The sequence below is a fragment of the Mauremys mutica genome, chromosome 4, assembly GCF_020497125.1.
Source record: "Mauremys mutica isolate MM-2020 ecotype Southern chromosome 4, ASM2049712v1, whole genome shotgun sequence".
Classification (NCBI taxonomy): Eukaryota; Metazoa; Chordata; order Testudines; family Geoemydidae; genus Mauremys; species Mauremys mutica.
This window is the reverse complement of record NC_059075.1, coordinates 1,133,965-1,422,322: the sequence shown is the minus strand read 5'-3', so window position 1 is coordinate 1,422,322 and position 288,358 is coordinate 1,133,965. Positions and strand designations below refer to the sequence as shown.

The following is a 288,358-nucleotide window of genomic DNA, read 5'->3' as shown; positions in this document are numbered from 1 at the left end:
ATTGAACTTCAACCAATGAGCTGGAGTGGGATGAGAATCATCCTTCTTCCCCACCCCCCTCGTTCCCCGGTGGAGTCTCTGTCACACTATCAGGCGGTTTGTGTGCTCCGGATTCCTGAGCTGCTTGGCAACATGCAAATGAAATTCCCCTCCAATTGAGTTTTTGCACAGAATGCACGGAAAGTGACAACCCAGATTTAATGTAAAACCTTGTCAATGAAATGTCAGGGAATTTCATAGTTTTTCAAACTTCCAGATGTGCCTGGAAACTGAAATAGATTTTACTCAGTTAATAGATCACAAAGAACGGGGTTGTATATTTCTATTTCACTAGTCAGAAAGGACAGGAAGCCATTAGAAAGAAACACTCCCCCTCAAAAAAAAAAGTTGAGCTTGTTAATTCCTTCAAAGAGGTCTGAGCATTTTCTGTTCATCCATTTTAAAGGAATCACTGCTGAGCTGGGTTGGGATTTAAGGCATGAACCATAAAACGGATTCCCATGAACGTGATGCCTGGTTTCTGATTTTGTGAATCTTGCACATCATAGAAGCTAAGGTGAGAGTCAAATGGAAAAATGCTGGAGGTGGAAGAGCTGTGGGCAGTTTCAAAGCAGGGCTCAGGAAGGTGTGCACTGTAGGCACTGTATGTTATGGCTGGCTTGGTCAAAGGCACCAGAATTCCAGTGGAATCTGGACACCAGTTTGAATGTGTCATTTCTATGAACAAGGCAACGTGTGAAATTTCTGAACTGGATCAACACTGATAAAGGCAGAAGCTTTGCTAAGAGCAGACAGTCAGAGGGGAGAATTTTCCACATGCTTAGTCTTAGTGCGCCCCTTAAATGGAGTAAATGGGTCTAGTTAGGCCCGAGGAAATACTGGCATGTGAGAATAAAAGGGGAGATGTGCGAGTGTTGAGCAAAGGTCCAGGGATCCCTTGTTTTGGCTTGAATGTCTCTGTTGTTATGAGATAGCAAGTTGATGTCATCTGCGAAGTCAAAGTCCCCTAACTTCTGTGTGAAAGTCCATTGTATGTCCTGGTCTTTCTGATTACCCAATCTATTTCCAGTAAAAAGGTCATGGGTGACATAGACATCCTTGTTTGATGGCCACAGTAACCTGAAATGGCTAAGGCACTTCACTGTTCTGTGTTTCTTAGCACCTTATATTTTCATAGATGCTCTAAATTATGTTCACAAATTTCAGAGGGATTCCGTTGTGGCATAGCAATTTCCATAAAACTGTTCTTTCCACTGTCTCAAAGCCATTCTGGAAGCCTGTAAAATGCATGCAAAATGGTAACTGCCATTTGATCAATTAGTAGGGTTGAAAATCAGCAGCAAGAAAACTAAAACCATGAGAATCAACACACAACAAGAAACATCACTAATGCTTTCTGGGACTGACTTAGAAGAAGTACAATATTTTACATATCTTGGCAGCGTTGTAAGTACAACAGATGGAACAGCTGAAGACAATAAAGCCAGAATAGTGAAAGCCAGACGTGCCTTTGTAACTCTAAAAATGACCTGGAGAAACAGAAATCTTGCCCTCCAAACTAAACTTCAAATATTTAACACTATTGAAAAGTCAGGCTTACTATATGGAGCTTAACACTTATTATGACCTTAATAGCTAAGGTTTCATAAACAGCTGCCTGAGACAAATCCTCAATATCAGATGGCCAGAAAAAAAAATCACAAATGAAGAACTCTGGAGAAGGACAAAACAAAACCTGATAGGACAGGAAATTATGGAACAAAAATGGGCATGGTTAGGACATACAAGGAGGAAAGGTCTGAATAACATAACAAGACAGATATTGGACTGGGACCTGCAGGGCAAGAGGTGATGAGATAGAGCAAAGGTAACATGGAAAGTCACAATAGAAGCAGAATTGAATGTTATCATCCTGACACGGGAAGAAGCTCAGACTGCAGCAGGAGACTGGCAAAGATGGAAAGCAGCAGTGAAGGCCCTATGTTCTGCCTGGGACAGGGAGGCGTGAGAGAGAGAGAGAGCACACTGATGTTCTATGATCAAGACAGAGATAAAGCCAAGTCCGAAAAACTTTACAACTGAGAGAGCTGTCTGCAACGATTGTTAATGCCAGTAACTCGCCTTATACGTCACAAAACGGAGTCTATGCAGTCTCTTATCAGCCGGGCCAAAAACCAACACTGTGTGAGCTGTTGTGATAACCGGGCCTCCACATTTACCCTAAAAGTGAGTGAAAGTTCATAAGACATCACAATAACCTCTAACAAGACAGGTATAAAAGAGAGGCCACTCTGAGGACAAGGCTATGTGGGCTGAATGAGGGGTTCCTGGTGGAGGGGAGATGCCATCAGGTCTCTGCTGCACTGCAGGAACTTAATCTTTTGCCCCAGGATCCTGAAAGTCATCACATCACTGTGAAGCCCAGACCTCAGCGAGATATCTGACCATTATCACCTCACCAACGGAGACTCCAGAAAGAGACATGGGAGATCCTGCTCTGTTTCCCCTTCCCTTGTCTGTTCCTTTCTGCCCCACTAATTTCTCCTGTCCCATTTTTCTCTTTCTCTCTTGGCTTTTCATCTGATCATGAGGTCAACTGTGCCAGATGGCACAATAAGAGGAGACGGCCCATCCCGCTCTATCCAGTGCTGCCCATCCTGAACGAGACCGGTTACAGAAGAGGGACCATGCCAGCTAGATGACATCCCAGATTGTGAAGTGCTCAACCTGACACACAGAGCACCTGTCTGAGACAGACCTACTGCGCAGAATCCTGAGAACATCAACAAATGCCACATTTCCCTCCCTTTTGTTGTCCTTTCCCTTCTCCCTTCCATGTCTGTCTGTTTGTCAAAGGCAAGAAAAGTGACCATCCTTCCCGTCTCAGAGCTGAGCAACAAAACTAACCGAGACGGGTTGTTTAGCGAAATAAAGACTCACCGATATCCTCTCATCTCTTCTCTTTTAAGAGGGACATGGATAGGTTTGGGTTAAGTTTGTTTTTAAATAATCATTCACTTTCAGTTTTAAAGTGCTCTCTGATTTGTTTTAGCTCCTTTTCTCTTGTCAATTGTCTTGGGGTAAGAACACCCCATCACCCTGGGGATGGAGTAAGAGTGTGGTAGCCCCGTGGTTAAGTCTATATGGCTGCCCTCAGCCTCAGTACCGCATGGTCCAATGGTCGGTGCCAATGGGACTTCCCTTGTCTGTAGGGAAGTGCAGCCCAATGGCCAGAGTCACCGGGGGGGGAGGGGCGTTCACCCCCCGAAGGGGGACCGGCCTGGAAGGGGAACCCGGGCCCTCCCTGTTCCACTGGGTCCCAGCCCAGGGGCCTGGTAGTGGAGAATGGGTTCACCACTAAGTCGTCGCTGGGGAATCTGCCCACAATATACTGATTGCTGCAGGGACACTGTCTAGTCCCTCCCTGGGCTAATTCTTACCATAAGAGGGGGAGGGATAGCTCAGTGGTTTGAGCATTAGCCTGCTAAACCCAGGATTGTGAGCTCTATCCCTGAGAGGGCCAAATAGGGATCTGGGGCAAAAATCAGTACTTGGTTCTGCTAGTGAAGGCACTGGGCTGCTGGACTCAATGACCTTTTAAGGTCCCTTCCAGTTCAGGGCAATAGGTATATCTCCTATTATTTAAAAAAAAAAGACTCCTGCAGTGGAAGTTGGGGTGTCTTCATAGTCTCTGGGCTCTTCAAGAGATGACTGCAATCTCCCTGGGGCATTCACAGGTATCTGGGTGCTTGGCTGGGCCTCAATATCTCCTGCTTCTGTGGTCTGAGATCTCAACTGCTCCTCAGCTTGAGCTGGCAACGTGTATCCTTCCTCATTAGCAGTCAGCCCAGACTGAACTAGGTCTCCCACAGTATTCTGGCCACCAAGTTCAAGAAGTCTGAATTGACTATAAGATAGATAGAAAGCTGGTTGGATCATCAGGCTCAACAGGTAATGATCAACATCTCAATGTCTGGTTGGCAGCCAGTACCAAGCAGCATACCCCAGGAGTTGGTCCTGGGGCTGGTTTTTTTCAATATCTTTATTTTAATTATCTGGATGATGGGATGGATTGCGCTCTCAGCAAGTTTGCGGATGACACTAAGCTGGGGGGAGAGGTAGATACGCTGGAGGGTAGGGATAGGGTCCAGAGTGACCTACACAAATTGGAGGTTGGGCCAAAAGAAATCCAATGAGGTTCAACAAGGACAAGTGCACAGTCCTGCACTTAAGATAGAAGAATCCCATGCACTCCTACAGACTAGGGACTGAATGGCTAGGCAGCAGTTCTGCAGAAAAGGACCTAGGGGTTACAGTGGATGAGAAGTTGGATATGAGTCAGCAGTGTGCCCTCGTTGCCAAGAAGGCCAACAGTATATTGGGCTGTATTAGTAGGAGCATTGCCAGCAGATGGAGGGACGTGATCATTCCCCTCTATTTGGCACTGATGAGGCCACACCTGGAGTATTGCATCCAGTTTTGGTCCCCCCACTACAGAAGGGATGTGGACAAATTGGAAAGAGTCCAGCGGAGGGCAACAAAAATGATTGGGGGGCTGGAGCACATGACTTACGAGGAGAGGCTGAGGGAACTGGGATTGTTTAGTCTGCAGAAGAGAAGAGGGAGGGGGGATTTGATAGCTGCTTTCAACTACCTGAAAGGGGGTTCCAAAGAGGATGGAGCTTGGCAGTTCTCTGTGGTGGCAGATAACAGAACAAGGAGCAATGGTCTCAGGTTGCAGTGATATCACCAATAGTCATATATACATTTGGCAGCAGTCAATGGGAGTGTCACACAGGAAGCTGGTTATAGGGCAGGGACTTGGACTGAGGTCGGCCACGTTCCAGGCCAGCTCCCTGGCAGTGGGCCACCCTTCCTCTCACCTCTTACAAAATGTGGGCGCATGAGCTGAAAATGGACCTTAGAATAGATCTTTCCTTACTATCATCTCTCCATAACACAATGTTCACGTGGAGATGGCTCTGTTGTCTGAATTCACAGCTGCTGGTGCACCTCCCTAGACTCCTCCAGTGACAACGTAAGGATGCAGTAGCCTGAATGCTCCTGGATTCACGAGGGCTGTGAGGATCTCTTGCCAATAATTATTGCCCTAACTCCTACTGCTGTCACCCATATTTTTCAGGTGAGCAATTGGAAGCTGCAATTTTGTGGCCCATTAGACTATCAAATAAAACTTGTATTTTCACCCAACAAAGGGATCTAAAGCAGGGTTTCTCAAACAGGGGTTGCCGCTTGTGTAGCATATCATGGGCCCTAACTTGGGAAGTGTCACATTACAGTGTATGGAAATTGTTTTAATCATTTCTGCATAACCGCTGAAATTGAGAACAATGGATCTCTGACAGACTTGAGATCCCCAGATGCTACTATAATGCAAACAAGCATTATGCATTTTAGAAATGAAAGATAAATAAGAACTGTGCTCGATAAAAAACAAAACCACAACCTGCTCTTATATTTTTGCACAATTGCTCCTTACAGTATATGTCCTACTACTCTGGATTCATTTGCACTATCTTCTAAGTACAAAGTGACAGAAATAGGGCTGGTATTCTGTAATATAACAAAAATGAAGAAATTTTAACCAAAGCTATGCTGTACTGTGTAAAGAGCTAATAAACAGGATACTTTTAAAGTACTTATGGTTGTTTTCTGTCTTGTTGTGTTACTTTTGTATTCATTGTGTATACATTTGCTTTCCATACAACGAACTGCATATTCTATCAGAGGTAGAGATGATTTCCATGCAATACCTCAAAAGGTATTTCTGGTATGATTTAACAGACCTTTCTCCAAACTCAGCAACACAGAAACTGTGTAGGTGCAATGAGAGTAGAGACTTTATTTCCCTGGACTAGCTTATATTTTACATGCTGCACAAAAACAGTTCCCTGTCTTAAGTGCCGCAGAAACAGCTAGAATGTACTCATTAAAAAAAATAAATGAAAAGACCCTTCAGTGCTTTTACCACCCACTGCAAACAGAGCCAGACTTTGGAAGCGTTCCATTTTCAGGCAAGTATTTTTTTTTTAACTTGAGTTTTTTTTCCTTTGCTGCGGCGCATATAAGGCTTTACATATTTTACCTGGCCACTGTTCCAATTATTGCTGTTCCAGAAATGTTATCAGCAAGAATACCATTCAAAGCACATTTTTCTCCATGATAAAAAAAACATGCCCTGGGTTACCTCTGCATATTTATGTGACTTGATCATAAAAAGTCCATACTTATGTGTGTGTGTATGTGTGTGTGTGTATATATAGTCAGAAAGAAGATTGCTTTCTGGCCTCCATGTCATATGCCTCCTGGCAAGAATGTTCATAAGTATTAGCACTTCCAGGACAGCAACTCTTCTTTTCCACTAGTTCCAGCTGAATTGTGGGAACAGTACTGCAAGGGGAAATACTCCAGACTCGAATTTAAAAGTGTAAAAAGGAATGCAAGGAACATCCGGAACATCTTTGTGAAAATGCACATATGTGGAAGCAGCTCAAAGAACCAAGCAGGCCTGTGAAAGAGACAATTAACCCTCCCCTGGCTACTCCCCAAATTAAAAAAAACAAACAATGGCCTCCAATTTCACCATCTCATGAATCTAAGTATGGGACATTGTGTTCAGGGAAGGGCCCATAGGACATGGACAGCAGAGCCAAGGAGCTCCACGAGGTTCATTGCATGGGATTTCCTGCACAGTCTTCTTTCCAGCTTGAGGGACATGACTCATCACTCACATGGAGAGAACTTTGGAGAACTCTGCAGCCTTCCTTGTGGACCTGAGCACCTTTCCGAACCTGCTCTGCTCCTCCCTCTACCCCCGGTTTCCTGCTCATCTTAGGGTACGTCTACACTACGGGATTATTCCGATTTTACAGAAACCGTTTTTTTAAAACAGATTGTATAAAGTCGAGTGCACGCGGCCACACTAAGCACAATAATTCGGTGGTGTGCGTCCATGGTCCGAGGCTAGTGTCGATTTCCGGAGCGTTACAGTGGGGGTAGCTAGCCCATAGTTCCCGCAGTCTCTCCCGCCCCTTGGAATTCTGGGTTGAGATCCCAGTGCCTGATGGGGCAAAAAACATTGTCGCGGGTGGTTCTGGGTACAGCCTCACCCCTCCCTCCATGAAAGCAGCAGACAACCGTTTCGCGCCTTTTCTCCTGGGTGAACTGTGCAAGCGCCATAGCACAGCAAGCATGGACCCTGCTCAGCTCAAGACAGCAATCATGGACGTTGTAAACACCTCGCGCATTATCGTGCAGTCTATGCTGAACGAGGACCCGCAAAGCCAGGCGAGGAGGAGGTGGCTACGGCAGCGCGGCGACGAGAGTGATGAGGACATGGACACAAAATTCTCTCAAACCGCGGGCCCCTGCACTTTGGAGATCATGCTGGTAATGGGGCAGGTTCTAGCCATTGAACGCCAATTTTGGGCCCGGGAAACAAGCACAGACTGGTGGGACCGCATAGTTTTGCAGGTGCGGGACGATTCCCAGTGGCTGCGAAACTTTCACATGCGTAAAGGCACTTTCATGGAACTTTGTAACTTGCTTTCCCCTGCCCTGAAATGCCAGAATACCAAGATGAGAGCAGCCCTCACAGTTGAGAAGTGAGTGGCAATAGCCCTCTGGAAGCTTGCAACGCCAGACAGCTACCGGTCAGTCAGGAATCAATTTGGAGTGGGCAAATCTACTGTGGGGGCTGCTGTGATGCAAGTAGCCAAAGCAATCACTGAGCTGCTGCTACGAAAGGTAGTGACTCTGGGAAATGTGCAGGTCATAGTGGATGGCTTTGCTGCAATGGGATTCCCTAACTGTGGGGGGGCGACAGATGGAACCCATATCCCTATCTTGGCACCGGAGCACCAGGGCACCCAGTACATAAACCGCAAGGGGTACTTTTCAATGGTGCTGCAAGCACTGGTGGATCACAAGGGACGTTTCACCAACATCCACGTGGGATGGCCGGGAAGGATTCATGACGCTTGCGTCTTCAGGAACACTATTCTGTTTAAACGGCTGCAGCAAGGGAATTACTTCCCAGACCAGAAAATAACAGTTGGGGATGTTGAAATGCCTATAGTTATCCTGGGGGACCCAGCCTACCCCTTGATGCCATGGCTCATGAAGCCATACACAGGCAGCCTGGACAGTAGTCAGGAGTTGTTCAACTACAGGCTGAGCAAGTGCAGAATGGTGGTAGAATGTGCATTTGGCCGTTTAAAGGCGCGCTGGCGCACATTACTGACTCGCTCAGACCTCAGCCAAACCAATGTCCCCTTTGTTATTGCTGCTTGCTGTGTGCTCCACAATCTCTGTGAGAGTAAGGGGGAGACCTTTATGGCAGGGTGGGAGGCTGAGGCAAATCACCTGGCTGCTGATTATGTGCAGCCAGACACCAGGACGATTAGAAGAGCACACCAGGAAGTGGTGCGCATCAGAGAAGCTTTGAAAACGAGTTTCATCACGGACCAGGGTACGGTGTGACTGCTGTGTTTGTTTCCCCTTGATGAACCTGCTCCCCCTCCTTGATAGACTCATTCCCTGCAAGCAACCCACCCTCCCCCTTCGATTACAGCTTGCTTAAGGAAATAAAGTCACTATCATTTAAAAATCATGTATTCTTTATTGATTCATTATAAAAAGAGGGAGAGAACTGACAAGGTAAGCTTGGGTGGGGTTTGGGAGAAGGATAGGAGGGAAGGAAAAGGCCACTAAAAAATGTCAAAATAATGACAGCCTTTTGGTTGGGCTGTCCACGGGGGTGGAGTGGGCGGGTGCACGGAGCCTCCCTCCACGCGTTCTTACACGTCTGGGTGAGGAGGATATGGAACATGGTGAGGGGTGAGAGTGATTACACAGGGGCTGCAGCGGCACTCTGTGATCCTGCTGCCGTTCCTGAAGCTCCACCAGACGCTGGAGCATGTCAGTTTGATCATGCAGCAGCCCCAGCATTGCATCCCGCCACCGCTGATCTTCCTGCCGCCACCTCTGATCTTCCTGCTGCCACCTCTCATCTCAAGCGTCCCTCCTCTCCTCACGTTCACTGGCATCTTTCCTGTAATTTGATACCACGTCCTTCCACTCATTCAGATGAGCTCTTTCCTTGCGGGTCACTTCCATGATTTCCGAGAACATTTCGTCTCGCGTCTTTTTTTTCTGCCGCCTTATCTGAGCTAGCCTTCGGGATGGAGTAGGGAGGCTTGAAAAATTTGCAGCTGTGTGAGGGAGGGAAAAAAGGGAGAGAAGTATTTAAAAAGATACATTTTACAGAACAATGGTTATACTCTTTCACGGTGAACAGCACTATTCACCTTACATAGCACATGTGATTTCACTACAAGGTCGCATTTTGCATCTTAATATTGAGTGCCTGCGGCTCTGGTGTTACAGATCTCACAGACGCAGGTCCGGGCAGCAGAATTCGGCTTGCATACGGCCATGGTAAGCCATTGTCTTTCAGCTTCTGCAGCCTTCATATACACAGTGCCCTCCTTTCCCAATTACCAAGCAAAGCCCGTTCAGTTAACTTTCCTGTTAACATGCAGCAGCAGAAACCACACCCCCCATCCAATTCTCTGGGATGATCGCTTTACCCCTCCCCCCACCGCGTGGCTGGTATCATGGAAGATCACTGCTAAACACCCCCCTTCCTCCCCCCCTACCGTGTGGCTGGTAGCAGGGAAGATCCCTGCTAGCCAAACGCGAAAAAGCTCAGCGCCAATCACACCCACCCCTTCCCCCTGCTTGGCTACCTGCAAGGAAGGATTTCTTTTAAGCAACAGACAAACAGCCCAGTAGGAATGGCCATCTCTGTCCCCTTAACTAAATTAAATTCCTGAATTTCAACCAGGTTACCATGTGTTATCCTCACTCTCCTGAGGATAACACAGCGAGATAAAGAACGGATGTTGCTTGTGTAACCCTTCTGCCCCTCTAATGTAGGTTGAGTCATTTCTGTCATAAAGCAGTCTCATAGTTCCTCATTCACATAATTAAGGTAACAGCCCCTTTTTTTCCTTCCTGCCCCAATAACAAAGAAATTGGGGATTCCACAGTGTGAAAATAACCATCCCATGCGGCTGTGTGTTATGCTAAGTGGAGTGGGTTTACCAATGCAAATGCACATTCCTAAAATTCCTTTGCCCACTCCTCATAATGTACCACCAGATGTCAGGGTAGATCTCATCCTGACTCTGCTTACACTTGAATGCCAGCAAACATCGGGACTATACGCGGCTAGGCTTTTTGTCATGCAATGATACCAGATTACTTGCTACATGCATGGCGTGGTCAAGTGTGCTAACATGGAGGACAGAATAAGGCTGCCCTGCCCAGAAACCTTCTGCAAAGGCTTTTGGAATACCTCCAGGAGAGCTTCATGGAGATGTCCCTGGAGGATTTCCGTTCCATCCCCAGACATGTTAACAGACTTTTCCAATAATTGTACTGGCCGCGAATGCATCCCAAGTCCTCAAGGCAAATTAATCATTAAAAAACGCTTGCTTTTAAACCATGTTTTATATTTACAAAGGTACACTCACCAGAGGTCCCTTCCATGGCTTCATTGTCTGGGATAGTGGCTTGGGAGGGCTGGGAGGGTAATTCCGTCAGGGTGAGAAAAAGCTCCTGGCTGTTGGGGAGAACGGAGTCCTGTGTGCTCTCTACAAGCTCGTCCTCCTCTTCCTCCTCCTCATCTTCCCCTTCCGCAGAATCCTCAGCCATGGCTGCGATTACCACCCCCACCTCGGAATCCACGGACAGGGGTGGGGTACCGGTGGCGGACCCCCCCAAGAATTGCATGCAGCTCAGCGTAGAAGCGGCATGTTTTCGGCCCTGCCTCGAACCTTCCGTTTGCTTCTTTGGTTTTCTGGTAGACTTGTCTGAGCTCCTTAACTTTCACACGGCACTGTACTGAGTCCCTGGTGTGGCCTCTCTGCATCATGGCCTTGGAAATTTTTTCAAATGTTTTTTCATTTTGTCTTTTGGAACGGAGTTCTGTTAGCACGGAATCCTCTCCTCATACAGTGATCAGATCCAGTACCTCCCGTGCGGTCCATGCTGGAGCTCTTTTTCGATTCTCAGGAGACTGTATTGTCACCTGTGCTGATGAGCTCTCCACGCTGGCCAAACAGGAAATGAAATTCAAAAGTTCGTGGGGCTTTTCCTGTCTACCTGGCCAGTGCATCCGAGTTCAGATGGCTTTCCAGAGCAGTCACAATGGTGCACTGTGGGATACCGCCCGGAGGCCAATACCATCGATTTGCAGCCACACTAATCCTAATCCGACATGGCAATACCGATTTCAGCGCTACTCCTCTCGTTGGGGAGGAGTACAGAAACCGGTTTAAAGAGCCCTTTATATCGAAATAAAGGGCCTCATGTGGACAGGTGCAGGGTTAAATCAGTTTAACGCTGCTAAATTCGGTTTAAACACGTAGTGTAGACCAGGCCTTAGAGAAGGAGCCCTGCAGGGGTAATGCTGCTTAGCAGGTGTAAGCCAAGTTTGAGTGAGTTCTCCCCAACAGCTAGTGATGAGCTGGTGATGGGAAAAATCTTCAGGACCAGACTGTATTTACATGAACTCACCCACTCAGCCTAGGTACAAGCAGACACAGCTGTGTTGGCAAAGTGTCCACTTTAGGCTGGTGTTGGGTTGCAAATCACTTTAGAACGTCTATTTAGAACTGTAGCAGGGTGGATCCCTGCTCCGGGTTTTTAAGGGGTTTAAAAGCGGCTTGGCAGGGCTTGAGAGCGGCTGCTCTCAAAGCTGGGCTGATTGGGGAAGTAGCTGCAGCTGGGCCACACCCCAATCAGGCCACAGCTGGCCCCTATAAAAGGCTGTGAGCCAGGAACCCACTTAGTCTCTCTCTGGCTATAGAGAGAGATGGGCCTGGCCGCTTAGGAGCTGAGACAAGGTACCTAGGGTGAAGCAGGGCTGGGGACAGGCTGAGGAGCTGGGGAAGCTCCAGCCTAGAAAGCCCCAGGCTGCGGCCTAGCATAGGGCAAAAGGTACTGGGGGTTGCAGGGGGCAGCCTAGGGGTAGGCCAAGGCAGCAGGTCCAAACCCCCTTTGCCGATGATGAGTACTGGATATTGCAGTCTGCCCCAGTGAACGGGGGCTAGATAGAGACTGGGCAGTAGCCACTACTGAGGCGAAGTGGGGATAGTAGGGTGAGGGTTCCCTGAGGAGGGGAGACCCAGAGAGAAAGGGGTTACTGCCAAGGGGCAGCACCCCATGTAAAAGGGCACCGGGGTAGTGGGAGGGACACGGGGGCCAGTACTAAACAGGTGGGTCACCGGCCTGCAGAGGGCGCTCCAGGGCTGGAAAGAGCTAATTCCCCAGAGTCACCAGCAGGAGGCGCCGCAGGGGTGAGTCCGACCCCTCTACAAGAATACATCGCCAGAGGTCAACAATACCAAGAGAGATATCTGGAGTGCCATTGAGAAACAAAGCCAGGAAAGTAACTGAAATACTTCTCTGGTGGATTGTATTTACTGAGGGACAACCTAACCTAAATTCTGAATTACTGAGGGACAATCTATACTCATTGCTGTATTTGCTTTCCACAAGATACTCTTAGTATAACTTTTTATGAGTGATGTACCAGGATATATGGAAGCTAATATTTTAACTTTATTGTTAAATTTATTAACCTTAATTTGGAATAATAATAATGGGGGATTTCAACTATCCCCATACTGACCGGGTACAACTATCCCCATATCGACTGGGTACATGTCACCTCAGGATGGGATGCAGAGATAAAGTTTCTTGACACCGTAAATGACTGCTTCTTGGAGCAGCTAGTTCTGGAAACCATTAGGGGAGAGGCAATTGTTAATTTAGTCCGAAGTGGAGCACAGGCTCAGGTCCAAGAGGTGAATAGAGCTGGACTGCTTGGTAATACTGACCATAATATAATTAAATTGATCATCCCTGTGGCGGGGAAAACACCACAGCATCCCAACACTGTAGCATTTAATTTCAGAAAGGGGAACTACACAAAAATGAGGAGGTTAGTAAAACAGAAATTAAAAGGTACAGCACCAAAAGTGAAATCGCTGCAAGCTGCACGGAAACATTTAGAGATGCCATAATAGAGGATCAACTTAAATGTATACCCCAAATTAAAAAAAACCACAGTAAGACAACCAAAAAAGTGCCACTGTGGCTAAACAAGAAAGTAAAAGAAGCAGTGAGAGGCAAAAAGTGGAAGTTAAATCCCAGTGAGGAAAATAGAAGGGAGCATAAACTCTGACAAGTGAAGGCCAAAAAAATAATTTGAAGAACAGCTAGCAAAGACTCAAAAAGTATTAGCAACATTTTTGTTTTTTTTAAGTACATCAGAAGCAGGAAGCCTGCTAAACAACCAGTGGGGCTCAGTGGTTTGAGCATTGACTTGCTAAACCCAGGATTGGAAGTTCAATCCTTGAGGGGGCCATTTAGGGATCTGGGTCAAAATCAGTACTTGGTCCTGCTAGTGAAGGCAGGGGGCTGGACGTGATGACCTTTCAGGGTCCCTTCCAGTTCTAGGAGATAGTTATAGCTCCATATAATAAAAAAAAGGATGATAAGGTCATTGCAGAGAAACTAAATAAGTTCATAGAATCATAGAAGATTGGGGATGGAAGGGACCTCAGGAGGTATCTAATCCAACCCCCTGCTCAAAGCAGGACCAATCCCAACTAAATCATCCCAGCCAGGGCTTTGTCAAGCCTGACCTTAAAAACCTCTAAGGAAGGAGATTCCACCACCTCCCCGGGCAACCCATTCCAGTGCTTCACCACCCTACTAGTGAAATAGTGTTTTCTAATATCCAACCTAAACCTCCCCCACTGAATAATTTGCTTCGGTCTTTGTGGCTGACCATGTGAGGGAGATTCCCAAACCTGAGCTATTCTTTTTAGGTGGAAAATCTGAGGAACTGACCCAGTTTGAGGTGTCATTAGAGGAGGTTTTGGAACAAATTGATAAACTAAACAGCAATAAGTCACCAGGACCAGATGGTATCACCCATGAGTTCTGAAGGAACTCAAATGTGAAATTGCAGAACTACTCACTGTGCTTTGTAACCTATCATTGAAATCAGCTTCTGTACCAAATGACTGAAGGATAGCTAATGTGATGCCAATTTTCAAAAAGGTCTCCAGAGATAATCTCGGCAATTACAGGCTGGTAAACATTACTTCAGTACTGGGCAAACTAATTGAAATGCTAGTAAAGAACAGAATTGCCAGACACACAAATGAACATAATTTGTTGGGGAAGAGTCAACATGAAGTTACTAGAAGTTACTAGATCGCAGGCCCTGGTTCTCATGGGGGACTTCAGTCACCCCAATATCTGCTGAGAGAGCAATACAGCAGTGCACAGACAATCCAGGAAGTTTCTGGAAAGTGTAGGGGACAATTTCCTGGTGCAAGTTCTGGAGGAACCAACTACGGGCAGAGCTCTTCTTGACCCGCTGTTCACAGACAGGGAAGAATTAGTAGGGGAAGCAAAAGTGGATGGGAACCTGGGAGGCAGTGACCATGAGATGGTCAAGTTCAGGATCCTGACACAAGGAAGAAAAGAGAGCAGCAGAATACAGAACATGGACTTCAGAAAAGCAGACTTTGATTCCCTCAGGGAACTGATGGGCAGGATCCCCTGGGAGAATAACATGAGGGAGAAAGTAGTCCAGGACAGCTGGCTATATTTTAAAGAATCCTTATTGAGGTTTCAGGAAAAAAACATCCCCATGTGTAGAAAGAATAGTAAATATGGCAGGCGACCAGCTTGGCTTAACAGTGAAATCCTTGCTGATCTTAAACGCAAAAAAGAAGCTTACAAGAAGTGGAAGCTTGGACAAATGACCAGGGAAGAGTATAAAAATATTACTCAGGCATGCAGGAGTGGTATGTTAGCAACAAGAAGAAAGTCAAGGAAAGTGAGGGCCCCTTACTGAATGAGGGAGGCAACCTAGTGACAGAGGATGTGGAAAAAGCTAATGGACTCAATGCTTTTTTTGCCTCCGTTTTCACAAACAAGGTCAGCTCCCAGACTGTTTCTCTGGGCAGCACAGTATGGGGAGGAGGTGACCAGCCCACTGTGGAGAAAGAAGTGGTTCAGGACTATTTAGAAAAGCTGGCCGTGCACAAGTCCATGGTGCCGGATGCACTGCATCCGAGGGTGCTAAAGGAGTTGGCAGATGTGATTGCAGAGCCATTGGCCATTATCTTTGAAAACTCATGGCGAACGGGGGAGGTCCTGGATGACTGGAAAAAGGCTACTGTAGTGCCCATCTTTAAAAAAGGGAAGGAGGAGGATCCGGGGAACTATAAGCCAGTCAGCCTCACTTCAGTCCCTGGCAAAATCAAGGAGCAGGTCCTCAAGGAATCAGTTCTAAAGCACTTTGAGGAGAGGAAAGTGATCAGGAACAGTCAGCATGGATTCACCAAGGGCAAGTGCCTGACTAACCTAATTGCCTTCTATGAGGAGATAACCGGGTCTGTGGATGAGGGAAAAGCAGTGGACGTCCTATTCCTTGACTTTAGCAAAGCTTTTGATACGGTCTCCCACAGTATTCTTGCCAGCAAGTTAAAGAAGTATGGGCTGGATGAATAAACTATAAGGTGGATAGAAAGCTGGTTAGATCGTCAGGCTTAACGGGTAGTGATCAACAGCTCCATGTCTAGTTGGCAGCCGGTTTCAAGCAGAGTGACCAAGGGTCAATCCTGGTGGCGGTTTTGTTCAATATCTTCATTAATGATCTGGAGGATGGTGTGGACTGCACCCTCAGCAAGTTTGCAGATGACAGTAAACTGGGAGGAGTGGTAGATACGCTGGAGGGTAGGGATAGGATACAGAGGGACCTAGACAAATTAGAGGATTGGGCCAAAAGAAATCTGATGAGGTTCAACAAGGACAAGTGCAGAGTCCTGCACTTAGGATGGAAGAATCCCTGGCACCGCTACAGGCTGGGGACTGAGTGGCTAGGCAGCAGTTCTGCAGGAAAGGACCTAGGGGTTACAGTGAACGAGAAGCTGGATATGAGTCAACAGTGTGCCCTTGTTGCCAAGAAGGCTAACTGCATTTTGGGGCATTGCCAGCAGATCGAGGGATGTGATCATTCCCCTCTATTCGACATTGGTGAGGCCTCATCTGGAGTCCTGTGTCCAGTTTTGGGCCCCACACTACAAGAAGGATGTGGAAACATTGGAAAGAGTCCAGTGGAGGGCAACAAAAATGATTTGGGGCTGGAGCACATGACTTATGAGGAGAGGCTGAGGGAACTGGCCTTGTTTAGTCTGCAGAAGAGAAGAATGACGAGAAATTTGAGAGCTGCTTTCAACTACCTGAAAGGGGGTTCCAAGGAGGATAGAGCTCGGCTGTTCTCAGTGGTAACAGGTGACAAAACAAGGAGCAATGGTCTCAAGTTGCAGTGGGGGAGGTCTAGGTTGGATATTAGGAAAAACTATTTCACTAGTAGGGTGGTGAAGAACTGGAATGGGTTACCTAGGGAGGTGGTGGAATCTCCATCCTTAGAGGTTTTTAAGGTCAGGCTTGACAAAGCCCTGGCTGGGATGATTTATTTGGGATTGGTCCTGCTTTGAGCAGGGGGTTGGACTAGATACCTCCTGAGGTCTCTTCCAACACTGATATTCTATGATGGTATGATGAGGGGGGTCATTCTCTACTGAACTGAACTTGCTAAGCAGGGGGCTCGGATGCCAAACCGCTGAGAAGGGGGCGAGGGGGTGGGCACATGTGTCCCTGAGGGGATGTGTGGACTCTGCCGAAGAGTCTTAGGCATGGTTTATCCTGCCCATCCCCACTGTTCAAAGACAGAGCTAATTAAGGCTCCAGTTGGAGTCTTTTTGTTTTAAGTGATCACTAGAGCTGAAAGAATTGGCTATGGGACCGCGTTTCTGCCCAGCCACATCAGCAGTGAGGTTCCCCACTAAGAGCTGACAGCTGGTGGAACCTCAAGAGACCGACTTGCAGAAGTCCCAGTAGAGCGGCAGGCGGCAGCAGCAGGTGACAGTGCATCATTGCGGTGGAGTGAACAGTGACACGACAAACAACAGCAGTGGAGTGAACGACGACACAGCAGCGGCAGCGAGTGAGTGGCGGCAACTGTGAGTTAATTATGGCGGCGGCAGCAGCGAAGGCATCGCTTGAGGTTTCTTGCCCATGCCCCCAAGAGAGGTGAACTCACGTGAACGTACCTCTAGACTTTGAGTCTCTGCCAACCCAGGACAGCAGCTGTGAGTGGGGTTCGGTGGAGGGAGAGGGAAGTAGCGTGTTAAAGGGACATTTGTCAGACTTTCACACTGCAAGGTGAGAACAGAGGCAAAGGAAATGGCACAATGGACTCTGGGGCAAAAGTTTTGTTCATGGTTATGGTGTTGATACCATCTGCAGAGCCGTGCATTCATCTCCAGAATGCCTGTGTCCATGCGTGGGCCTTCACCCTTAACTGGGAGGATGGATGGGAAGAGCACCTGCACCAGCTGAATGCAAATATCAGTAGAAAATATCAAATAAGATGTCCCTATAAAAAGTTACATTCCACAAAGAAGCAGCAGCAGCCACCAAACACTGGAAATCCTCAAATGGAACCACTCGGATGTGATTATAGTCATAGTAGCAGTGCTGTTGTGGAGCTGATGCATAGTTAAATGTGGACAAATAGCTTTGCTGAAATGGAGGAATTCTGCTAACCTCATGTCAAAGGTCTCATTTCTACCAACACCACCTGCATCAGCAGCCTTCAGTCTTAGGAACAGGAGAGCACGGAGAAGGGCGCAGTCTATAGCTGTGCCAGAGGCCAACATCAGACTGCACAGTCTGTGACATAGGGATGAATTGTTAGGGTTCACTTGAATTCTGCCCGTAGCTCAGGCACTGCTGTTAACCAGAAAAGCCTCCAAAGGTTTGGGAGGGTGAGTGTCTGTGCAGGTCCGGCCCAGCAGTGATGTGCGCGGTACAACCATGCCAGGGGAGATGGACTCTGTCAGGTGCATGGGACTATTCCCAAAGAGAGGCGCTGATAGAGCTGCAGATGTAAATGCTAATAAATGGAGACACATTTCCTTCCGGACGTTATTGTTTTGGAAGTCCACTGGTGTGGCAGAATATGTTGCACATAAAACTATGAACTCTCGTTGTCAAGTTTTAATACCAGGAAAGAAAATGTTCTCACCCCGACCAGGGTAAATACCAGGCACAATTCAGGGCTCGATCTTATATAAACTCCACCTCCAAGGGCACTTCCCCCCTCGCCCGATCCAAAGCTGCAGGTCTCCTCCGCATGCTACAGAACACACACTCCAGAGGAGGCATAAAGAAATAATCCAGCAAAGCAGCAGCTCTACTTCCTCCGCCCCCAGCACACACTTGTCCGGTGACCAGTCCACTTGAGTTGGCTCCTCTCCAGCACTGGTTCCGCTCAGCCCAGCCCCCTGTGCTGCCAGTTCTGCGTTGTACACACACAGGGCGCCGGTATCCTGGTGAAAGACTGAACTCGAAGAGTAGTTATCAATGGTTCACTGTCAAACACAGAGGACATGTTTAGTGGAGTGCCTCAGGGTCAGTCCTGGGTCTAGTACTAGTCAATATTTTCATTAATGACTTGGATAATTGTGTGGTCAGTATGCTGCAGCAAGGGAGATTTAGGTTAGATATTAGGAAACACTGTCCAACTCTCAGGGGAGTTAAGCTCTGGAACAGGCTTCCAAGGGAAGTTGTGGAATCCTCATCTCAGGAGATTTTAAAGAACAGGCTGGACAAACACCTGACAGGGATGATCTAGGTTCACTTGGTCCAGCCACAGTGCGGGGGTTGGACTTGATGCCTTCTCAGGGTCCTTTCCGGCCCTACAATATGCTCTGCCACTGGGACTCTTTTCAGAGCTGTGATGAGTTCCCTTGCCCTGCTTTCCCGAAGAACCCCAGCCGCACGGAGCGCCTCGTCATTGGCCCACATGGGTCTGGGCAGTGAAGCATTTCTAAAGCCCCAGTAGTTCTGGGGCCTTGGCAGTCCTAGGGCATCCCCCACCCCAACACACACAAAGGGACCTTCCCCAGCTCCTAGGAGATGCTGCTGCTGTTATCCATGGAAGGACACCTGCATGGTTCAGGCTCAGATGGGTTTAACTGGTGAGACTGGGAAGTGGTGACAATGGGAAGATGTGAGGGATGGAGTGAAATCCAGTAGGAGGAGGAGGAGGGAGTCAGTGTGTGAAGATGGAGATGTGAGATAGGGATATTCTCCTTGTGGTCACATATAAATATTGGCCTTCAAGACTCTGAGTGACCTGATGGGGAGCCCATACGCTGAATCTGTGTTGGGTGGTTTGGGAGGAAGAGGACTGTGCCAGAGGAAGTCCAAAACTTTGGAAAACTTTCGTGGATATAGGCCCAGATTAGCCTTAATTACACGTGCATGGTAGGAGGGAGTTTTCCGGCATTGGGTCTCATTCTGTCTGTGTCTGCTGCACTAACGGGACATCTCCTGTCAGAAATCTCCTCCTCGTGTAGGTGCTCGTACACTGTTATCAAGTTATCTCTCAGGCTTCTCTTTGTCAAGCTAACTATATTGAGTCTCTTTAATCTCTCCCAGTGAGCCAGGGTGTCCAGATTTCAGATCATTCTTGTGTCTCTTTTCTGAACTCTTTCCAATTTGTTTGAAGGGTGGACACACAGTATTCCAGGAATGGTCTCACTAGTGGCACACAAAGAGGAAATGCCACCTTCCTCCTCCTATTATTCCTCTGTTTATACATCCACCCATTCCAGTAGCCCCTGGGCCATAGCATCACATAGCATCACAGCTCAGTGGAGACAAAGGCATGATACGATACAAGGGCTGGAAAGTGAAGACAGCAAAATGTTTAATATTTAATAAAATAAAGCCAGCAAATTGGAAATCAGACAGACATCTTTAATAGTGACAGTAATTAGCCAGTGCAACCGCTTCCCAAGGGATGTAGAAAACTGTCCGCTCCTTGGAGGTTTTAAGTTGAAATTGGACACAATTCTAGAAGGATTGCTCCAAAAGCAACCATACGTTACATGGGTCAGTGCAGGCACAGCCAGGCAGGTTCTCTGGCCTGATAGTGGAAGGGGAGGTCAGACTAGATTACCACAAAATTCCCTTCAGACCTTAGAGCTGTGAGTATGGGAGAGGATGTGACCGGAGTGCCAAAGCTCACCTTGACGGCTATAGAGTGGAGTGGAGGAGCCTTGATTGCTCGGTGTGTTAGTGCCCAAGGAGATTATTTCTGGATGCATCAAGTTTATCGCACTCCCCTAGCAAAGGGTCATAAATGCAGAGTATTTCCTTGTATTGCTTAATTCTCTGACATGGTCTGGGACACCATTTGGAAGGCATCCCACACAATAAAGTTGTACTCTAAATGACGTGTGATTGCTTTGGGATAAGCTGACTTCCCCTCCGCTACAAACACTGAGTTTCATCCCTGAGCAGATTCCACAGCTGCCTTTCAAACCCCTCAACAATGAAGTTGATAATGGAAATGCCGCCTGGTCCTTAACTACAATGGCACGTCTTGTGCCACTGTAATAATCATCATCAACTGGCAGGTCTCATCCGAGTCACAGACTGAAGCAGGATGGCAAGACGAGCTATTTGTAGTGCTCAAGCTAAACATTACCCTGGGGTTAGCATGGAGGAAATTGGTACTGAATTACCAGTCCAGGTAAGGCAGGAAATATCCTCTGCTGAGTCTCAGTGTAATAACCTGCTGACACACTGAACACACTGGAGAATTCTGACATTCTGTGCTGCACGGGCTGGACAAAAGAGGAGCAGGTCACCCCACGAGGCTCCTTTCTGATGCCACTTCACTGCCTCATAAACCGGCCCTTCTAAATCAGTGTTTTTATCAAGTGCCATCACACTTAAATAGTAGTGTCATGTACTGCAGGTTCATGCGCATCGGATGCATTTAGGCAATGTATTGCAACAAGTAACTTTTCAGGTTGCTGCACTTAAAAGTGGTTTACAAATTAAAAATGACATGTCCCCCGTCTGAAGTTCTCAGTGCCTGCTTTTGTTGTTGTTAGAATGTTTTTGAGGCAGAAATTCTGCTGAGAGTAAAGTTGACCTATGGCAAGATGTTTGATGCATTAAAGTTCAGACCAAATGAGGAGTTGGGCCAACACATGTTTTCTAAAATGTGATCCCTGAAAAAAATTCCATCTAACTGGACAGCTGGACAATCACAGCTCTCCCTTCCCAGAGGCTGCTCTCAGTCCCACCTGTGCAACCCACTGCCTGCTGTACATGTGGGAAAGGTCATCCAGTCCCTTCCCTCCGACGGTTCCACACCGCAGTTCATCACATCTCTTCTAGCAATAGCTTCATATCACCACAAATCTGGTCAGAGACTCAGACACATTCTGCTCTCTTCCTCTTGTGTCTGCATCCTCACTGATGTCCTAGGATTGCAGGGATGTAAGTGGGGACTGAATTTGGCCCATCTTGCGGATTTCAAACATTCTGCTCTCACTAAAATGCAGTGTATGTAAATATTTGGGACAGAGAATCTAGTCTAGAGACTGTAGTGATTGTGCAGCTCAATCTCTTTCCACAGGTCACAAGGTATTTTACAACAATCCTGTAAAAATACTACGTGGTCATGTAATTAAAGGATGCATCATAATCCGTGGCTCAAAGGGGCAGAAAGAAGGTTGCATGAGCAATCTTACATCTGGCATTTCCTCACTTTTACTTTAGCTTTGCAACCTTACAAATGTTCTTTTGATGTAGTTTTATTTGTGTGCAATTTCCTCCACTTTTTAAAAAGCAAGCAGCAGAAGACAGAAACCCCACCCGGTGGCACCATACTGACACTCACGGGTTCACCAGCAGGCTTGGAATCTCTGAATCCTCCACGTAGACCTGTGCAGCGTGAGCTTGTGGTTGCCATCCTCTGTGTGGACCAGCCCCAGGGGGGGATAGGACACTTTGCCAAGGGATCTCTCTGGCATTTCCTGGCAACAAAGGAATGGTGACACCCAGGCGTCTTGGCTGCCTGCCAGGCTCTGGAGGGGAGAGCGCTGGTGGGCAGACTCCTCTATCCATTCTTCCCAAACATGTCCCCTTCTGCCTTGTTCCGCCCAACTGTGCTTGTCCCAGTCCTGTCTCTTCTCACCCATCCTGGTCCCATTCTCCTCACCAAGCCAGTGCCAGGCTCCACGGCAGGCTTCTCATCCCAGTCCTAGGCTCCTTGCCCAGTGAGTCCTGGTTTCACCCTGGACTCCACATCTCAGTCTCCCTCCTGCTCCCAGTCCCCTTATCCACTCATTCCCAGTTCCCCGGAGTTCCTCACCAGATCTGTCTCCCTTCCCGCACACCCACCTCCTTCCCCGGTTATCAGTCCCAGTCTCCTCACCCAGCCAGTCCCCATCTCCCATACAGCGTCTCATCCGATCTCAGGCTCTCTCCCCACCCCAGTGCCCTGCCCCATTTCCTACCCCAGGTCCCATCTCCTCCACCTCAACTTCCCGTGCCTGTTTCCACCCTGCTACCCTCCAGTCTGTCTTGGATGGTTTAGACACAACAAATCCTGCATCATGGCAAGGGGCACGACTAGATGACCCTGGCGATCCCTTCTAACTCCATAGTTCTATGTTCTATGGTTCTAGGATCAGTCAAATGTAAATAACCGGAGGAAATCAAAAGAGTCAGTGGAATGGCCCAAAACTTAGTATTAAAGCTCTGTGAAATATCTGCTGTCTCTCTGACACCCCATGATATTTTCTTGGCCTTGGGCTCCCACTTCCTTACAAACTGAATATGCTTTCTAGCTACATTGTAACCATCTCTAGGATTTGCAAACCTTGCCAGTGAACCTGAGCTAAGTTATGCTGCAGGGTGAGACCAGGTGAAAGTCGTTATTCCAACATCTTTCTTAGTGGTATTGGGTGTGTATCACTCTTGTGAATGATGCCTTGTGCAATGTTGTTTTACTTTAAACAGGAAAGAAGATGCTAGGCCGAGTTCTGCCCCTGGTTATTCGTGTAAGTTTGGAGTAACTTGCTAAATCAATGGACTTACTCCAGATTTACACTGGTGTAACAGAGTAGAATTTGCGTCGTGAGTATTGTTGTATCAGTGTCAGTTCTTATGCAGAGGTAAGACTGGAAACCACTGGCAAATTCACAGCATGCAGCTCTAGTATCTATCTATGTAGTAAACTATTTGCCTGGGCAACAGTTCTGGGAGGCAACCAGCCGTTCCCTTGAGCCCAAAGAGCTGTTCTTTGCAGCAAGATGGGGAAAGTGTGAGGGAATCTGGGGGTAGCATGAATGATGCTTAACAAAAGAGATGATCTTACCACTATCTCTTGTGTCTGGACAGAACGGTTTTCAGTGCTTACTGGAGCCAGAAGGGAAGAGTTAAAGAAGGAGCCTAGCACAAAAAAGAATATATATATATATGTATAAAAGAGTTGGAGAACAAGACTTCTTCTCCCAAACGTTCACAACAAAGCCTCAGACTGGGTTCATTCTGGAGAAGGTTAAGCTCAGAAGGTTAACTGGCTGGGACCAGAAGCTAGACAAATTCTGAGTAGAAATAACGTGAGGGTAATTAAACATTGTAAGAATGTGCCTAAGGACATAATGAAAAGTATTTAAATCAAGTCTGGGTGTCTTTCTGAAAGATCTGCCCTGGTCAGCCAGTAGGGATGGGCTTGATGTAGGAATCCCTGGTTGAGGGTCTGTGGCTCAGACCAGATGACCACTATGGCCCCTTCTGGCCCTAAAATCTATGCATGTGAGAAGAGAGAAATCAATAAAGTTGCCCTCCTTGCCCACCAAGTATCTTCTCTCTGCGTAACTTTAAAACAACCCTCCCTTCCGCCCATTTTGACACAGGCCCCTAATCAATTGTTTTACTTTTTTCAACCTACCCTCTGTGACCTCAGGAATTTGGGTACTTCTTTAATTTGCATTTAGCATCTTCTGCAAAGGCTATATCCTCTCCTCATTCCAATCCCTTCTCAAGACTCTCTGTGTCCATGAAACCTACAGGAAACAGCTCAGCAAATACTGGCTAGGTTGGGGAAACTGGATATAGGAACTGTGTCTGGGAAGTGCAGATATTGATGTAGATATTTTCAGATTAAGGCTATCAGTAGTCAAGTGCTTTGTCATTGCTCAAGAATCAGCCAATACCGACAGCACAGGAAGGCAGTGTGGGGTAATCAATGGGCCCTTTTCTGGGAGTCAGGGCATCTGGGTTCTATTCCTGGCTCTGCAACTGATGGATTGTGTGGCCCTGGTCATGTCCTTTCCCCTCCAGTCTGTTTCGATTCTGAGCTCTTGGGAGCAGAGACTTTAACTCTGTGTCTGTGCAGTGCCTAGCACAATAAGGACCCACAGTGCTATTATAATAATGAACAATAATCATGCTAGATGAGGATAAATGCTGTAGTGGCACTAGAGTGCTGCCCATCTAGCAGAATGGCAGCTGTAGCTGCTTACAGGCTGTGGGGGTGGCTCTTTCAGAAGTTACTCTCTCATCCTGCAGTGGGGAGGAGTACTTTTTCCTACAATGGATTTTAAAAATATCCAAAATTCTGCTTGGCTTTCCCAGTCACATCACCATACAGTGGAATCTCACTCCTTTAGGTTCAAACCTTCTTTTACTTGGAGACAACACAGCCAAACTAAAACAGCAGAGCTGGTTGGATATTGGGCAAAAAATCTGTTATCTGGTAAATGTTGCCTGAGTTCATTATGGGTGAAATCTGTCCTTGCACAGAGAGCCAGCACAAAGCCCAGGCTCCACAAAAGTCCTCAAAATAGGGCTTCACGGGGACTTAAATTGTGCCTAGGTCTTGTGTTAGTCCCTCTGCACAGGAGTTAATTTCACCCCAAGTAGTCAATAGCACTCCAGGAATACTGACCAGTCTGTGTAAGATATGGAGCAGTTCAACAAGAGCTCTTCTGCAAAGCTAGATGGATTTGGAGTCCAGCGTATAGTTCACCCCCCGCCATCTCTGTTCCTTCCCTGTGCCCTCCCCTCCCCTTTCACACTCTGCTCAGCATTTCCCTCTGCATTAGGACCTGTAGCAACGTTCAGGAAGCCAGCTACTTCAGCCTCTTTGGGGGCCTCAGCTAGCACTATTGTCTCATTACTGGAGCGTCCTTCATAAACCTGGGACGCTCAGCTGAACGATTATGCGATGGTGTTTATCACATAATAAGAGCTTTTCTGCATAGTTCAGCTGATCCCCCAAACATCGCATCTCAGGGGGTGCAGCCATCTGGCCAACATGCCTTGAAGTGAACTGACTGGTTATCCAGAAGTGGCCCACAAGCTTTGTAGTCCACCAAGAGCTGACGGCCCACAGTGGGTTTATATTTTTAAAACAAACTAAGGCTGCCCAGACCAGAGCAGCAGGGAATGCGGCAGAGACTGGCCTGATTTTTCCATACACAAACACACATCGCCAAGCCTTATTTTCTATCTAACTTTCATTTAAGATTAAGGGAAACAGAAAAAACAAGGGCAAGAGAAAACACAGGCACCAAGCACATGACGTGCCTTAACGCTAGAACGCGCGTCCCACTCTGACTCCAAAGAGGGCACTGCCCCTGCTTGTGGGAGTAGGAAGGGGCACTACAGAGAGAAAAACAAGCCAAGAATGAGCTAGTTACATACAGCCCCGGGCAGAGCATTCAAATCCAAAGGAAGGAAAGGACACCATGTGTACTTCAAAAGCATCTCCACCACACAGAGTCCTGGAGTGCAGCCTGTGTGATGAATTGGTGTGTTGATTAATTGACTAATTGGTGTATTGATTAATCTCTTAGACCACAGGAGTCAATAAGGGTTTGGTCTCCTGAGTGGCTATAGCATTAGGGAGATTACTACAAGTCTCATTAGAGTGAGAGACCGGAGGAGCGCAGCAGAAACAGTTGCAATTTATCTCAAGTTCCTTTATTAACAAATCCACTGAGCAGCTAAACAATCACCCAAACACTGAAATATCACCGCAGACAGAGAAAGAGAGTACAAAGCATTTAGTCCTATGACTGGCATCACTCACATCTCCTGGTGGAAGTGTGAGTCATTATCTTCCCTTTCATCACCACCATCCCCAGCAGTGACTGTCATCCTGGTGTCTCCGCAGGCACACAGACTGGAGTTCGGCTTTTATAATGTCTTACTGTGACGGGGTGGACTAGGCCCAGAGGGCCCCTTCTGGAAGCCTCAAGGTCCTGCCACACCCATCCCAGGAAAGAAGTAGTGGCACTAAGTCCTCCAAGCAGCTTACAGAGACTGTGCAGGAAAGCAGCCAATCAGGGGGAGGCTGCAAGGGGCTAGCCAATCAGAGGGTTTCAGGCTAGTATAAAAGGAGCTGTGGTGCAGAGCAGAGTCAGTTCCTTGCTAGAGCAGTGCACATGGTGCTCCTAGCTGGCTAAAGGGAACTGTTGCACCAAGACATCTCAGCGTGGTTAAGGGGTGGGGGCAGTGAAGAAGAGCTCTTGGCTGGGTATGAACATAGATGAGCCCTGTGGTAAAGGTAAAGCTTTGGAGAAGGCTTGGGCTGGGGCTGTGGGGAAGTGGCCTAGGGAGCTGAAGGCAGGTTAGTTAAAGGGATTTGGCACTTCATGGCTGCTATTCTTAGAGTCCCTGGGCTGAGACCCAGAGTAGTGAGCAGGTCCATGTCTTCCCATAAGTTACTGGGGAAGTGGCCTACAACTGGACAACAATAGACCCCCAAAAGGGAATCTGGACTTTTAAGAGGCCCAGCTGGAAAGCTGGGGCCAGAACAGACCAGAGTGGGCGTAGAGTCTCCAAGGAGGAAGCCCTGGGTGTATGACCCCTGACCAGAGCCAGGAGTGCTTAAAGACTTTGTTGGACTAATACCCTGGAAAGGATCTGTTTGAGTTGTGTCCATACAGGCAGGGCGTGACTCAGCCAGAGGGCTGAGTCGCTGAAACCACCAGAAGGGGTCACCATACATGGAGAGAAGTGCAGATGCATTTCACCAGGAGGGAGTGCTCCTCAGAGGTGGGTGCCATGATATTACAGTTACACTGCCCACTGGGGTTTATAAATAGCTATCAAGGTTTCAAAACCTTTTCCTTATTTGAATTTCTACAGCCCACTATTTTTGGGGGTGCCCTGTTTTGTTTTCATAGGCTAACTTGTTAGTTCCCCTTATACTCATTAACATTTATGTAACTCAGTCACAATAAGAACCTGTGGTTACCACATTACTGATATCCTATGTCGCGGTGCCTCCGTGAGTCACAACTGAGACTATCAAACTGCTGAGAAATAGGGCAGACATGCCCCAAAACTAGTGGTTATTCTCCCATAGGATATACCAAACCAGCAACAAAAGGGAACTTCTGTTTCACCACGTTGGCTAACAAGAAATCAGAAAAGCAGGCTCCTTAGGAATTTCAGTCCTTGTATCACTACCAAAAACAAAACAAAAAAAGGCTCTGGTTGCTTCCAAATCATTGGACAGTCCTCAGTCCCTTGGTTAGATGTTCCCATTAGTATAAGTTCATACTCCAGAGGTTTGAGCAGAAAAGAGGCAAAGTGGAGGTGTTTCCAGGGCCTTTTATAGCTTCTGCCAAGTGAAGGGAAACCCATTGTTCTCACTGTGGAAAATTACAGGGAACAAGATGGTGTTTGGAATCACATGGGCAAGTCACATGTTCATGCATGATTTCACTTAGTCACAGCAGAAGCCATTACCTGTACTCCAGATGGAACATTCATAAGAAAGTCCATTAAGTGTAGAGAGGTGTCTCCCATGGTCCATTGTGAGTTAAGTGTTCCTTGATGGGCCATTCAACTTAAATAGTTCCTTCACAATGTGCTGGCTAAACACCTTGTTGGTGTTTCCACATGAGCAAACCTTTGAAATACAGGTACAGAGTTAAACCTCATAACTTCAGATACAAAAATGATACATGCATACAAATAGCATAATCGTATTCAGCAAATTGTAACTTTTCTACTGACACCTTACTTGACACACTTTGTATAAGATTTGTTGTAACAGTGGTAGCAACGATGATTTACATGGTCATATTTTAATCAGATAACATCACACCCTATGTCTGCAAAAATTCCCAGAATACTCTAACCAGCTGTAACTGGTACTTTGCAGTATGTATTTCCTAAACATCATCAGCTAGTACATCTCTCTTGTGCCTGCTTCATCTTGTGTTATAGGGTAACTCAAAAGGCTGACGTGAGTAGTTAACCAATCTTTAGCCACACAAGGCCTCAGGCCTAAGCTAAATATCTTATAGGGCTGTGGGTCCTGTGTTGCAACATTACATTAATACTTATTTTTCACCTCTATGTCCTAAACATACCTGATATATTTTATCCTTGGCTACACAGATGGGCTAAAACAATGGTGATAACAGGAACAGTATGATGTTGCCAGAGCTGTGCTGAATGGATAGCAGGAGGGAAGTCTCACAGTTTTTGGTGGTGGGGAGTTTGGCGAAGGAGGTTCTGGAATGTCAATATCCCCACGGAGCAGAGTTAAGGTTATGGTGTGTTGTTCGCAATGTATGGCGGCTACTCTAATGATGAGTGTGTCTCTGGGTGGAGAAGTAAACGGCATGTCAGATTGGATGCCTTCACTTCTCATTTCCATAGGTTTTGTGTTAGGAATGTTGTGTATCAAAAAATCTTAACTTGCACAATTTAGTGCTTCTGGGTACAAATTAAATAGACATTATATCTGAGTCAATGCATCCTTACGGTTTAAGGCCACCCTGAGAGTTTAAGGCCCTCACACTGCATAATTCTAGTTAGACCCCTCCTCCTATTCACTGTGAGATTAGGGCCTAATGGACAAGGTAGTCAAGGCCAGAGATATTAAGTGACTTGCCTAAGGTCACAAACAGACCTGTGACAGAGTTTACAGAGTTCTCTAGAATCGCAGTCTATTGCCTTAACCCCAAAACCAATCTGCCGGTGTGCTACCTGCAGGATTTCATGAGGTATGGGTGGAACCACCCCAGACTAAGAAAGAACTGCACTGAGAACCATTGAGGAAAAGCAACTGATGAGGGAAACTGTTTTAAAGTTTGGGCACTATGATATATATATTAACCTTTTCGTAAAAACATTATCGTTGTAGGAGGAACCACTGGGAAAACAAAACAAAACTTTTATTTTAGACGCACAAACCAGTATCCATAGTGCAGTGAAACACTTACAGCATGATTTGCATATTGCTATAGTCACATCACTTACATAACGGAGGAGAATTAGCCACACCCCCAGATGAAGTTGTCAGAATAATCAGTCTGCTGAAATGCCACCTGCTCTTTGGTTGTGTGTGTGACAGATTGGGCAACGCTAATTACTGAAGGAAAAACCTGGCTAAAGGGCTGGCTGCTCTCAGGTAACGCATGCTGTGACCAGGGCAGGTTTTTAAATGATGCTCTCACTTAATCTGTATATAACCAAAGCGCTGACAGCAGTTCAGCAGCCTGAGCTCATTCTGAGTGTGCTGCAAGCCCTCAGGGGTGGGACTGATGACACTTTGCAGCCTGCAGTGTGTGTCTTTTATGTGCTGTGTGTAGCATGGGTTAGTGCAAGAGGTTTAATCACATCTCCGAATAGCCACAAAGACCTGGAACAAGGTAGCACCTTCCTTATAGTCCAGTGGCATGCACCCCAAAGCCCACCAGCCCGTTCAGCTCAGGTTATCCTGGAGTAGGCTGAAAGCAGCTGTGAGTCTAGTATTCCTCTATCACAGCAAACATTGCTGCCCCAGACGCCCACCCAGTCTGATGGAGAGAGACACCCTCACGCTCAACGGGTATGTCTACATGGTGAGGCTAAGAGCCTGAGGCTACAGACTTGGGCTTCTGGGGCTCACACTACGGCACAAGAAACAGCTGGGTCGAGGCTCAGGCTCAGGCTCTGAAGCCCAGGGAGGCAGGCGGGCTTCAGAGAACAATCTCCTGCCCAAGCTGCAATGTTTAAACAGCTGTCACTGTGTTTAGCACTGTAGCACAGGCCTCAGTCTGTAGACATGAGCTCTGAGATTCACTGCCACGTACTGTGTAGACACACCCAATAAAACTGTCTGAGTCCTTTAAACTAGTGTCACCTGGACTCGCTGCTAAAATCCCCTGGTTTGAAACCAACACGAAATGGCCATTGTGTGTTAGACCAGAGGTCCATCCAGCTCAGTCTCCTGTCTGCTGACAGTGGCCAATGCCAGGTGCCCCAGAGGGAAAGAACAGAGCAATTATCAAGCAATCCATCCCCACTCCCAGCTTCAGGTAGTGAGATCCCGGCTGTGACTTCCCAGGTCTTGAACCCAGGCCGGAGAGTCCCCAAACAGTTGCTGCATAGGCGCCAAGTTTCTATCTGCCCATGCCCTGCCCCCACTCCACCCTTCCCCCAAGGCCCCACCCCCACCTTGTTTCTTCCCACCTCTGCCCCACCTCTTCCCGATCCCGCCCCACTGCTTCCCGTTCATTTCCACCCCCGCCCCCAGAGCACTGCACCCTCGCTCCTCCCACCTCCCCCCACCAGTGCCTCCTGACACCGGGAAACAGCTGATCCACCGCAGGCGGTAGGTGCTGGGAGGGAGGGGAGGCGCTGATCATCAGGTCGTGGGGGGGAGGGAGAGCGTTGATATGGGGGCTGCCAGTACGTGCTCAGCACCCACCATTTTTTCTCTACTGTGAACACTGACCATTTATTCCTGCTGTTGGTTTCCTGTCTGTTAGCCAGTTACTGATCCATGAGAGGACCTTCCGTCCCATCCTATGCCTGCTTACTTGGCTTTAAGAACTTTTGGTGAGGGACCTTGTCAAAGGCTTTCAGATAGGTTCAGTTACCCTTTATCCACTGGATTACCCTTGTCCACATGCTTATTGACACCCTCAAAGGAGTCTAGTGGTTGGGGAGGCAGGATTTCCCTTTACAAAAGCCATCTTGACTCTTCTCTAATATATCGTGTTCATCTATGTCTGATAATACTGTTCTTTAGAATCACAGAATATCAGGGTTAGAAGAGACCTCAGGAGGTCATCTAGTCCAATCCCTGCTCAAAGCAGGACCAATTCTCAACTAAATCATCCCAGCCAGGGCTTTGTCAAGCCGGGCCTTAAAAACCTCTAAGGAAGGAGATTCCACCACCTCCCTAGGGAACCCATTCCAGTGCTTCACCACCCTCCTAGTGAAAAAGTTTTTCCTAATATCCAACCTAAACCTCCCCCACTGCAAGTTGAGACCATTGCTCCTTGTTTACTATTATTTGAACCAATTTGCCTGGTGCTGAAGTTAGGCTTAATGGCCTGTAATAGCCAGAATGGCCTGTGAGCTTTTTTTAACAATGGCTGTTACATTAGCTATCCTCCAGCAATATGGCACAGAGTCTGATTCAAGGAGTAGGATACCTACCACCGTTAGTAATTCTGCAATTTCATATTTGAGTTCCTTTAGAACTCTTGGGTGATACCATCTGCTCCTGGTGACTTATTGCTGCTGTTTTATCAGTTTATTCCAAAAGCTTTAATGACACCACAATCTGGGACAGTTCCTCAGATTTCAAGTATCAGAGGGGTAGCCGAAGAACCTGGAGAAGAACCTGAAAGTCTGGCCCCTAAAGACTCAAACAAGAAGGGAAGGAAAAAGCCCCAAAGTTTTGACACCCTCATCTATTTTTAACCCAAGTTTCATGTACTTGGGGTTTCAGGGTGTCTGTGGCCGAGGTTCCCCAAAGTATGTAGGCACTGAGACCCCTACTTAGGCTCCGCTGCGATTTACAAAACCTGCTGGGCCCTCTGGGTGCCTCAACTCCCTCGGCACCTGTGTTTTTTGCAGTGAACGTTCATGTCAGCGCCTGCGTTTCTGCCTCTCCACGTGTATCTCTGTCTCCCTCTGGGTGCCTAGCTGCCTAAACCCCAGAGCAGTTCAGTGGTTTGAGCATTGGCCTGCTAAACCCAGGGTTGTGAGTTCAATCCTTGAGGGGGCCACTTAGGGATCTGGGGCAAAAAATTGGTCCTGTAAGTGAAGGCAGAGGGCTGGACTCGATGACCTTCCAGGGTCCCTTCTAGCTCTATGAGATAGGTATGGCTCCATCTTAAAAATATTTCACAAACCGATGGATGTTGGTCCACATAAGTTGCCTATGGACCCCAATCCAATAGGGGCCTGTGAGCATGCCTGCTGGGTCAGGCCCCTCCCATGGTTCACACAACGGCCTGGGGGGGATGCTCCCTCCTAACTTTGATCCCAGTGGCTCGGGAACTCACCTGGGACGATGGGAGACCCACAGTTCTATTCATCCATCCCCCCCACCCGTGATGAGGAACTGGGAAAACTCTCTAACCATTGAGCTATGGGATTTTCTAGCGTGTGGCTCCCTCTCCTGTTGAAGCTGTTCCACTCTGGATAAATAAAGAGCGAGTGATTGGAGCAGGGAGCCTGGGGTCACCCACAGCCTGGGCAAATGCTCTAACCACTAGGCCAGGGGGGGTCACTCATGCATCTGTGTGCTCGCGCTGTCCCTGCCCCACAATGATGCTTTCCTCCTCCCTCGCCCCCCAGCTTCTTGCAAAACAGTAGAGGCTCCTGACCTCAGAGAGGGTTCCCGCAGCCTGGACTGAGGCCCATATCTCTGAGTTGGGTGGGGCTTAGCATTTGGTCAGCATCTCCCATTGGCGGCTTGGGCAGCTCCCCACTTCCCACGCTGGGTTCTGTCTCTCCCCAATCATTATACTGAGAGCCTGGGCACCTAACCCAGGCTTTGAGGGCCTCAGTGTGTTCCTGTGGTTTTCTGGGCCTCTAAACATTAGGTGCTTTGGGACTAAGCATCACAACTCCTAACTCCTCCTGCGTGTCCACACTGACATGTCTTTTTCCCATGCTCCTGGCCATTTTAGAGTCTAATCAGATCTTACCGTTGGATCAGGACCCTGGCTGGTCTTGCCTTGATATTTTTCTACTTCTCTAGCACTTACAGAATAACTGTCACCAGGGTAGAAGATGGATGTCACTAGTCAGAACCGGGGCCAGGGTAGAAGATGGATGTCACTAGTCAGAACCGGGGCCAGGGAAGGTTAGGGAGGTACTATAATAATGCCTGGCGTTTCTGTTTTGATAAAGTCAAAGGAAAAGCCTCTGACTGCCAGATGTTTGGACTGCAAGACAGAAGATGGCTCATTCAATAATTGCCTTTTCTGTTCATTCCCTTGAACCATCTGGCACTGGCCACTGGCAGAAGGCAGGATACTAGGATAAATGGCCATTGATCTGACCCAGTATGGCCAGTCTTCTGTTCTTAAAGTCTCTACAATACCAATTATAAAGGAAACACAGTTTAGCTTGAGTTACCAAAGAGTCATACTTTGCTGCTCCCTGTCACAGTTCTTGTAATAGTGTTGAAACTGCTTGGAAAGTAAGGGGAAAAAATCTCCATTGAAGCAGCACAGTGGGAAATAAGCAATCAAAGGAGAAGGCTGTTACACACTCACATGTGTGACAAAAGGGGCTCTGCTCATGCAAAGTGATCCATGGTCTTGCTGAGCAATGTAAGCTGCAGAAGATTGATGAATGCTCCACACCCACCTAGGCATCTGAAATATGACTAGGTTATTGAAACATTTGTGTGTGTGGAGCCAAGCAGGGAGGGTTGGAAAGAAGGTTTCACATAAAATTCCCTACCTAAAGTAAAAGGATCTGAGTGTCTGCCTTTGCTTACAGAAAGTGGTTATTTTACATAACATGGAGAATTTCCTGAGCTACAGTAGTAAATCACAAGTTTCTGGAAAATAACACAATTTTCTAACACAAATTGTACTGCACACAACATGAGGTAACTATTAGGGAAGTCATAATACAGAGATGAATAAATCACTAGTCTGCAAGCTGATGGTTGCATAGGAAGCAGCGATCATGACCTGATTACATTCAATATAGGCAAGGAGAGGACAGTCCCAACTAGTAAAATATAATATTTGGGGCTTCGAAAGGGTTAGTGCCCCAAAGCTTAGAAGAATAATGAGCAAAGCTTCCTGGGAGGAAAAAGTTAGACAAATATAAATGAAAATGGGGAGTTCTTAGAGAAGAGTTTATTAAATAGTCAAAACCCCATGGTTCTCCAATCAAGAAAAAGGATAACTTTAGCTAAAAGCCCATTCTGGAGCTGTGATTAAGTGAAGAAATCAACTAGAAATAACCATAAAAAGCAACATATAACACATGGGGGGGTATAGGTGGCAGTCAATATACATTAAATGTTATGAAGTGTAGAAAATAAGGGAAACTAAAAATCATCTCTTGATTCTTTCAGATCAAGGCTGTTTGCCTTTTCTGAAGATATGATTTAGTCAAACCAGTTATTGGACTCAAATGGAGGCAAGTGGGTTTCTTTGACCTGGTTGAACGGAGGTCAGACTAGGTGATCTGATGGTCCCTTCTTGACTTAAGAGACACAGTGTAAACTTGAAGGTCTCTAACGTGTGTCTGTGTTAGTGTGACCAATTTGGGATGCAGTCTTCCACCATTGACGTCCATAGGAATTCTGCTGTTGACTTCAGTGGGAGCAATGTCTGGTGCTTGGAATGGTTTTCAGATGATAGAGCAAAGCCAAACAATGACTCTGCCAATCTACCTAGTGCTTAAAAGATGTTTAAGGGCTTCTCCTTGCACCTTCACTAGCAGTTACTGGTGTCAGCGCTCTGGGGGAATTATAGAACTTTAAAGATGCCGTGTGACTTCTGCTGTCTCTAATGTGTTTGATAATCTGCAAGAAGCATTTTCTAGCACCTAGAAGAAGTGGGAATCTGCTCTATCGATCCAGGGGCTGGTGGAGGGTTACTGATTTGAATAATTTGCATGTTAGACATGTTGCTGTTCTTGCAACTCTGGTGCTAAATTCAGAGAGTGCTTGAGGGGAGCTAGGATGACATGGAAAATAAGTTGTTTTTTTTTAAATATCTGTGGTTCATATTTCATAGAGCTTGAGTCTGACAATGCTTCAGTTTTTAGTGTTGCTTCCCCACATCCCCACTCCTGCAATGAATTCTGAGTTACAGATGGTAGCAGTCTGAAGCTGCATTGGGTTCTCAGATAAAAGGCCTCGCTAAAGACAGGTGGACTTTGAGGCTGGCATATAAAAACCATGTGTATGTGCATCTGCTTTTCGATCAACAGTTAGTGTATTTTCATGGATGATCCAAAGGTGTCTACTTTGGGCACTTTAATTTCTCTAGTGAAAGTGCTTCTAGGACAGTCATCATTGTACAGTAAAAGCTCAGTTATGAACACATCAGGAATGGAGGTTGTTTGTAACTCTGAAATGGTCACAACTTTGAACAAAATGGTTGGTTGGTTGGTTTGTTTTTAAAGTTTACAACTGACCATTGACTCAATACAGCTTTGAAACTTTACTATGCAGAAGAAAAATGCTGCTTTTCCATTGGGTTTTTTTTAAGTAGTTTACTTTTAACATAGCACTGTACAGGGGTGCTGGAACAATTTTTATACTGGGGGAGCTGAAACCCATTGAACCAAACTGTAAACCGTGGAGATAATGGAAACCACCTCAAGTCAGAACCCCTAGTTCCAGCACCTATGATACTGTACTAGATTTGTTTTTTTTTGGTCTCTGCTGCTACCTGATTGCACACTTCCAAATGGGGTGTGTGGTTGACTGGTCAGTTTGCATCTCTGGTGTTCAGAAGTCTAAGGTTCTGCTGTCCTTTCTAAGCACCAACACAGTAATTCTAGATGTCAAAACCAGGCCTCACTCAGAGCCAGTGCCATTGGGAGAGTTTAGTAACTTTTGTCTCTGATAGTTTTACAATTTTATTCAGTGAATAGTCATTGAGCCACAGGAAGCAAGTGCTCCCCCATAAATGTAGGAGTCTGAAATTCAAGTATCTGCTCCAACAATTATTTATTTATACAAAGTGGACCAACCTCAACAGGAGAAATTGAGAGCCACGTCCCACGGCCCTATGGCTGGGGAACAAAGGTCACGTTCAAATCCCTTCTCCACATCAGGCTGAGAGGGGACTGGGACCGGTCAGTCTCCCACTTGTCAGGTGAGCACTGTAACTTCTGGGTGAGAGCCGATAAGGGGAGGTGGGGGCAGCAGTGGCACTTCCTCTTCAGTGACTCTAGACTTCTTGTCCTTTGCTTCTGCCCCAAAGGCCTGAAATGGACATCGGGTTTCAAGTGTCAAAATGAAATGTTTCATTGGGACCCAACTCAATTTTTTATCAACTTCTCAATCCACCAAAAATTTACAAGATTTCATTTCCGGTTTGACCCAGAACGATTTTTTGCTATTGTTTCAGAATTCCCAGCAAACCAAAAACATCCATTATTCACCTCTCTCTAGCAGGACACTTGGGGGCTTGGCTTCTTCTATGGCTTCTCCCCGTGGAAACTCATAATTTACTCCCTCGCTTTGTGTTTTACTGTGTGAGATTTTTGTCTGTCTGATCGTTGATGTTATGAAACTATTCGTCATGGAGAAGTATGAGAGTAAATTGGCACATGGTTTGTTCTAGCTTTTATCTAATGCAGAGCTAATTTCATATCATTGAATAATGAATGGCCTCAGACCAGGGAGGGGGAAGGATTGGAGCAAAGGTGCTGCCCATTTAATGCTTCTGGGCAGAGAGCTCTGTCACTCCAGCCTGATACTGACCCACCTGTAGAGCTTGTTTAGAAAGCAGGAGTGATGACTGGCCGTGTGTGAAAGTGTCCTTGCACTGAACTGTTTGAATGCGGAAAGGGCTTAATTCTTCTGCAATGTCTGCAGACAGAAACAAAGGATTTACATGTCAAAACTAAAGAGGTCCCAGGCTGCAGAGCAATCAGCATTCTGAATTTGCTACACAAGCAGCCAAGATTTAATGGGCCAGATGCACTAGTGGCTTTGTTTTCCGCTACCTCGGAAATACCTCAGAATAACTCACCCCTGGCCGCCTGAGGGATACGGTGTGCAGGCCTGGCAGTGGTCACCCCAGCTGAAAGGGAAAATGCAGAACCCAGAAGGGTTCAGAGAGCAGCAATGAGCCTAATCAAGAACCTAGAAAAACTCTCTTTGGGGGTGAGATTGAATAGAGTGGGATTATTTCATGTAGAAAGGAGATTAATAGAAAAGGACATGATAAAAGTAGATGGAATAATGAATGATAAAGAGGGTAGATCAGGGAGTCTGTTCTTCCTGTCTCATAACTGGAGCTAGAACAGATTCTCCATCAGAAAATGCCATTTTGACAAAACAAACCGTTTTATTTCACTGATAAAACCTTGCAAAAAAATTGAAAGAGAAATTGGAATAAAACATTTCAAAAAATGCCAAAGTATCCAGTTTCACTATTTTCCAACCCCTGAAGTGAGGCAAATAGAACAAGCCCAGACTCCCTGCACGTTATCTGGGTGCTGACAGAAGTTACTGATGCACCGTGGTGTGACATAGCCTGCGCGGCCTGCATTTTATCGGCCCTGCTGCTATTCTAGGAGCGCTTTGGTCACTGCGGTGATGAGCTTGGAGCTTGGTCTATTTCAAATTTGATGACAATATATATCTCCAGATCAGTGGCACCGCTATGGGCACCCGCATGGCCCCACAATATGCCAACATTTTTATGGTTGACCTGGAACAACGCTTCCTCAGCTCTCGTCCACTCACGCCCCTTCTCTACCTACGCTACATTGATGACATTTTCATCATCTGGACCCATGGGAAGGAGACTCTAGAAAAATTCCACCACGATTTCAACAGCTTCCACCCCACCATCAACCTCAGCCTGGACCAATCTACACAGGAGGTCCATTTCCTAGACACCACGGTGCAAATAAGTGATGGTAACATCAACACCACCCTATACCGAAAACCTAAGGACCGCTATGCCTACCTTCATTCCTCCAGCTTCCATCCCGGGCACACCACATGATCCATTGTCTACAGCCAAGCACTCAGGTACAACCATATCTGCTCTAACCCCTCAGAGACCAACACCTACAAAATCTCCATCAAGCATTCTCAAAACTACAATACCCGCATGAGGAAATAAGGAAACAGATCAACAGAGCCAGACGTATACCCAGAAGCCTCCTACTGCAAGACAAACCCAAGAAAGAAACCAAGAGTACTCCACTGGCCATCACATACAGTCTCCAGCTAAAACCCCTCCAACGCATCATCAGGGATCTACAACCCATCCTGGACAATGATCCCACACTTTCACAGGCCTTGGATGGCAGGCCAGTCCTTGCCCACAGACAACCTGCCAACCTGAAGCATATTCTCACCAGTAACTGCACACCGCACCATAGTAATTCTAACTCAGGAACCAATCCATGCAACAAACCTCGATGCCAACAATGCCCACATATCTACACCAGCAACACCATCACAGGACCTAACCAGATCAGCCACACCATCACCGGTTCATTCACCTGCATGTCCACCAATGTAATATATGCCATCATATGCCAGCAATGCCCCTCTGCTATGTACATCGGCCAAACTGGACAGTATCTACGGAAAAGGATAAATGGACACAAATCAGATATCAGGAATGGCAATATACAAAAACCTGTAGGAGAACACTTCAACCTCCCTGGCCACACCATAGCAGATCTTAAGGTGGCCATCCTGCAGCAAAAAAACTTCAGGACCAGACTTCAAAGAGAAACTGCTGAGCTTCAGTTCATCTGCAAATTTGATACCATCAGCTCAGGATTAAACAAAGACTGTGAATGGCTTGCCAACTACAGAACCAGTTTCTTCTCCATTGATTTTCACACCTCAGCTGCTAGAAGAGGGCCTCATCCTCCCTGATTGAACTAACCTCGTTATCTCTAGCCTGCTTCTTGCTTGCTTATATATACCTGCCCCTGGAGATTTCCACTACATGCATCCGACGAAGTGGGTATTCACCCACGAAAGCTCATGCTCCAAAACGTCTGTTAGTCTATAAGATGCCACAAGACTCTTTGCTGCTTTTACAGATCCAGACTAACATGGCTACCCCTCTGATACTTGGAGATGGTTGTTTCTCAGCTTTCCTTTGTGCTTGAGGCAACACGCTGTGCGGGGCCATTGCCACTCATTCCCTGTGTGCTTGGTCAGGCCACAAACTGGCAATGGGCTCTGCGAGCACAAATCCTCACTCTCAGCTCAGGTCACCTTTGCTCCCAATCACATGAGCCTCCATCTTCCCCTGCAGAAAACTGCTCCTGGGACTCCCCTGCTCTCCACACATGCATCCCAGGTCTCCCTCAGCCCCAAATCCACAGTGGGCCACTCCCAAGTTACCCACAGGTTTCTTTCCAAGCCAGGTCTGGCTTCTGACCCTTCTCTCCTTGGCTGCTAGGGACTGCCTGGTGTGGGACTTCATTGTCCCTGGGGCACATTCTGGGTAGGAACAAAGGTACACAACACACAGAGCAGTTGTGCACACGTTGTTGGAGCAGTTGTGTTAGGCACACTGAAGTCCAGCACAATGCAGCCAGTCTCCAGGAGTGTTTGCTGGTGTATCCAAGACCCGCTGTGGGGGGGCTTTGGTCTCGCTGGAGAGGGAGCTGGTGACTTAGTGCCAATGTAGCATTGTTACCTGCGCTCCTTGGGGAGTGTCATAGGTTGCACCCCTGGGGCACCCCTGGGGCGTGAGTAACTCTCTCCGCCCAGACATCTCCCTCTGGCTGTCGGAATTGCTGTAGCGCCTGTCTGGAGCACAGGCTGGTCTCCCAGCTGTAGGTTTTAGGGAGGCAGCTCCCTCTTCTGGACATGACCCCAGTCCAACACAACAGAAAAGACACACAAAATAATCCTGCAGCCCAGCAAGCCGCCCAGGCTCACGCCAGTTCCCTGCAAGGCAGCAGGTAAATAGCCTCTGTGAGAGGGGCTGGGTTCCGAACCCCAAGTGCCCTGGACTCTCACAAAAACCAGCATGAGGGTGGTTCCTGTCCCTCTCCCGAGGGGCAAGCAGCAGAGACTCTTCAGCAGCTTTGTGGATAAGCAGCCCCTGCTCTGGGCAACCAGGGAGCTCGGTGTGCTAATCTGCTTCTCTGCGTCCTGCCCAGCGACCTGCCGGGTTCACCAGGCCTCACAGGTGCACCGGGGGCGGGGAGGCTGATTGTGCCAGGGGAGCTCTTGAACTCCTTCCTGAGCAGGGTAGGAACCTGTCTCTCCACAGAGGAGGAGAGACCCTAGGAACTCCTCAGGGCCAACTGGCAACGGGTTCCTGTTCTAGGGGCAGCAGCTCCTGACAGACTCACTACCCAGCTCATCTCTGTTGTGCGTTTATCCTTAAAGAATGTCAGGTGAGATCCTGGCTGAAGGCCAGGATGACACCGGTTATAGTAGAAAGCCGTGTGAGATGTACACACGCACCCCATGGCTGAAGTTACACATACATATACTAGAAAATACGTGTTCAAGTCCAAATCGAGTAGGGTTAACAAATGGTTTTGCCAGACAAAGGGATATGTCTTCCCCTGTCTGCCACGTAACTTGAGCATGGTAACCCAATGCAATGGAAGTCCCATTTGCATCTGAAATCAACGTGCTGCTGTTATGTCAACATGAAGTCAGCACGCCAAAGAAGAGGGCTACCCTGAGACTGGGGCTATCCTGAGACTGGGATCCAGCAGTGAATGGGGGCAATGGTGGTTATAAGGAGGTGGCGAAAGGACACTTTTTCATCCCTCCCTGAAGAAGTGACAAGGACAGCGGTTTCTGCATTCATGAAAGGGATTTCCCAGCCAGGTTGCTTGGAGACACTGGGAGATTGCTGTAGGTGGGATAAATACTTTAGACTAGGGTTTGGCCTGCTACAGTTATGTTTAGACTCTGACAGACCGTTTGTTGTATATGTAACCATTTCTGTGTCTGTTGTTTACTCGCACGATCTCTCAGGTCTCAGCCGTTAACAATAAATGGATGATTGTTTTCACTCTCAATCTATCTCAGTGCTGTGATGGTATTGAGGGGCTGAGCCTCAGCTGGCTCAAACGAGCTAGTGTGGACACTGACCCTGTGGTACAGAGACCTGGTGGTTTCTGCGAGTGCCCAGTGGTGAGGGGCTGGACACTGCAGGGAGCGTGCCAAGGTGGACATGGGTCTATACCAAGCGTGTACAGACAAAACGAGGCCTGAGGAGGCCTAGCAGGCAGGGCTTGTGTTGCCAGAGGCTGTGGGTTTCAGGGAGCTGAGATACATCAGGCACTCACAAGGCTGCTTCATGCTCAAGACCCTTGGCAGAGAAGTTCCTCTTGACCCGGGGGAGCCCTGGGAAGGGCCCCAGTGGGATTTCACACAGGCCTCCCTATGTCCATATTTGCAGGCTCAGGATTCATGGTGAAAGGATGTACCTAGCAGGTGCTGCGCTTTCAGACACTAAGAGCTGGGCCAGGGCTCCCACAGCTGAAAGCCGGTGTCTCTGCCTTTGAGCAAGTAGCCAGGTGCCGTAGCCGGGGCTGTAACAGGCTCCATACGCAGACCAGCGAGCTACATCAGCACTGACCAGCGTCTCACAGAGCCGAGGGGGAGGCTGTCTGGGTTCTCCCTGTGTCCGTGAGGATGACATGATCCTTGAAGTTTTAAGAGTGCCGCCGGCAGTGTGGGAATATCCTCACAGCACCACATGTGGGGCTGAGGTCTAGCTCTGGATGGGCACATTATCCTTCATTTCTTCCATTTTCTGATGCTGTCCAGCTTCCTCATGTCGGTGCTGCCGGCTGAGTGAGGACTGCCAGGCTCTTGCAGACTGCATTAACCGAGCTGATGCACTGGGTCCCTGGGGGTAGATAATAACCATCCTGGTGACAAGTGCCCTTCAAGAAGCATTAATGTGAGCTTCAAAGCAACCTGCGGCCTCTCTCCCTGAGCAGAGAGAAGTGTGAGACAAGCAGCAGGCACAAGACGAATGCCAGGGGAAGAGGAATTAGAGGAAGAATCTTTCCAGGACAAAGCCCCTCGAGTTCTGCCTTCATTTCCCGTTTCAAACCCTGCCAAATGGCACCATAGGCCCACCTGGATAAGGTGAGGGGTGACATGCCCAGGTTAATCAGGAGAATGATGAAAAATCTGTGGCAGTGCCCAGCCAGGACCGTATCCAGTGAGGTCCAGCCTGGTAGTGACCTTTGACCCCGCTGCTGTGCAGAGAAGACACGGCTTTTCATTCTGGTTCTGGTTCTGCCACTGCTGAATGAGCTTCTCCTGTCCCCTCTGCAGCCTTGGCCTGAGACTATCTCAGCTCTGCTTTCCCTGGCAAAAAGAAATGCTGATGTCACCGAAGATCACAGGCACTTTCATTTATCCCTCTTTGCAGGGCCAGGTCTTGAACTGCAGTTGCAGCATGTGTATTCATCATCATCAGAGAGCAGAGCAGTGGAGTAACCAGAAACAATTAGACGTTGATTTGAGAGACCTGGCTGCAGCATATTTGCCCATTAAATAGAACTGTGTACAGGAGTGAGGCTTTTAGGCTCCTGGCCAGTGGAAAGCAAGTGTATTGTAGAGGTGATGCACTTAGTCTGCGGTGAGGAGGAAGCGGTCAAACCGCACATGTTCTGTGCTGTGCTCAGCAAATGGTAAGTGTGTCAGGCACTTTCCCGGGGAAAAGTGCTGCTACTGCAGCTGCCAAAGAGACGCAGAGAGAGCCAGAGAGCTGGGTCTGTGGAAAGAGCAAACGAACGGACTGAACAGTGGAGGCCGAAGCGAGCCTGGGAGAAGGAATGCCTAGAGCTGCTCAGAACGCTGACAATTGTAACATTTAGCAATTAAAATACAGGACACACTTTTTGCAAAAAAATTTGCAACAACTGTCATGTGCAAGGTGATGCAATATTGATCTTCACAGCAATGTGACAGCTCGTGCATCTCTGCTCTCTTTATGGCTGACAGCGAGGTGCGCTGTCTGCTGTTGGTCTGGAGTTATCCCTCAGAGAAAAACTTTAATGCACAGATATCCCAGGTAAAATCTGTCTCTGTTCTAGTAAAAGCAGCGTGTGAAAGCTTTCCTTCCCTCTCAGTGAGGTGATGGAGAAGGAACGAAGGGTATGCTTAGATCCGCCATCCCGCATTGCAGATAACACAAGCCAGCAGCTTTCCTAGCAGCCTTTTGGGAAGGACCTGGCCTACCACAGGCACTCCTGTAACTCTTGCATTGCTCGATTTGTACATGCAGTGGCTTCCCTGCTGTTTACATGCCCGGAGGAGAGCAGCACCCAGTGGGTCCCAGCGGGGAGCGAGGGGGGTGGAAGGGGAGACCTGGCTATCTGGCACTGTTCTCCTTCCCCACCCCTGCCTAACACCAAGTTGTTCTGCCCTGCTCCCTGAACCTGTCCCTGTGATTCCAGTTCTCCAGTCACCTCCCCTCTCCCTCCTCCCTTCCCTGCCTTCATCTTCACCCCTCTCTGTGTCGCCTCCTTTCCCACGCCGGCTGTGTCTCCCCCTCCTGACTCACCCTTGACTGCCCCCACTCCAGCAGCAAGGGCCTCGGACGTGCCGTCTGCTCCGGGCCCTTCGACTCACTTTCCTGTCGCTCCTCCGTGCTGGCTTCTGCCTTCTCCAGTCCACAGCAACTGCCCTCACTACAGTTACTGCTCGTCTTTCCCGCGCTCATTCCCCGTGGTGTCTCTGCCCCCTGGGGCCTTGGGCACCATCCTCGGCTCCCTGAGCCCACATTCCTCTGGCTCTTTCATGTTGCTGCCTCTGCTTCAGCCATTCCTCCACTTCTCCCTTGTGTAGACGCTTGCCTATGCTCTGTCCCGGTCTCCTCCCTTCCCATGCCAGTCGCCCAGGACGTTCATTACCATCAGCATGCTAAGGGCTTCCAGCCCCGGTCGCCCGCCCCTGGTAGCATCAGTTCTCTCTGCCGTGCTCAGCACCGCTACTGTGCAGTCCCTTGCTCACACTCCTAGGAGTCACTTCCTTCCCAGCAAACCAGCTTTGCTCACGAGGAAGCCACCCTGGCCTCCCAAACCCCCCAGCCCACCAGCGTGAGCCAAAAACCTGGGAGGAGCCCCCTCTCCCCTTCTCAGAACCAGTTCCTGTTCCCCTTCTCAGAACCGGGGCTCGGTTCCCATTGCCACACAAGGCTTGAAGTACCAGAGCAGCCCTCCCCCGCCACACACCCTTAGAACGAGGTCAACCCATGGGGGAGCCTTACCCTGGCATGGCTGCTGCTGGAAATAGAACTAGTCTTGTTTAATCAAATTAATTACAAATGAACAAAACCATTGTCGCTGTTACCTTAGGTCAGGATCATCCCTTACCACCCCGGGCCAGCCATAAGCTGCATTCCTAGCAATGCCGCCTGGAGTTATGTTAATCCTGCCTCTGGCTTGGCTTGCACAAGGAGAGGCCCGGAGACCATGCTCCAATGGCCACCACCAGCTCTCAGTCCTGGCACCCTGGTGGGGGGGACGGGGCCCCTAGGCTGGGTGCTACAGCCTAATACTAATTAAAGTATCAAAGCGTTAATGCCCAACAATGGTTTCAGCCGCTAACCTTTGGGAGAGATACAGTTCCAGGCAATATCCATTTTGATCAGATTTGTCCTTCCAGGCTGTGACAGGGCGAGATCAGTCCAGAGGCCCAGATTAGACTCCATTTATTTGAAAATTCAATTGGGTTTTATGGCTCTAAAGGTCAGACCATTTTTTAGGGATGAGCACTCCTAAATAATGAAGACAAATATTAGACCACTTCACGGGGAGCAAGCATGTAAGAGCTGTATAATTACTGTCATCTCGAGGCATTATCAAAGATGTAGCCCTGGATATCTTGTAACCTAAAATAGCTCCAGAAGACGACATCATTTCTCAGACAATTGGTAAAGAGGCTGCGGGGTCATTAATGTACAATAAAATGTCTGCATTAGGGAGGTGGAATGAACATGTTGATTCCTCCTTATGATATAATTCTTGAACTCTCTTACCTACAGACACCAGCACCTGCATAGTTAATTAGGTTGTATCTACAGTAGCTTCCTTCTTTGAGCCTGATTTTAACATGTGTCACCCATTTGTCTGGGTCAAAACAGAGCTGACCCACCTGAAATTTCAGATATATGAGTTAAACTTATGGAAGAAATTTTCTGGCTAGTGTAGGGCAAATCAGATGAGGTGTTTGAAGAATATGGAGGTTCAAAAATGGAGGTAAAGAGCACTCAGGGTTGTTTTCTTTTTTCCCCCTTCACACCTAGAAATTCTACATGTCTGTTCTTGGTCAGGCTGGTAACTATGGGGGCACCCACACGTCAGCACCTGTTTGCTTTATAGAGTTCAGGCAGCTGTGAGACATGCCATACAGTACAGACCCCTAGTCATGGCCCCACATCCTGCAGAAAACACGCCTGGGTAATACAGAATGTGGTAAAGCTGTAGCAGCACCAGGCTTAAATGATTAAAGGTCTCGAAAACGTGACCTACAAGGGAAGATGGTAAAAACTGGGTTTGTTTAATCTGGAGAAGAGGAGCCTGAGGGGGAAGATGATCACAGTCTCTAAGTATGTAAAAGGCTGTTATGAAGAGGAAGGGGATAAATTGTTCTCCTTAGCCACTAAGGACAGGACAGGGAGCAATGGGCTTAAATTGCAGCAAGGGAGATGTAGGTTCAACATCAGGAAAAACATGTGAACTGTCAGGGTGGTTAAGCACCGAAACAAATTACCCACACAGAGGTTGTGGAAGCTCCATCACTGGAAGTTTTTAAGAGCTGATTAGACAAACACCTGTCAGGGATGATCTAGATAATCTTTAGTCCTGCCTCGGGGAAGGAGACTATGCTAGATGGCCTCTCAAGGTCCCTTCCAATTCTCTATTTCTATGATTCTCTGGGTTATGTCCCAAGGGGTGTGAGCTCCTGAGGTTCAGCTTGGGAAGGTGACACCCACCTCCTCAAAATCGGCTGCCCAGCACCTAGAGAAACTAGCACAACTGGGAGCCAGTAGGTCCCGTGAAGTCTGTTCCCATCTCTTCTTCTGAGAGGGGTTCGCCCTTTGCAGGCATTACGTAATCAGGCCTCCCTGTGTGTTCAACATTCATCATCAGCCCCAGCCTGCAGCTAGTGCCAACGCTACGTGGAGCAGAGTCTCTGGCTCTCTCCTCTCCAGCAGAGCAAATGTGAGTGAGACCTTCCACAAGTCCCTGCTAGGAACTGCCAGGTGTGGGGGAGTCTCTAGCCAGTGGAGCCAGCTCCTAGGCTACCTGCCCTGCACCACCCCAGAGTATTAGGAGCCAGGAGGGGCCTGGTCCAGTGGAGAGGAGCAGGGAGGGGCCAATGCTGTGGCTAATGCCAGCATTGCCCTTCAGTGCAATATGCAAAGGGCCTGCATTTGCTGGGACCTTTTCCTCCTTTGAAATGAACGCGAGCTTCCTGCTTACTGCCGGGGCACTACTGTTCATACCTGCCTCTAGCGCTGCTGGAAATTGGCCAGAACGTCAGGGGGCTCCAGCCCACGGGCCATACGAACCACAACAATTGCCTTGGTATATTCTGCAGCCGAATACTGTGCGCCGGTGCGGTCTCACAGCCGTCACACTAAACTCCTTGATACTCAACTCAATAATGCCAGGGATGCTCCAATCGACTCCAGTTCACTGGCTCCTGGTCCTATCACACATCCAGCCTCCACAGATGAGAAGAGCTGCCCAGACATCTCACTTTCGCAACCACATCAACAGAAACAACAAGGATCCCACTGCACAATGACCTGCAGAACCCATCAAAGTCCAGATTAAAATCCCGCAACCCTCTATGGAACCACATCAAGACCCTTACACTCAACTGTGACACTGCAGCTCAATGGAGAGTTATATGGAGCACTTCAACCACGCAAAACAAACAGCTCCTCACTGACCCTGCCGAGGAACCCCTGGGTTATGATTTATGTCAGAGAGACTGGTGCCAATTGAATCGCATCAGGACAGTTCATGGGAGAAGTGGACACACCCTATTTAAATGGAAAATGAGGCAAACACCTGTAGGCGACTCTGGTCACCAGGCACAAACGATGGAGCACGTCACAGCCGAGTGTCCCCTTCGTTCCTTCGCTGGGGCCCTGAAGGACATTCACCAGCTCGCTGCTGTGGCAATGTGCTGGCTAGATATGACCATGTAGCTGTTGCTACCTACCTAAGCCATGTGCAAGAAGAAGTGCTGCCCCAGGGCATGGGGCAGGCATCCTGGGCAGTGGCTGCAATTACACTGTTGTCCTTTGTCATTTGAAAGCCAATATTACAGGGAGTCCCTACTGTGACGGAGCGATTCTGGCGGGACCCAACTGAGAGTGCCAAATCAGGACCAATTGCTCAAATAGGGCAGTCACAGCCCTAGGCTGGGGTTTTTCCACCTCTAAGGCCAACCAAACCAGCCAGACAAAAAGGACTTTGGTCTCACCCCACTGGCTAACCACAAGTCACACAAGCAATTTCCTTAGACACTCCAGTCTCCCAGCATCACCACCAGTGCACTCGTCCTGGGGATGAATGGTTATGAAAACCAACACCCCAATAAAAGAAAAAGGTTCCCTCGATCCCAAAGGACCAAGCCCCAGACCCAGGTCAATATACACATCAGATCTTACCCACAAATCACGCTGTTGCCAATCCTTTAGAATCTAAAATCTAAAGGTTTATTTACAAAGGGAAAAAGGTAGAGATGAGAGGTAGAATTGGTTAAATGGAATCAATTACATACAGTAATGGCAAAGTTCTTAGTTCAGGCTTGCAGCAGTGCTGGAGTAAACTGCAGGTTCAGATTAAGTCTCTGGAACATCCCCCGCTGGGATGGGTCAACAGTCCTTCGTGCAGAGCTTCAGTTTGTAGCAAAGTCCTTCCAGAGGTCAGAAGCAGGATTGAAGACAAGATGGAGATGAGGCATTAGCCTTATATAGACTTTTCCAGGTGTAAGAATCCCTTTGTCTTCACTGTGGAAATTTACAGCAAAATGGAGCCTGGAGTCACATGGGCCAGTCCCTGCATACTTTGCTGAGTCACAAGGCGTGTCTGCCTTCTCTCCATGGGTCAATTGTGTAGCCGATGGCCCTTTAATGGGCCATCAAGCCAGCTATGCCGGGCTAACATCAGCTTTGTCTGGGACACTTCCCAGAGGCAGAGCATAATACAGAATACAGACATTACAGAGCCAATACTTATAACTTCAACTACAAAATGATACGCAGACATACAGACAGCATAATCATAACCAGCAACCCAGAACCTGGTCTTAGACACCTTAGATGACCCCCTTTACCCAAGTTTGGTGCCACTATAGGACCTTGGTTGCAACCCATGTTCTATATGGTCCCCATTTATATCAATAACGTCACACCTACCTGAGACAGTCAGTGGCCATAGCTGGTGCATTTCAGAGCAGCACCAGAAGGATGGTAATCTGAGCTCCCCGTCCCTTCCTGATAAGGAGAGATCCTCTGGAGAGCGTGAAGGTAAATGTAAACTGCATAATAATGTGTCTCTCTGCTGGGGGATGATCCATTCTCTGCATAAGGTGGCTTTAAAAAGAAAGCCAAGAGCACTGTGCTGGTTGCAGATGGATTTCTGCTAACTTGACCATTGGAATGGTTTCAGGTGTATATTGCTCTGGCCACAGCTTCCTCACAGACTGTCATACCACCAGTTTATATTTCTCGGTCTTCCTATATACTTGGGTTTACGTATTGTGATAGACCCAGGCCAGTTGGGTACAGCAGAATAGCAGAAGGCAGATATACTGGCCACTGGATTAACAGTTTTCTGTTCCCTGACTGACCAGAGCAGGGGTTGCTCCAGACTAATGAGAACACCTGACTCCAATTAACCTGCAAAGAGTCAGGTGAGGCCATTCAGCTAATGTGACCACCTGACTCTAATTAAGGCTCTGCTGATACTATAAAAAGGCCTCACTCCAGTCAGGCAGGGGAGAGCCAGGGAGCCAGAGGAGAGGAAGCGCGGCTGAAGGGCTGGTTACTGAAGACACCCTCAAACCATCGGTAAGGGAGCCCTAAGGTAAGGGTGAAGAAGGGAGAAGCAGGAGAGCTGTGGGGAAGTGGCCCAGGGAAATGTAGCAACTCTGGCAGTGAAAGGTTGGCTGCCAACAGCTGCTACCATTAGGGTCCCTGGGCTGGAACCCGGAGTAGAGGGCGGGCCCAGGTTCTCCCCAACCCACCGCTACAGGAACATCTCCTGGGAGGGGAAGTCAGGTCCCTGTCAGGACAGGAGGCTGAACAGAGACTGTGGGAGTTCTCTCACCAACCTCCTTGCAGCCTATGATGAAAAGGGCTCAGTAGACTGTATCCCTGGCCCTAGAGAGAGAAGGGCTACGTGGAGGGTCGCAGTGAGCCACTGAGGCTGGCATAAACCGCCTAGAAGTGCAGGACCCACAGGAGCAAGGTCAGAGCTCTGCCACAGTGGGAAAACTTAAATTCAGCCACTGTCCTGTCCAAAGTATTAAGCCTGAATTTTGTATTCAGCAGTAATTTTGTGTGTGTCAGCATTGGTCATTTCTTTATGATGATTCCATTTATCAGAGGGGTGGCCGTGTTAGTCTGGATCTGTAAAAGCAGCAAAGAATCCTGTGGCATCTTATAGACTAACAGACGTGTTTGAGCATGAGCTTTCGTGGGTCCTACCAACAGAAAGTTAGTCCAATAAAAGCTATTAGCTCACTCACTTTGTCTCTCTGATATTCTGGGACCAACATAGCTGCAACACTGCAAATGTTTGGAGTGTACTTCAGTGAAAAGAAATGTGAAACTATTAATTGTGTGTGAACTGACTTGTGGTAAAGACTGGTACTGGATTTCTTAGAAGAAAAAGAAATAAAATAAATCCTATTACAATTTCCACTTTTAGCATTTAGAGAGTTCCTATAGCAAATCCAGCTGTGGTTTCTTCCAACGGTATGAATTCATGGTCTGTGGAAATCCCCTGAGTCAGGTAAAGAAGTTCTGTAATACAGAATTGGTAAGTAAATCAGCTGAGCTCCCCTCCATGTAGGTTACGTGACCGGCAACACCACTCCCTCCTGAGGTCAGTTTATTAATGTAAAAGACACTCAAAATTCCATCTCTTCCTGCCCAGTCCCGAGCTGGGCACGGCTCTGTCTGGGTTCACACTCCCGAGCTGGGCGCGGCTCTGTCTGGGTTCACACTCCCGAGGTGGGCACGGCTCCGTCTGGGTTCACACTCCCAAGCTGGGCGCGGCTCTGTCTGGGTTCACACTCCCGAGGTGGGCACGGCTCTCTCTGGGTTCACACTCCCGAGCTGGGCGCGGCTCTGTCTGGGTTCACACTCCCGAGGTGGGCGCGGCTCTGTCTGGGTTCACACTCCCGAGCTGGGCGCGGCTCTGTCTGGGTTCACATTCCCGAGGTGGGCACGGCTCTGTCTGGGTTCACACTCCGGAGCTGGGCGCAGCTCTGTCTGGGTTCACACTCCCGACCGAGGCACAGATCTGTCTGGGTTCACACTCCGGAGCTGGGCACAGCTCTGTCTAGATTCACACTCCTGAGGTGGGCACAGCTCTGTCTGGGTTCACACTCCCGACCGAGGCACAGCTCTGTCTGGGTTCACACTCCGGAGCTGGGCACAGCTCTGTCTAGATTCACACTCCCGAGCTAGGCATGGCTGTGTCTGGGTTCACACTCCCGAGCTGGGCACAGCTCTGTCTGGGTTCACACTCCCGACCGGGGCACAGATAAGACGGTTACTCACCTGTAGTAACTGGTGTTCTTCGAGATGTGTTGCTCCTATCCATTCCATGTAGGTGTGCGCGCCGCGCGTGCACGGCTCTCCGGAACATTTTTACCCTAGCAACTCCGGCGGGCCGGCTGGCGCCCCCTGGAGTGGCGCCGTCATGGCGCCCCTTATACACCTCAGCCGGCCCGTCCGCTCCTCAGTTCCTTCTTGCCGGCTATTCCGACAGTGGGGAAGGAGGGCGGGTCTGGAATGGATAGGAGCAACACATCTCGAAGAACACCAGTTACTACAGGTGAGTAACCGTCTTTTCTTCTTCGAGTGATTGCTCCTATGCATTCCATGTAGGTGATTCCCAAGCCTTACCTAGGCGGTGGGGTCGGAATGAGACGTGGCGGAGTGTAGCACCGCAGAGCCGAAGGCTGCGTCGTCTCGGGACTGCTGCACCAACGCATAATGGGAAGCGAAGGTGTGGACGGAAGACCAGGTGGCCGCTCGACAGATGTCCTGGATGGGAACGTGGGCCAGGAAGGCGGCTGATGAGGCGTGCGCCCTTGTCGAGTGTGCGGTGAGCCGGCACGGGGGGACGCGAGCAAGTTCGTAGCACGCCCGTATGCAGGATGTCACCCAGGAAGAAATCCGTTGAGATGAAACAGGCTCGCCTTTCATGCGCTCCGCAATTGCGACAAAGAGCTGGGAGGAACGCCGGAAGGACTTAGTTCGGTCAATGTAAAAGGCGAGGGCCCTACGGACGTCGAGGGTGTGGAGCTGCTGCTCACGAGGTGAGGCGTGCGGCTTTGGAAAGAAGACCGGGAGGAAGATCTCCTGATTAAGATGAAAGGCCGACACCACCTTCGGGAGGAAGGCCGGATGTGGCCGAAGCTGCACTTTGTCCGCGTGGAAGACGGTATAGGGGGACCCGCCGTCAGGGCGCGGAGTTCGGATACTCGTCTGGCGGATGTGATTGCCACGAGGAAGGCCGTCTTCCAGGTGAGATGGAGGAGGGAGCAGGAGGCCATGGGCTCGAAGGGCGGGCGCATCAGCTGGGTGAGAGACAGGTTCAGATCCCACGTAGGAGCCGGCGGCCGCACTTGCGGGTAGAGGCGGTCCAACCCCTTGAGGAAGCGGGCAACCATGGGGTTGGAAAACACGGAGCGACCATCTACAGCAGGCCGGAAGGCCGAAAGCGCCGCCAGGTGTACCCTCAGGGACGAGATCGCGAGACCTTGGCCTTTCAGGTACCAGAGGTAGTCAAGGACCGTCTGGAGAGGGGTCGAGAAGGGGTTAAGACCTTGCTGATCGCACCAAAGGGCAAAGCGTTTCCACTTTGCCAGGTAGGTCGAGCGTGTGGACGGTTTTCTGCTTTCAAGGAGAACTTGCTGCACCGCCGCAGAACAGGTCCTCTCCGCGTCGGTCAACCACTCAGGAACCAGGCTGTAAGATGCAGCGACTGCAGGTTCGGGTGACAAAGCCTGCCGAGGTCCTGAGAGATGAGATCCGGCCATAACGGTAGGGGAATGGGATCCCGGATCGATAGCTCGAGGAGCAGGGTATACCAGTGCTGCCTCGGCCAGGCCGGAGCGACGAGTATGACGCGGGCCTTGTCCCTCCGTAGCTTGAGCAGTACTCGGTGGACTAGCGGGAACGGCGGGAAGGCGTATAGAAGGGGACCCGTCCAGGACATGAGGAACGCATCGGAGATGGAGTCCGGAGCCCGACCCTGGTACGAACAGAACCTGTGGCACTTCCTGTTGGTCCTGGAGGCAAACAGGTCTATTTGGGGAAATCCCCACCTTTGGAAGATGGAGTGGGCCACGTCGGGGCGAAGGGACCACTCGTGGGCAGCGAAAGACCGGCTCAGACGGTCGGCCAGCGTGTTCTGCACCCCTGGTAGAAAGAACGCTTCGAGGCGAATCGAGTGGGTTACACACAGGTCCCATAGGAGCATCGCCTCCTTGCACAGCGGGGAGGATCGGGCCCCGCCCTGTTTGTTCAGATAGAACATGGCTGCCGTGTTGTCCGTGTATACCGCGACGCAGCGGTCCCGGAGGTGTGCAAGAAAGGCGAGACAAGCCAAGCGGATCGCTCTCAATTCCCTGACGTTGATGTGCAGGGAGAGCTCCTGGGCCGACCAGAGGCCCTGAGTGTGCAGGTCTCCCATGTGAGCCCCCCATCCAAGCGCCGAGGCGTCTGTGGTCAGGGTGACCGACGGGCGAGGGGGGCGAAACGGAACCCCGGCGCAGACCACCTCCTGATGCAGCCACCAGGTGAGCGTCTGGAGAGTGGGGTCCGAGACCGTGACCACCAGATCTAGAGGGTCGCGGTGGGGCCGGTACACCGAAGTCAGCCACATCTGGAACGGACGGAGCCTCAGCCTCGCGTTCGCGGTCACAAAGGTGCACGCAGCCATGTGGCCCAGCAGGCGAAGGCAGGACCGGGCCGTCGTGGAAGGGAAGGCTTGTAAGCTGCGAATGAGCGAGACCATTGTCTCGTGTCGAGAACGAGGGAGGCAGGCCCTGGCGAGGGTGGAGTCGAGGACTGCTCCTATGAACTCCAATCGCTGTGTCGGCAGTAATTGGGACTTCTCGGCATTGACGAGGAGGCCGAGAGACCGGAACAGGTGCAGTATCTCTGACACCTGGGCTGTCACCAGTTCTTGAGATCGCCCACGGATCAGCCAGTCGTCGAGATAGGGGTATACGTGGATTCTGCGACGACGGAGAGTTGCGGCCACGACCGCCATGCACTTGGTGAACACCCTCGGGGCAGTGGAGAGGCCAAAGGGTAACACCGCAAACTGGTAGTGGGTCGCGTTGACCATGAAGCGCAGGAAGCGTCTGTGGGGGGGTAAATCGCCACATGAAAGTAAGCGTCTTTCATGTCGAGGGCGGCAAACCAGTCTCCCGGATCCAAGGAAGGGATAATGGACCCCAAGGTTACCATCCGAAACTTGAGCTTGCAGAGGTATCTGTTCAGCTCCCGGAGGTCCAAGATGGGACGAAGACCTCCTTTCGCCTTGGGGATGAGGAAATATCTGGAGTAGAATCCCCTGCCCCGCCTGCAGGGAGGCACCTCCTCGATAGCACCCACGCTCAACAGAGCCTGTACCTCCTGTAAGAGGACTTGCTCGTGAGAGGGGTCCCTGAAGAGGGACGGGGAAGGTGGGTGGGAGGGGGGGGGCGAAAGAAACTGTAGGCGGTAGCCGTGCTGGATGGTGCTGAGGACCCAGCTGTCCGATGTTATAGCAGACCACGCCGGAAGGAAGCGGGCAAGGCGATTGGAAAACAAAAGGGGTGGATCCTGGGGGGAGAGTGATGGGCCGTCCTCGGGTGTCCCGTCAAAAGGCCGGCTTTTGGCCCTGCGGAGCCTTGGACGAGTTCTGCGCCTGGTTGCGCCGCCCCCCTGACGGTCTACGGCGGAAGGGGGCCGTTCGGCGGTTGTTAAACGGCCGAGACCTGGCCTGGTTGAAGGGACGGTAGGGCTGTTGGCGGAACGAACGCCTCTGCGTGGCCGGCGTGTGCATACCCAGAGTTCGTATCGCAACCCTCCCATCCTTTAGGGACTGGATTCTGGCATCCGTTTTCTCAGAAAACAGCCCCTTCGTGTCAAACGGGAGGTCCTGGAGGGTGTACTGGACCTCAGGTGGGAGGGTGGAAGATTGTAGCCACGCAATGCGGCGCATCGTCACCCCGGATGCTACCGTTCGAGCCCCTGAGTCTGCTGCGTCTACGGCCGCTTTGATCAGTGTTCTGGAGGCTAACTTGCCCTCCTCCAGCAGCGCTGAGAATTCAGGGCGGGATTCCGGAGGGGTTAGCTCCGTGAACTTCGCAAGGCACCCCAAGATATTAAAAGTGTATCTGGATAAGAGGGCCATCTGGTTGGCGACACGGAGTTGGAGGCCTCCCGCCGAATAGATTTTACGCCCTAATAAGTCCATGCGCCGGGCGTCCTTCGCCTTCGGCGCAGCGGCAGGTTGACCGTGTCGTTCGCGGTCATTGACCGATTGGACCACCAGCGAGTCCGGGGTGGGGTGGACGTACAAGTATTCGTAGCCCTGGGGCGGGACGGAATACTTCCTTTCGACGCCTCGCGCCGTGGGGGCAACGGAGGAGGGCGACTGCCAGATAGTGGCACTGTTCTTCTGAATGGTGCGAATGAACGGGAGCGCCACTCTGACAGGGGCGTCATCTCCCACAACGTCCGTAATCGGGTCCTCGACTTCTTGCACCTCCTCTATGGGCAAGTTAATGGCCTTCGCCACCCTTCGGAGAAGGTCCTGGTGTGCCCTGAGGTCAATGGGCGGGGGTCCCGATGGCGAGGCCCCCGCTACCGCCTCATCTGGAGAGGACGACGAGGAGTGGCCCGGGAGCACCTCCTCCTGTTGGTGCTCGCCCACCTGGTGATCTGGCCGCCGCGAGTCCTGGCCCAAAGAAGGGTCGTGGGCGGCGGCTTGCGTCGGTGGGGACGGGGGGGCTCGACTAACGGTGGCCACCGGTACCGATGGTGCCGAGCCCGGCTGCCTGGGTGGCAGGGAAGGCCCCTGTTCATATTGCGCCCAGGGCACCCAATGTCCCCAATACTGGGGTCCATGATCCGGGGGAACGGAACCGGCTCTGAAATCCACCGCACTGCCTTGGGGTGAGGCTACAGAGGGTTCCCTGGAGGGCCAGGGTGGAGCCGTGGCGATGCCTGGGCGGGCGTCCAGCGCCGGCGTGAGACGATCCTCCGGTGCCGAGGGTCGGTGCCGGGCGTCTCGGGGGTCCAGTGGCGAGCGGGACCTGTGCTGCGCACGGTGCCGGGAGCCGGATCTCCGGTGCCGGGAGCCAGATCTACGGCGTCGGGAGCTGGATCTCCGGTGCCAAGAAGGGGAGCGGCGGCGGCGGGAGCTCGACCGGCGACGTCGGGAGCTCGACCGGCGGTGCCGGGAACCGGACCTCGAGCGGGATCTGCGGCGCCTCGAACGGCTGCGCGAGTCCCGATGTCCGCGGTGCCTGGACGCGGACCTGCTGCGGTGCCGGTGACTTCGTGACCGGGACCTGGAGCGCCGCCGGGAGTACGACCGGCCCCGCGATGGAGAGCGGTGCCGGGACTGCGACCGGTGCCGGGACGCTGAGCGGCGTCGCGATGGCGATTTACGGCGGGATGGGGAGCGGTGCCTCGGTGACCTTCGCCGGGAGATAGACCGGGATCGAGACCGGATTCTGGAGCCACGGTCGCCACGGTCGCCCGGAGATGAGGGGCGCACCATCGCTGGCTTGCCGAGGGACTTGAATGTCCGCACCAGTGGTGCCGGCGGCTGATATGACGGGGCCGTCGCCTCGATCAGCTCTCTTGCCGTCGCGAACGCCTCCGGCGTCGACGGGATCCTCAGCTCCTCCTCGGTGGGCACCGGGGAGCTGGGCGGAACCGGACTCGACGGGCCAGGCGGCGCCGGAGTCAACGGTGCGGTGCACTTAGCGTGCACTGCCTCAGCCTGCACCGTTTTCGTCGGAGGCGGCTGGGCTGACGGCTTTCGCTGCTGTTTTGCGGCAGCCGTCTTCGGCGCCTTGTGCTTCCTCCCCGGGGAGAGGGAGCGGTGCCGGGTCTTTGGTGCCGGCTCGGTGCCGGAGCGGCTCGGTGCAGTCGGAGCGCTGCTTGTCGAGGCGGTTTTCGGTGCCGCTGGAGCTGGCGCCGGAGGTTGGAGCGCAGACTCCATCAGTAAGTGCTTCAGCCTAGAGTCTCTCTCTTTCCTCGTACGAGGCTTAAAGGCTATGCAGATAGAGCACTTATCTGGCCGATGCGACTCTCCGAGGCAGCGGAGGCAAGAGTCGTGCGGGTCGCTAACCGGCATCGGCCGCTGGCAAGCCGCACAGGGCTTGAAACCCGGTGCTCCGGGCATAAGCCCGCACCGGGGCGGAAGAAGAGGGGCAAACCCTCTAATTCCGTAACTATTGACACTATTAACACTAAATATATATATAACTACAACAAGAACTGAACTAACTACTAAAACTATCTACACTAGAACTATGGAGAAACACTAGGGTTGTGGAGGTAAGGGAGCACTCCACTGTTCCAACTGGCCGTCACGGGCGGGAAGAAGGAACTGAGGAGCGGACGGGCCGGCTGAGGTGTATAAGGGGCGCCATGACGGCGCCACTCCAGGGGGCGCCAGCCGGCCCGCCGGAGTTGCTAGGGTAAAAATGTTCCGGAGAGCCGTGCACGCGCGGCGCGCACACCTACATGGAATGCATAGGAGCAATCACTCGAAGAAGAACTGTCTGGGTTCACACTCCGGAGGTGGGCACAGCTCTGTCTAGATTCACACTCCCGAGCTAGGCATGGCTGTGTCTGGGTTCACACTCCCAAGCTGGGCACAGCTCTGTCTGGGTTCACACTCCTGACCGGGGCACAGATCTGTCTGGGTTCACACTCCGGAGCTGGGCACAGCTCTGTCTGGGTTCACACTCCGGAGCTGGGCACAGCTCTGTCTGGGTTCACACTCCCGAGGTGGGCACGGCTCTGTCTGGGTTCACACTCCCGAGGTGGGCACGGCTCTGTCTGGGTTCACACTCCTGAGCTGGGCACAGTTCTGTCTGGGTTTACACTCTGGAGCTGGGTGCGGCTCTGTCTGGGTTCACACTCCAGAGCTGGGCATGGCTCTGTCTGGGTTCACACTCCCGAGCTAGGCATGGCTGTGTCTGGGTTCACACTCCCGAGCTGGGCACAGCTCTGTCTGGGTTCACACTCCCGACCGGGGCACAGATCTGTCTGGGTTCACACTCCGGAGCTGGGCGCGGCTCTGTCTGGGTTCACACTCCGGAGCTGGGCGCGGCTCTGTCTGGGTTCACACTCCGGAGCTGGGCGCGGCTCTGTCTGGGTTCACACTCCGGAGCTGGGCGCGGCTCTGTCTGGGTTCACACTCCCGAGGTGGGCACAGCTCTGTCTGGGTTCACACTCCGGAGCTGGGCACAGCTCTGTCTAGATTCACACTCCCGAGCTAGGCATGGCTGTGTCTGGGTTCACACTCCCAAGCTGGGCACAGCTCTGTCTGGGTTCACACTCCTGACCGGGGCACAGATCTGTCTGGGTTCACACTCCGGAGCTGGGCACAGCTCTGTCTGGGTTCACACTCCGGAGCTGGGCACAGCTCTGTCTGGGTTCACACTCCCGAGGTGGGCACGGCTCTGTCTGGGTTCACACTCCCGAGGTGGGCACGGCTCTGTCTGGGTTCACACTCCTGAGCTGGGCACAGCTCTGTCTGGGTTCACACTCCGGAGCTGGGTGCGGCTCTGTCTGGGTTCACACTCCAGAGCTGGGCATGGCTCTGTCTGGGTTCACACTCCCGAGCTAGGCATGGCTGTGTCTGGGTTCACACTCCCGAGCTGGGCACAGCTCTGTCTGGGTTCACACTCCCGACCGAGGCACAGATCTGTCTGGGTTCACACTCCGGAGCTGGGCACGGCTCTGTCTGGGTTCACACTCCCGAGGTGGGCACAGCTCTGTCTGGGTTCACACTCCCGAGGTGGGCACGGCTCTGTCTGGGTTCACACTCCGGAGCTGGGCATGGCTCTGTCTGGGTTCACACTCCCGACCGGGGCACAGATCTGTCTGGGTTCACACTCCGGAGCTGGGTGCAGCTCTGTCTGGGTTCACACTCCGGAGCTGGGTGCAGCTCTGTCTGGGTTCACACTCCCGACTGGGGCACAGATCTGTCTGGGTTCACACTCCGGAGCTGGGCGCGGCTCTGTCTCGGTTCACACCCCCGAGCTGGGCACAGCGTTTCAGCCCTTCCCAGGCTCTCCTCAGTCTCCTCACAGGGCACCCTGGGCTCCTTTGGGTCACTCCCCATGCTCTCTGAACAGCCATTCCCAGGCCTTGCTCCCAGGCTCACATTGCCAAGGTGCCTCTGCTGGCCCGACCCTTCCCCCGGGCAAGAGTTTCCTGCAGGGGCCTCCTGTTCTCTGCAGCCTTTGCTGTGAAGTCTTCATTCACGCTCAGGGCCTCCCTTCCATCCCTAGGCCTGGCCCCGCTGAGTCCCAGTCTGCCTGTGACTTGGCGCGTGTGCTCCAGCTGGGGAGGTGAGAGAGTCTGGCACAGGTGAGGCAGAAACCAGATACCCAGCTGCCTAGAAGACTGAATTCCAGGGGAGGGAGTTTGTCCCAGTGCTTAGAGTAGGGACTTGGGAAAAAGCTTCCTGGATTCCCTTCCTGACCCAGCTGCTGACATGCTTTGCATCCTTGAGAAGACCCCTTCACTCGGCTGTGCCTCGGTTTGCCCATTAAATAGGTCTAGTGATTCCCCTCCATCCCTACCTCACAGGGTTAGTGTGGGGCTAAAAAGTCACCTAAAGTCCCATCCTTGGTTATGAGGTGCCAGTAAAATGCAAGAGTGATTAATTAGTATTATTATTATTGAAACAAAACCTGGCAACTGAATTTTCATTTCGTGGAAAATTCTGAAACTTTGGCTTTTCGTTCGGATTCAGAAGAACAGCAGCAGCAAACCTGAAATGTCAGAATGTCTGGCCGATAGAAATTTCAGTTTCTGGCCTGCGCTAGTTGTTACCATTAGATCTCTGGGTCACAGGTGAAAGCTGCCCAAGATGGCCTTGTGGGGACGGTACTGCACTAGGCCTCACGAGCGCTGGGCTCAATTCCTGGCTCTGACCCAAGCCCCCTAGGGCTTGCAGGGCGAGTCACTTAATGTTAGTTCTCATCAGTGCAATGGGGAAAACACTGCCCTGCTTCACCCTGGTGTGTATTGACACTGTCTCTGACTATGTCTATGTACAGCTCCCAGCACACTAGTGCCCTGGTATCGACTAAGAATCCTGTGGCACCTTATAGACTAACAGACGTTATGCAGCATGAGCTATCGTGGGTGAATACCCACTTCTTCGGATGCAAGTGGTGGAAATTTCCTGGGGCAGGTATATATAAGCAAGCAAGAAGCAAGCTAGAGATAACGAGGTTAGATCAATCAGGGTGGATGAGGCCCTGTTCTAGCAGTTGAGGTGTGAAAACCAAGGGAGGAGAAACTGGTTCTGTAATTGGCAAGCCATTCACAGTCTTTGTTTAGTCCTGAGCTGATGGTGTCAAATTTGCAGATGAACTGGATCGACTGCGATTGCTAGGGGTATAGGTAACAAGCAGCTCTCACTGACTTTGGGTAGACACATGCTTCTGCTGTTCTCTGGCTTCAAGGTCTCCTGATCAATAACCTGTTGTGGCATCTTTGCTGACACCATTGGGAGGACACATTTCTGCCAGCAAGGAGGACTGGACTTGCTGTGCATTAGAGGAGAACTATTACTATAAAACCCGCCCCACCCAAACACCATTCCTTCAGAGTGCCTGGGACCACTGCCCTAGATCCCTGGGGGGAGCGCTGAGCACTTTTCCATAGATTCTTAGGCCATAAGGGACCACTGTGATCATCTGGCAGGACCTCCTGTATTGCACTTCTCTGAATTAATTCCTTCTGAACGAGAACAGGTCTGTTAGACAAACATCCAGTCTTGACTTAAAAATGGCCAGTGAGGGAGAATCCACCACAACCCCTGGTAAGTTGTTTCAGTGATTAATTACCCTGATTGTTAACAAACTTACACCGTATTGCCAGTCTGAATCTGTCCAGCTTCAACTTCCAGCTATTGGATCATGCTATACTTTTGTCTGCTATACTGAAGAGCCCATTATCCATTTCTCTCCCATGTACTCAAAGATTGTGATCATGTCACCCCTTAACCTTCTCTTTGTTAAGCTAAATAGACTGAGCTCCTTGAGCCTGTCACTATAAGGCAGGTTATCTAATCCTTTCATCATTCTCCTGGCTTGGCTCTGACCCCTCTCCAACTGATCAGCACGGCACAGTATGCCAGCAGCAGTCACACCAGTGCCAAATACAGAGGTGACATTCTCTCTCTCCTCCTACTCAAGATTCTCCTGTCGTGTTTGCTTTCCGTAGGGTGACGGTGCTCTTTGACATTCAGGGACTGAGGACTTGCTGAGCCATATCGATTAATGCTAGTACGTAGGTTATGAAGAAGAAAAAAGTCAGATGCCCCTAGGTGATAGACAAGCCCATGACAAGTCAAATGTAAGCCCCAGAGCCTGTCAGCCCCCCTCCCAGCATAGCGTAAGACCTGCCTTCCATGTGTGTCTGTCTGTAGGGAAAGCAGCCTGCTCTGATGCCATCCTCAGAGAGGATACCAGTGTCGGCACTCACAGGAGCACCCTCAGAATCTGATACTCAGCTACTCCCCCAAGCCCCAGCCGATCGCTCTTAAAGGACAACACATGTCATCCTGGCTGAAATCGGCTGTGCTCGGCTAGCCGGCTAGGCTTTCGCCTCAGCGCTGCAGGACATGGTCAGGCATTCGGCAGCCATAAAAACAGCAGGTCCCCACGCTCTAGAGGAGTCCACACACGAGACAAGGATTCACACAGGCTGTTGATGACCAGCTGTAACTAAAGCTCTTCACGTGCTGCCTTGTGTGGTGAGCAGCAGCTTGGGCTGGCGTTGCTCCAATATGAGAATTTCCTCCATTAACGGACTGAATGCAAGTGGCAGATACCTCTTGAGACTGGATCTGCTAGGTCTGCTCTCTTCTCAGCCCCCTGCCCCCACTCTGCATAGGCACAAGAGCTGAAAGACAGGGCCAGTGGTTGGCACTGTCACCTCCTGGCACTTACAGACAGACAGCTTGGCCATCCACTCTCACAGCTGAGCACCAGCCCCCAAGAAATGTCCTGGGCCTCTGGAGCCCTGGGGTCATCAAACACCGAATGAAAAGTAGCTCCCGTTTGCACTGAAGATGTGACGGGCAGTTCACCTCTGTCTCTTCAGAGATGACGTCCGGTACCATTAGTGACTTTGCAGACTCAGCCAGGGTTGGGTTTTTTAAGGGTGGCAGCAGCACATGGCTGAAAACAGCAACGTTGCTAAGACCAAGCATGCCAGTGCTAGGCAACCAGCCAGGGGAAAGATTGCTGAACCATGGGCCTTATCATGCAAATGCCATCAGATGCTGCACGGTCGTGATGGGACCACATGGCACTGAAATGACAACAGAGCCCACTTCCATTTGTGCTGCCATGAGCTGCAACCCCCGCTGTGCAATGAGCAGCCTGTGGCAAGCGAGGCAGCCCACCTGAGTCTCACAACAAGATGGCAATGCAGCTGTCGGCACCGGGGCCAGAGCCACGGCCGTATTTACATGCCTAGCAGTCCTGAATGGCAGTGGAATTTAGCGACCTAAATACCTTTTTTGGCCTGGGCCCTGGGCCCTAGATCTCAGGGCCATGGGTGCACCATAGAGACAGACTGATAGACAGACTGACAGACTGACGGTCTGACAGACAGACTGAGAGAGACTGACAGACAGACTGACAGACTGATGGACAGACAGACAGCCGGACAGACAGACTGATGGACTGACAGACAGACTGAGAGAGACTGACAGACGGACAGACAGACAGACGTCTTTGTTGCTGCCAACTCTGCTGTAGATCTGCTGGTGTCAGAGGGGGCTGCATGCTGATGATAGGGGAAGAGGTCCCTTGCATACAGGGGGCCATATGCAGCCATGGCGGTGCAGGGATGTGCAAACGACACCCTCTGGCATCATTCTGGCCCCTTGTGGCCCAGAGCTTTGCCCTCAGGGTAGGGCAGATGGTGGATTCCCTTGGGGGTACCTACAGAGCCCACAGCTTTAGTACGTAGGAGCGCCAGATGCAGAGGATGATACTTCCCCCAGGCACACTAGCCACGACCCCTCCCAGCCAGCTTCACTGATTCTGGGCACTGCTTTGGCCAGCTGTGGCCCCAGCCCTACCTGGCCAGTGGGATGTTGTGCGGCTTTGCACTGCTGCCTCCCTCTGACGGACTCTCCTTCCTGGGGGCTGGGAACTACGCTCGCCTCTGGCTGCTGGCAGACACAGCTCTGGGGAGCCTCTTGTGCAGACAGTGATATGCTGACAATGGTCAACAAGACCGCAAAGTCTCCTTAGTCTGCAGTGTACCCTGGGCCAGGAGGAGGCCAGGTGCTGTCAGAGGGGAGCCAGGGCACCTGGTCATTGGTTTCCATCTGAGCCAAGAGCAGGGGGTTGGCCCCCACCTGCAGAACCAGCACTGCCCTCACCTGGGCACGTAGAGTGCAGCGACAGGAGATGCTCAGGGAGCCAGCGAGGGGCACTGGGGCTCTCCTCCCCCTCAGAGCTGTGTGCGCCTGGTCACTTTACAGCCCTGCAGCTGGCTGAGATCTGGCCCATTCCCGGGCAACCGAATGTTCTTCTGACTCACGTGGGAATCAGGGAGCTGCAGCAGTAGCTCCTGCCCAGGCACAGAAAGGATGTGGAAAAATTGGAGAGAGTCCAGCGGAGGGCAATGTAAATGATTAGGGGGCTGGGGCACATGACTTATGAGGAGAGGCTGAGGGAACTGGGATTGTTTAGTCTGCAGAAGAGAAGAGTGAGGGGGAATTTGATAGCTGCTTTCAACTACCTGAAGGAGGGTTCCAAAGAGGATGGATCTAGACTGTTCTCAGTGGTACCAGATGACAGAACAAGGAGTAATGGTCTCAAGTTGCAGTGGGGGAGGTTTAGGTTGGATATTAGGAAAAACATTTTCACTAGGAGGGTGGTGAAGCACTGGAATGGGTTACCTAGGGAGGTGGTGGAATCTCCTTCCGTAGAGGTTTTTAAGGCCAGGCTTGACAAAGCCCTGGCTGGGATGATTTAGTTGGGGATTGGTCCTGCTTTGAGCAGGGGGTTGGACTAGATACCTCCTGAGGTCCCTTCCAACCCTGATATTCTATGATTCTATAATTCCCTGCAGTCTGGTGGCAGAATTGTGAGCAGAGGCCCTAGGAGCCTGCTTCAGCCCATGGCTGTCTGCGGGGCTGTGAGACATGTAGGAGGACACGATCAGAGCAGGTAGAGCAAGGCAGGAGAAGAGCTTGTTGGCTGGAAGCGGTGGAAAGGGAAATCACAAAGACGGCTGCTTGGAAAGAGATTTTAAAATTGAAATAAAGTCCCACCAAACTGCCAGCAAAGCCAGTGGCGGTGTGACGGTGACACAAACCGACCTGTAGAACAGGCTGCTGCCCGGTGAGATGCTCTGTCCTGCGCATTCTCAATGAGGCACTTGCAGGCTGCCTCACCTGTAGGGTGACCAGATGTCCCGATTTTATAGGAGCGGTCCCAATATTTGGGGCTTTGTGTTCTATAGGCACCTATTACCCCCCACCTTCCTCACCATTTTTCACACTTGCTGTCTGGTCACCCTGCTGACCCGCACATCTCCTGCCTGGCCGCAGAGCAGAAATCCTTGTGCAGTGTGACATGCTTTGGCCGTGTCTGGGTAATAGTGGGTGGGTTTATACCTGTGAAGTAAAAGCTCCGTTTTGATTCATTAAGGAAGGAAAATATCCACCAGTGACCTTGTGACGAGTCCTCTGGCTGGGCCTTTGGCTTTTCCAATCAAACTGGCAATGTCGACGTGCGCTGGAGGAGAAAAGTGTGTGAACACGTTTTCAAATCTTCCTTCAAGTACAAGACCTGAATCTGAGGGTGCAAATCAGGTTGCTGAGTTAGCAGTTACCAGGTGCCAGGTTTTGCACACACATCTGACCCTATGGAAAAGTCCTGTAGCATTCGATAACATCGACAACCCCATTATGAAATCCTGGAGGATGGTTTAAAACCTATAGAAAGCATCTAATCTCCATTGCATCCTTTAGATTTTTAGAAACATGTATATGGAACCCTGTTACCTTTCTATCCACCACTATAGCTTTGTCATCCCTATTACAGTATATAGGACTTATCCATTAAGATGCATATGACAAACTTATAACTGTTTCCAAACGCAGCCATTTCCAGTGCTAATCTCAGGTAGTTGGCCATGCAAAGCTGTGACATTTGTATTTGGATAGTGAAGACACAAATGCATGTTTTGCGCACACAGAAAAATGAAGACTTGCTGAAAAATTGGCCTTTGGAGTTAAGGTCACTGTGTTCTGCTGGGAGAGTTGGAGATGTACTTCAAAGGGACCTGAGCATTAGTAAAATGTTTCTTTTTATTTTTTTTAAATAAGTTTAGTATAAAATGGTGGCAGGGCCTGAAGACTCCATTGCATTCAGCACTAGCTGCAATAGCAACACGTCCTCTCCCTTTCGGAAATGCTGCATGGAGGCCTCTAGCATTTGGACTCCTGGGATGTTAGGAAAGGGACTCCCAGCCTTAGCAGACAAAAGCCCAGCTCCTTTACTGTGCAAAAATATATTCATCAGCAACTCATGAATAATTCACAGCAATGGACTAAGACAAAAGTTATAAGTGAAATCAGTTTGGATCTGTCAGGTGAAGCAGCCAGCACTGCAGTTTTCTCCTGCCAGGATTCATCGGCATCTTCGTCTTTTCTTCTTTGTGGTGGCTCTGACTGGAGGTTGTTGATTGCCCCCTTCCACCTTTGCAGTCGGGACAGAGTTGTAAACATTCCCTCTCCCGGCAGGGCCGGCTCTGGCTTTTTTGCCACCCCAAGCAAAAAATAATAATTAAAAAAAAAATCAGGGCGGCCAGAACGGCAAAGCAAAAAAAAATTAAAAAATTAAAAATTAAATAAAAAAAAAACCCTGCGGAGCCAGGGTGCAAGGGGATTCCCTGCGCTGCAGACGTGCCCCGGCTAGCAGGGGGAGGGAGCAGGGGGAGAGAGAGAAGGGGGGCAGCCAGGGCTTCAGCGGGGCGCTCGCCACGCGCCCCTGACCGCCGCGCCGCCTGCCGGGAGGGCTCCGTGCTGCTCCGGTTGGCGGGGAGGGAAGGACGTGGGCTGCCCTGCCGGGCTGGCTGCAGACCTGGCACCGGCTGGGGCAGACGGAGCGCGCAGCCGGCTCCCAGCAGGGCACTCCCCTCCTCCGCGCCACCGCCCCCTACAGGGCGGCCAGAGCAGTGAACAAAACCAAAACCAAAACAACAACAACAAAAAGGGCGGCATGTGCCTGGCCTTCCAGAAGGGGCTCTGTAAAGGCGGGTGAACCGCGAGGGGTCCAGGGCCTCAGTGCACAGGAGAGAGCTAGTGACGCACCAGCTGCCAGGATTACGGAGCTGAACGGAGGCCCGGCCCGGCCGGCCCCACTGAAACCCTTTCCTGCAGCCCACGGCTCAGACTGCCCAGCCCGTTACTAATTACAGCTGTGCTAGCACTGAGCCTGCTGCCCGCCCCAAAGCTAAACCCCTCAGGGCCTGCTCCAGGGGCCGGGCCTCCCTTGGGAGCTTGGAGCTCAGAATCACTGGTGGGAAGTGGCCCTGGCTGGGGGCTGACAGAAGGTCTTAGCTCCAGCAGCCCAGGGCGTGGGGCACTCAATGATGAGACTCTGCCCACACATTCTTCGGAGAATTTTCACACCCTTTCCCTCAGACACACACAATCATCCCCCCTTCCCTCTCTCTCACACACCGCTGCCCCCAACTTGGGCACATGGACATGCATGCACTCCCCACACACACACATATGGACATGCATGTGCACAGACACACACATGGACCTACACACACACACACACGGTCACACACACGGATCTACACACACACACAGAGCCAAGCACAAACACATGGCCAAGCACATGTGTAGGCACGCACACACACACACACACACACACACACATATATTTCATTGCAAAGCAGAGGCCAAACAGCTGGCACTCAGGAAGCAGGATGGCAGAGCAGCCTTTGGCACCCGTGTTGCCAGTGTGATCCCTCCCCCTCCAGGGCATGAGCGTTGCCTCTCTCCTTCCCCAGACCCTGCTGCCTGGGAGTCTGGACAGCTGAGCTTCCCCCCACCCCTACCCCTACCCAAGCCTGCTTGTCCCACCGGTCTGCACTGGTTTAAATTAATCTCTTCTCCCTTTCCCTTCATCCCACTTCTGGTACCACCTTATCCAGTTCCCAGCACCCCCCTTGCACCCATTGCTCTGCTCCCCCACCTCACCACAACAGCAACGCCCTGTTTCACCACAACAGCAATGCCCTGTTACATGACAACAGCCACACTCTGTTACACAACAGCAGCAACACCCTGTTCCTTCACAGAGCAGACATTTGGAATGACGACTCATCGGGAGCACTCGTGTGCCATCCGTTCTGTCTGCTGACCCTAACTCCCCTGCTCGTCCCCTACCCGTCTTATCAATGATCTCGTTAGTTCTTCTGACTCCTCTCCCACTACTGACGAAAGTGCCCTCCGTTTCTTTGCTGGGGCAGCGTCCATTTATCTCTTACCTTGCTGAGTCTCGTTGGCTTGGCTGCACAATAACCACGCCCATACAATGGCACTGGTTTCACTCCCCCACTCATAAAGGAATCCAGCCTAGTGTGTCGATAGCTACAGACACAAATTGGAGCCCTCTCCTGCTCCTCAGTTACTCTGGGGCAAAGCTTCCAAGGGTGTGAGATCAGATGCTTCTGCTGAAAGCTGGCGAATGTTTGGGGATTGACTGACTGACCTGGGGCAGGTGGGGCGAATCCAGCACTGGTGGTTGACTCAGGCCCAGTGAAGGATTCCGCAGCGCCAGCTGAATCCAGGGATCTGGGATGATTCACACCGGCCTGGTTCTTTGTTCCTACCACGTGATGTAATTTGCAAGGTTTGCCACTCAATGTGCCACTAAATGAGTGCGTTCCACAATGGTGATGTTGTTCTTTGGTGATAAGAGGATGTAGCCCTAAATCTGAATCAAGTGCCCAGTGCGTAGACGTGCTTTGAGCCTGTACTAAATAGCAGCTGTCCAGGGTCACCAATACAGCAGCAGACTTGCTAATTATTATTTGCCATCGGAATGCAGTCCTCAAAAAAAGTGCTTCACGTTTCTCCTTGCAAATCCTGATTCATGATTCCAGCAAAGCCTGCTGCTACAGAAGGTGGCTTGCTAACTAATACCGAGCTGACGGGCGAGACGTACCTTGACAATTAATTAAACGGCTATAAAGAGGAATCAGCAAGTGAAAAGAAACGCTGCTATGTGCATGAAAGCTTGAAATTGAAGCTATGGAACAAGGGAGTAACATGATATTAATATGAAATGAAACCCTGAGAGCTGAGCTGGCCCGTGCCTGGAGGTCTGGGAGCTAGTGTTCTGGCTGAGTAGAACTTTCAGTAGCTGCATAAGCTTGGAGGTTGACAGAGAATTTGAAAAGGAGGCAATCCAGGTCTGGTCCTTTCTCTAGAAATTGTGGGGTTTGGATCATAGATCCACATCTGATTTAGTGATGCCTTTGTCTTGGAGGCTTGAATGACACTTGTCTCTTTGGGGAAAGGTCCTGTGCCCTCTGGCTCCTGCAGTGGGCTCCAGTATGAGATGTGGTGATGTATGGGCACCAGTTTCTATGTTATACAAACTAAATACGTTTCTTGGCAAAATTAATATAAGCCTTTTTTCAGACTGGAGACAAGCACACCCAGGCAGTACAGCGTCAAACCCATGGACGTGTTCTGGGTATTCCCAAGGAACAGGTAAATACCATTATTACAAGCTATGTAAAACACAGTGTGGGCCGTGACACTCATTGCAAGCGTGAGGGTGGTAGGTTCAGTTCCTGATCCACATTGTAATTACATTTTGCTTCTCTAAATTCCTCTTGAAATGTCAAGTGAATATGGAATTGTTCTGCTCCTCCCGTCCTAAAGGCCACCCCTTTACGCTGCTTGCTCTCTGGGGCAGGGACTGTATTTGTACAGCAGCAGCAAGCACAATGGGCCCTGCCCTAGGCACGGCCCTGAGGCATTAGTGCAACACAAACAGAAATAATACTAGTTACTCGGAGCTGTTACATAGATGCTCTCATGAGCTGTCTGCTTTCCTGTGGCTCGTGCAGACACTGTAATGGTGGCGTCTGTAAGGCTGTTTGAGATCCTTCAAGAGAAAGGCACGTGCATCCCCAAACCCTCTATTTGAAGAGTACGCTACACCTCGAACCGTTCAGTGTCTCAGGGCAGCGGCAGGCACGTGTGGAATGCAGGAGGCCCTGCACTCGGCCCTAGCTCCCTGCTGATGGGCTGTGTCTCCACGTGGGAGGCTTGTGAGCTGGCTGTATCATAGGGCTCATGAGACACCGGGGCATTGGGATGGGTTCTTAGTTAAGCATTTGTGTGAAACGTTCAGCAGGTCACGTGCCCAGTGTGAGATCCGGTCTCTGTTGTCAGAGGTGCCACCATTTGGCTGAGACATAACCCACGCCTGACCATGCCGAGAGCAGCGGTGTTAGGCCTGGTGCCCAGGCCTCATGGCAACTTTATTTCGTGCATGGTCAGTGACTACCTCACTACCTACATTTCCCCTGCAGTATTGATGGGATGCAGTGTTCTGAGCCATTTGCAAAGGGAAGGGAGGAAGACTCAGGGCACACCCTGTGCTGGGAAAACAGACGGAAAATACATGATCCCCCAGTGCCACCCAGAGCACCAAACAGCACAACAAACATGCTCTTCTGCAGGGTCCTCATGAGCCAAGGGGAAGAGTTGCTCTTGGCACAGATGGCTCAGTACCGCCCAGAGAGGGAGGAAGGGATCTGCTTGCTACTGAGCTATTCTACCGGAATGAGCACAGCATAAAGGGTGGACAGATGCTGTAGGGAGATAGGATGAATTCCAGGGGAGCCAGGTGAAATCCTTCTAGTGCCTCTTTAAATGCAAACACTGGATACTCTTCTTCTCTCTGCCTTAAACCAGGCTGTGTGTTGCACAAACAGCTGCCAAGTGCCAGCCCCAGAAGGGGAAGCATGTTATTAGGGGGAGGGGTGAATTGATTAGTGTTAAATCATAGAATCATAGACTTTAAGATCAGAAGGGACCATTATGATCGTCTAGTCTGCACAACACCTGCTGCACAACGCAGGCCACAGAATCTCACCCACCCACTCCTGTAACAAACCCCTAACCTATGTCTGAGCTATTGAAGTCCTCAAATTGTCATTTAAAGACTTCAAGGTGCAGAGAATCCTCCAGCAAGTGACCCGCGCCCCATGCTGCAGAGGAAGGTGAAAACCCTCTAGGGCCTCTGCCAATCTGCCCTAGGGGAAAATTCCTTCCTGACCCCAAATATGGCGATCAGCTAAACCCTGAGCATGTGGGCAAGACTCACCAGCCAGCATCCAGGAAAGAATTCTCTATAGTAACTCAGATCCCAACCCATCTAACATCCCATCACAGACCATTGGGCATATTTACCACTAATAGTCAAAGATCAATTCATTGCCAAAATTAGGCTATCCCATCATACCATCCCCTCCATAAACTTATCAAGCTTAGTCTTGAAGCCAGATATGTCTTTTGCCCCCAGTACTCCGCTTGGAAGGCTGTTCCAGAACTTCACTCCTCTCATGGTTAGAAACCTTCATCTAATTTCAAGTCTAAACTTCCTGATGGCCAGTTTACATCCATTTGTTCTTGTGTCCACGTTGGTACTGAGCTTAAATAATTCCTCTTCCTCCCTGGTATTTACTCCTCTGATATATTTATAGAGAACAATCATATCTCCCCTCCGCCTTCTTTTGGTTAGGCTGAACAAGCCAAGCTCTTTGAGTCTCCTTTCATAAGACAGGTTTTCCATTCCTCTGATCATCCTAGTAGCTCTTCTCTGTACCTGTTCCAGTTTGAATTCATCCTTCTTAAACATGGGAGACCAGAACTGCACACAGTATTCCAGATGAGGTCTCACCAGTGCCATGTATAATGGTACTAACACCTCCTTATCTCTACTGGAAATATCTCGCCTGATGCATCCCAAAACCGCATTAGCTTTTTTCATGGCGATATCACATTAGCGGCTCATAGTCATCCTGTGATCAACCAATACTCTGAGGTCCTTCTCCTCTGTTACTTCCAACTGATGCCTCCCCAGTTTATAACAATAGTTCTTGTTATTAATCCCTAAATGTATGACCTTGCACTATTCACTATTAAATTTCATCCAATTACTATTACTCCAGTTTACAAGGTCATCCAGAGCTTCCTGTAGGATATCCTGGTCCTTCTCTGTATTGGCAATACCTCTCAGCTTTGTGTCATCCACATACTTTATTAGCACATTCCCACTTTTTGTGCCAAGGTCAGTAATAAAAAGATTAAATAAGATTGGCCCCCAAACCGATCTCTGAGGAACTCCACTAGTAACCACCTTCCAGCCTGACAATTCACCTTTCAGTACGACCCATTGTAGTCTCCCCTTTAACCAGTTCCTTATCCATCTTTCAACTTTCATATTGATCCCCATCTTTTCCAATTTATCTAATAATTCCCCATGTGGAACCATATCAAATGTCTTACTGAAATCGAGGTAAATTAGATCCACTGCATTTCCTTTTTCTAAAAAGTCTGTTAGCTTCTCAAAGAAGGAGATCAGGTTGGTTTGGCATGATCTACCTTTTGTAAAACCATGTTGTATTTTGTCCCAATTACCATTGACCACAATGTCCTTAACTACTTCAAAAATTTTTCCAAGACCTTACATACTACAGATGTCAAAATAACAGGCCTGTAGTTACTTGGATCACATTTTTTAACTTTCTTAAAAATAGGAACTATGTTAGCAATTCTCCAGTCGTACGGTACAACCCTTGAGTTTACTGATTCATTAAAAATTCTTGCTAATGGGCTTGCAATTTCATGTGCCAATTCCTTTAATATTCTTGGATGAAGATTATCTGGGCCCCCCGATTTAGTCCCATTAAGATGTTCGAGTTTGGCTTCTACCTCGGCTGTGGTAATATCTACCTCCATATCCTCATTCCCATTTGTCATCCTACCCTGTGAGGTGTGTAGGGATGCTTTGGAAGAAATGGCATCATAGACCTGGTACAATCAGTTAGCATTTGCCAAGCCCTGCCTTTATAAATCAGTCAGCAGGCACACTCTGCCATAGTAAAATGTTTATTTGTTAAGGTGATATAAGTTACTGAGCGTTTTACAGTCTGTGAATTCACCACTGGCAACATTTAACACGAGGTCATATGGAAGCTGTTGCCACCATATTATTTATTTAAAAAAATCTTGAAGGCCAGAAAAGATATTTATAATGAATGTCGAAGTTGAGGGGTGGGGAATCCAGGAACTGGGAAAGCATGTTAATCCAAGGGAGCCCGTCTCCATGGCCTATTGGTGCAGGCTGTAGATGTCAAATGAGAGTTTCTGCTCGGGTGAGAATTGGTTCAACAGATTAATCTTCAGTGAGTTGGCTCATGTTGCTTTTTGCTGAGTGAAAACATCAATGGTAACACTTTCTGGGGGTGGCAGAGGGCAGGTGTTCTTCAGCTCAGTTCCCGGGTCTGTGAAAAGAACCAAAACAAAGACAATAAGGAAATAGGGGGTATGATTTAGCCAGGCAGTTAATCCCATGTCCTACAAATGCAGGGCAAATGAGAGGATGCAGAAAAGCTTTTCAGACAGGTATAGCCCAACTACCATAGCATAATGAGCCCCGCACACTCTGTGCCTGTGAACTGCAGCCAAAAGGGGAGACAGGGTTTGGCAGATCAGTTTTGAAAGGTCAAATAGAAATGAGACCGCTTGCCATTTAGCCACCCACAGCTGATCGGTGCTTTTCAGCACAAGGAGGGGTTGAAAAGAATCCCTCTTGCACTATTATAGGGTGGCTGTTTGCAAACACAAATGCCAACCCATGGCAAGCAGAGCCAGGTGAATAATGAAGAAAAAACAATGAATGGAATAAGTTATCCCCCCTCCCCCCCCCAAAAAAAATTGCAGTTAATTGAACACATTATTTAACGAACCCCTCGTATTCAACCAGCAGTAACTGAAAGGCAGAAGCCAGAGTGGTGGAGCCCACTGGAGTGCAAACAACTAGGACAATACACATGGCTCTGCAATCCATCTTTTGTCTGCAAATTCCAGGGCCGCTCCTTGTCTCATTCAAGCCAATGACAGAACAGTCACTTGGTTCTGTGGAGGGAATCTCACATTTTGTGTGCTTTGACGGATCTGTACCGAATCCCTCCCCCCCCCAACACACACACACTGTCCCAACAACAAAACTTCACCGGACCCCTTCCTAGCTCATCTAGCACCCCGTTGGGTGCGGAAGAGGAAGGACTTTTTTAGCCACCAGTCGAATAGCTGACATTTTAAAATGCCATGTTGTAGGTGTGGCAGTTTAATAGGACCTAGACTCTCTATTTCAAAACTGCTTCCCAGTTTGCTGAGGTTTTCAGAGGCTTTCAGCCTGCTCCCCAAGATCAGTTATTCCAGGCCCAGCGGTCCCATCCGGCGGGTCCCGTCTGCAGAAGGCTGAAGCTGGGCTGTGCTACCCGCTCCAGTGGGAATAGGATGGGAGACAGTGACAAAATGCCACCAGCTTTGTACCCACTGCTCCATCTTGGGGTGGGCTTTTCCCTTGCAGGGCAGGCAGAGAGGTCTGTATACCACCCCCCTGGCCCAGGATCCTGAGGGGTTGGGGGGATTCCAGAGGATTCCCATGGAGACCCCATGGCTCCACCCAAGTTCCAGCTCCCCATTGCCACACACACCCCCGTCCTGCCCCCACAGCACAGCGCCAATGGTGTGCAATGAGTGTGAATCCCAGGGCTTGTAGGTCTGAAGGGAAGTGTCATGAAGCTTGCTGGAAATGAGGGCTAGGAGCATGACTGGGCCAAAGGCTCCTTATGCAAACTGGGATGGGGTGAATTTTCCGATGCCCTCCTGTCTCTGACATGCAGCAGGTGACATTTCCATAGAGGGATCATTTGTCTTCTGTGGCACTCAGAAGCCCCAATGAAGGGCAGGGCCCCATTGGACCAGGCCCTAGATACGCACATGGAAGTGGAGATGGTCCTGCCCTAGGGTGACCAGACAGCCAGTGTGACAGATTGGGACAGGTGGGGGGTAATAGGCGGCTCTAGGAGACAAAGCCCCAAATATCAGGAGTGCCCCTATAAAATGGGGACGTCTGGTTGCCCTCTCCTGCTCCGAAGAGCTGAGTCTCAGGCAAGTGACAATGGCACACGGGATAAATGCACATTGCTGCAAAGGTGGAGCGAGAGTTCTACAGGCAGGGAAAACCATCTCCTGGTCTCAGCATAGTGGGGGACATGTGTCACCCTCAGCTTCCAAAACCTGCTGCTGCTCCAGTGCTGGCTGGGTGCTTGTGCGGGTGCAGTTTGAGTCAGCGTCCTTGCAGGCAGGCGAATGGAAACCCAGAAATGAAGTGGTATTTTCCCAAGAAGCTGGTTGTCTGAAAGCACATGAGTACACAGCCAGCTAGCTGTGTTGTCTTGGTCCTAAGTGCTGGCTTTATCAGGAAACAACCTGTCCCTACAGTGCAAAAGTGGGATACAGAGCTCTTAAAATCTCCTTATGCAATGTAGCTTGTCTCAGTGCAACACAGACAGCAGGTTTTTTCTTAAGCCCAAACAGACAGGCAATGCTTTTCATTGGATTCAGTGCTTGTACGATAGTGGATTCTCCAGGAACAGTCAGTTATCATCTCTGCAGATTAAGCTTTCTCCTTTCTTATGACATCATCCTGGACACCTGACTCTTGGGAGTTGGCCAGTTGCATCCAAAGCCTCCTGTGAGTAAGGTGAGCAGGATTCGGCAGGATTCGACTATCCACTCTGCCAGTGTCGCTCAGATGTATTTACGTAGGTAGGGTGACCAGATGTCCCGATTTTATAGCGACAGTCCTGATATTTGGGGATTTGTCTTATATAGGTGCCTATTACCCTCCCGCTCACACACACAGAAAATCCCATGTCCTAATTTTTTGCCCGTGCTATCTGGTCACCCTATATAGGTCCCTCTGTAACCAAAATGCCCTGCATGCCCCATTGCCCCCCTGCGAGCAATGGTGGATTTGGGTCTCTCAGGAAAGCAAGTCATACACACGTTGTACTGTCAAAGGGAGACCACGTAGCTGGTACAAATTGTTACTTACAGTGTTGATTTACTCTGACAGTCGAAATCTAATGGCTAATTTATCTTCCCACCCCTGTATAGAAAAAAGAAAGAATAACAGCATCACTCTTAGCTGGTGTCCCAGTTCGATAGGCTTCAGAAAACAAAGCGATGCTAGACTGCTGTGAGCGCTAGAAGTTGTAATTTGTTGCACCCACATGATCTGAAGTGGCACTTACATTGTGAAAGGCGAGAATAAGAGGGATAAGAGCTCTACAGGCAGGGCTATAGGCAGAATCAATATTTTGATACTTCAAAGTAGAGCAATGTCAGGAGACACCACTTACCCCAGCACTGGTCTGGAACTGCAAGCAAGCGCCATGATGCAGGAAGTGTGCGGAAGCAGAACCCAGACATTTGTAATGCAGGAAATGTAATGCAGTTTAGGTTTCTTACTTGAATGAACACTCCTGATAGAACAGAGTTAAGTTCTATCTGTCAGCACCTCTGGCACAAGGGGAGACAACTGTCCCTGGAGACAATTTCCTAAAATGTTTGATGATACACAGTAAAGCCCAACATAGCTAGGAAAAGACAATACAGCCATTTATTGACTACAGGAAAGTAGCCGATGACACAACCGGAAGCTAATAAGAGAGGTGGCACATGGGGCTGCCTCACTCATTGGTAGCTTCTATAGCAAACTCTTTAGTATAAATGATACTGCAGCTGTCACACCTAGTGGTATCCTAAAAGGCCTGTAGGCACCAGTTTGCAAATAACAAGCATTGGCTGGATGGTTGTAGTAAATAGGACACTGCCAACTGGTTGGTTTGTTTTTTAACCAAAAACCTGTGCCGCCTTAAATAATTAAATCTGTTTGCTGAATTGCCTGGGGCAAGTAATTTTTTTGTATAGAAGGGTTCAAATACTTTACACTCAGCAGGGTAACAGTGACGGGGAGACTTTGCGACTGAGCCAGTAAATGTTGATACAGATTTAGTGAGGCTGCAAACTAGTAATTCTGCTGAGCAGCAACTTCTAGAGTCGCCGTTTGCTTTTAATAAGTACGAGGCAATGGGAAATAATAGCAAGGACAACCCCTAATACTATATTACGAGACGGGCCTGCGTATAAACTCCCCTTCTGCTGCTTGTTGTATTAACTAATTAGAAAAAAAATGTTTCTCCCTCCTCTGCATGGTGCATGTTGCCGCTATTGTCGCCAGTGTTGCTGCTGGAGAAACAGACCGGGAATTCCACAGAAGGATTCACATTGGCTTTGCAATATCAGGAACATAGTAAAATGTAGCACAGTGTTTGCTACAGGCAAAAGCAAGCGTCAGAGCCTCAGCTTGTGTAAATGGGAGTAGCGCCATTGACACGCCGATTTACACCATTTGAGGATCTGATTTGTAACGTGGTTTTCAGCCTTATTGCCTAAATAATGGACAACAAGAGCATGAAAAACAGTTGCCAGTTCTTTTGAATGTTCCTTGGGAAATACGACCATGTTTTCCTTAGCAGCAAAGCCAAGCCGTCTTACAGCATTGCAAAGGCCTCGCTCTTCCCAGCTGGTCTAGCAGATTGTTACAGCTCTTCTGCTCTGGAACCACACATGATGCACCAATCAAAGACAAGCTCCGAATTTTGATTTCAAACCTGGCACACAAAAGCGTAATGCTGATTAGAGGAGTGCTCTGTGAATAGTGCAGCGGGGGCTCCAGTTTAGAGGGGCCCATGGCTCCTGCGGGCGCCGCAGTTTGCAGTGAGGTATAATACAGCAGCGCAAGGGCTGCTTTGAATTAACGCACTGGCAAAGCTTCTCTGATTTGACACCCTATATTTATAAGGTGCTCTTGGGTAATGGGTGGGCAATGTTCCGTTTACAGGGGGAAAGGGTTGATCTAGACTTGGCTGATGTTTACAAGGTTTGCAATAACACCAGTCAGCCACCAAGAGCCCGGTGTGAATGTTCGTCTGGTGCGCACACTGAGAAAGTGGAGTTCTACCTAAAGGTGTGTGACACTCATGATGCACCTGGCCACTGCAACAGAGGTGGGCCAAAGGGTTTCCAAACTGTAACAATGATCTCACCTGGGTATTGTGGACAGACTAGGCACCAAAACATCAGGGAGCAGAGTTTTCGATGGGACAGACAAGATTGGCTGATTTAGGAACAGCACTTAGTAATGGGATAACCATCCGCATCCTTGAGAGGCTGAATCTTCTCCAGTACCCTCGGATACTAACACACCCAGTAGCATCTACCCTCTGCTTTCCCAGCTGCACGGTTCTGCATGCAGACCATGCTTCACTGGCGGACCCTTGTCTCTACTTTCTGCATTCCCTGAGAGCCGAGGCAGAGAGCTAGAATTTGGGCTAAAGGACAACGTGGAGCTGAATGGAAGCTCGACAGGCTGACAGCTGGGACTCCATCTTTTCCTGGAGAGGGTGAGGCTGAGACATGTTGTTCTGGCTGATTGTTCTACTGTTGCTCTTTTGCATAGGAGCATGAGGAAAATGGATCATTTTCAAGTAAATAAAAGCAAAATGGACAAGTCAAACCACATCTGCACCTACAACTGAACTGTCCCATATTGAGCACAGAGCAAGGAACCCCCCAAAGCCCAACCAGAAAGGCAGCACAGGGAACAAGTAACACAGCAAACACACTCTGCACCCAGCTCTGTTCCTCCATCCAAACCCGAACAGCAAACCCAGGGCATTTTCTCTCAGTAGAACAGTTAATGTCATCAGAAGGGCTGGGAGAGGAGACACGTGCCAGCAAATTTTAGAACCAATGACACACTTGTGAATTTCCCCCGCTCTGGTGATTCTACGAGAAGACACCATTTCACTGCTGAGCTCTTAGCAGTGTAATCCGGGTCGCACTGCTCCTTTGGGTCTGTATTTTACAAGCCACAAGCACTGAGGTAATTCATTGCGGAAAGTCCTCTGCTGACTAAGGGCTAAACACAATCACTAGTTGGTGAAAGGCGCCCGTGCAGGGAGCCAGCACATGAGGTAGGTGCCACTATGTTCCACTTACTGCCCGAGGATTTAGTGGTACCTAGTTCTTATGTTGGCCTCCCTGCACAGGGGGTCGGTTTCACCGGGCCTTGCTAACCATCTCTCTTCTTTTCTGCAGGGTGTCCAGTAGTTCACACTGCGTATGTGTGGGTAAGTTTTGTTCTTCTGAATAATGAATGCCTTTGCCCCAGCACTCTGTCCAAGCAATTGGCACAGCTGGCTTTGCAGAATTGGAAGAATACAGATTCTCCTCCGTCCTAGGGCGTTCCACCCTTTGGAGGAGTCAAGCCCCTAGAAAACCCGAATAAAATGAAAGGTCCCGTTGTACATTTATTACAGTGGAATCGCAGACATTTTATGCCCAATGCATATACACTGCATATATTTCAGATGAAGAGAGAGAGAGCCATGTGAATAATCTTCTCTGATATCCAATCTAAGTAATCCTGTAATATTATCATAGAATTAAACCAAACGGTGCCAGCTGGTCCCCGTAAGCCTCTGATAGAGATGCATGGTGGATGGAGTTTTTAGCTTTAGTGTTTACAAAACTGACTCTTTCGTGTAAAGAAGAAAAACCCAAGAAGCTATTAATATTTTGGTACTTGCACAGCACATTAAACACACATTAGTTCCAATTCAGACAACAGATATAGCATTGTCGTTTGTAACTTTTAAACTGCACGTGATTGAAACAAACAGATCAGCAGAAAACCCTGTAAAGCTACCGTCTCACCTACACACAGGTTTAATACGCCGGCTCCATAGGTTTTTATTCCCTCCATACAGACCACACGGTATTTTCTCTTAACCATGTCTGACAAAACCTTCGCTTTAAGACTATGGGAATTAGAGTAACGAGGTGGGGATCCTTTGTGACATAGCGTTTTAGCAGCTAGCGGTGTGTGCCCCCGCCGAAAGGGACTGATAATGCATGGATGGCAGGGAAACCCTGAGGTTTTTAACTTGCTCATTGGGAATTGAATATCATCATTTTGGGCTTAGGTTTCCTTGTGGGTCTCTGCAGTTGCATGGGGAAAAGTGGGCTTTTTAAAAAAAAAGGTTTCTCTCCTTCCAGCACAGTGTGAAAACATGGTCTGTCTTTTAGTACAGGCTGATGGGGCCCTTTCTGAGCCCAATACTGCAATGCCTTTGCAGATGCAATCCAGTGATGGCAATAGGAACGCTGCAGGATTGGCCTGATGAGAGACTAAACTGATGCAGAACAGGGCTGTCCTGTAACAAATCATTGGGATTTATTTGATTTCAAGCACCAAATTACTGGATATAAAATAACATTTTGACCAGAGAGCAAAATCTCTCACTCGGTTACTGTAATCCATATAACACCAATACCGCTAAGGAAAAATGGCCTGCAAGCTTAACTTCTGTATAGGTCTGATCTGTTGCCAAAGTGAGGCTAAAACTATTGATTTGCATTCAGTAGCATATTACTATTGTCACGCCATTGAAATATCTCTGATGTAGACACGAAGACCAAATAAGCTGAGGTGAAGTGAAGAGTGGAATGGGGCGAGGGGTAATGGACACAATAGAGCAATAGAAACACTTGTTTTCCTTGTGAAAATGACTGTTCCAGTAGTTATGCATCTATTTCTGCACATTGATGTTTTATGCAACAGACTGGAGCGGCTCTGTCAGCAGCTCTATCCCACCCTCCTTCACGGCATTGCTCTTCTCTCTTTGTTTCCTACTGTATCATTGAAAAAGGGATTTAAATCCCAAGGCACAACAATCGCATAACAGGCGAGTTCCTGGCTGGGTCTGCCTTCCATGCCCCTTATTATACCCAGGCAGCGGAGCAATCGCCAGACATTCTGTGAACATGGGCTTTATAAAGCCGCACACAAGCGACCAGGGAGCTTTGCGACCAGGGGCTGCTAACAGGGAGTTTCGCAAGGGAGTTCTCCAGGTGAAGGAGGAGCAAATACAGCATCTGTGGGGTAAGTGACTGTGTGTTTGTTTGTGTTTGGGGGTTACTTGCTGTGTGCTGAGCTTGTGTTTGTCAGTCTGTTTGGTTGGTTGTTTGAAGGACCGTGTGCTCTGGCTGGCAGTTGGAGGTCGTGAGCTTCAAAGGAAGGTTTGAAAGTGCGAAGCCTCTGGTAATTGGCTGAGCCTTAATCAGTGGACGGGGCATTCACTCAGGCCAGGGCTTTATAAAGCCGTGCACAAGTGATCAGGGAGCTTTGCGAACAGGCAGTTTTGCAAGGGAGTTTGGGAAGGGAGCGGGAAGGGAGCAGGGGTCCCATGTTGGTCCTATCTGTTCCCCTGTAGTCCCTTTAAAACTTATAATCCAAACCACATTTCAAAACCTCTTTCTTTAAACCACCCTTCCACTAACTAGGAGACAATGCAGGCAGAAGCCCAGCAGCAGAGTGGGGGCTATCCAGTTTATTGCGCTGAGTGTTGCATGTATGATTACCTGCCCTGTGGGTGGGTGGCGTACGTGTGCAGTCGGTGCAAGGAGCTCCTGGTCCTCAGAGACCATGTACGGACTTTGGAGGCCAGGGTGGCAGAACTGGAGGAGCTAAGAGAGGCAGAGAGGTATGTCGATGAGGCTTTCCGGGACACTGTAGAATTGTCCCACCTCCGCTCAGACAGCTCCTGTGCTGTTGAGGAGGAAGAACGGCCCAGGGAAGCAGAGCAGTCAATGGGAGCAGAGGGAAACCTTCCCGTAGTTGGGACCCTCCTTCCAGATGGTGCTGGGGTTGCCTCTCGCACTGAGGTTACCTCTCCGGGGGAGGGAACCCCAGTTTCTAGGAAAAGGCAGGTGTTAGTAATGGGAGATTCGATTATTAGAAACGTAGATAGCTGGGTCTGTGATGACTGGGAGAACCGTATGGTGACTTGCCTGCCTGGTGCGAAGGTTGCGGATCTTTCGAGGCATCTAGACAAACTTATGTGTAGTGCTGGGGAGGAGCCGGTGGTCGTGGTACATGTAGGTACCAATGACATAGGGAAGGGTAGGAGAGATGTCCTGGAAGCCAAATTTAGGCTGCTAGGGAAGAGACTGAAATCCAGGACCTCTATGGTGGCATTCTCAGAAATGCTCCCAGTTCCACGCGCAGGGCCAGGTAGGCAGGCAGAGCTTCAGAGTCTCAATGCGTGGATGAGACGATGGTGTAGAGAGGAGGGGTTCACGTTCATTAGGAACTGGGAAAACTTCTGGGATGGGAGGAGCCTATACAGGAGAGATGGGCTCCACCTAAACCAAAGTGGAACCAGACTGCTGGCACAAACATTAAAAAGGTTGTAGAGCAGTTTTTAAACTAGGAGATGGGGGAAAGCCGACTGCTGCAGAGGAGCATGTGGATCGGACACAGACTTCTCTTAGGGGAGAGTCTGATGATAGAGAATCTCCAGGTTATAGTCAGGAGCAGAGCACGGAAGAGGATAACGTAAGGGCCGGATCAGATGATAAACAGTCACATAAAAAAGAATCTGGGCACATCAGAAAAGGGCAGACAAATAAACAGGGACAAGTTTTTAAAGTGCTTGTACACAAATGCTAGAAGTCTAAATAATAAGATGGGTGAACTAGAGTGCCTTGTGATAAAGGAGGATATTGATATAAAAGGCATCACAGAAACCTGGTGGACTGAGAGCAATCAATGGGACACAATCATTCCAAGGTACAAAATATATCGGAAGGACAGAACAGGTCGTGCAGGGGGAGGAGTGGCACTATATGTGAAAGAAAGTGTAGATTCAAATGAAGTAAAAAATCTTAAGCGAATCCACATGTTCCATAGAATCTCTATGGATAGAAATTTCATGCTCTAATAAAAATATAACATTAGGGATCTATCATCGACCACCTGACCAGGACAGTGATAGTGATGATGAAATGCTAAGGGAAATTAGAGAGGCTATCAAAATTAAGAACCCAATAATAGTGGGGGATTTCAATTATCCCCATATTGACTGGGAACATTTCACTTCAGGACGAAATGCAGAAATAAAATTTCTCGGTACTTTAAATGACTGCTTCATGGAGCAGCTGATACGGGAACCCACAAGGGGAGAGGCAACTCTAGATTTAATCCTGAGTGGAGCGCACGAGCTGGTCCAAGAGGTAACTATAGCAGGACCGCTTCGAAATAGTGACCATAATACAATAGCATTCAACATCCCTGTGGTGGGAAGAACACCTCAACAGCCCAACACTGTGGCATTTAATTTCAAAAGAGGGAACTATACAAAATGAGGGGGTTAGTTAAACAAAAGTTAAAAGGTACAGTGACTAAAGTGAAATCCCTGCAAGTTGCATGGGCCCTTTTTAAAGACACCATAATAGACGCCCAACTTCAATGTATACCCCAAATTAAGAAACACAGTAAAAGAACTAAAAAAGAGCCACCGTGGCTTAACAACCATATAAAAGAATCAGTGAGAGATAAAAAGACTTCCTTTAAAAAGTGGAAGTTAAATCCTAGTGAGGCAAATAGAAAGGAGCACAAACACTGCCAACTTAAGTGCAAGAGTGTAATAAAAAAAGCCAAAGAGGAGTTTGAAGAACGGCTAGCCAAAAACTCCAACGGTAATAACAAAATGTTTTTTAAGTACATCAGAAGCAGGAAGCCTGCTAAACAACCAGTGGGGCCCCTTGACGATCGAAATACAAAAGGAGCGCTTAAAGATGATAAAGTCATTACGGAGAAACTAAATGGATTCTTTGCTTCAGTCTTCATGGCTGAGGATGTTAGGGAGATTCCCAAACCTGAGCTGGCTTTTGTAGGTGACAAATCTGAGGATCTGTCACAGATTGAAGTGTCACTAGAGGAGGTTTTGAAATTAATTGATAAACTCAACATTAACAAGTCACCGGGACCAGATGGCATTCACCCAAGAGTTCTGAAAGAACTCAAATGTGAAGTTGCGGAACTATTAACTAACATTTGTAACCTGTCCTTTAAATTGGCTTCGGTACCCAATGACTGGAAGTTAGCTAATGTAACGCCAATATTTAAAAAGGGCTCTAGAGGTGATCCCGACAATTTAATGTCGGTACCGGGCAAATTAGTCGAAACAATAGTTAAAAATAAAATTGTCAGACACATAGAATAACATAAACTGTTGAGCAATAGTCAACATGGTTTCTGTAAAGGGAAATCGTGTCTTACTAATCTTACTAAAGGTAGATCGTGCCAAACCAACCTGATCTCCTCCTTTGAGAAAGTAACAGATTTTTTAGACAAGGGAAATGCAGTGGATCTAATATATCTTGATTTCAGTAAGGCGTTTGATACGGTACCGCATGAAGAATTACTGGTTAAATTGGAAAAGATGGGGATCGAAATGAAAATCCAGAGGTGGATAAGGAACTGGTTAAAGGGGAGACTGCAGCGGGTAGTATTGAAAGGTGATCTGTCGGGTTGGAGGGAGGTTACCAGTGGAGTTCCTCAAGGTTCGATTTTGGATCTGATCTTATTCAATCTATTTATCGCTGACCTTGGAACCAAAAGTAGGAGTGGGGTGATAAAGTTTGCGGATGACACGAAGTTGGGAGGTATTGCCAATTCAGAGAAGGATCGGGATATCCTCCAGGGAGATTTGGATGACCTTGTAAACTGGAGTATTAGTAATAAGATGAAATTCAATAGTGAGAAGTGTAAGGTTATGCATTTAGGGATGACTAACAGGAATTTTAGTTATAAGCTGGGGACGCACCAGTTGGAAGTAACGGAAGAGGAGAAGGACCTCGGAGTCCTGGTTGATCGCAGGATGACTATGAGTCGGCAATGTGATGTGGCCGTTAAAAAAGCTAATGTGGTCTTGGGATACATTAGGCGAGGTATTTCTAGTAGAGATAAGGAGGTGCTAGTTCCGTTATACAAGGCGTTGGTGAGACCTCATTTGGAGTACTGTGTGCAGTTTTGGTCTCCCATGTTTAAGAAGGATGAATTCAAGCTGGAACGGTTACAAAGAAGGGCCACTAGAATGATCTGAGGAATGGAAAGCCTGTCGTATGAAAGGAGACTTGAGGAGCTCGGTTTGTTTTCCTTAACCAAAAGAAGGTTGAGAGGAGATATGATTGCTCTCTTTAAATATATCAGAGGGATAAATACCAGGGAGGGAGAGGAATTATTTCAGCTCAGTACTAATGTGGACACGAGAACAAATGGATATAAATTGGCAGTCGGGAAGTTTAGGCTTGAAATTAGACAAAGGTTTCTAACCATCAGGGGAGTGAAATTCTGGAACAGCCTACCGAGGGAAACAGTGGGGGCGAAGGACCTCTCTGGCTTTAAGATTAAGCTTGATAATTTTATGGAGGGAATGGTTTGATAGGATAACGTGATTTAGTCAATAGGTCAATAACGTGCCACCACTGGTAATTAGTACCGAGGGTCAATGTTGGGATATTGAAAGTCTTTTTCCTGAGTGTCTGGCTGGAGAGTCTTGCCCGCATGCTCGGGGTTCAGCTGATCGCCATATTTGGGGTCGGGAAGGAATTTTCCTCCAGGGTAGATTGGCAGTGGCCCTGGAGGTTTATCGCCTTCCTCCGCAGCATGGGGCAGGGGTCGCTTGCTGAAGGATTATCTGCTACTTGAAGTCTTTAAATCAGGATTTGGGGACTTCAACAGCTGAGTCAAGGGAGAGAATTATTTCAGGAGTGGGTGGGTCAGCTTTTGTGGCCTGCATCTTGCGGGAGGTCAGACTAGATGATCATAATGGTCCCTTCTGATCTTAAGTTCTATGATTCTATGATTCTATAATCTATTAGAGTTCTTTGAAGGGGTCAACAAACATGTGGACAAGGGGGATCCAGTGTACATAGTGTACTTAGATTTCCAGAAAGCCTTTGACAAGGTCCCTCACCAAAGGCTCTTACGTAAATTAAGCTGTCATGGGATAAAAGGGAAGGTCCTTTCATGGATTGAGAACTGGTTAAAAGACAGGGAACAAAGGGTAGGAATAAATGGTAAATTCTCAGAATGGAGAGGGGTAACTAGTGGTGTTCTGCAAGGGTCAGTCCTAGGACCAATCCTATTCAATTTATTCATAAATGATCTGGAGAAAGGGGTAAACAGTGAGGTGGCAAAGTTTGCAGATGATACTAAACTACTCAAGATAGTTAAGACCAAAGCAGATTGTGAAGAACTTCAAAAAGATCTCACAAAACTAAGTGATTGGGCAACAAAATGGCAAATGAAATTTAATGTGGATAAATGTAAAGTAATGCACACTGGAAAAAATAACCCCAACTATACATACAATTTGATGGGGGCTAATTTAGCTACAACGAGTCAGGAAAAAGATGTTGGAGTCATCGTGGATAGTTCTCTGAAGATATCCATGCAATGTGCAGAGGCGGTCAAAAAAGCAAACAGGATGTTAGGAATCATTAAAAAGGGGATAGAGAATAAGACTGAGAATATATTATTGCCCTTATATAAATCCATGGTACGCCCACATCTCGAATACTGGGTTCAGAAAAGGGCAACTAAAATGATTAGGGGTTTAGAGAGGGTCCCATACGAGGATAGATTAAAGAGGCTAGGACTCTTCAGCTTGGAAAGGAGGAGACTAAGGGGGGATATGATAGAGGTATATAAAATCATAAGTGATGTTGAGAAAGTGGATAAGGAAAAGTTATTTACTTATTCCCATAATACAAGAACTAGGGGTCACCAAATGAAATCAATAGGCAGCAGGTTTAAAACAAATAAAAGGAAGTTCTTCTTCACACAGCGCACAGTCAACTTGTGGAACTCCTTACCTGAGGAGGTTGTGAAGGCTAGGACTATAACAATGTTTAAAAGGGGACTGGATAAATTCATGGTGGCTAAGTCCATAAATGGCTATTAGCCAGAATGGGTAAGAATGGTGTCCCTAGCCTCTGTTCGTCAGAGGATGGAGATGGATGGCAGGAGAGAGATCACTTGATCATTGCCTGTTAGGTTCACTCCCTCTGGGGGACCTGGCATTGGCCACTGTTGGTAGATCGATACTGGGCTAGATGGACCTTTGGTCTGACCCGGTACGGCCGTTCTTATGTTCTTATGTAACATACAGAAATGCCAATCAAAAGAAGCACCAGGGCTGGGAAAGGATTTCATTAATTATTAATTAATTATTAATTAATATTATTAATTTACCAGAAGATGATCCACCTGCCTAGTCCTGCTCTGCAGCCTCAGAGATTTATCTTAACATGAAACTGGAAGTGCCTTCCTTTTAGCCATCACTAATAGTCATGCTATGCCCTCACATCTCATCCAAGGCCGGTACCAGGCCTGTACTGGGGACTGTGTTGACAGATCTGCTATTTCCCATGTCTGAGAAGCAGTAGGGGTGTCACCGGGCAGGGTCATGGGAGGAGTCCAGCACCCGGGACCCAGGCCGCTCATCTCAGATGGCTAAGCTGAGCGCTGGTGTTGCAGGACTGCCGTGTACTGTGGCTGGGTTCAGTGTCAAGGCTGCCATCCTGCCAGGTCCTTGCTAAAGTGGGGATGAAGACTGGGCACGTTTCCTGCTAGTGAGGGTGGCTGCAAATTTCTGAGCCTGATACTCCTGCCCTTGTACCTGTAACCCCCCATTGCAATCACCAAGTGTCTTTACTGATTAGGGATGGCAGCTCTGGGCCCCGCATTATTGTTTTTCTCCATTTATTCTGAGCCTAACAAACCAGGCCTTCAACTCCCCCATTTCAGGAGACCCAACTGCACTCACAGGGAAAGACCTGTCATGCTCTGAGCCTTTGCTGCCCCCCACACAACACACATCGAAGCCCTGAACGCCGACACATCTGCAATTGTGATTCTGGCTCGGAGCCAGGTCCTCTGCTGGTGCACAGGCATTTTCACTGGCTAGGGAGGAGCAACACCCGTCTCCACCAGCTGAGGACCTGGCCCTGTGTCTTCATTCCCGCACACTAAACCAGAGCTTTTACTCACCCCAGAACGCTGAGGGCATCTCCTTTCCCCTCCCTTCCCTGCCCCAGCTGGGAAACCGGCTGGTAATGTCAATACCAGGGAACCCCCGAGGAACCTACACCAAGGAGGCTGCTTCCAAGGGGACTTCCTTTAACACTGGCTGGGTACACTTATTGAGTCTTTTATTTTACACAACATAACAACACAGAGTTGTTGTTTCTGTACAGCATTTGCCTAAAAACAAAGGCAACACCATTGTCACTGAAAAGAAACATACAGTCTGATCATTTAAAAAAATATCATTTTACTGATTGATCCATAAGTTGTCTTTTGTTAGCTTGGAGGAAAGAGCATTTCCTTTAGAAAAGGCTTTTTCTGTGAAACTCTCTTTTGTTTTCTGCTACTGCAGAACCAGGAAGCCAGTCCTAGAGTAGGGGAAGGCACTGGTGCTGTTTCATGCTTTTTTCCTTTAATCATTTTATCTTTGAATGTTGCCTTCGGTTGTTATATTAAATAAAATAAAATAAACAGAACAAAACCTGTGTGCCCCGGGCAGCTCACACACAACACTGCCTGGTCAAGCCAGAACTCAGCAAGCCAGGAGTGGATTCCAAAGCCCCATCTCCCAGAAGGGAGGTCTCAGACAATGTTTGCTGTTTTGTTTTTCATGACAATAAAATAAAATACACTTTAAAAAGCAGGTCACACAGTGCTTTCCAATATCCACTCAGAACTCGAGAAAGTTGCTTTTCCACTATCCACATCAGAATTGTCTGACTGAATTAGCATCCCATTCATAGACATGCTCCTTTTAGACCATAATCCACCTGTGTTGTGGGAGTTACCATACCAGTGGCATTCCATTAACTCTCCATTCAGGGAGTACCTGCGCTTTGCTCTGGATGTTTCAGCTGGCAAAGTGAGAAACTTACTTGGCTTTGATTGTGCTCTTTTGTAGGTGGGGGGCCCTTTGGCGGGGGCCGGGGGACGACTAGCTAGCTGCAGCGCAGTGGAGTTATTTCGGTTAGTGTTCTGGGACTCGGTATTTGTGAGAGCTTCGCTCGGTGGCTCATTGCTTGGCTTTGGCCCAGGCTTTCTCTTCTGCTTTTGGGAGGCAGAAGCGCTGGAAGTCCACGTGGGAGGCAGTGCAGAGGTAGTGGTAGTGGAGTCCTGGCTCGAGCAAGTGTCTGAGGACTGAGTCACACTGTCATTGGGGACTCTGGAGCACTGGACGCTCTCCTCATGCCCGACGGCCTGCTTGGACATCGACGGGGGCATCGCACCACTGCAGCCTTGTATCTGAGCGCCGTTGGTCTGAGAATAAACATTGCTGACCTTAGTCACCTTGTGCTGCCCGTTGTTGTTACACACCTTGTAGCGGATCATGAGGATGATGATGAACACGAGCACAGAGGCCACGATAATCCCACCAATGATGATAATCATGGTGCCGCCCAGGAACTGGGATTGCATGAAATGGCAACGGACATAATCCTGCTCGGTAGTGAACTGTATGCACCCAACGACCCTGGTGGCCGTGAGGGAGGTGATGCCGTCATCATAGATTGCCAAGACACACAGGTCGTAGACAGTCCCAGCGGCCAGGTTGTTGACCAGGAAAGTTTTGCTCGTGGGAGGTATCATTCTGAGGGACAAGGGAACTGATGTTATTAAACAAGGCACTCACCGTCATCTCCCATCCCCAACTCTCAAATCACCCGCGAAGGCGATCGCCCCCCAGGGACACTAACACGCTGCCCCCGTGGAGTTACTCAGGGCCGACTCCAATGGCTGCATTAGCAGCGCTGCATCTCCCATTGGCAAGCCCACTAATTGCCTTGCTCAGCAGCGCAGAGCTCCTGAGACGAGCCACTGCTAAATAAAAAAAAAATCATTTATGACAAATTGGTTTTGAAAGGTGTGACTGTTCCATTAGCTGACTTGAAAACAAATCCACTTAGCACATAAAACACCTCTGCGTGCACTGCACAGGCTGAGCGACAGAGAGACTGAGGACAGAATTAGAGGGCCTTAGTGGACATACATTTATGGACATCTTTCTCCCAGGCTTTCAAAAACTGAGGGTGTAAGATCCATTTAACTCATCTAATTTTACAATCCTTCTGCTAATCAGATTACTACAGGGGATAAAGGTCAGATTGGATTATCCAAAAATAACACTATTCAAAGTAATTTTCCTATTTGTTAGTTGAAAATTGCATTAGTTTTTCACAAGCCCTGCACCATATGCTTCTGAGGACGGTGTTCTGATCTGGCTAAGTGGTACAGTAACCACTCCTCAATAATGGACTGCAATGGAACAGCGCATTAATAAATCAATAGGAAACAAGAGCTAAGTGCAGATACAGATGTCATTGGATCTGTCTTACCTGTAAACAAGTGAGTCATCGTAAGTACCATTGTACTGGATTTGGAACATACGTATTCCAGGTATATTTCTTTGAAAATTAAATTTGAGTAGCGCAGTGGATGATGTTGCTTCTGCTACTACAACTTTCTTATCCTGGCTGACTTTAGTATCCCCATTATTACTACTCGCATTTGACCCTGACTTGGTGGATGTCGAGATGTCCGAGGAGCCAGGGTCAGGCTCGTGAATGTGGTTTGTACTGTTTAGCAAATGAGGAAGTTTGATTATGTGAAGATCCACCATTTGAGTGGCTTCTCCTGCAGGGTTCGATGCTATGCAGGTGAAGGAGCCTGTATCCTTCACAGTTGTTATAAGTATGTCTAGCGTTCCATTGTCGTACACCAGCGACCTTGTTGCATTTGAAATAAGTTTGCCTTCTGGTGAAATCCAATGAATGGCTGGCTCTGGATCGCCCCGGGCCTTACATCTCAGAGTTGCCCGTTGACCCTCCAGCACTCTGAGCTCATGGGTATGTCTAGTAATGAGAGGTGGTTCACACAGGAACTCTTCCTCTGGGATTGACCAAAAATACCGACCAGATAACAGTGGAGGAGAAGCGCAAGTCTCTAGGTCATCTTCTCTGGAAAGACGCCTCAGCCACAGGAGTTCACAGTTGCAATGCAAAGGGTTTCCACCAAAGCTTAATGCAAAAGTAGAGGGGCTGATGATTCCTGAGGTTGCTAATACCTGAGCTCGTTGAAAGAGAGGATCAGGTGGCAGCTTCTGCAATTTATTTGATGTGACATCTAACCTGGTCATCTTGTGGAGGTGGGAGAAAGTTCCCTTAGGAATGTGGTCAATCATATTGTGGTCTAAACTGAGTGTGTGCAAGCTAACCATCTTCTCCACGGCATCCCATGGGATAGTTTCTAGATTGTTATAGGACAAATCCAGTTCTTCAAGAGCTAAAACATCATCAAAGGCTGTGGAAGAAATTAAAGTCAGCTGATTGTTGTTAAGTATCAAATGGTGCAGGTTGGAAAGCCCACTGAACATGTCATTGGTGATCTTAGTCAACCTGTTGCTGTTCAAATGCAAAGCTCGCAAATTGCGCAAATCAGCAAATGCATGAGGTGTAATAAAACTTATTGTATTCCTGGATAGCGTCAGGTCCACGAGGCTGGTCATGTTGGCAAAATCTTTCCTTTTGATGTTTGTAACAAAATTGTCCGCCAGTCGCAGTTCCACAGTCCTTCTGTCAATGTTTGGGGGAACAAATAAAAGCCCTTTCTTGGCACAAAGGGTTGCAAGATTTGGAGACAAAATCTGACAGACACAGCGCTTGGGGCAGATCTGGGCTCTCACTGCTACGCCAATGAACAGCAGATACAAAAGCAGTTTTTCCATTGTAGATCAGGTTTCAGAGCCTGCAAGAGAGCGCAAAAAACATTGTTAATATCCCCCATGTGGAACACAACCCATGCAATAAGGAGGCAAAGAAAGGAAGGATGGGCTAGTGGATACAGCACTGGGCTGTGGCTCAAGGGATTGGGAAGCTGTCCGTGTCTATTTTGATTGTAAGCTCTTTAGGGGAGTGGCTGTCTCTCAATACATGTCTGTACACTGAGTAGCACAATGAGGCACCAGTCTTGGTGCTACCACAGTAAAAATGATGACACCAACAGGAGGTGGTCCCATTAGGCTGAGAAGAACCCCAATACAATGAATACGTGATAATAACGATGGGCATTCATAAGCTAGGGATTTACTTTTTAATGGTGACAGGTGTTATCCATTATCAAGCAGCAGACCTATACAGGGTTCTTCGGTGGTTTATATGTTATTTGTTTGGTCTTATGGAAATAGCAGTTGGATAACAGAGGCACAGAATTTTACATTCTATCAGCAGCACATTTTGAAGCCCCTGCCATCGCAACTCATTCTTGGACCTGAATCACCTGGTTATGCCACTCCTTGGCCTCTCCTGAGCAGACACTGTAAACGCCTTCATTTTTATGTGTTTTTGTGATACTGCTAAGTAGTCATCTGGAGTTTGTTGTCTACCATTCATAAATTGTTAACCATTTTGTTGGCGGAGGGCTAGATAAATAGGGAACCCAACCAAATTTTAGATGATTATCGCTTTCTCCAACTCCCTGGGTAGCAACACTGTATTCCCCCCGCCCCCAGAAAATTCTGCCAGTACAATTACAGCCTTAGTCTTAGAACTGGGTTCTAGCAGATCGGCATACACCAGAATTACACAACCACTTCACCAGCTCCATAAATATACTACCATAAAGACAGTACATTTGAAATGGCCACAAACACACAGAGACCAGTTGGGTGAGGTAACAGCTTTTATTGAACCAACTACTGCTGGTGAGATAGTCAGAAGTTGGTCCAGTAACAGACAGCACCTTGCCCACCTTGTTTCTCTAATATCCAGGGACTGACATGGCTCCCGCAGCCCTGCATATGCAAACATACAAGCTGTTTCACAGCTGTCCAGGGTTCAAAGCTTGTGAGAGTTGTTAGGCAAACCCTGGGAACTTTGAACGGGGAAGAAGTAATCCGGTCTGTCCATGAACTGGGAAATGAAATGGAATAAGAGTCTGTAAGATGCAAAGACAATCAGTGATGATATCAAGCCCCTAAGCACCGTTCCTCAGAAACGCTGAGCACCTAAAAGTCCTTCTGAAGCTAATGTAAGCAGTTCCAAACCTCGGACTCAGACCACTGAGTTCCTCAGGCAAGAGGGCTTCACCCAATGAATTATAGTTTAAAAAATTAACACGGCCTTGAGGATGAGGTTGATGATTCTTAGTGCTGATGACCATGTCCAACACATGATGAACTCCTGCAGAAGGTTTATTTCTAACAAAGTCTATATACTGAGCTATCTATTTATGATCTTGAATTAAAAAGTTCTTACTCAACATAAACTGTTGCTATATCATTCGTTAGCCAGACAGTATTTGCGCTTCTATGTAGGTGCTGAGGTTTTCCTCTCTAACAAATTCCTTTTAGGCAGGTTGTATTTTTAAACAGAGAAGAGCATATCACCTGGGGACTAGAAAATGGTCCTTCATCACTGAATCAATCTCTCAGCCAATGGCTCTCCCATAATACATGCTCTAGAGAATCAGCATTTATCTGACAACTGGAAAAGGATATAAAAACAAATTTATTTTTTACAGCCAGCTGAGAGTGTAATTCTTTCTCTATAGAATCCAATGTTACACCAATTTATACTGGACTCCTTCAGAGACAACTGGCCATTCTTGGACTATAAATGCACCAATTAAATTAGTTCCCTTTTCTGCTAGCCTTAAACTCATGGGAAGCAGACTGTTCCTGTCAGAAATAGTAAAATTTTAGGATAAAACCTTTTGTAGCTCCACGGAGCATCATTTTTTGCATTAATTTTGACAGCAAGCGAACTTCGAGGGTGATGTTTAAATACATTCTGAGGATTAAGTTTTAGGCCTTTTATGTAAGTAATATACCCGTATTTATCGGTGTATAACACGCACTTTTCCCCCCTGAAAATAGGGGGCAAATGATGTGTGCGTGTTATACGCCGATATAACCACCCCAGGCAGAAAAGAAAAGCGCCGCCCGCCCCCAGCGGCGCGGAGCGGCGCCCTAGCCCCTGCCCCACTCCCGAGCAGCGCGGCCCTAGCCCCCCCCGCAGCGGCCCGAGCCCCCGCCCTCTCCCCCCCCCCAGCGGCGGGGCCTGAGCCCCGAGCCCCGGCCTGCGCGAGCCCCCACCTCCCGAGCGGCGCGGCCCGGCCCTAGCCCCCTCCCGAGCGGCCCGGCCCGAGCTGCCTTAGCCCCCGCGCCCCTCCAGAGCGGCCCGAGACCCCGTCCTCCCTCCCTCCCCCGAGCGGCCCTGGCCCTAGCCCCCGCCCCCCTCCCGACCGGCCCGGCCAGAGCCGCCTTAGCCCCCGCCCCCCTCCCGAGCGGCCCGAGACCCCGTCCCCGTCCCCCCCCCCGAGCGGCCCTAACCCGCGGAGCACCGCCCTAGCCCCCGCCCCCCTCCCGAGCGGCGCGGCCCGGCCCGGCCCGAGCCCCCGAGCGGCCTTAGTCCCCGACCCCCTCCCGAGCGGCCCGAGATGCCGTCCCCCCTCGCCCCCGAGCGGCACTACCCCCTGCCCCCCTCCCGAGCGGCGTGGCCCGACCCGGCCCGAGCCCCCGCCCCCCTCCCGAGCGGCCCGGCCCGAGCCCCCCTCCCCGCGAACGGCGCGGCCCGCCCGCCGCCCCCTCCCAAGGCGCCGCACCCTGAAATTTTTCCTGAAATTTCCCCCTTAAAATGAAGGTGCGTGTTATACGCCTGTGCGTGTTATACGCCGATAAATACGGTATGTTGGAAAGATTGTACTCCTGTAAATGGAATCAACGCGGTGGGAATTCAGATGCTGAACAGGGACTAAATGAACACCACAAAAATAACCTTTCTAGACAACAACTAAGAAGCTTAATTCATGATGATGCTTGTTTGCACCTGTTTAGTACAGATTTAGTGTCCATAAATCTTGTTCAGTGTTTTCCTCTGATCTTGTTGTGTCAAGGCCAATAGATATTAGAGCATGTATGCATGTTCCCAACCAACGTGTATCCAGGCAGCTTTGTTTTCATCCTGTGTCCTAAATATTCTCACCGTTGCTCCTGTGTCTAAGCATGCTATTATTTATATAATACAGCAATGACAACAATGTGCTGGACATGCACAGATACCCAGCACAAACTGCACAGACACACCTGAGGCACACTGCACACACACCCAGAGCACACTGCACAGAGACACCCGGGGCACACTGCACAGAAACATGTGGGGCACACTGCACAGACACACCTGGCGCACACTGCACAGATAAATGCAGGGGCATGCTGCACAGGCACACCCAGGGCACACTGCACAGACACATCCAGGGCACACTGCACAGACACATCTGGTACACACTGCACAGAGACACCCAGGGACACACTACACAGACACGCCCGGGGGCACACTGCACAGAAACACCCAAGGCACACTGCACAGATAGGCACAGGGGCACACTGCACAGATACACCAGTACACACTGTGCAGACACACCCAGGGACACACTACACAGACACACCCGAGAGTGCACTGCACAGATACACCAGTGGCACACTGCACAGAAACACATGGGACACACTGCACAGACACACCCAGGGGTACATTGCACAGACACACCCAGGGGCACACTGCACATTATCCCTGCTCCAAATACCCAGCACTAGAGTAGCGCTCAAGAGGAGCGGGAATGCGCAGGTGCTGGTGGCTGCCATCCCCAGTCCCAGCATGACATGGTGAGGAAGCACGGCCTTGGCAGAATGCAGCACAGGGTGGGGAGCAGGGGAGAATTGCATCTGAACGGAGTTATGTCCCGATGCAAGGCTCGAAGCCTGTGTGTGAGCCGTATGCACAGCAGTGACCGCCCAATGGCTGCAGCTGCCACTCGCGCCATCCCAGCCACTCTGACCGGTTTCTGTGTGAATGTGCTGATTGGACAGAATTGAACTTTCCATCGGCACATGTCAAATCCATCAAAATGTTCAATGGAAAGCAGGCTGGGCTGTGGGCGGGTCAGGCACCCAAGGGCACACTGCCTGTCCGGTAGCCAGGCAGCTGGGTACTGAAACGGATGGTTCCATTGGGCAGAAAATCCCGCAGTGTCGACGCAGAACAAAGAAAGTGAAACAAACTGTCAACGTCCCAGAATTCCCATGAGCCAGAGCTTCCCTTTCCTGGCCAGCTCCCGCTGCCACCACACAGAGTATGTGATTCAGAGGCATTCCAGCACTAGATCTGATCTAATTAGCACACTCAAAACTGAGCCTTGCCACGGCTGCATATGGGGTTAGCTGCCCCCTGTACGTACCCAGCACCCAGATGGGATCGTTCTCGGGGTGGCTCTCCCCTCTCACTACTCCCACTGCTGTGTCTACACTCCTAGTTCTAATGCACTAGCTTGGTTAGAGAGAGTGCAGGCAAGCCTCCTCGAGCCGGAGTGCACACCGCCAGGGGGACGTGTAGACGCAATCTTGGACTGGACCGGAAGGAGCCTCTGTATTGGTATAAAAACCAAGGGATGGGGCTGCTGCTCCTTACCCAGAAAATGTGGATATTGCTGGGGCCAGTTTGCAAATCAGAGGGAAGATTCGGTGTTAAACCTCTCTCATATTTACGTGTAACGTTTCCCACTGGCAAGCTACGAAGCCAGGAGAACCTCTGACCCCAAACTCCCTCGGAACGTCCCCACTTGCCCTCGACCAGGGGCAGTGATGTGAACACAAAGCCAGCCAAGGGGGCAATAGCACTGCTGTCGGCACCCACAGGCTGGGGTCTGAGGCCTTCTCCCACACAGCTGCTGGCCAAAAGCAACCGTGACTGGCTAGTTCTCTGCAATGCTTTGCTACCAGACTGTTTAATAACAGTGTTTAAAAAAACCCAGTCTATTGAGTGTTCTGTTATTTCTCTCCCTTTCCTGGTCCTTTCCCTCCATCCGCCTCTCATTCAGTATTCCTAATAATGATCATTTCTTCCCCACCTCCATGTGCCCACCCTGCTCCCCATTGCCCCTGCTCCCAGCTCACCACAACTCCTGGCCCTCGGGAAAGCAGCAACCCTCTGCATTGGTAACGTGCCAGACCTTTTCTGAGCCCTGGGCAGAAATACAGGGCCTGGCCCAGGCCTCTAGGCATGCCAGTCACACAGATGCCAGTGACATCACTGCTGGGAGACCTGAGGCAGAGAGTCAAGTGACTTTCCCAAGGCCACATGGTGCCTCAGTGGCAGAGGCAGGGTTTGACCTCAGAAGCGCCTGACACACAGGCTCCCCAGAACACAGTGACTCTGTTGCTAGCTGGGGACTGGGGCATGGGAAGGGCCTGTCAGGAAAGACTGGCAGTCGTCCCCTTTGCCTCCTGCCTTTCTCCTTGCATGGTCCCTCCCCCGTGCCCATGACTCCCTCCCCCTTTCCTACTTCTGGCCCCTCTTTTCTACTCCCCTCCTCGTTCTCCTGCTCCAGGCGTTTTCCTCCTATCTACATTGCCATTCCCAGCTGGCCTGTCTCCCCCGCCCCCTCACTCTGGGAGGCTAAGTAGGAGAATATGGTTCCCATACTCCACATTAAACATCCAATCTTGAGTTAAAAATAGTCAGCGATGGAGAATCCACCAGGACCCCTGCTCGGTTGTTCCAATGGCTAATTCCTCTCACTGTTATACAATGTATGCTTTATGTACGGTCTGAATTTGTCTAGCGTTAGCGTCCAGCCATTGCACCGTATTACATCTTCCTCTGCTAGACTGAAGAGCCCACTGCTAAATACTTGTTCCCTATGCAGATACTTACAGAGTTTGATTGTCACCACTTAACCTTCTCTTTGTTAAGCTAAATTGATTGCACTCTTTGAATTTATCACTATAAAACAGATTTTCTAATCCTTTAATCATTCCCATAGCTCTTCTCAGAACCCTCTCCAATTTATCAACAGCCATCTTGAATTCAGCACACCAGGACACAGTTATTCCAGCAGTGACCTCACCCCCCCCAAATATCGAGGTAAAATAACCTCTCTACTCCTACTTGTGATTCCTCTGTTTATGCATCCCTGGATTGCATTAGCTCCTTTGGCCTCAGTATCGCACCGGGAGCTGATTATCCACCATGGCCCCAAAATCTATGTCAGAGTCACTGCTTCCCAGGACAGAGTCCCCAATCCTGTAGGAATGGCCCACATTCTATGTCCCTAGATGTGTACGTTTATATTTAGCAAAATTCAAACACATTTTGTTTGCTTGCGCCCAGTTTTCCAAGTGATCCAGAACACTCTGAATCAAGACCAGGAGTACCTGTGGCACCTTAGAGACTATCAAATTTATCTGAGCATAAGCTTAACACGGCTGCTACTCTGAACTCTGAATCAATGACATGTCATCTTCATTAGTTAGCACACCCCCAATTTGTGTGTTACCTGCAAACTTTATCAGTGAAGATTTCATGTTTTCTTCCAGGTTATTGATTAAGATGTTAAATGGCATAGGGCCAAGACCCAGTCCCTGGGGGACCTCATTTGAAAACACAGCCACTCAATGATCATTCCTCATTTACAATAACATATTGAAACCTATCCATTAGCCAGCCTTTAAGCCATTTAATGGGTGCCATGCTAAATGTATATAGTTCTAGCTTTTTAATCAAAATATCATGAGGTGCCAAGTTAAATATCTTAGAGCAATACTATTACCTTTACCTTTATCAACCAAATTTGTCATAAAAAAAATCAAGTTAGTTTAATAGGATCTATTTTCCATAACCCCTTTTGATTTGCGTTAATTACATTATTCTTCTTTAGTTCACTATTAATTGAGTCCTGTATCAGCCGCTCCCTTATTTTGCCCAGGATCAATGTCAGGCTGAACAGACCAATAATTACTCAAGTCATCCCATTTACCCTTTTTGAATATTGGCACAACATTAGCTTCCTTACAGTCTTCTGGAACTTCCCCAGTGCTCCAAGATATATTGAAAATCAACATTAACAGTCCAGCGAGCTCATCAGCCAGCTCTTTTAAAACTCTTGGATGCAAGGTATCAGGGCCTGATGATTTTAAAATGTCTAACTTTAGTTACTTCTGTTTACCATGCTTCCGAGATATTAGTGGAATGGAAAGTATGTTATTACCATGCCATGAGACTGCATCATCTCTTTTATCCCCAATTACAGAACAGAAATATGTATTGCACACATCTGCCTTTTCTGCATTATTATTGATCATTCTTCCATTTCCTTTCTGTAACAGTGCAGTACCAGTGTCAGGATTCCTTTTCCCCCCCCCTAATATATATATATATTTAAATTCCTTCTTATTGTCCTTAACTCAGATGACCATAGATTTCTCCTTGTGTCCATGTTTCTCTCATCAATTTTCTACATCTAACAACTTTTGATTTACATTCATTACCATCAACTTCCCCTTTCTGCCATTTGTTATATATTATGTTTATTCATTTATTTTTTACAGCTGCCTTCACTTCCCTTCTAAACCAGGTCTGTTTTTAGCCAGCACAGTCTCCTTCCTCAATTGGGGAACTGCGGCTTTGGGGCTATCTAATAGGGTGTTCTTAAATGATTCCTAATTATCATTCACGTTTTTCTGGTTAGATTCTTCCTCCCAGCTGATGTGGTTCATAATTGTTTTTAGTGTTGTGAAACTGGCTCTCTTAAAGCATCACATAGACATATCACTGGTCTGGACTATATTCTTTTTGCACATTAGAAATGTGACCAGGTCATGATCGTTTGTACCTAAGTTACCATTAATTTTCAGTGCTGTGATCAGTTCCCCTTTATCTGTCAAGACAAGATCTAATATAGAATTCCTTCATGTTGGATGCAAGATTTTTTGAGTTAGGAAATTGTCATCTTTCATGTTTAGAGATTCCAAGGATGTTTTAGTACTGGCAGCATGAGACCTCCGGTGTATGCCACTGAAACTGAAATCTCCCATGATCACACAGGTTGTTTCCCCCCTACACATTATAGATAGGTTCCCTAGAGTGATTTGGGGGTCTGTAGCAGACGCCAAGTAATTCACCATCTCTTATGCTTTATCCGTTAGGACATTGACCCAAAAGCATTCAAAATCATTTCCTTCTGACTTACCCGTGACCCAGGAGCTGGAACTGCCATCGTCCAGGTCTAGACTGGGTGCGCCGTGAGAGAGCGACTCCGCAGCCAGAAAAGGCAAAGGTCTCCTAGCTTAGTGTAAGAACTTGGCATGGGAACAGGAGTTATCGGAATGTATGGTGGTAGTTCAGCTTTGAGGTCCCACTGGCACACTCCATCCCTCCTGGCCCTGCGAGTCCAGCGGCGGGAAGATCCCTGACCTCAAGACCGGAGAGCGGAGAAGGGGAGGCCCCAGGGGAGGAGCTTGCTGAGGGAGCCCAGACCTCAGCCTGGAGTCTGGAGCTGCCTGCAAACTCAAGCTGATGCTTGTGCATGTCCAATCGGCAGCGCCCAGCCTGATCCGGGAAGGCGCTGGGACTCAGGGTGCCCGGTGTGCACACTCCTCACAGAGTCAGTCGCATGAACCTCCAGAGGGGGCGCAAGCTACATCCAGACACCAGAAAGCGGCCGTGCCAGCGGGGACGGGAAGGGATCTGGAAACAGGCGAGATGCAGCTAGCTCTGGGAACCAATGGGAGGCTCTGGTCCTCGGGCTCAGGAGCCAAGGCTTGGCAGGCAGTACCGCAGCTGCTCAGAGGAGGTGAGCGGGAGGAAAGGAAGAAGCTGGTGTTTCACAGATCTATAGAGTTTAAGGCCAGAAGGGGCCACTGGATCATCTCGTCTGATCTCCTGTAGAGCACAAGTTCTTACATCTCACCAGTTACCCCTGTACTGAGCCCCGTAACTTGTGTTTGGCTGAGGTATTTCTGAGGTTATAGAACTGGATCCCATGTGCAGCAGGGATGGAAAGTTCAGGGTCCCAGCCTCAGAACCTTTAAAGCACCCCTGGCACCCAGGACCATTTAAACAGAAATGGGGCGTTAAGCTCTCCTGCTCTGCTCAGCTCTGCCAGGCTGCTGCTGGCAGATGTCCTACATCTGTCTGTTTCCTTCCCTCTCTATCTTCTCTCTCCCTGTCCCTTTCTCCGTTGTCTCTTCTTTGCCTCCCTCTGCCCTTGCCGAGCGGCTCAGCCATTGCTCACAGAAGGAAATCCTGCCATCGTATCTAGCTCATGTTGATGCAGAAGCAGCTTACATGTTTCTCAAATTCCAGGGCACTACAACACTTGTATTAAAAGCCAAATTCCATCAGGAAATCCAGCATGGCCAAGGCTGCAGGGATGCTGAAGAGAGACCCTCCTCATTCCCCCAGGCTACAGCTGGCCAGGTGTGATGGGACTATTTCCTCTTTCACCTTTTCTGATCCTGAGAGCTACTTTGTGATTCTGAATTCACAGCCCAATCACTGGGGGAGCAGAGGAGGAGCACAGGGGCAGGACAGTGCTGGCTGCTGGACTCTGCCCTCTCCCGGGTATATGGGATCGTGCACCAGCATGGAGTCCATCACCCTTGTAGAGAGGAAGCACCTGCTGTTGTCCCCACTCGTCCTGCCTGGTCTGCTGTGGGGAGCCGCCTGCTGGCAGGGCTGCTGCCCTCCTTCAGTCTCTGGGGATACGCGGGCTCCTGAGCAGGATGGGGAGGCAGGAATCTCTCTGCAGCCTTTGTGCCTCACACGCAGGGTCCATCACACTCCCCGTCTGGCTGACACTCCTGAGAGGAACAGCTGAAAACCCTGATGCTAAAGGTAAGTAAGGAGGCTGAGACTTTCAAAAGTGCTCAGCACAGGCCTAACTCTGTTCCACTGAACCAATGGGCCTTTCACCACTGATTTGCATGGGAGCAGAGCTAACAGAGTCACAGCAGTTAAGGCCAGAAGGGAACATTGTGGTCATCTAGCCTCACTTACTGTGTAGCACAGGCCGGAGAATTTCACCTGGTGAATCCTGCATCAAGCCCAGAACTTCTAGTTGAGCTGCGGCATCTCTTCAAACAGACATCCAGTCTTGACTGCAAGGGATGGAAAATCCACCCCACCCCTTGGTAAGTTGTTCCAATGGTCAGTTGCCTTTACTGTTCATAGAATCATAGAATCTCAGGTTTGGAAGGGACCTCAGGAGGTATCTAGCCCAACCCCTTGCTCAAAGCAGGACCAAACCCAACTAAATCTAATGCATGTTGAATCTTGAAAATTCCTTATTTCTAGATGAGCTTGTCTCGCTTCAGCTTCCAGGCATGGGATCTTGTTATACCTTTGTCTGGTGGATTGAAGAACCCAGAGGCTACGTCTACACAGCAATTAGATAACCACAGCTGGCCTCGGGCTCACAGGGCTTGGGCTAAGGGGCTGTGTAACTGGTGTGTAGATATTCCAGCTTGGGAGGAGCCTCCCACTTCGCAGGGTAGGAGAGCCCGGGCTGCAGCCTGAACCCAACTGTCTACAACACAGTTAAACCGTCCCTTAACCGTCCCACACGCCTGAGTCAGCTGGCACAGGACACCACCACAGGTTTTCTTTTCAAGGGCTCCACTTTGAATAGTAACCTTCATGTTGGAAAGCAGCCTCCCCTGTGAGCTAGCAGAGCTTTGTACACTGTGTAGCAGGGGCTGGACACATAATGGAACAACTGTCTGAGAAGCTATCACAGATCAGCCAAGGGCCATCAGCTCTGATTGTCTCTCAGTGACCGATCCATCCACAAGAACGATGAGATTTCTATCCAGAAGCATGGCTGGGGGCAGCAGCCTGGATCCCTGGCCAAAGGGGTCAGAGCCGGTACTAAGGAGGAATGCTTTCTTGGAACGTCCCCCCACTCCCCGACCTCCATCTCCAGGAAAATCAGGCTAAGGAAAGAGAAGGCAGGAAGGGCTGGCTAGGATATGGATGCTGACCAGAGCCAGGGTTCACAGGAAGAGATTGTGTTCAGGACTGTTTGGTGTTAACATTTGTATCTCTCTAGTGATTTCAAGTGTAAAGTGCCTGTGGTTAAGAAATCCCTTTACTAAGCTTAGAATCATAGAATATCCGGGTTGGAAGGGACCTCAGGAGGTATCTAGTCTAACCCCCTGCTCAAAGCAGGACCAATCTCCAACTAAATCATCCCAGCCAGGGATTTGTCAAGCCTGACATAAAAAACCTCTAAGGATGGAGATTTCACCACCTCCCTAGGTAACCCATTCCAGTTCTTCACCACCCTCCTAGTGAAATAGTGTTTCCTAATTTCCAACCTAAACCTCCCCCACTGCAACTTGAGACCATTGCTCCTTGTTCTGTCATCTGCAACCACTGAGAACAGCCGAGCTCCATCCTCTTTGGAACCCCACTTCAGGTAGTTGAAGGCAGCTACCAAATCCCCCCTCACTCTTCTCTTCTGCAGACTAAACAATCCCAGTTCCCTCAGCCTCTCTTCATAAGTCGTGTGCTCCAGCTCCCTAATCATTTTTGTTGCCCTCCACTGGACTCCTTCCAATTTTCCCACATCCTTCTTGTAGTGGGGGGACCAAAACTGGACGCAGTACTCCAGTTGTGTCCTCGCCAGTGCCGAATAGAGGGGAATAATCACTTCCCTCAACCTGCTGGCAAAGCTCTTACTAGTACAACCCAATATGCCATTGGCCTTCTTATATTCCTTGTTTGCCTGTCACATTTCTTGAGAAACTCAGAGAACCCTCAGCCAGGTGTGGGAGTGTGTATACTCAGCTGGGGAATCAGGAGAGCTGTGGAACTGGTTTTGGGGTCTAGGCAGCCAAACTGTGGGTCCCACTTCCCAAGGGGATCAGAACCAGAGGGTGCGCCTGGAAGTGTGTCTGAGAAGCCCAGAGCTGGGAACAGTGACCAGTCACTAACCAGACCTAGGGGGCTTAGATGCACCAAGGTTGGGTCCACTCTTAACAGATTGGCATCTGTCCAGACAGGGAGTTGTGCCACCCTCATCTATCAGAAATCTCTTCCCTCTGTCGGAACTTACACCTTACTCACCCCAACCCTTCTTTTGGATAAATTAAATAATCTGAGCTTCCTTATTGTCTTTCTTTCTCTCTCTGTGTAAGGCAGGTTTCACAGCCTTCAAATCACTCTTGTAGCTCTTCTCTGAACCCTTCCCAATTTGGCAGCATCCTTTCTGACGGCTGAGCACCAGAGCTGGATGGAGTTAGCTACTGCTAAGCGTTTTTAAAGATCCCACCAAGTCTATCAGAGTGCAGAGCAAATCTTTCCCTGAAGAGCTCTGACACGGCTGAACAGCTGTGAAGTAGGAAGTGCTCTCAGCTGATCACATTTCTTTGGGGGAACTCCCGGCATGGCAGGAGGAGCACACTGCCCTCTCTCCTAAATGTCCTTCCACTGTTTGGTTTTACAACAGAGATGGGATGTCCCGAGCCGGTGACTGTGCAGAAGTAGCCGTGCTAGACTCAGGACATGGGCAGAGCTGGTTAGGCAGAGGGGGCGGCATGCTGGCCAGGTGTGCAGCACCAAAAGCAGTGTAGTAACTTACTCCCCTCCCTACCAAGAGGAATTGAGTCTCCGCTCTGCTCCTGGAATGGTCCAGCTAGGCACCGCCCCAGCCTCTGGGCACAGCATAGCAGGAGGATCTAGCCAAGAAGTGACTATTGGGAAACAACATGAAAGAAGCTTCAGCTGGCGACTCCAGCACAAGGACTATATGTATCCAGCACGTGCCTTTTGCTTTGCTATAACCCCCTCATGTCTAACACCTGAGACTGAGCCAGAGACCTCCAGCGCTGAAAGCAGGCGTCAGGCTCTGTAGCTGGGCTGTAACAGAATCACATCCTCTGAGAACTGGGCCCCGAGGGAGACGCAGAACATGCACTGACCCCTTGGCGACACCCTCACTTGTCTATCCAAGTAATAAAGAGTTGGAAGCCAGGATGTCGGGCTCTACCACTGGAGTCTCTTCAGACTAGGAAGGCTGCTGAAAAGCGGGTCCCTGTGGACTCCTCGTGGCTGTTCGTAGCTCACTGAGCTATTCCATTTGCAATATTGTTCTGGAGGATTCGCAATGATTGCTTTAAAAATACCCAACACTGTAATATAAATGTAAGCAAAGCTTGAAATGAAACTGAATAGTTACACAATTCCATGCCCATGTTTCACAATCTGTAGATCCTGCAAAGATTTGCTGGCATGTATAACAAGAGATCTTTGCTTTGTTCAGCTAAAACACGTATCTTTGCCAGGCAACCATCACAGTCAGGTCCCTGTGACTAGCTTGCTCTGCCCAGGGCATCGTTTCTTGGCTGTAGGAACGGAAGCACAAACCTTCAGCTTGCTGACAGAAAGCAGAGGATTTTCTAATAGGAATTTTCTAGCAATGATGAAGCAAGGGAGGCTTTCCAAATGGTGTCTGAAGTGACGGCTCAGATGAGCTATGGGGGAGTAAACGCACGATCCTGACTCAGAGCCGAACCTTCTGTACCAAATCCTGAACAGGCTTGGCCCAGGTTCCCAAGTGAGGCAGCTGTAAACTCTGACACACACTCTCCAGTTTGTTTCTCCCCTTTTCACTTCCGATCCTCCTCATGCCCCTGGTTGTCAGAGATAACTCACAGATGCCGCATCGCTGCAAAGCACAAGAACCATTTCAGAAACGAGCTCCTGGGTCATAGCAAATCACAGCTTTACTGCTGCTAGCCGCTTTGTAAACAATGCATTTAAAATAAAGCGTTCTCCTAAGGAAAGGAGACACACTGCTTTCATTTACACTCACACTGCCAGGCACACCAAAGGTTTGAGAATCTCAAATTCCTGAACTGAGGTTTGTAATTCCAATAAAGAGGCCATGCAAATGAAATGGATTTTTAAAAATCAGCTTCACTATGACATCTGATACTTTAAGGCATTCAATCTGTGTATTAAAAACTGAACTGTGGCCACATTTACACTGTCTTACAGAACAGCCCTCCTCAGAAGAAGCCCGATAAAATAAACCAACAGTCACTGGTTTGCCTTTTAATTAGCTGGATGTAAGAGTTCCAAATAGCCAATGTGCTGTCTTCTGCCAAGTTCACAGATTAAAAAAAATAGTTGTGATTAATTGCAGCTTTAATCATACTGTTAAACAATAATTGGTTACCAATTTAAATTCATTATAAATATTTTGCCTGTTTTTCTACATTTTAAAATATATTGATTTCAAATTTCAATTACAACACAGAATAGAAAGTGCACAGTGCTCACATTATATTATTATTTTTATTATAAATATTTGCACTGGAAAAAAGATTAGTTGAAGCAAGTCAAAGCATGAAGGCACATAAAAATGTTTAGCACATCTGGCACATAAATACCTTGCAACACCAGCTGCAACAAAGCCATGTGAATGCCTGCTCTCACTTTCAGGTGACATTGTAAATAAGAAGCAGGCACCATTATCTCCCGTACATGTAAATAAACGTGTTTATCTGAGCAACTGGCTGAACAAGTAGGACTGAGTGGACTTGTAGGTTCTAAAGTTTTGTTTGAGTGCAGTTATTTGGGGAAAAAATCTACATTTGTAAGTTGCACTTTCACGATAAAGAGATTGCACTACTGTACTTGTATGAGGCGAATGGAAAAATACTATTTCTTTTCATTATCTTTTTACAGTGCAAATATTTGTAACAAAAATAAGAATAGAAAGTGCGTACTGTACACTTCATATTAGGTGGGCAGAGGTGGGGCCTTGGGGAAGGGGGGGAGTGGGGGCGGGGCCTGGGCAGAGCCAGGCGGGAGACCCCCCCCCCAGGTTAGAAACTAGGCTCCTATGTCCTGGGCCCTGCATCCCCCTAGGGATGGCCCTGACTCCAGCTGAGGCCTCACCAAAGCGAAGTAGGGTGGGGCAGTTACCTGCCTTGTCTGGCATATGACAGGCCATATGGCCCAGAATGGTTTTTACAACTCCACCATGTTGATGCTCCATCTTCAATTTGTGAACCATTAAAACCTCAAGATCCTTTTCAGCTGTACTACCCACCTAGACAGTTATAACCCATTTTATAGTTGTGCATTTAATTGTTCCTTCCTAAGTGCAGTACTTTGGGCTTGTCTTTATTTAATTTCATCTTGGTTTCGACCAATTCTCTTTTTTTCAAGGCTGCTTTTAGTTCTAATCCTGTCCTCCAAATTGTTTGCAACCCCTCCCACTTTGGAGTCATCCACCAATTGTATAAGCGGCCTCTCCACTCCCTTATCCAGCCATTATTGAAAAATGAAGCCCATTACTAGGCTGCAGAGTGACCCTGTGGGGCCCCATGAGATAGGTCTGCCCAGTTTGACAGCAAACCACTGCTAACTACTCTTTGAGGATGGGCTTTCAACCAAGTGTACAGCCCTTTATAGAAATGTCATCTAGATCACATTTACCTAGCTTGCTCCTGAGAATGTCAGGTGGGATTGTGTCAAAAACCTAATTAAAATTAGGATATCTCCCATCTACTGCTTTGCTCCTATTCACTAGGTCAGTACCCTGTCAAAAAAGGAAATTAAGTTGGTTTGGCATAATTTGTTCTTGACAAATTCATGCTGGCTATTCCTTGCAATCCTCTTATCCTCTAGGAGCTTACAATTGATTGTTTAATCATTTATTCCATTATCTTTGCAGGAATGGAATTTAGATTGACTGGTCTTTAATCCCCCATGTTCGTCTTTGTTCCTTTTTTAAATATTTTGCCCTTCTCCAGTTCCAAAGGTCCATCTAGCCCAGTCTTCCAACAGTGGCCAATGCCAGGTGCCCCAGAGGGAATGAACAGACCAGGGAATCATCAAGTGATCCACCCCATTGCCCATTCCCAGCTTCTGGCAAACAGAGGCCAGGGACACCATCCCTGCCCAGCCTGGCTAATAGCCATCGATGGACCTATCCTCCATTAACTTATCTAGTTCTTTTTGGAACCCTGTTATAGTCTTGGCCTTCACAACATCCTCTGGCAAGGAGTTCCACAGGTTGACTGTGTGTTGTGTGAAAAAATACTTCCTTCTGTTTTAAATCTGCTGCCTATTCATTTCATTTGGTGGCCCCTAGTTCTTGAGTTATAAGAAGGAGTAAATAGCAGTTCTTTATTAACTTTCTCCAGAAAGTGCGTACTGTACACTTTATATTAGGTGGGCAGAGGTGGGGCCTTGGGGAAGGGGGGGAGTGGGGGCGGGGCCTGGGCAGAGCCAGGCGGGAGCACCCCCCAGCAGGTTAGAAACTAGGCTCCTATGTCCTGGGCCCTGCATCCCCCTAGGGATGGCCCTGACTCCAGCTGAGGCCTCACCAAAGCCAAGTAGGGTGGGGCAGTTACCTGCCTTGTCTGACATATGACATGCCATATAGCCCAGAATGATTTTTACAACTCCACCATGTTGTTGCTCCATCTTCAATTTGTGAACCATTAAAACCTCAAGATCCTTTTCAGCTGTACTACCCACCTAGACAGTTATAACCCATTTTATATAACCAGTCATGATTTTATAGACCTCTATCATATCCCCCCTTAGTTGTCTCTTTTCCAAGCTGAAAAGTCCCAGTCTTATTAATCTCTCCTCATACAGCAGTCGTTCCATACCCCTAATCATTTTTGCTGCCCTTTTCTGAACCTCTTCAAAATCCAAATTACTTTTTTTTAGATGGGGTGACCACATCTGCACTCAGTATTCAAGATGTGGGCGTACCAGGGATTTATACAGAGGCAATATGATATTTTCTTCTTCTTATCTATTCCTTTCTTAATGATTCCTAACATTGCTCACTTTTTTGACTGCCGCTGCACATTGAGTGGATGTTTTCGGAGAATTATCCACAATGACTCCAGGATCTCTTTTATGAGTGGTAACAGCTAATTTAGACCCCAGCATTTTATATATATACTTGAGATGTTGTTTTCCAATGTGCATTACTTTTCATTTATTGACTGCAGTCAAGTCACCTCTTACCTTTCTCTTTGTTAAGTTAAATAGGTGGAACTCTTTGAACTATCACTACAAGGCATGTTTTCCTCATCCTTTAATCATTCTCATGGTGCTTTTCTAAACCCACTCCATTTTATCAACATCCTTCTTGAGTTGTGAACATCAGAGCTGGTCACAGGATTCCAGAAGTAGTCACGCCAGTGTCAAATACAGAAATAAAATAACCTCTCTACTCCTACTTGAGATTCCCTCGTTTATGCATCCCAGGACTGTATTTGTTCTTTTGACCCAGTGTCACACTAAGAGCTCATAAGAACATAAGAATGCCCATATTGAGTCAGACCAAAGCTCCACCTAGCCCAGTATCCTGTCTTCCAACAGTGGCCTCTGCCAGGTGCTTCAGAGGGCATGAACAGAGCAGGGCAATTTATTGTATCCTAGGGGTAACCGTGTCAGTCTGGATCTGTAAAAGCAGCAAAGAGTCTTGTGGCACCTTATAGACCGGTAGTACGTCTGTTAGTCTATAAGGTGCCACAGGACTCTTTGCTGCAATTTATTGTGTGATCCATCCCATCATCCAGTCCCAGCTTTCAGCAGTGAGAGGCTTAGAACACCCAGAGCATGGCTAATAGACACTGGTGGACCTATCCTCCATGAATTTACCTAATTCTTTTTTGAACCTAGTTATATTTTTGGCCTTCACGACATCCCATGGCAACGAGTTCCACAGTTTGACTGTGTGTTGTGTGAAGAAATACTTCCTCATGTTAGTTTTAAAACTGCTGCCTCATGTTTTTGTGTTATGTGAAAGAATAAATAACACTTCCTTATTCACTTTGTTCACACCATTCATGATTTTATAGACCTCTAACATATCCCACCTTAGTTGTCTCTTTTCTAGAACGGCAGAGACCCAGTCTCTCTAATCTTTCTTCCTACTGAAGCTGTTCCATCCCCCGATCATTTCTGTTGCCCTTCTCTGTATTTTTTCCATTTCTAAAATATCTTTTCTGAGATGGAGTGACCAGAATTGCACACAGTATTAAAGAAGTGGACGTACCATGGATTTACATAATGGCATTATGATATTTTCTGTGTTATCATTTATCCCTTTCCTAATAGTTCCTAACATTGTTAGCTTTTGTGATTCCCGCTGCACATTGAACAAATATTTTCTAACTATCCATGATGACTCCAAGATCTTTTTCTTCAGTGGCAGTGGCTAACTTACATCCCTACACGGTGTATGTATAGTAGGAACTGTTTTCCAATATGCGTTACTTTGCACTTATTAAAATTGAATTTCATCTGCCATTTTGTTGCCCAGTCACCTAGTTTTGTGAAATCCCTTTGTAACTCTTTGCAGTCAGTGATGGACTTAGTTATCTTGAGAAATTTTGCACAGTCTAAAAACTATGCCACCTCATTATCTTCTTTTCCAGATAATGTATGAATAAATTGAACACCATAGGCCCCAGTACAGATCCTTGGGGAATCCTTCTCTTACTGATCTTTTATTCCAGTCTCTTGTGTCCTGTGTTTTAATCAGTTGAGAGGACCTTCCCTCTTATCCCATGACTGCCTACTCCAGGGGTTGGCAACCTTGGGCACATGGCCCAACAGGGTAATCCACTGGCGGGCCGTGAGACATTTTGTTTACGTTGACCATCCACAGGCATGACCCCCTCCCCCCACAGCTCTCAGTGGCTGCAGTTCGCCGTTCCTGGCCAATGGGAGCTGCAGTAAATGGCGGGCCGCAGGGACATGCTGGCTGCCACTTCCCGCAGCTCCCATTTGCTGGGAATGGTGAACTGTGGGCTCTGGGAGCTGCCAGGGGCCAAGCCTGCGGACAGCCAATGTAAACAAAATGTCTCGCAGCCCTCCAGTGGATTACCCAGATGGGCTTTCTGCAGAAAGTTGCCAATGCCTGGCCTTTTCTGTTTAACTGCCTTTGGTGAAGTACCTTGTCTGAGGCTTTCTGAACATCCAAGAAACTATATCCACTGGATCACCCTTGTCCACATGTTTTTTACACCCTCAAAGAATTGTAGTAGATTGGAGAGGCATGAATTCCCTTTACAAAGGCTGTATTGACTCTTCCGCAACAAATCATGTACATCTATTTGTCTGATAATTCTGTTCTTTTCTGTAGTTTTAATCAATTTGCCTGGTACAGCCTGTAATTGTCTGGATCACCTCTGGAGCTTTTTAAAAAATGTGGTGTCACATTAGCTATCCTCCAGTCATCTGGTACAGAAGCTGATTTAAATGATATGTTACATACTACAGTTAGCAGTTCTGCAATTTCATATTTGAGTTCCTTCAGAACTCTTGGATGAATACCATTTTGGTCCTGGTGACATATTACAGTTTAATTTATCAAACTGTTCCCAAACCTCTTCTATCAACCTCAATATGGGACAGTATCTCAGTTCTGACATCTAAAAATGAAAGGCTCAGGTGTGGGAATCTCCCTCACATCTTCTGCAGTGAAGACCGATGCAAAAAATTCATTGAGCTTCTCTTCAATGGCCTTGTCTTTCTTTAGCACCTTTACTGTCTACTAGCACCATTGATTGTTTGGAAGGATTCATCCTTCTGATAGCAAAAAACAAAAACAAACCCCACCCGTTTATTTTTGCATCTTTGCTAGATGCTCTTCAATTTGTTTTTGGTCTCTCTACCTATATTTTTATTTGACTTTCCAGAGTTATGTACCTTTCTATTTTCCTCATTTTCAGCTGATTATCCACCACAACTCCCAAATCTTTTTCAGAGTCACTGCTTCCCAAGATAGAGTCTCTCATCCCCTAAGTATGGCCTACCTTCTTTATACTACATGTATACATTTACATCTACCCATTAAAATGCATATTGTTTACTGTGCCCAGCTTACAAAATGATCCAGCTAGCTCTGTATCAGGAACCTGTCCTTTTCATTATTTACCAATCTCTCAGTTTTTGTGTCATCTGAAAGTTCTATCAGTTGTGATTTCATGTTTTCTCTCAGGTCACTGATAAAAATGATAAATAGTACAGGGCAAAGAACATATCCCTGCTTCATGATGATTCCCCATTTATAATTACATTTTGAGACCAATCAGTTAGCCAGGTTGTATCCATTCAATGTGTGTCATGTTAATTTTATATCATTCTAGGGGTTTTTTAATCAAAATTCCATGCAGTACAAAGTCCAATGCCTAACAAATGTCTACGTCTGTTACATCAACACTATTACCTTTGTCAGCCAAACTTGTAATTTCACCACAAAGAGATATCAAGTTATTTGGACAGGATCCATTTTCCACAAACCCATATTGATTGGTATTGATTATATTACCCTCCATTCATTTGTATTGAGTTCTTTATAGAGTCATAGAATAGTAGGACTGAAGGGGACCTGAAGAGGTCATCTAGTCCAGTCCCCTGCATTCATGGCAGGACTAAATATTATCTAGATCATCCCTGACAAGTATTTGTCCAACCTGCTCTTAAAAATCTATAATGATGGAGATTCCACAACCTCCCTGGGCAATTTATTCCAGTGTTTAACCACCCTGACAGTTTCCTAATGTCCAACCTAAACTTAACCCCAATTTAAGCCCGTTGCTTCTGGTCCTATCCTGAGGAGGGGTTAAGGAGAACAGTTTTTCTCCCTCCTCCTTGTCACAACCTTTTATGTACTTGAAAACCCCGCTCAGCCTTCTCTTCTTCAGACTAAGCAAACCAAATATTTTTAATCTTCCCTCATAGGTCATGTTTTCTTGACCTTTAATCGTTTGTGTTGCTCTTCTCTGGACTTTCTCCAATTTTTCCACATCTTTCCTGAAATGTTGCACCCAGAACTGGACACAGTACTACAGCTGACACCTAATCACAGTGTGTGTGACAAAGTGGGAATGTTCTTGATGTGTTATGTGAATACTGAGTGGGGAGTATTGACCTGGGAAGGTTGCAGGGGAGTTGTGCTGGGACTGCCGGCATTGGGGAAGGGAGGATACCTGAGCATGTAACATGAGAACCCAGGACGGGGGTTGGAGGCCAGGTAACACCTCTGCCCGGGAAACTGGACAAAGGACACAAAGGCTGGGAGAGGAGCCTGGGGAAGGCCAGAATGGAGTCAGCTGGAGGGAGTTTCAGTTTGGAGCTGGCTGGGAAATGGAGAGGGGCCCCAACGGGGCTTGGGCTTCCCAATGAGGCTGTGGCCTCCGTAGGGCCCCAGATGGACCTAACTAAAGGGGGTCCTGTTGTCTGTACTGGCAAGACCTGTTTTGGTCTGTGCTCCTGTCATCTAAATAAACCTTCTGTTTTACTGGCTGGCTGAGAGTCATGGTGAATCGCAGGAAGCCGGGGGTGCAGGGTCTTGTCTTCCCCACACTCCGTGACAGTGTGGAATAGAGCAGAAGAATTACGTTTTGTGTCTGGCTTACAACATTCCTGCTAATATATCTCAAAATGATGTTTGCTTTTTTTGAAACAGTATTACACTGTTTACTGATATTTAGCTTGTGATCCACTATGACCCTGAGAGTCTTTTCTGCAGCATTCCTTCCTAGACAGTCATTTCCCATTTGGTATGTGTGCAACTGATTGTTCCTACCTAAGTGGAGTATATGGCATTAGTCCTTATTGAATTTCATCCTATTTACTTCAGACCATTTCTCCAATTTGTCCAGAACATTTTGAATTTTAATCCTATCCTCCAAAGCACTTGCAACTCCTCCCAACTTGGTATTGTCCACATATTTTATAAGAGTACTCTGTATGCTATTATCTAAATCATTGATGAAGATATTGAACATAACTGGACCCAGAACTGATCCCTGTGGTACCCCACTTGTTATGCCCTTTCAGCATGACTGTGGACCACTGACGACTACTCTCTGGGAATGGTTTTCCAACTAGTTAGCACTCACCTTACAGAAGTTTGGTTGTATTTCCCTAGTTTGTTTGTTTTTATAAGAAGGCTATGCAAGACAGTATCAAAAGCCGTACTAAAGTCAAGATATATCACATCTACTGCTTCCCCCCATCCACAAGGCTTGTTACCCTGTCCAAGAAAGCTATTGGGTTGGTTTGACACAATTTGTTCTTGACAAATCCATGCTGACTGTTACTTATCACCTTATTATCTTCTAGGTGTCTGCAAACTGATTGCTTAATTATTTTCTCCATTATTTTTCTGGATGCTGAAGGTGAGCTGACTGGTCTGTTATTTCCTAGGTTGTCCTTATTTCCCTTTTTGTAGATGGGCACTATATTTGCCCTTTTCCTGTTCTCTGTAATCTCTCCCGTCTTCCATGACTTTTCAGAGATAATTGCTAATGGCTCAGATATCTCCTTAATCTGCTTCTTGAGTATTCTAGGATGTATTTCATCAGCTTCTGGTGACTTGAGGATGCCTAACTTTTCTAAGTAATTTTAACTTGGTTCCCCCCACCTCCATATTTTAGCCTCATTTTCACTGGAATTCACTATGTTAGATGTCCAGTTGCTACTAACCTCTTTGGTGAAAACTAAAACAAAGACATCATTTAGCACGTCTGCCATTTCCACATTTTCTGTTACTGTTTCCCCGCCACATTGAGTATCAGCACCTTGATAATCTTGCTCAGGATAGATGTCAGGCTCACAACCTATAATTACCTGAGTTATCCCATTTGCTCTTTTAAAATATTAGCACATTAGTTTTCTTCCAGTCTTCTGGAACGATCCCAGTGCTCCAGAGCCCACTCTTTTAAAACTCTTGGATGCAAGTTATCTGGATATGCTGATAGAAATAAGGGCACAAGGATGTGTCTTTACAGGAAGCAGCCCCAAGCCTGATGAAGGAACTCACCACTTTGAGAAAGAACATTTATACTCCAAGTACAACATGTCAGAATATCCAGATTCTTAACTGATGAACAGTTCTGCATACTCTGCCCTCTTAGTGTTCATGGAAGGTGCTTGCTTCACCTATGGCAGTGGGTAACTTATATAGGCTCCTATTACCGCCCACCCCCTGTCCCAGTTTTTCACACTTGATGTCTGGTCACCCTACCTGAAAGACTCTTCTTCACCTTTTCTGTGGTTCTGGTTGTCTGTGTTGTGGCTCGTTCTTAGGGTTAAATGCCACTTTTGCTTAAATGTTTTAACATTAAAAATAACAATTAAGGTGTTAGACAATGAGTAACCACCCTCAGCTCAGCGAACTCTGCCACGTCCACGTCGTAGGGCAAGGCTATGCCACACGGCACTTCACAGTGCAGTCTGTGAACAGAGACCAAGGGAAACTGCTGTCCTTTTTTACTGCTAAAATGCAAATTGATGCCAAATCCCCCCTAAAACCTAATGGTGGCTGAGATAGAGTCCATGGAGCCAGGTGGCTTTGGCGCTGACGCGGTTAAGCTGTGGCTCTGTCTCAGCACGGACCAAAGGGCTCCCTATAAGCAGCGTGCTATAGAAATGAATGACTAGCTGCTGCCCTAATAACAAAGTGAGGTCATGTGAAGAGCTAATGAAATTGAAATTATGGTCTGGAATTAATTCAGTGAGCAGGGGAATGAAATATCACAAACATCACAGAGAAGTAATGCTCGTTTTCACTGTGCTGCCTACCTCTAGTATTACCTTTCCTCCTCCTGCCCATCTTTTATCAGAACAAATCCATTTCACTTGATGCGGCAGCAGCTGCCATGTCTCTGTGTTGGGAAGTTTAACACATTTTCATTTTGTGCATCACAACTGAGGGAATCAAAGGGAAAGCAGCTTGTTAGAAGCCAACCGAGAAAATTAACAAAACAAGCCCAACTTCTTTACAGTGAACATTTCAGGTAGCTGATGTGATTCTGAGCACAAGGAGGGTCTCCCTCCATTGGAGACACACCACAGAAGCAGGTTTTCGGTAGGAATAAAACACAACAAACTCTAGTGGCCTCTGCTATCGCATCTGATTCAAATATTATCTGTGAGCACAAAGGTCAGGTCAGAGGGCTGTTGAACACATCTCCTGCTCCTCCAGTCCTTGAGAGAAGTCATGATCGTCGAGGCTTCACAAATGGGTAGAAGAGACCAAAGGAAAGGCCGGGGCACTCCCTCCACTAGGAAGGGAGGGCAGGAGGGGGGGATTTTGTGGGCTTTCCTGGGGGACTTTCCCTCAGATTCTTTGAGCAGAGGTTTGCTCTCCTCACCAAAACCAGCAGGGCGTCCCACCGGCAGAGCCAATGATCACTCTGCGGTAGGCCGGTGCCATCCATGGGATGGTTGTGTGCCTCCGCAATGGCCCTGGGGCTCTTGCATCCATTCATGACGATGATGAATCTGCACTTCCAGGTGCACTCAGCACCTCCACCCCCTAGAGAGAAACCCCAATGCACAGAGGGGGACTGCGAAGGGCTAATTCAGTCTGAGGGCTGCGGGAAGGAAGGTGTATTTTTCACTTAGCCCCATCTCCATCCCCGCTCCTGGACGCCTGGCCCCACACAGGTTCCTCTGTGGTGTGAATGGAAAGGGGAAAGGAATAGTGCCCCTCCCTTCCGTGCTGGAGCGAGATCAGTGTGTCCCTGGCAGCATGATGCAGCCCGAAGGGCCACATTCACTGCATACTCTGGATACTTCATGCTGCTCTGCTGATGCAAAGCAGCTGTACGTGTCATTCAAGTGGCCAGTGGGACGGGTGTACGAGCTGCTATGAACGGCAGCACAAGGTAGCCAGGTAGCCATGGCAGTGTCAATCAGTGAGCTGCTGCCCTGCTAACACACCGCACAGGAATCCATCTCCTGCTGAAGAGTAGCAATAAACAATGGTTGTCTCCTGCACCCCACTCACCCAGTAGGGTCTGAACTCTACTCACCAGGGAGGTGTACTTCAAAGCCTGCTTGGGACCATGCAGTGATGATGATGATGATGAGGGTGGTATACCTCACCCTTCTATAGCACTGATGACAGGAAGATCAGAAAGTGGTGCTGCTGCTGCACTAATTTAATTAACTCTTATCGCAGACCCATGAAGGTACTTTAGGTCGACTATTTTCGCCATGTTGCAGACATGCAATGGAAACAAAGCGATTAAGTGACTAGCCTGAGGTCACCCAGGTTAACTGCGGAGCTGGAACAGAATTCCGGTCTCAAGCCTGCTGGTCCTGTGTTCTAATCTCTAGACCAAGTTGACTCCCATGTGTTTTTACCCATTCTGCACTGACCAGGAAAAACGTCCTCAAACCATGTTAAAACAGGTTCAGCTAAATAAGCTTATTTTTGTAATGGAAATGAGGCCTTTAATGCGACCATTATTTAATATAGGCAATCTAAGGCCTCACTTCAGCAAACCACTTGAACACATGATTGAATTTAATCAAAGTCAATGGTACTTAAGCATGTGGTTAGGTGTTTTGCAGAATCAGAACCTAAGAAACAAATCACAGCTGAAGCTAAACCACTTTTAAAGTGTTGTTGTTGCTAATTTTTGCACTAGGCCAGGCTGTTTTTGACAGGCAGAGTGTTTTGGGGGAGGAACCATGACTTGGACATTTCCAAACAACAACAATAGCAACTTTCAGCAGTTAAAATTAGAACCAGGTGCCCAGATCACCAGCTGGCATAAGCTGGCTGAGATCCACTGATGTCTCCTGCACCACGCTGATTCACACCTTATCAGAATCTGACCTAAGCTATACAAAAGGATTTGAGACACATAACTAGAACTTTCAAATCAACACCAGGTTCTCAATATGGAAACTTTGGAGATAGCTCTCAATATTCAGAAGGTCCAAGGGAATGGAGAGGCATAGGGGATATGTGTTGATTGCAGCTTGGCCAAACCTGTAGGAAAACCAAGCTTACCCACAAAGAGTTCTCCAACCATCCACGGAAAACATATGATTCTTGTTGGAGATTCAATACCTAGAAGAAGAGAAAGAACATTTTCAGGGGGACAGGCGGACAAGAGGACAGTGTGCTGACTTCCCAGAGGCATGGCATAAAACATCACTCTAAGATTGGATAGGATTTGAAGTCTATGGGCATGGATAAACTGGTGATGGTTCACGTTGGTACTAATGACACTGTGTTGTGAGATATCTTGCAGATAGCAGATGACTTCAGGGAACTCAGAAGCATGCTGAAGAAGAAGAATGCCCAAGCAATCTTCTCTGAGGTCCTTCCTGTCCCATGAGCAAAGGAAGGACAAAGGCAGAAAATTCTGGAAGTGAACTGCTAGCTAGAGAAGTGGTGTAGAGTGGAGGATTTGGGTTTTGTGGAACTCTGGTCCACCTCCTGTAGGGAGAGGGAGCTGGATAGTTTGGATGGCCTCGACTCAGTAGAAGAGAGACCAATATCCTTGGGGACAGACTGGCTTCAGTCGTCAGGAGTGGCTTAAACTAATAGCAAAAGGAGAAGGTAAAAAGAGGGAAGATATGAGCACTCAGCACAAAATTAAGATGTTGAGAAAAAACTAATCAAGAAACAAAAGAACATGAACAGAAGAAATTCTTGAATTGCCTATATGCCAATGGTAGAAGCTTAGGTAGCAAAACAGGAGAAAAGGAAATGTTTATTAGCATAAATTAGCATAAATTCAATCTAGTTAGCATTACTGAAACCTGGTGAGATGATTCACAATATTGGAATGTTGAAGTCAATGGTTATAATCTATTTAGGAAGCACTGAGTGGGCAAAAGGGGAGGAGAGAATGACACCCTATGTGAAAAAAATGGCATTTTCTGTTTCTGAGTCACTGATAACTCAGAAGAAAATGATCCTGAATGCGTATGGAGCTCTATCCTAACAGATAAAGCACAAGATGGGGTATTAGTTGGTGGCTGCTAGAGACCCCCAAATCACACTAGGGAACAGTATGACTGCCTCATTACATCTATCTATATGTGATCATTGGGGGGGACTTCAATTTGAGTGACATATGATCAGGTGTCATCCTGCCAGTAATAACAAGCTTGGAATTTCTAAACATTACACATGACAATTTCCTAACTCAGAAAGCGTTGCAGCCAACACAGCGAAGTTCTATATTAGACTTTGTTCTACCAGATGAAGAGGAACTGATCACAGAAGTAAAAGTTAACATTAGTTTGGGTACAAGTGATCATGCCTTGACTACATTTATAATGTGCAAGCAGAATAAAGGCCAGACCAGTAGTATATATCCTGGTGCTTTAACAGGGCCATTTTCACAAAGATGAAAACAAGTATGAGCCAAATCAGCTGGGAGGAATAATTTAATCAGAGAAATGTGAACAATCGTTGGGAATCATTTAAAAGCACCTTACTAGATGCCCCCAAAGCCACAACTCCAAGGAAGGAGGCTATGCTGGTAAAAAAGTGACCTAATTTAGATGGGAAGTGAAAGCAGCCCTGAAATACAGGGCTGCTGAATATATATATATATTCAGCAGCCCTGTATTTCAGCCTGACATTGATCCTGGGCGAGATAATGGAGCGGCCGGTACGGGACTATATATATATAACAAATGGAAGAAAGGGGAAATAGTAATGAATATAAATCAGAAGTTAAGAACTGTAGAAAACTGACAAGAGAAACCAATGGACACAAGGAGAAATCTATGGCCAGAAGAATCAAGGACAAGATAAAGATTTTTAAAAAAATACATTATGAAAAAAAATTATCTTGACTATAATATTGCTCCGTTACAAGGTGGAGATGGTAGAATTATCAACAGTAACACAGAAAAGGAAGAGATGTTCACTAAATATTTCTGTTCTGTAATTGGGGATAAAACAGATGATGCAGTCTCATCATATGGTGATGATAACACTATTTCCATTCCACTAGTATCGCTGGAGCTGTAACCCAGATGTTACTAAAGTCAGACATTTTAAAATCAGCAGGTCCAGATAATTTGCATCCAAGAGTTTTAATAGAGTTGGCAGAGGAGCTGACTGGACTGTTCATGTTGATTTTCAATGTCTTGGAACACTGGGGTAGTTCCAGAAGACCTAATGTTGTGCCAATATTTAAAAAAGGTAAACTGGATGATGCAGGTAATTTACAGGCTGTCAGCCTGACATTGATCCTGGGCGAGATAATGGAGCGGCCAGTACGGGACTCAATTAATAGTGAACTAAAGAAAGATAATGTAATTAATGCAAATCAATATGGGTTTATGGAAAATAGAACCTGTGAAACTAACTTGCATCCGAAGAAGTGGGTATTCACCCACGAAAGCTCATGCTGCAAAACCTCTGTTAGTCTATAAGGTGCCACAGGATTCTTTGCTGCTTTTACTGAAACTAACTTGATATCTTTCTTTATGAGATTTCAAGTTTGCTCGATAAAGTTAACATTGTTGATATAATACATTTAGACTTTTGTATGGCATTTGCCGGGGTGCTGCATATTTTGATTAACAAACTAGAATGATATAAAATTACCATCGTGCACACTAAATGGATTTAAAAACTGGCTAACTGATAGGTCTCAAAATGTAACTGTAAACAAAGAACCACCATTGACCAGGTCTGTTGGGGGGGTTTCTACAGAGTTCAGTTCTTGGCCCTGTGCGATTTCACATTTTTATCAATGACCTGGAAGAAAACACAAAATCATCAGTGATAAAATTTACAGATGATTAAAAAAACATGGAGGGAGTGTTAAATAATGAAAAAGGCCAGTAACTGATACAAAGTGATCTGGATCTCTTGGTAAACTGGATATAAGCAAACAATATGCATTTTAATACATCTAAATGCAATCTAGGAACAAAGAATGTAGACCATGCTTACCAAATGGAAGACTCTATGGATAAAATGACTGACAAAGATTTGGGGTTTGTGATGGATAATCAGCTGAACATGATCTCCCTGTGTGACACTGTGACCAAAAGAACTAGTGCAGTCGTGGGATGTATAAACAGTGGATTCTCGAGTAGGAGCAGAGAGGTTATTTTACCTCTGTATTTGGCACTGGTGCAACTACTACTAGAATGCTGTGTCCTGTTCAAGAAGGATATTGATAAATTGGAGAGGGTTCAGAGAAGAGCCATGAGAATGAGGAAGGATTAGAAAACATACTTTGTAAGACTGAAGGAGACCAATCTATTTAGCTTAACAAAGAGGAGGTTAAGGAATGACTTGATTACAGTCTACAATTACCTACATGGGGAACAATCCAAAGGAGGAAGATGTGACACAGTCCAACAGCTGGACGTTGAAGCTAGTCAAATTCAAACTGAAAATATGGCACACATTTTTTAATGGTGAAAGTAATTGATTAATGGAACAATTTTCCAAGGGTTGTAGTGGACTCTCCATCACAATCAATGTTTAAATCAAGACTGGATGTTTTTTCTGAAAGCTCTGCTCTAGGAATTATTTTGGGGAATTTCTCTGGCCTGTGCTATGCAAAAAGTCAGACTAGATGATCACAATGGTCCCTTCTGGCCTTCAAATCTATGATTCTATGAGACATAATTGAATCTCATATTTTAGTAGTAGTAACACATATTAATAGGCTCTGCTGAGTGGCTACATGAATCTTTAGGGCTGTCATATGAAAAACTCTAATGTTACTATTTAATCTCATCTTCACAGACATTTTGTGCTATCAGGATTGTCCATCACATTTGCAGTACACACATTTTGCACAGGCACAGGTATCTTGATGTTTAGTAACTGCTTCTGAACTCATTTCAATCCATATTAGATTATGATCCTGTGTACTGGCATTGTATGCACTTCACACTGTGTATTTCAGATTCAGATACAAAGGCAGAAGTTTCAACAGTTTCTGACTCAGACTCTTTGTGCCCAGTATACTACAGAGCTTACTAAAATCTTTTTGTTTGAATGAGAAATAATTATACCCAAGCTAATTTGAGTATGCGTAAGAACTGGTGTTCAGTTGCAATGATATAGCTTGCTTTTTTTTTTAATACATGCAGAATATGCCATGAACTTTTCATCACTACAATGTATATTATTGAGGCCAACTATTTAACAAGATTTTTAACACAGAGACATTAATAGAACAACGCTCAAGCCAACCTTAACTGAATTAAAAAGTTACAAGAGATAAAATTCTCGTGCTTCAGGGCATCCCTGTTTGTGTGTGCCCCATGTCACAGCTGCTGATTGCACAGCTGATCAGGTTCATGATGGGGGGTTAGATCCTGTGGTAAATAATGAAGTATAAGCCATTACTGGAGGCAGGATAATGAGGCAGTCTGTCTAATGGTCTGTTCCAATGTAGCGATTCTCATGTTACTACAACCTTAGTGCCACAAATGATGCACATTCAAAACAAAACAAAAAAAAGTGCATTTGAAAGCAGCCCGTGAGACAGAAATTTCTCTCAATATCTAGATCTAAACTAGCAACATTAAGATGAATGATAATAATGCATCAAAACTATAGCTAGAAACAGGACAAACATCAATAAGGACTGTAACAAAGTCTACACACTGCTGCAGTCTGACAATGTACTATTGTTCACTTCACGGCACCCAATGGTGCGCTAGCCACCGCACAAAGCTATGAGACAAAGCAGCTCTGGTCCCAGGGAGCTCACAGTCCAACGTCAACAACATGAGACAGACTAGAAAAGCCATCCAGAGTGGCGACGGTTACTGCAGCGCTTATTATGGCCTATTCCATCTGGTTTGAATATTCCAGAATGGAACACGGTGAATGCTGAAGCCCGGGTTTGCCAAGCACCTGAGCACTTTTGGACGTTTAAGCAGGTTGGAAGTTTAAGTCCCATTGGAGTGAATGAGGTTTCGCCAGGTGGTGAAATGCTTTGCGGAGCTGGGTTGTTAGTCCGGCATTGGGCACCTGGTGGAGCCCAGCAGACACCACGCCAGCCGGGGCAGCCGCTGTGCGGAGAGCTGTGTCTGACTAACGTCTGCTCAGGAGGGAACCCCGGTCTACGTGAGCAGGCACATGCCAGACCCATTCAGACCACTGCCTCCGCAGGGCCTGCCAGCCATACCGCCCACTAGTGCCAGGTGGGACAGGGGTCTGTGACATGGAAACGGACTGACGCCAGCCATGGACTCCACACAGACAGACACCAGCCCCCCACTAGCTGGTAACAGCGGGCCGGTGTCAGGCGCAAACCTGTGACCCAAGCGCCATCTGCCTCCCAGTAGCAATGCTCCGAGCCATCCCGCGGAAGCTGGTTTTCAGGGCTAGTTTGCACCTAGCTTCTACCGAGGTGTGTGGGGCAGGGGAGGGCTCAGGGACCTACCCCGCCCCTGGCCACATGGCCCATGGACCAGCAGTGCCTGACAGTGACGCTCGTGCTCAGGGGGGCAGAGACGTGCTCACAGGGTTGCCACGATGCCCAGTGACCTTCTGAGGGTGACCGCCTGTCCCGACGGGGCAGGACAGCTCCGAAAGGCCGTGCTCGAGTCCCGGTCCTGGGCTGAATGGCTCCGGGACGGGACTTGTCCCAGATTCCAGGGACACCACCAGCCTCTTCCCAGTGCAGGAGAGGGGGCTGAGATGGGCCTTAGTCCCCCCTCGTCAAAGCCTCCCCCCCCCCGGGCCAGGCCAGAAGCCGGAGCCGGGCAGTAGTAAGAGCTGCCCAGAGAGCCCAGGCTGCTATGGGGAGTCCTGGACCCTCCACCTGCCATGGGCAGCACGCCCTGAGGGGGTGGGGGAACGGGGGCAGAGGCCAAGCGGGGGGTGGGGGCTCAGGGGAAGAGGGGAAGGGGCAGGACTTGTAGGGAAAAGTAGGAGCAGGGGCGGGGCCATATAGGGGGCGGGGATCCTGCATGTGTCCTACTTTTGCCTTTTAAAAAGATAGACAACCTAGGCCTGGCCTATTCCCCAGGGGTGTGCAGTGCTCACGGGGCGGGGGGGGGGGGCAGAGCCTGTTATCCCCCCGCCCCTCACACACACTCTGGGGGTGGAGGCAGAGCCTGTTATCCCCCACCCCCCGACACAAACAGACGCACACACACCGGGAGTGGAGGCAGAGCCTGTTAACCCCCCACCACCAGACACACACAGACACAAACACTCTGGGGGTGGAGGCAGAGCCTGTTATCTCCACACACACACACACACACACACAAACACCTGCGCACACACACGCTTGCAGAAATGGGTCAGCAATGCAGGGAGAATAAGCTTCACCCCACTCCTGACCCACGGGAGGGGCTAGTGTTGCAGTGGCGCAGGGTGAGGGCAGAGCTGAGCCCCTAGATGTGCCTGCAAAGCTCATAGATTCATAGACTCTAGGACTGGAAGGGACCTCGAGAGGTCATCAAGTCCAGTCCCCTGCCCTCATGGCAGGACCAAATACTGTCTAGACCATCCTGGATAGACATTTATCTAACCTACTCTTAAATATCTGCAGAGATGGAGATTCCACAACCTCCCTAGGCAATTTATTCCAGTGTTTAACCACCCTGACAGTTAGGAACTTTTTCCTAATGTCCAACCTAAACCTCCCTTGCTGCAGTTTAAGCCCATTGCTTCTTGTTCTATCCTTAGAGGCTCAGGTGAACAAGTTTTTTCCCTCCTCCTTATGACACCCTTTTAGATACCTGAAAACTGCTATCATGTCCCCTTCTCAGTCGTCTCTTTTCCAGACTAAACAAACCCAGTTCTTTCAGCCTCCTTCATAGGTCATGTTCTCTAGACCTTTAATCATTCTTGTTGCTCTTCTCTGGACTCCCTCAAATTTCTCCGCATCTTTCTTGAAATGCGGTGCCCAGAACTGGACACAATACTCCAGTTGAGGCCTGACCAGTGCAGAGTAGAGCAGTAGAATGACTTCTCATGTCTTGCTCACAACACACCTGTTAATGCATCCCAGAATCACGTTGGCTTTTTTTGCAACAGCATCACACTGTTGACTCATATTTAGCTTGTGGTCCTAGATCCCTTTCTGCCGTACTCCTTCCTAGACAGTCTCTTCCCATTCTGTATGTGTGAAACTGATTGCTCCTTCCTAAGTGGAGCACTTTGCATTTGTCTTTGTTAAACTTCATCCGGTTTACCTCAGACCATTTCTCCAATGTGTCCAGATCATTTTGAATTATGACCCTGTCCTCCAAAGCAGTTGCAATCCCTCCCAGTTTGGTATCATCTGCAAACGTAATAAGCGTACTTTCTATGCCAATATCTAAGTCATTGATGAAGATATTGAACGGAGCCAGTCCCAAAACAGACCCCTGCGGAACCTCACTTGTTCTACCTTTCAAGCAGGATTGGGAACCATTAATAACGACTCTCTGAGTACGGTTATCCAGCCAGTTATGCACCCACCTTATAGTAGCCCCCTCTAAGTTGTATTTGCCTAGTTTATCGATAAGAATATCATGTGAGACCGTATCAAATGCCTTACTAAAGTCTAGGTATACCACATCCACTGCTTCTCCCTTATCCACAAGACTCGTTATCCTATCAAAGAAAGCTATCAGATTGGTTTGATATGATTTGTTCTTTACAAATCCATGCTGGCTATTCCCTATCACCTTACCACCTTCCAAGTGTTTGCAGATGATTTCCTTAATTACTTGCTCCATTATCTTCCAGATGCAGCAGGTGCAGGGTTAAGGTCCGAGTGGGACTTTCACACAGCAATGAACCAAAGCCGTTACCCCTCGCCCCGGGCAAGGGGGGCTGTGAGGAGCCGGCCCAGGCTTCTCTTTGTCCCTGATGTGTTCCATGAGCCAGTTGTGCCGCATGGGCCGGGGGGATCAGGGCTAGGTCTCAGGTGGAGGGGAGCAGCCGTGTGACAGGCCCGGCAGGAAAGTGATGATCCTGCAGAGAAAAACAAGCCCTTCCTGAGGTGAATGTTGGAGCCAGACATCTTGTGGCTTCGTCCCCCCGCGGCACGACCCAGAGGAAGCCAGGCCTCAGGCTGTGTGTGGAGGGTGTTTGTGGCTGGATGGCAGGAGAGGGGGTAGGGCGAGGCACACACTGAGGACAGAATTTGAAGGGTAGTGTGGCCACTGAGGCTCTGTGACAGCAGCCCCTGCTGAATATCCCTGGAGCACAGAGGAGGGCCTGTTAGGAAGGCATCCAGGCCCACGGGCAGATGCAGCAAGAAAGCTCACCCTGCCCCCACACGCTGCTCCTCAAACCAGCCCAGGTTATTCCTTTCCATCCCCTGTGCTCACGGGCGGCTGAGGGGAGCCACAGCAGCTCCCTGTGAATAATTTACAAAATGAATAATCTGGATCGAGAGCCCAGAGAATAGGGACCCGCGGTGCCGTCACGGAGGCTCTGTAAAGAGCAGGCTGCTGCAGTGTGCAGGGGCATTCGGCTCCCGGGAACACTGCTACCAACACCTCCTATAAACATCCAAAGAACCTCAGAAAACAAATGCGATTTTTTCAGAGCAGCTTTTCTCCCTCCCACAGCACCCTCCAAGGCAGCCAATTAACTGGCATTAGCAGAGAAGGAATAAGGAAAACAGCAGCAGAAGGGGCATGAAAAGCTAAGTCACAAAAGCAGAGCCGCGTACAGTCAGTGAGAACATCTACACTGGTGAATACAAGCGTGGAGAGGAAGGCAGCGTCGACAATGAGAAGAGATAAGGCCGAGGAAAGAAGAGGAATACATGACAGTTAAAGTTAATGGGGCTGCTGGACTCGTAAAGGGTTTATTTCAGTTTCAGCGGTAGCTGCGTGCCTGTTCCCAAGTGCAGAATGTAACTGGATCGTGCTGCATGGATGGAAGAGCGGTGTAAGCACCTTCCCAGCCTCGCAGTCCAGCTCTGCATCAGGCTGGCCAGTCCAGAGCCCCGTACTGCAGGGACTGAGGAGCTCTCCCCTGTCCTCATCGGGAGCAATGGAGCCGCAGGAACAGAAGCCTCCTGCAGAAGGACTTTCCACCCACTCTAGCAGCCTTTGCAGGAGCACAGAGGGCTGGGTTACTTCCGATGGGCCCTGGCTCCTCTCCTGCCTATCAGCTCTCTTTCAAGTATCATGAATTAAGAACGGCCCTGCTGCGGTCCAGAAGGGGAGGAGCGCAGACTGGGAAGGCTTCGTCAGCCAGACTACAGAGACCCATCACACAGCTTGCTGCAGTTCTAATGAAATGTCATTTATTTCTGCACACGGGGACACAAGACGCTAGAAAGATACAGCAGGAGTTGGGGAGATAATTCATCCATGAGCACCATCCCGGGCAGATTTGTTTTGCCCTGTATCTTAGCGCTCTTGATTTGGTTTATTCTGTCTGATCAGCTCTTGTTGGGGCAAGTTACTCAGAAGTGTGTCATATGGGATCGTGGGAGCTGAGCACAAGGACTCCAAAGACTCTGAGAATGCAAAACTCGTAATTTAGGGGCACAGAGCAGGTGCATGTTCCAGACAGAGACTCTGCTGTATCATCACGTTCCATAAATTGGGCTCAATGAGACTGTCCTAGAGATTAGACACAAAAAGCCGGGCATGAAGCGTAATCTTCTCCCTGCTCAGACAAAGACAAAGGCAATTGTGTGTCTTGTCTTATTGCCACACACTGAATGCAGCCTTGAGGGGGCATGGTCCCCGTTCACTGTGCAGCTCTCAATGCCACTGGGAGTGGTGTCTCGGAACTCCAGTTCTCAGAATATGGTAATTAACTACTTCAGGCTAATGCAGTAACATCACTAACTATGAATGAATAAATCTGAAGACTGAACGGCTATGTTTCTAAAGGAAGCTCTAATGAGTCAGTAGCATCTCTCTGTGCCTGCCCTACTCCCACCACTTCTCTTGCAGGCGACCTTGATATATCATGTGTTTTAGGTTAGGGTTGTGCCGTACAGATGGTTATAATGAAACACAGCGGGACAAAGTGCCAAGCAGGTCAGGATACAAACCGTAGATGGCATCTCTGCATTCACGTGGATTAGGGTTGCCATGTGTCTGGTCTTCCACGGGAACACACAGTCAAACAGGGACCCTCCCCAGCCCAGTGAAAATGAGCGAGTGAGTGAGAGTGCTAGCAACACTGAGATGAGAATACGTTTGGACCGTGTGACAGCGTACTCCATAAGGCTTTATGGGGTGGAGGTGCTCATAAATGTATGTATGACATAACTGGAATAGGGTTTTGCTGCATATGCCATGTAACGTATCTGTGTAAAGGTTATGATCTACTGGTTATGTTCATCCTAGTAGGATGCAGGCACCATTTGTGTGTTCAGAGTTATGAACATTGGCTGATTTCTAAGTAGCCTTAGTTAGAACATTTGGTCACCCCTGGGGAAAGGAATGTGCTCAATCAGGAAGCATTTAACAGACAAAAGAGCTTGGAAGACTCCAATCCACCTAAGAAGTCTACCTGAGGACATTCAAGGTAGCATGTGGGTAATGGCTGCTCCCTGCAAGTCCTGAGTCATGCATGGGCAGATGACTTGCCCATGTGATTAAAAATCTCCATTTTGTGACTGGATTCTACACAGGGTGAGGAGGGGGGTCTCCACCCACAAGAGAGAGTCTATTTAAATCCCTGGGAGACCCTCCATGTGGTCTTCAGCTGGCTAAAGAAGGAGCCTCTCTACCCCCCCCCCCACCCAGGATACTTAAAGGAAACTGGAACAAAGGACAGTAACTACAGGGGATGTGAGTGATTGCTGGACCCAGGCTAAAAGGAGATTAGCCTGTAAAAGGGAGCATTCTGGAACTGGTGAGGATCCTATCTGTATCTAGTTTGATTAGACATAGATTTGTGCATTTTATTTTATTTTGCTTGGCAACTTACTTTGTTCTGTCTGTTACTACTTGGAACCACTTAAATCCTACTTTCTGTATTTAATAAAATCACTTTTTACTTATTAGTTAACTCAGAGTGTGTATTAATACCTGGGGAGCAAACAACTGTGCATCTCTCTCTCTCAGTGTTATAGAGGGCGAACAATTTATGAGTTTACCCTGTATAAGCTCTATACAGGGTAAAACAGATTTAGTTGGGTTTAGACCCCATTGGGAGTTGGGCATCTGGGTGCTAAAGACAAGCACACTTCTGTGAGCTGCTTTCAGGTAAACCTGCAGCTTTGGGGCAGGTAATTCAGACTCTGGGTCTTTGTTGGAACAGACGGGAGTGTCTGGCTTGGCAAGACACGGTGCTGGAGTCCTGAGCTGGCAGGGAAAACAGGGATAGAAGTAGTCTTGGCACATCAGTTGGCAGCTCCCAAGGGGGTTCCTGTGATCCAACCCGTCACAGACCATTTGTCTGGCAGATCTGAATACAGTTCAGAAAAGAATGGGCATTTAGATGAGAACAGGAACAACCAGACCAGACTAGTAAATCTTAAGAAAAAATAAAAAACAAATCAGCATTTGTAAGGGCTGCAAACCCCCCTGCTTCAGGGCCTGAGCTGCCCTCTAACTGCTGGAGGTCAGCTGGGAACTTTCTGTGGGGCAGGTTAACCCATAAGAGCAGCTGTGGGGTTTCTTGTACCTTGCTCTGCGGCATCAGATACTGGCCACTGTCAGAAAAAAGATCCTGGAACAGATGGACCTCGGGTCTGAGCCAGTCTGGGAATTTGTCTGTTTCTATATACAGCAACTGCATTCTAATAGATCCCAGAGGTGGGACTATAGTCCTCTCTGAACAGAAATGTAACAAGGCCATAACATTCATATCACAGCTCTTGAATATCAGCTCAGCACATGTAAACCCCCAACACCATCCCACAACACTAGGCCATGGCTTTCCCCTCCTGCCCTTATCTCAGCTGAAATTGATCATCTACTTTATTGATTTATAAGACGAGGAAGCTGGACTACAATTGTCCTTCTGACTTGCTGTAGCTCTTTGATTCATTTCTGCCATGTACATTGGCCAAACCGGACAGTCTCTACGCAAAAGAATAAATGGACACAAATCTGACATCAGGAATCATAACATTCAAACACCAGTAGGAGAACACTTCAACCTCTCTGGTCACTCAGTAACAGACTTAAGGGTGACAATTTTGCAACAGAAAAGATTCAAAACAGACTCTAACGAGAAACTGCTGAGCTTGAATTAATATGCAAACTAGATACCATTAACCTGGGTTTGAATAGAGACTGGGAGTGGCTGGGTCATTACACATATTGAATCTATTTCCCATGTTAAGTATCCTCACACCTTCTTGTCAACTGTATAAAATGGGCCATCTTGATTATAACTACAAAAGTTTTTTTTTCTCCCACTGATAATAGCTCATCTTAATTAATTAGCCTCTTACAGTTGGTATGGCTACTTCCACCTTTTCATGTTCTCTGTATGTATATATATTTCTTACTATATGTTCCATTCTATGCATCTGATGAAGTGGGCTGTAGCCCACGAAAGCTTATGCTCAAATAAATGTGTTAGTCTCTAAGGTGCCACAAGTACTCCTGTTCTTTTTGCAGATACAGACTAACACGGCTGCTACTCTGAATCCCAAACTTTTAAATCTTCCTTCATGTAACAGTTTTTCCAGGTCCTTGATCATTCTTGCTGTCCTCCTCTGACTTCCTCTAGTTCTGAACTCTCGTATTTCATATGGGATGATGAGTTTTGCACACAATATTCCAGATCAGGCTGCAGCACTGATTTATACAAAACAGTAATATTCACCATATTGTTCACTATCCCATTCATAATGAAACTTAACATTTTGTTTGTTTGTTTTGACTGCAGCTACACGCCGAGCAGAGATTTTCATTGACCTGTCTATGGTGAGACCTTTCTTGAGTTGATACAGTGAATTTAGAATCCTGCAAAGTGTATGAGTAGTTTGAAATTTTACCCTTTAATGTGTGCTGCTTTGCATTTATCAACATTGGCTATTAGCCAGGATGGGCAAGGATGGTGTCCCTCATCTCAGTTTGCCAGAAGCTGGGAATGGGCCACAAGGGAAGATCACTTGATGACTAGATTTCCCTCTCCTGTCTTGTGGCTGGCTTTGGTCTGACAATGACATGGAGCACTTACACGTTAAAGCACATCCATACATTCAACTTCAGTTCAGAGCTGCTGCAAGGAGAAAGGGAGAAGTCGGTGATACCTTAATTTGTGCTGTAAATAGGTGGTCTACGAACCAATATATTTTATTTTATTCTTTTAAGTCTCCTAATTAAATGAGATACATGGATTCAGATGGTTGCTAGCAAATTTCAGGCCACACAAACACAGCACACATTTTTTACACTGAACTGCTCAAGTGTTGCATACGTTTTCATTTACAAATGTGCACACGGCATTAGAATTATGCACTTGCTCTCACAAAATGAGCCTTTCAATTTATTTCCTTATTATTTTTAATGGAACAGTAAGTTTTGCTCACTTTCTAGGCTTTATTGTTTCAACTCATGTAGCCCATCTAAAACTAATTTAGACGTTTCACTTAAACATTAGTTTTCTCCACGTTTCAAGGCAATCACAAGGAAATGACTTATGAGTGTACATGATCATGGAAAAGCCATTTCACAGCACCGAGATAACGCTTCACAAGGAAAATGAAGCTATGCACAGGACTGGGAAGACAAGGTTATAACGCACATCCTGCCTCCTGCATCTAGCCAGGGGGTCACTCCTGGTCCTACTGAACCCTGATCTGTCCACAATGGTCCTTACATCTATAGCCCACAGCATCAAGTCCTGCAATCCCTACCCTGGGGAAGGAAACCCGATGGCCTGAGGAAGGCATCAGCTCCCCATTCACCAGTCCCTGCACTGGCTGATTACAGAGTCCATTTCAAGGTCAGTGCATTGATTTTCAAAGCCCTGCAAGGTACCGGCCCCAGAGATGCCTCTCCTTCTTCAACAGTGATCTTGTATGACAGCTTCCTTCCACAGCAACAACAAAATAAGATGCATATCGACGAGACACAGACGCATTCCCGCAGGACCCAGCTGTACGGAACCCATGGCTGGCTGACATAGGAGCAATCACAAAACCAGCTGCACTGAGAGCTGGCTGCAAAATCACAGCTCTCCTGCAATAACCCACTTTCATGCAGATCAGCGGCCACACACTGAGTTAGGTGACCAGACACCCCCAGATTAGAGGCTTTGTCTTATGTAGGCAACCATTGCCTCCCCCGGTCCTGATTTTTCACATGTGCTACACACCCTCCCCCCGCCCAATGGAATGAATCCCAACAATAATTTTAAACTGGCTCATGTCATCGGGAAGATATTACCTCCATATACGGGGCAGTAGTGAGACGTTACCAAATACCGTATGCAGTTCCGGGGTCCACACTTCACAAGGACGTTGACAGACTGGAAGAGGTTCATAAAAGAGCTACAAGAATGACCTAAGGTCTGGAAACCAGGCTTTAGAGTAAGACTAAAGAAGAGCAATCTACTCAGTTTATCCAAGAGAAGGGTAGAGGTGATGTGACTGTGGTCCATAAGAACATACATGGGGAAGGGATTTCTGATACTGGAGGGTCCTTGATTCTAGGAGAAAAGGGCAGAAAAAGGAGCCCGCTGGTGAGAGTTGAAGTTGAAGCTCAGAACAGAAATAAGATACACATTTTTAACAGTGAGGCTAATTAAGCATTGGAAAAGCTTCCCGAAGCACGTGGTGGATTGGCCATAACTTGAAGTTTCTCAGTCAAGACTGCAGGTCATCGTAAACAATCTGCTCTGGCTCAAGCACAAGTCTGGGCTGGAAGCAGGAGTCTCCAGGTGGAATTCTCTGGCCTTTGCTATGCAGGAGGTCAAACCAGATGATCCCAATGATCCCTTCTGATCTGTGAATCTATGAATAGTTTCAAACCAGGTGCTGATTCTACTCTCACTTACACTGGTGCAAATCAGCACTAACTCCACCAAAGCCAAGTTAGTTACACTCATGTCTAACTCTTATGAGGAAAGGGGACTTGTCCCTGCAATGGCTAAGCCTTTTATAAGGTTCCTTGGTTTCATTATGGAACACAATACACATACCTGGCTCTCCCATGCTGTTTCAGCCATCTCACCACCACAGGCGCTGGCTCGCTCGTTCTCTCTCACATCCAACCACCCTTAACTGCAGCCACCTTGTAAGAGCCTAGAGGATCTCTCCCCCCTCACCTTAGACTGCCCACTGGGCAGCAACCTAGCCAGCTCCTTCCGCCTCAGGGGGAGTTGGCTGGTTCACTTCCCACCTCCTGCCTCTTGATGGGGAAGGATTCTGGTACCCTGCCTGCCAAGCACTGCACCACTGGGGCTGGGCTTATGATCAAGAGCACTTCTTGGTTTTTCATTCACAGTTGTTATAGACCCTACACTGATGCATTGCCATAAACATGCTCTATGAACCCAGCCTGAGAGTTTCAAATGCAGATTTCGGGTGTCTTGTCAGGACACCTTCTTAGGCAACAGGTTAAGAAGAGGGCTCTATATTGGATTGTTCTAATGGCAGCCTATTACGTCTGAGCATCCCTTCCCCACATCGCAGCTGTCACTCTATCTGGGAGAAGATGTGTCAGAGCAGGAGGGATTGTGGTGTTGTAGCAGTTGATTTCTCTTTTCACGGTTCATCTGCTTCATGAGAAACTCAATTTCCCTAATTTATTTGTAATCCTCAGTGTAATTTGCAAGTTTAAACCCCTGCTACTTGTGTATCTTTTGTCTGCTAATTTTGCTGTAGCCCAAAACACACACACACGCACGTGCTCAATGTGCGGTGAGCCTCACTTTCATGATATTACCCAAAGCAGAACTGCTGGGTTTTTTATTGACAGACGCACAAATATTTAGGGCGTAAGCCATATGGGGAAGATAAACCACAGCTTCCCCCACTTCCCCGGGGCCACGAGCTCTGAGCAGTGCTAGCACTTCCCTGACTCTCATCCACTCCTCCGTTGCCCCCCAGCCTGGCTGGCAAAGCGCCTGTTAGGGGAACACAAGGAAGGGAAGCAGGGTCTGGGCGCTGGTGTGCAGCTGCGTTATTCATTCTGAAGAGCGAACAAGAGTGTGTGTTTTGTTCAGTGATCCCGAGCTGTTTGTACTACTAAGAGGCAAACTGGCTTGGGGAGGCCAGTAACTTCTCTCTCGCTCGCTGTAAACCAAGGAAAATGCCCCCCTAATGCAGCTTCATGAATGCAAAGTTAAGGCTGAGGATTTAAATGCCATGAGTAAGCTGAGTTCTGGCCTGGTTTTCATCAGAGTGCCAGTCAGGACAGAAGCTGGCCCAGTTCTCACCTCAGATCCCCAAGACATTTTCCACATTAGCCATTATGCCCCCACGTTACAACAGTGTCTTGCCAGTCAGAGTCACATGACGTAGAGCGTTGACAAGAGGGCAGACATTGTGGCGGCATGGGGCACCAGCCAGGGAGCAACTTACTGCTCCCGTGGAGCATCGCTGGGCTGCAGTCCTGGGCCACCGCTCCCCCCACGCCCAGCCGTCCCTCTCCTTTGCAATCTTCCCCACCCAGTGTCCACCCCCTCAAGCCACAAGAGAGAGAACGACAACATGGGAGTCAGAATATCGCTCCCAGCCGTGGCCCGTAGACAGAGCGCCCTGAACGGGATGCTATGAGGGTATCGGAGGACCTGATGTGGCTGACTGCTGAGAGGAGGCTTCCCCATCAGCAACAGGGGGGCTCTGTGGAGGGGGCTCCCCCCACTCTCTGTGGCTGCAGGAACCTTCCTCCAGAGAGCCCCTGCCCTTCCGCGACCAGCAGGAGTTTGAGCGGCGGGAGATATGGGTGGGTTGCTGCTGGCCCTGCTGAATGTTACGGGGCCTCCCTGGTGTGAGGCACGGTCCCTGGAAAGCCTTGCAGCTGGTGAGGCTTCCATGAGGTGCTACGTGCCTTGAGGTGCTATTACCAGAGAGAGAAGAGCTGCAGGCCCGGGCCTGGTTCCATCAGCACAAAGCGGGGTGGGTGGTACCTGAACCGGCCCCTGGGCTCTGTGGCTTGGGAGACTGGCAGAGCTCAGGGAAGGTTGATATTTGGAGCAAACTGGTTCAGGGAACCCTACCTGAACTGTGGGCATAGGGCAGGAGCAGACTGGGGTGGGATCCTGCACGCTGAGAGACCTACATGAATTCTGTGTTTAAAACTCAGTCTTCACTTTCCAACACCAGGTATTTCCTTGAGCAGAGACCACACACCCAACACCTCCAGTTCCACTCATCCCCTCGCGGGCTCCTGCAGGATCCCCCTGGTTCTCGCACTTACTTCCAGCCAACCTGTCCTGCTGGCTCTGGGAGCTTAGACCTGGCTCGCCCGGCATGCTGGTAACACGGACTCCCGGTCAGTGAGAAGGGCAATACTCCGGCCTGCCTCCCATCTCAGCGAGGGAGGGCTCCGCAGGGATCGAGGAATTCAGAAAAAGAGAGACTGGTGCCCCCATTTGACTCCTTGTGTGAGTAACTCAGAGTCTGTGATTGGGCTGCTTGAACTGGTCCATATAGATAAGTGCTGACCCAAGCCCCTTTCTGACCCCAAACCTTTATCCTCCCGGCATCCCTCTGGGACAGAGTATTCCTCATCAACTACCTCTCCCCAAAGGAGCTACCCAGCACCTCAGCACTGACAATACATGTCTTTGTCACTTGTACTGGCCGCACTAGGCACATAAGCCAGGGAGAAGAGGGAGAAGATTCATTATCCAGATGCTACAGCCATGGTGAGGTATCTTCCGTGTGATCACCCCAATCAAACATTTGGCTCTGCTTCAACACTATGCACCTCTGATTTGTCAGCTGAAAAGCAGAGCTTACTCTGAAAGAGCAGAACAGATTGTGGAGGGAGGAAATCATCCTGATTTGCATCACCACAGCCTGACAGCATCAGCCTACTCCTCTGATTGCAGTAATGGTGACTGATGCTCATTGAGATCAGTAACCTGGGAAAATAGGATTTGCTGTACAAGATCAGATCACTGGGCCATCTAATCCAGTATCCCACTTCTAGCAGCAGCCAATATGGGATGACTAAGTGGAAAGGAAACCAACACAAATAACATGAACATGCACATAACCATTTCTCCCGGGGAATACACTTTCCAGGTCCCTCTAACTCATCCACATATGCCCTGAAACATGGGATATGAGTACCCCACCTCAGCTGGAACTGATAGTAATGGCGATAAATTTACCCATCCCTTGCAGAAACCTGCCTCCGTTTGGCCTCTCAGCCCTCCTGTAGCAGTGAGTTCCACAGGGTGACCTCACAGCATGAGGAGAAATCTTTGTACTTCTCTTAAAATTTAGCAGCCATTAAATACCTGATAGGTTTTCACGACATCCTTCATAATTCTCAACACCACAGTCAAACCCCTTTGAATGCTGGTATTTCCCAGTTCTCTTCTGCTTCAATCTCGCCCATCACACTCCCAGCCACCAAAGACACTCGTCTGCATCCACTGTCTCTGCCACTGCCATCTGCACCACTACAACACATTCACTTTCAAAGGTCCGTAGAGCTTAGTAAACCGCAGTGCTGCTTCCTATGCACAACACTCACTTCCCTCACTGCTCTTCCTCATATGGATGTGGAAATAGTCAAAGTAAGTCGTGCTAAGGAGAGAACCCTTGATTGTCCCACGTATCATTCTCTTACAGCTCTCCTAGTTATCCTAGGTTTGGACCAGGTGCTGAACCCCACCCCCGATAGCAGATGTCTCAACCCTCATTCCTTGGATGGACCCTACTGAAATCCACTGGAGTTTGGTCATTGGACTGGGCCTCGTGACATCAGAGGGTGCTCTCGTCACCCGGCGGGAGCACTAGCACCTCACCATCTCGTATCCTTCCAGCTAGAGAGGGTAGGGGAGCTAATGGAACAGCTCCCTGGCCTGGTCTCAGTGCCTCTGCCCCTAACCGTGTCCCTGGGCCATGCACATGACCACCAATGGCCATGTTTCACTCACCAGGTTTCCCAGGCACACACTCAGCTGGGAATATTTTAAAATGTCTGTGTTAATTTATGTCCTGCTTCGTCCACAGAGTCTTTTCAACGATGCAGCAAATGAACACCAGGGCTCAGGGAGCTGGCCTGCCACCCATCACTCCAGCCTTTCTAATCAATTCTGTGAAGACTTCCTAGGCCCATTCAGTGGATCACACACTGTACACAATCCGCATCCATTTTAATCCCAGCATCGTACCAAAGCTCGTGGGGCTTTTTCTAGAATCCAAACAAATCAAAGGCCTTTGACATCCGCGGCTCATGTGCAAATCATATGAATTCCTCCTTGCACAGCACAGGACTTGAAACATTCTTAATGAGGGGTAGCCATCACTGAAAACAGCACAGCATACGACCTGCCCAGGCCCCAACATGGGATGCAAAGTCTGATAAAAGCCCAGCATGATGGACACAAAAAGAGAGTTCCCAACTGTCACCAGTGTATTATACATCTTACAACCTTTGGTGTTTTTCCTGAGGGTATGTCTACCCTACAAATTCTACAGCGGGACAGCGGCAGCTGCTCCACTGTAGCACAACAGGGTAGATAAATATTGCAGCAATGGAAGGAGTAAATCCACCTCTCCAAGAGTTGGTACCTAGGTTGATGGAAGAATCATAGTGTTTACACTGGTGCTTAGGTCAGATTAATTACATCACACAGGGCATGCAATTTTTCACAGCCCTGAGCAATGTAGTCAAGCTGACCTAACTTTGCAGTGTAGACCAGCCCTTAAAGCCCCAGCTTCTTGAGTCATGTGATTACATGAAAAAATCAGCTTTCATTTAAAATACTATTTCTAGCCCTCATGTTTGCAGAGAAAAGCTTAAAACTGTAACTTGAGTGTCCCCCTGAAGCCACAGAAATCAGAAGGCAAATACAAATAAGCTCCAAACTTATTGATTTGTTAAATGTCATTATTTTGTAGGCCTAGTTATGATTTTCCAATGCTTGCGGTTGACAATACCACGTAAGCATCACTACTGCAGAGAAATTAACATGCTGTGAGATACCTTCCTTTAGTGCAAATAACTCTCTGGGTAACCTCAGATTCATGGTTCATTATGTCTTGTGTAAATAATTTTCACCAATAAAACTGAGGCGGTATAAACCCTGGGTAGAATGTAGTTATTGTGGGGATTAAAATGGATGATGTCCCCCAAAATGAGGGCCAGAGGAGAAGTACGCTGCATATCAGGTGACTTGGAAGGGCACTGCTCTTTGTTCTGTTCAGCTGTTGGGACATCTTGAAATGTTTCCTATTTGTCCCAAAATAAATCAATGGGAGACAACACCATTAGGCAAATGTATTCAGCTGTCAAAATTACACCAGCATGTGTTTATCTGTTTGCCCATTGATGAAAAACTGGCAGCTATGACAAAAAAGAACAACAAGGACACTTTTAGCCATGGAGAGATTACTTCTTTCAACTTTTGTTTCCAGAAGAAATGTCCTTTTGACAGAGCTAGTGATGAGCCAGGTTTAAACTTTACTTTGTTCAGAGATTCCAAAGCCAGAATGACCACTGTGATAGTCCAGTCTGACCTCCTGTACAACACAGGCCAGAGAACTGCCCCACAATAATCCCTAGAGCAGAGCTTTAAAAAATCAGAAGAAATGAAATACAGACTATATCAATATAGACTTTTACATATAGAGTGTGCTAGGTTCTTGCCAGCACAAACAGAGAAAGAGAAGGTCCTTACAATCTAGTTCAGGCACAATGGGTGGGATTATTCAGTGTTCAGATCAACTCTGCTTCCCTCCTTTACTACAGACTTCAATGGAAGTTGAGTCAGGCCAATGCTGAGTGCTTTAGAAATCCCCTCTTCCCTCCCCCCACCGACATATCTTGCATGGGCCAGATTGGTGATAACATGAACAGTCAGTTGAAGAAGTAGAGATGTGGTGTTTTCAATTATTTCAGTTTGTTTGATTTTGGTTTTGGTTCTCTTTCCCTCTCCACACCAGTGATGTCCATAAACAAACAGCAGAACCCCCTACATCTGTCTCACCATTAACCCCCTGCCTGGTCTCCATTAGCTGTGGGCACGTGATAGAGAATATCATGGTAATTCATCCTCACCAGGAAACGGAGCCTTCTGCAATGTCTAGAACATGCCTGATGTGGTCCTTGTCAGAACACTTCACTCTGAGACAAAGTTAACAGACATCAAAAGAACAGTGCACAATACTGCACCACTTCCCTGCTAATAATGAGCTAAAATTAATACATTTGAAATTTAATAAACCAAATACAGAGCAATGCACAGAGGAAGGAATATTCAGATGCACAAATCTAAAATGAAGGCAACTCATTAAGCGGTAGCATCACAGAAAATGAGCTCGGAGATACACATTGAATGAGTCACGGCAACAGTGTAGGAACAAGACAAAAGCTCTGTTGGGTTGCAGTTTATTAATAGTGGTATCATAAGCAAACCAAGCTAGGTAATCACTCCTCTCTCCCTCTTTACAATACGGTAGGGGCACCATTTAGATACTGCAATTAGTTTGGGGAAATGCATTTTAAAAAAGATGCAGACAAATTGGAATTGGTTCAGAGAACAACAAAAGTGACAAATGGCTTCAAAGGCGAGATCTACACAATGATGACAAATAAAGAGAACTGGCCATGTTCATTCCAGACAAAAAGGATCACTGAAAGCGAGGAGACACAAACAGATGTTACAGAAAGGGCAGGAACTGGTTAGTTTCATTGGATGTTCAGGACAGAATAAAGTAATGGGCTTAAGAAGCAGCTAGGGAAATTGTGGTTGAATATAATGAATAGCTGTATCAGTGCACGAACAGTTGGGAGACGGAGCACACTGCCAAGAGGGGCTGTGGAGCTGCTTTAATTTGAGATAATCAAGGACCCTGGATGGTTTACGGGCAAAGAAATCACTTGCCATGATGCAACTGGAGGATGCCTGGCCCACTGAATAGCCATCCAATCTAACCCTAATATGTTAGGGAGGACAGTTATACAGAAATTAATATTGGCATATTACAAGTGTCCAAAGAAAAAGCATTTAGCCAGCCCTTACCACTTTGGGCCAGGAATATCTTGGCTCCCTTCCTTCTCATGTCTCTTCTCCATAGGGAGGGTTTTTTTTTAAAAATAATATATGGAGATATACCTATCTCATAGAAATGGAAGGGACCCTGCAAGGTCATTGAGTCCAGCCCCCTGCCTTCACTAGGCAGGACCAAGTACTGATTTTGCCCCAGATTCCTAGAGTGGCCCTCTCGAGGAGGGAACTCTCAATGCTGGGTTTAGCAGGCCAATGCTCAGACCACTGAGCTATCCCTCCCCTCCAAAGTGGCCTATGACAAAGGAACAAGACTAAAACCTGACACTGCAGAAAAGGGATTGTCAGCCATATGAGACCAGTCTCTGAGAAAATGAGATCTGCCCACTTTCCCTTTCTCTACAAAGGGCAGGTCTGGTTCCGCAAAGCAGGTATCTGTTATTTAACTCTATTTCTGTCATGAAGGTTCTTAATGGAATAATAACTTTAAAACCTATGTGATACTACAGTCCATTAGGCCCAAAAGGTTTGGCTGTACAGCTGGACTTTGCATGGCTTATCCAAACCAACCCTTTCTTAGTCTGCCAGTTGTGAGTGCTTAATACATTTCTCAAAACTATCCGGAAAATTTCAAATTGTTATTAACATCTGCATCACTCATTATTTCACAGCAGTGCTACATCAGCTCTTACCATCCACATTCTGCCTCCAGATTTATAAATAAGCAGGTTGATTATCGTTTGGAATGTTTTGTTATTCTGCTACATTGAAATAAGTTTTGCTTTGAGAAAGTATTTGTTCTCTCACGTAGGTCTGGGCCTCCCTCCCAGTATCTGAGCACCAAGACTCAGTGTTTCTCGGCATGCTAACTCTGGAAGAAATGGCCTATTTCATCATTCACATTTTAAAGAGGAGGGGTCAAATTCTATTTTCCATTACTCCACTGCAAAGCCAGATTAATTCCATGGACTTTCGTGGCTTGGATTCAGATGATGGCAGAATCTGGCCCCGGTGCTCATTCTGATTTTTCCCAGCTCCTGAAATAGCATGTCCCAGTGATTCATCTGTGCTGCTAGAGAATCACTGGTCTCAACAACCAAATGAATTTATAGAACAAGTCTAAGAAATTTTATAACAACAATTATCCACAAAGGAATGACCATGTCAATGAATTAGACAGTCCCAGTACATGTGTGTGTAAATGTAGGCATGAACAGAAGAGTAACCTTCAAAAAAATCAGTTTGCACAGGAAGACAAAGCAAATGAGTAGTTAAAGGTCATCAATCAAACATTGACCCCTGACCCCATAAGGCCCCCTGCCCCCCTCTACCAATCAGAATGAGTTTCAGTCCCATAGAGTGGATTTGACCAATCAGGGTAAGTTCTTGTGACCCCTCTAAGAAGCAACTAGAGTGGATTTCAGCCCTGTAGGACCTCCCTGAAGGGAAACGTAAACCAAGCAGAACAGCTATAGCTCAGGGGTCTAGGCTGGAAACCCCCGGAAGCGTAATGGCTGGCTGGCTGGCTGGCTGGCTGGCATCACTGCCCTGAAAGACCATCACTGGTTGGAAGAGGCCATCATGTTTCAAAAGTTTGTTAAGGTTTTTAAGGTCAGGCTTGACAAAGCCCTGGCTGGGATGATTTAGTTGGGTTTGGTCCTGCTTTGAGCAGGGGGTGGGACTAGATACCTCCTGAGGTCCCTTCCAACCCTGAGATTCTATGATTCTAAGTGTATTTTCGGAAACCATGGAAACACTGAGAGGAAATGTCTTCCTTCACCACTGAAATGAGCACTACAGAACACTTTATATCTCTGAGGGTCCTCAGCTGTCTGTAAAGAAAGCACTGCACAGCACCCTTCTGAGAAGGAGGGAGCAGCAGTGGGGAGCCCCTTGGCTCAGCCATTGCTAGAGATGCTAGAACCTGACAGCAATCATCAGTCAGACTGATCAGCATCATGCTCACCCAACATCTGAACCCATGGAAGAAGGCAACCATGGCTCGTCGGACTTGGACAAGGGGAACTGTGAAGACACTGCACAGACAGAATACAAAATGTGGAGGTCAAGAATTATAATGGAGTAGGAACTGGGTTACATAAATCTAAAACGGGATTTACAGCTCCTTCTTTTCTAAAACTCTCTGAAAAGCTCAACAATGCCTTTCTAGAGGACACAGAGGACCTAGACTCAGTTGCATCAGAGAGTAAAGGTGAATCTGGCCCAATTTGGTTTTGCTCAATACTGAGACAAATTGTTCAAGTGGACACCACGTGCGAAGAAGACTGTGGCTTTGTGAATTTAAGGAATGCCCTTGGCATAGAACTAACTGAGGAAGTGCCATGTTGCGAGCGGAAAAGAGGTATGTGGTCTGTTGTACCTGTTTCTGTTCATGCTGTCCTTAATCATTGTCTTAGGGAGAAGATTTTTGAAGAGTGTGAAGTTTGTGTTATAGATGTGCCAGGCCAGCAGCATCATGACTGTGTGAATTGGTCTGCAGGTTCAGATTCTATGTGCTGGTCCACATTTAGAAAGCTTATTAATAGTGGATATTGCCACAGGTTATGCAATGTAGTATCTGTGCTTAACTCAAGAAAATGCTGTGCAAAGCATTCACGACCCTAACAGTGTTTTAAAACAAAATTACCGAATCGAAGGATACCCACTTAATATATTATATTGATCATCTGATCTGCACAAAAAGTAACACAACCCTGCTGCAGGGCCGCCCAGAGGGGGAGGCAACTGGGGCAATTTGCCCCAGGCCCCGGGTTCAGCAGGGGCCCCCACGAGAACGGCCGAGGATCTCTCCCTGGCCCCAGCCCGACCCCGCCTCTGCTCCTCTCCCGGAGCCTCAGCGCACCCAGGAACGTCCCTGAACAGCGGTGCAGCGTGGCTCCGGCGGGGCCTGAGCTCCGCCCCGCTCAGAGCCGCGTGGTAAGGGAGCGGGGCTGCGAGCTCCAGGCCGAGCGGAGGGAGCTCAGGGGCGCTGAAGCTCACAGCCCCACCCCCTGAGGGGCGGAGGCGGGGGTAAGGGGCCAGGGCCGGGGGCGGCGGTTGGATAAGGGGCAGGGAGTCGAGGGGGCAGAGGTTGGGGGGGCGGTCAGGGGACAGGGAATGGGGGGGTTGGATTGTGGGCATTCTGGAGGTTTGTCAGGACACAGTGGATGGGGTCAGGGCAGTCGGAGGACAGGGAGCAGGGGTGGGGTCCCGGGGTGGTGGGGGGGTGGGGTCTCTGGGGAACGGTGAGGGGACAAGGAGCAGGATGGGTCAGGGATTCTGAGGGGGGTGGGCAGTCTGGGGGCAGGAAGTGGGTGGGGGTCGGATAGGGGGCAGGGCCAGGCTGTTTGGGAGGCACAGCCTTCCCTACCCTAAAGCTCATTCAGCAGTTTGAGGCTTGCAGAAGAGCCAAGCTGTTAGCTTCTCCCTTAGGGCTCCCATCCCTTTCACTTCTCAAATGCCAAATTATAGTCTGTATTTAATTTCAGTGCCACAGGGAGATTCATGTCAGGGGAGGGGAGCTTCATTTAAACTAGCCACTGGGGGAGGGATCACATGAGAAGAGCAATATCCTTCCCAACCCTACGAAGGGAGACCCCCCTCCCCTCCCCTGCATTCCCCGAGGCTTCAGAGGGGTTAATTCATTGGTTCTCAAACTTTTATACTGGTGACCCCTTTCACATAGCAAACCTCTGAGTGCGACCACTCCCCCCCCTTATAAACTGAAAACACTTTTTTATATATTTAACACTATTATAAATGCTGGAGGCAAAGCGAGGTTTGAGGGAGAGGCTGACAGCTCACGACCCCCAGTAATAACCTCGTGACCCCCTGAGAGGTCCCGACCCCCAGTTTGAGAACCTCTGGATTAACTTAATTTTAGCACCCTGTGTCCATTCACATGCATTTTGAGCATTTCAGTTTTCACAACACAGGCTCATCCCAGATTCTGGACAAGCTCAAATGTTCAGTTCGTGCAGTATGTACATAGGCTATACTAAAGACAAACCCACAGTAACCGTCTCCAGTTTGTGAGGGACCCCATGGAGCCAGTGTCTAGGAAACAGATAAATGCATGGAGGTTAAGTCCATTGATGACTATTAGCCAGGATGGGTAAGGAATGGTGTCCCTAGCCTCTATTTGTCAGAGGGAGGAGATGGATGGCAGGAGAGAGATCACTTGACCATTACCTGTTAGGTTCACTCCCTCTGGGGCACTTGGCATTGGCCACTGTCGGTAGACAGGATACTGGGCTGGATGGAACTTTGGTTTGACCCAGTGTGGCTGTTCTTATCTTCTAAGCTAAATGAACCCAAAGTTATGGAGACAGATATGAGTCAAGGAAGCCAGCAGAGTATCAGAAACCTGGAAAAAATCTCTGACTGGATGGGCTCAGGCATTTGGTCACAAGCTGAAGTGGTTCAAAAGTTTTGGATTTTTTTTCAGCAGAATTTTTTTATTGTTTCTTTAAACAATCAAACACAGCAAGCAGCAAATATTTGGCCCCACGCTTCTGAAACCCCAAACCATATTCAGGTTTTGACAGACTAATTTCAGCTTTTCAATTAAAAAACCACAACAAATTTTGAAGGAAAGCAGACATTGTCCATGATTTTTTTCTGCTTTTTAAAAACCCCCTAGTTTTTGATCCAAAACAAGTTTTGACAGGAAATATTTGTCCAACCCTTTTAATGAGCTTTAGTGCCTTTTAGCACTAGCTGATGCTGAGAATTAGTGATACCTTGTAAAGAAGTTATCTCAAAACTGGGTTTGTGCCGAGATGCAGAAGGTTTATTTTTCCCAGGGCCGCCCGTGGGGGGGGAAGCAAGTGGGGCAATTTGCCCCGGGCCCCGCAGGGCCCCCCACGAGAATATAGTATTCTATAGTATTGCCATTTTTTTTATGGAAGGGGCCCCCGAAATTGCTTTGCCCCAGGCCCCCTGGGCGGCCCTGCCCTGCTGAGGAAAAAGACTATTTATATGAAATCTAAAATGATTAAGTTAGAGACTGGTGAGGGGACAAACAAGAGATAAAATATAATAAAACTTGGTATCTGTTAGTAAAAATACCCATTGAAAAGGCTTTTGTGAATATCTGTTTCTGCAATGTACAAGGTCTGTGTGGTCCTTAAATAAAATGAAGGGTTTGATGTGACACCTTGCTTTGTTTTCAAGGGCCACCTGTCTTTTAAATAAAATACTTTTGTGACCTCTGCTATTGGGAAAAAAAGGAGAAATTTACAGCAAAAAGCTGAAATGCAGGTAGTAGAAAATAAAAAAAATGGTATTAAAAATAAATCAAAAGCTTTATAAAACATGGAGATTTGAGACACCTACTTGAGTACAATCGAGCTGACTCAACCCCACTGAACTGATCAGGCTTAGCACAACCTATTGAAAAAAGGGTGTTGGTGGAACTATTGCCTTCAAATGTAATCACCCACCTGGGGCCCCTTCACAGCTCATCAACGGTAAAGATACTACGCCTCATGGAGGCTGCAACTTTATCACTAAACCAGTTCAGACTGAGCATCCCCACAGGCAGGGGGAGTGCATGGATTAGCATTAAAAATGCTCTGAGGCATTCTTCCCGGGAACTCAAAAAGACATGAAACGTTTAAAAATAATAGATTTCCAAAAAATAAACCCAGGTCTAATCTATAGCATGCAGAGAGAGCCCAACCTCAAGAAGGCAGAATTCCAAGCACTATGTCAAGCAGTAGGAGATGTATGACAAACAGGACAAATGTACAGAGCTCAGAGATGGAAATAAAAAGATGTGGGGTGACTGCGACATATTGAAGAGGTCAGAAGAAAAGGATAGCTGGGGGAAAGGCTGTAGCTAAGGATCGGTAACAAGCCTATGTGACTAGCTGTATTTCTGCTACAAGGGCCGTAATTCAAAAGGGGGTCAGAGGGATTTTCAAGGGGCTGTATGTCTTTTAAATAAACATAGTCTGTGAGAATCCTGCTGCTGTGTCTGGCAACCTAATTGCAACAAACAGCTAAAATGTTTGCAGTAGAACCTGGAGGAAATAAAAAAGCCATGAGCATAAAATAAAGCAAAGAACTGCTGCACTTCACAACTTTATAAACCAGGGATGTTTGAGATGGGCTTGAGGACAACAGTGCTCACTCAGCTCCTGTGAAATACATTGGGGTAGTTTGGGCTTACCCCCGCCCCGGTGAAACGGCCAGAGTGACTGTATTGCCCTCGGTCATGCTGCGAGCATTGGCCTCGCTGTGATTATCCACCTAAGTTTCCCTAACATTCCGCCAGGGTTAAAGATATTGTGACTTGTTGGTAGTTGGAAAAATGATCAGTAAATAGGTCTGGTGAGTCCACCTGCAGAAACATCAGTCAATAAGTTTGCTGAGTGTTCACCCACAGAAAAGGGGGTTGTGAGTGCTGATTATTATTACATTAAATTAAACCTCAAGAGTTTGTAGATGCTATTGGTCAATCTTACTAGCAACTCAAAAGATCACAAAAAGTTTACAAATCATTTATTTTCAATAGTACTCCCTGGTCTAACCCAAAACTGAAAAGCTGCAGGGAGCCACGAAGCATCACTGGGTTTATCAACATAAGCATGTGCTTTAAGAACAAAATCACCCTATTAAAAAGTGGAGGGTCTTTGGGCTCAGCTTGCTACTTAATACTACACAGACAGAATGGGCTCTGTCCATTTTTTTATTTAAAAACAAAAAAACCTTTAAGCACATGTGAAATATAATTGACATTGAAAAACAAGCAAACAAAAAAGCCCATGAGACATTCAGTAGCAGCTGCAAGGTAAGCAGTCAGGTGTGAGGGTACAGAAACATTCAGGACTGTTAGGTATGGTGATTTGCTCTTTAATATTGTCTGAAGGCTCTGTAGTGCTCTGCTTTTAATTGAAACAGAAAATATATTTTAATTAAAAAGTAACCCAAAGCAGTCCTTTTGTGTAGACAGATTAATTTTCACCCAGAGATCATAGAAGGGAACATTTGGGGTAGGGTACATAAATTCCTTACTTATCTATTAATTAAGAGCTGGAGTCAAATCAATCTGCTAACTGCAGACATTGAAGTTTGTTTGAAACAAAGAGGTAGGCTAGTATAAAAACCTAAGCTTTTCTGGAGACACTCTTTTTACAACAGAAATCATCCAACAGAAGGGCTGCTGCTGGACTGCAAGAGGAGGTAGGTTGCTTGTTTTAGAAGTGTGAATACATATATTATATGTTCTAACTCTTTGTACACGCTGTCCTTACTAATAACCATTACTGCAGTGTGTTCTGTTTAGTATAGAAACAGCAACCTCAAGCTAAAATTCACCAGAGCAAGCTAAACCCCTGTTTTAACTATGGTTAAAATGATTTAGGAAAAATGCAACGCTTTGTTAGAAAACTGATGGACAGCGTATCTTCCGGGGTTCTAAAGGAACGGGTGAGTGGAAACTGTCAACAATACACAAGCTCTTGTGGCCGACTTTGAGAAATACGTGTTTTCCTCAGGGTGGTTCTGGTTCTGAGCAGGTCTGACTAGTCGTGGAAAGGGGCACAGTAAAAAGGGTATCCTCCAGGGTACGCATCAGCTGTGAGGAGACAAACGGGGGTCGGCAATTGTATCTTCAGGGTGTGGGGGACAAACAGACGGCTGCAAAAAAGCTATGACCCAAGGTCATTGATTTTTTTTTTAAAGACTAGAGAGGGGATGAGGAGAGAAGAAAAAAGAGGCCCCCTAGTGGAGACTTTCAAACGGCCATGCCAGAGAATGAGGACCAGCCAAGCAGTAAGCTCAGGAGGTCAGCATTTCTAGCCTACACCTATTTGGACTGGTATGCATCCCCTACAGGGAGGCGCTGGGGGCTAAAACCCACTCTGATTGGTTGAAGGCAATGAGAGGATTTCTTAGAAGAGTCACATGACCCTCTTCTGGATGGGTCACCCCCACCCCAGAACTTGCCTTGACTGTCAAATCCACGTTTGGGGGAGGTGGTCCTACGGGGCTGATATCCACTCGCACTGGTAAAGGGCAACCGGGGGAAGCTCCAGAGGGGTCACATGCCACCCCTTGCTTCCAGACACACACCAACCACTGCCCTGAAAGTGATACCCCCGCGGGGAAGGGTTGTATGGGGACAGGGGGCAGGGTCCAGATGGTCAGGAGGCGGGGTCAGCATTTTATGGTGGACCCTTTAACTCCTCAGATGTTCCAAGCGGTTTGCTGACTCTAGTGTGGAAGGCAGCTCAGCTCTATAAACACATTCCAGTGTGCAATGACAGACTGCTCTTCCTGCCCGATGCCTCTAACCTCTGCGTTCTACAAAGTGCTCCCCCCGCCGCAGGCCACCAACTGCTCGTCATATCACTTTATCTGTAGAAGTCAATATGGTGTAATTTTCTTAATTATGTTATGTTAATATGATGCCAGCTTTCAGAGAACAAGATCATATTCCAGCAATAAGGTGCCTATTTTCCTCTTCATAAATTGGGATTTATATGCATAACTCACCATGTGTTGAGATGAGACTACGACCCAGGGCCTCCTCCGAGACTTCTGTTACCATTCTGACTGTCGCCTAATGCTTATAATGTTAGGTAGGCTAAATAGTGGTGCACTTGCAGACTAGCCTATTGCACAGAAAAGATGATGGCTTCTCTGACTGACGCATCAGGTAGCAGCACATACACCCAGCCAATTCCCTGCTCCCAAAGGTGCCATGTGCTCTCTGTAATGACTGCCAGCTTTAAGCACTACAGGACTCTTTTCTCTTGCTATGTAGTTGGCACAGGCATGGAAAGCATTTGAGAATACTATTGGCACGTTGGGAGGTACCGATATAAGATGTGCACGTGAACGCTGTCCCCAGCGAGGGCACAGCACGCCTGTCAGGAGATGGGCACAAAGGGAGCATAATCCGGCACAATTGCCTTGGACTGACACTGTATAAAACCAGGCCAAGGGAGTGGGTGCCTGAGGACAACGCCAGACGAGAGAACTTAATCCTGTTACAATAAGACACTAACCACCCAATGTAAATAACACTAATGCAGCCTGCCGAGGGCTGCTTGGGGAAGGGTCTCCTCCGGCTCGAGGCCCTGGGAAAGGAGGATGACTTTGGGCATGACTCTAACAGGCTGCGCTGACACCAAGTGCACAGGGTGGGGCACTGAAGAATCAAAGAACTTAGCTTTCCCTCAATAAGTGCTTCATTTTTATCTGGCCACAGAAAGAAGATTCCAAGAACTGCCAGCATTCCCAGCTGCTCTAAGGACAGCTCTGCCCAGAGCGTCGGGGTAACGCTACAGGATTTGGAAACAAACCACCGAACGCTTCTAGCCGACTGAATATGCAACATACGGGGCCCCAGCTGACTCCGGTGCATCCTCTCGGCGGTGACCCCTAAGTTAGAAAACCTGACACTGTGCAAAGCAAAGAGCTACCTGCCCTCCCCACTGCCCCACAACCAACACCCTAGCTTCCCCATCGAGACACAGAGAGGGCAACGCAGATGGATATTTACTTTTAAACAAAATGCAAATCAGATCTGTCAGGGGGGTTTCCTCTCTCTCCTCTAAGTCGGGAAATAATGTCAGTAACAGGAGTGTGGAGAAAGCACCCAAGCAGGGCTCGCTCCCTGGGACTCACCATGCAGGACACCAATCCCCCAAACCAGGACGTGCAACGCTGCTCCTTCCCCAGTTTCCCAGACAGTCTTTCCAAGCTACAGGCACCAAGAACACCGTGTACACGTCTCAGTCACTTACCATCTGCAAACACAGGACCCAGGCCCTGTCATTAGACCTTTATCCCATGGTTTCCCCTATCCCCTGATCTCAGACTAACCCCTCTCTAGGAGAAACAAGGAACTAATCTTCATTCTTTTGCTTCCATATTAATCCATGTAACTCTCGTTTTATTTTTTTCCTTGCAGTTGCTTGGTCTGCTTTTCTCTAAACCCCGCTGGCCACTAAAATGTGTTAGCTAGCTCAGAAGGGCAAGCAAAACCACCAGTGTCATGGCTCCGTGCTACCATATTCTCTGCACTTTTTTCTTTTGCTCTTTTAAAGTCAGACCTTTATATAAAATGGAAGCCCCAGGTCCATGGGCAACTAAGCGGCTACCTTTACATATTGAACCGCCACAGCTGTACATTCAGCAGGTGCAAAGGGGTAACCATCTGTCGCTAGAGTTGCTCAGACAATGCAGTTCTGTGTCATGGAATTTCTGATACTTCAAAATCTGGTGTCATTCCAAATCAGAACAAGAATGCATTGGTGACCTTCCAGAAAACACCATCCTGGCCACCATGGATGTAGAGGCTCTCTACACAAACATCCTACACACTGATGGAATACAAGCTGTCAGGAACAGTATCCCTGATGATGCCACAGCACAACTGGTTGCTGAGCTCTGTGGCTTTATCCTCACACACAGCTATTTCAAATTTGCTGACAATATATATCTCCAGATCAGTGGCACCGCTATGGGCACCCGTATGGCCCCACAATATGCCAATATTTTTATGGCCGACCTGGAACAACGCTTCCTCAGCTCCCGTCCACTCACGCCCCTTCTCTACCTACGCTACATCGATGACATCTTCATCATCTGGACCCATGGGAAGGAGACTCTGGAAAAATTCCACCACGATTTCAACAGCTTCCACCCCTCCATCAACCTCAGCCTGGACCAATCTACACGGGAGGTCCACTTCCTAGACACCACGGTGCAAATAAGTGATGGTCACATTAACACCACCCTATACCGAAAACCTACCGACTGCTATGCCTACCTTCATGCCTCCAGCTTCCATCCCGGACACACCACAAGATCCATTGTCTACAGCCAAGCACTGAGGTACAACCATATCTGCTCTAACCCCGCAGACAGAGACCAACACCTAGAAAATCTCCACCAAGCATTCTCAAGACTACAGTACCCACACGAGGAAATAAGGAAACAGATCAACAGAGCCAGACATGTACCCAGAAGCCTCCTACTGCAAGACAAACCCAAGAAAGAAACCAACAGGACTCCACTGGCCATCACATACAGTCCCCAGCTAAAACCCCTACAATGCATCATCAGGGATCTACAACCCATCCTGGACAATGATCCCACACTTTCACAGGCCTTGGATGGCAGACCAGTCCTCGCCCACAGACAACCTGCCAACCTGAAGCATATTCTCACCAGCAACTGCACACCGCACCATAGTAACTCTAGCTCAGGAACCAATCCATGCAACAAACCTCGATGCCAACTCTGCCCACATATCTACACCAGCGACACCATCACAGGACCTAACCAGATCAGCCACACCATCACCGGTTCATTCACCTGCACTTCCACCAATGTAATATATGCCATCATATGCCAGCAATGCCCCTCTGCTATGTACATCGGCCAAACTGGACAATCTCTAAGGAAAAGGATAAATGGACACAAATCAGACATTAGGAATGGCAATATACAAAAACCTGTAGGAGAACACTTCAACCTCCCTGGCCACACAATAGCAGATCTTAAGGTGGCCATCCTACAGCAAAAAAACTTTAGGACCAGACTTCAAAGAGAAACTGCTGAGCTCCAGTTCATCTGCAAATTTGACACCATCAGCTCAGGACTAAACAAAGACTGTGAATGGCTTGCCAATTACAGAACCAGTTTCTCCTCCCTTGGTTTTCACACTTCAACTGCTAGAACAGGGCCTCATCCTCCCTGATTGATCTAACCTCGTTATCTCTAGCTTGCTTCTTGCTTGCTTATATATACCTGCCCCAGGAAATTTCCACCACTTGCATCTGAAGAAGTGGGTATTCACCCACGAAAGCTCATGCTGCAAAACGTCTGTTAGTCTATAAGGTGCCACAGGATTCTTTGCTGCTTTCACAGAATGGAACCTCTGAACAATTTTGATTTGGAATCATCAACGTGTTACATTTTGATAATATAGAATCATCATAACATAAAATAAATATTAAATATATAATATAATTAATATTACAATGTAATATAAAAGTCAAAACAAAAATAAATGAATGATATACTTGAAACAAAACCTTTGAATGTTAACAAAACGAAATGTTTCCACATCATCAAAACAGAGCAAGAAACTTGAAGTGATTTGCTTCAACACTTTTCCATTAAACTTTTTTCCAAAACTCAACATGTTTCTGTGAAATGTTCAGATTTTGACAAAACTACACTTTCCGATGGAAAACTGCGCCACTGTGAACTTTCCGACTAGCTGTACCTGTGAGGAATGTGAGGGTGCTCTTTGGTATTATTATTATCAAATCGAGACCCGCCCGCAATGTGGCCGTCTGTCTCATATACAGGGATGGATATTTCACCCTGGGGCAGGCAGAACATACACACCTAGCGAAACAGGAGGTGTTGCTAATGGTCACTCAGCAGCTTACACTTAATGGTTGCTAACAGCCCAGTGCCAGATCAAGTAGCTACAGAGGTCTTCTAGCCCGCTGTCTCTGGGCAGCACCCAGCCCAGTTTTTAAAGGGTGGCTCAAGCAGAGAACCAGAGTGAGAGTCACACAGACTCATAGGAGGCGCTGGGCGGGGCAGTGGAAGAAAGCTGACCTCCCTGAGCTCCTAGGGAGCCTGTTAGATTACATGAAACATGCCTGGAGACTCATCATTGTTTTAAAATCCTTTATCCTCTGATGCTTTTTCCAACTGCTAAGTAAAGATACTTTGGTCACTATTGCTGGTGACTGGTTCCCAAAGAGAGGAAACCCCGGTGCCTGAAGCCAGTCAGATCTGCAGGGTGATGAGTGCTTGGTAGACAGGGCAGCATACCCAGCCTGGTCTACGAGTGGAAGAATCACTAGATTTCCATACCCCCTTCGCCCCCCGAGGCAGGTAGGGGGCAGAGATGCAGCTAGCGCCATAACCACGACTTATCGAAATAGCTCAGTGCACAGCGGGCTGCCCAGTTTGGTGTGTAAGTGCACACACACTTTTGCAAAAGCACTTGGGTTCCCAGTTTTCTAGAACGTAACCTGGACAATCTGAACCAAATATGTTTGATGAAAGGAGCTGAAAAGTACTTTTAGAGCAGTGGTGAATGGTGAGGGAGCAAAGAGGATAGAGACAGACGTTATTGGGGATTTTTGGTCAAGTGGCTGCAACTTTCTTAAACTGTGCAAGTTAATCAGGATAACTCCTCAAGGCAGCCTGGCTGGCTAGCAGCAAGGAGCAGGAGTGAAGCAGCCACCCAGAGCGATTGCCGGCAGGATCAGATCAAGGCACAGGCACCATAGCCCCACGCCGAGTGTCTCTATTCCTGGAGCCATGAGCTCACTGCAGAACTGAACTCTCAGACCTTATTATTTCATACAGTTTCATACTGGAGCTCAGAGCTCCAGTATGAAACTGCAGAAAAACCTGAGTGTCTCTGGATTAAATTTAGAAGTATGAACAACAAGGGTAATGTCGTGGTGGGAGTCTGCTACAGACCACCGGACCAGGGGGATGAGGTGGACGAGGCTTTCTTCCAGCAACTAACAGAAGTTGCTAGATCACAGGCCCTGGTTCTCATGGGTGACTTTAATCACCCCGATATCTGCTGGGAGAGCAATACAGCAGTGCACAGACAATCTAGGAAGTTTCTGGAAAGTGTAGGGGACAATTTCCTGGTGCAAGTGCTGGAGGAACCAACTAGGGGAAAAGCTCTTCTTGACCTGCTGCTCACAAACAGGGAAGAAATAGTAGAGGAAGCAATAGTGGATGGGAACCTGGGGGGCAGTGACCATGAGATGGTCGAGTTCAGGATCCTGACACAAGGAAAAAGGGAAAACAGTAGAACAGAGACCCTGGACTTCAGAAAAGCAGACTTTGACTCCCTCAGGGAACTGATGGGCAAGGTCCCCTGGGAGAATAACATGACAGGGGAAGGAGTCGAGGGAAGCTGGCTGTATTTCAAAGAAACCTTATTGAGGTTGCAGGAACAAACCATCCCGATGTGTAGGAAGAGAAGTAAATATGGCAGGCGACCAGCTTGGCTTAACAGTGAAATCCTTGCTCGTCTTAAACACAAAAGAACAGCTTACAAGAAGTGGAAGATTGGACAAATAACCAGGGAGGAGTATAAAAGTATTGTTCAGGCATGCAGGTGTGAAATCAGGAAGGCCAAATCACACTTGGAGTTGCAGCTAGCCGGAGATGTTAGGAGTAACAAGAAGGGTTTCTTCAGGTATGTTAGCAACAGGAAGAAAGTCAAGGAAAGTGTGGGCCCCTTGCTGAATGAGGGAGGGAACCTAGTGACAGAGGATGTGGAGAAAGCTAGTGTACTCAATGCTTTTTTTGCCTCTGTCTTCACAGACAAGGTCAGCTCCCAGACAGCTGCACTCTGCAGCACGGTATGGGGAGGAGGTGACCAGCTCTCTGTGGAGAAAGAAGTAGTTCGGGGCTATTTAGGAAAGCTGGACGAGCACAAGTCCATGGGGCCGGATGCGCTGCATCCGAGGGTGCTAAAGGAGTTGGCCGATGAGATTGCAGAGCCATTGGCCATTATCTTTGAAAAATCATGGCGATCGGGGGAGGTCCCGGATGACTGGAAAAAAGCTAATGTAGTGCCCATCTTTAAAAAAGGGAAGAAGGAAGATTCAGGGAACTACAGGCCAGTCAGTCTCACCTCAGTCCCTGGAAAAATCATGGAACAGGTCCTCAAGGAATCAATCCTGAACCACTTAAAGGAGGGGAAAGTGATCAGGAACAGTCAGCATGGATTCACCAAGGGCAAGTCATGCCTGACTAACCTAATTGCCTTCTATGACAAGATAACCGGCTCTGTGGATGAGGGGAAAGCAGTGGATGTACTATTTCTGGATTTTAGCAAAGCTTTTGATACAGTCTCCCACAGTATTCTTGCCAGCAAGTTAAAGAAGTCTGGGCTGGATGAATGGACGGTAAGGTGGATAGAAAACTGGCTAGATGGTCGGGCTCAACGGGTAGTGATCAATGGTTCCATGTCTAGATGGCAGCCGGTATCAAGTGGAGTGCCCCAAGGGTCGGTGCTGGGGCCGGTTTTGTTCAATATCTTCATTAACGATCTGGAGGATGGTGTGGACTGCACCCTTAGCAAGTTTGCAGATGACACTAAACTGGGAGGAGTGGTTGATACGCTGGATAGGATACAGAGGGACCTAGACAAATTAGAGGATTGGGCCAAAAGAAATATGATGAGGTTCAACAAGGACAAGTGCAGAGTCCTGCACTTAGGACGGAAGAATCCCATGCACTGCTACAGACTAGGGACCGAATGGCTGGGTAGCAGTTCTGCAGAAAAGGACCTAGGGGTTACGGTGGACGAAAAGCTGAATATGAGTCAACAGTGTGCCCTTGTTGCCAAGAAGGCTAATGGCATTTTGGGTTGTATAAGTAGGGGCATTTCCAGCAGATCAAGGGATGTGATCATCCCCCTCTACTCAGCACTGGTGAGGCCTCATTTGGAGTACTGTGTCCAGTTTTGGGCCCCACACTACAAGAAGGATGTGGATAAATTGGAGAGAGTCCAGCGGAGGGCAACAAAAATGATTAGGGGGCTGGAGCACATGACTTATGAGGAGAGGCTGAGGGAACTGGGATTGTTTAGTCTGCAGAAGAGAAGAATGAGGGGGGATTTGATAGCTGCTTTCAACTACCTGACAGGGGGTTCCAAAGAGGATGGATCTAGACTGTTCTCAGTGATAGAAGATGACAGAACAAGGAGTAATGGTCTCAAGTTGCAGAGGGGGAGGTTTAGGTTGGATATTAGGAAAAACTTTTTCACTAGTAGGGTGGTGAAGAACTGGAATGGGTTACCTAGGGAGGTAGTGGAATCTCCTTCCTTAGAGGTTTTTAAGGTCAGGCTTGACAAAGCCCTGGCTGGGATGATTTAGTTGGGTTTGGTCCTGCTTTGAGCAGGGGGTTGGACTAGATGACCTCCTGAGGTCCCTTCCAACCCTGAGATTCTATGATTCTATGATTCTATGATTTTCTAGCCCCTCCTAGCTGGGAAAAGCTGGAAAACAGGAAACAGGCATAACAGGGGGCGTGATGTCTGCCTGAATCTGCAGAGAGCCTGAAACAGCTCTGCATGTCCTGAACTGCCCCACACCTACAGCTGTGTCTTGACCAGCCTAGGCTACAACATGCCACCGGCTCCTGCCATTGCTCCTCCAGGCGTGAGAGCAGAGCCCTGCTACTCCCAAGGAGAGGGCCCTGGCTGCCACTCCTGAGCTGCCCCTGGCTCGTGAGGGGAAGGGACACAGGGCCATGGGACAAGGGTTGGACCACAGGGGCTGAGCCACAAGCGGGGGCATGTTGTGGGGTGCCCAGGGCCCCGAATTGCCTTAACCCAGCCCTGGCCACTGACCTGTCTGACCTTTTGATGCCAAATCATCCCAAGTACCCTGGGCTTAGTCCAGCCAATCAGAGCAAGGCTAACCCCCCCCCCCCCCCCAACAGGCTCCTCCCCTTGGAGAACCACTGGGCCTTGGCAGGGGTCAGCCATTCCTGCAAACCAAACCCCTTTCTGCATGGCAGGGGGGCTGATGTCTATTTCCCAGGAGTCCCCACCACCCCAGCCTCTTTGGGTTCAGCAGAATCATAGAATCATAGAATCTCAGGGTTGGAAGGGACCTCAGGAGGTCATCTAGTCCAACCCCCTGCTCAAAGCAGGACCAAACCCAACTAAATCATCCCAGCCAGGGCTTTGTCAAGCCTGACCTTAAAAACCTCTAAGGAAGGAGATTCCACTACCTCCCTAGGTAACCCATTCCAGTGCTTCACCACCCTCCTGGTGAAAAAGTTTTTCCTAATATCCAACCTAAACCTCCTCCTCTGCAACTTGAGACCATTGCTCCTTGTTCTGTCATCTTCTACCACTGAGAACAGTCTAGATCCATCCTCTTTGGAACCCCCTTTCAGGTAGTTGAAAGCAGCTATCAAATCCCCCCTCATTCTTCTCTTCTGCAGACTAAACAATCCCAGTTCCCTCAGCCTCTCCTCATAACTCATGTGCTCCAGCCCCCTAATCATTTTTGTTGCCCTCCGCTGGACTCTCTCCAATTTATCCACATCCTTCTTGTAGTGTGGGGCCCAAAACTGGACACAGTACTCCAGATGAGGCCTCACCAGTGCCGAGTAGAGGGGAATGATCACATCCCTCGATCTGCTGGAAATGCCCCTACTTATACAACCCAAAATGCCATTAGCCTTCTTGGCAACAAGGGCACACTGTTGACTCATATTCAGCTTTTCGTCCACCGTAACCCCTAGGTCCTTTTCTGCAGAACTGCTGCCCAGCCATTCGGTCCCTAGTCTGTAGCAGTGCATGGGATTCTTCCGTCCTAAGTGCAGGACTCTGCACTTGTCCTTGTTGAACCTCATCATATTTCTTTTGGCCCAATCCTCTAATGTGTCTAGGTCCCTCTGTATCCTAGCCCTACCCTCCAGCGTATCAACCACTCCTCCCAGTTTAGTGTCATCTGCAAACTTGCTAAGGGTGCAGTCCACACCATCCTCCAGATCGTTAATGAAGATATTGAATAAAACCGACCCCAGCACCGACCCTTGGGGCACTCCACTTGATACCGGCTGCCAACTAGACATGGAACCATTGATCACTACCCGTTGAGCCCGACCATCTAGCCAGTTTTCTATCCACCTTACCGTCCATTCATCCAGCTCAGACTTCTTTAACTTGCTGGCAAGAATACTGTGGGAGACAGTATCAAAAGCTTTGCTAAAGTCCAGAAATAGCACATCCACTGCTTTCCCCTCATCCACAGAGCCGGTTATCTCGTCATAGAAGGCAATTAGATTAGTCAGGCATGACTTGCCCTTGGTGAATCCATGCTGACTGTTCCTGATCACTTTCCCCTCCTTTAAGTGGTTCAGGATTGATTCCTTGAGGACCTGTTCCATGATTTTTCCAGGGACTGAGGTGAGACTGACTGGCCTGTAGTTCCCTGGATCTTCCTTCTTCCCTTTTTTAAAGATGGGCACTACATTAGCTTTTTTCCAGTCATCCGGGACCTCCCCCGATCGCCATGATTTTTCAAAGAACTGCTACCACCTCCCAGCTGAGGGTTTGTGTAGCATCCTGTGCAGCACATCTACAGCCATGTCAAATCAGCTACCACAAAATAGCCAGCACAGTCCAAAGCGGCAGCGTAGCTAGATTTCTTTAGCTGTGCTTTGCTGGGGGTGACATGCTGAGCACTCCTGGCTACAATGGGCTGCTAAATCCATGTCCCGGGGGCAGACGTACTGAACGTCCTGGTGCCCACAGACTGCAGGTTATAACTGAGGTCCAACCAAATACTCTGCTGACTCTGACAATACTATTAGGTGGGGACATAAGTGGAGGAAGGGCGGCGAGACAGGCTGGGCAACAGTCATTCAGGACTGAGTGCAAGGCAGTGAACTTTGAAATCAATACGGGATTTGGAAAGAGGCCAATGCAAAGACTTTCAGACAGAGCAATATGCTTGGGCAGGCAAGTGCCTTGAAGGATGAGAGCTGCTGTATATTGAATCTGCTGCATCTTCTATCGAACGTTAAGGGAAGCTCCTGAAAACAAAGTATTACAGTAATGTAATCTTAAGAAACAAAGGCATTTGTCAGCGGCTTTCTATCTGCTTTGCTGAGCTCTGTGTCTCACAGAAGGTTAAAAACAAATAGTAATGAACCCAAGCTGCATCTCCATCGCTAGGCCTGCAGATAGTCTAACACCCAGACAGTTCATGCTTGCAGCTGGAGTCAGTAATACATTATTGAACAGCACTGCCAGGGTGGGAGCAGCTCTCAGTCACTGCTTAGCGCTGACAAACAAGGGCTTCAGTTTGGTTTGGATTCCGCTTTATGGAGCAGACATGGCAGAATAGCCCTTAAACGACTCGTCAGGGCAGGATCTGCATTACAGCCCTTGGACGGAGGAGAGCTACAGATCTCAGCATCACCAGCACTGCTGTCTTACTGCCAATTCCACTGCTGTACGGCAGCGCGGAGTGGAGGACTGGAAACAGTGGGAGAAGAGTCCTTAGCGAACATTCCCCCAGGGACACTGTAAGAAAAGGAGGCAGATTCTCAGGTCTATACCGACCTTCCCCAAGCAATTTAAACCATACCGGAGATACACCAAATAGCCTCAAAATCAGCTGCACAGGTGCGAACAGAACTCCTTCACCACCCCCGCTAGCCCTCTGCAGAGAGGCTGGGGACACCAGTGGCGACAAGGTCCAGCTTCCAAGTCGGTGGCAAATCACTGCATGTCCTAAGCAGTGCTCTCTCTGGGCTCTCACAGACTCCAGTCAGGTTTTGGAGTGTTTCTAATGGAGCAAGATGAATAATGTTGTTTACGACTGTCTGGCATTGCTCAGATGTGCAGAGCTAGGATGCTGTCGGACATGACTTCCTCTGGATGCTCGCATGCAGCAGCAGCATTCCTCAGAACAGAGCTCTCCAACCTGGAGACTCTCATAAATAACCAAACTTCCATACAAACGGACTTCACTAAAATAAGACAGGAGATCTACATCACTCACTTCACCTCTCTACAAAGGAAAAAGGACTGTAAGCTGTCTAAACTCCTACCTGCCACATGGGGCCACAACCGTGGTACCCCTAACCCACCCAGCAATATCGTCAATCTATCCAACCACACACTCAGCCCAGAAGAAACGTCTCGGGAACTCTCTTTCTGCCCTGCCACCCCCACCCACATGATACAGTTCTGCGGCGATCTGGAAGCCTACTTTCGCCGTCTCCGACTCAAATAATACTTTCAGGATAACACTGAACAGCGCACTGATACACAGTTACCCTCCCACCAACAGCACAAGAAGAAGAACTCCACATGGACTCCTCCTGAGGGTCGAAATGACAGTCTGGACCTATACATAGAATGCTTCTGCCGACGTGCACAGGCAGAAATTGTGGAAAAGCAACATCACTTGCCTCATAACCTAAGTCATGCAGAACGCAATGCCATCCACAGCATCAGAAACCACCCTGATATTATAATCAAAGAGGCTGATAAAGGAGGTGCTGTTGTCATCATGAACAGTTCTGACTACCAAAAGGAGGCCGCCAGACAACTCTCCAATACCAAATTCTACAGGCCACTTCCCTCAGATCCCACTGAGGAATACACTAAGAAACTGCACCATCTACTCAAGACACTCCCTACACTAACACCGGAACAAATCAACATACCCTTAGAGCCCCGACCAGGGTTATTCTATCTACTACCCAAGATCCACAAACCTGGAAATCCTGGACACCCCATCATCTCGGGCATTGGCACTCTCACTGAAGGACTGTCTGGATATGTGCACTCTCTACTCAGACCCTATGTTACCAGCACTCCCAGCTATCTCCGTTACACCACTGATTTCCTGAGGAAACTACAATGCATTGGTGACCTTCCAGAAAACACCATCCTAGCCACCATGGATGTAGAGGCTCTCTACACCAACATCCCACACACTGATGGAATACAAGCTGTCAGGAACAGTATCCCCGATGATGCCACAGTACAACTGGTTGCTGATCTCTGTGCCTTTATCCTCACACACAACTATTTCAAATTTGATGACTATATATATCTCCAGATCAGTGGCACCACTTTGGGCACCCGCATGGCCCCACAATATGCCAACATTTTTATGACTGACCTGGAACAATGCTTCCTCAGCTCCCGTCCACTCACGCCCCTTCTCTACCTACGCTACATTGATGACATCTTCATCATCTGGACCCATGGGAAGGAGTCTCTGAAAAAATTCCACCACGATTTCAACAGCTTCCACCCCACCATCAACCTCTGCCTGGACCAATCTACATGGGAGGTCCACTTCCTAGACACCATGGTGCAAATAAGTGATGGTCACATTAACACCACCCTATACCGAAAACCTACCGACCGCTATGCCTACCTTCATGCCTCCAGCTTCCATCCCGGGCACACCACAAGATCCATTGTCTACAGCCAAGTACTGAGACACAACTGCATAGGTAATAATTGGAGATATACCATGTAGTAAGAGGAGGCCCTAAGATATAAACCTTGGTATCAGAGGCCTGGTATGAGGCCTGAGGCCTGAACTAAAGTAATGGTCAAGACTTTGCTAACATAAAGCAAAGTTAAGCTGTGAGCCAGAGGCAGGCCCTGCTCACAGGAGCTGGCAAGGAAAGGGCTGATGCTGCAAGAAGATCAGTACCTTTTAGGTACGTAACATTCACATACTTGCACATTCCACACAGATAACAAGGAACAGGCTGGCCCATCCCAATGACAGGGGCAAAAGGGTAATATGATGGATAAAGTTGTTTTGTTCGAACCAACATGTACAAGGTAGAAGGCGGTGCCTTAATACGTAGAAGGGTTGTAACTTGCTACGTGGAGAGGTTGTACCTTAATACGTCAGGTGTGATGTGTAACTTGTTTGTATCTGTGTATAAGAATGCATCCCTGGGGAGGTGCCTTTGTCCAGCCGTAGGGGGAGTGGAAAGTCCCGCCACTAAGCCGGGTCCTTGCCAAGAGGCACTCTCTCGCAGTATGCCCGGTAGACTAAGTAATCTACGGGGACCCTGCACGGGTGTCCGAGGTCGCAATAAACCTAGCCGACGTGGCTTTGCATCTTACTGGACTCTGTGGTTATTGGGGGTTCTCGTCGGGTCTGCTGTGTCAGCTATCTGCAGAGCTGGGGCAGCACACAGAGGAAACTCACGCACGCAGCCAAGTGATATCAACAAGGAGAAAGCAGAGCACCACACCGGTACAGCTCTGACAACACTGGTGACCCCGACCGCTGATCTGGTGAGTAAGCGAATCTGCCGTGGTAAGAATCGCAATCCAACATGGCAGCATACCTCGTGCTAGGGAGCCCCCTGACCCCCTCCCTTTTGAGCCCCACGGAGTTTGATAACTCCTGGACCCGCTGGATTGCCAGTAAAGGGGATCCATATGAATTTAAAAAAGAGAGTGGGGAAACATGGACTGGCATATGTAGAGCGACGGTACAGACCGAGGCTCTGAGAAATAGTAATAAAAGTAAAAAAGCAGTGAAATGGCTTAAACAGCATGCTGGCATGCTGGCCAAACAAGTAACAGTAACAAAGAAAGAGTTAAAAGAATCAAAAGAAGCTACACAGCCCTGGAATGCTCCCACCCCCGTTGCAGGGTGGCAAGCAGCCCAGAGACAACCAGTACAGGAACAGAGTGAAACACTGGAAACAGCTGTAAGGAACCTACAAAAAATACATGGGCCGTCCCCTGTTATAAATATTGGTGGTAAACAGCAGGCTTCAGGTAGCTACCCTGTGCCTGAAGAATGGGGACAGAAGTGGAAAAAGGTGGCCCTAGTAAAATTAAAAGATAAAACTGGGTCCACTGCATTGCAACCATCACCTTATGATAAAAGCCAGGTTCCAGTTAAACTTAAACCGGAACCTAGACTGGTGCCTGTCAGAACGGGACAAGTAAGTGCACAGAAGGAAAGAGTAGCAAACAATATTCTCACTGAATTGGTAAATCAAATGAAGGAAAAAATGGAACAGTTCCCAGAGCACATTAGGGGACAGGAGCTGCGACTCGATCGCAGGGGAGTGAATAAAAAAGAATTTCAAAGTAAAAAACTGAAGTTAAGCGGGTTAACGCCTAAAATTAATGCATTAACACATGGAGTTGCCCAGAAACAGTTAACTGCAGCAAAAAAGGGCACTCCCACTATCCATTTGGCAGGCACACAAAAGCAACTGACACTGGGGGAACAAATTCAGGTTTTACAAGAGCAGGTAACTACCCCCAATCTCCTCTCAGAGCCAGGATAAAAACCAGGGGTGCAATTCCCAACTGTGCAGGTTCCCAATTGCTTTGACCCATGGAACCACACTCGCGCTCATATCTAAAAATATAACCTTCTTTCTCAAATATTTGTACATACCAATTAAGTTTTGTCTTTTATATGTTTTATCAGTTTGCTAAACTTGCTGCTGCTGCCTGTACTTCCAAATACATTGATGGAGTTAATTTCTCTTGGCTCAGGTCTCGCTACCTTCCTAGGTTGCTCTTCACCCCCCCTCCTTCCCCTTCCTTCCCCCCCTCCGTCTTTTTTGTTTTAAAAGTTAAGAGTTACAGTTTTTACAGAAATCTCCAAAAAATAAAGCAATTAAAAACAGAACAAAACAAGAAACAAAAAGAAAACAAGGTAAAAACTTTAAATCCAGTAAATTAATTATTTTAACCCTTCAGGAATGCAACAGCTGGAATTATTCCTAACTTTCTTGAAGATATGGTTGCCAAGCAACAGAAATGCACACTCTGCTAACCACAAACCACTAACTAATGTTTGAAACATGGGCTTTTTTTATTTCCATATAGCAGAGTTTTAAAATAATGTTAAATATAAAGTAATGTAAAATTCCTTGTTACCAAATACAATACAATACATTTGGCAAACATTAATATTTTTTTAATCAAATTTATGCTACAAGTTTTAAATAAGGTAATAACTTTTTCCTTTTTTTTTTATTATGTTATTTTGTATAGTTATGAATAGAATTCTGGCGCCATTTGTTTTTAATTGTAAGTTTGTCCTGTATGTCATGTGTGTGTTTTGTGTCTATGTTGTGTGTGTCACGTGACTATTTTTTTTTTAATTATTTTTATTTTGTTGCAACAAAAGTCAATTTTATACCCTTTCAAAAATATATATAACATGTGGTACCACACTATTTTAAAATCATGGTTGGGGTAAAATAGTAGTATTAGCACCAATTTTTGTGCAAAGTTCAAAAAAGGTTTCAGTTACAAATATATGTACATATATTTCTGCCTCAACAAATAATGCAATTGCAAACAAAAAGAATTCTCTTTTATCAATCTCAGTTTTGTTTTTTAATTTTTTTTTTAAATTTTTGTCCAAAGAAAAAATGTAAGGGAAAACCTCAACATTAAGGTAAAGATAATACTAACAAAATGTCAATTTCTTGTTTGGGCTTTTTATAAACTTGTTTGCACTTTTAAATATAGTTATAAGAATGTCATAACCAAAATGTTTTAAAATAACAATTTATGCATAAAGCTAACCAAACAATTTTAACAGGTTTTAACATTTTCAACAGGTTTCCACCTTTGGCTCCCAAACATAACAGAGCATCATGAAAGTATACCCTCAAATACCCTCAAAGTATTTGCATGTATCTGTATTTAAAATTTATTTTGGTTTAATTTTATAGTTGGTTTAATTTTATATGCTTTTCTTTGATGTTATGTTATGTTAATGGGATGCAATGGTTGTTAAGGTTTGTGCTTCTAAACAGTTAACAAGAGTGAAGTTGGTATCACAAGCAAATTAACTCTAAAAAGCTAGTTAAAATTATGTTACTAACTCTTTTGCTGAAACAAAGTGTTTAGTAAGGGAAAGCAATACACCTTCTTATGGAAGATTGTGAGCATTTATTTTAGCTGTTAAGCATTATATTTACTATGAAATATTAGTAATGCACCTCAAATGAAAATGAATGTCTATACAACAATTGCAAAAGTATAGCTTGTGTTATAAAAGACTCGGTCCCTATTACATTGTTCTTATTACATTGTAAACAAAGTAAGTTAAAACTGTGTATTAAGTTTGGGTTATTGAAAACAAAAAACAACAACAACAAAAACCTTTACTGTTAACTAACAAAAGTTGTTTAAGTTGCATCCCACAGACCAAAGACACCAGAAAATAGCACACTCTGAAGACACCAGTTCATATCTGTATACAGTGAAGAAACCCCCAAGCATCAAGAAAAGAAAAATGAAGTGTTTTATAAATAAGAGACTGGTCAATTACACCTCTATCTACGATATATGGACAATTAATTTAACAATCAGCTAAAAACCACTAGCTGGACCAAAAAAACTGTCATTTAATTTCAACTTGGTTACTGTGTAAAAACAATTGTATTATTGCTGTACTATTGTATTATCACTGTACTGCTATATTATTGCTGTACTACTGTATTATTATCGTGCTACTGTATTATTGCTGTATTGTGTGATTGATGTACCATATGTATAACCTTGCTAAATTGTTTTAACCAACACACAGGTAAAAATCAACAAATGAATAGCAGCAAACAACATGAAGACTAGGAAAAAACAAATTGGTAAAGAAACTAAGTTACATAGTAACTACAAATTGGGTAAACAAATTGCCTGTTAGTACCAGTCATAATTTGGGTCAGTAACACTGCATCCTAACTGAGGCACTTGTTATTCAAAACAATCTTGTTCAGTGTCTGGGTACCAATATTAAATCCTGACACAGCAATATTTGATAAAGTGGTTACTGTCCATTCAGTAGGTTATCTGGAAGACAGCATCCATAAGAAACAACTGGATCTACATCAACCAATGGAACAGAGAAGATACCCACTTCTGTTTCCTGCCCAGTAAAGCTGACCAGAGGGTGACAACCAGTTTAAGGAAAACCTATAATATGAATGGACAGTACATGTAGTAACTAATTACAATATATTTATATATAAAGGCCTCAGTGGTAGTGTCACTACTCCAAATTTCTGTTTTATTTCTTATATACATAGCGGTGTGGGACACACTATCACAATCCCTATCCCAGTATTTTAAAACACTCAGCCTACTACTAATAATGAAAGAAATAGTCACTAAAATTGCCCTAATAAGAGTGTGTTTCTATCTGTGTCACAAAAGTAAAAGGGCCAAAGTACACTAGCAAATTGGAAAAACATGGTTATGCTTGGATATAAGGTGGTGTCATATGTACACATACATACTATACATATATGCCCATACACACTACAAATATATATGCCATATCAATATAATTCATATATATTAATTATTTGGCAGTGCCTCTAAGGCTCAATCATAATATTACATTCCTCAGTCATGGTCCCGGGCCTAACATTCCCAGGCCCACCATAAGGGACAAAAAATAATTGGATAATAAAGTCTGTCTAATAGTCGTACGAGGGAATGTGCAGACTAAAAAGACAGATGGGGCATGAGTGTATGGATGGTAAAATAAGGTAACCACATAACAGTGTTTAGCCCACTGGGTTATCTTTAGTCCGTACATTATGCTTTTCCGGGACGATGGGTAAACATCCTCCCCATAAAAAGACAAAAAGTGGGGGAATGTAGTAAGAGGAGGCCCTACGATATAAACCTTGGTATCAGAGGCCTGGTATGAGGCCTGAGGCCTGAACTAAAGTAATGGTCAAGACTTTGCTAACATAAAGCAAAGTTAAGCTGTGAGCCAGAGGCAGGCCCTGCTCACAGGAGCTGGCAAGGAAAGGGCTGATGCTGCAAGAAGATCAGTACCTTTTAGGTACGTAACATTCACATACTTGCACATTCCACACAGATAACAAGGAACAGGCTGGCCCATCCCAATGACAGGGGCAAAAGGGTAATATGATGGATATAGTTGTTTTGTTCGAACCAACATGTACAAGGTAGAAGGCAGTGCCTTAATACGTAGAAGGGTTGTAACTTGCTACGTAGAGAGGTTGTACCTTAATACGTCAGGTGTGATGTGTAACTTGTTTGTATCTGTGTATAAGAATGCATCCCTGGGGAGGTGCCTTTGTCCGGCCGTAGGGGGAGTGGAAAGTCCCGCCACTAAGCCGGGTCCTTGCCAAGAGGCACTCTCTCGCAGTATGCCCGGTAGACTAAGTAATCTACGGGGACCCTGCACGGGTGTCCGAGGTCGCAATAAACCTAGCCGACGTGGCTTTGCATCTTACTGGACTCTGTGGTTATTGGGGGTTCTTGTCGGGTCTGCTGTGTCAGCTATCTGCAGAGCTGGGGCAGCACACAGAGGAAACTCACGCACGCAGCCAAGTGATATCAACAAGGAGAAAGCAGAGCACCATACCGGTACAGCTCTGACAACATACCAATCTCCTAGAACTGGAAGGGACCTTCAAAGGTCATGGAGTCCAGCCCCCTGCCTTCACTAGCAGGACCAATTTTTGCCCCAGATCCTTAAGTGGCCTTCTCAAGGTCTGAACTCACAACCCTGGGTTTAGCAGGCCAATGCTCAAACCACTGATCTATCCCTCCCCCTCCATCTCCTCCAACCCCTCAGACAGAGACCAACACCTACAAAATCTCCACCAAGCATTCTCAAGACTACAGTACCCGCACGAGGAAATAAGGAAACAGATCAACAGAGCCAGACGTGTACCCAGAAGCCTCCTACTGCAAGACAAACCCAAGAAAGAAACCAACAGGACTCCACTGGCCATCACATACAGTCCCCAGCTAAAACCCCTACAACGCATCATCAGGGATCTACAACCCATCCTGGACAATGATCCTTCACTTTCACAGGCCTTGGGTGGCAGGCCAGTCCTCGCCCACAGACAACCTGCCAACCTGAAGCATATTCTCACCAGCAACTGCACACCGCACCATAGTAACTCTAGCTCAGGTACCAACCCATGCAACAAACCTCGATGCCAACTCTGCCCACATATCTACACCAGCGACACCATCACAGGACCTAACCAGATCAGCCACACCATCACCGGTTCATTCACCTGCACGTCCACCAATGTAATATACGCCATCATATGTCGGCAATGCCCCTCTGCTAGGTACATCGGCCAAACTGGACAGTCTCTACAGAAAAGGATAAATGGACACAAATCAGATATTAGGAATGGCAATATACAAAAACCTGTAGGAGAACACTTCAACCTCCCTGGCCACACCATAGCAGATCTTAAGGTGGCCATCCTGCTGCAAAAAGACTTCAGGACCAGACTTCAAAGAGAAACTGCTGAGCTCCAGTTCATCTGCAAATTTGACACCATCAGCTCAGGATTAAACAAAGACTGTGAATGGCTTGCCAACTACAGAACCAGTTTCTCCTCTCTTGGTTTTCACACCTCAGCTGCTAGAACAGGGCCTCATCCTCCCTGATTGAACTAACCTCGTTATCTCTAGCCTGCTTCTTGCTTGCATATATATACCTGCCCCTGGAAATTTCCACTACATGCATCCGATGAAGTGGGTATTCACCCACGAAAGCTCATGCTGCAAAACGTCTGTTAGTCTATAAGGTGCCACAGGACCCTTTGCTGCTTTTACAGATCCAGACTAACACGGTTACCCCTCTGATATTCCTCAGAACAGCAGTAGTTCTGCTTCTCTGTAAAGTGATCACCTCTGGCCACCTAGAATACGTCTCTCCCTCTTGTCCTGTGTGCAGTCAGGATGAGTTCCCTGCCACAGGCTCTGCACACGTTCCCAAGGAGGGCAGGGTGCTCTGGCAGGAGTATCACAGGCCCACTAGCCCAAATCACTCTCTGCATTTACCAAGTGTGTGGGCTGGAGTCACGTTCGCTGGTGTGGGTCTCACAACGGTGCCTCCTTGTGCATCAGCCATGTCTCTTCCTCCCTCCTGGGGCTGTGGCTGCTAGCGCCAACCACAGCGTGGAATGAGGGCAACAGGAAACTTGCTCCACAGTAACCCCTCACAGCCAGCTCCCGCACCAGGATCGCTGCACCGGGATGGATTCTGCCAGAAGAGAACCTGGTGAATTGATCCCTTTGTCCCTTGTGGGAGTGGCTCCTCCTATTGACAGCTCTTGTTGTTCCTGTTTGGATTTCACGCAATTTCGCTAATAGCCTTGGGGGGAGGGGATTTTCCACCTGACTGATTTTGTGAAGGAAAATGCAGTTTCCACAAAATGGAAGATTCCCACAGGAAAAAGCTCAATGTATCAAACTTTTCTTGATTTTCCATCAGAGGAAACAAAATTCAATCTGTTATTTTTCATTGGATTGACCCAAGTAGGAACATTGTTTTAAACTAGACTGAACTGTTTTGTTCTGAATCGATTCAATACGATGTTAAGCTGCAGTTCCTTGCAGTTCAGGCCCCGTTCTTCCCTCCGGGCCATGCTCCCAGGAGGACTTACACCTACCACCACACAATGCAGATTCCCCCTGACCGAGCTCTAAGCGGGTCATCGTGGGAGTGTCCACACTCTTGGAGACTCATGGGAGATGCAGGCTGGCCAGGGAGCCGAGCCCACTGGGGAGAATAAGAGCATCCGGCTGCAGAACTACAGAACTCCATGAGTCCATGTGCCTGCGACACAGACGTGCATTGGTGGCTCACTACTCTGTGTCAGCAACTCCTGCCAGGACTGACCTGCTCACTGCACCTAACAGACTGTTGCCAGAAGCTGTATCCTACACAAACCGGTAACATGCTGGCCCAGAAATCACTGCCTGGCATCCAGGGTGTGCACAGAGATACACAGATATGCTGGGATGATGTTCCCAAAGTGTCTGGCAAGCGGTGCACAAGCCCAGCCTGGCCTAGACAAAGGAATGTGCATTGGCTTGTCTCACCAGTCTGCTCCTCAGGCAGAGACAATGAAGGTCCATTTACATGCAACAAAGCCATCAAACTAACAAGCAGGGGAGGAGCCGGCATGAGTTCTTCACCAGACCATAGAGCATCTCTTCCCAGCTGGAGAAAAGGGTTGTATTTACGAATCCATTGCAAAGGTTTACTGAGCTACGGAGACAGGTGTGTGTGTCTCGAGTGCTAAGCGACTGAATCACGGCTTGTATGCACTAGTACAGTACTAGAAAAGTGTACCTAGTATGGTGTTTTGTGAAAGCCTGTGACACACTGGTGATAAAGGGCACTGCAAAGCGTGCACGGTAACACTCTGCGCAGAACTATGGATGCTTAGAAAGGCAACCATGCTGTGATTGACATTATTTCCCAGCTTAGAGGGTTACAGATAAGAGAGAGGAAAACCCCAGGGCATGATTTGTGTTTTTAAATTCTTAAATTTCAGCTTTTTGTCCTGATTTGGGACAAACACAAATGTTGGAGTTTCCCATGGGATGGAAATTCCAATTTTCACTCTGCTCTTCTAACAATCTCACCTTGCAAGGGCTTTGGGCTCATCCCAGAGGGAGGAAGGGGGGATCCATGCCTAGGCACTAGCCTGGAACTTCGGAGACGTGGGTTTAATGTCCTGTTCCATCACAGGCTTCCTGTGTAGCCTTGGGGCAAGTCACTGACTCTTGCAGTGCCTCAGTTCCACTGATGACATGGGGATGACGGAACTGCCCCACTTTGCAGGAACCCTGTGGGGATAAATACACCTCAGGATGGCCAGGTGCTCCAATACTATCAGAATGGAGACACAGACGTGCCCAAGATAGAGATGGAAACTGCACCATATACCGTACTGAGAGTTCCCCTTTGAAGATGGTGTGTGGCTTAGATAGCTTGTCACACCAAATGTATGTGCTACCCCCTAATGTGGGTATTTTTTAAGAAAGGGTATTTCAGGCTTCTCAGCAATTTATGTATCACAGGGGTAGCCGTGTTAGTCTGGATCTGTAAAAAGCGACACAGAGTCCTGTGGCACCTTATAGACTAACAGACGTATTGGAGCATGAGCTTTCGTGGGTGAATATCCGTGTCTGACGAAGTGGGTATTCACCCACGAAAGCTTGCGCTCCAATACTTCTGTCAGCAATTTATGCAAGCAAAAAGAGTTTCTGAAAATGAAACAGGTTGTGGTGCAATTTTCAATTCAAATACCACTTGGGATCGCGCATTAGTATCTCCATCTGCATCAGAGGGCTGATATCTGCTGTCAGAGATCAACTTTTCAAATATACCACAAAGCTGAGTTCACCCAACCCTGGCCCCCTAGCTCTCCCAGCATGGGCCAGGCAGCTCTTCCCAGCCCCGTGCCACAACAGATCCCTGACTTTCACCCCTTTCTCAACTCCCACGCCACAGAAAAGGAGGACAGTGAACAGATCCATGGATTTCCAATCACTCGGTTCCCTATTTCAGGTGGAGACTTAGTCTGTAACTTATGGGATGGCTCTAGAAACAGATCAGCTCGGCAAAGACACGACAGCACGCACCAGAGATAGCATCGTCGTTCCTTAATGATGCTCACGAGCTGCTTTCCCCTAGGTTAGTGACTGCCCAATTAGTACAGGTTAGGGTGGTATCCGCTGGACCCTTATCTGACAAAGGCAGTCGCCCAGCACTGCAGAGCTTAACATATCAGCCAGGGTCCCTCTCCACACACATCTAGATCTGCAGCAAAGCCTCTTTGATTCTTTATACACCTCTGCCCTGATATAACACTGTCCTCGGGAGCCAAAAAATCTTACCGCATTATAGGTGAAACCGCGTTATATTGAACTATAGTATACAATTATAAATAAAATGAGAAAGACTAAAACAAAATAAATAAAAAAAATCAAGACAATAAACTGTATTTCAGTTTTGAAAACTGTCAAAAATCTACCTATTCCTGCAAATGTTTCAATAAAACAGCATTTTATGGAAAACTGTTCCCTTAAAAATCCTTCAACCAGCGCTATCCCTATCTAAACTATTCTGCCCAGGCCTACAGGTGCATTTCACACAGCAAAACACAACATTTCCAAAAAGCTCCTGGGGACAATTTTTTGTTTCAGACAGCAGAGAAAGAAACCAGGGGGAGAGGCCTTTTAAACTTGATCCTGACCGACAGGGAGGAATGGGTTGTAACCTCTGAAAGAAGAAGGCAATTTGGGTGAAAGTGACCATGAAATGGTAGATTTCATGGTTCTCAGAAAAAGAAAGGAAAGACAGGAAGAATATGAGCTGTTTAATGATGTGAAAATCAAAATGCTACAAAAAGTGGAAACATGAACAAACCACTGAGTACAAACTGGGGGTTGGACTAGATGACCTCCTGAGGTCCCTTCCAACCCTGAGATTCTATGAATAGTACAGGCATGCAGGGACAACCTAAACACAGTTAAAGCACCAAATGAGTTACTCCAGCAAGGGACATAAAAGAAGAGGTTCTTTAAATGAATTAAGAGCAAGAGAAAGATGCAAAAAGTGTAGGAGGAACAAAAAGGACCCGTCAGCCTAACTTTTAAACCTGCACAAATACTGGAATCCGTTGGTAAATACCTAGAGGGGATTAGGGTTATGAGGAATAGCCAGCATGGATTTGTCAAGAACAAATCATGCCGAACCAACCTAATTCCTCTCTTTGACAGGGTTCGTGGCCTTGTGGATGGGGGGCGGGGGAAGCATTAGATATGATAGATCTTGATTTGAGGAAGGCTTTTGACACAGTCCCACATGACAGTCTCATAAGTAAACTAGGGAAATATGTTCTAGATTAAATTACTATAAAGTGGGTGCACAACTGGTTGAAAGGCTATACTCAGAGAGTAGTTATCAATAGTTCACAGTCAAATGGGGAAGATATATCTAGTGGGGTTCTGTAGGGATTATTCCTGCTTCCTATACTATTCAATATTTTCATTAATGACTTGGTTAATAGAGTGGAGAGGATGCTTATAAAATTTGTGGATGACACTAAGCTGGGAGGGGTTGCAAGCACTTTGGGGGACAGGATTAAAATTTAAAACAATCTTGAAAAATTGGAGAATTGGTCTGAATTCAACAAGATGAAATTCAATAAACACAAAATGCAAAGTACTAGGCTGGGGAATAACTGGCTAAGTGGTAGTACTGCTGAAGAGGATCTAAGGGTTATAGTGGGTCACAAATTGAATATGATTCAACACATGATGCAGTTGTGAAAAAAGGCTAATATCATTCTGGGGTGTATTAATAGAAGTGCCATGTGTAAGACACACTGATAACTGTCCCGCGCTCTGTGGTGCTGGTGAGGCCCCAGCTGGAGCATTGTGCCCATTTCTGGGCACCGCACCTTAGGGAAGATGTGAACAAATTGAAGAGAGTTCAGAGGAGAGGAACAAAAATGATCAGAGGTTTAGAAAACCGGATCTATGAGAAAAGGTAAAAAAACCTGAGCATGTTTAGTGTAGAAAAAGAAGACTGAGGGGAGACCTGATAAAGGTCTTCAAATGTGTGAAAGGCTGCTACAAAGAGGACTGTGATCAACTGTTCTCCCTGTCCACTGTTTGTCAGACATAGGTCAGGGGTTTGTTACAGGAGTGGGTGGGTGAGATTCTGTGGCCTGCTTTGTGCAGGTCAGACTAGATGATCATAATGGTCCCTTCTGACCTTAAAGTCTATGAGTCTATAAGAAGTGAAGGGTTAATGGGTCACAAGGGAGATTTATGTTAGATAGTAGGAAAAACTTTCTAAAGATAAGCACAGTTAAGCACTGGGATAGGCTTCCATTGGATGTGGTAGGATGCCTGTTCTTGGAGGTTTTTAAGAACGGGTTGGACAATCACCTGCCAGGGATGGTCCAGGTTTATTTGGTCCTGCCTCAGTGCAGGAGGCTTGACTTGAGGTGCACCCCAGCCCAACACTTCTATGATCAGCTCTCTCCCTTTGGAGATTTAATGTCCACCTTCCATTCTCACATCCTTCCAGGGCGCTCTCCTCTTCTCCTAGATGCATTGACACAGTGGGCTGGAGCACTGAACACCACCACCTGCAGCACAGGAACAAATCAATATGCACAGGGAATGGATTATTTGTCTTCCAAATAGCCCTTGTGATTTATAGAAGCAATTCTTATTCATAGGCCAAAGTTGCCCTAGGCAGGCGTAACATAATGGAGAACGCACCAATGTGTCCCATAAGAAGGGACTGCAGAATGCCCACTCCTCATTCCATGCAATGCAGAAAGCAAGGCCTAGCAAAGAAGTAATTCCCCATTTTATTCTGCATAGCAGTGGCATCTCACTAATTTCTGCAAAGAGCTGGCATCTCTGCACAGCCGCACCTGAAACCCAGCCTGTCACAGGTCAGTGTGCCAGAGAAAGTGAACAGACGAAGAAGCCAGTGGGAACTGCAAAGCCCAGACAACAGCTAATGTTATGCTCCAGTACAGGAGTGCGGACTTCTGGGTCAGGAAACCCGCAGGCCACAAGCATGCTCTTCAGACCCCGTCAGAACAGCCCTCCTTGGAAAACAGACGGGTTCAGGTCCCTCTGAGTCCAACTCACTCCTGCGCAGAGGGGCCTGGGCACCACTTAGGACCTATTTTGAAGGGTTAAGGGTGTACTGCAGGGGGTGAATTTCCCGCTCTCAGAACTTCAGTCCCCGCTCTTGTGGCCCCAAGCGGGGACGGCTGAGTGCTCTAGAGCGCCCGACAGTCTCCAGACTGAGCTTTTCATAAGGAATTCAAACATTTCTACTTCAACATGGAATTATTCCAGCACCGGGATAATGTAGTGTCACATCTGACTGAAGACAATCCTCACCTTTGCCCGGCACTGAATCTAGAATCTGGCATGGTCTAGATACTACTTAGTCCTGCCATGACAGCAGGGGACTGGACTAGATGACCTCTAGAGGGCCCTTCCTGTCCCATGATTCTACGATTCTTCCTCCCTCTCTGATCACTGATCTGGGACTCACGCTTGGGAACTGCCAATTTAGCACCTTTGCAGAAGTCTTTTGCACAGGATTTCAGCAGCCACCATCTCACACATGTCTGCGCTCAGAGATAAGTGCCTGACGCGGTTTGAAAGCTGAGATTCCAAACTGTTCAAGTGTATCAAGCAGCTGATTGAGCTCAACCTTGGAGTCAGATGTGGGTCACAAACACATTTCCTGAGGATCGTGTCTTCTGCAGAGTATGTGCTTTCGCTTTCTTTCTCCATTTCACTCAGGGAACAGCAGGGCAGGCGACTGGGACTGTAAAAGGACATCATTGCCTCCCGACACCCCCTCCCACAGCTGAGTGTGGGGCCGCTGCCTCAGTTTCCCACTCCATGCCCTGTCAAGGAGAAGCCAAATACTCAACCTCAGTGTATCTCCATTTACTAACGCAGTCACAAAGGAGCACTTCTGTAATGGTTACCTCCGAGCCCAGGCAAATTTACATGTCCCAAAACCACCCTGCCAGAATCGGCTCAGACAACTCATCAGAGAGCGAGGCCAGGACCAGTCCCCTTGCCAGGTGTGTCGCTGCCTGAGCACTTGTCTCCACTAGCAGCAGCAGCAACTTTGGCCGCCCGGTCCCAGGCTCCGGGCTGCTGGAATAGCTTTTTAGTCTGTCCCCTGCCAGGTCAGGGTCTCTCTCCTGGTTCCCTGCCTGTAATCCCTTCTCTCTCTTTTACTCTGATCCCTGCGGAGAGAGAAGGGAAGGGGAGCGGGGAGTAATCACTCAGATCCTAGGGTGGGGCAGACTCAGGCTCCATTCTGTTCCCTTTCTCCGGCACTGGTGCCTTCACAATGACCGTCCCCTGTGATGATACACAGCTGCACACGGGTCCTCAGATCCTTGTGCACCTACACACAGGCTGATGTTGCCGTACTTTACTGTGCCTCATCGAGTTCGTGCTGCAGGCATTTCTTCCCTCATGGAATCTTACTTGCAAATAGGCTGGAGAGCAGGAATATGAAAGTGACCTGGAGGCTGATCATAGAAGCAAATTAGATATGAATTTGCAATGCTCTACCACGGTAAAAGAGGCTAAAGTAATTTTCAACTACATCAGGGAGAGGATTTACATCACTGAGCGGAGATGCAATCATTCTTCTCAAGGCAGCACTGGCCAAATGGGCTGGAATATTGTGTTTTGATGGATTCAGATTTTAAGGCCAGAAGGTGTGTGTATTACGATGGCGTCTGATCTCATTCATTGCACAAGATGGAGAATTTCACCCAGTGAGTCCTGGCTGAGCTGGAGCAGGTCTTTTAGAAAGAGACATCGAGTCATGATTTAAAGCCTTCATGTGATGGATATGCTAAACATCCCCCAAAAAGTTGTGCCAGTGGTTAATGATCCTCCCTGTTAACAATTCATATATTATTTCTAGTCTGAATCCACCTAGCCTCAGCTTCCAGCCGCTGAACCCTGATGTGCCTTTTTCTGCAAGATTAAAGAGCCACCTACTATCAAAGGTCTTCACCTCATTTCGATACTTATGAGAGAGAAATCTCTTCACCTTCCGTGGGACAAACATAACTAGACTGAGCTTTCGCCTCTCGCTTTCAGACACGGTTTCTGATCGCTCTTGCTGCAGTTTTCTGAAACCTTTCCAGTTTGTCCACAGCCTCTCTGAACTGCAGACCCCAGAACTGGCCATAGTCTCCAGTCCTGCTGCCATAACCAGAGGTAATACCACCTCCCTACGCCTACTTCTTGTCCCCAGGCTACACATCCCAGGATCACGTTTGCTCTCTCAGAACACTCGGCAGAAGCCTAAGCCCTTCCAGGGTCATTGCTTACCTGGTTACTGCCCTCCAGTGACCTTGCAATTGCTTAATTTAAATGCAGTTAACATAGAGGCGTGTGCGTCGGGCTGTGGGAGGAGCGTGTGCGTCCGGCTGAGGGAGGAGCGTGTGTCAGGCTGCGGGAGGAGGGCGTGCGTAGGGCTGCAGGAGTAGGAGGGCGTGTGTGGGCTGCGGAAGTAGGGCGTGTGTCGGGCTGTGGGAGGAGGGCGTGTGTCAGGCTGCGGAAGGAGCGTGCGTAGGGCTGCGGAAGTAGGAGGGTGTGCGTCCGGCTGCGGGAGGAGGGCGTGTGTCAGGCTGCGGGAGTAGGAGGGTGTGTGTAGGGCTGTGGGAGTAGGAGGGTGTGTGTCAGGCTGTGGGAGTAGGAGGGTGTGTGTAGGGCTGCGGGAGGAGGAGCGTGTGCGTCCGGCTGCGGGAGGAGGGCGTGTGTGGGCTGCGGGAGTAGGAGGGTCTGTGTCAGGCTGCAGAAGGAGTGTGTGTAGGGCTGCGGGAGGAGGGTGTGTGTCAGGCTGTGGGAGTAGGAGGGTGTGTGTAGGGCTGCAGGAGGAGGGTGTGTGTCAGGCTGTGGGAGTAGGAGGGTGTGTGTAGGGCTGCAGGAGGAGGGCGTGGGTAGGGATGTGGGAGTAGGAGGGTGTGCGTCCGGCTGCGGGAGGAGGGTGTGCGTAGGGCTGCGGGAGTAGGAGGGTGTGTGTCAGGCTGCGGGAGTAGGAGGGTGTGTGTCAGGCTGCGGAAGGAGTGTGTGTCGGGCTGCGGGAGGAGCGTGTGTCGGGCTGCGGGAGTAGGAGGGCGTGTGTCGGGCTGCGGGAGGAGGGCGTGTGTCGGGCTGCGGGAGTAGGAGGGCGTGTGTCGGGCTGCGGGAGGAGGGCGTGTGTCGGGCTGCGGGAGTAGGAGGGCGTGTGTCGGGCTGCGGGAGTAGGAGGGCGTGTGTCGGGCTGCAGGAGTAGGAGGGTGTGTGTCAGGCTGCGGAAGGAGCGTGTGTCGGGCTGCGGGAGGAGGGCGTGTGTCGGGCTGCGGGAGGAGGGCGTGTGTCGGGCTGCAGACAGAGATGATGTGATAAGCATCTAACAAGTGCTACGTGGGAACGGAGTGTCTGCAAGGAGGGAGAGTTGCATAGGGTGTGTAAAGAGTAGAACCTCAACGGCCCTTTGCCGGCTCCCCGCTGGTACAGACGAGCACTCGCTGGAGTATGCAGGTCGGGGCCCTGCTTCTCCAGGACAGAGCAATAGGTCACCCAGATTGCCCTGAAAGCTATTAGCAGAGAGCTCTTGGAGCACAGAAAAGTTGGCACTGTGATATCACGATGAGGGGCACCATCGAAGAACCTAGACAGACAGATAAGACCTGAGGTGTCCCTTGAGCAACGCAGCAGAGGGAATTGGCTGGCCAGCCCCCATTTTTCTGTGCTGGAAGGAGGATAAAGCGTACTAGCCACAGTACCCTTGATCCCCACAGTGCCCCCCTGGGTAAGCCAGCTGCACCCACTCCTGGGGCCCGCAGTGGTAGTGGGGAAGAGAGGAATCGGGCAATGCTCTGGCCATCCATCAAGTTTTGATAGTGGTGCAATCTGCATGTCCTGGAGCCATGAGCAAGACCCTGAAGCTCCGCCGGACCATGTTGCTTGGGGGGTACCGGCTCCTGTGCGTTGGAGAGCTCAGCACCTTGGCAAGGAGCACCCAGACTAAGTATCAGCAACTGCGCTTGGTGCATCTCCACACCAAAGTACGTGTCTTCACTTCCTAGGCCCTTTGTGGACTTCAGTGGGTTTCAGATCAGCCCTGGACTGCTCCTCTCATTGTCGGCCAGGATCTCAACTGATCTAGAGAAAGAGCTTTTCTATCTGCCATCCCCAGATGCCCCAGGGCTGGGAAGAAATAAGCAGGGCATTAGCATTGTTTTATTATTTGTGTTGTGGTAGTGCCTATGCATCCCAGCCCTGGGCTAGGACTCCATTGGGCAGGCACTGCACAAATACAGAATAAAAACACCTCAAAGAGCCATTGTGTTCAATTTAGATGGACTACGTGGGCCCAAAGAGGTACCAGAGTTACCGTGACTCCAAAACTGTCCAACATTAAACAATTCCAAACAGCATCTGGGGTTTTGTATACAGAGACCTCAGCCTGCTTAGTACACTGGCAAATATGCCATTACACATCCTTTAAATCTTTTATTAAAGATCTGGAAAAAATAATCTGCTTATTTCTTCCCAACTCTGGGTACCTGGTGATGCTGCCTAGGTAGAAGAGATGTACACAACAGCTGTATGTCAACCACAAACTCACCGGGCAGCCCAATGAGGATTCCCCTCTGGTCAGGATTACATATTAACTCAGCCACGTTCAGGAGAATCATATTTGGAGGCTTACACAGGATGGTGAGATTCACTCCCTGCTCCTTTTGAAGAGTTTGCAGCCTCTAAAGGAGGAAGCTCAACAAATGCAGACTGGGAACAAGGCATCCATTTTTAACGGTAACCAGGGTTGTGGGGAATTCTCCATCACTCACCATTTTAAAATCAGGACTGGATGTTTTTCTAACGGATCTGTTCTAGGAATTATGGTGGGGCAGGTCTCTTGCCTGCAATGTACAGGAGCTCAGACTGGTCCCTTCCGCCCTTGGAATCTATGAATCCTCCCTCTAGATCACTGTACCAGGAAAATCATTTTCTCAGAAAACTGAGAGCTACTTGGCTATGACAAGACTTGGGATGCTCTGAAGCACATGCCGACTGACGACAATACACTGCGTTATAGTGACACACAGGTTCTGGGCACACTGAGCAGCAAGGCTGAGGGTCTGCTCTTGGAGGGGGAGAAATAGGAGATACATTTCAAGTTAATAAATGAAACGTTAGCTTGCTGGGCACAGCAGTCCCAGCCGACTGTCCCAAGCACGTCACACGTCAGTGCTTCCAGGCGTTGAAACTGGGCTCTTACCACAATTCTCTGGCAAGTGTTTACAACCTGGGAATGGTTCTCCTCATTTTAAGCCTGAGTCCTTAGTGGGCTTGTGCAAATCCTGCATGTCTGGGCTTGCACAGTCTCCGCAAACCCTAACTGGTGATTCTGGTCAGCAGAATATGGAATCATAGAATATCAGGGTTGGACAGGACCTCAGGAGGTATCTAGTCCAACCCCCTGCTCAAAGCAGGACCAACACCAACTAAATCATCCCAGCCAGGGCTTTGTCAAGCCTGACCTTGAAAACCTCTAAGGAAGGAGATTCCACCACCTCCCTAGGTAACCCATTCCAGTGCTTCACCACCCTCCTAGTGAAAAAGTTTTTCCTAATATCCAACCTAAACCTCCCCTACTGTAACTTGAGACCGTTACTCCTTGTTCTGTCATCTGCCACCACTGAGCACAGTCTAGATCCATACTCTTTGGAACCCCCTTTCAGGTAGTTGAAAGCAGCTATCAAATGCCCCCTCATTTTTCTCTTATGCAGACTAAACAATCCCAGATCCCTCAGCCTCTCCTCATAACTCATGTGCTCCAGCCCCCTAACCATTTTTGTTGCCCTCCGCTGGACTCTTTCCAATTTTTCCACATCCTTGTTGTAGTGTGGGGCCCAAAACTGGACACAGTACTCCAAATGAGGCCTCACCAGTGCTGAATAGAGTGGAATGATCACATCCCTCGATCTGCTGGCAATGCCCCTACTTATACAGCCCAAAATGCTGTTAGCCTTCTTGGCAACAAGGGCACACTGCTGACTCATATCCAGCTTCTCATCCACTGTAACCCCTAGGTGCCTTATGCAGAACTGCTGCCTAGCCACTCGGTCCCCAGTCTGTAGCAGTGAATGGGATTCTTCCGTTCTAAGTGCAGGACTCTTCACTTGTCCTTGTTGAACCTCATCAGGTTTCTTTTGGCCCAATCCTCTAATTTGTCTAGGTCCCTCTGTATCCTATCCCTACCCTCCAGGGTATCTACCACTCCTCCAAGTTTAGTGTAATTTGCAAATTTGCTGAGGGAGATTTTGGAGATTTGCCCTTGCTGCTTGGCACATGCAAAGGACCTGGAAATCCAGGACACAGGAAAAAACCTTTAAACCACTGGGCATGAGTCTTGACAGCCACAGCCTGGGTTTGCTTCTGCTAAAGGAGAAGTGGAGGAGAGGTAGGGAAGGTGAGCAGAAAACCAGCCCCTGAAGATTTCTAACCTAAGATTTGAACAGTCAGACATCCACCCACTGACGATCCTGAGAGTGGGAGATTGCCAGCTGGCTACCCCATGACACCAGGCCACTGCCCCACCAAGGAGACAACCGATGGTAAGGGACGGTTCCCAGGCCTGCTGGCAGGGTTGAGATACTGGGGGGAAGGGGTCTGCGATTGGACAGAGGGTCTGGTGAAGTCAGAGGCTACCCCAGCTCACATCCTCTCTTCCCCAGCTTACATGCATCTCGAAGAACATAAGACTATAAAAAGAAACAGACTGCATTAGACCAATGGTTCATTGAGCCCAGTATCCTGTCTTCTGACAGTGGCCAATGCCAGGTGCTTCAGAGGGAATGAACTGAACAGGGCAATTATCGAGTGATAAACCCGCTCTTGTCCACTCACAGCTTCTGGCAGTCAGAGGCTGGGGACATTCAGAGCATGGGGTTGCATCCCTGACCAACTTGGCTAATAGCCATTGATTGACCTGTCCTCCATGAACTTACCTAGTTCTTTTTTCAACCAACTTATACTTTTGGCCTTCACAACATTCTCTAGCAAGGAGTTCCACAGGTTGACCATGTGTTGTGTGAAGAAATACTTCCTTTTGTTCGTTTAAACCTGCCTATTAATTTCATTGGGTGACCCCTGTGTCTTGTGTTATATCAAGGAGTAAATTCATGATTTTATATATCAGAGGGGAAGCCGTGTTTGCTGCTTTTACAGATCCAGACTAAGAGTCCTGTGGCACCTTATAGACTAACAGACGTATTGGAGCATGAGCTTTCGTGGGTGAATACGACAAAGTGGGTATTCACCCACGAATGCTCATGCTCCAATACGTCTGTTAGTCCATAAGGTGCCACAGGACTCTTTGCTGCTTTTACGTGATTTTATAGACTTCTTATCATCTCCCATTTTAGTCATCTCTTTTCCAAGCTGAAAAGTCCCAGTCTTTATAATCTCTCCCCATGTGACAGCTGTTTCATAACCATCATCATTTTTGTTGCCCTTTTCTGTGCTGTTTCCAATTCTAATATATATATATATATATATATATATATATATATAAGATCAGGTGACCAGAACTACACACAATATTCAAGGTGTGGGTGTACCATGGATTTATATAGAGGCAATATAATATTTTTTGACTTCTTATTTATCCCCTGCCTAATGATTCCCAACATTCTGTTCGCTTTTTTGACTGCCGCTGCACATTGAGTGGATGTTTTCAGAAAGCTATCCGCAATAACTCCAAGATCTCTCTCTTGAGTGCTAACAACCAATTTAGACCCCATCATTTTATATGTATAGTTGGGATTATGTTTTCCAGTGTGCATTACTTTCCATTTATAAACACTGAATTTCATCTGACATTTTGTTGCCCAGTCACCCAGTTTTGTGAGGTCCTTTTGTAGCTCTTGGCAGCCTGCCTGGGACTTCACTATTTTAAATAGTTTTGTATCATCTTCAGATTTTGCCACCTCACTGTTTACCCCTTTTTCCATATAATTGATGAATATGTTGAAGAGGACTGGACCCAGTGCAGACCTCTGAGGGACACCACTATTTACCTCTCTCCATTCTGAAAACTGACCATTTATACCTACCCTTTGTTTCCTAACTTTTAACCAGTTATGGATCCACAAGAGGACCTTCCCTCTTATCCATTGACAGCTTACTTTGCTTAAGAGCCTTTGGTGAAGGAATTTGTCAAAGACTTTCTGAAAGTCCAAGTACACTATGTCCATGGGATCACCCTTGTCCACATGCTTGTTGACACCTTCAGAGAATTCCATTAGATTGGTGAAGCATGAATTCCCTTTACTAAAACCATGTTGACTCTTCCCAAACAAATCGTGTTCATCTAGGTGTCTGACAATTCTGTTCTTTACTGGAGTTTCAACCAGAGGATGATTTAAATGATAGATTAGAGACCATAGTTAGTAGTTCTGCAATTTTACATTTGAGTTCGTTCAGAACTCTTGGGTGATACCATCTGGCCCTGGTGACTTATTGCTGTTTAGTTTATCACTTTGTTTCAGGAATGTGCACAAGAATTTAAATTTGAGCCCTTTATTTCGGGGGGTGGGAGGTGGACAGACGCTTGCTGCCCTCCTCACCCGCAGCCCTAGAAGGAGCTTATTGCTCCCCTCCCCACTCAGCTCCACTCCTTGCTCCCCCTTTCACACCCTCCCCCTGCAGCCTGCCCCAGCCTCAGCAGAGGCTCCATCTTTCCTGTCTCTGTGGCCTGAAGATTATTGGGGGGGGGGGCATTCCCCTGCTTCCCTCCGCCCTTGTGCATGCCCCTGATTTCTTCCAAAATCTCCTGAACTGACAACTGGATCTGGGACAGTTCCTCAGATCTTTCACCTAAAATGAATAGCTTAGGTTTGGGAATCCCCCTCACATTCTCTTCAGTGAACACCCACGCAAAGTATTCATTTACCTTCTCCACAACGGCCTTGTCTTCCTTGAGTGCTCCCTTAGCATCTTGATTGTCCAGTGGCCCCACTGATAGTTTGGCAGGGTTCCTGCTTCTGATGTACTACAAAAATGTTTGGCTGTTAGTTTTTGTGTGTTTGGCTAGCTGTTCTTCAAATTCTTTTTTGACCTGCCTAATTATACTTTTATACTTGATTTGCCAGAGTTTATGCTCCTTTCTATTTTCTCAGTAGGATTTAACTTCCAGTTTTTAAAGATATCTTTTTGCATGTAACCTCCTCTTTTACTTTCTGTTTAGCCATGGTAGCACCTGGGATTTCACTTTTGTAACTGTGCCTTTTACTGTCCATTTAAGTAGCTTCTTCTTTTTTTGTGTAGTTCTCATTTCTGAAGTTAAACTGTCAACATGGATTCACCAAGGGCAAGTCATGCCTGACCAACCTGATTGCCTTCTATGATGAGATAACTGTCTCTGTGGATATGGGAAAAGTGGTGGATGTGATATACCTTGACTTTAGCAAACCTTTTGATATGGTCTCCCACAGTAGTCTTGCCAGCAAGTTAATAATAATAATAAGTTAAAGAAGTATGGGCTTGATGCATGGACTATAAGGTGGATAGAAAGCTGGCTAGATGGTCGGGCTCAATGGGTAGTGATCAATGGCTCCATGTCTAGTTGGCAGCCGGTTTCAAGCTGTCTGGGGGCTGGTTTTGTTCAGCATCTTTATTAATGATCTGGATGATGGGATTAATTGCACCTTCAGCATATTTGCAGATGACACTAAGCTGGGGAGAGAGGTAGATATGCTGGAGGGTAGGGATAGGATACAAATTGGAGGATTGGGCCAAAAGAGATCTGATGAGGTTCAACAAGGAGAAGTGAAGAGTCCTGCACTTAGGAAGGAAGAATCTCATGCACTATTACAGGATGGGCACCGACTGGTTAAGTGGCAGTTCTGCAGAAAAGGACCTAGGGATTACAGTGGATGAGAAACTGGATATGAGTCAGGAGTGTGCCCTTGTTGCCAAGAAGGCCAACGGCTTATTGGGCTGCATTAGTAGGAGCATTGCCAGCAGATCGAGGGAAGTGATTATTCCCCTCTATTCGGCACTGGTGAGGCCACCTCTGAAGTACTGTGTCCAGTTTTGGGCCCCACACTACAAGAAGGATGTGGAAAAATTGGAAAGAGTCCAGCGGAGGGCAACAAAAATGATTAGGGGGTTGGAGCACATGACTTATGAGTAGAGGCTGAGGGAACTGGGATTGTTTAGTCTGCAGAAGAGAAGAATGAGGGGGGATTTGATAGCTGCTTTCAACTACCTGAAAGGGGGTTCCAAAGAGGATGGATCTAGACTGTTCTCAGTGGTGGCAGATGACAGAACAAGGAGTAATGGTCTCAAGTTGCAGTGGGGGAGGTTTAAGTTGGATATTAGGAAACACTATTTCACTAGGAGGGTGGTGAAGCACTGGAATGGGTTCCCTAGGGAGGTGGTGGAATCTCCTTCCTTAGAGGTTTTTAAGGCCCAGCTTGACAAAGCCCTGGCTGGGATGATTTAGTTGGTGTTGGTCCTGCTTTGAGCAGAGGCTTGGACTAAATGGCCTCCTGAGATCTCTTCCAACCCTAAACTTCTATGATTCTATATGCCACTCTGGTGGGTGTGTTTGGTATCCTCCGAAAAAGATATTAAATTTAATTATGTTACGGTTGCTATTATCAAGCAGTTGAACTATATTCACCTCTTAGATCAGATCCTGTGCTCCACTTAGGACTAAATCAATAATTATCTCTTCCCTTGTGGGTGCCAGGGCCACCTGCTCCAAGAAGCAGTCATTTATGGTATCAGAAACTTTACCTCTGCTTCCTCGCTTGAGATTACAGGTACCCAGCAAATACTGGGATAGCTGAATTCTCTCTTTATTAAATTTTCTGTTTTTATAACCTCTATAATCTCCTGGAGTATTTCACAATCAGCATCACCATCCTGGTCAGGTGGTCTGTAGTATATCCCTACTGCTATAGTCTTATTATTCAAGAGTGGAATTTCTATCCATAGAGATTCTGTGTTATAGTTTGATTCATTTATGATTTTTACTATATTTGACTCTATGCTTTCTTTCACATACAATGTCATTCTCCCACCAGCACGACCTACTCTGTCATTTCTATATATTTTGTACCCGAATATTACCATGTCTCATTGACTATCATTATTCCACCAAGTTTCTGTGATGCCTATTATATCTATGTCCTCATTTAATGCCAGGCACTCAAGTTCACCCATTTTACTATTTAGATTTCTAACATCTGTATACAAACATTTATAGCATTCATCACTTTTTAGCTGTCTGCCATTATGTGATGTAATTGAATGGGACTCGTTTTCATTTGACTGTTTCACTTCAGTTCCTACCTGTATTTTATCATATTCCATCCTTTACTCCTTACTAGGACATAGAGAATCTCCATTAATAGATGCTCCCCCCTGAATATCTCGGTCCGAACTGTGTGCTCCTCTGCACTTGTTTGCTTTCCCTCAGCCCTTAGTTTAAAAACTCCGCTATGACCTTTTTAATTTTACATGCCAGCAATCTGGTTCTGTTTTGGTTTACATGGAGCCCATCCTTCCTGTACAGGCTCCTCCTTTCCCAAAAGGGTCCCCAGGTCTTAATAAATCTAAACCTTCCTCCCTACACCATCATCTCATCCACGCATTGAGACCCTGCAATTCTGACTACCTAACTGGCCCTGCGCGTGGAACTAGAAGCATTTCAGAGAATGATACCATGGAGATCCTGGAGTTCCTAGCAGCCTAAATTTTGCCTCCGGGACCTCGCCCATATCCTTCTCTATGTCACTGGTACCTACATGTACCACGACCACCAGCTTGTCCCCAGCACTGCACATACATCTATGTCGATGTCTTGAGAGATCTGCAACCTTCGCAGCCAGCAGGCAAGTCACCATGAGGTTTTCCAGTTATCTACGTTTCTAAAGATCAAATCCCCCATAATTATTACCTCTCCCTTCCTAATAACCGGGGGTATCCTCACTGTGGGCGGATACCAGGGCATCATCTGGAATCAGAGCCCCAACTATGGGATTGTTTCCCTCTGCTCCAGTTGGATGTTCTCCTTCCCAGCAACTGACATTCTCCTCAGCAGCACAGAGGCTGTCAGACTGGGGGTGCCCCAGAAAGGCTCGTCTCTGTCTCCCTTAGCTCCACCAGTTCAGCCACCCTAGTGTCCAGAGCCCATACTTGGTCTGAGTGTTGCAGACTGCATGGACTGAATGCAGACATACGCCACCCGCCCACAGGGCAGGTAACCATACGTGCTGCATTGAGTGTGATATACTGGGTAGCCCCACTCTGCTGCCGGACTCTTGCCTGCAGTCTCTTTATCCCTGCAGCTTGTGTTGTGTTTTGGTTTTTTATTTGTTCTTTTGGCAGAAGGGGTGTTAATTGCCCTACCTTTAGAAAATGTTAATCAAGTCTAACTAGCGCTTAACTTCCCTCTCTAAACTCCTTCCCCAAATTCCCTTCTTAGCTGCTCCTGTGTGCAAGCCTCTGGTTTGCACTGAGCTTGTTTAGATGTGAGGGGCTCATCAGAGATCCTGATGCAAAACCCACAAAGTCAGTGGGCAGATGGACCAGCTCTCATTGACTTCATTACATTTTAGATCAGCCCTGGACTGCACTTTTCTTTGAGAGAGAATCTATCGGCCAGGATCTCCAACTGAGCTAGAGAATGATCTTTTCTATCCAAACAGCCTGGCACATGGTAACTATTAAACACACACACACACACACACACACACACACACACACACACACACACACACACACACACACGGCTTAGGCCAACATTTTGCACATCTGGAACTTTGCAACCAGAATAATGATATTTTAACATTGTGTGTTTCTGTGTATAATATACACAGGGAGGAAGCCTTTGCATTCCCTGCTCTGCCACAAACTCCCTGTGTGACAGGGGGCGTCACTTAGGGTCAGATTTTCAACGACCTTTAGGCACCAAGTAGACCAAGACCAAGTAGGATTTTCAGAAGTGCCTGTCTGCATCTTCCGGTGCCTAAATACCTTTTAAGATTCTGGTCTTTAGCTTCTCTGTGCCTCAGTTCCCCAGCTGCAGAATGGGGATTGTTGCTCATCCCCACGTCCCAGGGAGCTGTGAGGATAAATACACTAACGAGGGTGCCCAGATACCCCAGGCATGGGGGCCAGATCAGTATCCAAACCAGACAGATCATTTACCAGGAAGAGCTTGTTACATGTAATCTCCTTTTAAAGAAACAGGAACAAAGAAAGCAAGTTATCCATTGCCTACTGCATCTACACTCTAGTCCCGATCAGGACTTATAACCTTAGTCATTTTGAACCTTAATGCCATGACAGAAATATAATTACATTATCCTGGATGTTTGCTTTCCTAAGTACAACATCTATTTGTGACACTGTAGCAATCTTTAGATGCATCATTTTACTCCGCCGGCAAACCTCCATTATTAGTCTCTCAGGAGCGTGGGATGAACCTGACTCAGGAATAACACACTTCAGGGAAGACTGTTCACCATTATAGACGCAAAGCTGATCTGGAGGCACAATGCTGTCGTATGTCGATTTTAAACAATACTCCTGTCTCTTCACTATGCATCAACCTGACACTTGTCAGTAATATTCACAGTTGCTGCAACTCCAGGTTCTTCATGAAAATGCAAAACAATGAGAGAAAGTAAAATAATCTAATTAGGTGGCATTTTTATAATAAGGCAGCAAATATTAGGCTGGGGATGGTAGGAGCATCAAGGTGAGATGGACAGTGACTGGCACAGATGCACTATGTACAAACACATGATAATTGCTACAAAGTGATGAGTCTTGTTGACATTTGAACCCTTGATGCAGGGAGAAGACTGCAGCCTGATGAGAGAGACATTTTCCCCCATTAAAGACCAAAAACTGTTCCCCCACCCCCACACATTCATGCTGCCTACAGAACATCCAGTTCTTCCAAATGAGAGACCTAGAAGAGGGTGGAAACAGTCGGCTGATATGAGCTGTAAACAGAAGCGCAGGGAAGGAGATGAACGGAGTAGGGAATCCCATGGGAAAGGTGTGAGAACATGCAGAGAATGGTGACCGATGAGCACACTTTCTGGTGGAATCATCTCAGCCAGCAGCTTTAGAGGAACTAAAACACTGCAGGGGTGTCTCTCCTGGAGAAGGCTTTGGACTCTCATGTTCACAATATTTTAGAACCCTGCAGCATATATCCTTATTCACACAAAGTTGCACCTGGCAATATGCAAGGAGTACAGGGAATAAACAGGAGGAAATGGAAGTATTAGTACATAAGCTAAATTATGACTTAATTGGCATCACTGGGACTTGATAGGATAAATTGCATGACTGGAGCATTGGTACAGAGGGGCATGGCTTGCTCAGAAAGAACAGGCAGGGAAAAGGAAGGGGGTGTTGCATTATACGTCCAGAATATAGAGACTTGTTCTGAGGTCTGGAAAGAGGTAAGAGGCAAACCAGTTGAAAGTCTCTTAGTAAAGCTAAAAGGGGGGGATATAGGGGTGACATCATAGTAAGGGTCTATTACAGACTGCCAAATCAGGAAGAGGAGGTGGATGAGGCACTTCTAGAATAAATAACAGATCTATTCAAAACACAAGACCTGGTAGTACAGTAATGGGGGAGGTTTAACTACCCAGACATCTGTTGGGAAAGTAACACAGGAAAACACAATATTTCATATAGGTCCTTTGGGGACAACTTTTTGTTTCAGAAAGTGAAGGAAGTAACTGGAGGGAGGAGAGTGGCAGCCATTTTAGACTTAGTTCTGACCAACAGGGAGGAATTGGTTGAGAATACGTACCCTGGATTTCAGAAAAGCAGATTTTGACTCCCTGAGGGAACTGATGGGCAGGATCCCCAGGGAAGCTAATATGGGGGAGAAAGGAGTCCAGGAGAGCTGTCTGTACTTTAAAGAAGCCTTTTTGAGGGCACAGGAACAAACCATCCTGATGTGCAGAAAGAATAGCAAATATGACAGGCGACCAGCTTGGCTTAACAGTGAAATCTTCAGTGATTTCTTAAACACAAAAAGGAAGCTTACAAGAAGTGGAAACTTGGACAGCTGATTAGGGAGGAGTACAAAATATTGCTAGAGCGTGCAGGGGTGTCATCAGGAAGGCCAAAGCACAATTGGAGTTGCAGCTAGCAAGGGATGGGAAGGGTAACAAGAAGGGTTTCTACAGGTATGTTAGCAACATGAAAAAAGGTCAGGGAAAGTGTGGGCCCCTTACTGAATGGGGGAGGCAACCTAGTGACAGGTGATATGGAAAAAGCTGAAGTACTCAATGCTTTTTTTGCCTCTGTCTTAGTAAGTAATAGTTGGAGATATACCAATCTCCTAGAACTGGAAGGGACCTTGAAAGGTCATCAAGTCCAGCCCCCTGCCTTCAATAGCAGGACCAATTTTTGCCCCAGATCCCTAAGTGGCCCCCTCAAGGATTGAACTCACAACCCTGGATTTAGCAGGCCAATGCTCAAACCACTGAGCTATCCCTCCCCCACAAGGTCAGCTCTCAGACTGCTGCACTGGGCAACGCAGTATGAGGAGGAGGTGAGCAGCCTTCAGTGGTGAAAGAACAGGTTAAGGACTATTTAGAAAAGCTGGATGAGCACAAGTCGATGGGGCCAGATCTAATGCATCCGAGGGTGCTGAGGGAATTGACGGATGTGATTGCAGAGCCATTGGCCATTATCTTTGCAAACTCGTGGTGATCGGGGGAGGTCCCGGATGACTGGAAAAAGGCCAATGTAGTGCCCATCTTTAAAAAAGGGAAGAAAGAGAACCTGGGGAATTACAGACCGGTCAGCCTCACCTCAGTCCCTGGAAAAATCATGAAGCAGGTCCTCAAGGAAACCATTCTGAAGCACTTGGAGGAGAGGAAGGTGATCAGGAACAGTCAGCATGGATTCACCAAGGGCAAGTCATGCCTGGCCAACCTGATTGCCTTCTATGAGGAGATAACTGGCTCTGTGGATATGGGGAAAGCGGTGGATGTGATATATTTTGACTTAGCAAAACTTTTGATACGGTCTCTCACAGTATTCTTGCCAGCAAGTTAAAAAAGTATGGACTGGATGAATGGACTATATGGTGGATAGAAAGCTGGCTAGATTGTCGGGCTCAACGGGTAGTGATCAACGGCTCCATGTCTAGTTGGCAGCTGATATCAATCAGAGTACACCAGGGGTTGGTCCTGGGGGCAGTTTTGTTCAACATCTTTATTAATGATCTGGATGATAGGATTCATTGCACCCTCAGCAAGTTCGCAGATGACATCAAGCTGGGGGGAAAGGTAATTATGCTGGAGGGTAGGGATAGGGTCCAGAGTGACCTAGACAAATTGGAGGATTGAGCCAAAAGAAATCTGATGAAGTTCAACAAGGACAAGTGCAGAGTCCTGCACTTAGGACAGAAGAATCCCATGCACTGCTACAGGCTGGGGACCGACTGGCTAAGCAGTAGTTTTGCAAAAAGGGACCTTGGGATTACATTTGATGAGAAGCTGGATATGAATCAGCAGTGTGCCCTTGTTGCCAAGAAGGCTAACAACATATTGGGCTGTATTAGTAGGAGCATTGCCAGCAGATCAAGGGAAGTGATTATTCCCCTCTATTCGGCACTGGTGAGGCCTCATCTGGAGTACTGCACCCAGTTTTGGGCCCCACACTATAAGACGGATGTGAAAAAGTTGGAAAAAGTCCAGCGGAGGGCAACAAAAATGATTAGGGGGCTGGAGCACATGAGGAGAGGCTGAGGGAACTGGGATTGTTTAGTCTGCAGAAGAGAAGGATGAGGGGGGATTTGATAGCTGCTTTCAACTGCCTGAAGGGGGGGTGACCCAAAGAGGATGGATCTAGACTGTTCTCAGTGGTGGCAGATGACAGAACAAGGAGCGATGGTCTCAAGTTGCAGTGGGGGAGGTTTAGGTTGGATATTAGGAAACACTATTTCGCTAGGAGGGTGGTGAAGCACTGGAATGGGTTCCCTAGGGAGTTGGTGGAATCCCCTTCCTTAGAGGTTTTTAAGGTCAGGCTTGACAAAGCCCTGGCTGGGATGATTTAGTTGGGGTTGGTCCTGCTCTGAGCAGGGGATTGGACTAGATCATCTCCTGAGGTCCCCTCCAACCCGGATATTCTATGAGTCGGAAGGTAGGAGGCAATTTGGGTAAAAGTGACCATGAAATGATGATGTCATGATTCTGTGGGAAGGAAGGAGTGAGAGGAGCAGAATAAGGACAATGGACTCAAACCAGCCGACATTAATGAGCTCAGGGCACTGGTAGGTAGCCCCACGGGAAGAAAATCTAAGGGATAAAGGATTTCAGATGAGCTTGCAGGTTCCCAAGGAGATACTATTAAAGGCACAAGTGCAGCCTATCCCAATGCAAAGGAAAGAAAGGAAGAACAGGGAGAGGCCAACATGGCTCATCGGGAGTTATTGAATGACCTAAAATCAAAAAGTGGAAACATGGGTGAATTGCAAAGGAGGAGTAGAAAAGAACAGCACATGCATGTAGGGACAAAATCAGAAAGGCGAAGGCACAGCATGAGTTCTAGCTAGCCAGGGACATAAAAAGGCTATAAGAAGCCAAAGGAAGAAAATGAAAGGGACCAAAGAGGCCAGGCATACAGCAGGTGTAGAGCCAGACAGTGCAGAGAGACGTGGTGGTAACTAGGCCTTGCGTTTGCCCAAGAGAGCTGGGTGGCACTGACAATACGTAGCATCTGCCTTGGCAGCTGGAAAGCAGGAAATAGTGAAATTATTCTTGTCCAATAAAAAGTACGTTGTGCCTTGTTGGTTCTTGGCATCTGTCCCTCTTAAAGGATGGAAGGGGGAGTGTTATCGAATGCTCAAGAGCTATGGAAGGCACTTGCATACTATAGCAATAGGGCCATGTACGAATTCAGCGAGCTAGATAGATATGTACATTGTTCATGTCCAGACTAATTGATTGTTTTGTGATGCACCATGTCAATAGCCTGGAACTTCATTTCATTCCCCATAACAACTCACTGTAAACACGATTTAAGAAGGGAAACGTTTAGCATCCAGTTCTGCCACCCGCACTCATGTTGGAATTCTCTGAGGGTAGGGTCCTGAGGAAGGTGCTGAGATTAGGCCCTTACTGATCCAGACCTGATCTGAATTCCACTATATGGCCACAGAGATGGGGCTTGCAAACACTTATGCATGTACTTAGCTTTAGACATCTGAATAGTTCCATTTAAATACGTGCATAATTTATTTACAAGATTGGGGCCATAATTTATACACAAGTTGCTAAGAATACAGCACAGAACACTTTTCCAGAACAGTATGGTCCACAATAAGAACGAGATGTGTGAATGAAAGACCAAAAAATGGCAGGCGTGTCCTACATGTACAAATCTGACTTGCACCAAAAATCTCTTCTGCTATGTATTATATTTAAATCAAATCTCTATTTCTTACTTTTAAAACATAAGTATGATTTGAATGTGGTATTCTGAAAATAGAAGAAACTGCACAAAACTAACCAAGAGATTCTGAATATTATATACCAGAAAATTAAACTTTGTTTTAACATAATTAAACTTCCAAATCTAAATATTTAGTGGGTTTTGTCTAAATGCTGTAAAACTAGTTTGCAGTCTGACTGCCTCACGTATGCACACTTTGCAAAACCTTAATCCGAAAACTAACGCTGATTTATTTGAGTGTTATTTATTATCTTAATAAAATATCTTGCATTAATATAGGATTAACTGAGGTCTATTCTTCTCCTAGTGGCTCTATTCTTTCATAAACATAATAAATTAAATGATACGAGAACAGATGAACATTTATTATGGCTCTTCGCATACCTGCCTGTGGCATCATTTGTGGATTTGTATCAAAAAAGAAGCTGGGGTTTTATTTTTCACCTTCTTTCTCAAGTTTAATGTAACATTAGCTAACACTGGTATCAATGTGTAGCTTTCTCTTCAGGAGGAGTACATGTTTGCTATCTGGGCCACACCATTTCATTGATAAATCAGATGACTCCCACTGCAAGCTCATACTACCGTAGAAATACTTGGAATGGTCTCAGGGTACTAAAGCCTCATAAATACTGAAGACAAAGTCAAGGAATCCCAAGGAGATAAAGTATTTTTATCACAATAAAAAAATTCAGCTTAGGTAAAATACATGTAAGAAAACAAGGACAAGAGTTTAAATGGAAATTTATTTTGCAGAAGCCAAGAATGGTAAATGATTTATAAGCACTTATTTTAATTTATTTTTGGGCTCAGTGCAATTTTTCTTAAGTCATCAAAAATTAATAAGCCACAGAGAAAGGAGTTTTAATAAACTGAAACTTAGGGGCACATCATGAGCTCGGCTCCCCTGAATGGATATTAGCATTTTACTGTCTAATTAATCTGCTGTGTCGTCTCAACTGTCCTGGCAATACCCTTTTTCTCCCAGAAACTCATCAATGACAGAGAGTTGCCCACTGATACAAAAAGAATTTTGCACGTCCAATACCATTAAGAAACCATCCAAGGCTAGGCTGAGTCCTTCACTCAACACAAGTGAGTTGCAAGTGGCATTTGGTCTCTGAATGAATCTGTCTTGATAAACTCTGCTGGTCCCTCCTAGCTAACGAGTTTCGTCCATTCAACAGCTCCGTCATCCCTCCAGATACTGGAATGGGCCCCTCCCCCCACCCACCCACACAGCATTTGACTCTGTTTGCTTTCCGGACAAGGACAAATCCACACACAAGCTGCCCCACCCTTCTATGTGAGGAAGCGCGTGGGAGGAGGCAGGCGGGTTAGGGGGCATGTTTGTGGAACCCCTCGTGAGTGTATTTCACGGCCCTGCAGTGCTGATCCACAGAGGATAGGGGTTGTTACCGTCCCCACGTCCAGGGGCTTGACTCTTCAGCTCAAGCTGCGGCAGCTCATGCTTTTAACTCTGGAGGTCCCTGATTCAGGCCCTAGGGTGTCAGCCAACATGGCGGCCCTGCAGCACGTAGCAGTGCAGCCTCCCGAGCGATGTGTGAGGCTCCAGGCTGCTGGGGGTGGGGGGTAACGGCAGAGCTGATCTTCCCCTCCTCAGAGCAAGCGTCCTGAGGAAACCTGGGCAGCTGCTGGCAGAATTCCCTGCCCGGGGGGTGCGGAAAGCCTGGTTCGCTCTCCCCCCAGAGGGAGCAGTCGGCTCGGCTCACAGCTTGGGGGCCACACAGAGCAGGCGATAACACCCTGCCGCAGATCAGGGAACCCTCAGCTATACAGACCCCTGTTTGCTGGGGATGGGGAGGAGTGAGGTGGAGATGTGCCCCCGTGTGCAGCTTGGGCCATGATCCTCTCAGTACCCTCAGGCTCTGGGCTGTCACACGGCACGGCTCTCTTCACGGTGGCTGAGGAGGGAGGCTGTCTCCACTCTCCAGCTGGCACCACCCAGAAAGAACTCTTTCTCTTCCTTGGATTTCCCCATGGCAGCAGATTGTTTGGCTGGAAGTCACTTGACCATGTACCAGCAGCACCAATAAGTCTTTCCAACCCCCAAATCTGGGCATTCTACATGAGGCCGAGATGCTGGCAGTTGTCAGTGCCCAGGCAATTACTGCATGGTTACCTCATCCTGAGGGGAATTTATGAAATCCTTACAACACTGGTTATAGATCGTATCTCCCGGTTAGCACACTGCTCAGCATACACGACAGCATGGCCATGAAAGGGACCAGAGAAGAGCCCATTTTGCTTGTTTTACAATAAATGACACAATACAAACTTTTAAAAAAGGACAAAAGTTTTTTAATTGTCTTGATCTGGCTGGACACTCCTAAAAGCGTCCGTCGTTGCCTGACTCACCCCAAATCTAAGTCATCCTGATCCCAGGTGACTCTAAACTGATCAGACCCTTCACTGTCCTTTACAAGTAATCCCAAAGGATCTTCCTTTAGTGTGAGCTCTCCTGAAATTCATCCCATCTCAAATTTAAATCTCTCCAACTCTGAACTGATTCAACATTTAGACTGGCCCTGAGATAAGATCTGCTCAGACTGTGGTTCAGAGTTCAAATTGCCTCAAGGTTTAGATCAATCCAAAGAGAAAATGCTTGATAGCACCGCTAATGCTGTGCACCACTTTAGCTGTTTAGATTGACCTATAAATTTAATGGTAATTGCCACTGCACCTGTGTGAAATACCCCACTGTCAATGTCCAGAACTTCAAAACAACTAAACCAATCTTCTTCAAACTCCCCTTAATCCTCAGTTCAGAATGAGACTTACAAAACAGACCAACTTCGAACAAAATTGGTTCAGGGCTTTGGAGGCACATGTGCACAACCTTTCTGATCAGGGAAAATGGGAAGAGTGAATTCATCGATTTTAAGAATAGAGGGGACCATTCTGATCATCCAGTCTGTCTTACTTCATCATGCAGGCCATAGAATCTCGCCGAGTAAGATACTGAATAGCATTGGGCTGAAAATAGATCCCGGCTGGACCCCACTAGAAACATCTTCACTGGGATACGATTCAATGTCTATTGATTCTGTATAGTGCTAGGGTGTGCTTTTTCTTCCCCAATCAGAATGTCATGAAGGACAAAGTTGAATCCATGAAGAAGTCAAAATATATTATGTCAACACAGGTACCTTTGTCAACTGAACTTGTAATCACATCAAATACTGATGTCAAATTTGTTTGACAAGACCAATTTTCAACAGAACCATGTTGACTGGCATTAATTATGTTACCATCCTTTAAATCTTTACTGATCTCGTAGCTCCACTAAAGCCTCGCCATGATAGCCTGAAAATGGCGTTAGGCTCACTGGCCTCTAGTTATCTGGGACATCCTATTATCCGTATTTAAATATTAGCACAACCTTAGGCTGGGTTTTCGCCAGTCCTCTGGAACTTCCTCAATGTTCCAAGATTTGTTAAAAATCAATTTTAGTGGTTCAGATAGCGTGACAGATATTGCCATTTCCTTAGTACCCTGGACAAAACATACTGAACCAAGTTAAACCTTACTGAATTACATGCAAGTCTCTTAGCAGCTCATTGTACTAAAAATGCACATTTATGTGTCATTGTGGGATTGTGTGTAACTTGTCCAGGAGACGTGACTAACAGAAAGCCTGGGAAGTGTTATGAGCTTCAAATGACTCTTGTAAACAATGGGCTAAGACAAAAATGAAATATTAGTTGAGTGGGTTTCCTAGGAAATACTTGGAAGGAGAAGAATGGCAACTACCCACCAATGGATCCATCCTTTAGCAGCTTCACCCTGGGGAGGGGACCTCTCTCTGTGCATTACCAGCTCCCAGGATCAAAAGGCCCAAACAGAAAAAAGAAATAATTCACAGATTAACTGGGGAGGGGGAGCATTCTGAGCAAAAGAAGTTAAGAACTTGTAACCACAGGAAAAACCCTGGGTGGAGTTTGAAGGATTGTTCACCTGCCAGCCCTTATTGGAGCTGAGGCAATCTCTGGTAAGCTGTTTAGCATGCATGTAGGTTCTTTTATTGTTTTAAATATGTTTTCCCCTGTAATTCTTTTACCTTAAGAATAAATGTGCTTGCTTAGAAAGAGCTGGGTGGTAACTTAACTGTGGCAATGATACTGTTTACGGTCCCCAAGGAGAAACACGGAGCAGGCCTGCTTAGGCAGTCTGACTTTGCTGAGAGATTCACAGCATAGGCAGGGAGTTGTGCAGCCTGGAAATATCCCAGTCAGTGGGGAGAAAGACGTGTGTCTCTGCCCAAGAGAGGTGATGGCTCGGGAGCCAGAAGCCTAGGAGCAGGTGCCCTTGCTGGACAATAGAAGGGGAATACAGATTCAGTTGCCCTGAACTCTGCCAGAGAGTTCCTCAGCCAATTTCTTTAATACTCCTGGGTGCAAGTTAAGCAGTCCTGCCAATTTAAAAATGTTTTACTTTAATAGACGCTATTTAATATCCTCCCTACAATAGAAACTATTTCATTATCTTTGTAAGATTTCATCATCCTATTTCTTTCAACATACAAAAGAGCTACGATTATAGAATCCTTCTCCTTTTCTGTGTAATGATTGACAAATTTACCATCATTATCTAATATTTGTCCTAGATCATGATTAGGATTTTATTTGTTCCTGAAACTGTGTTATTTTTACGTAAATAAACCTGAAATTTAACTAAGAGACTTACATTGACTTAGGATCAGGCCCACAGAATGTAAAAATCACTGTGAAACTTAAATATGTTCTCCTCAGGGCTTAGACAAAGCGTGACCAAATGTCAGCCAGAAAGAAATTCGCTTCAGAAAATTATGTGCAACTGCAGGAAAAAAAGGAGGTTAAATAAGGGAGGTTGTTGAAATTCTCCCTGAATTACAACACATGCTCCCACACCCATTCTGCTCAGAGTATATAGAGAGGAGACCCACATTTCAGAGGAGACTGGTATTGCATCTGTGCCTCGTTGTTGTACTGAAGCAGGAAAAGCTGTTTTATTCTGACAGTTTTAAATAGGTATTTGACTAAGTGACTGCACCATGACTTCATTTGTTAATTAGCTATTTTTCCATCCTGTATTACATCACATAAATAAACCTTGTTGTTTAGTCTAGGCAGGATAAGAAACTACATAAGTGTTTACTGGTCATTAAGCACTGAGCTTTTGCTAATTAATAAAGTATCCAGCTGAAATTAAGGTCAGTTCCTTCAACAGCACTGCACCCACTCCTTCAAAAAGGGATTTACTGGTTAACAACTGAACTGACCCATGCACAGGATCTAGAATAATTATTAGTAGAGACCCGAACCTAATTTCTGTATTACAGTTTGGAACTGTTTCTGAAATTAATTATTGCAAATCATTGTAATTAATCCAGGAAGGGCTCACAGAAAAGTATTCTATCTTTCTCTGTCTTTTCAAAAAGACAGATCAAACATCTGACCAGGAGAACTGAAAAAAACCCAAACCAAGCAGGCTTCCTTTTAACTAAACAGTCAAAATCTGCAAGACACTTTTTTGGAATGGGAAAACATCCCAAACCCTTTGTTCATTTTCAAGGCACCTTTCCTAGCAAGTTTAATTCTCCTAGAAAGCCTCCCCCCCTCCCCCTTAACTCTGGCATGTATAAAAACTCTATCAGATCCGCATTGCGAGATTGAGCAAGTTTACAGGTTTTATAGCTCTTTTCTGTGCCAGAGAATTTTATTGGTCTCTTGGTCCCTATGTTCTTAACTCAGCAACGTGTCTGAGCATCACAGATAAGAGACATACTTAAAAGCTCTGGCAAGGAAGAAAATTTTAGATTTTAATTGTGCCATCAAAAATTGATCAAGGGTGTTTCTGTTGCAAGGTCTTCATACGTGAACTCAGTAAACAACTTTATCTGGGACACTTATAAAGCCCAGACTTTCTCCTACTGGACTCCATTTAAGTACAAAGATGAGTAAAAAACTAAAAGTATTTATTTCATTTTGTAAGTTTGATACATCAGAATAATCTAATCTGGGTTTCACACCTGTGATCATTATTATTATTTCATAATTCTACTCCCAGCAGGATCAGTGCCTGAATTTTGTAGGTGCTGTACAACAGACACAGATGAAAACGTTCCCTGTCTCAAAACACTTACAATGTAAGGACCCAGCCCCACAAGCACCTACATATGTGACTCGAAGGAGCAGTCCCATTGACTTCAGTGTTACTCACCAGTCTGCAGAATCAGGCTGTAAAAATGAAACCTAAATCCTGTGCCTCTGGGATGTGTTCCTAGAGCTCACATACCATTCCCCGTACTGATTACAGGCGAGAGGACATGACTGCTCTGAGCAGAACAGTGCCCTTGGGGAGTGACTCACTGAGGACAGCCACCCCGATCTCTAGGCTTTGTTGGGTTCTGTGGGAGGCCGTTCCAATTCCCACCTTATCTCAGTGCATTACAACCTCTAATTGCTTGTTCTTACATCTCAAGTGCTAAATTCAGGCTTCAAGTGCTCTTAGACCCATGCACAGTAACATCAGCATTCATGTGGGCCAAGACCCAGACCAACCACCCCCAGACAAACTACCAGGAACCATCCACACAGGCCCAGCTCACTGGAGACAGGGGGCTGTGAGTGCTCAGACACAGAAACCACAGCCCTGTTCCCGAATGCCTCTTGTAGGGCACAGGTCACAAAGGACCTGTCCAGTTTGTGGCCTCTACACATCAGAAAAGATGAGAGTGAGGCACAAAAATTTTGCCCTGTAATTTCCCTGTATGGCCACAGCCTGTAATATTTGAATTTCTCTCAACTCTTCCCCAAAAAAGGTCTCACAGACTTTATACAGGGAGAATCTCATGCACAATGAACCCTAGTGCTAACCTAAAGGCAGCTGATGGCAAAATGTTCACAGATTTCTGGGAATCAAAGCACTCAATAAGAATATCCATTTTCCATTGCAAAGATGATTCAGCATCAGGACATTTCCTAAATGTGAATGGTTTCTGCCCTCCAAAGTATTTTTCCTGATGTATCCGACGGGCGGGTTTTCATAAAAGGCCTTTGTAAACATCATCATCTTGTTCAGGCAGTTTAGGGCCTTTACAGCTCATCGAGTGAACCTGGTTGCAGGATGGTTTTATGCAGTTTTGGTTATAAAACAAAAGGGCCCAGAGACATCATAGGACTGTCTGCCATTGAGCTCAGCAGAAGCAGAACTGGGCCCTGCCCCAAGCAGAACTGCCTAGAACCCGAGATAGGAGGAGAGCCAGAGACTCAGCAGAGTCCACGAGGGACTTGTTGCCGATCTATTTAACATAGTACAATGGCAGGTGGCAGCACAAACCCTCGGGGAGACAGACACCGACAAAGGTGATTCTGACTGAAATCATTGAGATTCTTTCCTCTTCCTCAGGGCACCCACTGAACACGGAACCCAAAGTGCCAGCCAGAGGAGACACTCCTGCTTCTCACAGGTCACAGATGTACCAGGAACGACTGAAGATTAAAACGAACAGACCCTCACACTTGGATGTTTTCATCCTCCCAGCAACGATCAGTTCAGAACATGGCTCCTCTCATGCCACATGCCCAGCACCCTACGGTGCCTCTGCCAGGCGAGGGGCAGCGGGACCCAGAGGGCAGCACAGGCTGCTCCTTCCCTGCTGCAAATGCCACTAGAACGACAACTCTCTGAAGCCCTTGTGCCTGTCTGATGACGTAAGAATGTTATGGCCACTCCCTGTTGTTACAAAGCTAGACACTGTCACTTAGGTGTTGAACCCACACTCCTTATACAGGCCACCTTCCTGCTGGCCTCACATGGCTTTCCGCCTTTGCAGGAGCGTAGGTTTGAACACAGAGTCGGTAATGCTACATTTTATTTCCTATGGGTGGGAACCTACTCTAGTCTAATTCATTTATTGTAAACAGTCTGTTGTAAATAACAAACTGGTCAACTTCACTTTAGTCTACCATATATGGACAACTAAGTATGCAATCCGCTATAGAGACACTGAAAAAACCACTAGCCACGCCAGGTCTAACTGTGATTTAAACTGTATATTATTAAACAAAGTGAGTGCATGCATATACCTATAGTTGTAACTCTTTCTCAGTGGATTTGGTTATTGTGTAAAAGCAAATGATATCTACTGTATACTTCTATGTAAGCTCATATAATAGCTTCTTATCAGGAACATGCACATAGGATGACCATAAAGCAAGCGTGAAAAATCAGGACACTTTTTGGGGGGGTGGGAGGGTGGCATAGTAGCATGTGTAAGACAAAGCTTATAATATCAGGATAGTCCCAATAATATCAGGACTTCTGGTCATCCTACATGCACATGACTCAATAGCTGGGCAAAAGCCTATAATGTAGTCTGGTATCTTTTGAAATAGGAGACTCCAAAATCTAGATGGAATTATTGGTTACATTTCAAAATTATCTGAATCTGGCCCCCTGCCCTGAGCCCCCCCGCACGCCCCCCAGGCCCCTGCCCTGAGCCCCACAGCCCCGCACCCCCCCCAGCCCCCTGCCCGGAGCCCCACAGCCCCGCACCCCCCCAGCCCTCTGCCCTGAGCCCTGCAGCCCCGCACGCACCCCATGTCCTGAGCCTTGTACCCCCCTCATACACACCCAGCGCTCTGCTTGACTCCTTCACCCCACCCCCCATGACCCCAGCCCTGACTCTGGCACCCCCCGACATACCCAGCCCCCCCACCCCCTGCCCTGACACCTGCACCCCCCTCACGTGCCCCCAGCCCTCTGCCCTGTCTCTTGCACCCCCACACATATCCCCAGCCCCCCACACCCCATGCACCCCCCACATTCTGAGTCTTGTACCCTCCACATCCCCACCCCACCCCTGAGCACCAAATGAGAGACTTGCAGCCCCCCTGCCCACATTCCCCCTGCACCCCTCACACCAAATTGGAGCTGCCAAGGTAAGTGCCCCACACTCAAACCTCCTGCCCCAACCCTGCGCCTCCTTCCTCATTCTAGCTCCTGGCCAGACCCTTCACCCCAGAGCTGTGCTCAGTGCAGAGGGAGGAAGAGAATGGGCCAGAACCAGGGAGAAGGCAGGTACCCACTGTATGTGGGCAGGGCCGGGACCCCAGACTGGCAGCGGGCTGAGCGGGCCCGGCAGCCGGGATCCCAGCTGGCAGGAGCCGGCAGATGGAACCCCTGAGCGGCAGTGGGCTGAGCCGCTCAGCCCATTGCCGGTCTGGGGTCCCGGCCGCCAGCCCCACACAGCCCGCTGCCGGTCTGGGGTTCTGGCTGCCTGACCCTTGCCTGCTGGGGTCCCGGCCGCAGGCCCCGCTCAGCCCACTGCCAGCCTAGGTGAACAGAACCCCAGACCAGCAGTGGGCTAAGCAGGCCGGCAGCGTAAGATCAACATTTGAATTTAATTTTAAATGAAGTGTCTTAAACATTTTGAGAACCTTGTTTATTTTACAATACAACACTAGTTTAGTTATATAATATGTAGACTTCTAGAGAGAGACCTTTTAAAAAACATTAAAATGTATTACCGGCATGCAAAACTTAAATTAAAGTGACTAAATGAAGACTCGGCACAGCACTTCTGAAAGGTTGCTGACCCCTGCTCCAGAGAGTGGAAACCATCCCTAGTCCTATAATTCATGGTATTGAGGGCCCGGCTACTGAGAAACAGAACATCATTTACAATGTGCACAACTTTGCTACTCTGTCTAATCAAACACAAGTGAAAATTAACAAACTAGTTGCAGTAAGAAATAAGAAGGCAAGCAAAAACTGCTTTCATAAAGAAATGGTGCATACTGCTTATAGGAGTTACATGGTAACTACGATAACCAACTCATTAGGGAACATAGAAAAAGGAAAATGGCTGGACTCTGTTAGTGATGCAATACAAGTTAGCTGAGCATGTAACAAAAATACGGTAACTGGCAACATGTCGAAACTTGCAGACAAATTCCCTTTTAGTACCAGTCATAATCTGAGGCTAGTGACACCACATGCTAATCAAGGAATATGTTGTTCACAACAATCTTGCTCAGTATCTGGTTCCACGTACATTTCTTTTGTGGTATCACTACCAATACCAGATCGTGACACAGCAATATTTGAAAAATTGGTTACTGTCCATCCGGTAGGTTATCTGGACAGCAGCATTTAGAAGAAAGAACTGGATCTATGTCAGCTACCGGTGTATCACTCTGCAATGCAAACATGAAGAGCACCCCACTCAGCTTGTTATGCCAAGGATGTTTTTGATACTGCAACCCTCGTGAGTGGCCACACTGGCTCAGCCTAGTACAAAGAGACAGAGAAGCTAGCCTCTCCTGTCTCCTGCCTGGGAAAGCTTTCCAAATGCTGACAGCCAGCTATAAGGATGGACGGTACTGTGTAGTAACTAATTACAAGAAGTTTATATATGGAGGCCTCACTTGTAGTGCCATTACTCCAAATTTCTCTTCTAGGTGGAGCACTATGGGGCACATGAGAATAAAGCCAATCCCAATTTTTCAAAATGGATCCATTACCCAAAGTGAGCCCCAATACCAGGATGAAGTTAAAACTTATCTACCAGTTTTAACCTGCATAATAATCACTTTACATTTCAAAACAGCATTAGACAAAGGAGCAACACACTTTATTCAGATTAGCAGTGACATGCACAAGGCACAAAGAGCCTTGAATGACTTTAGCCATGATGGGGATCTTGAAATACTAATCTCCCCACCTTGAATAAAAAATGCATTTAAGGCTTTGCTTGTCTTACAAGGTGTATTAGCTTTAGCTGTGTTAATTATGTATTGCCACTTACGCAGTTTGTTAAAACACTTTAAATCGCATACAAAGGCCTTCATCAGTAACTCATGCATCAATTTGGCAAAGGTATCACCTTGACTATAACAATCATCAAGGCGACAAGTGGGCGGGGGAGGACTGTTGACTAATATATGCTGGCTAGTATAAAAATAGATATATTAATAATATGTATTATCCACACCCTATAATATTAGTATGTATTAAGCACCAATAAACTTAAACACAAATATTCTAACAGTGATATAGATTAATCTGGCCTATATCATCATCCTGTTCACTTATGCTAATATCCCATAACTCCTTGCATTTGCTGAAGTGACCATTTGGCGTAAGCAGAAAGGAAACTTGTTAAAATCAAGATACGTTTGTTCTAAATCTAAGCTAGGGAAATACCTTCTCTTCACTGACCAGTACCTGGAATTCTAGTATCCAAACCAAAGATAAGGAGGAACACATCAGCAAGTTAGGGAACAGGGGCAAACTGATGGGGTAACTAATAAAATAATCATATAAGTAACACCAGCTGAAATGTGTAACTTGGGGAGCCCACCTTCTGCATAGGGTGAATGTAATATCGCTGTACAGGCTGGCTCCATAGAGACCAGTATCACATTTGTTCCTGTACCATGCTAATAAACCTGATTGACATTGGTTATTTGGTCTCTTGAGCACTTTTCATAATGAACCAAAGTGTAGTCAAGCAGCTGACTGTAAAATTTATCAACACTAACTTCTCAGACGTGTGCTCTTCCAGTTTTGGTGCTACACTCACACATATTTGAAATCACATTTGAACTTTATGTACCCTGAAAAGAAACTGTTATAGACAAAAGGAGAGAAGACTGTATGATACATGTAATGATGTGTACTTGCAGCATAATATTCGGCCACTAGATGTCTTTATATGCCAATAGAATTGCAAAAAGGTTATGATCCTTGGTGATCAACAGAGACAATGCTGCAACTCAAGCTATGTGGAAGCATGCTTCTATAGTTCTAATTGTTTTCTAGAATAAACACCAGCTGTTTAAGGGCTGTGATTCCAGATGTCATGAATCATAGAAGATTAGGGTTGGAAGAGACCTCAGGAGGTCATCTAGTCCAACCCCCTGCTCAAAGCAGGACAAAACCCAATTAAATCATCCCAGGCTTTAAAAGATGGAGATTCCACCACCTCCCTAGAGAACCCATTCCAGTGGTTCACCACCCTCTTAATGAAATAGTGTTTCCTAATATCCAACCTAGATATGTCTGTATACCTCAAATAGCTGACTAACCAAGTGTTCTTGGTTTGTTGTGGAGTTGCAATATAAAGGTAATTTTAACAATGTCTCAGCCATTGTTTTAACACACAACAGATCTTCAGAATTCAAAATAGTAACAAAGAAAATACATACAATTTTTCAGGAGATATAATTTGAAGCTCATCAATCTTAACAGGGTCACTCTTTGTTAACCCAGACATAAATTTTTCCAGCTCCAAAATTCTTCCAAAATCATGCATATAAAGCAGGTAGTTGTAAAATATTTTGCAGTTTGTGTTCCTTAGCATCTGGTGACATCAGCTGATCAGTGCAATATCAGATACTTAGGATTCCTGCCATTAAAATCTCTGAGCAGGTTTCTCTGCACCTTTGGGGATATTTTTAAACTGTTTCTTCCACTGAATATATTTTTGTATCATTTGCACTTATATTAATTGATATAAGCACAATAAAATAGTCCATTTTTCATAAAGGCAAAGGGATAATGTAACATATGACAGTGCTTGTAGAAACAACGGACCAGACCCTCAGCTGATATAGATCAACACAGCTCCACTGAAGCCAATGTAGCTCCACCAAATTACACTGACTGCAGGTTTCCGAAACCAACTGAGCTACTTCAGGGCCCCCCAGAATGTCATATTTAAATATTTATGGCCCTTTTTCATAACTAGGCTACTGCACATAGGAGCGCAAATGTGTGGGGATGGATGTGTACTTCACACCCTATCTACTTAATGCGGCAGCCTGGAGAAAAGGTTGTGGGGTAAGGAAGAGGCGGGTGTATCCCCTTCTTTGAGCAGTCAGGATACGTACCTGACATGCCCACAACACAGAGAGCAGCATATGCCAAGGATTTAGATTTACTCAGAGATTTCTCATTCTTTACTCTTGCGGCTCAGATGTTACTCAGATTTGCATGAGAGAGGGGAAAAAAAAGAAACTCAGCAAAACTGGACTGTTTCTCCTTGTGAAATATGCACAGCTTCCTGCTCATGAATTAAATAGCAACAATTAACTGAACTTCAAAGGTCTGCCCTTGGGGGCGGGGAGGACTGGCACAGAAGAGTTGCTGCACTTCAGTTGGCTTACAGCTTTGCAGGGGTTAGCTGAGGGGTGGGACATGGAAAGAGGCTAGAATTCATTTTTATCTGTTTTTTTTCAAATAAGGTGCATAGCCCCTTGTGCTTGTCACCTAACAACATAGCACTGTGCATCAGCCCACAAACATACCTGATCGACAGAGGTAAAAGTCTCTAGGCCTCATTCATAAGGAAACCGACATGGTTAAACTCACATCTACACCAATTCCATGTTACCCAACCCTGCACTATCTTCATGTGCCACCACGCTGCCCCCAAAAAGGGCAGGGGGGAGGGGTTGGGAGGTAGGGGCTCTTGAGAGGAAGAACTGGCCAGTGGCGAGGGCCCCCAGCGTAGGACTTTGGAGTCCTGGGGTCAGTTCCCTCCCCTGCGGGAGATTCCCAATGTGACCTTAGGCACGTCACTTAGCCCCTCAGTAAAGAATAGCCCTGCCCCATGGAAGCGTGAGAGGATAAATTCCTCATGATGAGGTGACCAGATACTAGGGCAGTGGGTCTCAAACGGGGGTCACGAGGTTATTCCACAGGGTGGGGCGCAAGCTGTCAGCCTCCACCCCAAAGCCCACTTTGCCTCCAGCATTTATAATGGTGTTAAATCTATTAAAATGTGTTTTTAATGTATGAGGAGAGGTCGCACCCAGAGGCTTGTTATGTGAAAGGAGTCCCCAGCACAAACCTTTGAGAACCACTGGACTGTGGGAACAGCAGTTGTGTAAGTATCTAAGAGAGAACAATAAACATGCTGCCCAGCTCATCCAGGGGCCTAGTCTCCTTTTGCATTGCTAAATCTCTGTTTGGGTAGGAGAGGAGATGACAGAATCACCTGAAACAAGCCAGGCAGGTCAATAACCCTAGACTTTATAAAGTCAATATTCCTTATCATAGAATCATAGAATCTCAGGGTTGGAAGGGACCTCAGGAGGTCATCTAGTCCAACCCCCTGCTCAAAGGAGGACCAAACCCAACTAAATCATCCCAGCCAGGGCTTTGTCAAGCCTGACCTTAAAAACCTCTAAGGAAGGAGATTCCACCACCTCCCTAGGTAACCCATTCCAGTGCTTCACCACCCTACTAGTGAAAAAGTTTTTCCTAATATCCAACCTAAACCTCCCCCACTGCAACTTGAGACCATTAACTCCTTGTTCTGTCATCAGGTACCACTGAGAACAGTCTAAATCCATCCTCTTTGGAACCCCCTTTCAGGTAGTTGAAAGCAGCTATCAAATCCCCCCTCATTCTTCTCTTCTGCAGACTAAACAATCCCAGTTCCCTCAGCCTCTCCTCATAAGTCATGTGCTCCAGCCCCCTAATCATTTTTGTTGCCCTCCGCTGGACTTTAGCAAAGCTTTTGACATGGTCTCCCACAGTATTCTTGCCAGCAAGTTAAAGAAGTATGGGTCGGTCCTGGGGCCGGTTTTCTTCAATATCTTCATTAATGATCTGGAGGATGGCGTGGACTGCACTCTCAGCAAGTTTGCAGATGACACTAAACTTGGAGGAGTAGTAGATATGCTGGAGGGTAGGGATAGGATACAGAGGGACCTAGACAAATTAGAGGACTGGGCCAAAAGAAACCTGATGAGGTTCAACAAGGACAAGTGCAGAGTCCTACACTTAGGAAGGAAGAATCCCATGCACTGCTACAGACTAGGGACCGAATGGCTAGGAAGCAGTTCTGCAGAAAAGGACCTAGTGATTACAGTGGATGAGAAGGTGGATATGAGTCAACAGTGTGCCCTTGTTGCCAAGAAGGCTAACTGCATTTTGGACTGTATAAGTAGGGGCACTGCCAGCAGATCGAGGGATGTGATCATTCCCCTCTATTCAACATTGGTGAGGCCTCATCTGGAGTACTGTGTCCAGTTTTGGGCCCCACACTACAAGAAGGATGTGAAGAAATTGGAAAGAGTCCAGCAGAGAGCAACAAAAATGATTAGGGGGCTGGAGCACATGAGTTATGAGGAGAGGCTGAGGGAACTGGGATTGTTTAGTCTGCAGAAGAGAAGGATGAGGTGGGATTTGATAGCTGCTTTCAACTACCTGAAAGGGGGTTCCAAAGAGGATGGATTTAGACTGTTCTCAGTGGTACCTGATGACAGAACAAGGAGTAATGGTCTCAAGTTGCAGTGGGGGAGGTTTAGGTTGGATATTAGGGAAAACTTTTTCACTCAGAGAGTGGTGAAGCACTGGTATGGGTTACCTAGGGAGGTGATGGAATCTCCTTCCTTAGAGGTTTTTAAGGTCAGGCTTGACAAAGCCCTGGCTGGGATGATTTAGTTGGGAATTGGTCCTGCTTTGAGCAGGGGGTTGGACTAGATGACCTCCTGAGGTCCCTTCCAACCCTGATATTCTATGATTCTATGACTGCCCGACCAATACGACCGTGGGCTGGTATCCGAGATCAGCAGTTTGACCGAGGTGTGAAGCCAGCCGGACACAAGTTGATATCTAGCATGCCCAGGGATTTTGTCTGTGTCTTTGTTACATGCTTCCAGGCTGAATGATGTCCTTGTAGCACCTAACTGGCTGGTTCATGAAAAGTCAACTTCAAGGGACAGTGTCCAAGGACACAGGAAAATGTATCTGGTTTTCACACATCAGCTGTTGTCTGCAGAGCGAGCAGAACACTCCAAGGGAAACCTCTCCAGCACCCAAGGCCAGGCTTTGCTGCAAGCGCTCTCTCTCAGTGCCTGCCTTGTCTGCTAGGCACGCACCCGCAATGTGTGTGTGAGGTGGAGGAAGCTCCATTTAGAGTAGAAGATTCAGTGCACACATTGTTCTGGGAAAATACAGCCCTCACTTGCCAGCTGGGTACACTGCATGGGCGAAGCACCTTCCAGGGCTGTAGCAATTTAATCATGTCAGATCTGTGAAGAGTCAGGGCTCCTGCAAATCTGCAAATGGCCGGAGAGACTAGCAGGTGCCCGCCCTGGACTTTCTCGCTACCAGTGACGTGCATGCAGTGTGCTGAAAGCTGCCAAAGGGCCAGCCACAAAACTGACCCTGAAAAGCCACTGAATTCAAAGCACCTTCAGGAAAAAGTCCCTTCCAGAAATACAACTACAGAGCAGGTGTCCCTTGTTCACAGTGCTACAGCACTATACAGCAGAGATGCAAAGTTTTGCAGTATTGCAACTGCAGTACCTTGGGTGATTACTACAAAAATATGGCGATTTTCTGAAATATTATGGTGGTTGGTGCTTTTCTTTTACTGTATACAAAATGTAAGAGAAAAAGCAGAATCAAGGTCCCCACCCCCACCCTTAACATCTTCCAACATCCCATAACTGCTTTCTCACAGGCTTTACTTTGGGTGAAACTGGAGCTGGGCACATTTTTGTCATTTGAAACTTTTTTTCCAATTAAATAATTGCCTTTTTTCAGAAACAAAAATGTTCATTTTTTCTCTCTCTTTTCTCCTTTTTATTCCCATCACCTCCCTCCTTTTTCAATAGGAAGGAAAAATACATTTTCAATTTCCAGTATTTTTCACCAAACAATTTGAAAAAAAAAATCTTTTTTTTTTAAATATCTATTTTTAACCATCTCTAAAAGGCCCTTGGTAAAATATTAAAAAAAGTGTTCAAGTGATCATTGACCGTAAGAGTCTGTCTACACTGCAATATAAGCCCAGGGTTGGTAGAACTTGAGTTAGCAGACCCTGGGTTTGTTAACCAAGGGCTTGAGTGTCTACACCAGGGGTCGGCAACCAGTGGCTCGCGGCTCGCCAGGGTAAGCACCCTGGCGGGCCGGCCCGGTTTGTTTATCTGCCGCGTCGGCAAGTTCGGCCGATCGCGGCTCCCACTGGCCGCGGTTCGTGGTCCCAGGCCAATGCGGGAGGCAGGAAGCGGTGCGAGCCGAGGGATGTTCTGGCCGCGGCTTCCTGCCTCCCGCATTGGCCTGGGACCGCGAGCCGCGGCCAGTGGGAGCCGCGATCGGCCGAACTTGCCGACGCGGCAGATAAACAATCCGGGCCGGCCCGCCAGGGTGCTTACCCTGGCGAGCCACGAGCCACCGGTTGCCGACCCCTGGTCTACACTCATTTCTAACTCCAGATTAAGAATGGTTGAACCCTGACTCCCAACTTGGGGCTTAGCATCTACACTGCATTATGTAGGCCTGAGTCCAACCACCCATATCCCAGACTTCCTAGATCCTCTTTAAATATGAATGCTCTAGCCTCTTGTTTGTGGTGCAGTGTGGGGAAAACTTGACTGTCCACAGAACAAAGGAAGTTGGCCCATGGGACTGTGGGATACTTTTGGCTGAGTCCTTGAGCAGGAGTCCAGTGGGGCTGGGGCTGCACTGCAAAGCAACAGGGTCCCAGCTTGACTCAGGCTCAGACCCTCCACCCCTGTGGGGCCCAGGGACAGCGTGATTTGGGTGTAGATGAAAGGGGGGTTAGCCTTGAGCCTGACCTCGAACCCTGGGCTTACACTGCACTGTAGACAAACCCTAAGTCCCACTGACTTTCGATGACGCTTAGGCTCCTAAGTTCCATTTTATAAATGAAACTGGGGCTCTTTTGACAATTTTATTCCCTTTATTACACCAGAGACATGCTTTATGATCACTATATTGCTATTTAATACATTTATATTTTATTTATATAGGAGACCTTTCTATGTGAGTCAATGAGTTCCCAATTATTTTATGTGCATCAGTCATTTGTTATAATAAAAATTACAAGAGCAGTGATGGCCTTGTGGGCCAGGCATCAGCCGTGGACTCAGAAGATCTAGGTTCAGTTCCAGGCTCAGTCACAAACTCCCTGGGCACGTCAGTTAATTGTTCTGTGCCTCAGTTTCCCATCTGTTAAATGGGGATTAAAATCTGTTTTATCTAGTCAGGGCAGGGTGTGTCTCTCACTGTGTGTTTGTGGGGCCTCGGTCTGAATGAGCTCTCTTGGTGTTACTGTAATAACTAATAATAAAAAGGAAACAATTGCTAGAAGCTTATAGCTCTGTGTCGCTCACCCTAAAAATCAGCATCCTGGAGAGGCTTATCTTCTGACAGCTCCTTTCCCAGAGACATTCTTACTGAGGCTTTGGCTACACTTGCATTTCAAAGCGCTGCCGCGGCAGCGCTTTGAAGCGCTAAGTGTAGTCAAAGCGCCAGCGCTGGGAGAAAACTCTCCCAGCGCTGTCCGTACTTCACCTCCCTGTGGGGAATAACGGACAGCGCTGGGAGCGCGGCTCCCAGCGCTGGGGCTTTGACTACACTGGCGCTTTGTAGCGCCGCAATTTGCAGCGCTGCAGAGGGTGTGTTTTCACACCCTGCTGCAGCGCTGCAAATTTGTAAGTGTAGCCAAGCCCTGAGTCAGTAACACTCCTTTATTATACAAATTTTTCCACTGCGGAAGATGGATTCTCCTTAGAGGAAAATCCCTTACAAGAGGCTTTTTCTGTGTTGGCAGCGTTTTGTGAAATAGAAGAGCTGAATATTTTCCCTGCACCAGAACCGAATCCCTCTCGACATATCTAACTTACATCTCCTGACATGTGAGATGAGGGAAAGCCACAGCACATTCAGCACATTTCTGTATTGCAGCATCTACAGATCATCTCAGCCTGTTGGAGCCCCATCACATTAATACAATAAAACACTAATGTGCTAACATGAGCAACCTGCCAACTAATATCGGAATTGTTTAGAAGCAGCCATTGACATTGACCTTGCTACTGTAGAAATGAGATCACTTTCCACATTAGGACTCATTAGAAACAAGCTTAAACCTAATCTGTTAGAGGGGAGAGACCAGAAGGTCAATTGCTACTGAAGGATCTGCTCAGAAGCTCGGAGACCTGATGCCCTGCACAGCACTAGAGCATAACAACTTCTCCAGTGCCCCAGCACCCCCAGGCCAGCAGGGCATCCCACCAGACTTGCCAGGGTGCAGAAGACGGCGTACGAGTTAGTGTCTGAGGGGAACACACACGTCCTTGAACTCCTTTACGGTGCTGCTTTGAAATGATGAATCATCGGCCTTCTCTTACTTTAGCGCTCACCAAGCTGATGGCTTTTAAAGTTAGCGAGCGGGAGCGGCAAACAGGAGAGTTTGCAAGGAAGTTTTGAGGGGTAGTGTGAGGGGTGGGAACATACACTAAACGTTCCGTAAATTTCTTTAAACTTAAGCCAAAAAACACCCCCAATAAAAACAAAACAACCACAAAGGAAGGAGCTGCAGGAGTGAAAAAAGTGCAGGCAGGAGTCCAGCACAGAGTGGGGGCTACCCAGTTTATTGCACCCAATGCAGCATGTCTGATTACCTGCCCTTTGGGCGGGTGGCATGTGTGTGCATTCAGTGCAAGGAGCTCCTGGCCCTCAGAGACCGTGTACAGGGTGGCTGAGCTGGAGGAGCTGAGGGAGACAGAGAGGTACATAGGGGAGACTTTCTGGGACACAGTAGAATGGTCCCACCCCTGGTTTGACAGCCTCTGTGCTGCTGAGAAGGAGGAAAGTCTCAGGGCAGGAGAACATCCAACTGGAGCAGAGGAAAACAATCCCATAGTCGGGACCCTCCTTCCAGATGATGTTGTGGTTTCCTCTTGCACTGCGGATACCTCTCCGGGTGAGGGAACTCCAGTTATTGGGAAGAGACAGGTATTAGTAACACATAGAAACATAAGATAGCTGGGTTTGTGATGACCGGGAGAACCGCATGGTGACTTGCCTGCCTGGTGCGAAGGTTGCGGATCTCTCGAGACATCTACACAGACTTACGTGTAGTGCTGGGGAGGAGCCGGTGGTCGTGGTACATGTAGGTATCAGTGATATAGGGAAGGATAGCAGACAGATCCTGAAGGCTAAATTTAGGCCACTAGGTAAGAGATTGAAGTCGAGGACCTCTATGGTAGATTCTCTGAAATGCTTCCAGTTCCATCAGCAGGGCCAGTTAGACAGGCAGAACTGCAGGGTCTCAATGCGTGAATAAGATGATGGATAAGGAGGAGAAGTTTAGATTTATTAGGAACTGGGAAAGTTTTGGGAAAGGAGGAGCCTATACAGGAAGGATGAGCTCCACCTAAACTAAAATGGAACCAGATTGCTGGCACTTAAAATTAAAAAGGTCATAGAGCAGTTTTTAAAGTAAGAGTTGGGGGAAAGTCAACAGATGCGGAGGAGCACATGGTTCGGGCAGAGACATCCCTTAGGGGAGGATCTACTAATGGAGATTGTCTATTTCCTAGTAAGGAGGAGAGGATGGAAGAGGATAAAATACAGATGGAATCAGCGCAAGCTCAGATAACAGGGGAAGAGGCCATCCAGGTACCTAGACACAGCTGTAGAGGGGTGCCTAGGACAGCACACAGCTGCTGAAACAACACTGCTGGCCTCTGAGTCTGAGAAATAGCAGCTTGCCATTCCCTACCTCCGGCCATACACACCCTCTGTTCGATCAATAAACCGAACCATCAGAGAAGCACCACGGCACAGCACGCCCAGGCCCACACCTCTGACTGGGGTAGACACAAATTATTTCTTGACCATTGCACGACCTTTCACAGCTTTGCACTGGCTGAATAACAACTGGTGGGCTATGAGCTAAAACAGACGGCAGAATCTAATCATCTGTGCTCAGCACAGCTTTTCAAATGGACAAAAATAATGTTTGGCTGCAATCCAGCTGCCCCACGGAGGTTTCCTTCCATGGTGATGAGGTATAACTTGAATGTCCACCTCTCCTAGTGCGCCGTGATATCTTCCTGTTCCTCTGTCCCAGCTGGAAAACCCTCAATTCACAGCTGACTCTTCATACAGTGAGGGATAAAGTGCCTTATACCATTCCCCAACTATGCACAATGTACCACCCAGCTCCCTGCACTGCCGCCTGGTACCATTGCCTAGAACCCTCACATAACCCATTGCAGCATCCTCTCTTTGCATCCGGCTAATTTATCAGGGGAGGCCACCTCCGTTCTTGCTTTATGGACATTTACAACGTTTGCTGTAACCTATGTATGTAACTTATTCATTTAAATCAGTTTCTGTACCAGATGACTGGAGGATAGCTAATATGATGTCAATTTTTAAAAAAGGTTCCAGAAGTGATCCCGGCAATTACAGGCTGGTAAACCTGACTTCGGTACTAGGCAAACTCACTGAAACTACAGTAAAGAACAGAATTGTCAGACATAGAGATGAACATGATTTGTTGGGGAAGAGTCAATATGGTTTTTGTAAAGGGAACTCATGCCTCACCAATCTACTAGAATTCTTTGAAGGGGTCAACAAACATGTGGATAAGGGGTATCCAGTGGTTATAGGGTATTTAGATTTTCAGAAAGCCTTTGACAAGGTCCCTCATCAAAAGCTTTTAAGCAAAGGAAGCTGTCATGAGCTGAGAGGGAAGGTTCTCTCATGAATTGGTAACTGGTTAAAAGACAGGAAACGAAGGATAGGAATAAATGGTCAGGTAAATAGTGGTGTCTCTCAGGGATCTATTCTGGGACCAGTGCTATTCAACATATTTATCAATGATCTGGAAAAAAGGGCTAAACAGTGAGGTGGCAAAATTTTCAGATGATACAAAACTACTCAAGATAGTTAAGTGCAAAGCAGACTGAAGAACTACAAAGGGATCTCACAAAATTGGGTGACTGAGCAACAAAATGTCAGATGCAATCCAATGGAGTGAATGGAAGGGTACAAAACACAGGGAGGGTGAGGCGTGGGGGAGGGTCAGAATAACTTGAGCTTTCGGAATCATTTGTTCTGCTCACAGGAGGGAGAAAAAGAAAGAAAGAAAGAAAGAAAAGGAATATTGGCTGCCATCAAGTATCCAGAGCTTTCTGGTGGAACATGACAAGAGAAGCAATGTCCTTACTTACAGGCCAGGCTGGTGAAATATTACTGCTCAAGAGGAATGATATCTAGAGCCCAACTCTGAGATAACGGAGGCAGTGACAGCATACGGAAATCACAGAGCTCTCGCTCATGTGGACAGGGTTCTAGACTGAGGACATAGCACTCCTCATCAGGTAATGGGTTTACAGTGGGACAGGCTCATTTATACCGTTTTCCAAACATTCTATCATCATCAAAATTGCTTTTCTAACCTGACAAAATGTGCAAATATTGTATTTTATTTCTAAACAATTGGCCTGAGGTTCTTATAAAAAGACTAGACTGCCCAGAATTAGTGGCATTAGAACCAATTGAGAACCTCTTCAGGGCAGTGTCTGTGTCTGTCTGAACCACAGCAATACACCATGCACAGTGCTGGGGCCACAAAGATCCCTCACAACAGCGCAGCAGAAATATCCCCTGGCAGGTACACCCTCCACATGTCATTTATCTGCCTCGGAAGCCTAATAATGACACCACCACCTCCAAGCCAGATCCTAGGTATGAACTCCCCCCATACACACACAGATCACACACACACACACACACACACACACAGATGACACAAGCACAGGCAGATGACACAAACACACGCACACAGCAGAAAACGTGAAGTGCTGCCAGCACATATTGCCGTAGTTGCTCATTTTGGACGCACATTAACTTTTTAGGTGGCCCGTGGGAAATGAATTTCGTACAAGACGGGGAAGTTAGATCGACACAATACAATGGGTAGCTGAGCATTTATCTGCTTACACATCTGAGAGAGGGGAAGGAGCTACTTTGCTATTTGGAATCAATATATTCTGCATATCACTGGTTTCCAAAGCTGTCTTTCCTCTCAACGCGTAGCTGCTCTCAGCACATGCACTCCATCACCGCACAGTGGGAAATATACTGGAAACGACTGTTTTAAACATAAAGTGATTTCCCAGCGAGGTCTGGTGCCTCTTAGTAACCAAACCCAAGGAAATAAGGGAGAGGGCCACCTGGATCGTAGGAAGCCTCAGCTGTCAGGTCTGACCTGCACACGACACACTGTAACCGATCGATGCAATGTGCACAATCTGCATTACTAGGGAAATAAACATAATCACTCAAGCAAAAGCAATAGAAAGTCATTTACTGACAAATTACAACGCAGCCTGGGAGAATGTGCTGACCTGAGCTGTCAGATGCAGCCATCCTGGCTGGAACTTGGGCACTTGGCAATTGCTCTGATGATGGGATTGCTGACATCAGACACAGCCCGGATATTAATACCGGGCTTATTACCCTCCTCACCCCCAGTCCCAATAGGCACCCTGGCCTGATTTACCCCACTTCCCAAAACATCAGTCTAATCCGCGCTTGAGAGAAAACAACCTGGATTTAAAGTACACCTCTACCCCGATATAACGTCACCCGATATAACACGACTTTGGATATAACGCGGTAAAGCAGCGCTCCGGGGGGGGCGCGGGGCTGCGCGCTCCGGTGGATCAAAGCAAGTTCGATATAACATGGTTTCACCTATAATGCGGTAAGATTTTTTTGGCTCCCGAGGACAGCGTGATATCGGGGTAGAGGTGTATTAAGAAGAAGAAGATCATGAGAAGAGAATGTATTTGATGGTGGCCCAAGGGTTTCGCTGGCCCTCATTTGGGACATTACATTATTCAGGAGCGGTGAAGCCATGACAGTCTGAGTTCTGCAGGCCGTCCCAGCGCAGCCCTGCCTGCTGCGCCGGCCTGTGTATGTACCAGTGACACACGTCACAGGCTGGCATCAGCGTAGGAACATCTGCGGTTTCTCTCTGCACTGACAGGCAGGCGGACCCCGCAGAGCCGGCCAGAAGGTTTGTGAGGTGACATTAAGTGGCTGGAGGCCTGTCTGGTTGGCAGAGTGGGGATTTTCTTAAGGCTTTATGACAACTCTCTATTCTCCAAGAACAGTGCCCTAACGGGAGGAGTCAGGCAGTGTGGAGCAGCGGGCAGGGCCCTCGGCTTTCCCCTCTCACCCTGTGTCTGCCTTGTCTAGCTCCCCCTGAGCTCTTCGGGGCAGGCACCGTCTCCCACTGTGCATCGGCACAGCACCCAGTGCCTGATCTCAGCTGGGGCCTCACTGAACAAGATGTGTGCGCCTTCCCCCCTCGCCCACGGGGAGGAGACCTGCACCACAGACTCCCTGCAGAGCCAGAGAAGGGACGAGGTTGGAGTGCTCTCAGCAGATACAGCTGACATTTTGTCCTGAAATTCAGTGGATTTCTCTCCATGCCACTAATCTGCATTTCAGCAGGGGCCACTGATCCCTGTGGAAAGATGCCATGTTATTACCCTCTGCTTTGTGTGTGCAGCACATTGCAGGTGGGATGGGACAGCCTGGGTGCAGAGAGCGACCCCACAGCAACACGCAGCAGCTAAAGGAGCTGACAGACACCCAGGTTAGCTGCCACTGTCCTCAGTCCAGCCCTGCCTCTGGGAACTGCTCTTTAATAGGGCCAATGGGCTTGCTGCACAGCTGACCCAGGAGCTCCTCATGAGGATGAGAAGTGCTGAAATTCTGAACAGCTGGACAGGGGAGGAGACTGCCCCAGACATGTGCAGGGCACCCGCTGGCGACTCTGGAGTTCTGGCTGCTGGAAAACATATGCCAACATAGCCCCGTCTGACAGGAGGGAAGTCAGGGCAGAGTGCAGCCTTCCTGAGCGAGCCCCGAGCTCTGCGACTCCCTGCAGCTGAGCTCTCTCCCCCTTCCACTCCCCTTTTTCTCTCGCCCTCCCCGGCCTCCCCACTGCGACCAGCTGAGCCTGACAGCACAGGGCAGGGACAGGCAAGGCAGCTGCTGGCTGGGGAAACAGGCAGGAAGGTGCCTGTTCAGGCTCTAATGAAAGAGAACTGGAGTGGGTTTCCCTTGGCTGCGCTGTGTGAATTGGGATGAGGGGCCACGCAGGGATAATCTCTGGGGCAAGAGACCCCCCCCATGCCCTGTCGGACACTCAGCACCACTCACATACATGTTATCGCTCTAGCCTGTCTCTAGGACACTAGGTCTGTTCTCCCACTGTGTGCGCCTCTCCCTTCTGCCAGAGGAGATCAGAACGGCTCAGGGGGGCATGATCTGCCGCAGCGTTGAGCAGGCTGATAGGACACCGTACTGGCCTGGCGTTTTCCCCAGGAGTTGAAACAGGGGGATGGGGGGGTGTTTGAATTGACACAGTTGTAATGGGCTAGAGGGAATGCTGGTATATGGAACCACCTCACCATGGGTGTCTACACTGCAATCAAATACCCACAGCTGGCCTGTGCCAGCTGACTCGGGCTCGCAGGGCTCGGGCAACGGAGCAGTAAAACTTCAGTGTAGATGTTCAGTCTCGGGCTGGACCCTGAGCTGGGGGAGGGTCCCAGCACCCAGGCTGCAGCCGGAGCACGAATGTCTACACAGCAATTGTACATCCCGGGAGCCGGGGCCCCACCAGCCCGAGTCAGCGGAGCTGGCCCAGCTGCGGGGGTTTGATTGCAGCGTAGCCTGACCCGGATACCCAGGGATTTGTTAGAAGTACTGCAGTGCTAGGGGAAAGCCCATTGTGCTGGGCACAACACAGGCCCACAACGGAACAGTCCATGGCCTGAAGATCCAGGTCTGTTAGCGCCGACACGGGCTCAGTGCCCTACACACAGAGAACAGGCATTAGCTGCAAGAAGCCAGTCGTGGTCAGAGCCTTTTAGTGCGAGCATTTTGGAAACCCTGCTTTAGAGCACAAGGCCTTTCTGAACACATCTGTGGCATATTCTCATCCCATCCCCTGGGATCTAAACACCCAGTCTTTTGCCATTTTCTGTTTCCGGGTGTTTAAACAATATGTACCAATGTAATACTGTAAAGTATTGTTACGCTCCTTAACGCCTCCTAGATGCACATCTCTCATGGAGAACAGCCAAGCAAGACTCATAAATTACCCACCTGTGTCTATGGCGCTGCCTTTTAAAACCTCTCTCTCTGTATTTTTTCTGAAGTCTAATCACCCTTCTCTGAATCCTTATATCACTATTGCACGTGCCTGAGTATAACGAGATCACATGTGCATCAGGCTGCTGTAATGGTGACTGAATAAAGGTGGCAGTAAGAACATGATGGCATCAGTCAATTAATAGCAAAACCCGTAAACGTGATTTGCTTTTATGCAGAAATGTATTCCAACTCGGCCACGAATCCTGCAAATCAAAAGTGACCTGCTGGGCCCAGGCACAATCTCAACAGTAGAGTCATGGCTGCTTGTTCCTGCCTCATTTCAAATAAGGGAGGAGCTTTCGTGTTCCCATTGGCAGAGCTGCTGGAATTATGAATAGTTTATCCAGCCAGCGCAGTCCTTTTCTGTTCATGAAATGCTCAGGAATGGAACGTGATTTTCACTGATTCGGTCACTATTCCCAGAGGTTTAACTTGCAATTTGTACAAATCCATTTTAGCTACAGCTCGTTTGCACACTAGTGGCTATGAGTATTTGCTACAGCATAGTCATGCCATCAGATTGGTCATCTAAATCACATGCCATTGCTTCTGTTTCCTGATTGGATGCCCTAAGACTTCTAAAACAGGGGCCGCTTTTCTGTTTGCAGTTCACCTGTGAGAGTCACAGCGGAGTGGCTAATAAAGAGTTGGCCAGAGGGGCCATGTGCCCTGCTGGTGGGAATGCTCTGGTCAGTTTCTGTGCCCACTGTGTGCTGGGACCTGCCGACCTGTTCAGGGCGTGAGGAGCTCCTGCAAATGACTTTTTCTTGCCCCCTCTCTCCAGCCTTCAGTGGATCCCTTCGGTCCTTGGCAAAGCTGCAGAAGATGCAGACGACACTAACTAGTCACTGCTCCCAGCCCCCTATGCACCGTGCCACTCAACAGCTCTGTCATCTGGTGGGAATCTTGAAGTCCCGCAGCCCTTGCAGGTTACTCCATGCCCACGAGCTGTAGAGAACCTCACCAGCGACCTGCTGTGGAGCTGGGGAAGGTTTATGTACATCAAGCCTTGCCCATGTCATGTCTATGGGCCTGAGAGGGTAGGGGATCTCAGACCCTTCTCCTGGGCACCAGTGGGGTTTGGTGGCCGTGTAGAAAGTACCCGGCTACCATGGAAAGACTGTTTGCAGGGTTGTTGTAGCCATGTTGTGCCCAAGGTATTAGAGTGACAAGGTGGGTGAGGTAATATCTTTTATTGGATCAACTTCTGTTGGTGAGCGAGAGAAGCTATCGAGCTCCAGGGCTGGGAAAGGTCCTTAGGGTGTCCTGGCTCAATGGAAGGTCAAGCAGATAGTTTAGCACGGAAAGACTGAACATCGGGACACCAGCCGGGTCCCAGGCTTGCAGGGGGTCAGGTTCGGCAGAAGAGTGCAGAGCACCACTGGGATGGGGGTTGGTCCATTGTTATTATGTATCTAAAAATTGGACAGCTTTGTAGGCTCATGTTCTATTTACTCTCCACGCTCACACCTAGGCTTTCAGAATTAGAACGTTCCAGTTCTCTCTCAATGACCGGCAGAATGTCACATTATTTCCCGCTAGATGTACGGCAGGAGGCTGCATTTTGCATGTTGAATGTCACTGTGTTCTTTCCTGCCCACACCGTGAACCTCTCCTGGTCCCTTTTCATTAGTTCCCACCGCACAGGTGTTTGCAACCCCTCCCCACTTAACACCAGCTGAGAGCTGGGCGGCTGCCCCAGTTCAGCCAGTCTTGCTCCCATTTCGAAGGCTAACCCCAGGCCCAGTGCTGGTTTCTCTGGCCCTGGGCCCCTGAGAGGCGTATGGTTTCATTCTGCTTGTTGGGGGTGGGGCCCAGGGCCTCACTCGTGGGAACAGCACAGGAACATGGCGACACGACACCCAGCCGGCTCTGGATACAACCCCACTGAGCCCTGGCAATGACTGGCCCAGTGCGGCATGAAGCATTCACTAGGCCTCCGTCGTAAGGGGGAAGCTCCTCGGCCTGGCCCCCAGCTGAGCTCAGACTGAGGTGTCCTCTCCCCCTCCCCCAGCAATAAGCCAGACCTGCTGACCCAGGCCTAGCAGTCAGGAGGGTTGTGAGCAGCACGGCCGCTGCCTGCCCCCCTCGCATGGGCCTGCCCCTACCACAGCAGAGATGGACAAGTCCTCCCCAGCTCAGACAGGGCCTCCCCGTGCACTGATACCAGCCCCGCCTAACGACGGGGGAAATCCTGCCTGACCCCAAACTGGGGCCCGTTCCTTCCGAGCACAGCGGGACCTCGTGGAGCAGCACGGCCAATGCCTCCCTTGGAACTTGCAGAGAGTCAGCGCAGGTGCCAGCACGGCGGTGTGCAGTGAGCGGGCAGCCCCTGCCCCAGACAGCACCCAGCCTTGGTTCAGGAGGATGGGGGGAGAGGGGGGTGCAGAGTGAGCAGCATTCTCAGCTCAGCGCCAGCCTGGCCCTTGTCAACAGCCGGATTCAAGCCTTGAGGAGGCTTTGGGGGGAGATATGGTTGTAGCCCTAAGGATTAATCCGTTGGTCTGTATAAATATATCTTGCTTATAAATGTGAGTATTTGATGTAATAGGCTTATAGATTCATATTAAGAATAAGTTTGGCTGTAATGCAAGAGACCTACAGGCCAAAACCCTGTATGTGACGCTAAGGCAACTTTAGCACATTTTGGGACCCTTACCCAGAAAAGTAAAAATAGACAAAACACCTACGCAGATGTCTAGAGACCTTTGCCTGAACCAGTAACAGTAAAGGGTGGAAAAGGGGATTTTTGCCCACAAATCTAACAAGTACACCACAAATGCGTACATACCTGTCATTCATACGCACATACATGTTAGCCTATGGGGTAAGTGTACCCTAACATTTCCGTGGGGGAAGGATGAAATTTGGGCATAGGAGGAAGGATTTCTGACTAATGCCCTATAAAAAAGTGAGGCAGCTCATCATTAGGTAGACAATCTGCCCACCTATCTGCTCCCGTATACTCTTTATTGCCTCCACCTTCAACAACGTATCGATGCTACCCATCTACGACGGCTGTTAACTATTAATAGGCCGTATTTTATTTCTTTCAAACTGTAAGTGTAAAGGGATTTAATTTCCCTCATGTTTTATTTTAGCTAAGCCACACAGGGTTAAGTTAGAGAGCAAACAGCTCTGCATTAGCAGTAGCTTCCTCTGCCAGAGGTGTGAAAATGGAAATTGCCACAGGCGTGGTCCGTATCTTCCAACAGCAGGTTATTAAAATAGAGTGTGAGTATTAACCACGTTTGCAGCTTATAATATTGTATTGTTATCTGTATCTCCCGAATAACAGTAATACAATTTGCATCCGAAGATGCATCCGAAGAAGTGGGTATTCACCCACGAAAGCTCATGCTGCAAAACGTCTGTTAGTCTATAAGGTGCCACAGGATTCTTTGCTGCTTCTACAGAACCAGACTAACACGGCTACCCCTCTGATAAGTAATACAATTGTAACTCTGTATTTCTAACTGTTTTGCCATTTGCTCACTATTTCATTGATTTTAATCCAAGGTCATTATGACGATATCTGTCTCCGTGTGAGCTTCCTGGCATACCCCCGCAGTTCCTTTTATAAACTCTGTGAAGCCTGATTCAGGACAAATTTTATCTTCTGATCAAACAAATTGGCGAGCCAAACCCATACTAATTAATTTCCAATGATTATTATTAACATTATTAATTAAATAAAATTAAATTAAGTGGATAAATTAAATCAACACCACTAGCACACCCCAAATCAGGCTACATGGTGATGGACATGGCGCGGCAGGGGGAGGGAGAATTTGCTTTCCCCACACCTAGGGGTAGGACGGGGGAAAGCGCAAAGGCGTCAGCGGCAGAGGCAGACTAGCAGGAGAATGAGGCAGGTGCAGTGGAGCCAGCGGTCAGCCCCCTGCCTAGACAGCAGGGCAGAAAGGGAAAGTATTGCTCCTCCCTGGCAGCAAAGCCAAGAGCTTGTGTTAGACGTGGTGGAGGAAGGGGAGCCCGGAAAGCAATGCAAACAGGGCACCACGGTGTCAGGGCAACGATCCAGCCTTGTGTAGTTGGGGGAAAGGTGCAGCAGTCAAGGCCAGAGAGGAGAAAACTGCAGCTGGCAAGGAGTGAAATGGGCCTGAACCCAGAGACAAGGACAGAAAGGAAAAGCGGAATCCCAGAGACATTTCTGCACAAAGAAAAAGAAAGATTTAGACATGGCCCAGATAGGCAGGCCTGAAGGGACGGTTTACGTAGAGATGACACCCAGGGAGGAGATAAAGATCCATTTTAAAGTGAATCATAGATTCATAGACCCTAGGATTGGAAGGGACCTTGAGAGGTCATCGAGTCCAGTCCCCTGCCCTCATGGCTGGACCAAATACTGTCTAGACCATCCCGGATAGACATTTATCTACCCTACTCTTAAATATCTGCAGAGATGGAGATTCCACAACCTCCCTAGGCAATTTATTCCAGTGTTTAACCACCCTGACAGTTAGGAACTTTTCCCTAATGTCCAACCTAAACCTCCCTTGCTGCAGTTTAAGCCCATTGCTTCTTGTTCTATCCTTAGAGGCGAAGGTGAACAAGTTTTCTCCCTCCTCCTGATGACACCCTTTTAGATACCTGAAAACTGCTACCATGTCCCTTCTCAGTCTTCTCTTTTCCAAACTAAACAAACCCAATTCCTTCGTAGGTCATGTTCTCAAGACCTTTAATCATTCTTGTTGCTCTTCTCTGGACCCTCTCCAATTTCTCCACATCTTTCTTGAAATGTGATGCCCAGAACTGGACATAATACTCCAGCTGAGGCCTGACCAGCACAGAGTAGAGTGGAAGAATGACTTCTCGTGTCTTGCTCACAACACACCTGTTAATGCATCCCAGAATCATATTTGCTTTTTTTCCAACAGCATCACGCTGTTGACTCATATTCAGCTTCTGGTCCACTATAACCCCTAGATCCCTTTCTGCCATACTCCTTCCTAGACAGTCTCTTCCCATTCTGTATGTGTGAAACTGATTGTTCCTTCCTAAGTGGAGCACTTTGCATTTGTCTTTGTTAAACTTCATCCTGTTTACCTCAGACCATTTCTCCAATTTCTCCAGATCATTTTGAATTATGACCCTGTCCTCCAAAGCAGTTGCAATCCCTCTCAGTTTGGTATCATCTGCAAACTTAATAAGCGTACTTTCTATGCCAATAGCTAAGTCGTTGATGAAGATATTGAACAGAGCCGGTCCCAAAACAGACCCCTGCGGAACCCCACTTGTTATACCTTTCCAGCAGGATTGGGAACCATTAATAAGAGCATAACAGAAGAACATAAGAACGGCCGTACTGGGTCAGACCAAAGGTCCATCTAGCCCAGTATCCAATCTACTGGCAGTGCGCCAATGCCAGGTGCCCCAGAGGGAGTGAACCTAATGGGTAATGATCAAGTGATCTCTCTCCTGCCATCCATCTCCATCCTCTGATGAACAGAGGCTAGGGACACCATTCCTTACCCATCCTGGCTAATAGCCATTAATGGACTTAGCCTCCATGAATTTATCCAGTTCTCTTTTAAATGCTGTTATAGTCCTAGCCTTCACAACCTCCTCAGGCAAGGAGTTCCACAGGTTGACTGGGCGCTGTGCAAAGAAGAGCTTCCTTTTATTTCGTTTAAACCTGCTGCCCATTAATTTCATTTGGTGGCCCCTAGTTCTTGTATTATGGGAATAAGAAAATAACTTTTCCTTATCCACTTTCTCCACATCACTCATGATTTTATATACCTCTATCATATCCCCCCTTAGTCTCCTCTTTTCCAAGCTGAAGAGTCCTAGCCTCTTTAATCTCTCCTCATATGGGACCCATTCCAAACCCCTAATCATTTTAGTTGCCCTTCTCTGAACCTTTTCTAGTGCTAGAATACCTTTTTTGCGGTGAGGAGACCACATCTGTACACAGTATTCGAGATGTGGGCGTACCATGGATTTATATAAGGGCAATAATATATTCTCAGTCTTATTCTCTATCCCCTTTTTAATGATTTCTAACATCCTGTTTGTTTTTTTGACAGCCTCTGCACACTGCGTGGACATCTTCAGAGAACTATCCACGATGACTCCAAGATCTTTTTCCTGATCAGTTGTAGCTAAATTAGCCCCCATCATATTGTATGTATAGTTGGGGTTATTTTTCCCAATGTGCATTACTTTACATTTATCCACATTAAATTTCATTTGCCATTTTGTTGCCCAATCACTTAGTTTTGTGAGATCTTTTTGAAGTTCTTCACAATCTGCTTTGGTCTTAACTATCTTGAGCAGTTTAGTATCATCCGCAAACTTTGCCACCTCATTGTTTACCCCTTTCTTCAGATCATTTATGAGTAAGTTAAATAGGATTGGTCCAAGGACTGACCCTTGGGGAACACCACTAGTTACCCCTCTCCATTCTGAAAAGTTACCATTCATTCCTACCCTTTGTTCCCTGTCTTTTAACCAGTTCTCAATCCATGAAAGGACCTTCCCTTTCATCCCATGAGAACTTAATTTACGTAAGAGCCTTTAGTGAGGGACCTTGTCAAAGGTTTTCTGGAAATCTAAGTACACTATGTCCACCGGATCCCCCTTGTCCACATGTTTGTTGACCTCTTCAAAGAACTCTAATAGATTAGTAAGACATGATTTCCCTTTACAGAAAGCATGTAGACTATTGCTCAACAGTTTATGTTCTTCTATGTGTCTGACAATTTTATTCTTTACTATTGTTTTGACTAATTTGCCCGGTACCAACGTTAGACTTACCGGTCTGTAATTGCCGGGATCACCCCTAGAGCCCTTTTTAAATATTGGCGTTACATTAGCTAACTTCCAGTCATTGGGTACAGAGGCCGATTTAAAGGACAGATTACAAACCATAGTTAATAGTTCCGCAATTTCACATTTGATTTCTTTCAGAACTCTTGGGTGAATGCCATCTGGTCTCGGTTACTTGTTAATGTTGAGTTTATCAATTAATTCCAAAACCTCCTCTAGGGACACTTCAATCTGTGACAGTTCCTCAGATTTGTCACCTACAAAAGCCGGCTCAGGTTTGGGAATCTCCCCAACATCCTCAGCCATGAAGACTGAAGCAAAGAATCCATTTTGTTTCTCCGCCATAACTTTATTGTCTTTAAGCGCTCCTTTTGTGTCTCAATCATCAAGGGGCCCCACTGGTTGTTTAGCAGGCTTCCTGCTTCTGATGTACTTAAAAAACATTTTGTTATTACCTTTGGAGTTTTTGGCTAGCCGTTCTTCAAACTCCTCTTTGGCTTTTCTTATTACACTCTTGCACTTAATTTGGCAGTGTTTATGCTCCTTTCTATTTACCTCACTAGGATTTGACTTCCACTTTTAAAAGATGCCTTTTTATTTCTCACTGCTTTTTTTACATGGTTGTTAAGCCACGGTGGCTCTTTTTTAGTTCTTTTACTGTGTTTCTTAATTTGGGGTATACTCTCCGAGTACGGTTATCCAGCCAGTTATGCACCCACTTTATAGTAGCCCCATCTAAATTGTATTTGCCTAGTTTATTGATAAGAATATCATGTGAGACCGTATCAAATGCCTTACTAAAGTCAAGGTATACCACATCCACCACTTCTCCTTTATCCACAAGACTCGTTATCCTATCAAAGAAAGCTCTCAGATTGGTTTGACATGATTTGTTCTTAGAAATCCATGCTGCCTATTCCCTATCACCTTACCACCTTCCAAGTGTTTGCAGTAACAGCCATTGTAGAATTACCATTAATTCCACTTCTCCTCACCCTCATAAGAACATAAGAATGGCCATACTGGGTCAGACTAAAGGTCCATCTAGCCCAGTGTCCTGTTTTCCGACAGCGGCCAATGCCAGGTGCCCCAGAGGGAATGAACAGAGCAGGTTCACTCAGTCATTAATGGGCTGACTTTCCCTCCAACATTTATTTATTTTCCCCTTGACATATTTGTAAAGGGTCCTCTTGTTCCCCTCCACGCCTTTGGCTGTCATGAACTCATTTGTGAAGTCCTTATCTTTTCCGTCCAAGCATTAACTGTTAACTGTGTGCATTACGGAGACTATTGTTCCAGGATGCCCAGAGGTGCTACACTTGCAATGAATTTCATGCTAGAACTGCCTCCCAGCACGGACATGGATCAACATCTTATACGTTCTTAGATACCATCTTACTGTACCATGATTTTATCGTACTCCTGTCCAACCCACTTTAATAGAGTTACTGGGATCCCAAGGTTATGTTCAGCATTAACGACCTGCACATACTAAGAGCAATTATAGGGCACGGGGAAGCAGAAAAAGCAGAGGTGACTTTAAAGCCACCCGAAGTGAGAAGGGAAAGTCCCTACAAAGGTCAGATATAGTTTGCTGCAGGTGTGTGATACTCCACATCTAGCCTTTGAGCTGAGCCAGGCTGCTTAGCTGTGACTGGTCACACAAGTCCCATGCTATTGTTTCTGTTCCCTGACTGGATGAACATATTCCTATGCTGACACGAAGGGCTGGAAACAGCTGCTGGGGGTGAGGCATCTTCAGGACAGCGAGCAGAGAGGGTCGAGAATATTTTAAACCTTCCGAGCCCCACAAGCCTAGTCCCCAACAGGACGGCCAGGGAGTGGGGCTGTTGTAACGTGTGCTGGCCAGGGGCCGAGTTCAGCTGACTCTCAGCTGGTGTAAATCGGCACAGCTCCATCATTGCCAATGCCACTTTACACCCGCTCATGAGCTGCCTCCTACCTGTCTGCTCCCAATTCCGCTCCCACAGAAGCCAACAGCTTTGCCATTGACTTAAACAGGAGCTGGACCAAGATCGTTGTTGTCTCTCATCACCGTCACACAAAGCAACGTACACTGGTGTCCTCCTTGTCAGTTTCATTTAATTGTCTTGGGGCCAGGGCGCTGGCAAGGGGCTTGGAGAAGTTTGTCCCCTCATTGCATCAGGGCTGCCATGTGCTGCCCACCAGCATGTGAATAAGTCTGCTTTCTACAAGCATCCCCAAGCGCCTTCTCTGCAAGATTCCCCCAGCTGCCCACTGGAGTGCCCCAACCTTTGCTGCCACTGCCTGCCCCACTTCCCCCAGGGAGGGGTCTATGCAGAGAGAGACGGGGAGCTCTTGGTGCACTGCAGCATCTGGCTGCACCAAAACGTAAACTTGTTTTCACTGAATGCAGCTGAAAATCATCCCCTGCATTTTGTGATCAGGTGACTTTGCCACCTGCCTCAGGGCAGCTCTGCCATACAACCTGCTGACGCCAGGCTGTGCTGGCAGGAGCCTGCAATGGTGAGACTCTTCAGGGGGGAAGCATGCCTGGCCACCCAGACTGGTGCTACTAAAAGCCTCCTAGCGCACCTGTCACGTTTTGCTCATGCCTCAGATTTCAGAAGAAAAATCCATTTTAGAAACTTTTAGACTCTGAAAGAATGTTCCTGACACTATGTTTTGTAACACTTTGCCTTTCACGCTTGGTTGCCTTAGTTACAACAGAAAGGCCGCAGAGTAACTGAAATATTACAACTAATACATTTTCAAAAAATTTAAACATTTTCTGTCCGAGGCATTTCTGGAAACCAATCTGCTGATTTTTAGATCCAGCATCTCACCGCCTGCTGGGGCACAAAGGAAATGGTTTCCACCATTAACTGGAATCCCAGTTCTCAGGCAGGAGGCAGCTTTCACTTCCAGCTATGGTGGCTTGTAACCTGACACTGGGCCAGGAATGGATGCAGCAAGGCTTGCCTGGGACAGCCAACAAGATGCCTTGTTATATGGCTGCATGTAAACATGTACATCTAGGAACAAAGAACGCAGGCCAAGCCTGTAGGAACTGGGGGCTCAACCCTGGGAAACAGCGACGCTGAAAAAGATTTGGGGTCATGGTGGATAATCAGCTGATTATGAGCTCCCAGTGCAATGCTATGGCCAAAAGAGCTAATGGGATTCTGGGATGTATAATCAAGGGAATCTTGAGTAGGAGCCGAGGGGTTTTTGTATCTCTGTATTTGGCACCCATGTGACCACTGCTGGAATCCCGTGTGCAGTTCTGGTATTCCAATGTACAAGGATGTTGATAAATTAGGCCTGGTCTACACTACGGGTTAAACCGATTTTAGCAGCATTAAACCGATTTTAGCAGCATTAAACCGATTTAACTCTGCACCCGTCCACACAACAAGGCCCTTTATATCGATATAAAGGGCTCTTTAAACCGGTTTCTGTACTCCTCCCCGACAAGAGGAGTAGTGCTGAAATCGGTATTACCATATCGGATTAGGGTTAGTGTGGCCGCAAATCGATGGTATTGGCCTCCGGGCGGTATCCCACAGTGCACCATTGTGACCGCTCTGGACAGCAATCTGAACTCGGATGCACTGGCTAGGTAGATAGGAAAAGCCCCGCGAACTTTTGAATTTCATTTCCTGTTTGCCCAGCATGGAGCTCTGATCAGCACGGGTGGCGATGCAGTCCCAAATCCAAAGAGAGCTCCAGCATGGACCGTACAGGAGATACTGGATCTGATCGCTGTATGGGGAGACAAATCTGTTCTATCAGAGCTCCGTTACAGAATACGAAATGACAAAAGCATTTGAAAAAATCTCCAGACAGAGGCCACAGCAGGGACTCAGCACAGTGCTGCGTGACAAGCGTAACGGAAAGCCAAAGAATCAAATGGACGCTCATGGAGGGAGGGGGTACTGAGGACTCCAGCTATCCCACAGTCCCCGCAGTCTCCAAAAAGCATTTGCATTCTTGGCTGAGCTCCCAATGCCTGTAGGGTCAAACACATTGTCCGGGGTGGTTCAGGGTATAGCTCGTCAATTTACCCTCCCCCTCCCGCCCCGTGAAAGAAAAGGGGAAAAAATCGTTTCTTGACTTTTTCACTGTCACCCTATGTCTACTGAATGCTGCTGGTAGACGCGATGCTGCGGCAGTGAACAGCAGCATCCTCTCCCCTCCCCTCCCCGGTGGCAGACGGTACAATATGACTCCTATCCATCGTCATCATCAGCCCGTGAGTGCTCCTGGCTGGCCTCAGGTGAGGTCGGCCGGGGGCACCTGGGTAAAAATAGGAATGACTCCCGGTCATTCCCAGTAGATGGTACAGAACGGCTGGTAACCGTCCTCATCATAGCAACAGGGGGCTGAGCTCCATCAGCCCCCCTCCCTTCATGTGTAAAGAAAAGATTCTGTACTGCCTGGACTATCATAGCAGCGGGATGCTGGGCTCCTCTCCCCCTCACCGTTTAATGTCCTGTCTGGACTATCATAGCAGCTGGAGGCTGCCTCCCCATCATTTTATCTCACTAACAAGTCAGTGTTTCTTATTCCTGCATTCTTTACTACTTCTTCACACAAATGGGGGGACACTGCCACGGTAGCCCAGGAAGGCTGGGGGAGCAGGGAAGCAATGGGTGGGTTTGTTGCAGGGGCACCCCCAGGAATGGCATGCAGCTCATCATTTCTGCGGGATCTGACACGGAGCGGCTGTGCTCTCTGGTTCTCTGATACACTGGATCTCTAGTACACTTGCCCCATATTCTAGGCAGGACTGACTCTATTTTTAGATACCATAAAGGAGGGAATGACCCGGGGAGTCATTCCCATTTTTGTCTTTGCGCCCCCGGCCGACCTCAGCCAGGAGCACCCATGACAGCAGCAGTCGGTACAGAAAAACTGATAACCGTCTCTGCTATCTTGCAAAGGCAAATGAATGCTGCTCTGTAGCACTGCAGTACCGCCTCTGTCAGCGGCATCCAGTACACATACAGTGACAGTGACAAAAGGCAAAACAGGCTCCATGGTTGCCATGCTATGGCATCTGCCAGGGCAATCCAGGGAAAAAGGGTGCAAAATGATTGTCTGCCGTTGCTTTCACGGAGGAAGGAATGAGTGACAACATTTACCCATTATCACCTGCATTGAGGTCTCAACCCAGAATTCCAATGGGTAGGGGAGACTGTGGGAACTATGGGATAGCTACGGGATAGCTACCCACAGTGCAACGCTCCAGAAATCGACGCTAGCCTCGGACCATGGACGCACACCACCGAATTAATATGCTTAGTACGGCCGCGTGCACTCGACTTTATACAATCTGTTTTACAAAACCGGTTTCTGTAAAATCGGAATAATCCTGTAGTGTAGACATACCCTTAGAGAAGGTTCAGAGAAGAGTCATGAGAATGATGGAAGGATTGGAAAACATCGCTAATAGTGATAGACTCAAGGAACTCAATCTATTTACTTTAACAAAGAGATGGTTAAGAGGTGACTTGATTACAGTCTATAGGTATCTACATGGGGGAAATATTTACCAATGGAATCTCAGTCTAGCAGAGAAAGGTGTAGCACAAGTCAATGGCGAGACGTTGAAGCTAGACAAATTTAGACGGGAAATCAGGTGTACATTTTGGACAGTGAGGGTAATTAAACATGGGAAGAATTTACCAAGGGTCATGGTGGATTCTCTGTCACTGACAATTTGTAAATCAAGATTGGATTTTTTTTCTTAAAGATCTGATCTAGGGATTATTTTGGGGCCGTTCTCTGGCCTCTGTTATACAGGAGGTTGGATCTGATGATCACAGTGGTCCCTTCTGGCCTTGGGATCTATTATTCAGTGTGTTTTACCATCTCTTCTTTCACTGCTGCCCACACGGCGTCTGGCGGGGGTAGGAACTGCTTTTTTCTTCAGTTCCTTTTCTTGTGTCCCCTTCCTTAAATAAAAGACAGCAGCAGCAGGCCTATTGGCAAGTCTGAATTGTTAATCTTGACAGAGGTTACTGGGCAGAATGCAGGTAAGAAAGTAAATGGTGCAAAATAAATGTAATTTATTCCATGGATTACAAATTATTCCTTGGTTCTGGGAGTTTATTCCCTTGTTCTGTCTTGGTGATTATATGGCCGCATTACAGCTGTATCTGAATGCCTCAGATTGTTGTAGAAATAAAGTGATTTGTTGCAGGTTAGCATGCTCAGATGTATGAGATTTATATATCTCCCTTTACATTTGCAATCACAAATTATATATAATCCAACACTACGATTCGGTGGTACCTGACCAATACATATTACCAGGTGTTGAAATTAGGTTGGCAGCATTTCATGGCAAGCACCTTTGCTTGAAAATGAAACCTTGGAGCAATTCAGCAATCTCAGAGATTCAAGATCACTTTAATTTAATCTCCAAATCCTTCATGCTCTCAGATACACACATGCAGCCTCATTGATTTGAATGAGTTTGCACATCTGTATCTATCCATCCAAATCTCTGCGCTGGTATATGTGTTTATAACATGCCCATCTCTGTAACACCTAGGCTCCATGTGTCACTTGACCAGAATTTGTTCCAGTATCTCTAGGCACACGTCAATAGAGGTACATGCAGTTTGTATTAGAATGGGAACTCCCTGACAGAATGTTTTGAATCAGAAAATGCCAATTCATCAAAAAGACAGACGGACGGAATTTCTGGTGAAAATCACAGAGAGACCCCATAGACTGCTCTGACCATCAGGCGAGTCACCTGGGAGGTGGGAGACCTAAATTCAAGTGGCTGGTGAAGTTGGGTCTCCCACATCGCAGGTAAATGCCCTGACCACATGGCTATTATGGGATGGGCGGACGTCCCCTTTTTTGTGAAAAATTCCAAAAGGTCCTGGTTTCAATCCGCACCGGAACAGAAACTAATTCCGAAACCCTGACAATCTTTGCAAAATAGAAATCTTGTTTTCCAGTAAGCTCCAGTCTGTATTGAAAACCTGGGCTGATCATGTGACTTAGAACTTGAAAACTTCTTGTGATACCACAGTCCTAACATTTGGGATCTAAGCATGGGGGACAGACATTTACCCCACGTTGGCATTTCAGCTCTGATATGCCCCCAGTCTGTAGTATGCCTCAGTTAACCACAGTGCATGCTGTGAAATACTGCAATCCTCCCCCATTTTGTGCCAGTGGATTCCATTCTGTGGTGTTCCCTCATACACAGTGTTCTGAATCCATTTAATAAAAGGAATAACACGTTACCCTACTGTTACTCACAACTTCTTGTCAACTGTTGGAAACGGGCCACCCTGATTATCACCACAAAAGTTTTTTTTTCTCCTGCTGATAATAGTCCACCTTAATTGATTGGTCTCATTAGAGTTGGTATGGCAATACCCATTTTCTTCATGTTCTCTGTGTGTATATATATATCTTCCTACTGTATTTTCCACTGCCTGCATCCGATGAAGTGGGTTTTAGCCCATAAAAGCTTATGCCCAAGTAAATTTGTTAGTCTTTAAGGTGCCACAAGTACTCCTCAATCTTTTTACCTAGACTAGTAACTTCTAGTCAATATTGGGGTGTGGGAACAGAAATTTCAGAGCAGGACTTCAGGGGTGTTGTACCATCGGAAGTCAGATCCTGATCTGTCCCCCAGGAATGGGACTAAGCCACAGCCAAACCCTGGAAAAGACAAATTTCCTTTCTCTGCACTGCACCCTTTCCCTATGATATGGAAGTGGCCTACCCATCTGGGGTGTGTTGCTCCAGTAAGGGTCTCTAGCAGCAGGGAGCAGATGAGTCAACAGTGTGACACTGTTGCAAAAAAACCCGAACATTCTTCTGGGATGTATTAGCAGGAGTGTTGTAAGCAAGACACAATTAGTAATTCTTCTGCTCTACTCTGCTCTGATTAGGCCTCAACTCGAGAATTGTGTCCAGTTCTAGGTGCCACATTTCAGGAAAGATGTGGACAAATTGGAGAAAGTCCAGAGAAGAGCAACAAAAATGATTAAAGGTCTAGAAAACATGACCTATGAGGGAAGATTGAAAATCTTGGGTTTATTTAGTCTGGAGAAGAGAAGACTGAGAGGGGACATGATAACAGTTTTCAGTACATAAAAGACTGTTACAAGGAGGAGGAGAGAAAAATTGTTCTCCTTCACCTCTGAGGATAGGACAAGAAGCAATGGGCTTAAATTGCAGCAAGGGAGGTTTGGTTGGACATTAGGAAAAAGTTCCTAACTGTCAGGGTGGTTAAACACTGGAATAAATTGCTTAGGGAAGTTGTGGAATCTCCATCATTAGGGATTTTTAAGAGCAGGTTGGACAAACACCTGTCAGGGATGGCCTAGATAATATTTAGTCCTGCCGTGAGTGCAGGGGGCTGGAGTAGATGACCTCTCGAGGTCCCTCCCAGCCCTGAGGCTTTGGCTACACTTGCATTTCAAAGCGCTGCCGCGGCAGCGCTTTGAAGCGCTAAGTGTAATCAAAGCACCAGCGCTGGGAGAAAACTCTCCCAGCGCTGTCCATACTCCACTTCCCTGTGGGGAATAACGGACAGCGCTGGGAGCGCGGCTCCCAGCGCTGGGGCTTTGACTACACTGGCGCTTTGTAGCGCCGCAATTTGCAGCGCTGCAGAGGGTGTGTTTTCACACCCTGCTGCAGCACTGCAAATTTGTAAGTGTAGCCAAGCCCTGAGACTCTGTGATTCCATGTGTGTATTGGGTGAGTGAGCACTCAACCAGCTACCACCCTGGAGTAACCTGGGTGGGGGGGTTAGAGGTGGTAGTAGAAAGATCTTGTTACTACAACCTGCTAAACAAAGTCAGTGGGAGAACAGCATCTGTCACCCCCTAAAGAGCCCCACAGGAGCTTGGAGGCCTGTGGTCCCTCCTTACAGAAGACAGCAGCCCCTGAGCTGGGGTGCTGAAGGGCAGAAAGGGAGGCCAGAATTATGGTCCTCTCCCAGGATGAGCTGTTCTCTTGAGATTTCCACCATTTTGCTTCAGATGCCAGCAAATCTAAATCTGTCCACCTGGCTGGGGTTGGGTCGAAAGCAGAGCTCAGGACTCTGATCTGGCTGAGTTCTGCATCCTGACAGCACCAGGTCATGTCAGCCTGTTGCTAATTGAATTATAGTGGGATTACTTAATGAGCAGAGAATACTCTCCATGCTCTATTGGTGTAATCCATTAGTGGGTTTAGCAGAACAAAGTCCTCCAGCGAGTGTCCTGAGCACTGGATTTGTGAGCTGGAAAGAGGAGAAAAGTCACATGAAAATAGTAAATGCCACATTGATTATGTATCTGGGCAGACCCATGTGCACTAATTATCTCATCAAACACAATGGAATATGTTTTTCGTGTGAGATATGCCAGTGATAAGCTAGCCTCAGACTGGAGTATGCAAATAACTGGTGCCAAGGCATTAAAAAAAAGAAATGCCATTTTTGGTCAAATCTTCCATTTGGAGGAATCTTCTAGCAGAAGCATGTTAGAGCTGAGTAACTGACTTAAGAGTAACACATTTTATGAAGGACAAAAGTGTCTAAATAGATTTGGACAGAGGCTGCAGATAGCAGAGACACGTAGGTTACTCCACTTTTTGATGCTCTGAATGTACGGCTTTGAGATCACAATCAAGCCATTGATACTAAATATGCTTCTGCACCTGGGTATTCAAATGTAACCTCTAGTCTTTGCACTCCAGGTAACATCAAGAGCACAGTGTGTGACAGTAGGGAAATGCATGTGCTACAGCACAGGTTCATTCACCTTTCAGCCCACAACATTTGCTGTTCTTGTGGGACAGCACATGGACGTAATCTGCTCACTGGATGACACACGGGTTCCTCTACCGAGCTGTTTTTGTTTAGTTTCACTGATGTCCAACAACACAGGAGAAATACACTGCGCTTCCAAGGTATGAATTATGTGATAACTCTCATGCTTTGGTCCTTCACTCCCATCCTTCATCCTTCACCTGTCCGAACATTTTTGACATAAATCAAGGAAGCATTATTGAATATCAGGGAACCATTTGAATATCTGATTTCATGTATACACAGCTTGGCAATGAGTCTAGTTTTTGCATTGCATGTTGGGAGTCTTGACAGCATTTAAATGGCCAGGATTTCACTTCTGAATTTTTCTGCTGGTTATCTTAACGGACCAGATTCGTTTCAAATACAGTAGAACTGTATGTACATGGGGGTTTTCATTGCTACCTACATGGAGTTATGTTTACTTAGTCCAGCTGTTTGTATCCATCAACGAGAACTTAGCTGATAGTAAAATATACAAAGTATTATATTAAATAATGTGAAGGTTGTGACACAAATGAAGAGAGCTAATGCTGAAAATGCAGCCTGACTGACAGCTCTATAAACAAACAGTAATGTGTCGTATACTTGAGCTGTCTATTTTTGGTCAGTGCAGGGTACTATTTTCATAGAAAAGCTATTTCAAAATATTTGTTTAATGAATTTTCTTGGAAATGGTTAACATTGTATGGATATTTACAAAATATCTGTCATTTTTAAGAGTGACCTGAACTTCAGCCTGAAAACAGAATATTTTAACAGAAGATACAGCTAAAGAACATAGCAGGCAGGACTATTAATCAGCAGCCCTTTCTGAGCAGGAAATTCATTTAAAGAAAAATACATAAATGAATAACGCTTGTATTATGAAACTGCTTCAGCAAAACTGTTTTGTAATTCAAAATCCCTATATACCACATTTCTAGCCATTGTGATTTCATATTACCTGTCACTAAACCCTTGAAAGCCAACACTTTGTGGGATGTCTTACTTGTTATTTTTAAAAGATTCTCAATAGCGCTGCTTTGGAAAATAAGCTTTCATGTCTCAGTTCCTCTCTAGGTCAACCCTTTCAGCACACACCAGTGCTCCGATACCCTGCATTCACACTGGTCTGTTGTGTTCACCCAAGCCCTGGCCCTGCAAACTCTTACAAAAACGTATTACATTGAAGCCTACGGCACTACTCCCACGGGTAAAGTTAGGCATGTGCATATGTGTTTGCAGGAACAAGGCCTAAGGATGCAGACACAATAGGGCTTTGAGCCAAACAAGGCTTAAGCATGTGATACTTTTCAGCTTTTGCATAGTCCCATGGACTGCAACGGGTTTATTGATGTGTTTAATGTTAAGTACGTGCTTAAGTGCTTTGCTGGATCAGGGCCTAACCCATCATCCAAGCCAGGAATTCAATGAGGATTCAGTCCCAGAATGCAATGAGACAAAGGGCTGTATTCGGCTCCCACTTACATAAATGTAATTTTGAAATAGCTCCAGTGGAATTACTGCAGATTTACACAGCAGGAATTGAGAAAAGCACCCAGAGGCGCTAAGCTCTCCCAGGGAGATAAAAAGATCTAGCTAAAAAAAGAACTGCTTTTGTATTCTGCATACACTTGCCCTTAAGTTTTAAATCAAGAAAACAATCACAGATACATCCGGCTCTAACTGCAGCTAATAGCTCCAGTGCTGCTGTTCATTGAAGAAAGGGGAAATATCACAAGTGTTGGCTACTACTAGCTAGTTTCCGTACCTAAAAACAAATGTAAATATCCTTCTCCTGTTCCAAATACGAACAATTCTCACTGGCCACATGCCATTGGATTCGCTCTATGGCTTTTTTGTAATCAAACCCAGACCCCCGGCGAGGGATTCCTCATATTGGAGGCCCACGTGTGAGGGTGTAGGTGGGTGGGAGGTGCTCAGATCCCACACAGATCCTAAGGCAGACTCAGTCACTGGTGAAATTCATACCACCTGCCTAGAGCATGAATACTGGGGCTCTATGCAAGGGGAGCACAGAGCAGCTGGGGAAGCGAATCAACCCTGGGAGTGGAAGCTAGATCAATGCCGACTGGCAAAAAGGTGAACATTTGTAATGGTGCGAGTAATTATCCAGGGTCATGGTCATCAGTGACAATTTTAAAATCAAGGCTGGATGTTTTTCTAAAGGATCTGCTGTAGCAATTCTTTAGGGGTCGTTCTCTGGCCTGCGCTAGATGATCACAATGGTCCCTCCTGGCCTTGGACTCTATGAAGCTATGGAAAAAAAACAAGCCCAAACCCCCCAACACAGAGCCAGCTTGCCAGGCTGCAATGGTAGCTCCACAGCATGCCGGGTACCGCGGCTACTGCATCCCTGCCTGTGCGGCCAGGCCTAGCCCCAGCCTCCCTCCACAAAGGTCTTGTGCACCGGATACGCACAAGCAGTATGGAGATCCCCATGCAGCTGAACGCCAGCGCTGCCCCTGTGTGGGGCCTGAGTGGTGGGAGGACCACAGGCTGCTCCTCACACCACACATGGCCACAAGCAATCCAAGGCCGCAATCCTGCATCCAGATGTGCCAGCAGAGACCTCTGTGCTGGCACAGAGTCCCACTGGGACCCCACAGAGACTCGGGGGTCTATGCTGATGTATAGGAAGGCGGGCCTGGGACCCAGATCAGGATCCATGTTTTCAGATGCTGCTCTCCTGACCTGCAGCATGAAACTCCTGCTTTGGGCTGGCTGGCTTTGGAGTGCTCCTTTGGGTCAGGGCGTTCAGAGTTCAGCCAGCTCCTCTGACCTTCCAAACACCACTTGCCTTCCCTGTGGCTGCAAATCAGCAGAGCTGTTTCGGAAAGTAGCCAGAGCAGCACTGATCTGCTGCTTGAAGAGTACGAAAATCACCCACTTTGCTGCTCCACAACCATAATGCAGCAAAGCCACAGCCCAGTGGACCAGAGTCCATAGCGCAAACCCTCAGATACACACTGGTACCACTGACATGAGCTACTCGAGGGGCCCTGCGCTCGGCAGACGGGAAGATGAAATTAAAACATTGTATTGAAGATTAACAGGCACTTCTGTAACCCCAGGCACCAAACGCACAACGTGAGTCTTTCTGCCGCTTTGTGTGACGCTGGCAACGTCTGAAGACACAGCCCTCAATCACTTCAGTTGGGGACTAGCTTGTGACACTTGCCAACCAAATCCTGCAGACCTCACCTCGTCAAAACTGACCACGGGCAGAATGCGCCTCTTGCATCCCTGGGAAAATTCACCCAAAATTGGGCAAGTAAAGAACCTCTGGAAAATCTCAGTTCGCACACGCTCAGCAGACACTTGTTAGAGTTTGGCAACTAAATTCTCGAAAGGTTCCACCTGCACTGAGCATGCTCCAGCCCTTCCCCGCTGACTGCACCACACATGCCACATCCCCACAGAGTGACTGAGCATGCTCCGGCCTGGAGCTAGGCAGGATGGCAGCTCGGAGCCACCCAGGGCCACTGTGGTGCCATGCCCCAGAACTGTCTCACCTGGGCTCCTAAAGCTCCCTCTGCTGGGCCCAGGCAGCGAGGAGGAGGAGAAGGAGGAGGAAGATGTCTGATTGGAATGCAGAGAGGACAAGAGCCAGATCGGGGGCACAGGGTGAAAGGACGGGGGGAGGGAGAGGATTAGGACAAAGAACCTGTGGGGGGCGGGAGGCTGGGATTGGGCTATGTGTGGGGGGCAGACGTACTGGATAAGGAGTGAGCCGGGGGCAGGCGAACTGAGTGGCTGGCAAGACACTAGGACTAGGTCAGGGTAGAGGAGACTGGGCTGAGGCGCCTGAGGGCAGGGACCAGCAGCTGGTGTGGGGACACGGCTGGGACTTGGATGGAGAGCTCAGAGGCTGAGAGTGGGACGGGCTGTGCAAGGAGATGGGATGAGAAGCCTGAGGAGGACTGGAGAAGGGCAGGACTGGGATGAAGAGCCAGGAGGGGAAGAGACAAGACTGGGGGTTGGGGCAGAAGAGGTCACACTGGTGTACAACAGAGACAGAAGGGTCTGTGCCCACTAAAGCATGCTCTCTCTACAATCTGGAGTGGAACCAGGATTCCTGAGTCTCACCATTCCTCTGCTGCCAGCAAAGATCAGTGAGATCCACTGGCAAAGTGTGTCCCATCCCCCTCTAGTGCTGGTCCAAACAGAGGATGACAACCTACTACTGCTGTCAGTTACACCAGGAGCTCAAGTGGCTGACGTCTGTGTCCTGGATCTAAAGGGTCCAACCTGCTGATGAAGCATGTGGGTGTCAGCATGGTGCCACGTGATGGAATTGCTGTCTTTGCACTTTGCATTTTTAAACACCTCCAAACTTGCACAGACGCTATATGTGTGTTCACATTACCCCAGCAGCAAACACAAGCATTCACAAGGTAGGGAATCCCAGAGTTAAGTTAGGAGTACAGAAAATAGGGGCAGAAGGGCCCTCCTGGGTCCTCAAGTCCCATCCCTGCTACTGCAGACAGCTCTGTCAGAGTATCCCCTTCACAGACTTTTCATACTCTGTTTTCAGACTAGTTAATCGTCTGTCCCTGCGGTTCTAGAACCGCATCGCTCTGAGGGATAGAAACTGTCTAATTTCCAGTCAACACTGATTCCTGGTCAGTTTATCCCCATGTGCTCTTGTGCCAACACCGTCGTTTACCTTCACCAGCTCGTCTCCCTCCCTGGTGTTTACTCCCGCACCGCCCCATGTATTCATAGACTGCCAGAGCTCCCCTCTCAGTCTGCCCTGGTTCCTTGCGTCTCCTCTCCTGAGATCGGCTCCCCATCCCCCTGAGCAGCCCACGAGCCCTGCTTGACTCCAGGTTGCCTATGCAGCCATAATTTGCCCCCCTTGTGCATTACGATACAGTCTTTACATGATCACAACTATTTTTTCCACAGGAAATCTGCCTCATTCAGTGCCCAGGAAAGACTGTGTAGTGAAGGGGCCAATTGTCTGTAGGACCCCCACCGCCATTGGTGCAGGGACTGAGGAAGAGACTTCCTACGTGATGCTAGGCAAGTCACTTACATTAAAGTCTTTCATGGATGGTCACGAATTGTGCTTTTCTAGCTTCCTCACTGCCTGGAGTCTGATTGGCAGAAGTGCTGAGTGCTCACAGTTGCAACTGAAGCCAACGTGAGCTGCTCGTTGAACACAGAGAGTGTTATGCAATGCAAAGGACTATGAAAAGGCAGGTCCTTGCCATCTCAAACTGGGCACCCAAAATGAGCAGACACTTCTGACCTTCCTCTTGCTATTCCTCGGGTCCCTATCTGTAAAATGGAGATAATGCCACCCCCTTCTCCCACAGGCATAGTGAAGATCAATTCATTCATGTTTGTGAAGCACTTGGAGACTAAGTGATGAGTGCTACCGAAAAGCCCAAGAGGAAATTAAGAATTGTGTCCTCAGCACAGGGTTTGAATAGTGCGCCTTCAATGCGGAGTGGGACCACATATGAACTATGATCAGAAAACAAAATATTGAAGAGCTGCTCGTTAAATGAGTTCTGCTCATCCAGTGCAACGAATGAGGCAAGGTCTTGTGGGGGGAAGATCACATGTGATCAAGTAATTAAGGACTGTAGCATAAGGCATCCCCACAAGGAGGCTGAACTGTGATTGTACAGACAACCTTAATTCTGGCCTTTCCTACCTTTGGAGGGCTTCCCTTTGCCACCTTAATAACATTCTTTAACAGTTCTTGGTGTGTGTAATATATACATTGACGGAGTGGGAGGTTTCACAGGGCAGCCTCCATTGGTGACAACTGGGACCAGCTAGGGGGCTTTCCCCACGGTTTCTGCACTTGCTGAAAGATCCATAAGCTGCGGCGTGGGAGGGGCCTGGCCCACACTTTTAAGCTGTGGTCCTGCACTAAATCACTGCCGCTGCTGCCAGGGTAGTCTGGAGCATCGCCCTGGCTGCATGGTCCCAACACCACTGAAATCTGACTCAGGGCCACCGCCACCCACATGGAGGGGCAACCAGGCCAAAGGTGCTGTGACCAGGCGCATGGGGAGTCTCTTCCTGTATGGCACAAAACCACGAGCATGGGGGGAGGAGGCCTGCCAGGAATCTGCCTCCTCGTGACACTGGCTCATGCACTGTGGCTAAGAGAGATGGGAACATTTCCTAGCCAAGGGAGACCTGGGGTCCCTCTGCAGGGATAAGGGATGAGAACAGGACCCCTTCAGGGGTTGGGGGGGGAGGGACCAGAATTCCCCCACACCCAGGAAATATCTGAATTGGCTCAACTGACAAATTAGCACCCAACTGTAACTGAAAGCCAGTGGGAGCAGAGCAGCCATCTCCATGCCTGCCTTGGAAAATACCCCACTTACTTCATAATAAACAGTATTTCAAATACAGGGCTTAGGCCTGCCTCCATCTCCACTGGGAATTCTGCCTGAGCCTACAATACAGCTGCCATTACAAAGCATGTTTGGCTAATCTACCAAAGGACTTTTCACCCTGTATTACTTATTGCCTTGATTGGTTTGCAGTTACAGTATCCTACTGATTCTCCTGCTAAGGCAGCTGTGCAGACATCAGACTGCATTCCAGTATGTCACTGTGACGGGTTCCATCTGACGGCTTCTACCTGCTGAATTATCTCGGCATTTACGTTACCACCAAAAGGGGCAGTTTAACTGCATGGAGGTTCCTGTCTAAGGTCAGCTGGCCTGAAAGTAGAAAGAAGTATCCAAAGATCATCAGAAAAGTGGCCAGAAAACACAACTGAGGCAAAGGAAAAATGAAGAGAGTTTTATCGGTCACTAGTCCAAAAATATCCATCATTTTCACAGGGAAGATTGAACAGATCTTTCAAAAACAAAAAAAACAAGTTTAAAGTTAGCAAATTATCTACTTATAAGAAAATGATTTGCTGAGAAGTACAGTAGTTGCCACCTGAATAATGTTGTAACTCACCAAAGAGCTTTACAAAACAAGGAATTGGGCATTGATTTCCTAGTGGCAGGCACTGACTTCTAAGGCTTGGGGTTTCAGTTGGTCACAGACTAGTCAGTACATAATATATTCACTCAATGTTGCCATTATTTGATGAATAAGTTATCTAGCAAATCATCTTTTGCATTATTCAGCCTATTGTTTAACTGGTCAAATATTGCTTTAGAATCATAGACTATCAGGGTTGGAAGAGACCTCAGGAGGTATCTAGTCCAACCCCCTGCTCAAAGCAGGACCAATCTCCAACTAAATCATCCCAGCCAGGACTTTGTCAAGCCGAGCCTTAAAAACCTCTAAGGAAGGAGATTCCATCACCTCCCTAGGTAACCCATTCCAGTGCTTCACCACCCTCCTAGTGAAAACGTTTTTCCTAATATCCAGCCTAAACCTCCCCCACTGCAACTTGAGACCATTACTCCTTGTTCTCTCATCTGCCACTACTGAGAACAGCCGAGCTCCATCCTCTTTGGAACCCCCTTTCAGGTAGTTGAAACAAGCTATCAAATCCCACCTCATTCTTCTCTTCTGCAGACTAAGCAATCCCAGTTCCCTCAAACTCTCCTCATAAATCATGTGCTCCAGCCCCCTAATCATTTTTGTTGCCCTCTGCTGGACTCTTTCCAATGTTTCCACATCCTTCTTGTAGTGTGGGGCCCAAAACTGGACACAGTACTCCAGATGAGGCCTCACCAATGCCGAATAGAGGGGAATAATCACGTCCCTCGATCTGCTGGCAATGACCCTACTTATACAGCCCAAAATGCCGTTGGCCTTCTTGGTAACAAGGGCACACTGTCGACTCATATCCAGCTTCTCATCCACTGTAATCCCAAGGCCCTTTTCTGCAAAACTACTGCTTAGCTAGTCGGTTTCCAGCCTGTAGTGGTGCATGGGATTCTTCCATCCTAAGTGCAGGACTCTGCACTTGTCCTTGTTGAACCTCATCATATTTCTTTTGGTCCAATCCTGTAATTTGTTTAGGTCCCTCTGTAACCTATCCCTACCCTCCAACATATCTACCACTCCTCCCAGTTTAGTGTCATCTGTTATTAAACATAGAACAGGAATAGTTGGCAAATAAATTACTCTTTTTATTAATTAGTATTATTATTATTCAGCATGGGTTGGTAGAGAACAGAACCGGGAGCCAGACTCCCAGATCACCTACCAGCTGACTGTGCAACCTTGGGAGATCACTGGGCCAACTGATTTGTGGAGGCCTGAATTGGGCCTAATGATCAGAGATGCTGAGCACCCTGTAGTCCCATTGACTTCAACCACAGTTGTGAGCACTCAGAACACCAGCCTCAAATAACTCAATTCAGACACAGCAAAACTGGGTGATCTTAGACCAGTGGCCACTTCTGAAAATGATGGCCATAACCTCTCCATACTCTCTTTCCTCTGTCTGTGAATATTCATCCTGACATATCTCCCACAGTGCTGTGAGGCTTGTTTAGTGCCCCAAGATCCTCCAGTAAAAGATGCCAGAGCAGAAGTGAAAATTATCAGTTTTATTCTGTTATGGACCGTAGGCCAATGAGACAGATGTTGATATTATGCACTTACATCAGTTGGGGACAGCCGAGCCTGTTTTGGGGTTGGTGAACATACCAGGGACCCTCTGCTCTTTTGAAAAGTCCCATGGGATCTATATCTGGTGCCAGACAAATGTACCTTCCCACAGATGTAACAATTATTGACTCCTTTTGCAGACTAGATGTACTGAGACTGTGAATGCATCGGTATCATGACCCTATCTTTCACACCTGGGACAGGAAAGGCCAGCTTTCCAAGAAAAATACCTGAAAGTAATCATTGTTACTTTTATCTTGATAAGTGATCAGATTGCTTCTCAGAATTACATTCTTCAGGAGTAATTCACTGCAGTAGTTACTTTAACAATCCCATGCAGCATTCACAAAGGACTGTAGGGCAATACGGGCAATAGACTGGAGCCTGAGCACTAAGATGAGTGTTTAACCAGTCATTTTCTAGCTAAGAAGCAAAAGTGCTACTAACTTCCAGTTTATTCAAGGAAACAAATCCTGGTTTCTTTTAGTGTATATTCCTAGACACAAAGACGGTCGCTTTTTATTTCAGTGCTTTGATGGCATCAGCCTTCACTGGACTTTCAGGTGAGCACCAACAGGAACCCAGAGACTCTACATTAGTTAAAGGTAAAGGATGGGCAGGGTAGATGAGTGGTTAGCTCAAGATTTGCTATTTTGTTTGCAAATAGGCCTTTAAAACTTAAGGACATTAGAGACAAGATAGCAAATGAATGAGAAGCACAAATTTCTAAGTGTAAGTACACATTTAATTATTGAAAGTGAAGCTTCAGGGGAGTTTGTTGTTGTTGTTGTTTTGTTTGTTTGGTTTTTTAAGATAGGTTTTTTTTGTTTTGTTTTGTTTTTATTACACAGATAGTAAAGAACAAAATCCTTAGATCCAATGGAGAAGTCCAAATGTTCCGATCTGGATTTTTAGGCTTGGATCGATCTCCAGTTTTGTTTCTGATCAACTAATTTTCTCCTCTGCAATAGATTTGGATGAACATAGTGAAAATGTGTTCATTTTCTAAGCATTTTGGAGAATTAAATTAAGATGAATTTGATGTAAAGCCACACTCATATCCTTTTGTCCAAAAAATCATCAAGTGGTCTCATCAGTGCATTTTAAATATTAATGGGACAGCGCTTAACAGTAATTTTAACCCCAGCTAGTAACAGGTCTCTGAGGACCATGTGGAATATATTTAGACACGTAAACACAGAACAGATTCAGTGATGTCTGCTCAAAGTAGCACCAATTTTATCTAATGCATGAAACACGGTTTCCCTAAAATGCTACAGTAGCATTTACACAAATCTTTCCTACTTGGCTCAGATTCTGCCTGGCCTGTTAATGGCAAAGCTCTTATAATGATTTTCTGGTCTGGATGTTTGTTCAGAGAGTAGTCAAAAGGTTGTTCTATAAAACTGAACCTGTTATCAAGCCTTAAAGCACAGGAAGTATTGATCATCTACGGAGGGTCATGAGCTCTTCATTGTTCTGCAGCCCTTTCTAAACTCCACTTGGGTGTGGGTGTAGGTTAAACTCTGCTAGCTTGGGAACATCTTCACCAGCCGGTCCGCTAACTCCGTGCCAGCGGAGAACCCATTCAGTTTCCTTTGAGCTCAGGGATTGAAAATTCTCACTCTGACCTCATTCCCCTGCTTGCTCAACAGTGGCTCTAGACCCTAGGAAAGCCGCTTTGAGGAATCCCCCCACACACCCCTTCCTTTGCCATTTGCTGTTTCAGATGCTCTCTGGGAACCTGTTTAGCCAAAGTTATCAGTCTACACTTCATGGGACGCCTAGTCTCTCCTCTTCTCTCCAAAGGCCTAATGACCTCGGCTCGTCAGTGACCGTGCACGTACTGAAAATTGTACCGACGTTCATTAAGACCACCACAGAAGTTAACAGCCCTGGGGAAAATGTTTTTCATTTGAAAATGAGCCTCTGCAAATCTATAATAAGACAAATACTCCAGTTCAGCTGGTACCAAAGAGTCCAGTCCATTGGTTCATCACAAATGGAACATCAGGTAACACTCTTGCTACATCGCCACTCATAAGCCTTTGAGCTCTGTCTGATTTGATTATGACTGAACTAAGTAGCAGTAATTTTGAATCCACTCCAGTAACAGCTGATTTTTTCAGGAAACTATGCAACACGTGGAATGTTCTAACAAAACACAGTTATTCCAACTTGGAAATAGTGCACTTGGTACATGAATGATCCAAGATCTATTTAACATTGTATTTGTTGCCATAAAATAATTGACAGCTATTACTGACATATGAACAAAAGGATTATGGCTGAAGTGAAGCTTCTCTCTAAATAAGGGAATGTAGGTTCTGGTCCTGACTGGGTAGATCTTACACCACAGATTGTTGATATAGCTATTGAGTTGGCATTTAAAACAAACATGTTATTGCTGAGTGCAACATTTTAAAATGTGTGAATTGGATTCCAGCATTATAACTAATAAATGGGTCAGCCTCCAACACCTTTACTCTTGGTGAATAGAACCTGACTCCACAGATCGTTTCCTGAAGGCAACGATAGGCCTTGTGCAGTAAGGTGCCACCACCATGAGCACATAAGGATATCAGAATCCCACCCAAAGTGATTAATGATCTTAATATGACCTATCTATTTCCTTCTATGGCCCTAACTACACCAGTAACTGCACATCGCACCATAGTAACTCTAGCTCAGGAACCAATCCATGCAACAAACCTCGATGCCAACTCTGCCCACATATCTACACCATCACAGGACCTAACCAGATCAGCCACACCATCACCGGTTCATTCACCTGCACGTCCACCAATGTAATATACGCCATCATATGCCAGCAATGCCCCTCTGCTATGTACATTGGCCAAACTGGACAGTCTCTACGGAAAAGGATAAATGGACACAAATCAGATATTAGGAATGGCAATATACAAAAACCTGTAGGAGAACACTTCAACCTCCCTGGCCACACAATAGCAGATCTTAAGGTGGCCATCCTGCAGCAAAAAAACTTCAGGACCAGACTTCAAAGAGAAACTGCTGAGCTTCAGTTCATCTGCAAATTTGACACCATCAGCTCAGGACTAAACAAAGACTGTGAATGGCTTGCCAACTACAGAACCAGTTTCTCCTCCCTTGGTTTTCACACCTCAACTGCTAGAACAGGGCCTCATCCTCCCTGATTGATCTAACCTCGTTATCTCTAGCTTGCTTCTTGCTTGCTTATATATACCTGCCCCTGGAAATTTCCACTCTTGCATCCGACCAAGTGGGCATTCACCCACGAAAGCTCATGCTGCAAAACGTCTGTTAGTCTATAAGGTGCCACAGGACTCTTTGCTGCTTTTACAGATGCAGACTAAAACGGCCACTCCTCTGATACCTACCCAGGTAGTATGTGAGCATTGTCGAACAACCAAAGAAATGCCCACACACAAATTCCAGACAACCACTGCTCCTCTCATGGAGATTAGACCCTAATTCTGAGTCCTTACTCATGGCAAGTAACACTTACTCACAAGAATAGTTCCAATGAAGTCAATGGGAGTAAGTGCTACTCAATGAGCAGAACAGTTGCAGAACTGGGCCTTTGTCAGGAGTTCCTCACCATGCAGCTGGCCATCCTCAGCTCACATCTCCTCTCAAGGGAACTCCCGGGATCTTCTCCCTGTTCCTGTTGCTCTGAGGAACCACAGGGTGTTCTGTGCTCCTCAAGTCAACCTGGCTGCAACTTTCCCAGTTCCTATTCCCCAGTTGTGATGCCCTTGTTACCAAGGCCTCACTTTCTCCTGAGCCTGTTTGCCATAGAAATGCACAGGAAAAGCAGGAGGCCTGCCTGGGGCACACCACCCAGGGAAAACTCACCGGCCAACCCTTCCAAGCGGGAGGGGGGTGGCTTCTTTCCTTTTAAACAAAACACAAAATGGCTCCTCCGTTTTGTGGAGGAGAGTGGCTCAGGGATAGGTGGCAAAGAGGGAAGGGGCTGCTGGGGGGGTTGCAGAGGCCAAAGGCGAGAGAGAGGCGGGAGAAGAGCGTTCCCCACCCCGCAGTTTGGTCTCTGTAGCGGCTCCAGCGAGTTCATTTTAACCGCCCCTAGCCGGGAGGCAGGCGGCAAACACTGCCCAGGGCTGCATGAATGCGGTGGGCTTTGCCCGTGTAACCTCCGCTCCCCCGGCTGGGATCTGCGCCTCCCCGTCTCACCCGGCCTTCCGCACGGACCCACGGCAGCCGCCCGAGCCAAGCCCTTCCCTGGGGCGAGCTCCAGCCCAGCCTGAAGCGCCTCCCATCGGCGCCGGCCCAAGCTCCCCGCCTGCAGCCCGGCCTCCCGGCTCGCTGCCCCGCCGCGCACCCGCCTCTGGAACAGACGCGGCTAAACTTTGCTCGGACTCGGTCCCGGGGCGCAGCCCGGTCATACTCCAGCCCGGCCCCGGGAGCTGCCCCTCCCTGCAGCCCGGCCCCTGTGCGCCCCCTTCCCCGCCCGGGCCAGCGCCTCCCCCGCCTCCATCGCCAGCCTGGCGCACGGGAAAACTCTGCGCAGCTACAAAACCGGAGCCGGCCCGGCCGCGGCTCCTGGAGAGCGGGCAAGGGGCGGATTAGCGCCCGGGCACCCCCGGCGGGGCCCCGCTCTCCAGCAGGGCCATCCCAGGGCACCCGACAGCTCGGGCCAAGGCGAGCCCAGCGCCGGCCGCTGCGGGCTCCGGCCGGCTCGCACCACGGGGTTCACACCCGCAGCGTCTCCGCCAAGCCCCCGCCGCGGGCCGCGAGGGGAGCCGCAGGCAGGAGGCGCCTGGCTCGGAGACCCAGAGCCCCGGCCACACGCAGTCCGCAAAGTCCCCTTCTGCCGCAGGGTTCACAGCCGGGGTAACCTGGCCACAGCCCGGGGCAGGCGCGGTCCGGTCCCTTCCCTGCGCCCCGCGAGCTGTGCGCAGCGGCTCCAGGCACCCCCGGCTGCGAGCGTCGGAGCGCGGGCTGCACCTGCCATCGCCTGGAGAGCGGCAGAAGCGCAGCTGCCAGGGCGCGGGGAAAGCCCCTGGTGCAGCCGGGGACGTGGCGGGCTGGGGCCGGGCAGCAGCTGGCCTCTCCCCCCACCTCCAGCCGGAGCCGGGAAGAGGGAGCCGCAGGCGCAGCGCCCAGCTGAATTAAGCCCGCTACACTACGGCATGAACCATGGATGGGCTCCGCGGGCCAGGGCGCTGTCCGAGCCCGAGGAGCCGCCCCGCGCCAGCCCCCAGCTCAGCCCCAGCCCGCGGGTCCCGTCCCTGCGCGGCGGCCCCGCCGTGCCAAGCGGACAGCACAGTCCGGATCCAGGACAGCGGCGGTGCGCGTCTGCTCCGCTACCCGGGACCCCTTCCGCCCTGGCACCCCGGGGTGCGCGCCCCTGCCCCGCCGAATCCACGCCCAGGCGAGGAGCCCAGCTCGGCCCGAAGGGGAGCGAGCCCCGGGCAGGCACAAGCTTGGCGGCAGCGCAGAGCGGTGCCCCTGGGCAGCGCGGGGAGCCTTGGCCGCGTCCGGAGAAGCTCCAGCCCCAGCGGCCCCCACACAGAGGAAAGGCTCCTGCTCAGACCCCCGCCGGCCTGGGCCCGCTCCGCTCCCGGGGCGGGGTGTCCCTGCCTGCCCTGGGGGGAGAGTCTCCCCCCATCCCCCGCAGCAGGGACTGTGGCGCCTCCCGGAGCGGCGCCCGCGGCTCCCCCCAGCCCGCAATGCAGCGCAGAGCCCGGCGCGGGGAGGGTCGCGTTACCTGGCGCCGCTAGCCGGGAAAGACGGGGCCGTAGCACTTCCCCCGGCAGGTGCAGCTGCGGCGCGGCGGCTCCGGGCTGGCTTCACGGACTGGCGGCGGGCTGACCGGTCCCTGCTCCGCCCGGTGCCATCGCTCCGCACACGCATCCTCCGGCAGGCAGGCGGCGACCGGCGCCCGCGGGTCCGGCTGGAGGGGGGGGGGTCGCCCGCGCGGCTCGCCCGGTGCAAAGCGGCGGCTCAGCTCCCGGGGAGCGGGCAGAGGCAGGCGGCTGCACAGGCGCGCACGGCGCCAGGCGGGGGGAGGAGGGAGGGAGCGAGCCGCGCGGTCCCCCCAGCGCACACCAGGCAGGGGCGCAGCCCGCCGCCACCGCCCCCACCCCGGACCCCGCAGCCGCGCCCCGCTGACCTTGCAGCGTGTACCTGCGCCAGGGTAATCCGAGCCCCGCCGGGCTTCGCCGAGCCTCCTCGCTCCGCTCCCCTAACGCCGCCCCGTGAGCTGGGCGCCGGATAATCCTGCGCTGAGTCCCGCGCTCCGCCTCGGGCCAGCAGCCCCCGCTCAGGCACCGGCCGGAGCGCCGCGGGCCGGGGACGCGCTGCCCATGGCCCCGGCAGGCGGGCGCTCTTCCTGCGCTCCGGAGCTACAGCCGAGCTGCGCGGCCGGGCTCGGTCCTCGGGCTCCTCCCGCCAGCTGTCCGCGCCGCAGCCATGCACGCCCCCGCCGAGGGACACCGACCCGCCGGGCAGCCTCAGGCGGAGCAGCCGGAGCCCCGGGCGCTGCAGAGGGGCGCAGCTGGCTGCGCTGGGTCCTTGCGCGTTTCCTCCACGGCTGCCGCTGGCTCCATCCTCCCCGCGGCGCGCTCCGGCGGCTGCCGCCCGCCCCCCGGGAGCCGCGGCGCTCGCTGCAGCATGAAGCCGGCTTTGCAGCCTGCTGCCAGCCCGAGCCGCCGCCTGCTCCGCAGCGGGAAGAGCGATGGCGCGGCGCAGCGCAGCCGGGAAAGGCAGCTCCAGCCGCAGCGGGCGGGCGCAGAGCGGCGCCGGGCGCCCCCAGCTCCCCTAATCCGGAGACGTGTCTGCGAGCCCCGGAAGCCAAGGGCAGCTCGCCAGCGCCGGCGGGGACAGGGCTCGCGCTACCCAGCAGGTGCGCGGCGAGCCGGGGCCGCCGGGACCGGGTGAAGCCGGGAGAGCGTGTGAGCAGCGGCTGCGCCCTGGCGCGGGGAGGCGCTGCTGGCGCAGGAGTGGGCAGGGAGGGGGCGTGTCGCTGCGCCCTTCCCTGCCCGGCCGGAGGAACTGGCAGCCACGGGCCGGGCTAGCCCCGCATCCCTGGGCCGGGCAGAGCGGGGACGCAGCCCGCTCCGCGGGGGTAACAGCGCGGCCCCCGGCCCGGAGAGCTGGCTGGGAACCTCCCGCTCCGGGGCTGGGCCGGGCAGCGGCTGCAGCCCGAAAGCCGCGCAGGGAGCGGTGTCAGGGGCAGGGGCCGCTGGCTGCCGGCTCTGCCCGGGTGCTGGGGGCGCTGCAGCTGGGCAGGAGACTGGCCGGGCGCGCCGGGGGTTGCGGCGCACGGGGGCTGCTCCCCGCGCAGCCCGGGCCCACCCTCACTTCGAAGCGCCCGTGGGTCTCCCCGGCCCGCGGCACCTGGAGGGACTCGCTCTCCTCGGCCTGCCCTGGGGCTGCCGCGGGCTCTGCGGCTCGGGGCCAGCCCCGTGCCGGGCGCGCTCAGGGGCGGGGAGCGGAGAGGGCGCGGAGGTACCTGCTCCAGCGGCGGGTCCCCCTCCCCGCCCCGCTCGGGGGTGGGGGCTGGGGCGCCGCCGAGGCGAGGGAGCCAATCAGTTAATCCGCCTTTGCTCAGAACCGGGGCGGGGGCGAGGCGGAGCCGGAGTGCGCGCGGTGGCGGTGGCTGCGAGGGGCCGTGCGCGCTGGCGCGGGGTCCCGGCGGAGCGCTCCTGGCGCAGCGGGCTGGGTCCCTGCGCTCTTCACGGCTCTCGGGGCTGGCGGGCGGGCGGGCAGCAGCCTCCTCTGCCTCTCCGGGGCTCTCCGCTCCTCTCGGGGCAGCCCGCGGGGGCACTGCCAGAGCCGGGGAGAGGACAGGGGCCCGCGGTGCCGCTGACCCCACCGCGCTGTCCGGGGAGCAGAGCCGGGCCGCTCGCCTGCCCTGGGAAGCCGCCCCCTTGTCTCGGACCCTCCTGGGGACATGACGTGGAGATGGCTGGAAACCGGCGCCTGGGACCTGAGGCAGCTTTCGGGGGCTGTGGCGGGCGCTGCGTGGCTCCGGGCAGGCACAGCGGGCTCAGGGAGCGGACTTGGAGCCTGGCTTTGGGGATCGTGCCTCACCTTCCGACAGGCGCTCTCAGGGGGTGTGAGTGTGATGGGCCCGGTGCGTCTCCGTGCCTGGCTCTCCGGCTGCCCCCTGCCCAGCTCCTGCGCCCAGCCCCTGGCCAGTGGCTGCTTTGCACGGCGGAGACAGACCGATCTTGCAGCTGAGCCGCACCAGTGACCCCCATGGCCTAGGCCCTGTGAGCCGGGGGCTCCTGTGTCTGTCCCTTCGGATCCTTTAGAGAAGCTCTGAGCAGAGGCTGGAGGAAGCAGGGGGCCTGGAAGAGAGTGGGCCAGGGCAGACAGGCTGGGTCCCTGGGCTGGCCAAGGCCAGGGGACTTCACCACCCAGAGGTCCCTCAGCAAACCCTGCCCCTCTTCCTGAGCGGTGCCCTCTGCCAGCAGGGAGTGGCTGGCAGGGCTGGGCGCAGGGCTCCCCAGGCAGTCACACGCTGCTGGGTGTGAATGTCTCACTCCTGCCAGAAGTGACAAGGAGTGTTCCTGGGAGGTGCTGTGAGCTGTGCTGCCAGGTTTCTGGTGGGGAGCACAAGGTGTCCAGACAAGCCAGAGGCCTGTGGGTTTGGTTTTGGTAGGGAATCACACAGGCAAAGCCTGGGGCTCTGGCACGGTGCAGGGGGCTAGAATCTACTCAGTGGAGTGACTCGCTCTCTGTCCACCACGGCCTGGAAGTCAGGACTGCGCTATAGGCAAGAGGCTTTGTGCTCATCTAGCCATGCTTCAGCGTGTGGCACTGAGGGCAAATTCCCATCCCCGGGGCCTGGGCGGCTCATTGGGTGAGCAGGATTTCAGCGTGGGGCTGTTTCTTGTACCCTGCATCCTGAGGTGAAACCCTGTGCTGGAGCCTACAGAAATTCCAGCTGTAGCTGGCTGCAAATACAAATGCACCATGGTGAAGATAATGCGATAACGAGCTGTAATGAGATTGCTACTCTGCCTTGCACCAGCTTCAGACCCATAGATGGTCACTGGATAAGGTGTGGGCCAGGTCTACTGAAGTCAACAGAAGAAGAAATCGCAACCTTCACTAAAATACCTCATGAAGGATGGTTTCTTTCAGAACTGAACAGCCTGATTCTGCTGGCTTAAGCAGGTAACACGTCCATGGGGATCACAGGCAGGCAGGCCTGAGGTCACAAAGGGGTCTGGATCTTGCTTTCCAAAAGTGACCGGTGGTTTGCTTGTGCCTTATTTGGATCCACAACTAGAGAGGCCTTAAAGTGGCTTTTTTTCTTCCAGCCAGTGCTGAGCCCCACCCTCTGAAAATCGTTCCAGGGGTTGAGTTTCGGACCCACAATTGCAAATCATGCTTGTCAGCGTAGGCCTCACAGCAGCAGAGGAGAGCACCACACACAGCCTCTAGCTTCAAAGGGCCGGACTTTGTATTGTTAATGTTCTCACCTCGGCGCCGGTCTGGGGGGAGGAAAAAGTAAACACAATTTCCAACTTGAGTGGTTTTGTTGGGGGGTGCTCGCTCCCTCCCTCGGCAGCCTCAGGAACACGTAGGGCCCTGTCCTGCATTCTCTTCTGACCCAGTCTGCCAGGGCTGGCTCAGGCCCATCTCCAGCTACTGGGTGAGTAAATAAGGAAAGGATTGACAGCAGTAGCTTATGTCTGTTTATGTTGACCTCATTATTCATCTGACAAATGTACCTGCAGAATTAGCTTACAAAGTCACAGGCATGAGAGGAATGACAAGGAGATAGAAAGTGACAACAGTGTAAACACTTCTAGGAAACCATTGCCGACCTGCATGACTCATTAATGTCTGTGCATGTAGTTTGCATAAGCAGGGCATCTTCCTGGGTCACTTTTCCCCATGATTGACAAGTCTGCTCCTCCTAAGGTCTGTCGAATGACCCTCGTAAAGAGCAGAATTGGAGATTCAGAGAGAGGACAATCATCTTAAATTCCTCTCTCTAGCCAGATTAATAGGAAAAGTGAGGGCTTGCAGTAGGCTCTGAGTTCTGTGGCAGCCATCTGATACTTCAGTGACAGTTCTGGAGCTCAAACCGTTTTGAGAGTGTGTGTGGAGATTGGATTTAGATTTAATCTCAGCAAACTTTGGAGTAACATTAGTTGGAGCTGCCTGGCTGTACCCGTCTGAGAGTCTAGCAGGGAGTTGTACTTTAGAGTTGGCAGAATTTATCACTGTTGTTAGACTTCCATAGCTCGGCTCTAAACAAAGTAAGCGTAAAACCTTGCAGGGTTGTATCTGACAAAGTGACTTTAATTGTAGAAAAATGTAAAAGATTTCTTTCGTGACACTAAGTGGTTTTATCTGTGCTGACTCTTAAATGATGCATGCTTCAGCATTATGAGAACTAAACAGAACACACACACACATGCACACACACACTTTTCCTTTTCCTCCCCATACTGTGTTGTTAGGCTCAGGAAAACGGGCAGGTCTTTCTCCAGACATTTTATGTGAAAACCTAAAACTTGTGGCTGAAAACAACCACAGAACTCTGTTTGATAGTGATTTTGTTAGTGGAAATGGACACCTTGTGCAAAAAGTTTTGTTTCCTCAAAGCACTGTTTCCCCTCCGGGTTGTATGAGATCGTTCCCCAGCCTCGCACTCACACCACCTACTCCCCTCTCGGTGCCGCTCGAGGGCCAGGGGCCGGGCGGGACCTTCGCCTGCTCCCCAGATCTGAGAAGGGGGATGGGAGAGGGTGATTGCTGCTGCAGGGGCAGGGGACAGCAGCTCCCCAGCCGTGGCAGAATGCTCCATGGAGGGCAGAGGCGAACTCCCCAGAAGTGGAGGGCAGAGGCAGGGCCTGGTCTATGCAGCTGCTCTGACTGGCTTCCTTTCCCCAGCTCGAGGATTTCTTGTGGGGGGAGTGGGACACTCCGATCCTGAGGAGGGAGGGAAAGGCAGATGGGCTGAGCCCTGCACTGGCACAAATGAGGGAAGATTGTGGCCCCTGATGTCACATTTCTACAGGTCCACACACTCTGTGCTGGAAAATGCCCCAGTCGCAGCCCTTTGGCATGGGCCAGGGCAAACGCTTGTGACCTGACCCCGCTGGAACCCAGCTCTTCAGCAGCAAAAGGCGAGAGCTTCAGGCAGCTGCCAGCTCCGCTCCGCCTCCCCAGCAGGCAGGCGTGGGCAGGGCTCTGCGCAAGCCTCACCCATCGTGGAGTTCACCGGGAAGCCCCTGCTGCTAGAGCCAGGGGTGCTTCGTGAGTCTTTCAATACATTCAAAGTTTCTTGCCCCCAGGGGAGCAGGAGAAGCTTGAAGCTGTGAACCCAAAGGACCTAAAGCCAGAAGGAAAATTTAAAAAACAAACAAAAAGTGGGGGTGGTTTTTAACTCATGATTTATGAGCCAATCACCTGGCTCTTCTGGTAGCAGGTGTGGGGGAGGGGAGAGTTTGATTGGCTTTGTCAGGGTTGGGGTTGGCACGACTGAACTCGTGAGCTGTGTGGAAACCTTCAGCAGGCCCCAACTCAGCGTCCTGCCCTACGGCTGCAGGCCGGGGGCAGGAAATGCTGCCTCCGGTGCCCGCACTCGAGTCTGTTTGGGAACTAACCTGTCCCCTGTAGCCCCTTCCCCCGTCTCTTCATCTCCGCTTCGGTCTAGCCTTCTTCCCTCGCCTCCTTGCCCTGTGCCACCCACCCCTTTCCTTTAGCTGATCCCTCCTAGCTACCCCCCAGTGCATTATCATGACATTCGCTGCCCCCCACTGTTCACTCTGTGGGTGGGTGTCCCCCCCCGATACCCCTCCAGTCGAGTTATGCTGTTAGTGCCTCAGGGCGGGGACCTCTGCAGTTGTGCAGCACCTAGCACAGAGGGGCCCAGTGCTTGGTTGATGCTTTGGCACCACCTACTACACATGGATAACAATAATGTCATGCTGAGAGCTGCTTTCCAGCTCCGAAACCAATCCCCTTCCTTCTCAACATACATCCCTGAGCACTGGCACCCGGCTTTGGCTGTGTTCTGTTCACCGAGGTTTGTGGTGTTTGGGGTTTTTCAAATACAATATTCCCCATCAAATGGTGACCATCATCTCTGGGGGGCAGGCAGTGCCGGGGGAAGCTGTGTGCTCTCGGTGGGCACCTGCTGCTACCCTGCTCCCACCCTTGGTGCATGCATGGGGAGCAGGCAGGGATGTGGCTAGGGCGGGTGGGGCAGGCCCCCAGGCAGGGGTGGGTATCTGTGGGGCTGGAAGAGAGGGAGCAGGGAACCCAAGTGCTGGAGACGGCAGAGAGGGAAACAGAAAAGCCTGTCAGCACATCAGTGACCATGTCCAATATTCACTCCCTCTGAATCCTACTGCCTGTTACTTAGCATCCGAGAAAATTCTTACCTTGCTCTTCTGCTTCCTGGTAACCAATGGCTGGGTCAGGCGCTGGCCTGGGTTAGTTCTATCAGCGTTTGCCCAAAACAGTTCTCTGGCCTCCTGCTCAACCTCTTCTAAAAACAAAGGGCGCGGCCTCACTGGATTATTAGAAAAACGACAGCGTTTGTGCCCAGAGAACAAGCTGTGGGGCAGGCAGAACTAACCTGAAACCCTTCCCAGACCCAATGCTGCAAGTGCTACTGACTCTAAGGACCCCGCAGGTGAGAGTCACCCTGCCCCTGCCCTGCGCGCACCCTGACAAACGTGGCATGCAGGGAGCTGGGGTGAGGGGACTTTGGGATGGAATCACCCCCCAGCATGGAGGCAGGTCGGCCCTCGTTGGCTGTTCTTCCAGCCCCGTGCCTAGAGTAAAGACCGTGACCCCTGTGTGCTCACTACCCCACCTCCCCCAGCCTCTGGCCAATACCATCCCCTGGGGCTGGAGTGCGCAGACCCATGTGACTGTCCATGGGCACTGCCCCCCATGTGCATTCAGGGCCGCCCAGAGGGGGGGCAAAGGGGGCAATTTGCCCCGGGCCCCGCAGGGGCCCCCAAGAGAAGAGCGGAGGCTCCCGCCTCCGCCCCTCTCCTGGAGCCTCGGCGCATCAAGCGCCGAGACTCCGGCCGAGCCCCTGAGCCCCGCCCCGATCCGAGCCATGTGGGGAGGGGGCGGGGCTGGGAGCTCCAACGGGGCCTGAGCCCCGCCCCGCTCAGAGCGGCGTGGGGAGGGGGCGGGGCAGCTGCCTCCGCTCGGCGTGGAGCTCACTGCCCCGCCCCCTCAGCACGCGGCTCTGAGCGGGACGGAGCTCAGGCCCTGCCGGCGACGCGCTCGGTAAGAGGCCGGGGCCGGGGCGAAGCCGGGGCCGAGGCCGTGGGGGAGAAGCGGGGGCCGGGGCCGGGGGGGGGGAGAGAAGCGGGGGCCGGGGCCGGGCGGGGAAGAAGCAGGGGCCGGGGCCAGGCGGGGGGGGGGAGAAGCGGGACCCGGGGCCGTCGAAGCGCAGCCCGGTCTTCGGCAGCGGGGGGCCCCTTCTGTTCCGGGACCCGCCGCCGAAGTGCCCCGAAGGCCCGCGGCGGGGACCCCCCCGCCACCGAATTACCGCTGAAGATCGGGCGGCGGGTCCCGCTTCAGCGGTAATTCGGCGGCGGGGGGCTCCCGCCGCGGGTCTTCGGGGCACTTTGGCGGCGGGTCCCGGAACGGAAGGCCCCCCCGCCGCCGAAGACCCCGGGCCCCCGGAATCCTCTGGGCGGCCCTGTGTGCATTCATCCAGCCCGTGCAGCAGAACTGGTGCGGTTCCATTGCACTGGAGTCTTCTGGAGCTCCTAATTGGCTGGGTGGGTCTCACAACAAGGCCAGGTCTCCAGCAAAGACAATATGCCCTGGAAAGATGGGACCATGCACCCCACTGCTGCTACCCGGGCTGCTGCAGCCCTTCCCAGCATGCTCAGTCTCACCCTTCCCTCCACATCCCCTCCCTGTTCACCAGCTGGGGAGGCCAGTGGAAAAGGTGCATGGGGACACCCATGGCAGGGGGCCATGAACCCCCTGGGAGGTCGCTCGGAGCCTCTGCCCCAAACATTCAGGGTCCGTCAAGGTCCTTCTTGGCTGGCAGGGTTTGGCCATTTGCCTGCATTAGGAGTGGAGCGTGTCCAGCCCAGGGCTGGCAGCTCCCCTGTGAATCCAGGTTCCCCAGACATGGCCACAGCCCTTGTGCGGCCTGGGGGCTGAGGCCGGGCTGGCTATCCAGGCACAAAGAGTAACCGTGGTTGTCTGGGGGGTCGGGCACTCTACTTCCCACGGAGGTCCCCTGCTTTGAGTTAAAGGATCAATCCAGCAACCCTGAAAGGAAAAAGGAAACGACTCCCCCCTCCCCCCACCATCACATACTCTCCCACTTGGCGGCCACCCTCCCCTCACTCTTAGCCCCCCCCCCCCACACACACACACTGCTGTATAAGCCATAGGCTCATGGAACTACAACCGGGGGAGGATGGGAAAGAGAGAGAGAGGGGAGAGGAGAACAGCTGTTAGGAGCTTCCCGTCCCCCTGGGATCTCTGCCCATATCTGGCAGGTGGAGCTGGCAGCCCCTGTGCCAGCCGGGAGCCTTCAACACTGTTCTATGCAGCTGGGACTCCTCACCCCTACTAGTCACCACCCCACATTTGTCCGATTCCAGGCTGATCTTCACCCGTGCTCCCAGCCAGCCTGTCCTGGAACAGGTTTTCCTGTATTGCTCTTCCCTTTCTACCTGTTCCAGCCTGCTAGGCCGAGTGGCAGCACCACGGGTAGCTAAGGTGTGCTCTGCTAGCCACAGGGGCGCTGTTCCAGGTTGGGACGGACCAGAATGCTGCTGCGAGCAGACGTCCGTCACGGTGTCGATCACTTCCTGCGAGCACCCCGAGAGCACCCCGAGCAGAGGCAGCACCTTGGATTCACCTCTCAACAAGTCACAGCCATCCATGCAAAGCAGTGCGTCGGGCCCTGGGCTCCCCTTCCAGGGTCCCAGCACCATCTACACTGCCATGTAAGCCCAGGGTCAGTGGGACTCAACCCATGTTAGGGAACCCTGGGCTTGAGCATCTACATTGTATTTAACCCCTGCATTAATCCTTTCTAACCCATGTGCAAATCTAGGACTCTGATGTCCACACTGCAGTGTGCAGACCCGTGTCAAAGTAAACATATCCCAGAATCCCTAGCGCCCCCCCCTCACCCTGCCAATTGGCCACTCTAACCCTAGGACCGTGGTGCATGATGGGAAAAATGTACTGGCTGCCCTGCATGTAACAGGACGTTTGAACAGCCTGCCAACCCATTTTCAACAGCGTGGATTGCAGATTGTTGGGGTAGAGAGGACTGAGGCAGTGTTCCATGGCATTATGGGATACTTCTGGATGTCTGCTGGGACCAGAGTCAAGCACAGCTGCAACTACACTGCAAAGCCATAGAGCTTGGACCCTGGGTCCTGGCTAGACTTGAACTCGGACCCTCCAGGGTCCTGGTCTGAGCTAGCAGAATTGCAGAGTAGACACAATGTGGGAGTTAGGCTTGAACCCGGGCCCAAGCACAGGCTTATGCTGCAGTGTGGACATACCCTTAGAGACACTGAGGGTCTGTTGAGATACAAACAGCGCTTTACATCAGCCCAAGTACACAATTGGGACATTTCTCCACCACATCCTTAGGCAAGTGGTTCCAGTGGTTAATTACCCTCACTGTTAAAATAACTGCATGTCATTTCTCGTCTGAACTTGTCTAGTGTCAGCTTCGACACACAGGATCCTGGTCTACCTTGTACTGTTAGATTAAGGAAACCCTGAATATCAGAAATCTCTTTCCCATGTAGCTATTTATTGGCCACGCTCAAGTTACCTCTCACCTTTCTCTTGGATAAACTGACTAGATTGTGCCTCACACATCTTTCACTGTAAGGCTTTTCTTCCAGACATCATGTCATTCTTGTGCCTCTTCTCTGAACCCTTCGCAGTTTTCAACATTCTTTCTGAACTGGTGACAGCAGAACCGGACACTGCATCCAGTAGTGGTCTCACTAAGACAGAGGTAAAACCACCTCGCTGCTATTACCTGACCTTCCCCGGCTTATACCTCCAAGACTCATGTTTGCCCTCTTAGCTACAAGATCACCTGGGGATCTTGTGTTCAGCCGGTTATCAACCACTGCCCCTAAGGCCATGTCAGTGACTTTGCATTTCAGGTTTGTCTCCCACCTTGTAAGTGTGACCTAGATTTTTTCTCCCTAGCTGTATGACCTTGCCTCACAGACAGACACTGTGGTCCGGATAACACAGCCCTGACGAGCAAGGGGAGCAGAATTTGGCCCATCTTTTTTTTCTTTCTGTCCCATGAATAACAAACTATTATTATTTACTATGGACATGGCAGTAGCTCCTGGAGCCCCAGACATGGGCGAGGTGCCCAGTGCGCTAGGCATGACCAACTGTAACAAATCTGCGTAAATTAGAAGCTTAATGAAGAATCCTCATCTCTCCACCCCCCCATTGCCTACCACAGTGTGAGGTTTGGAGACAAGTTTATTTCCTCTCCTGGGCCCTTCGTCTGCCTTGTCTCTTTAGCGTGTGCGCCAGGACAGAGCTGGCTCTTTGGGCTTGTCTGCACAGCACCAGTGACAGGGGCCAGAGGGGTGGGATCTGTAAAAGCTCCAGCATGTTATGCCCTTACTGCGCCAGGTACCCCTTGCTGACGCGCTCTAAAAGGAACCGAGTTCCCGTTCACTAGGGACCCGGTAGAGCACCTCGCAGGTGGTACTCGGGGTAGTTCGAGCACAGTGTGCTAGTGTGCTTTACAAATCATACCCCTCTGGTGCGCTTTGCCGTGCCGTGTACACAAGCCCTTCCTCTGGATTTGTCCAGTGCCTGGCACAATGGGCCTGTGTCTGAGCTGGTACCTCCAGGCGCTAGGGTAATATCCATAATTAATCACAGGGATAGTGCACGCTGACAGTGGGAAAATCACACACCGAAATTCCTGCGAGAGAGAGAATCCATTCCAAAGCCTGAACACGAGAAGTGGGTAAATGTAATTTTCTTCATAATACACTGCTGAACCTCATTGAAAAATACTGGGAAACCACAGCATTTACTCATCCTTGCAAGAAGCACATTCAATCCCCGAATCAGCAAAATGTCACCACACTAGTCTGCAGAGGGGGTGGAATTAGGGTTTCTGGTGGTTGTTTTTTTTCTTTTCTCCCAAAGTTGTAAGCTGGCAATTGTAAAACATTTCTAGCACAGACAGCCTAGTGATTCTCTCTGTCTCTAAAATAAAAGTAGTTAAACATGTTGAGTTCCTCCAGTACTTTCCCATGGAAGTTTTTTCCCCACTTTAAATTCTTCCTTCTGTAAGATGGGGGAGCTGTTGCATTGTACAAAAGCGAAAACTGTGGCTGGATCATACTAGTTACTAAGTACTATATTTTCATTAGACCTGTTTGCGGTATGAATTAGGTGTAAACCCTTTCAGAGTGTATCACGTGACACTGTAACTAGAGTCTGCTTCTCTATGAAATGAAGTTTATCCACATTAGGGCCTCCATTTATTACAGTTATCAGCCAAGGAGGAATTGCTGGAAGTATAGATCTAAATTCCAGCTCTGACAGACAGCTTTCGAGATGAGAAACCCCTTCCGCAGAGTTACGCTTCTGACTTTATTTTAGGCAACTTGATATCAAATTACTCATCTGGGCTACATTTGTCTAAGGTTAATACATCACCATCACAGCTTGATTTCACTCTCCTATCCAGGGTGTTGCCTAATGGCACTATTTATGACTGACCAATCATGTTGATGTATCAGTAGATTGCACTGGGGATACAAAACGTTGATGAGGTTGCACCAGGGATGAATTTGGCCATACACACTTTTGCTTTTAAGTACAACTGATACTGAAAGCTGGTAATGTTTGAAAGCAGATGCTTTACATCTGAAGTGCACCCCTGTACTTGTCAAGAGTTAGTCCTTATTTTAAAATAAAATGTAATCTGTATATCTAATCTTTTGAACTACATGTGTTACAAATTCATGACTGGAAGAATTTGTACAGTTTCTACTTGAAAATGAGGATATGCCAGATGTATTGTTTGTGAGAAACAATCTTTTGAATGAAATAAAATACCTGTGTATCCATGTTTCTAGACACCAGAATTGCACTGACATACTCATATAATGAATATTTGCAAATTTCTGTTAATCTTACCTTAGCCTTCTACAAAATACATTTTCTTAGCTCTCTTTCAGGTTTTGTTAATTGTTGGACATAAGCTTAGAACCTAATCAGATTAGTTCTAGGTTTCTATGAATAATTATCACATTCATTATGATTTCATTTTATATGGAAGATAGTGAAATTGTACTGATTATATGGCAGTAAACATTTGTTTTTTTCTAGTTACTAAATGGCTACCTTTCTTAATGTTAATGGTGTTTTAAACTCTTTTTTTTTAAAATCCCTTTCTTAGATTAACACTTTTTTGGACAATTATTAATTTAGGAAACTGAGATACTTCTCATTAATAAAGGATGAAAGCTTTTGCTTAAAATAACTTTCATATAAATGACTCACCCAAAAGTATTTTGAAAAGGGAACAAAATCGGCTTGGCAGCCTGGGTAAAAGTGGCTTAGACTCAGCTGTGCCACAGACCCACTTCCTGTCCTAAGGGAAACCCCAGCACACTCATTCTGAATGGCAGCATGTCCTGTCATTGGCTCAGACACTCTCATACCATGATGACTTTATTCTCACTTCGAACAAAAGTATCGAAATTCTCCTCCTCTGTGCCATTATTCCCACATCAGCTCTGTCTATGTTGCTTGTGATGCATTTGCAGCCTTAGGAAGGGATGGTCCAGTTTAGAAAAGTTTGATCTGAGGTTAGTCTAAGACCCGCCATGACCATTTCTCCCTCCTCAGCGCCACAGTGAGCGTGTACAAGGTGGCCCTGATGAAATCCCATCTCCCAAAGAGAACAACAGCTCTGAGGTGGGCTTAGTGTAGCAATGATCAGGGATTGCGATTCCCCTCACCGTTACCCCGAGACATACTTGGCTTGTGTTCCAGGCTGGGGGATGCTGTTTACCAGGGCTGGTTTTCTGATCCCTGCATCCATGCAGTTTGGCTCCCAGTTCTGTGTTAATGAGGCCATTCATATCCAAGACTCAAGCCGGTTGAGTCCTAGGTAGGAGGATTAGAAGAAAGAAGGAGATGGGAGAAGGAAACCATGTGGCCAAGCTAGGGAGAAAGTGACTCATTGGCATAGCAGTGAGCACTTCAGTATGACTGATTGATTTATATAGCGCTTGCACACTGGCTGAGCCAATCAATAGCATTCTTAGCGGCCAAGTGGAGCTCTTGGAGTCCACCGCTGAATTGGGTTAGCGGGCAACCCTCGACAATGCGTGTCATTGTTGGAGCCGCAGCTGCAGCTTGGATTGTCTCAAAGAACCCAACGGTGCTGGCTGGCTGCACAGAGGCCTGTCCCAGGCTGGAATCGGTTCAGAAGGGCCCATTGATGATGTGGCAGGTGGAAGCCGAGAGACAAGAACAAGATCTGTGATGAGGAACTAATTGGTGGTTGGCGTTAAGCACCAGTCTTCCCGCCACACGGGCGCTGCTGTCACACGCTGGGGTGGCAGCTTTGACGACAGTGGGTGTCGTGATGACAGACATGTGGCTGGTGGGATAAAAAGGTCATTGAACAAGGGCAAGCATGGGTTGGCACATACCTTCCCAAGCAGCTTGCCAGCTGTGATCTCCCTTCCATGTGGCTCAGAACTGGAAGCCATGGAAGATGAGTCAGTTGGAGGGTTTCTGTGATGATGCGCATTGTTGAATTGAGTTGTATGTCAACAGGTTTGGTGTGTGCTGACCGACTCCACACTGGTGCCCAGTACTCTGCTACCGAGTATAAGGTGGCAAGGGCTGAGGTCTTTAGGGTTGGAGCAGCCGCTCCCCATAAAGATGCTCCCCATAAAGATGGTGAAACCTAGAATCATTACAGGAATAATCTGCATAGACAACAACTTCCTACACCCACATTCTACTGCTGCCTTCAAACCAAAAGACAAAAGTTGCTAATAAAATAATGAATCAATAATAATAATATAATAAACAAGTGAAACATAAAGGAACAACTTAGAAACTGCCCCTGGCTGCAGAGAAGTTGCACAGTGTGGCCTGTAAGCTGGGGCAGAATTTGACCCTAAAGGGTTGTGGGGGGAAGACACCAAAACCTTTCTTGAATTCCAAAACAACAATACAAAGCAAAACAACACACACCAATGTTACCAAGGGAACTCACCAACCAATCCGATAACCGTTTTCACAATTTGATAGTAACTTTTCCTAGTCACACCTCAATCAAACCAGTACATGCATCCACATGAAGGAGAGTTTTCAAAAAGTACAAGTGAACCTCAAACCGGAGACCTGGGGCGTGAATGCAATAATGTTTTGGCAAAATAACTACCCTCCTCCTCCTAATATAGAGAGTGTGGCTAATACTTAGATGAAAATGCTAAAATTTGTATTCAGCCTGCACCTTGAAACTAATTGCACAGGAGAGAGGCCATCAGTGGTGCAGCTTTCATGCCTGTACCCTTGTTAGACCTCACAATCTCACAGGATAAGCCAGTGATTGGTAAATCTTCAGGCAAGTGGATTATACGATGTCCTTCTGGGCGCTCATTGCTTCAGACCTGCCAGCATGTCAGGCTGCTCATTCGGGGTTGTCCACCAGTCCTGTGCGGTGAGCGTTTTCACCTCGGTCCCCATTAATCTACTGGGAAGTGGACAGCTCTAATACAGTGGTCAGAGCTGTGCCAGGGCCACCAGCGGCACATTGACTGCAACTCGCCCTCCTGCTCTAGAGAAAAAGGGGCTCGTGCCAAGTTAGAACACACAGAGCCTCTTTCCTGCCTTCCCCCTCTCATTTAACAGCCCAGCCCTGCCCCCGGGAACCCTGGGCCCATGGCCCTTTTCCTTTCCAAAGCCAGGACACAACTTGTTGAGGCTCCTTCCACTTGGCTGCTAGCGACCGAGCGGCTGTGTGACCGAGCGGCTGTGTGACCGAGCGGCTGTGTGACCGAGCGGCTGTGTGCGCTTGTGGCCATCAGACTCCCACCACCACTGCTGCGACCTGGCCAGTAATATCATCAAAGACTGTTCAGCCTGCACGGTTTCTACTGTACATCTCAACAACTGAAACGTACGGCTCACCTAGCCCCCACCCCCCACCGTGCCGCTGCACCAGCCTAGCCCAGCAGAAAGAAGCAGGTTGTGCCCCTCAGGCCTGGCACTCACAGAGGGGTGTGTGGAAGAAAGGCCTGTTGTCATTCAGGCCCCTGTAATAAGCTCGTCTCTGGACCCTCTGGCAGCCTGCACATCATCCCACCCGTGGAGTCTTCGCATTACTTGGCTCAGCGGCAGTCTGAGACAGCCTGGTGGGCAGGGACAATGGACAGTGCTCCAGTCATGTGAGTTATCCCACCAAGTCTCTGTTATTCCAATCACATCATAGTTCTTTGACTGTGCCAGGACTTCCAGTTCTGCCTGCTTGTTTCCCAGGCTTCTTGCATTTGTGTATAGGCACTTAACATAACTCGCTGATTGTCCCGCTTTCTCGGTCTGAGAGAGGAGTCCTCCCCTCTTGAGCTCCCCTGCTCGTGCTTCCTCACGATATCCCATTTCCCCGCTTACCTCAGGGCTTTGGTCTCCTTCCCCCGGTGAACCTAGTTTAAAGCCCTCCTCACTAGGTTAGCAGCCTGCTTGCAAAGATGCTCTTCCCTCTCTTCGTGAGGTGGAGCCTGTCTCTGCCTAGCACTCCTTCTTCTTGGAACACCATCCCACGGTCGAAGAATCCAAACCCTTCTCTCCGACACCACCTGCGTAGCCATTCGTTGACTCCCACAATTCAACGATTTCTACCCTGGCCTTTTCCCTTCACAGGGAGGATGGATGAGAACACCACTTGCGCCTCAAACTCCTTTATCCTTCTTCCCAGAGCCACGTAGTCTGCAGTGATCCGCTCAAGGTCATTCTTGGCAGTATCATTGGTGCCCACATGGAGAAGCAGGAAGGGGTAGCGATCCGAGGGCTTGATGAGTCTCGGCAGTCTCTCCGTCACATCGTGAATCCTAGCCCCTGGCAAGCAGTACACCTCTCGGTTCTCCCGGTCAGGGCGGCAGATAGATGACTCAGTCCCCCTGAGGAGGGAGTCCCCGACCACCACCACCCTCCTCCTTCTCTTGGGAGTGGTGGTTGTGGAACCCCCATCCCTAGGACAGTGCATCTCGTGCCTTCCAATCAGTGGATTCTCCTTCTGTTCCCTTCCCTCAGATGTACCATCTAGTCCACTCTCCGCATTAGTACCTGTGGAGAGAACATGAAAACGGTTGCTCACCTGTATCTCCATTGCTGGTACATGGACACTCCTCTTTCTTCTTCTGGAGTTCACATGCTGCCAAATTTCTTCACCGTCCTTCTCTCCCCTCTGCACAACCTGCTCTGATTCTTCAGGACGTTGTGCCCATAGAAGCATATCCTGACGTCTGTCCAGGAAATCTTCATTTTCTCGTATGCAATGCAGGGTCAATACTTGTTGCTCCAGACCTGAACCTTCTCTTCCAATATGGAGACCAGCTTGCACTTTGTACAGACAAAGTCACTTCTGTCCTGTGGAAGAAAGACAAGCATGGCACATCCTGTGCAGGTCACAGCAGCTGATCGCTCACCGTCCATATAACCTTCCCTCTAAGAGCTGCCTCAGCTGTTGCAGGAACTACTCAGAGGATCCTGCAAGATGAAAGCCTCAGTGGGCTCTCCCCAGGGACTCCCAGTCAAACTCCCTCTGTTAGCCTCCACTGTTCGCCGCTCAACTGGTTCACAGCTGACTGGCTTTTTATAGCAGTCAGGCCCACTGAAGGCCCACCTGGAACAAAGCCACTCCCAAGTCACACTTTTCAAACAAACAATCAAGCACACTGTCAAACTGACAAACTGTCCCTGCCACAGACACTCAGATACTATGTTGTCTTTGTATCCTCTATTCCTCCTGTAGCTGCTGAGACGATGTCTCAGTGTAATAAAAGACAGCTGAATCTGCACGGCCAGCCGGCATCATGTCCCTTGGCCTGGTCACTGCTGTGAAAAAGCAGCTTGTAGGGCACCTTCCCTTTATGCTGTGGAAGGCTGCTGCATGTTATGAGAGTCACCAAATGAACGATTCACTGTGGGACAGTTTTGATCCCTCCTGCTGGGTTCCCCATATCTGCACACTGAAGATTCTTCCTTTACAGGATCTTTCTCCTCTCTGCAAGAGTAAATGGTGAGCAGTGCACATTTCACAATTCAGTCCTGACCTCCTGCATCACCTAGGCCAGAGGGTTGCACCAGTGGATACGGCTACACATGGAGGGGGTGTGATTTGGTCTCTGATGGGCACGTACCCTGGGCGTCTAGCTCAAGATGCCGCTCCCACCACAGATACATTCTGGCTTTAGCAAGGTCGCTCAGTGAGAGCTAGGAGGAGTCTGTCTGGAGCTGGGTATCATGCCTCCAGCGCCAAGTGTAGATGTACCCAATAATTCCTGCACTGAGCCCAAAGCTTATGTCTGAGCTACAGCGTATCTTTAGAAAATGAGACACTGTCTTGGGTTAGACACTGCAAGTGGTGGAGAATCCAGCACACTTCTTGTGAATTGTGCCAATGGTTAATTACTCTCACTGTTATATGTTTCCTTATTTCTAGTCTGAATTTGTTCAGCTTCACTTTTCAACACTAGGTTTTGTTTTGTCCTTGTTTGGTAGATTAAAAAGAGACGTCTTTAATGGCTTTAACACGGGGGACTGTTTGCTCACCATGTGGGTGCTGAGTCTAGTGGCCTTCTAGGCAAGGTTGAAAGCTGGGAGCTTCTTAACGAGGCTTTGACCCAAAAGCCCTTTAGCTACCATCAACCCTTAACCAAGGGGTGGGGCTACTCAGGAAGACCAAGGCTTTAAAAAGCCTGCTCCTAAGAGACCAGAGGAGCTAGCAAACAGGAGTGGCCAACAGAGGAGTTTTGAGAGGGAGTTTACAGGAGCACTGCGAGGAGTGCTAGACACACTTACCATTCCTTAAAGTGCTTTAAAATTAAGCCAAAAACCACCCTGATAAAAACAAAACTTCAACAAAGAAACGAACTGCAGGAGTGAAAAGAGAGTGCAAGCAGGAGTCCAGCAACAGAGTGGGGGCTACCAGTTTATTGCACCCAATGCAGCATGTATAATGGTATGTGGTGTGTGTGTGCATTCGGTGCAAGGAGCTCCTGGCCCCCAGAGACCATGTATGGGCTTTGGAGACCAGGGTGGCTGAACTGGAGGAGCTGAGGGAGACAGAGAGGTACATAGAGGGGACTTTCCGGGACACAGTAGAATGATCCCACCCCTGGTATGACAGCCTCTGTGCTGTTGAGGAGGAGGAAAGTCTCAGGGCAGGAGAACATCCAACTGGAGCAGAGGAAAACGATCCCATAGTTGGGACCCTCCTTCCAGATGGTGTTGGGGTATCCTCTCACACTGAGGTTACCTCTCTGGGCGAGAGAACTCCAGTTATTAGGAAGAGACAGGTATTAGTAATGGGGGATTCGATCATTAGAAACATAGATAGCTGGGTTTGTGATGACCGGGAGAACCTCATGGTGACTTGCCTGACTGGTGCAAAAGTTATGGATCTCTCGAGACATCTAGGTAGACTTATGTGTAGTGCTGGGGAGGAGCAGGTGGTTGTGGTACAGGTAGATAACAGTGACATAGGAAGGGATAGGAGAGAGATCCTGGAGGCCAAATTTAGGCCACTAGATAAGAGATTGAAGTCCAGGACCTCTCTGATAGATTCTCTGAAATGCTTCCAGTTCCATGAGCAGGGCCAGGTAGACAGGCAGAACTGCAGGGTCTCAATGTCATGTGCTGGAATGCTTGTCTTTGGAAGAAAGAAAGAAAGACCACATGACAAGAGAATATAAAAAGCTGCTGCAGCTCCTCCATGTTGTCCTCAATCCTGCTTCATACCTCTGGAGGGACTTTGCTACAAATTGAAGCTCTACGCAAAGGACCCATCCCAGGTGTGGATGTACTGTACTCCAGAGACTTGATTTGAACCTGCAGTTTACTCCATCACTGCTACAAGCCTGAACTAAGAACTTTGCCATTACTGTCTGTAATAGATTCCATTTAACCAATTCTAGCTCTTGTCTATATCCTTTTCCTTTTATGAATAAACCTTTAGATTTTAGATTCTAAAGGATTGGCAACCAGGGGCGGCTCCAGGCACCACCACGCCAAGCGCGTGCCTGGGGTGGTAAGCCACGGGGGGTGCTCTGCCGGTCGCCGCGAGGGCGACAGGCAGGTTGCCTTCGGCGGCATGCCTACAGAGGGTCTGCTGGTCCCGCGGCTTCGGCAGACCTCCCACATGCACGCCGCCGAATCCGTGGGACTGGGAACCTCCCGCAGGCGTGCCACCGAAGGCAGCCCGCCTGCCATGCTTGGGGCGGCAAAATACCTAGAGCCGCCCCTGTTGGCAACAGCATGATTTGTGGGTAAGATCTGTTTTTCATATTGACCTGGGTCTGGGGCCTGATCTTTTCAGATCAGAAAAACCTTTTTTCTTTTACTGCGGTGTTGGTTTTCATAACCATTCATCCCCAGGACGAGTGCACTGGTGGTGATACTGGGAGACTGAAGTGTCTAAGGAAATTGCTTGTGTGACTTGTGATTAGCCAGTGGGGTGAGACCAAAGTCCTCTTTGTCTGGCTGGTTTGGTTTGCCTTAGAGGTGGAAAACCCCCAGCCTAGGGCTGTGACTGCCCTGTTTAAGCAATTGGTCCTGAATTGGCACTGTCAGTTGGGTCCCGCCAGAACCAGCATCATTACATAAGGGCTGGGGGAAAGCAGACAGGTGCAGAGGAGCATGTGGTTCGGACAGAGACATCCCTTAGGGGAGGATCTATTAATGGAGATTCTCTGTGTCCTAGTAGGGAGGAGAGGAGGGAAGATGATAAAATACAGGTAGGATCTGAAGAGAAACAGTCAAATGAAAAAAGTCTCATTCAATTACATCATGTAATGGGAGACAGCTAAAAAGTGACAAGTTTTTGAAGTGCTTATGTACCAATGCTAGAAGTCTAAATAAACCGATGGGTGAACTAGAGAGCCTCGTATTAAATGAGGATATTGATATAATAGGCATCACAGAAACTTGGTGGAATGAGGATAATCAATGGGACACAGTAATACCAGGGTACAAATTAAGACAGAACAGGTCGTGCTGGTGGGGGAGTGGCACTATATGTGAAAGAAAGCGTAAAATCAAATGAAGTAAAAATCTTAAATGAACCAAATTGTACCATAGAATCTCTACTGATAATAATTCTATGCTCGAATAATAAGAATATAGCAGTAAATCTATTACCGACCACCTGACCATGATGGTGTTAGTGAGTGTGAAATGCTCAGGCAGGTGAGAGAGGCTATTAAAATAAAAAAACTCAATAATAATGGGGGATTTCAACTATCTCCATATTGACTGAGGATATAGCACCTCAGGACGGGATGCAGAGATAAAGTTTCTTGACACCGTAAATGACTGCTTCTTGGAGCAGCTAGTCCTGGAACCCAAAAGGGGAGAGTCAATTCTTGATTTAGTCCTAAGTAGAGCACAGGATCAGGTCCAAGAAGTGAATATAGTTGGACCGCTTGGTAACAGTGACCATAATAAAATTAAATTTAACATCCCGGTGGCCGGGAAAACACCACAACAGCCCAACACTGTAGCATTTAATTTCAGAAAGGAGAACTACACAAAAATGAGGAGGTTAGTTAAACAGAAATTAAAAGGTAAAGAGCAAAATGTGAAATCCCTGAAAGCTGCGTGGAAACTTTTTAAAGACACTATAATAGAGGCTCAACTTAAATGTATACCCCAAATTAAAAACATAGAAAGAGAACCAAAAAAGAGCCACTGTGGCTAAACAACAAAGTAAAAGAAGAAGTGAGAGGAAAAAAGGCATCCTTAAAAAGTGGAAGTTAAATCCTAGTGAGGAAAATAGAAAGGAGCATAAACTCTGGCAAATGAAGTGTAAAAATACAATTAGGAAGGCCAAAAAAGAATTTGAAGAACAGTTAGCCAAAGACTCAAAAAGTAGTAGAACATTTTTTTAAGTACATCAGAAGCAGAAAGCCTACTAAAAAACTGGTGGGGCCACTGGACAATCGAGAGGCTAAAGAAGCACTCAAGGACGATAAAGCCACTGCAGAGAAACTAAATGAATTCTTTGAATTGGTCTTCACTGCTGAGGATGTGAGGGAGATTCTCAAACCTGAACCATTCTTGTTAGGTGACAAATCTGAGGAACTTTCCCAGATTGAGGTGTCATTAGAGGAGGTTTTGGAACAAATTGATAAACAATAATAAGTCACCAGGACCAGATGGTATCACCCAAGAGTTCTGAAGTAACCCAAATGTGAAATTGCAGGACTACTAACTGTAGTCCGTAACCTATTGTCTAAATCAGCTTCTGTACCAAATGACTGGAGTATAGCTAATGTGATGCCGATTTTAAAAAAGGGCTCCAGAGGTGACCCCAGCAATTATAGGTTGATAAGCCTGATTTCAGTACCAGGCAAACTGGTTGAAACTATAGTAAAGAACAAAATTGTCAGACAGAGAGATGAACATAATTTGCTGGGGAAGAGTCAACATGTTTTTTGTAAAGGGAAATCATGCCTCACCAATCTACTAGAATTTTTTCAGGGGGTCAACAGGCATGTGGACAAGGTGGATCCGGTGGACATAGTGTACTTAGATTTTCAGAAAGCCTTTGAAAAGGTCACCGCAGGCTCTTAAGCAAAGTAAATTGTCATGGGATAAGAGGGAAGGTGCTCTCATGGATCAGTAACTGGTTAAAAGATAGGAAACAAAGGGCAGAATAAATGGTCAGTTTTCAGAATGGAGAGAGGTAAATAGTGGTGTCCCCCAGATCTCTGTACTGGGTCCCGTCCTAGTCAACATATTCATAAATGATCTGGAAAAAGGGGTAAACAGTGAGATGGCAAAATTTGCAGATGATACAAAACTACCCAGGATAGTCAAGTTCAAAGCAGACTGCAAAGAGCTACAAAAGGATCTCTCAAAACTGGGTGACTGGGCAACAAAATGGCAGATGAAATTCAATGTTGATAAATACAAAGTAATACACATTAAAAACATCATCCCAACTATACATATAAAATGATGGGGTCTAAATTAGCTGTTACCACCGAAGAAGGGAGATCTTGGAGTCATTGTGGATAGTTCTCTGAAAACATCCATCCAACATGCAGTGACAGTCAAAAACCAAAGAAAATGTTGGGAATCATTAAGAAAGGGATAGATAATAAGACAGAAAATATCATATTGTCTCTATATAAATCCATGGTACACCCACATGTTGAATACAGTGTGCAGATGTGGTCGCCCCATCTCAAAAAAGATATATTGGAATTGAAAAAGGTTCAGAAAAGAGCCATAAAAATAATTAGGGATCTGGAACATCTGCCATATGAGGAGAGATTAATAAAACAGGGACTTTTCAGCTTGGAAAAGAGACGATTAAGGGGGAATATGATAGAGGTCTATAAAATCTTGACTGGTGTGGAGGAAGTAAATAAGGAAATGTTATTTACTCCTTCTCATAGCTCAAGAACTAGGGGTCACCAAATGAAATTAATAGGCACCAGATCTAAAACAAAGAAAAGGAAGTATTTTTTTTCACACAACACACAGTCAACCTGTAGAATTCTTTGCCAGAGGATGTTGTGAAGGCCAAGACTATAACAGGGTTTAAAAAAGAACTAGATAAGTTTGTGGAGGATAGGTCCGTCAATGGCTATTAGCCAGGATGGGCAGGGATGGTGTCCCTGGCCTCTGTTTGCCAGAAGCTGGGAATGGGCAACAGGGGATGGATCACTTGATGATTCCCTGTTCTATTCATTCACTCTGGGGCACCTGGCATTGGCCACTGTAGGAAGACAGGAGACAGGGCTAGATGGACCTTTGGTCTGATCCACTGTGGCCATTCTTATGTTCTCCTATTAGAAATGTTTTCCTCTTATAGATACTTGTAGACTGAAATCAAATTGCATCTTTAACTTCTTTTGGATGAAACAAATTGATTGAGTGTCTTTAGTCTCTCAGTAGGAGTCGGATTTGCTAGCCCTTGAATAATTCTTGTAGCTCTTTTCTGAACACTTTCCCATTTTTCAAAATCCTTTTCAAAGCATGGACACTGGAACTGGACACAGTGTCCAGGAGTGATCTCACTAATGCTGTTTGCAGTAGTAACAACATCTCCCTTCCACTTGCTAGTCCCCTGCTTATACAGCCAAGGGTTATATTTGCGCGATTAGCTACAGTGTCACATTAGGAGCTTGTGTTCAGTGGGTAATGGAATTATGATGATGATAGCTCCCCACTGTGCTTGTACACATTTACAATAAAAGACAGTCACTACCCCAGAAGACCTTGCAGCCTATCCAATCTCCTATAGGAGAGAAATCAGATGGGTGATGTGGGGCAGAGATAATGAGAGAGACGGAAAGAGAAGAAACACAAACTTTGGGATCTCATGGAAAACTTACTGTTAATGCCCTTTGAGCAATGATTTGATAGAGTGGCTCAAATATACCCTGGAGTAACTCCATTAAAACCAATGGGTTACACCAGGAATTAATTTGGCTTAATACTCCCACAGGAAAATTGTACTCTTACTTGCATTCAAGAGCTGATTATTGGCAGGTATCTTGTTCAGCAAAAATGGAATATTCATTCCTTTGGAAGGGGGGAATGAAAAGGGAAGGGGCTTAGCAGCCACTAACCATACAACCATCTCATCAACGTGGGAAGTTTCTAGTTTGGAAAAAAAATGGAAAAGGAGGCTAGTAATAATGACCCTGCACAAGAGAGATTTGGACAAAATCTGGTATGGGCTCCCTCTGTTCCTGGACCGCTACAATTCAAGCCAAGAAACTCAATTTTCTTTCACTTCTGTTGCTAGTGCAGCATTCCCCAAAGGAATATTAAATGATTGATGTGCATGTGGAAGTGGCAGGTCAGATGAAATTACAAAGTGAGACGGGTTTTGGATGTTTGCACAGATCTTTCGGAGGAAAAATATTTCAGCAAGCCCAGAATCAAGCATCCTACAATGGCAGAGAGAAGAGCTATGGAAGAAACTTAATAAAAAGGATGAATAATTCCCGGTCATTACTGAATTGCTTGATCGAGCCATGGCAAGCTATTCTACTTGGTCCTGGAGCCCTTATTCCTGTGAGTGGTCACTAGGACATCTGATGTGAAAGATACTTGTGTTGCACACCCTTCTAATGCCATAGCTGTGCAAGTTGCACTACTTTCCCACGTACATCCATGTTCCCATCAACTCATAGCTAATGTATAGTGTCACTGTGGAATTGGCCGCTGGTTCAGCAGGTGCATGCACACTCCCAAGTGAGGAGTTAAGACAAATACCTTAGTATATATCTTCTGACACGGAGGTGAAGAAAATTCATGTCTATGCCCCACAGACACAATTACTGGTGCAGCAGGTGACTTGCCAGAGCCAACTGCTCTTGAAACTATTACTCCTGACGAGGAGTCCTACACAAACACAGCTTTTGCTCTTGATTCTTCACCCTCCAGTAACTTGTCACATGTTAAGGGGCAGACAAGGGAACTCAGATGTCCAGTAATGAGACTTTCCTCTTGCTTTGGACACGGCTTTATGTTGTTCAAGCCACGAAGGAGAACCAGCAGGGAACCACCTACCTCTGTTCAAAGGAAAGCATCTTTGCGAGTAACACATTTGAAAAGTGATTCAGGACCAACCCTCCAGCCATGTACACACATGGCACCTGCAGGGACACCGGTGCCCTTCGCAGACAGCGTTTTCTTTCACAAGTGTTGCCACTACGATGGTCTCCAGCTCAGGGTTCCTCGGGGTGCCTGTTCTGAAAGGTTCTTAAATTCTGCATTTGTGATGCCACATGCCTCAGTCACCCAGGATTATTTACCACTCCCCTTCCCTCCCCCTTTGCCACTTTCCCATGTGCTCATGTGCACCAGTGCATCAGAACATGTCTCCGACCTGCAGGTGTGATCCATGGCCATCAGGGCTGGTTACACTGAGGTTCTGCCTGGGTCACAAACTGCACTCCTCCATTCTTGCTCTCCTTTATGGCTGACTGTCTTGCGGTGTTGCTTTGTTACATGCTTGCCAGGAGAGAGGACTCTGAGATAGACGATGCAGATTCACGTTTGGGGCCCGTTCCAATTCCCAACCCAAACTGGGCCAGTGGTTCCAGAGCAGGCCTGGTTTTGACTCTTTCTGGAGCTTTGTCGAGGCCAATAACAAAGCGATTTATTGTGTTCGCCTGACACGGAGAGCACATTGCTTCAGTGCATTTCTATGGCTATTAGAAAAGCGTGTCCTCGCCTTGCCCTTCAGATCACTGCTTCCCCCTGGGCCGAGCGGGCAGCGTCTAAACACATGGGCTTGAGGGTAAATTGTGACAATTACTTCACACATGGAAAGCTCACATTAGGCACTAGACAGCTCCCTTCCAGAGCCTCTGAGCAATCACAGCTGCCTGGTCATGACCCACCAGAGGGATTTACCCCCTCGTTCTTGCTGAGACAAGCCTGTGTCTAGTGCAGTGAGGGTGCCTGTCCTGTGCTGCAGCCCTGTAGGGAGTCAGTGCTCAGGCTGGCACGTGCTGAGCTCCCTGCACACCAGGGTTGGGTGCTCAGTGCCTTGCAGGATCAGTCCCAGGGATTCATTCTCTAGTGCATTCATCTAACCCTTTCAAGACAGGCACGTAGATTCAGAGCTCTCACGGGCAGACGGCACAGTTCTGATCATCTAGTCTGATCTGGTGGCTAGCCCAGGGCAGAGAGCTTCACTCAGGGATTCCTGCCTCCAGCTCATAACTGTGAGTTGAGCTACAGTGTATCCGTTAGAAAGAAACTTCCACTTTCTATAGACACTTCAGTGCTGATTGGAGCAGGCAGTGGAAGGTGGGTGTCCTCTCTCTCTCTCCCAAGCGAGTGCCCCCATCCTTGGGCTGCAGATCCAGTCACATGCTCTCTGGGCTATATAGTTCACAGACAGTGGAACAGTGCTAGTTGGAGAGGTTGAAAGACTTCTGCCCAGGATGGCAAGAGCCTAGTGGCCAGGCTGCTTATCTAAGAGGAGAGAAACCTCTGTTTAAATCCCTGCTCCAAAATCAGGCAGACAAGGTGTAGTAGCAGGATTTTATGTTTGTATTTTGTATAATTTAAAATGAAGGATAAGAAATAATCAGGGGCGGCTCCAGGCACCAGCGGAGCAAGCGCGTTCCTGGGGTGGCAAGCTGGCGGGGGGGGGGGGGGAGAGGCACGCTGGTCGCTGTGAGGGTGGCAGTCAGGGACCCTTCAGCGGCGTTTCTGCAGGAGGTCCGCTGGTCCTGCAGATCCGGCGGCAATTCGGCGGTGGGTATGATGAAGGCGCGGGACCGGCAGATCACCCACAGAGCCGCTGCCGAATCCGCGTGACCGGCAGACCTCCCACAGAAACGCCGCCAAAGGCCACCTGACTGCCATGCTTGGGGTGGCAAAAACCATAGAACCACCCCTGGGAATAATAATGTAGCATGAATTAAATGTATTGGTGTATGATTTGACCATATCCTGCCAGTCACCCTTTCTAAAAGCAGAAAGGAAATGCCTACTGAGCCACTGGTAAAGATGCATCCGTCAGAATCTGTATCTGAACTGATTTCAAGGCAGTAACAGACCTTCTAGGGTCACCACTTTGTTGTAGGTTTAGTATTTTAAAATAAGTAAAAGATTGCAATGATTGTTTTCTCTTGCATTGCAATTTGATGTTCCTGTTCAAATGCTCCATGTAAATCAATTCTGTGTTGTGTATGAATGAGGAATGTGTGTGTTAGGAGATAAGTGTGATGGCCATCACCAGATGAGATGTTCTAGAAAGGACCCGAGGTCAGGCCTAAGGACACCAGGAGATTTCAACACACCCCTAGTGAGATGTCAGAGGAGGGCAGATTGACAATTCTAAAGATGAGATAGGCACCTATCAATCGGGACAAGATAGCTGTGATCAAAACCAGCATGTGGTAACTCCCTGAGAAACCTGATGAAAGAACAAGATAAAGGATGAGAAGGACAACTTAAGAAAACAAGCACTCATCAAACCACAATTGATTACAGCATGACAGTGCAAAACTCATTGGCCCCAATGAGTTTTGAAAAATCGTGGCGATCAGGGGAGGTCCTGGATGACTGGAAAAAGGCAATGTAGTGTCCATCTTTAAAAAAGAGAAGGAGGAGGATCCGGGGAACTACAGGCCAGTCAGCCTCACCTCAGTCCCTGGAAAAAATCATGGAGCAGGTCCTGAACGAATCAAGTTTGAAGCACTTAGAGGAGAGGAAAGTGATTAGGAACAGTCAGCATGGATTCACCAAGGGCAAGTCATGCCTGACTAACCTAATTGACTTCTATGAGGAGATAACTGGCTCTGTGGATGAGAAGAAAGCAGTGGATGTGTTATTCCTTGACTTTAGCAAAGCTTTTGATACAATCTCCCACAGTATTCTTGCCAGCAAGTTAAAGAGGTCTGGGCTGGATGAATGGGCTATAAGGTGGATAGAAAGCTGGCTAGATCATCGGGCTCAGAGGGAAGTGATCAATGGCTCCATGTCTAGTTGGCAGCCGGTATCAAGCGGAGTGCCCCAAGAGTCGGTCCTGGGGCTGGTTTTGTTCAATATGTTCATTAATGATCTGGAGGATGGTGTGGACTGCACTCTCAGTAAGTTTGCAGCAAGACACTAAACTGGGAGGAGTGATAGATACACTGGAGGGTAGGGATAGGATACAGAGTGACGTAGACAAATTAGAGGATTGGGCCAAAAGAAATCTGATGAGGTTCAACAAGGAGAAATGCAGAGTCCTGCACTTAGGACAAAAGAATCCCATGAACTGCTACAGACTAGGGACTGAGTGGCTAGGCAGCAGTTCTGCAGAAAAGGACCTAGGGGTTATAGTGGACGAAAAGCTGGATATGAGTCAACAGTGTGCCCTTGTTGCCAAGAAGGCTAACGGCATTTTGGGCTATATAAGTAGGAGCATTTCCAGCAGATCGAGGGATGTGATCATTCCCCTCTATTCAGCACTGGTGAGGCCTCATGTGGAGTACCGTGTCCAGTTTTGGGCCCCACACTACAGGAAGGATGTGGAAAAATTGGAGAGAGTCCAGCGGAGGGCAACAAAAATGATTAGGGGGCTGGAGCACATGACTTCTGAGGAGAGGCTGAGGGAACTGGGATTGTTTAGGCTGCAGAAGAGAAGAATGAGGGGGGATTTGATAGCTGCTGTCAACTACCCGAAAGGGGGTTCCAAAGAGGATGGATCTAGACTGTTCTCAGTGGTAGCAGATGACAGAGAAAGGAATAATGGTCTCAAGTTGCAGTGGGGAGGTCTAGGTTGGATAATAGGAAACACTATTTCACTAGTAGGGTGGTGAAGAACTGGACTGGGTTACCTAGGGAGGTAGTGGAATCTCCTTCCTTAGAGGTTTTTAAGGTCAGGCTTGACAAAGCCCTGGCTGGGATGATTTAGTTGGGTTTGGTCCTGCTTTGAGCAGGGGGTTGGACTAGATGACCTCCTGAGGTCCCTTCCAACCCTGAGATTCTATGAAGGAAAATCACTTTATAAACAGAGTGCCTTTCAATGAAACTTTGGGTTCATCCTGCTGAGACTTCCTCGGAGCATCATGTCGCAACCGACGGAACCCGCCTCGTACCTACCCATGATCAACCTAGCTGGCCACTAGATTGATCCAGGCTCTGGACTGATAACTACAACATCAACTGGTGGGACGTGTGTGTGTGTGTGTGTGTGTGTGTGTGTGTGTGTGTGATTGAATGCATATCCTAATTGTTGTATCTTCAATAAATGAAGCATATTGCCTTTCCCCCTGAAAAAGATCCCATGTGCTTCTTATAGGCATAACAAAGTGACTTGAATTTGGGGCTCCCACCTCCCTGTCGCGTGCCCAAACCAACAGGCTATTGGGCATAAGGGGGCCCCCACATCTGCTCCTCCTACGTTTGGTGAACCTAGGCTGACATTTAGGATTGATTTCTTTGGACTGAACTGAATCACCAAAATCCATGACATGTTTACATTGACTCAAGTGTGCATTTTTCATGGGAAAAATGTTTTGATGAAAAGCAGTGCTTAAATCGTGACAGGACGTGCCAGAGCTGAGCCCTGGCACCTCTAGGCATGGCAGTTCATAGCCCTGGGACCTCTGGGTTTGCTGTTTCACTCATGAAAGTAAAAAAATTGCTTGAGGCCTGGCAGCTCTTTTATTTCAAATTCATAGAATCATAGAATTACGTAACTGGAAGGGATCTTGAGAGGTCATCTGGTCTAGTCTCCTGCACTCATGGCAGGACTAAGTATTATCTAGACCATCCCTGACAGGTGTTTGTCTAACCTGCTCTTAAAAATCTCCAATGGTGGACATTCCACAACCTCACAAAGCAATTTATTCCAGTGCTTAACCACTCTGAGAGTTAGGATTTTTTTTCTTAATGTCCAACCTGAACCACCCTTGCTGCAATTTAAGCTGAATGTTTCTTGTCCTATCCTCAGAGATTAAGGAGAACAATTTTCTTCCCTCCTCCTTGTATCAACCTTTTATGTATTTGAAAATTGTGATCACGTACCCTCTCAATCTTCTCTTTTCCAGACTAAACAAACTCAGGTGTTTTTCAATCTTCCCTCATAAGTCATGTTTTCTAGACCTTCAAGCATTTTTGTTACTCTTCTCTGGACTTTCTCCAATTCATCCACATCATTCCTGAAATGTGGTGCCCAGAACTGGACACAATTCTTCAGTTGAGGTCAAATCAGCATGGAGTAGAGTGGAAGAATTAGTTATCGTGTCTTACTTACAACACTCCTGCTAATACATCCTAAAATGATGTTCGCTTTTTTTGCAACAGTGTTACACTGTTTAGTTTGTGATCCACTATGACCCCCAGACTCTTTTCCGTGGTACTCCTAAGTCCTTTCCCATTTTATATGTGTGCAACTGATTGTCCCTTCCTAAGTGGAGCACTTTGCATTTGTCCTTATTGAATTTCATCCTATTTACTGCAGATCATTTCTCCAGTTTGTCCAGATCATTTTGAATTTTAAATCTATCCTCCAAAGCATTTGTGACCCCTCCTGGCATGGTAGCAGCTGCAAACTTTATAAGTGTACTCTCTATGCCATTATCTAAATCATTGATGATGATATTGAACAGAACCGGACCCAGAACTGATTCCTGTGAGACCCCACTCGTTATGCCCTTCTAGCTTGACTGTGAACCACTGATAACTTCTCTCTGGAATAATTTTCCAACCAGTTATGCACCCACCTTATAGTAGCTCCATCTAGGTTGTTTGCTAGTTTGTTCCCTAGTTTGCTTATGAGAAGGTGAGACAGTACCAAAAGCCTGACAAAAGTCAAGATATATCACATCTACCGCTTTCCCCCATCCACAAGGTGTGTTACCTTGTCAAAGAAAGCTACTAGGTTGGTTTGACATCATTTATTCTTGACCAACCCATGCTGACTGTTACTTATCACCTTATTATCTTCCAGGTGTTTGCAAGTTGATTTCTTAATTATTTGCTCCATTATCTTTCCAGTTACTGAAGTTAAGCTGACTGATCAGCTGAAGATTATATACTGCTGCAAAGTTTTGCCCAGGTCTACTTCTAATGAACCTATTTTCTTGGTTTCTGTTTGTCCAGCTAAATTTGCCATGTTAGCTCTCAGACAGTTCTATTCTTCTAGAAATTATAAAGCGACGGCAATGCATGTGTGAATAGCAGCCAGCTATTTCGTGAGAAATGATTGCTTCTAAAAATAGAAAATCCATTTTTCCATAGGCTCAGAACACAGGGGATTATGAAAATACAAAACCTTAATAAAGTCAGAGGATATGTTGTAAATATTCATTCAATAAATTGGAAAAAATAAACATGAAGCCGCAAAGGGAAATTGTAGCTCTGGAAAAGGTGAGACACTGTTTTAAGATGAAAAGCAGCCACAGTTGAGTAGAAGAATCATTGTTTGTGAACAGTCAATGAAAGAAAATGTTAGCTGACTCCCGTAGGTGAGCGTCTTTCCAGAAGCGGGTGTTAACGATAACGTCATTTAAAATACCTTTCCCGGTACAGATGGGGGATGCTCTGCCACAGCTGCAGAATCGCAGACGCAGCCTTGCCACTTGCAGCTGCCCGTGTTTGTTTCTGAGATTCAGTGTGAATCCTGCCCTGCCAAAGGCAGGCGGTTTTAATGAAAATCATCTCCCAGGCAGCAGCATCTTCCATTTCAGGTTTTGTCACAGCAGTTTTCCTGATTAGCCCCTGCAGGAGCTGAACTGAAAATCCGCTCTCCCAATTTCTGGAGAGGAATAACATAGGGCTACGGGTTACTGAGATTTGCACACTCAACATGAGACCCTCTGGGGGCTGGTTTAATCACCTGTTACACTTCGAAGGGCCTCAGAGGATATATGGTCTGCACTGTAGCTGAACATTCACTGTTAGAGTCATAGTTTATTATGCATTTTTGCCCACTAATGCTCAGTAGCGCACAAGTCATAGAGTGAGGAGTTTGACAGCAGCAGCAGCAACTACCTGCAGGGTTCCACTCTGATCTTTGGTACTTAATCACAAGCAGCCTTTAATTTTCCAGCAGATTATTTTTATGCAGCCTGATAGGTGCTTGCTCTGCATTTCCCATACAGAAAACACACAGCATCTCTTGGGGCAGGCTTTGCTTAGCCTGGGTTATAACACATTTCACATACTGCCATGAGGGAACAACACCAGGCACACGCTCTGGGAGGATGAAGCAGTAAAATCTGGGTGTGCCATCGACACAGATGTTGAGTCAGGATCAATGAGTTAATATTTATTATTTGTGTGAGGGCAGTACCTAGCGATCCTCATTTAGACCTTTGGGGCTCCTTTGGACTATGTCCTGAACAGACATATAGAATAAGAGACCGTCTCTGCCCTGAAGAAATGACAGTTGAAGTGGACATGTCAAAGAGTGAGGAAAAAGCAGGATTATTATTCCCCTGTTGCAGGTGATGGACTGATCCCCAGAGATCAGAGACTTCCCGAAGTTCACAGGGGTGTCTGCAGTGCAGCCCACAGTTAAACACAAGAATAGCCTCCCTCTTGAAGGCCTGATCCATAACCCATTGCAGCCAGGAGTTTTCCCACTCCCTGGCCTTTGGAGCAGGGCCTAAATCAATCTAATCAAACGATCAATCTTATCCACATGTACTGGGACAGGTGTTGGTCATGGCTCCATAGCGGAGGATCTGTTCTGAAATGGCGCACACATTTCTGTTTCTCTCCACAAGATGGAGGCGTCTCGGGGTGAATTTTCACATCTTGTTAGTTTTTGTGCCCTTTCAATTTTCTTTGGTAATTCTGTTTAATTTCTTTTCATCCATTTTAATACAAAGCGTTTGCCTTTGGTCTCTTGGTGAAATTCATGTCCCTGGCAGTCAGATTGTTTTTTTTAAACTGACATTTTATTCTTTCAACACTAAAAGCAGTGGCCACATTCTGAGGCACGGCAAGGCCCCTTCACACCACATGGGCAGTGTAAAGGGGCCTTCAGGTGGGTCCTAGTGACACTTATACCCTCTTCAATGCCCCGTTACACTGTCTGAATAGTGAGAAGGGGCTTTGCTGTCACAGAGAATCAGCCCCAGGGCCCATCTACACAAAAATGGATGACAAACTGGCTAACCGATAGGTCTCAAAATGTAACTGTAAATGGGGAATCATCATAACCACCTTTGCATGTTGATTAGTACATAAATTCAATATGACTTACTTGGCATCAGAGAGACTTGATGGGCTAAGTCTCATGACTGGAGTATTGGTATAGAGGAGCATTGTTTGCTAAGGAGGAGTACGAAAGTATAGCACACTCAAAGGAAGGAAATCAGAGCAGCTAAGGCAAAATATGAGTCACCCCTGGCAAGTGACATAAAAGGCAATGTTGTTAACATACATTAGGAGCAAGATAAAGATGAGAGAACATGTAGGCCCTCTACGTAGCAGGCAAGGAGAGATAATAACTGATGACATGAAGTGAGTTGATGTGTTTAATGCCTATTTTGCATCAGTTTTCACTAGAAAGGTTTATGGTGACCAGATACTCAACACAATTAATTCTAACAACAAAGGGGAAGGAACACAAGCCAAAACAGGTAAAGAACAGATGATAGAATATTTAGATAAGTTAGAGGTATTCAAGTGAGCAGGGCTTGATGAAATTCATCTTAGGGCACTTAAGGAACTAGCTGAAGGAACCTCAGAACCATTCACAAGTATCTTTCAGAACTTCTGGAGGATGGGTGAGGTCCCAGAAGACTGGAGAGGGGTAAACACCATAGGCACTGACTCTGTGGGCGCTCCAGCCCTGGGGCACTGTTAGAAAGAAGAACTTCAAAAAGATCCCACAAAACTAAGTGATTGGGCAACAAAATGGCAAATGAAATTTAATGTGGATAAATGTAAAGTAATGCACACTGGAAAAAATAACCCCAACTATACATACAATATGATGGGGGGTAATTTAGCTACAACAAATCAGGAAAAAGATCTTGGAGTCATCATGGATAGTTCTCTGAAGACGTCCATGCAGTGTGCAGAGGCAGTCAAAAAAAGCAAACAGGATGTTAGGAATCATTAAAAAGGGGATAGAGAATAAGACTGAGAATATATTATTGCCCTTCTATAAATCGATGGTACGCCCACATCTCGAATACTGCATACAGATGTGGTCTCCTCACCTCAAAAAAGATATACTGGCACTAGAAAAGGTTCGGAGAAGGGCAACTAAAATGATTAGGGGTTTGGAATGGGTCCCATATAAGGAGAGATTAAAGAGACTTGGAAAAGAGAAGACTAAGGGGGGATATGATAGAGGTATATAAAATCATGAGTGATGTGGAGAAAGTAGATAAGGAAAAGTTATTTACTTATTCCCATAATACAAGAACTAGGGGCCACCAAATGAAATTAATGGGCCGCAGGTTTAAAACAAATAAAAGGAAGCTCTTCTTTGCACAGCGCCCAGTCAACCTGTGGAACTCCTTGCCTGAGGAGGTTGTGAAGGCTAGGAATATAACAGCGCTTAAAAGAGAACTGGATAAATTCATGGAGGTTAAGTCCATTAATGACTATTAACCAGGATGGGTAAGGAATGGTGTCCCTATCCTCTGTTTGTCAGAGGGTGGAGATGGATGGCAGGAGAGAGATCACTTGATCATTACCTGTTAGGTTCACTCCTTCTGGGGCACCTGGCATTGGCCACTGTCGGTAAACAGATACTGGGCTAGATGGACCTTTGTTCTGACCCAGTATGGCCGTTCTTATGTTTTTATGTTATGTTCTTATTAATGGTTCCCAATCCTGCTGGAAAGGTATAACAAGTGGGGTTCCGCAGGGGTCTGTTTTGGGACCGGCTCTGTTCAATATCTTCATCAACAACTTAGCTATTGGCATAGAAAGTACGCTTATTAAGTTTGCAGATGATACCAAACTGGGAGGGATTGCAACCGCTTTGGAGGATAGGGTCATAATTCAAAATGATCTGGACAAATTGGAGAAATGGTCTGAGGTAAACAGGATGAAGTTTAACAAAGACAAATGCAAAGTGCTCCACTTAGGAAGGAACAATCAGTTTCACACATACAGAATGGGAAGAGACTGTCTAGGAAGGAGGATGTTAGAAAGGGATCTAGGGGTTATAGTGGACCACAAGCTAAATATGAGTCAACAGCGTGATGCTGTTGGAAAAAAAGCAAATATGATTCTGGGATGCATTAACAGGTGTATTGTGAGCAAGACACGAGAAGTCATTCTTCCGCTCTACTCTGCACTGGTTAGGCCTCAAATGGAGCATTGTGTCCAGTTCTGGGCACCGCATTTCAAGAAAGATGTGGAGAAATTGGAGAGGGTCCAGAGAAGAGCAACAGGAATGATTAAAGGTCTAGAGAACATGACCTACGAAGGAAGGCTGAAAGAATTGGGTTTGTTTAGCTTGGAAAAGAGAAGACTGAGAGGGGACATGATGGCAGTTTTCAGGTATCTAAAAGGGTGTCATCTGGAGGAGGGAGAAAACTTGTTCACCTTAGCCTCTAATGGTAGAACAAGAAGCAATGGGCTTAAACTGCAGCAAGGGAGGTTTAGGTTGGACATTAGGAAAAAGTTCCTAACTGTCAGGGTGGTTAAACACTGGAATAAATTGCCTAGGGAGGTTGTGGAATCTCCATCTCTGGAGATATTTAAGAGTAGGTTAGATAAATGTCTATCAGGGATGGTCTAGACAGTATTTGGTCCTGCCATGAGGGCAGGGGACTGGACTTGATGACCTCTCGAGGTCCCTGCCAGTCCTAGGGTCTATGAATCTATGACAATTTTAAGAATCATTTTATAAAGCTTCTTCTTATGTATATGTTTTTGGTAAATGTCCCCTATCTAAAGGAAATGTGCGTATTTGCTTGCTTTGGATTTACGTAACAGGATACCCAGGAAGAAAGTCTTTTACATTTGTTACAGCATTGAGCTGTTGATAATGCAGTTAAGTCTTAAATGTATTAAGGATTATTATGGGTATGTGCTTCAAGCACTTTTGAATTGCAAAGCAGGATAAAAAGTTGAGATGCTATATATAAGAAATGATTTAGAGGCATTATTAATAGTAAATGAAATCACTTATTTTGTACAGAAACACAAAATAATTGATATAAAAGAGGTTTGTTACATAATGATCCACTAACTTCCTGGGCAGCAGGCTCATGGAAAGGAAAATAGTTTGTGTAGGTCAGTGGCACTCAACCTTTCCAGACTACTGTACTCTTTTCAGGAATCCTCCCTACCCCCAAGTTTCACCTCACTTAAAAACTACTTACTTACAAAATCAGAGATCAAAATACAAACGTGTTCCAGAACACTAGTACTGAACCATTGCTGACTTTCTCGTTTTTACCATATAATTATAAAATAAGTCAATTGGAATATAAATATTGCCCCTACATTTCAGTGTACAGTATATAAAGCAGCATAAACAAGTCATTGTCTGTATGGAATTGTAGTTTGTACTGATTTTGCTAGTGCTTTTGATGTAGCTGGTTGTAAAACTAGGCAAATATCTAACATAAGAACATAAGAACATAAGAATGGCCGTACTGGGTCAGACCAAAGGTCCATCTAGCCCAGTATCTGTCTACCGACAGTGGCCAATGCCAGGTGCCCCAGAGGGAGTGAATCTAACAGGCAATGATCAAGTGATCTCTCTCCTGCCATCCATCTCCATCCTCTGATGAACAGAGGCTAGGGACACCATTCTTACCCATCCTAGCTAATAGCCATTTATGGACTTAGCCACCATGAATTATCATCTAGATGAATTGATGTACCTGCTTGAAGACCTCTGCGTGCCCCAGGGGTACACGTACCCCTGGTTAAGAACCACTGATCTAGTCCAGTTACCTGCACTCAAGGCAGGGCTAAGTATTATCTAGGCCATCCCTGACAGGTGTTTGTCTAACCTGCTCTTAAAAATCTCCAATGATGGACATTCCACAACATCCCTAGGCAATTTATTCCAGTGCTTAACCACTCTGACAGTTAGGAAGTTTTTCCTAATGTCCAACCTAAACCTCCCTTGCTGCAATTTAAGCTGAATGCTTTTTGTCCTATCCTCAGAGGTTAAGGAGAATAATTGTTCTCCCTCCTCCTTGTAACGACATTTTATATACTTGAAAACTGTTATGTCCCCTCTCAGTCTTCTCTTCTCCAGACTAAACAAACCCAGTTGTTTCAGTTTTCCCTCATAGGTCATGTTTTTTTAGACCTTTAATCATTTTTGTTGCTCTTATCTGGACTTTGTCCAATCTGTCCACATCTTTCCCAAAATGTGGTGCCCAGAACTGGGCAAAATACTTCACTTGTGGCTTAATCAGCATGGAGTAGAGCAGAAGAATTACTAATTGTGTCTTGCTTACAACACTCCTGCTAATACATCCCAGAATGATGTTCGCTTTTTTTGGAACAGTGTTACACTGTTAACTCATATTTAGCTTGTGGTCCACTAGGACCCCCAGATCCCTTTCCGCAGTGCTCCTTCCTAGGCAGTCATTTCCCATTTTGTACGTGTGGAACTGATTGTTCCTTCCTAAGTGCAGTACTTTGCACTTGTCCTTATTGAATTTCATCCTGTTCCAAACCATTTCTCCAGTTTGTCCAGGTCATTTTGAATTTTAATCCTATCCTTCAAAGCACTTGCAACCCCGCCCTGCTTGGTATTGTGCACAAACTTTATAAGTGTGCTCTCTATGCCATTATCTAAATCAGTGGTTTTCAAGCGGGGGTACACATACCCCTGGGGTTCACAGAGGTCTTCCAGGGGGTACCTCAACTCATCTAGATATTTTCCTGCTTTTACAAAAGGCCAGGGCTGCCTAGAGGTGGGGGCAAGTGGGGCAATTTGCCCCAGGTCCCGGATCCCACAAGGGCCCCGCGAGCTCTGGCCCGGCGGTGGTCTGGGTCTTTGGCAGCATTTCGGTGGCGGGGGGCCCTTCAGTCGCTCTGGGTCTTCGGCGACTGGGGGCCCTTCAGTGCTGCCGAAGACGCGGAGCGACCGAAGGGTCCCCCGCCGCTGAAATGCTGCCGAAGACCCGGACCACCGCCGAGTGAATACAAGCACCGCAGCTCCCCCGCTTTGCCCCAGGGCCCCTGAATCCTCTGGGTGGCCCTGCAACAGGCTACATCAAAAGCACTAGCAAAGTCAGTACAAACTACGATTCCATACAGATAAGGACTAGACACTATATACTGAAATGTAAGTACAATATTTATATTCCAATTGATTTTTTAAAAATAATTATACGGTAAAAATGAGGAAGTAGCGATTTCTCAGTAATAGGGTGGCTGTGACACTTTTCTATTTATTGTCTGATTTTGTAAGCAAGTAGTTTTTAAGTGAGGTGAAACTTGGGGGTACAGAAGACAAATCAGACTCCTTGTGACAGCGTTGGGGGGGACCCTGTCCAGTGTGGGGCAAGTGCACCATGTCCCCCTTGGGGTGTAAGTAGCCTGTGTTCATGTGGCTCTTGGCAACATCATTATACTCACCCCTATTAGCAGGACACTACGGCCTAATGGTCAAAGTCAATGTATTCACCCTTATTAGCAGGGCAGTATGGTCTAGCAGCCAAAATCAGTAAGTTCACCCCAGTGAAATTCACTGCAGGGCAGTAGGGTCTAGTGGCCAAGTGGCATCAGTCAGGGAGGGGGCCCTCCATGCACAAATAATGGTGGGGTGATGGCCCGGAGATGGGGGCCTGGGCCTTTCTTCTCCATTGGGCCCTAGGCTAGGTCCCTGGTAGTTTCAAGAGCACATGCCACTGAGTCAGCGGGAGAGTCCAACTGAAATATGCTGACTCAAATTTCCAGTTCACTAACTGGGCCACTATCTAATTTCCCTGGGCTGCTTCCTACCATGGTTACTGCTGCTGCATTCTGAGTGTCTCCACCGTCTACAGGTTCCCCGGTCTGCGCTGTTCCTGGCAACTCTGGACTCTGCGGGGCCTCCGTGGGTATCCTGGCACCCACCTGCGTTGCAGCATCTCCAGCTCCCCTGGCCTCAGGCTTTGGCTGCTCGTTGGCTCCAGCTTGCGACGTGCATCCTTCCTCTCTGGCAGTCATCCCCAACTGAGCTGAGCTGTTCCCTTTTATACTAGTGCATTTGGAGCATGCCCAGTAGAGTTGAGGGGGCGTGGTTTCCTCAGCTCACAATGTAGGCTTAACCCTTCCCCATCCAGTGTGGGGCAAGCGCGCCCCATCACACTCCTGAAAGGGGTACAGTGGTCTGGAACGTTTGAGAGCCACTGGACTAGATAACCTCTTGAGGTTCCTTCTTGTCCCATGAGTCTATGATTTCGCTGCTGATCAAAGAACACATGAAAGGAGAGGGATAATCATATAATGAGGAACAGCAGCATCTGCCATGATTGGCATCATATTTTCGCATCACAAGTGGGTAGAGAGTGGGCAGCACATGGGAAAGCATCCCTCAGTTTTCTACAGTCTGACTCCTGCACATCACCATAGTAGCTAAACACTGAAACACGATAAAATAAGAGCAGCAGACATGCAAATTATCAGGGTATTACACCTGCTTCAGATTGGACTCCTCATGGAGAATAAACAGCAGGCCAAACTCAAACTCCACTCAGGGCAAGACTCAGCACGGCTGGGTAAGAATGTTTGACAATGCACTACCAGGGAATGAGAATCAACAGAAACACTTACAATTAATTAATTAATGCTCTAATTATGATAATTCAGACAGACTATGGCTGACATTTCCTCTCTTACTGTGAGGGTTATTGGATTATCTTGCTAAGAACTTTGCAGCCACCTGACACATAAATAATTGAATGACGTACAAGCCTTGAAAGTCTGTGTCTCCTCCAGAAAGCGCTACCTTGTTCAAAGTACAAATGTTATTTTATGCCTACAGTTGCTAATGTCACTAATTTAATGCAATCCCTCAAAAGCACCCTTTTTGTCATACAATATATTAGGTAAGATTTGCATATTGCCTATAATAGACTTCTCCATAATGCTATTCAATACCGCAGTATTCAAGGAAAAGACTTCATTATCCTGCAATGTTGTACAGCTCTATTTAGTCAATCATCTCCTTTATGTCTTAGAAAGTTTCCTGCCTACCTTTTTTACTTAAACTATCCCCCTTGTCAGGCACTCGGAGTTGACCACATGGCAACAGGTGCCATATTGCTGCTGCCCAGCTGGCTGGAGGCACCTTACCTTGTAACCGACTTCACTTGCCTGTGAACACATATCACTAAGGGCTAATATGCCACATATTTTATGCAAAGAACATCTGAACAGAGTGGAAGGTATTTATTTCTTTTAAATATTTCACAGAATTTTTTGGTGATACAAAAATTGAACTTATTTTTTGGGAGATGGGGGTCAGTTTTCAAAACCTCTTTTTTCCCCAAGTATTTGGGGTTCCACTCTTTTCGCTCCATTTTTTTACTACTGGAAAGGGGGGAACATAAGAATGGCTACACTGGGTCAGACCAATGGTCCACCCAGCACAGTACCCTGTCTTCTGAAACAGACCGATGCCAAATGTTTCGAAGGGAATAAACAGAACAGACAATCATGAAGTAATCCATCCCCTCTTGTCCACTCCCAGGTTTTGGCAATCAGAGGCTGGGAACACTCAGAACATGGGGTTACATCCCTGACCATCTTGGCTAATAGTCATTGATGGACCTGTCTTTGCTGAACTTATTTAGTTCTTTTTTCAACCCACTTATAGTTTTGGCCTTCACAACATCCCCTGGCAACGAGTTCCACAAGTTGATGGGTGTTGTGTGAAGAAATTTGTTATGTTTGCTTT

The 288,358-nt window shown here is 47.9% G+C and overlaps 1 protein-coding gene across 7 annotated transcripts; it reads right to left on the bottom strand.

Annotated features, from left to right (window-relative positions):
- Positions 1-71,600: 71,600 nt before the first annotated feature.
- LRFN5 (leucine rich repeat and fibronectin type III domain containing 5) lies at positions 71,601-248,705 on the bottom strand. 7 transcript variants are annotated; one of them, XM_045015846.1, is made up of 7 exons: positions 116,210-116,446; positions 115,221-115,393; positions 113,986-114,111; positions 88,918-90,325; positions 87,460-88,172; positions 74,636-74,689; positions 71,601-72,011 (listed from the first exon to the last, which is right to left on the bottom strand). In XM_045015846.1, the coding sequence occupies exons 4-6, from the start codon at positions 90,303-90,305 to the stop codon at positions 74,676-74,678; spliced, it is 2,115 nt and encodes a 704-aa protein (XP_044871781.1). In that variant the 5' UTR covers positions 90,306-90,325; positions 113,986-114,111; positions 115,221-115,393; positions 116,210-116,446; the 3' UTR covers positions 71,601-72,011; positions 74,636-74,675. The 7 variants fall into 7 exon arrangements, with proteins under 7 accessions (XP_044871781.1, XP_044871780.1, XP_044871774.1 ...); XM_045015845.1 differs by lacking the exon at positions 74,636-74,689 and having other exon boundaries at positions 116,210-116,449; XM_045015839.1 differs by lacking the exons at positions 71,601-72,011; positions 74,636-74,689 and having other exon boundaries at positions 86,696-88,172; positions 116,210-116,434.
- Positions 248,706-288,358: the final 39,653 nt, after the last annotated feature.

Coding starts and splice junctions, on each gene's coding strand:
- LRFN5 (XM_045015843.1), bottom strand. CDS start 90,305: ATGGAAAAACTGCTTTTGTATCTGCTGTTCATTGGCGTAGCAGTGAGA. Junction 88,173..88,917: donor GATGACTCACTTGTTTACAG/GTAAGACAGATC, acceptor CTTGTCCCTCAG/AATGATACCTCCCACGAGCA.